The following is a 288,358-nucleotide window of genomic DNA, read 5'->3' as shown; positions in this document are numbered from 1 at the left end:
AAAGTGAAATAAAATAACTGAAAATAAATCACCCATAACTCAGGGAGTTAGTTTTTCCCTGAAGAACTGATCCAGGTTAACTTCCTCCAGACCTAACTCAACTATCAAACAAACTACTGTCATTTGGTCTGTCTTATACCATAAAAAATTTGGCTGCATAGGCTAATGCCTGGAGAAGAAAAAACACATTTCTTAAATATCTATTTTCTTTCACGTCTCGAAATTCATCTGCTCATTTTTTTTGGACTTCTTGCTGTTTGTTTGCTTCCTCGCTTTTTGGAGGAAAGGAGAGCTTGTTTACAGAAATTCCCTCCCTGCTTAATGTTTACTCATATTCTAGACTTGGTTGAAAACTGGCACAAATTATCAAGGAAAGGTAAAAATATATTTATCAAAAAATAAAAATTAAATAAATATAACAATGCACTTGGATCCTGATGTAGAAAATGTAGACAGTTGCTTTCCTAAGCATGGAAAGAAAATGTGAGCAAGTGAAGTCAGTAACTGATTACAGTTTTTCAAAGAAGATTCTCAGAAAATCTGTGACATTGACTAGCTGGAAGGTTTCACATAAGTAATATGAAAGAGGGGGCCCATGTTCAAACATGAGTTCTCTAAGACCAAAATGAACTCCATTTGGATTATTCACGTGTTAAGAAAGTACATACATAGATATTAGTTTTTGCAGAACTGGAGCTTAGTTAATTAATATTGTAAAGGCTGTATGATGCTAAACCTCATAAGCTCATTTCAAAATACTGTTTACATTTCTTTCTTTTTGTTTTAATCACTATTTTCTGACCAGATTATTTTATTGACTATTGACATCACTTATACTATTACAATTTCTCTGGTATACAGTTGGCCTAAAATATCCTGTTTCCATACTACCTCGTTTATTAATTTTGCCTGAGGTTACTTTAAAATGTCATTGTTTTAGAACACCCTCAAAAAAATAAATGTTAGTGTATAAAGGAAAAAAGAAAAGGTACCTACATATTAGTGGGAGAATATTTTCCTGTACTACTATGTGTGATGTTTTTTCTGTGAAGGAAATCTTCACTACTGTGACATATTTCGTTGTGTTTGGTTGAAACAAATTGAATGAGAAACAGTGCTTTTAATTTTTATGTGACAGGTTTCTTCAACCTTTCATATATGCCAGATTGTACAGATTTCTAAATAGTTTGGGTACATTTTTTAGGAAATAGAAATAAGAAAATATTTTTCTGTTGTCATGGTTTAAACACAGTCAGCCACAAATCAAGCAGTCTCACCCCCCTGCCCCCTTTTTTTGGCCTCCCCCTGCTCCCGGAGGGATGGGAAGGATGATCAGAAAGAATGCAACTGCCATGGGTTGAGATAAGAAGAGTTTAGTAACTAAGGTATAACACAAATCACTACTGCTACCACCAATAATAATAATGATAAAGGAAATAACAAGGGAAGAGAACGCAACACCTCACCACCCGCCAACCGATAACTCACCTCCCCGCAGCCCGACCAAGCACCGACCGATACCTCCTCCAACCCTGCAGACTCAGCCCTTCTGAGTAACTCCCAGTTACATTCTGGGCATGAAGTGCTGTGGTATGGAATACTTCTTTGGTCAGTTTGGGTCAGGTGTCCTGTCTCTGCTTCCTCCCGGCTTCCCCTCCTCCCTGGCAGAGAATGAGGCTCACAAAGTCTTTGGCCAGACCAAAACATCAGGCCGAAAGTCAAAACACCGCACTGTACCAGCTACCAAGAAGGAGAAAAATCACTGCTACTGCTGAACCCAGGACATCTATGAAAACTTGAGGGTTGAACAAATTAAAGTCTGCATCTTGTAATATGGTATATTTAAAGGAAATGGTGATTCACAAGATTGAAAACTCCTCCTCAAGTGCATTTTAAATCCAGACAAGTAGTTTTGGGCAGTATCCAGAAGCTGTGAGGACAGCACTTGTAGTTTCTTTTGAAGAAAAAAAAAAAAGTCAATGGAAAGTCAAAAGAAGTGCAGGACTTCTAACTTGTCCTTTTTAAACTTCATACTGTTCTTACTAGCCCACTCTTCCAACCCACCTGGGTCTCCCTGCAACGTATCTTTCCCTTCTGAAATGTCCACCTCATGACTCAGTTGAACGTCATCAGCAAACTTGGTCATTTATTAAGACACTGGAGCCCAGTATTGATACCTGAGGGACCCCACCTATGACAAGATGTCAGTCTGAGTAAAATCATTGCACTCAGTCTCTGAATGAAACTTGTTAGCCAATTTCCTACTCATCTCACCTACCATCAGTCCAGTCAGCACCTTGTGAGTTTATTTAGCAGAAGGGTGTAGGAAACTGTACCAAATACTTTGTTGAAGTAGCTGTAACTTCTATAAGTTATTTATAAGTTACCTTTTACTATAGTGTGCTAATTTATTGGATACCATTACATTTACTCTCTTAGACTCTTTTGCGGACGCCCCCTTGTCGTGGGGAAAGAGCTTGCGTGCCCTTGTGAGGTTGGGAGCTATGCTGGTGGTGGCACATGCCAGTAGGGTCTCCCATGCCAGACAGGTGTCAACTGAAGGGTCAGACAAAGTGTGTCCATGGGCAGGATGGGCTCACTAGCCTTCAGGCAACCATCCTAGGAGAAGGACAACTCTAACTTCAAACCCGGGCAGATGGAGCTCCTATAGCCCTGTAAGGCCATCCATCTAAGAGAAAGACACTCTAATCAAACCTAAGACCTGAGGACTTTGCTGTCACTGTCCAAGCTTGCTAGGCCCTGGCAGATAAACCTCAGGTGTAAAGGGTGGGGCCAGTTTTGCACACCTGTGCCTCACCTACAAAATCCACTGCGGAGTCCAGAAGGGTTTACCCACACTTGCAAAGTCCTGTAGCGACAGGCATGGGATGAAACCGCAGGTGATAAGGTGCACTGGAAGTCACAAACCCAATCCTGCATGCAGGCAGTTCAGGACACTGGTCGCTCGAGACTGACCCACAAGATGACAGTCTTGTTTGGCAGCATCCTGAATGACCAAGCAGCCTTTTTTTCAAAGAGCACTGCTTGCTCCATATGGACAGAGGTCTAGAAAAGGTGGCCTAACCAAAGCTTATCTCCCCCTCTACCTGGTGGCTAGCCACGGCCAACAGGCATCTTCTGTTGCGGTCAATTAAAGAAAGAGAGACAAGGGCATACACCTGCCTCCAAAGGTGTGTCCAGATTGACACTCGCAGGTTGGAACATCAGAACCATGCTTGATACAGCGAACAGCTGGCATCCTGAGCGTTGTTTTGCGCTAATTGCCCATGAATTGTCACGACTTAACATCAATACTGCTGCTCTCAGTGAAGTTCGCCTTCATGAGGAAGGTGGCCTTAAAGAACATGGTGCCAGATATACACTCTACTGGTCAGGCAAATCCAAAACTGAAAGTCATCTTTCTGGAGTTGGCGTCATGATTAAAATCTCCATCATCTCTAAACTTGAAAATTTGCTGATAGGTCATTCTGATCGTATTATCTCCCTACGTCTTCCACTACAAAATAAGCAACATGTTGCTCTTTTCAGCATATATGCTCCAACTCTGCAAGCTGACCCTGCAGAAAAAGAAAAATTCTACTCTGACCTGCATCACCTCACTCAAAAGGTTCCTATAGAAGATCAGATCGTAATCCTTGGTGACTTCAATGCCCGAGTAGGTAAGAACTTCAAAACCTGGAAAGGAGTACTAGGCAAGCACAGTGTTGGCAGCTGCAATGATAACGGTCGCCTCTTACTAGAGTTCTGTGCAGAGCAACAGCTTACCATCACCAACACTATTTTCCAGCAGAAGGACAGCCAGAAGACAACCCGGATGCATCCTCGATCTAAACATTGGCACCTTATTGATTATGTCTTAGTGCGCCAGAGAAATATTCGTTATGTCTGTCACACCGAATGATGCCTAGTGCAGAATGTCAAACAGACCATCACCTTGTGTGTTGCAAACTTAATTTCCACTTCAAGCACAAACCTGAGAGGGGCTGCATTCTGAGGAGGAAGCTCAATGTTAATGATCTCCAAACAGCTGCAGTGAGGGACAGCTTTCAGGCTAACCTTCAAACTAGGCTTGAAGACCAGTTTATAGATTCTTCTCCTGAAGCGCTTTGGCAATATATTAAAAATAGCATCTTGCAGTCCTATAGAATCCATTGGGCTCTCCTTAAAGAAAAACGAAGACTGGTTTGATGATAGCAAACAGGAGGTCCAGGAATTGCTGACAAAGAAGAGATCTGCTCATCAAACACACCTCACTCAGCCACTTTGCCATGTAAGAAAAGCAACCTTTCGTCTTGCATGTAGCAAACTCCAACAGAAAATTTGAGACATCCAGAACAAGTGGTGACTCAACCTAGCAGAAAAGACTCAATTATATGCAGATCTGGGTGACCACAGAGGATTCTGTGAGGCTCTGGAGGCAGTTTATGGACCCACATTTCAGGTTCAAAGCCCCTTACTTAGTGCAGATGGCCAAACGCTTCTTACAGATAAAATCTCCATCCTGAATCGTTGGTCTGAATCGTTGTGTAAAAGGATGCCTCCCTCTTTTCTTTGATCTGGCAGTCTCTGATCATGTCCGGGTAAGCAAGACAGCTGAGGGGTTCTACCTCTTGCTGTACACAACACTGTCAGAGGAATAATGACTAAGATCTCCATGTATTTTTGACAGAGAAAAGTTTTACAGCTAGATTTTAGGAGGAGGAACTAATTATGTGATCAGGGTTGATTCTAGTTGCTTCTTCATGCAGGAAAAGAGCTCAAGAATTAGAATACTCAGGAGTTTCATTCTCCCCATCTGCTTAGCACACCTGAAATATTAAAAATATTTTCTGAGCCAAAAAGAGAGTGACAATCTAGCCTTGGGGTAGATAGTCACTCTAGTGACAATCAGCTAGTCTGAATATTTACTCACAGATGGAAAATGGACAGAGTTAAGATGTGAATCTGAAGTGGAATCAAATGTGCCCTTGAAAGTGAGCTGTGAGTCTATGCCATTCTACATTTGATTATCATTTATTGCAAGGTTATACCCGATTTATTTTCTGTGCAAGGTAACAAGAATTATGTCAAGAAATTACTTAAATTTACTTAACCTGAGCTATTTTATTTTTTCCTAATCTGGATCAAATCTATTCAGGTTTTAACTGAGAAATGTTTACTTTTTGTGAACTCTCACACAAGGGCATGGTTAATTGAACGTTAAAAGTGCATTCTCAGAATATCCTCTACTCACCTAAACAGATAATGAATGGTGTTTGATATCCTCTTAATCTGAGAAACAGTTAAAAGTAAATTTAGAGTTGTGATTAAATGAAGATAACAGTAGCACCATCTTCAACAGAAAGGGTTTAAGCTGCCTTAGAGTTAATGTCTGTACAGAAACAAATCTTCCCCACCCAGGAAATAAAAATAGGAAGAGGAGGTGAGGGATTGCTTAGATCTTTGCAGAAGTTCCTAAGCAGTCAATGTTTAACAATGGTTTCTTGAAAAGATTATTTATTGCTAAGGTTGTCTTCAGGAGATCAAGAATCCATTCTTTCTGTGGTCTGAAATTACTACACTATATTACAGATATGTTATCTTTTTAATATGTAGTATATATATTATAGTATATACTATATTAGAAATAATCAAAGTCTTTTTCTGTCTTTCCCAGTATTCAGTTTACAGGGTTAAACTTTCATATCAGTTTTTTCTCATGATTTTTTCAATATTTTCTATTTTTTCAGTATTTTTTTTTGGCAATATGTAACAACAGTGAATAAGCTCACTATATACAGTGGAATTGTTCTGTAAGAATTCAAGGATAGTAAAAATTAGATCTCTTACTACTCCTTTCCCAGTTCATTTTCCACAGCTTTTAATTTAGCCTTTTCATTAGCTGAACTATTTATCATGAAATGCAGTGTCAGCGGCTATAGAATTTACTGGAAAGAACACACTAATAACTAGATTACCTGCAAACACATAGGCTGGCCTGATTAATTTAGAGTACTGCTGTTAGTTTTCCTATTTTAATTGAAAAAATATTAGAAAGGTTTTCTTTTTTAAAAGCATTCAATTTTATGTTTTCTATACCATTAGTAATTAGAATATCATGCAATAAAACCTCATCTATTACTACTGGAGTGTTAATGGGTTGAGTTAGAAGAGCAATAGACTATGTAACTTTATAGCTCAGTGAGTGTTTGATGGAAAAATTTATAAAGATGTTTGTAAATGAAGATTAAAATCTGCAGAATACAAGAAAAAATGTGTTGTTTTGGTTTAATTTTTAAATATTCACTGTTTTTGTTTTAAATGAACTATGTGACACTAAACTGAAAATAGCTCTGTTGCTGAGAACACACTACAATATGAAGACAATATTCGTAGGATATAGTATTAGATTCCACTACACTCAAGACACTTGAAAGCATATAGGCTTTTACAGAATTTTACAAAATTTACTGTAGGTTTTTTTAAGAACCTGGATAATTATTTTATTTTTCTGAAATGTTGTCTGGTCTTATTTTTTCTTTTTTTTTAAACAATGGAAATTTTTTTTCTTCACTGATGTTTACCTGCAAATATCAGCTGGGATCTGCTCTTCACAAACTATCATGAATATTCTGAAATGCCTCTATATGTGAAGTAAATAATGCCAAATCATCCAATTCATAAGATTTCATACTGAAAAAATTCTTCTGCTTTTTATAATGATCAGAATAACCTGGGGATTCCAGCTTCTTTTGATTGTTGTATCAGATGTCTTAAAAATAAGCCAAAGGGGCAGATGCAATGTTCTGATGCTAAAAATTGGAACATCAAGGGAGTTAGACTTTGAACATAAATGAAATGGCCTTTAAAAAGGGATTTAAAGATCTGCTACAACTGTCTTTCTCTTTATAAGTGTATATCTATACATGGTTATGATATAGCACTGCAGCAGTTATAAGAAATTCAGCTTAAGTTACTTTGTAATCCAACCATATAAAAATCTTATGTATCTTGGCATGCAAACATAAAGACTAACTTTACTATCTATTATATAAAAAAAATTATAGAAATTTAAGTCTTCTGCAACTTGCTTGATTTTTATGCTGTAATATTACATTTTCAGGTAGATGTAAATTTCACTGGTAATTGTACTACAGACATCACATAGAATTTTAAAGTTGGAGGCCCTCACCTTTTAATGATTATTGAAGTCTAAGAACTGGTGCAAACACCAGTGATGTCAAATATTGCCAAGCTCTAAACTATCTGACTGCAAAAGGCAGCAGGTTTGAATTCATAAGTAGGGCTACCTAAAAATATACAGGTAATTCTTTATGTTACGAGTAGTTTCCTGTAGATTTTGCACACATATGTGTCCTTAAATAAGTTTTCTCTTTGCTTGGGATTTCTGTAAATCTGAATTTAAAGAATTAGTTTACTGAAGTCAACAATGCTGAAGTTGCAGTCCTGTCATTTTTGCTCATCTTATTCAAGAAACAAATAACAATAATTTTTGCATGTCTTCTTACTAGGGACTATTTCAACTTGTCTATCATTAACAAGTTACAATTGCATGTTTGATTTTTTTTTGTGGTTTGTTTTTTTTTTTTTATAGAGCCTTTTATATGCTGCACAGCAACAGCTTTAAATGCCTTACAAATCTTACACAAAAAAACAGCCAACAAAACCTAGTAATATTGTTCAAGGTTAGATAAGAATAACAAAATCAAGTTTCTTTCTGGGCTTTGTGGTATTGTAAGTAGGAACAAGATGAAAAGCACATTCATTAGTATTTTAACTAGTAATGGTGATAATTAATATTATCAACCCTTCCTTTTTAAAATGTTGTTACAGTTACACCAGTCTCTTGCAGACATTGCATTAAGCACTATTTCTGTATTTGCTATTATTCACTGAAGTTTTATGAAGGTCTTTGAAATTGAAACTGAAATCAAGGTCTCCTTCTTTCTGTGATTGGTATGATCTCTCTTGCAGTCTCTTTGTCCTTTCTGGTTCAATGAACCATTAACTCCTTAATGCAAAGTGAATTAGGGCAGGAGTAATGATACCTTGTTATAAGAGTTTATAATCTCTTGGCCAGGGCATCCATACTGGATAGGTAGTTTTCAATAATCTTCTTAGGTGGTAGGAGTGGTGGAGAGAGAGGAATAAAAATCCTTGATGTGTATTCAGCAATTGATTTGTCAAATAAGATAGGATTGAGGAGGTGATAAAAAGGAAAAGGGAATTAGCACAACTTCTTTTCCTAGAACTATGCTTTAAGGTGTTCTTTTTTTCTTTTTTCTTTTGCCTTTTTTTTTGTTGTTGGGTTTTCTTTTTGTTAGTTTTGGGGGTTTTGTTTATTTTTTGTTTGGTTTGGTTTTCTGTTTCTTTTTCTTGTGTGTTTAGTTTTTGCTTTTTTTTTTCAGGGGGTGTTAGAAATACAAGTGTGTGTATATAAATGTGTGTGTGTAGTGTTGATTACTAACAAGAAATTGGGAAAGTTTTTATTTGTCCAACCTTTTTTTTTAACACTGAGTGGCAGCTTCTCAGAGGAGACAGAAAAAGAGAAGACTGTGAGGAAGTAAAATGGTCTATAATCTGGCTCAGTAAAGATCTTAAATAAATTTCTTACCCCTAAATTTCTAAAACTTTTTTTTTCTTTTTTTAGGTTCAGGGAGTGTGGTATAAAATAAAAAATAAATTAAAATAAAATCACTCCTGTAACTTCCAGTCAGTTAAGAGTTAAGAATTTCTGAAATTGTGCTCTGGTGAGAACAACTGTATCTCTTATTTTATATTCTCTGCATTTCATTCCCTTTTTGCTTATTTTCATCCAACATCTTTTTTATCATAAGGAATAGACACAGAATATTTTTAGCTCAAATAATCATACCATTTTTTCTTTTCTATCTTTCTTTTCTACACCCCCCTCCCCCCTTTTTCTTTTTTCTCCTGGTAGGAATGCAGGGTCCCAAAGAAAATAAACTCTCCTGTAGACACAATCCACTGAAATTATTTTAAAAAGTCTTCTCTGGAAAGTGGTGAATATATTCTGAAAAATATCCAATGCTTAAATATGCTGGCATGTATTTTTCTTGTGTGTGAAATTCTACTGCATCAGAGACTTTTGTCAGTGTATATTAGACAAATGAAACAAAAAGTTAATTTGAAGTATTTTTTCCTAGATTAAATGTTATCGTCTCATATCTTACTCTCTAAATATTATTTTTGATGACCACTTCTTTCTGTCGAACAGAAAAATCAAATACAGTGAAGATACTGCTGTGGAAACCTTTTTACCAATCCTACACGTTGAAGTATTTCCAACATCTTAGGGTTTATATTGTGCCTCCAAGCTATATGCATGTATGGCAAGGTTTTTATTATAATTTTACTTCTACTGCATTTGCTCTGGGTGTTATCAGACATAATTTTCAAACACACTGATCAAAGTGCGTTCAGAATATAAGTGTATTTCTTCACAAATCGATGGTATCTCTGTTTATATAAAATATAGAACAAAACATATGTTTTTTTCTTTCAGTATCTGTCCTTCCTGCCTGGCCTCATTTTCACATAATTCATCCTAATGACTAAAGTAAAGCAATATACTCTTTTTTAAATGTTTTTCTTCAGACAACTGGTTTTGTTTTTTCATTCTTTAAAGTGATAGAACATGCGTAGGCTAGTACAGGTTAGTAGAAGTCTGGACCTTTATCACATATGTAAAATATTCATAAGTTTGATATACTAAATGGAGCTTAACCAAGGTTGACCTGGAAAATAGGCAGAGTTTTATCACAGCTGCAGACAGCTCAGATTCTGTAGATCAGGACATAAACCCTGAAATGAACTACAGGTAATTTCACAAATTATCAGTCTTGTAAAAAAAATTATTAAAGTTTCCTCTTTTGCATTTATCTAATTGCTGAAGTGTAAAAGCATATTGGAAGAGGTGGATGCACCTAAAAAAGCAGTAATATATTTTAAATCACAGAATCACAGAATCCTAAGGGTTGGAAGGGACCTCAAAAGATCATCTAGTCCAACCCTCTCGCAAGAGCAGGGTAACCTAGAGTACATCACACAGGAACTTGTCCAGACGGGCCTTGAATATCTCCATCGTAGGAGACTCCACAACCCCCCTGGGCAACCTGTTCCAGTGATCTGTCACTCTCACAGTAAAGAAATTTTTCCTGATGTTCACATGGAAACTCCAATGCTCCAGTTTACACCCATTGCCCCTTGTCCTATCACTGGACATCACTGAAAAAACCCTAACTCCATCATCCTGACACTCACCCTTTACACATTTGTAAATACTGATGAGGTCACCCCTCAGTCTCCTCTTCTCCAAGCTAAAGAGTCTCAGCTCCCTCAGCCTCTCTTCATAAGAGAGATGTTCCATTCCCTTAATCACCTTTGTTGTCCTGCGCTGGACTCTCTCCAGCAGGTCCCTGTCCTTCTTGAACTGTGGGGCCCAGAACTGGACACAATATTCCAGATGTGGCCTCACCAAGGCAGAGTAGAGGGGGAGGAGAACCTCTCTTGACCTACTAACCACACCCTTTCTAATGCACCCTAGGATGCCATTGGCCTTCTTGGCCACAAGGGCACATTGCTGGCTCATGGTCATCCTCCTATCCACCAGGACCCCCAGGTCCCTTTCCCCTTCACTACTGTCCAGCAGGTCAGCCCCCAACCTGTACTGGTACATGGGATTGTTCTTCCCCAGATGCAAGACTCTACGCTTGCCCTTGTTGAATTTCATCAAGTTCCTCTCTGCCCAACTCTCCAGCCTGTCCAGGTCTCGCTGAATGGCAACACAGCCCTCTGGTGTGTCAGCCACTCCTCCCAGTTTAGTATCATTAGTAGTGGTCTCCAATTTACAGATGAAGGACCTATGCTAATTTATTTTCTGCTTTAATAAAGATTTTCATATATTGGTATTATTTTCAACTTTCAAATGGTTATTGGTATATTATTATTAATGGTATAAGCTAATTTTTCTGCATAGTTAATATGTATAGCAAAGTCTGTGTTATAAACATCAGTGACTTACCAGTGATATAACAGAAATTATCAATAGATAGAATTAAGAATTTAAAAGGATTAAATGATGGAATCATGTGCCAGAAGTTTTGCAAAGTGAATTACTGGGACATAATGGTATAGCTCTGTATTCTACAGTTCAAGAAACTTAAAAGCTGTTGAATTACGCATGCATTCACAGAATCATGCATGACAGTGAGGAAATTTTCAGAAAACACAAAAACACCATAAAGAGGATGAAGAAGAGGAAAAGTATAGCAGAGCTAGAAATTAAACTAGACTGAGAGGAACTCCTTCAGCTCATCACTCCATGAAAGAATACACATATAAAGAAATAAAAGCAACATAGAATCATGTAGAAACATATAATAATGCTTTGATGTTTTGAAATATAAATTGCCACAGTATTTCACACATGCTTTCCATATTCTAATATGCTCTCTCGAAGATACGAGGAGTGTATCTGTAGCTCTGGTGAATTTTGTTTTGTTCCTTTCTGATTGCTTATCTTCTGGGAACTGTACTTAACTCACTTCTGAAAGGTTACTGCTCATTCTGACATGAAAATTAGTTTGTTCAATTTAAGTGGCATCATTTTTTGTGGGAATTTATTTGTTATATTTAATATTAAGGGATTTGAGCTTCAGTATAAAACTTGATTGCAACTGTAAAGCATTTACATCCTTCTGAAGTCTGTTGATATTGAGGTAACTTTTAAAAGGTAGAAATTCTGTTTGAATTCACAGTCTTCTTTTTTCTTCTTATTGGAAAGGTTATTCTTAAAAAGATTTGATGAAATTATACGCTCTGATTACTCATTTTATTTCAAAGAGTTTATTTCTGATTTTGTTAGATAGATTTTTGGTGAGACCTACGGATTAGGGCATAAATCTGCTAAGGATTGAAGTGTTGCTTTCAGCTTGAATATTTGCAGTATGTGGATTTAGAGGTGGAAAGACAGAAGCAAAAGTAAACTTATGTTTTTCAAAAAATCTTAGCTTTTGAGTCTTTTCTACACTTCTGTGGACTGCAAATCAGGATTTAAAAATCTTAAAAACTAAAAAAAGTTCAGAGATTTTTTTCCAGCTTTTTGCTATCCGTACTGTTGAATCTGGGTAAATTTCCAAAGGAAGATAGTTATTTAGAATCCAAGAGTTCAAATCTCTGAAAGTCCTTTAGGAGACCTAGAGAGGCACAGCTTCAAATAGTTGCTTCATGCAACCACCTTGATAGCTGCTATCAAGCACAGTATAAACCACTGTGAAGTACTAAAGGCAGTAAGGTCTAAATGTGGTAATAAGTGGAAGAATATTCAATTAATATTTCTGTGTTCTGCTCTCTACTCAGTTATCCTTGGGCGGGGGGGGGGAAAGTGGAAAAAAGTAACATATAAATATAAAATAGGCTTATAGATTTTCGGTTAAAAGGTAACAAGCAATGTAAAAACCAGACCTGTACAGGATTATTTATTGTGCATTAAAATGCTAATTACACTAAGTCTGTGTTAATGATGATGCCAGAAGGGCGCAAGTTTAAATTAAACTAATTAAATATATCCTAAAGGAAAGAAGAAAAAAGAAATTGAGATTCTCTGGTGCTGAATATGTATAATTAAAATGAGAAGTAATGATAGAATGTAAATAAAATTTCATATAGATCTATAATGGGGAGATTGTGCTGTAAGACATTTAAGGTATTAGATTTATATTTTAGAAGGCATAATAATCAATTATACAATGCTCAGAGCACATGAATTTACATAATTTCATACCTAAGTAGAAAAACATCCATGAACATTACTGATACAGAAAGTAAATATAGCCATGCTACACAAAATTTTAGAAAACAGTCCTTTTCCTTCTATTGTATCCTGTTGTCATTGTGGACAAACCACTAGACCCAGTAAAAAGTACTCATACAAAAGGAACTTAGATTAATTCCTTATGATAAATGCATGTGGATCGTAAGACAGAATGAAGAATTGGTATGGCAAAGTTAACAATGCAGAATATATTAAAATAAAATATAAAATAATACATTAAAATAAAGGTTTATTTTATGTTCTAGCAATTGTATATGGTGCATAATATTTGTAGAAGTAAGCTTTTTAACTGAGTCATATGATCAATAATTTATGACTTCTAGTTAATTCAAATCAGATGTCATTAATGGTCCTGTTTTCAGTTAAGTCTGTTAGTTTGCAGAAATTTGCAATGGAGAAAAAGTTTGCTTCTCCTCAAAAATACATTAAATGCAACACCAAAGAGTATAAAAATTTAACTGGAAGAGGATGTTAAAAGAAACACACCTAAAAATAGTTTGAAGAAAATAAGATCTGTGGTTAGCAAAGGAAGAAAGCCAGTTCTCACTTTGAGGTATGACAGCATTTGTGTTTCATATCTTCACAAATGAAAGTCTAGATACTTGTGCTAATTGGGATTTTATAAAGTGTTCTATTTGGGGAAAAAATAACCAGATGATTATTATTATTAAGTAAATTATTAGGTTGAAGGAGGTGATCCTGACCCTCTACTCTACTCTTGAGACCTCACCTGGAGTACTGTGTACAGTTCTGGTGTCCTCAACATAAAAAGGTCATGGAACTGTTGGAACAAGTGCAGAGGAGGGCCACGAGGATGATCAGGGGACTGGAGCACCTCCCGTATGAAGACAGGCTGAGGAAGTTGGGGCTGTTCAGGCTGGAGAAGAGAAGGCTGTTTGGAGACCCCATAGCAGCCTTCCAGTATCTGAAGGGGGCCTATAAGGGTGCTGGGAAGGGACTCTTCATTAGAGACTGTAGTGATAGGACAAGGGGTAACAGGTTAAAACTTAAACAGGGAAAGTTTAGATTGGATATAAGGAGGAAATTCTTTCCTGTTAGGGTGGTGAGGCACTGGAATGGGTTGACCAGGGAAGCTGTGAATGCTCCATCCCTGGCAGTGCTCAAGGCCAGATTGGACGAGGCCTTGGGTAACATGTTTTAGTGTGAGGTGTCCCTGCCCATGGCAGGGGGGTTGGAACTAGATGATCTTAAGGTCCTTTCCAACCCTAACCATTCTATAATTCTATTATCTTTGAAGACCCATTATCTTAATAGAAATTTGTTATTTTGATGTTGTCTGTACCTTCAAGTTACTATACACCACAATGGACCTAAAGTGGCTGTGTCAAAACATGGACAATTTAAACTCAAGGGTCAGAGAAAAATGTTTGAGAGAGATGAATCTTTTTTAAATTTTTTAATACTGCAGTTTATGTTGCATCAGCCATGTGCAAATAAGTCAAATCTGTTTATGCTTTCCATGACACTCCTGAAAGAATTTTACATTGGTATTTATTGTTGCGTTGATTGCATTTGTACGCTTGATTCAGTGTTTTGGAGCTGGCTTTGGAAGAAACTAGAGTTTGGATCTTAAAGGTTTTATATAGCACTGGGGGTGAGGGAGTGGATGGTCTGAAGTGAAAGTAGCAAGGCAGAGAAGAGGAAAACATAATCTTACCCCTGGAGCATCCAAAGTTTTGTTTTTTAGTTTCACAGAGGGATTTTGTATTCAAGGAAAAAGAAACAAAAAAAAATATGTCTCCTATTATACGTAATTTCCAGCAACTGAGAATGACTACCCCCACCTGAAGTATTGCAACCAGCTAGAGTCGTTAGTACAGGAAAGATATGGACCTGTTGGAAACGATCCAGAGGAGGGCAGCAGAAATGATCAGAGAGATGGAACACCTCTCCCAACAGGAAAGGCTGAGACAGTTGGGCTTGTTCAGCCTGGAGAAGGCTTCAGGGAGACCTTACTGAGGCCTTTCAGTTCTTAAAAGGGGCTTATGATTGGGAAAGACTTTTTAGCAGGGCCTGTTGTGACCAGAAAAGGGCTGACAGTTTTAAATGAAAAAAAGGGAGATTCTGGGTAGATGCGAGTAAAAAATTTTTTACAATGAGGGTGGTAAAATACTGGAACAGGTTGCACAGAGAGTTGGTAGACACCCATCCCTGTAGACATGCAAGACCAGGCTAGACTTGGTTCTGAGCAAGCTGATCTTATGGAAGGTGACCCTGCTTATTGCAGGGGGCTGGACTAGATGACCTTTGAAGGTCCCTTCCAACCCAAATTATTCTATGATTCTATGATAATGTTAGTTGTCTTCTGGATCCTGCTACGGATCCTCTTATTTTTCCAGTTGAAGAAAAGTGCCTTGGGTTTTTTCAAGATTGTCATAGCATAGGTAAAGTCATTTATACCACAGAGTTAATAGTGCAACACGTGCAAGAACTTGCTCAGACTGTAGCTAGGCCTATGAAGTAACACATTTGTGTCATGTCTACACTGCATCTTCAGAGACACTCCAGGATTATTGCCCAAGTACCTGCAGTGTGGTTACAGATGGGGTTGTCAAGGATTAAATAATAGTATGGGGTTTCTCTAACAAGGGGATAAGTGTTTGGTAGCTGTGAATGCACCTATTTATCCCTGCTTTTGTAAATTTTCAGTATAAAAATATTGGGTAAAATAAGACCCAAAGGGCATCTGTGGGGAACAGAGCTGGACATTATTTTCTCATCTAGGTGGACGTGCTAGAGAGTTAGAGAGGGAGCTTTAGATTCATTTAATTGTATTTCTCTCAAAACCAATTTGATTTAACTTCCCCATAGGATATGCTGTGTGATAGTATCAAATACATTTTGAGAAATCCAGACAGATCTCCTGCATGCCTTTCTAATAGTTCTGTAGTTGTAACAGCATCAAAAGAGTGAACAAGATGCTTTGGGACATTCAGTGTCTATGAATACATTTATGTTTCTATCTTGCAACAGATTCCGCTCTTTCTGAATATCAGTTCCATACATTAACAAGTAATTCTGTGTGAACAATATTAGGTACTAACATCACTTTCTTTCACATTTTTGTATTTTAATATTGCAACTTACTAGTGCTAAAGGCTCAGAAAGTTATTCTGTATTCTGCAGTTTGGTTCCTGTGATTTTTCCCCAGTTTATAGTCATCAGGTATAACATAAATAGATCTTCAAAGTTAACCCTTGTGGAAGGCTTTGATTTGCTTGATTTTAATCTATATTATGCTTTGTGCACTTCTGATTTAGCTTCACAACTAATAATTTAGCCTTGGATTTTGGAATACTCAAGTGACTCCTTGTAGCCTGATCTTCCCACTTAAGATTTTCCTTAACTGCAGGATGTACTCACTAAGTATTCCGGTCTCCAGCCACCTGTGGGGGCCACCCCCTGCCTTGCTTGCACAGTCCTCCAGAACTCTATGGTTCTGCTCTTAGAGTCATTCTGCAACAATTCCCCCCTTTTTCTTTGTGCAAGCAAGGCATTATGGGTTATTCTGTTCACCTGTTTTATCACACAACTATAAACAAGTCTAATAGCTACGATGATTAACCTAACAATGATACATAAGTGCAATACTTCAAACAACAGTGTTTGACTCAACCTGTAATGCCCCATGAAGACAACCATCTAGTTATTAGGATATTGCTCATTTACTATTGCTGGGTAAGCTGAGCCAGGGTTCTCAGCTGTGCGTGCATCGAATTAGCATAATCAGAGAGACTCATACAACACATTCCATCAAACTCTTCACATCCATGTCCCTGTTCCAACAACAAAAGGTTCTGCAGTGTTGCATGTCTTACAGAGTCAACATTAAAACAAATCAGAAATTGCCTTCGATGTAGAATTGTCTGCTTAGCAACTCAGCAACCCAGTCTGCTTAGTTGAGCCAAGGCCCTGGCTGAAGCACTTACAGTGATTTGGCATATTATGATTGGATACATGTTTTGAAGACCCTTAGTGACTAACATATAATTGGTTAAACACAGGTGTGAGAACTCAACCTTGAAAGCTTGCCAACAGTCCACAGTTCTCATTAACTTGGTGAATTCCAGCCTCTTATCTTGCTTGCTTAAGCTTCTTCAGGCCTCTCATGGCCTTGCTGTATCTTTCAGGACTATTCAAAGTTTATGTACCAATTATGCATTCTCCTGTGAGAACACTGTCTCCACATCTTCCCCCTTTTGTTTTATCCAGTAACAAGTCGCTACTACAGCAAGGCACACACACATTTACATTAGCAGAGTAACTATTACAGGGTGCAGCAGCATGTCAAAGATGCTGATGGCAGTGAAGGACTAGCCAAAGAAATTTCTTACCAGTGGAATTCTCCCCCCTCTTAATTTGTTCCATCACCTGCTTTATAACACTACCATTGTATTAAAATTTTTCTAGCTTTTGCCTTAGCATTTTCTAGCAGCTACTGCAAATTTCCATACTCTAACATCTCTTTTACAAGTGACAAATCTATACAATACAAGGTGCAGTTTCTTATTAGCAACTAGCTAGTAAATACAGGTGGTTTTATACACAAAATCACAACCTCTAATAATAGCTATTTTACAAGCACACATATTCAGGATGTTACTTTTCAGTTGCCCCCAAGTGATGTTTTGCAGTTATTTGTTCTTTCTCTTCCTCTATCTCATTCTGCTTGGGGTAATCACGGTCAGCTCCTGTAGCTGAGGCATCAGGTTTATCCATTCGTCTGTCCAGCTCATGGCAAGGCTTCACAAACTTTGCAGACAGTCGCCATGGACCTGTAGGCAGGAGGGCACAAATATACCCCCTCCCCCAGGTTATCAGTTCTTCAGAAGTAGACAGGTTAAAGTTAAATGTAACATCATTACTCTCTCCCTCCCCCCTCTTTTTTTTTTTTAGTCCCTGCAAAAGCCATCATTATTCCCACTACAGTTCCACGTACAGAACGTGGCACAAGGACCCTGTGGAGACTAACAGCAAACCAGCTCCGAGAAGCATCATTGCAGTGCGAGGTGGCAGGCTCAACCTTAGCGGGCATCCCCGCAGAGGCTCTGCCTCCCCCACATCGTATGAGGCTTGGGCTTTTATACTGACCAAAATGCACACTCATTCCGACACAGGTGGCCAGCCTGTGCTGGAAGAAGTGGCCAGCAGTATCTACAGAGGTCTCCAAGGGTTGATAGAAACCTGGACATACTTATATTTACCAACTTCTAGTACATGAGTATCACAGAGAAACTGTATGGGCTCCCCCTGTCAATTGCAAGAAAAAAATCATAACATATACAGCTTGAGTATAAGAGGATTTTAACGCATACGTGGTCACTGTTTGTCAGGCCTCCTTAACTATTTTGAGATCAAGAGCTTCCCACTCTTTAGCCCCCTGCTGTGTAGTAAACACAGGATATGCAAAGATGCCCATTGCAGAAAATTCCCCAGTAATGTTCACCTCTTTGGTTACCCATTGTTACAACTGAGCGTCTCCAGGGCCAGTAAGTCTGAGCAGACCGACCCGGGAGACAAAGAGTCAGGGTCTGGAAGCAGAGGATATAAATCTGGCTCGGATTCAGGGGATTCGGGGGCTGATCCTGCGCCGAACTCGGGGTCTCCGTTGCTCGCAGCTGTGTCTTTCTTATCAGATGTCTCTCGTTCGGTATGTGGCCATCTGCAGACCTGGCTCCTCCGTGACTGAGTTAAAAATTTTTTCACTCTAGGGCGTAGTGGGTTGGAGAGGCTCGCGGTTCCTTTAAATCTCCCGCTAGCGCATGATCCCTATTTTCTACTGCGTGCTTCACAGTGGCGCCGCAATCGATCCGGCGCCGAGGCACCGCCCTCTTTCTTTCGGATTCCTCGACATTTATCATGCGTATACCTTCTAATATACTTTCTCTGTCCTTTTCAAAGTCCCTACTTTCGGAACTGGGGTGGTGGGGGAGCAGGGGGTTACACCTCCTCCGCGGCACCTTCTGATGGAGGGGGAGAAAAGGAAGGGGGGGGTGCGGGGTGGGGGGGGTGGGAAACCCTGTGCTCCCGCGAGTTGGGGGGGGGAAACGAGTTGTAATCTTCCCCCGGTTTCAACCGACCGGGGACGTCTGTTCCTAGTTTCTCCGTTGCTACCGCGGCAGTTTTCTTTTCTGCCTTGTATCTTTTTATACAGTTCATTACTTCCCTCCGTGGTTTACCGAGTTTCTTTGCCTTTTTATAATCATTAAGCACTGAGTCAAATAGTTCATCACCAAACTTTCGCCACTCACTCTCCTCAAATATTGTATTAGGATCTGCAAAAAAAATCTCTTAGCCTTCCCTAGCCACTAGACCTGCTAGCTGCTTTAGAGTCTCAGGCTCAATTCCCCGCTTTTATAAAAAGCACTGTAAAAAGTTCAGGGCTCAGTTCCCCGCTTTTATAAGAAGCACTGTAATAAGTCCAGGGCTACCTCTCGGTCCATTTTCATGGCCAGCCTTTTCCGGATCGTCTTCTTCTGGGTCGTCCTGTAACCTCGGTCTCCGGATCGGCCTCCCGACGCAGCAGTGTCTGGTTCGCCCCAGCGGCGGATTCTTTCGGTTAGTCGAAGCACCCGGGTCCGTCACGCCACCGCAGCAGCATTGCCCGTGCTTCCCGGCCGCTGCCGCCGCTCACTCGCCGTTCCGGGTCCCCGTCGACCGGGGCCCTGTATCCCGGGTCCCCGTTAGTCGGGGCCCTGTATCCGGGTCCCCGTCGACCGGGGCCCTGTATCCCGGGTCCCCGTCGACCGGGGCCCTGTATCCCGGGTCCCCGTCGACCGGGGCCCTGTATCCGGGTCCCCGTTAAACCGGGGCCCTGTATTCCGGGTCCCCGTCGGCCGGGGCCCTGTATCCCGGGTCCCCGTATCCGGGTCCCCGTCGACCGGGGCCCCGTTAAACCGGGGCCCTGTATTCCGGGTCCCCGTTAAACCGGGGCCCTGTATTCCGGGTCCCCGTCGGCCGGGGCCCTGTATTCCGGGTCCCCGTCGGCCGGGGCCCTGTATTCCGGGTCCTCGTCGGCCGGGGCCCTGTATTCCGGGTCCCCGTCGGCCGGGGCCCTGTAATCCGGGTTCCCGCTAGTCGGGGCCCTGTATCCCGGGTCCCCGCTAGTCGGGGCCCTGTAATCCGGGTCCCCGTCGACCGGGGCCCTGTAATCCGAGTCCCCGTCGACCGGGGCCCTGTATACCGGGTCCCCAGCGACCTCTAGTCCGCGCCCCTGTTCGGGCGCCATTTGTAAGCGGCGAGGAGAAGCAGACAGGCCAACCCAATATGGGTGATAAGCAACTTCTACCTTATTTGTGACGCAGTTCACACATATATAGGAGTGGTATTCAGCCACTCCTTCTTGGCATAACAGTATTGGTTAGCCCCCACAGCTTCCTCCACATTCTCCTCCCAGGTCCGGTCTCCGGCCACCTGTTGGGGCCACCCCCTGCCTTGCTTGCACAGTCCTCCAGAACTCTATGGTTCTGCTCTTAGAGTCATTCTGCAACAGAGAAAGGTATTGAAAGGCACATAATTTATCTCCTGAAACTGTTATCGGCCTAGATGTAAGAAACATCATAGAGGCTTCAAGGTTAGGCTTAAAAATATTTAAGCTTATTTAGAAAAAGTAATAATAAAAAAATTACGTAAAGTTTCCTGTAGATAGCTATATTTTGAAACTGTTAAAATAACATTTTATCTATCTTTCACATGCAGATTTAAACTACTTTTCTTGTACAAAGGGGCCTAGTTTCTAATATCTGTTTTTTAAAGACAATGAAAAAGTTAACAGCATATAAAATTTTTGCTATGTTTAGAAAAATTTTGGAGAATCGTAGATAGTTATGCATGTCAGATTAACATCTTATATAACAGACATCATTGTTTATTATCTTGATAAAAGAATATTTCTTATAACTTACATCCTTATTATCTATTACAGAGATGAAAGCTTGTTTTCTGATAAATTTAAACAGTATAAGATTTGTTATTTCTTATTTAATAAGAAAATTAAGTTATGGTTTCCCTGTTTTCTCAGCTGCAAGTGGTACCCACCAAGGAACATCAATAATACTAATGTATCATTTTTCAACTCCTCATCTAGGAACAAAATAATTTTGTTTTATTAAACTGTTTGTAGCAACCAGCAGTGACCATACGCTGGAAGCAGCATATGCATTCCTGTAAACACTAGGCAAAACATCAGAGTTTTGATTTTTATTTAATGGGTTTTTCTCTTAAATAGTGCAAACATAGAAATCTAGTACTCCTGAAAGCTCTAGTCTAAGATTAAGGCTTTTCTTCAATGTATATAATTGTTCAGAACTGCTCTTTTTAATTTTTCAAAGGTTTTTTTCTTTAGAGCAATAAGGAATACATAAACAAAAAAAAATTTATTGAAAAATCATTTCATGTTGACAAACAAGTTTCCCTTACTACACAGTTCTACTTCCAGATACTTGCAGTAGAAAGGAACAAAACGTTTCAGCAATGGCACAGCTTCCAACTTTTATGAGTTTAGTCACAGCCTAGTGCTATTTTGGATATCTATTTTGTTTAGCCTTTTGAGTGTTCAGCATCTGGTATAACTAGAAACTATTTCCGCTCCATGTGGCTGAATTAATTGGATAATATAACCAATCACCCACAGAGGTATGTTTGCTAGATTAGGTTCCTAGTTAGATTAGTTTAGTTCCAGGTATTAGGTTAACCTTGAATTATATTGTTGTGGTCAGTGGCAAGCAGTTTGAATGTTAACTGAAGTTTGAAAAGCAAATATTATCTGCCCCTCAGTCCGTAACCAAGAAATCTTAATATTTAAGAATTGTTAAATATATGAAGAAGATCTTCAAATATCTTTTGATAGCTAGAATTGGAAAAAGACTCTGTATCATAGGATATTTACACATTTAAGTGACCCCATTAAGGAAATTTTATCCCATTTCCTTAGGAATTTAAATTATATTGATTATAAGTATATAAAGTGATCATCAGTAATTCCACTTTATAATAATAAAGTTCTAGATTTTAATATCGTATTTCACACTTCACATATTTTTTATATTAAACATTGGGGAAGTTGTTGTATATTTGCATCCAAGTAATTTTATCTAGACAACATCTTTCAGGGATATGAGAAATAAGACAGATCCATTATGGAAGTTGATTCCAATGCTAAAGAGCAGTTCTGGGTGGCTAATAATAGCTGTAATGATTCCCGTTTAAAAGATAAGGGCAACTTCACAATTATTTTGCCATATTGTTTTATTCTGAAAGTATGTGTTTAATTTCTTAGTGCAAGATGCAGAAAGATGACCTTTTCTCCTCCACAAACAAAGCAATATTTCCCAAGAACACTTTAATTGAATTTGTACCATATCATTACCATTCCTGTAAGAAAAGTGCCTTAAGAGAAAATGAAGATCAAGGGCATGCATATATGGTAAAACACTTTATTTTCGGGGGGAAAGACTTTTGTGAAGAATAGAGGAGATAAAAAGTCCTAAATTAAACACACAAACCAAAACCATGTGTACTTATGTATATATGAAAGAGATATGAGAATTGGAATAGACGTACCAAACCATTTTCTGGTTCTGAGTTTGAAGAATGGAAATGCAATTTTGGGGATACTTCTAATGAAAGCTGGGGAAATAAGAATTAGATGAAAAATTATGTGAAGTATTAGATCTAAATATAACAGTTCCTGAGCTTCAATTATTAGGAGAAAGACTAATGGCATACTAAAAGTAGTTTCATAACCATAAATTTGGCCATAAATTGTGTGACCACTGATGTGGCATACTTACAGTAGTCTGTACTTATTGCCATTCATATTTGTGTGCAAATATCCTTTTTACATATCTTAGGTGGTTAGTGACGTTTATTTCCTTGCTTGTTTGGTTTTGGTGTGGCTGCTTTTGTTGAGTTTGCACTTAAATTTTTTAAGGGTTTTTTCTTATGATATCCAACATCTTCCCATTATTTTAGGCTGGTACCTAAACTGATCCATAAATAGAAAAACAGAAAACTTTCACCTTACAAAGCTACTTTGCCAAGATGGAACCTAGTGTAAACTGAAACAAACAAACAAAAAAGGAGAAGCAAATGCTTTTGGAGAAGGCTTAGAATTTGGTACAGAGATCTGACTTACTAAAGGAGCTGCTAATGCAAAAAAAAATAAAATCTATATGAGGCCAGAGGAAGTGAGAGAGAGATTGTGTGAACCAGTTTTGTAATCCTCTTAAATAGTAGAGCAGAACACAGTATCAGAGTAAAGTGCAAACTCTTTTATAAGGAAATTAGAAAGGTTTGGCTTTGGGACTAACAATGTGATTTTATGTTAATGGATTTGGAAGCTGAAGTTAATAGTTGGGAATTGCAATTATTTTTCTGAAAGAATGAGTTAGTTAAATATAGCTGGTGACAGCAGGGAGATAATGTTTAAGTCCCCAAACTAGAATACAATCATTATTGTGTATCCAAAGCATTACTTGGTGAAAAGCAAGAATGATAAATATTTACCATTTGTTTAATAGAATAAGAACATAAACAAATAACTATTTCAAATGACCCATGTGTAACTTTTTACTTACAAAATGAATAAAGGAAATTAATGAGCAAAAAAATTAAAAAGAGAATAAATAAATAAATATTAAGCTCTTTTTGAAAATAAGACAACTCATAAATATAATCTCCCATTTGTGTTGGTAATTAATCCACACTTGTCAAATCCCCCACAGTGCTGCAATCTTGCTAAGGTTGATAATGATCCTGTGAAATGACTTCGAGCTCTAGTTCACAACAAGTGATATTGTCATAAGTGGCTTTGTGACTTTCTCAGGCAAATAGCTACAAAATAAAGAGTTTGGCTGTATTATTGCTTCTCACCCTCACTCCTGAGGAAGAATTTTTGTAGATGTGATTAACTTCAGCTGAATTAATTCACTCATTGATTTCAGCTGAATTGTTGACTTTATAGTTTTGCCCTGGGACAACATGGACAACTTTCTCTGGGGAAGAATATTAACATTTTGCAGTTCTGTTTAAAACCTATTGTTTTTTAATTTAGGTTTTCTTTGCAAGTAAGATATATGTGGATTTGTATGCACATCTGTTTTAAGACTAGAGATTTCTCTTTGACTTTTGTCTCCTTTCTGTTACTTCAAAACTCAGTGCCTTGTATCTTCTTGGGCATTTTTTTCTGTTAAACCACGATATGAGAAGAGACAGAACAGAGCATATGTTCAGGATTATCTCCCTCTGAGGACCAAAAGTTTCATTTGTGATGATGTCTATTTCTTAATATATATATTTTTGTAGTTGGACTTGCAAACAAGTATCTTCCAAGCTTGGACTCCATTTCGTTGAATATCAGAACTTCAGGTGTGATACAGTTGCATTGCTTGCAATAACTGACACAATTAATTCTTCTGAGTGACCATGCTTTAACACACCTTCATAAAATTATCCAAACACCTTTTCCACAATACAGAAGGAGGTGATAGATTTTTATTTATTTTGTTTTGCTTCATGTAAAATGCCTTCTGTGTGGGTTTTGGCATTTGTGGGGAAAAAAAATCTAGAGATTACAGATGGGAAAGTTTTTCCATTTTTAGACTTTCACTTAAATTCATGGACAAGGGGAACTTGTTGAGTTATTGCACTTCTTTATTCTGATATTTTAAACAAATGAAACTTAAATGCTCTTGTATAAATTTAGTTGCTTTGAGTGACCTAGAAAAATCATTTTTGCATCAAACCTCCTGCAAAATCAATAATACTTATAAATACCTTGAGAATCATTAATCAAAATGATTACATTTTTAAAGACTACATGAAAAATATGGATAGGATTGCTCCCATTAAATTATGATGGAGTACTCTATAAAAGCATAATAAATTAGAGGTTTCCATTTTATTTAGTTATGACATCAATATGTTTGACCTTACTCCAGTCAGTCACCATCAGAAATATTTTTAGGATTATAGTAGTGTTTTTAAGGTAGCAGTGTATCTTCTAGTATTTTAGATACAGAACCATGGTATTAATTTTCTTTAGAGTTTCATGAAGACATTGAACACCTTTGCTGCATAGGTTTAGTATCTTTACCAAGGAATCTTATTAAAGAAGGAAACTGTTCTGATGGTAGAATATGGTTTTTTTTCCTTTGTGCCAGTTATAATCTCTGTAAAATAATTCCTAGTTCTAAAAACTGTTAAGATTATATGGACTAACTTTACTAACAAATAATTTTTTCCCTAACACCGGTTCATTAATGAACCCTATACCAGTAGGGTATAGGATTCATTATATATACTAAACCAGATATACTAAACCACAGTAGTAATTTTGAAAATCTTCTTGTCCATGACTGAGGTATTTGCAACAAACATGCTTATTAGCCTCATACTTCAGGTAGCCTGCTGGCTGTTTTCAGGGACCAGAAAAGACGTATTCAAGTTAAGACCAAAAAAATGTGGCTGATGTCCTTCTATATGCCTCTGAATAGAAACTAACCATACCAGAATATAAGAGGCAGAAAAGATTGCACTCCTGTTTCTACTGCTGAAAAAAAAAAAGACAAATCAAGTTGGTAATTCTTGTTCTACTGCTGGTAGGATTTGAAGGTGAGACATAAATCAGGTGTAACTTGCCTCTCTCCAGAGACTACCTTGGGTTGATTTATTTTTCTTTCTCTGTAATGTACAGAGATGTCTTTTCTGCATGCTATTTGGACAACATGACTTAACAAAGCAGAGAAAAAAACATATTACAGGAATGTAGAAAGTTAATGTTGTTATTTTCTACTCTTTTTGTAGGTTACATCGATTTATAGTGTTTTGATGTTTCCTATTTTTTTCCTGTTTTTTTCCACAGGGTATTCAAACCCTTTGTTTTGCTTAGTGTGGTGTATGGAATAGGCACCGGAGTAGATGTTCTAAAAACCTTTCTAGACTGGACAATCACAAGTAGTTGCAAGGGAAACCCAAAAGTGACAAAATCCTGTAACAAGGGTCATTTAGCACCAGAAGGGCCTGTTTGGAGATGTTGGGGAATATCCATCTTTGGAGTTTTAAAACCTTAAGTGCACATAGACTCGAGCAAGACAACCTAGCTTCTACATAGCCTACCTGCAAGTTAGGCTTTGAGCAGGAGGATGGATGAGGTGACTTCCAGAAATCCCTTCCAATGTAAATTATTCTTTGAAACTAGGTAAAGAAGTACTTAATGAGACAGGCAAACTCTGCTAGAGGCTTGCTTGATTATATGGGTGGGGTTTTTTTTGGTTGGGTGGGGTTTTTTTTGTTTGGTTGTTTTTTTTCAGGGTTTTTTGTGTTTTGTTTGTTTGTTTGTTTTGGTTGTTGCTGTTGTGGGTTTATTTGGGTTTTGTTTGTTTGTTTTTGTTGTTGTTGGTTTTGCTTTTTTTTTCCTACAAATAATGTATTACTGTGAAATGCCTCCCTGAAGTGTTCAAAGTTTTAATTTTTCTTGTTACGAAATTGTGTATATACTTTTAATCACATTAGATTCAATCAGGAATGTCTGGCTTAGTTAATTGTCTTTTTATTAGGGCTCTGATGAATAGTTACGGTCACAATGTGTTAGTGAAATTGTCAAGAGACCCTTTTTGTGTGTGCCTCAAAACAACTCAAAAAACGGACCTGACAGTTCGCTGTCGCTTGGGCAGACAGCCAGGGGGCAGAGCAGGGATCCTGCTCCTCCAAGCTGGGGGGATGCTTCTCTGTGTTGCCTTCCCTGAGGCCGTGAATATCAACTGGCCGGGGAACTAACTGCCCAGTGGCAGTGGTGCCTGCCAGCGTACAACGTGAGCTGGGTCCGGGGCTCACCAGATCCTGGTGAGTGACCTGTGGGAGGGTTCCGGGAAAGCCCGACCCTAAAAAAAGGCACCGTCCTGCAGCTGTGTGGGGCATTCTTTCACTCTGGAGCCCAGCAGGGTCACTGACTACAAAGGACTTAGGCTCGCTGACCAATAAGACGTCGCTGGACCCACGGGGTCTGTTTTCTTTCCTTTCTCCTTTGTTTCTTCTACTTCATGTCTTTTGTAAGACTAAGAACCTGCCAAGACTTTTGTTGCTTCTGGCACAGTTTTAGTGCAGGTTATAATAAAATTAATTGTTGTTTCATTTCTCAATCTCTGAAGGGCCTGTGATTTCTCCTGTGAAGAAGGATGAAGGATCCGCTCCCTCCAAACCTGCTGGGTGGGACGGGACAGTCAGTAGTAAGTGCAGAAAAACCCGACTTGCATGTTGCTGTTCTTTTGCTGTGACCACTGCAGCTAACATTTGTTGAGTAGTATTCATGTTTTGCATCCCAGCAGCAGGGTGAGCAGTTTGATCTGCATTCACAAAATCCATTTTGTTCCAAGCTATGTGGAAAGTATCCATTGATGCTGAACCTGTTTCTTACATAGATGGCTACTACATTACAGGCAGCAAATGTGTGTCTTCAGATGCATATATTTTTTTATGTTTCCTGCAAGTATTCATGTATAAGTGGGAACAGCAAGTGTGAGCTCAGTCTGTCTGTTTCAATTTGACACCTTTCACTTGTACCTTTATCTAGAGTCTTACTGTATCTGCTCCTGATGGCAAATGAAAAGAAGACCACTGTGATTAGAGAGGTCTTCTTTCCGTTTGCCATCAGCAGTAGAGGTCTGGTGTATGAACATTCTGACACAAAACACACTTTGGAAGTGTGGTGTTGAGAGAGATCAAAAAGCAATTCGACAGCACTGAGGTATAAATCGACTCAGTGCAGACATTATCTCAGAAGTCTTACAGAACTGGTCCATTGAAATTCCCAGCTGTTGCTACCAGTAGCTGAGAAAACTTATCCAATGCAAACATTATACCGTTTTTTCCCAGTTTTCACCAGGGTTGTATTTTGACAACTGAATTTAATTCTAGCAACTGGTTAACACCAAAAGAAGATGCAAGGAATGCTTTTCAGCATGACTTTATTTTTATGATGCCACTACTGTTTTATAGTTTCATGTGAGGGAGAAACTAAAAGCTCTTGTTTTAAGATATAATTCATGTACAGACAAATGAAGGGGTTATCTTGGGACCATTTTTCATAGTACTTTTTAGAAATAAACTGCAGGCTTACATATATTTTATATTTTAGTTTGTGTCTTTACATTTTTATTTTTTTTTTCCTTTTGGAAACGTGATTTGCACATGGCAGGCAAAGAAAATATGAAATGTTAATAATTTCCATGCTGTGTTCAGTTACCTAACATAAGCCTCTCAGGAGTGATCTTATTAATTCTGGGGTCTTGTCTGAACAATGTGCTTCTTACTTCATCAGTAGATTTTGCCTTAAATGCATTCTCTTCCCATTCTCAGTCTTAACTGAGCTACTGACAGAAATCTTTGCTATTTTCTAGTGTCATGAATGCCATCTTGCTTCCTTGCAAGCAGCCTGACAGAAATTCATAGATCAGAAAGGCTGCTAGTATAACCTTCTAGTTCTCAAAGCCCATGGTCTCATTCCTTTATTCCAGTTACAGTGAAATAAAACCCATCACTGTATTAACTTACTTATTTAATTTTTAAATTGATATTAAAAGAGAATAGGTAATAGTCTACTGTTTAAATATTTTATGCATGTGCACTTTCCAGAAGCACTGAAGATAAATGAATGGCATGTGTGACACCACACAAAACGGGAAAAGAGCTGATATATGCACTTTTTATTCATCAGTTGTGACTACTCAGAGTTGTTTAATGCCTTCTATAATCTTTTAAATTAAATTTGGTAAAACTCGATGTCAATTTTTTGTGAATTTTACATTACACATTTTAATGGGAATATTCTTTCCCTAGAACTTAAAAATTTGCAGGTTGGTGTTCTCAGACAGTTACTATTATCAGGCGAATGTCATACTTAGTCCAGTCACCCATGTTTGCCATTCTGTTATCTGATCACATTTCTCTGTCTTATGCTATCACTGATGACAGAAACATGCTCTGCACAGAGTGAGGTCCTGGAAATGCTTAAAGTTCTGGAGAAACCACTAAAGGGAGCACTGTGAAACGTATGCACACCTGTGTCAGCTGACAAGTGGTAGCTTGCTCCTGTGCAAGGCAAACATTTTTGTAGTTACTTGGTTTTATGTGCATGTCCCTTGCTGTTGAACTTGGAACAGGTTTGTTTTGGGCCTCAGTCTGCACAGCTGATAAGTCATCTGAATTATCTGTTAGTTACAGCTTGGCTACCTCTGCACAGAATTTTTTCAGGGAAATCTTCCAGCACCAGCATGATCCCTGAGAAAAAAAAAGCCGTTTTGTTTCTAATTTGTGTAGCAATTCTCACCAGCTGAGCAGATCTCCCTAAAGTAAACTGGGCTGATCAGCCTCTTTTCTTACTTTTTCTCTTTTTTCCTCTTTTTTCATTCTCTAAAATTTTTCAGCAAGGCCTCTTCCTGCTCTTTGAGTAGCTCACTGGTCAGCTGAGGTATTATTAAGGCAATGAACTTAAATAGTGAGGACAATGAGAGTGGAAATGATGCTAACTATTGAAGTATTCATTTTAAACTTTCATATTTAATTAATATAGTTTCATTATGTATATACCCATGCCTATGTTTGTGTAAGAAATAAATTGTTATTTATACACAGGAATTTTGAATTCATCATTCACAACAATTGGTGAGGAAAAGTATTAAATTGAGGAACCTTTTATTACTTCACGGCAGCAGCTTGGTTGCACACATGCAAACATAACTTCAAAGGTTGCTACTTTTATGACCTTTTCAACAGACTGGGGGCTAATTAATTCTTGAGGAGTAGTTCTCTGATCATAGTTGAAGGTGAGTTGTCTTTTTTTTGTACCTCAGGCTGCCTTATGGTATTAGGAAGCACTGCATCTGGTTCTTAATAGCCATGTCATACTGTATTAAGTCATACAGTAATATCCTGAAAAGACTGATACAATAATTTGTGGCATGTTGTATCTTGATGAGTCAGGCAAGGAAGCAGAGAATATGTGGAGGGATCTCATCTTTAAATGCTGTGTACATGTGGAGTTTTGAGAACAATAAAAACACATTTCATGAAATTGCACAGAGCATAAGAAAAACTACTTTATGTACAAGGGGGTTTTACAGGGGGTTGTACAAGGGGGTTAGAGGAATTTGCTTGCTTAAACAAAAGTATTGTCTGTACCTATCATTCCTACTAAACAGAACAAAAGCACTAACTATTGATAAGGAAAAGCAGACACCTGGTTCTGTTGACAAGGAACAGCAGAGGCCTGATTCTACTGATAAGCAGCTATTGATAAGGAAAAGCAGACACCTGAATCTACTGATAAGGGGGAGAAGCAGATGGTTTATGGCTGGGACACCGACCAAACCCTAAGGCCATACATGAAGACTAAAAGGTGAAAAGTTCAAGAAGAGGAAGACCCATTTGCTTCATCTTGAAGATCCCTACCCACAGGAGGAAGACTCAGTTACTTCATCTTGCAACCCCTGCCCATGACCAGAGCAGGCACTGTGCAGGCACAAAGGATGTTCTAGCTCATTATAATACCAAGCGGGGATAGGACATGAATATGTATAGGCGTATTGTGCAACCTTATGAATATATGTAACTTTAGGGAATAAATGTAGAAGGAAACAACACTGAGGCACGCATGACTTTGAGGAATTATCCCCGTGCGTCTCAGCGCTGAATAAAAAGCATACCTACTTTACAACTTTAACGAGTTGTGGAGTCAATCCGCGTATCACTATAATGTCTGTTAGACTGCCATATCTTAGGCACTTCAGAGCTGTGAGTATTGGTAAACTTATGTAAAAAAGGATTATGGGATACATATGACAAATACAGAGTCCTTGCTGTAGAAAAAAACTATTAGGGATCCATTTTGAGCAATACACATTAGGAGTATTCTTCACAGTAACGTGTGAGGCTCTAGTAGAGTCTAAGATCTTAAGATTTAAGAAAGAAATGTAGTTAGTGGTGGGGAAAACTCAAACCAAAACTGTATATTGGTGCATTTATTCTTGTATAGTGTTCCTATTGTCAATACCAAAGGATATTCACTGATTCACATAAATGAAAGCAAAGCCTCAAGTTTTATTTTAAAATTTCATCTATAAGATGACCAGCAGGCAAAGTTACCTGGATACAAACCATTTAAAACCAACCTGTTTGGTATTAGCTACCGTATACCATATTTGGTATATGTACACAAACTCATTTCTGTTAGTAGATCATTAGTTAGTTTTTAGAAACATTTAAAAGCAAAGGAACCCTTTCTTCAATAGTCTGTGAGTAACAAACACTGAGGGCATTGTGGGTAAGGACAGTTGGCATCTGACGGATTTGTCTTTTGTTTCTGAGCTGGAAGATTTTATGGTAAGTAATTTTTCAGTCATACAGCTTGTGTGTAGTAAGCTATATGACTTTCAAGAGCTTTTGAACCCAGAAGAAGCAGTAAGTGCTTAATACAAATACGTAAAATTGTATTTCAAATACAAAAGGCTGTAAGACCGTAAGGCTACAATTAGCTATTAACTTCATTGCCATGTCCTAGATTTTTGAAGGACATTGTTCAGAATGAATTGTATTTCGATGTTCTAGTACAATTTCTTCTAGTTATATACTCTACGTTTTCTGTCATATTGCAACACTTCTTAGAGATTAAAAAAGCTGCTTGCGTTTAAGCTATATTCTCAACTGTGAGTTTCTTTTAAAAGATCTGAAGAGAATAATGGCTGAAGGCAATGAGGTTGGTGGATTCTGCTAATGTGTTACTCTTCCAATTACTTTAACTAAATCACAGTAATTTACAAGGAATTGGTTATAAATATCTTATATTACAGATAAAATTCCTTGAATTAAGAACAGGAGTTTCTTAGCAGGGTTTTGGTTCTTTCTAAGAAAACAAACTGTCCTTGATGATTAGGGGGAAATTTGCACGTGTTAATTTTTATGCACCTTTATAGAAGTATTGTGGTAATACTAGTTTTTTAATGTTTCCTGTCCCATCAATTACCTGGTCCTGGATTTTATGAATATCACACAATTTGAAGATTACCCTTGTTTCCATGCTCTGATTTTATATCAAATGGTGATCCATTTCTCTTACTGAAAGAAACATTAGCAGCAACTTTTTAGAACATCTCAGCTGCAGTGAGAAGTGTGCTTTTAAAATACCTTGACCTTTTTGATTTATTAATAATAAGTAAAAGTCACTGTAGTTGATTTCTTGAAGAAAAAAGCATGTACTTTTCCTGTCCTTTTACATCTGTATCTTCTAAATTTTCTCAGTCTACTAAGGTCAGAAAATATTAAACAGATACTCCTAATGTTTAACTTTAAAATCACTAATTTACTATGATAATTGAATTGATATCTTCCTGTGGCATATACAGAGTAAATGTACATTTACCTGGTATTAAGATGTCTTTTTCAGGATGACTATTGTACGGAGTTTTTTTTGAATGCCCTAAAATGAAAGTGCTTTCAGAAGGACAGTGGACAATAGGTAATAATGAGACCAAAGGCATAACAAACTAATAAAAAATAAATGAATATAACATTAAACCAAATAAATAAATGGAAATATTGTTCATACTTAGGTAGTTCTTCAGACAATAATAGCATATGAAGAAAATAGCCCTCTCTAACTTTCTTCTCACCCCATTTCCTTCTTTTTTTTTAAAAAAAAAGAGATTTTTCCCTGATAACTGATGAAGAATAAAACAGTTTGTTTTTGAAAGTATCAGTATATTGTTGTATTTGTTCACCTATACATAAGCTTATGAATTTCCACATCAGTTTTCACTAGGGAGATGATTTGCAGTTAGAATTTTATACTGTCCAGAGGGTCTGGTTTTGAACTATGTTTTTACCCATAGTTGTTGGTTTTTTTTTTAACTATGTTTTACCCATTGTTGTTGGTTTTTTTTTACCCATGTTTTTACTGTTCCCCGATGTTATGGAAGTATTGTTCAATTTTTCTTGAACAGCATGTTTCATATACGCTTCCAAATTCAAGTAATCTAGAAAATGAAAGCCCTGATCTTGCATATATATCTTGGACTGACTGTCCTACATTTAAGTCACATGGATTTTAATTTTCCTTTGGGAAGGAGCTATGGAATGTGTATGAGCTGATGAGCAGGCTTACAAGAAATGGTCCTGTTTCTAGTAAATGCTCTCATTGTCATTTGGACATACAGTGATACCAAATGTAGTGATGGTACCTGAACGCATACCAATCTGAAACTGGTGATGTCACAACCCCATAGTAGGTCACTTTTCATATTCAGTCTGGCAGTGTTTGTCAGAGCACTTGCTAAATCTATTATTGGTAAAATATGTAGGACTCAGCCTACCACAGAGAATTGTTTACAATAATTTTAACTTGTGAAATACTTATATCGTATTAACTTTGCTTTTCCCAGAATATGCTTATTTGGCATGTTTACACATGGCAAGTGTATATCTCAGTACAGATAGTGAGTCACCTCTTTAAGAACAGAAATTAGATTTAGTTGGAAAACCTTCCCGTTTTTTTTTCATTGTTGAGGTTTTTTTTTTTGTTTTTTTTTCATTTTTCATATCCTTCAAAGAAAGGATGTTACTCACTAAGAATGTAATGATGTATTTTTTTCTGCCTGAAAGGGCTCTTACCAAAAAATCTTTTACTATACATTGATACAATTTTTGATAATACATTAAAGTTCATTATTAAAAGAAAAATACAGCAAAGAGAACAGCTTGAAAAAACTGTATAACAATTAGGATTTTAAAGCTGAGCTGAATGGAAACTATAGAATTGAACTAAAAAGCTATTATTACAGAATAAATTTGTAAATCTTAACTTACTTTTGCACATCAAGTTTGCAAAAACAAAATTCTAAAGCAGATTATTTGTGTGACTTAATGTTTCCTTTGATTATTTGGTATGGTTTTGATAATGGAGTGTCGTGGTTTAAGCCCAGCTGGCAACCCAGAAACACGCCGCCACTCTCTCACTCCCCCTGTCCCCCCTTCCTACCCCCGCTCAAGGAGCGATAGGGAGGAGAATCAAAAGAATGTAACTCCCACAGACTGAGACAAGAACAGTCCAGTAACTAAATTATAACACAAATCGCTACTGCTGCCACCAATAATAATAATGACAAGGGAAATAACAAGGGAAGGGAATACAACTGCTCACCACCCTCCAACTGATACCCAGCCCGACCTGAGCACTGACCTAACCCTTCTGGATAACTGCCCCCACTTTATATACTGGGCATGATGTGTTGTGGTATAGAATACCTTTTTGGCTCATTTGGGTCAGGTGTCCTGTCTCTGCTTCTTCCTGGCTTCCCCTCCTCCCCGGCAGAGCATGAGACTCAGAAAGTCCTTGGTCAGACTAAACATTACTGAGCAACAACTAAAAACATTGGTGTTATCAGCATTGTTCTCAGGCTGAGAGTCAAAAACGCAGCACTGTGCCAGCTGCTAAGAAGAAGAATGACTGCTATGGCTGATCCCAGGACATGGAGTTTATGAATTCCATTGTATCTGCTTGTTGGTTTGTTTGTTTCTTCTATGGCACATTTAATTCCATTTCAGTCCCCCTTCTGATGACAGAGAAGCCCTTACTGTCATTTGTGGAAAGCTGATGATTCATAGCTTGTGGACAACTGCTATGCTTCATCTGTTACTTCTCCTTGAAAGACTTTTTGGCAGCTGGTCCCTTTGGAGTTTTTGCAGTTTGAAACTACAGCAGAAAAGCTAGAAGACAATAGTTAGATGATCTCCACTACTGTTCTAGCAAAATGTACATTCTTACTTCTCGTTATGTGAAGCTAAGAGTCTACAAAGTTTCAGAGTTGCACCTGAGGTGCAAAAACCGGTCCTTCAGCAACTATACATATCTCCTAGGCACTTATCATCTAGATATTCAGAACTGATTTAAAAACAAAACAGCTAAACAAGGAAGCTACCATGAAAAAATGTTTTTAAGAGGAGAGCCCTGTGACAGCAAGATTTCTCAGGAAGAGAGCCAGCAGAGATGGTGGGGAACTGGAAAACAAGCTGCTAGCTATGCTGTGAAAACAGCAGCTCAACTTAAGCTCAAATTTAGAGTGAAAACAAACAAGGTTGCAATTAGAAGTTTATGCTTATTGTTGTCATAACCAAGTTTAGCAACTAATATCAAGAGACAGCATTTTTTCTTTTTATTTTCTTTCATTTAATAGATCAAATTCAAGAACAATGAAATAATACTTAACTTCACATGTGGGAAGAGGAATAGTATACAAAGGCAGGCGTTGTAGCATGCTGGTCATAAAGAGAGTATTGCATCCAGTCAGATTACCTGAACTCAGAACTCTGTCCAACTGATAAACAATGTGTAAATGTTAGAAAATTGTATGCTTTGTGTGTAACCTTCACAGTTTAAATTGTAAGGTCATGGGTACAAGTGTAACATATTTGGAAAATCAGGAATACTGGCTTAACCTTTACAGCATGTGCATGGCAAGAGACAGACATTGTAGCTCATTCATGCAAAGTAGGCTGAAGTTTAGTGTTTGATAACTTATGTAGAAGGCACTACTTTGTAGTTTGCTTGACTGCAAAAGAAATATTCTTGTGAGGGGATACTGTGATATATTAGGGCAATTGTTGCTTTTATGGAACTTTTTCGTGAATAGGTTGTTGAAGTTAAGAGCAGAATTTTACTCTGTAACAGGTACAAAAATATGCTTTGATTCCCTGCTGTTCAGAGGCTCTAATATCTGAAGATACCTGATATTCAGAGGGTTGCAATCCTTTTAAGTCTGGCAGATTGATTTATCCTGTTCAAAGATAAATATGCCAAAATATTAAGCTTCCTCACCTCTCTGGCATTAACAATTGCATTAGCCGGTTATTGTGTACTTGAAGCTTGAAGCTGCTGGTGGTACTTTTGCAAAAAAGGTGAAGTAAATACCTGCTATTTACAAGTTCAAAGTATTTGCATTCTAATATGTGGAATATTATCTTTTCCTGCAAGTTTGTGAAAAGGAATTAAATGAAGATACATATAAAACTCTAAAAAAGACAACTTAACAAATGTTGGTCTCTGCCTAATAGACATAAATATGTGACTGGACTTGTATATTATATATACACTTATATTGTACCTCTGAACATTTTTAACTCCCATCAGTAACTAGACTGTCATTGTAAAGCATGAGTGTTTAATCTTTTTATGTTCTAAAATTTCATTAAAGAAAAACCCCACTTTTTATAATCTATTCGTAGATCAATCTGTCAGATTTTTCTTTGTAAATTTGCAACATGCTTGCATTTTGAAAGTCAAAAGATTTGCAAAGTGTCACAAGTTTATGTAGAGTTTGAAGTGGGAAAATACATCAATTCTTAAAAAAATTCTACATTAGATCTATTGAAAAAAAACAATCCCCCTGCAATTTGTCAAAATAATTTTTTTAAAAGATATTTGGTTTCAAAGAGAGAAAGTAGCTACAATTGTCAGTAATACTGTTTCTTTTTTGAAGACAGTATTTATAGTAATTTATAGGAATTAATGTGATATATTTAGAATGTTCTTCAGACAGATCAAGAAGAATAATTTTGTGAAACATTTCTAATGAAATTAAGTATTCCACATACCCTCAGACAAGTCTTGCCATTTATTTAGCACTTAGGCATAGAAGCCCAACAACATCTTGATTTTTATGCAATATGAATGTCAGTTTAAGGAAATAGGCAATTACGTGTTAACTCTGAATTCTCACTTTTTTTTTTCTTTTACAAAACGTACAAATAAAGAGGCAAAAGTAGATGAAGATACACAGGAATCGCCTGCAGGCTTCCGGTATGTTTTTTTTTTAGATGGTTTTCTTACATTTTTAATGTGACCTGACTAAAATATTAGCCAGCTTGTCTCCTTCATTATGTTAAATTTAGCCTTAAACCTTACTGGTAAGATCTTGAAACCATATGGTCTTGTTAGTATTTAAATAAGAGACTTCCCAAGAAAATTCAGATGCTACTGGGTAAGGCTGTTTCAGCTTCCTCCCCTTCTGTTTTTCTCAAATTAATTCTTTCGAACAAAGGTACTGGCAGTGCTTCCCTTGATAATATTCCGATTGAGGTTGAAGTAATTTGAGATTCAGACCTTCAGTAGAGTAGTTAGTAACCTTAATGTTACTCCTTTCTTTTCCCGAAATCTGTCTGGTTTAGTAGAATAGTGTTTTCTCAATTCTGTGATTATTCTTTGATTTGATTCGATTTGATTTTTTTTATTACCTGTATGCTAGACACCTTAAATCCATACTGATAATTGCTATGTATAGGCATTGATGAAAGGCTTAACTTTTCTGAGACAGTTAGGATTCTTTGACAAAATGTTTGTCTGAACATGGAGCAGAGGAGGCAATAGATGGAGGAAAAACTTGCATGCATTGAGTAGAAATTATTGAAATAATTTTCTACATTATTAAGTAAAATATGTTTATCTTTGGTAAAAGATTAATAATTTCCTATTAAAATTTAAAAGATAGAATCTACCCTTAACAAAATCCGAACAAATTCTGTAGTGGGTAGCATAGATTATAGTACTTTTAAGAACACTATAATAAACTGCGCAAACCATATCAAAGCAGACCATAATGTATTAGGGAGGGGGAATAAAAAAGGGGGCAGTTGTGCATGTAAAATCTGCATCCAGTTCAATTGTCTTTTATTGATGTTTACTCAGACTAGTTTGGGTGACACTTGGCTTTGAGGATTTGAGATTTTGCTTCAGGTGTGGCACTTTTTGGCCTGAGAATCACTGGTGATACCCCAAAAGAAACTGAACACCTGCTCAGAATAAGCTTCAAGTCGCTTAGCTCCTATAGGCTTAAGTCTCCTTTGAAATGTAGCTGAGGATCTTGCTTTTTTGATATCTACACAGGTATTCAAATAACTGGGTTTGTTTAAGTCTGGTGCAAAATTATCTATTAGTGGAAAAATTATAAATTTTCAAATAATTACTAGGCTTATGTAAGGGTTTAATCTTTTGTATTTTAGACACCACTGATGATTTCAATCAAACATTAATGATTTCAGGGCATAGAAAGAAAGCTGAAGGAGGTATTTTGAGCCTCCAGTTTAAAGATTTCAGATTCTTGTATGCTGATTATATTAGATATCTTAATCCTGTCTTAAAATAGAAATGTATTTTCCAATCACATTTTAATTAGATTAACTGAAACTGCTTTGTTTCCTCTGCCAGTTTCTAATGAAGAAAGAAAAAGTTATTAGCTATGATTTCTAAGATTTATACTGAATATTTGCACACTGTGCAACAAACTAAAAAAAAAATTATTGGACTTCTAAGAGATCCATTTAAATAAGTGATTCAGCTTCTGAACTAGGTAAGATTAATCTTTTTTCCCAAAAGTCAAACTTGCAAATAGACTGTTTCACTTTTATTGCTTATCTCGGTTCAGATTCTTCTATATTGAATGCATTGAACAGAATGAATGCATTTATTTTTATTTTTTATTTCAGGCACTACCTTTTACAAATAGCCACAATGATTAATTTAAGGTATTTTTAAAATTACTTGAAAGAGAAGAAGGTGTAGGCCTTATGATTCTTCAGAAGGGGTAAAAGACAGAAAGAAAGGATAGTAGCTGGATGCAGTACCAATACAGGGAGCAGAGACAAGAAATGTCAGAAATAGGAACTGTGTTTGGACTATTAATGTGTGGTGGGTTGACCTTGGTCAGCTGCCAAATGCACACACAGCTTCTCTCACATTCCCTGTCCTCAGCAGAACAGGAGTAGAAAATGGTGGAAAAGCTTGAGGGCTGAGATAAAAAGAGAGAGAGAGTACTTATTACCATCATGGGCAAAACAGACTCAACTTAGGGAAACTTATTTTAATTTCTTGCAAATGAAAATAGATTTGAATAGTTTGAAAGAAAGACCATGTTTTCCTTGCTCCCTCCTTTTCCCAGGCTCGATGTCCATCCCTCATTAACCAACTCCTCTACCTCCTTCCTTGACAGATGCAGGGGAATGGGGAACTGGGGAGGTTGTTGTTAGGTCATAACAGGTTTCCCGTGCCATTGCTTCCTCTTCACCCTTTTCCCCTACTGTAGCATGGATATTTCCCATGGATGAAGTTTCCCCTAGGACGTATCCACGTGCTCCACTGTGGTGTCCTTTGTGGACTGCAACGTAGATATCTGCTACGGCCATCGTTCTCTCTGTTGTCTGCAAGGCAGTACCTGCTCCTCCTTGATCTCTCTATGGATTACAGGGAGAATCTGTGCTCTGGCATCTAGAGCACCTCTTCAGCCTCTTACTTCTCTCATTTAATTTTTTATGGTAAGGAGATAATTTCATTAGTTTCTCTCTCTGATTTCATGATGTTAGGAGAAACAGACTTGCCATTAAATTTATCTTTCCTTATCAGAAAATTGGAAATTCTGGAATATTCTCCGGTGATATAGCTGTATGGTCTTTGAAAGGATAAAATGCATAAAGTCATAAAAATAACAACATCAAATGAAAAGTAATTTATTAGTTTACAATTTCTTTACAGTAGTCATATATTTAGTTATCCAGTCTGGCACAAGTTGGAAATCTGTTTAGATAGTTGGCTATATAAACAGATTTCCAGAAATTATTTTGCTGACAGAACTCTGGCAGGTAAAAAGCAAAGCTCTGTCAATCAAATATAACATTTAATGAGATCACTCTTTTAAATGCCGTCGTTTCATAGAAAACATTTCCCAATTTCTGCTTGTGCTGTATCTACATTGTTTGTGAAAGGCATCCTCTGATCTTGTCTAATTTTTGAAAGGATGATTGGCAGGGAGGCCAAGGTATGCCTCCAGTGGTCACTGACCTCTCTGTGACTGATAAGAACTGGCAAGTAAACACGCTTCCAGCAGACATTTGGCTTGGAATAAACATGAACAAGAAATGTGAAGTGCTTTGAACTCTCTAGTCTTACTTTCTTCTCTTTGGAACACAAGCACCAACTTAGTGTCAGTGTTTTGCTTTTTCAGAGTTTCCTTTTCTGCCCTCTCTTGGCTTCTCTCATTCCCCAAGAACATCTTGGGAAAGATACTGGATACTCTCTTTCCAGCTGAGATTCCTGGAGGCTGCCAAATGCAGAGCAAATTTCCTGAAGCTTCTACTATTTTCTGAGGTGTCTACTCTTCCCTTTCTCAAAATTGCCATGTATGTAAGAAGTCTAACCCCGTGTTTGATTCACTTAGTTATGTGCATGTGGTCATGTTCTATTTGATTAGCAATTTTCCAGTACAGCAGAGTTTGAATTGTAAGTCTGTATATGCAACAAACTTTCTTTTATCTTCTCACCAGTCACTGCTGAAAACAAAATAATCTACATCCCTTAGAAGTAAGGGTGAATAAATAGCTATATCCCAGTTACTGATGTTTACTCAAGTACTGTCTCTGATATTGACATTTTCTTAGAACTAGATTTAAAAAAAAAAATAATGTAGAAAATGCTAGTGTGTCTGCCATTCATTTATATCTTTCTAAATATAAAAATACAGAAATTTTAAATTAATAACATATTTTTCATTTGGTGTTTTGAAACACTTTAGTGATATTCCTTTAAATGTTTAAGCAAATAGGAATGAATAACAAGAAGAAACTGAAAAATCAATGATGTGGAAACATGGAAAAAAATGAAACAATATATGTAGTAATCTGATTCTCTACTTGAAAAATAAAAAAAAAACACAGTATACCTTCTTGAAAAAAAAAGTATACAAAGGTCTTGAGATGTTTTTAAGCTTCAAGCTGAACATTTTAGCAGCCATAAATCCTTTGCCCATATAATTACTTTCCTAATGTCAGCTTCTGTATCTGCCTCTGGATCATATTCCACAGTTCATCACTGATTTTCAGCAATGCCTGCAAGTGGCGGTAGCACTTCTTAGGAAACTGTATTGCATCTTCACATACAAAGCTGTTCGGCTGCCTTTATAGATTTTCCATCTGCAGTATCTGAGATCTTCAAACTGTGGTGACTTGACAGAGCCTCTTAAAACAGACAAAAAAAAACCAAACAAACAAAAAAACCACAAACAAACAAAAAAAAAATCAAAAAAACTAAAAAAAACAAGCACAAAACCCCACCACAAAACCCCACCAAAGCAAAAAAAAAGCACACCAAAAAACCAAAAAGTAAAAACCCCCAACAACTTTCAGAACATAAGTACAGAGGAAAACTGACAAAACCTCATGAGTGAAAAAGGTATATTGTTCTTTCTTTGCTCTTACTAGTCTTCCACAACCTCAAGCTTTTTTTAAAATCTGAACTTAGTGGTTTTATTCTTCTTTCTAACTAAATAGCATGCTTTAAGTCTCTTCACAATTGGTTTATTCTACAGGACATATTTTATTGCCTTCTCTTGCTAGCACAAATGTGTACCTAATAATTTATATACTTTTGGTGCTTTTTCTCAGTTGTTAGAGTTAAATTTCTTTGCCTTTCAATCTGATGCACATATGAGAGGCTTAAATGGCTGTGTCAGCTAATAATTTGAGATGTCAGGCTTGTTATGTTAAATAAAATAGTCTCCTCCAACTTCAAAATAACAAAGAAAAAACCCAGTAAAATCAGTGTCAAAATCACATACAGCAGAACCTTTTGGAAATGTGTGGCAAGACAGATTTTGATTTGGTGTTAAAACATGAAGTATTGTTCAGGGTGTCCTTTTCTGTCATGTGGACTGAGTGGTAAATTTTCACAAAGACACCAGGTTCGACATTGTCAGCTGCCCATTGCGCTGCAGTCACAGGTATTTTAAGTAGTGCGGCTTTATGTCTGGTTATTTTGCAATTCAGTGTAAGAGCCAACCTGGTCTTCATTAAAAGATGACTGTTTTTATTGACTTAGATATAAGGGCTATTGAAGCTACTTAATGTACTGTCATCCCCCTGCCATGCTCTTGCTTTTTTGTTGGAATACCTGGCATAAGAACAGAAAAAAGTTCACCAAAGTACATTGTCAGCTGGGGAACAAATCGCATGTTTGGTTACAGGTGCCTGAGATGACTCAAATCTACAGTGATTCAAATCACTGAAATGCTAAAATGACATACATGATAATGGGTGAAATTACCATAATGTGTCTGTTTCAAAGTAGTAGTAAGCAATTGATTGAAGAAATATCTGGTCACACTGACTTTTTATTCGTATGATAGCTTTGTGTATTGCATGGCAAAAGGACGGAGCAAATTATGTTGTCATCATTAATTATGTATATTCATTATATGATGACATTACATTCATTCATACTGATGACTAAATTTGCTAAAGTTTATTATAGTAACACTCAAGGGAAGGGGCATTTTCTGCTTGTAGTAGAAAATGAGACAAGATTTTTGTCCTAAACAGAAACAAGCCATAATTTTGTGGAAAAACCGCACCATGTGTCAAAGTTCAAAATAAATGTGCACAGCTTCCAATTCTGCTGTTCTGTGTGGCAAATAATTTTAGAATATTAGCTTCCAACTTCCCATATCCTGATTAATTGCCTTAATTTTATCTTTAAACTCAATACTGAAAATGTTCAGATCGTTTTCTCATAGGAATTTTCAAAAGAACTAATTAAAATATAATGGAATAAAGTGGGGGTTGAATGGTTTTCTGAACTAGTTTTGCTTTTACCATGGAGAGGAGCCTGGCAGGGTGCACGTGGTGCATTCCAGGGGACCGAAAGTGATGTAGGAATGCTCTGTGAATGGTGTTAATTCATTTAGCTCCAGGAAACCGGTTATACTGCTAAGAAATTTGCCAAAATGCTGATTGCTTCTTCTGAGACAAGAGAGTCAAAACAACTTCACAAACTTTCCATATTAAATTCAGCACTTTTGGGGTTTAAAATCAGGAGTCCCAATTCTGGGCTGTGATATCTTATCCCCTGTGGTGCAGAGGGTGTCGTGGTTTAAACCGTAGCCAGACAGCTTGTTCACTCACTCCCAGTGAGTGGTGCCGGGCTGAGAGCAATCGAGCTCCCCCCCCCCTCCCCCCCGAGCTCTCCCCCTCCCCGCTCCCGGAGGAACGGGGAGGAGGATCGAAAGAGTGCAACTCCTATGGGTTGAGACAAGAACAGTCCAGCAACCAATGTACAACACAAAGCACCACCGCTACTGCCAACGACAACAATGATGAGAGAAAATAACAAGGGAAGAGAATATGATACCACCGGCCAAGAAACGAGTCCCACCTGGAAGCCCCTGTCCTTCCAGGTAACTCCCAGTTACCCCCCACCCGGGGCATGACGTTCTGTGGTATGGAATACCTCTTTGGCTAGCTTGGGTCAGGCACCCCATCTCTGCTTCCTCACAGCTTCCCCTCCTCCCTGGCAGAGCATGAGCCTCACAAAGTCCTTGGTCAGAGTAAACATCACTTAGCAACAACCAAAAACATCGGTATCACCAGCACTTTTCCCAGGCTGGAAGTCAAAACACAGCACTGCACCAGCTACCACGAAGGAGAAGCATCACTGCTACTGCTGAACCCAGGACATTATTCACCCCTTATTCCATACCATTCATGTCATGCTCAGATCCCACATTTTCAATACACTATCGCTCTCCCGCATATATACATCCATATACACACAGACCAAGAGAAAGAGATCATTTTCTTAGTGCATGGACCAATCCCTATAACGCTGCCGAGTCCATTCGGTCCATGATGTCAGGTTCCATCTCTTGTAACAATCTTTCAGGGCAGGAAAGGCTGTGTCCAGTATTGGATCGTTGCCTGCTGATGCTGGTCATTCCTTTACTGCGGAACTCATCCAGTTCTATCAAAGTTCATTCTCTGTTGGGATGATTGTTGGAGGGAAGTCAGGGCCAGTCGCTGGTGACCTGAAGACATCTAGTTGATGGGCTATAAAAGTATTACACAGCAGGCAACAGCATACAATTGAGTTCACTGGCTGTTTTCCCCTAAAATCAAATCCCCTTGAGGTATACATCGGACTTCCCCATCTTCCCGCATTACCCACCAAGTATATCCAGGTCCCTGAGCAAAAGCAATCCCACGAGTGGGTTTGCCTTTACCTGAAACAGGAATAACCCAGACTGTCTTCCCCAGCAAATTCTTCATATGCACCACGGGAACTTTGTCCCCCTCTACAATATGTAAAAGTTCTGACTGGGCTGGGCCAGCCCTGTTGGCAGATCCTCTGGTGTTGACCAACCAGGTGGCCTTTGGTAAGTGTGTATCCCAATGCTTGAAAGTTCCCCCACCCATTGCTCTCAGTGTAGTTTTTAACAGCCCATTGTACCGTTCGATTTTCCCAGAGGCTGGTGCGTGGTAGGGGATGTGATATACCCACTCAATGCCATGCTCTTTGGCCCAAGTATCTATAAGGTTATTCCGGAAATGAGTCCCATTGTCTGACTCAATTCTCTCTGGGGTGCCGTGTCGCCACAAAATCTGTTTCTCAAGGCCCAGGACAGTGTTCTGGGCAGTGGCATGGGGCACAGCGTATGTTTCCAGCCACCCGGTGGTTGCTTCCACCATGGTAAGCACATGGCGCTTGCCTTGGCGGGATGTCGGCAGTGTGATATAGTCAATCTGCCAGTCCTCCCCATATTTATACTTCAACCATCATCCTCCATACCAAAGAGGCTTTAACCGCTTGGCTTGTTTAATTGCAGCACATGTTTCACACTCATGAATAACCTGGGCAATAGTGTCCATTGTTAAGTCCACCCCTCGATCACGGGCCCATCTATATGTTGCATCTCTGCCCTGATGGCCTGAAGTGTCATGGGACCACCAGGCCAAAAATAGTTCACCTTTATGTTGCCAATTTAAGTCCATCTGAACCACTTCAATCTTAGCCGCTTTATGCACTTGTTGGTTGTTCTGGTGTTCCTCAGTGGCCCGACTCTTGGGTACATGGGCATCTACATGACGTACCTTCACCACCAGGTTCTGCACCCGGGCAGCAATATCTTTCCACAGTGCAGCAGCCCAGATGGGTTTACCTCTGCATTGCCAGTTGCTCTGCTTCCATTGCTGCAACCACCCCCGCAGGGCATTTGCCACCATCCATGAGTCAGTATAGAGATAAAGTACTGGCCACTTTTCTCGTTCAGCAATGTCCAGGGCCAGCTGGATGGCTTTCACCTCGGCAAACTGACTCGATTCACCCTCTCCTTCAGCAGTTTCTGCAACTTGTCGTCCAGGACTCCATACAGCTGCCTTCCATCTCCGATGCTTTCCCACAATACGGCAAGAGCCATCAGTAAACAAGACATACTGCTTTTCACTTTCTGACAGTTTATTATATGGTGGGGCCTCTTCAGCACGCACCACCTCCTCCTCCAAAATCTTTGCCCTCTGGCCAGTCCATGATGACTTCTAGAATGCTTGGACGACTGAGATTTCCTATTTGAGTTCGTTGTGTAATTAGTGCAGCCCATTTACTCCATGTAGCATCAGTTGCATGATGTGTAGAGGAGACCATGCCTTTGAACATCCAGCCCAGCACGGACAACCAGGGTGCCAGGAGGAGCTGTGCTTCAGTGCCAATCACTTCTGAAGCAGCTCGAACCACTTCATAGGCTCCCAGTATCTCTTTCTCGGAGTATAGCTGGCCTCAGATCCTTTGTATCTCCGACTCCAAAAACTGAGGGGTCGACTTCGAGTGTCCCCTGGAGCTTTCTGCCAGAGGCTCCAGGTAGGACCGTTCTCCCCAGCTGCAGTGTACAGTACATTTTTAACATCTGGCCCGTTCTGGACAGGTCCAAGGGCTACTGCATGAACTATCTCGCATTTAATTTGCTCAAAGGCTTGTTGTTGCTCCGGGCCTCATTTAAAATCATTCTTCTTCCAGGTCACATGATAGAGAGGGCTTACAATCGAACTGTAATTTGGGATGTGCATTCTCCAGAACCCCACAGCACCCAAGAAAGCTTGCGTTTCTTTCTTATTAGTTGGTGGAGTCATTGCTGTTATCTTGTTGATCACATCTGTGGGGATCTGTCTACGTCCATCTTGCCATTTATTCCCAAAAATTGAATCTCCTGTGCAGGTCCCTTGACCTTACTTCGTTTTATGGCAAAACCAGCTTTCAGCAGGGTTTGGATTATTTTCCTCCCTCTCTCAAAGACTTCTTCCACTGTATTGCCCCACACAATAATGTCATCAATGTATTGCAGGTGTTCTGGAGCTTGCCCCTGTTCCAGTGCAGTCTGGATCAGTCCATGGCAAATGGTAGGGCTGTGTTTCCACCCCTGGGGCAGTCGGTTCCAAGTGAACTGGACACCTCTCCAAGTAAAAGCAAACTGTGGCCTGCACTCTGCTGCCAAAGGAATGGAGAAAAATGCATTGGCAATATCAATCGTGGCATACCACTTGGCTGCCTTTGACTCTAGTTCATACTGAAGTTCTAGCATGTCCGGTACGGCAGCACTCAATGGTGGTGTGACTTCATTCAGGCCACGATAGTCTACTGTTAGTCTCCATTCTCCATTAGACTTTCGCACTGGCCATATGGGGCTATTGAAGGGTGAGCAGGTCCTGCTGATCACCCCCTGACTCTCCAGTCTACGGATCAGCTGATGGATGGGAATCAGGGAGTCTCGGTTGGTGCGATATTGCCGCCGGTGCACTGTTGTGGTCGCAATTGGCACTTGTTGTTCTTCGACTTTCAGCAACCCCACACCAGAAGGATCTTCTGAGAGACCAGGCAAGGTGGACAGCTGCTCAATTTCCTCAGTCTCCAAAGCAGCAATACCAAAAGCCCACCGGTACCCTTTTGGGTCTTTGAAGTACCCTCTCTTGAGGTAGTCTATGCCGAGGATGCATGGAGCCTCTGGACCAGTCACAATAGGGTGCTTTTGCCACTCCCTCCCAGTCAGGCTGATTTCAGCCTCCAGCACAGTCAACTCTTGGGATCCTCCTGTTACTCCAGAAATATAGATGGGTTCCACCTCTTGACAGCTTGATGGCATCAGGGTACACTGTGCACCGGTATCTACTAGAGCCTTATACTTCTGTGGGACTGATGTGCCAGGCCATCTGATCCACACAGTCCAATAAATCCGATTGTCCCCTACCTCCACCTGGCTGGAGGCAGGGCCCCTCTAATGGCCATCACAGCATTCGACACTTGAGTCATGGTAAAAGGGATTATTCTTCGTTATCACAGGAGCTGGAGTAAAATCAGCTCTTCCATTCCACCTGGGAAACTGCTCACCAGAGACTGAAGCCGTAGCTCTCATGGGACGATCAGTCTTGGCCCTTGCTCCCCTCTTCAGTTCGCTCACCTGTTCCTCCAAAGCTGAAGTAGGTTTTCCATCCCACTTTGTCATGTCTTCTCTGTGATACCGCAGGTAAAACCATAGGGTACCCCGTGGCGTATACCTCCTGTATCTCCTCTCTTGAACAATAGGACGCCTTTTGTTATTAGCTGAGACGTGTGTTGGTACACGTGAGGAACTGGATAAATCAGATATATCATCCCTCAATTGTTCGAGGTCCTGGGACAGTTTTTCCACAGCTGAGATGATGGAATGGATGCGATTGTCTTCGAACTCTCGGAGTTTATGAACCATTTTATCCACTGTTAGTGGTACTATGTCATTCCAGGTTACTGTTGCCAATGATGACGGTGCATTCCGTGTAAGTTTTTGCCACATGGGTCGTGTACATTCAACTTCATCTGGATCTATAGGTGTATCCCCGTTATTCGGCTTGATGTGATAGATCATCTCTACGATGGCTGATTCCCTCAGAGACTGGATGCCTTTGTCTATAGTAGTCCACTTGGCCAAACGACTCATAACATCATCCTTGTATGGAAACCTTTCTTTCACAGCTGCCAAGAGCCGCCTCCAAAGACTGAGGGACTTTTTCTCTCTTGCAATTGCTTTGTCAATTCCCCCTTCTCTAGCAAGTGATCCCAGCTGCTCGACTTCTGTACCTTCTAGTTCGTGACCATCGGCCCCATTGTCCCAGCATCGGAGTAACCAGGTGATGATGTGCTCCCCTGTTTGATGGGTAAAATCTTTTTTCATATTCCGTAGCTTGGTTGAGGTCCGAGGTTGAGAAGTTACCTCTTCTTCTTCTTCTTCGTCATGTGATGATGATTCCTGATCAGATGCTAGACCGGGTAGTGAATTCATTGCTTCTTCATCTCGCTTCACCCTTCTTCCCTCTTTTTTGCTTGTTCTCTTGCGTACAGGGGCAACCGATATTGGTACGAATTGGTCCTCTGGTTTGGCAGCAGTGATTATCACTGTGGTTTGAGTAGCAACTGTACTTGTTGCTGGGGGTGGTGTAGCTGCTGTGCTTGGAGCTGGGGTAACTGCGCTGCCTGTTGCAGTCGAAGTTTAAGCAGCTGCTGTACTTGCCACTGGGGTAGCTGCTCTGTTTACTTCAGCCAAAGTTTGAGTAGCGACTGTACTTGTCGCTGGGGGTGCAGTGCTGTGTTTTAACTTCCGGCCTGGGAACAGTGTTGGTGAAACTGATGTTTTTGGTTGTTGCTAAGTGATGTTTACCCTGACCAAGGACTTTGTGAGGCTCATGCTCTGCCAGGGAGGAGGGGAAGCTGTGAGGAAGCAGAGACAGGGCACCTGACCCAGGCTAGCCAAGGAGGTATACCATACCACAGCACGTCATGCCCGGGGTGGGGGGTAACTGGAAATTACCCGCAAGGACAGGGGCTTCCAGGTGGGACTCGTTTCTTGGCCGGTGGTATTGTATTCTCTTCCCTTGTTATTTTCTCTCATCATTGTTGTCGTTGGCAGTAGCGGTGGTGCTTTGTGTTGTACATTGGTTGCTGGACTGTTCTTGTCTCAACCCATAGGATTTGCACTCTTTCGATCCTCCTCCCTGTTCTGGGAGCGGGGAAAGGGAGAGCTCCGGGGGGGGGGGGGGGGGGGGGCCTCAATTGCTCTCAGCCCGTCACCACTCACTGGGAGTGAGTGAACAGGTTGCCTGACTGGGTTTAAACCACGACACCAACCTAAAAAAAATACTCAACATTTTGCCTTGATTTTCTGCTAACAGTTTCAAAAGCAAACAATATATAACCCAGAGAAGTTATCCATGTGCTGAATTACTTTAGTACTTGGTATTATTTTGCTTCATGCTGAAGTGCCAAACTATAGCACAAAGTTGTGAGCCATCTCTGAATACAATTTCTTGTTTCCTGTCTCATGAGAAGAGAGATTATTGCTCTTTCTACCCTGACTTTGTATGTTCTGAAGTGTGATCTTAGTAGATTTTGTAGCAGGTGTTACTTATTTAGTCTTAATGGACATGTAATGATGTTAGTAAGGACATCCAAAATAACATGTGTTTTCATGATATTTACTGTCTTGCAGTAAGGCAAATATAAAATACCAAAATGGAAATACCTTCTTTTGGGGAAAGCGTGTTGTGGAAGAAATTACACTTTTTACAATTGAATGACTTTTTTTTTTTTCTCTTTTCCAACCTATCTTTAACCTGGCAGTATTGATAGATCTCCTTAACATGCAACTTCTTTGACAGTTTAGGGTACTTCACATAAAGTTTCCTTTTACTGTAGTCTTTCGTTCTTCCATATTCTAGATTTTGGTTTTATACTTTTCCTTCCCTCCACCACTATCTTCTTTTTTTCAGGAAAAAAAAAAAATCCCTTGGCAATAGAATACACCTCTCTAATATAAATTGTCTGAAACAAGCTTTTCCTAGACATTGCCATCTTTAACTGATCCTTATGTTATTACTACTTACTCCCTTTTGGCTTGCTGCAACTATTGATACATCTCAAAAAAACGTTTATTTGCTTTTTTACAGTTCTGGGTGAAAACAGTCTATGTGTGACATAAAAAAAAAAAAAAGATGCATCAGGAGGAAATCAATTCAGGCCTTTCTGATTATTGGAGAAAAAATCAGGGAAGCTGTTCTGGTTTTGGCTGTGGTAGAGCTAATTTTCTTTATAATAGCTAGTATAGGTCTATGTTTTGGATTTCTGCTAGAAACAGTGTTGATAAGACAAGAATATTTTAGTTACTGTTGAGCAGTGCTTACACAGAGCCAAGACCTTTTCTGCTTCTCACCCCACCCCACCAGCACAAGGAGACTGAGAGGACATACAGTGAGGATAGCAGACCCCAACTGACCAAAGGGATATTCTACTCAATAGGATGTCAGGGTCAGCATATAAAGCTGGGGAAGAAGGAGGAAAGGGATGTTTGGAGTGATGTCATTTGTCTTCCCAAGTCACCATTACACATAATGGAGCCCTGCTTTCCTGGAGATGTCTGAATACCTACTTACCTGATGGTGGGAAGTGGTGAATGAATTAATTGTTTTGTTTTGCTTTGCTTGTACATGCAGAGTTTGCTTTACCTATTAAACTGTCTTTATCTCAAGCCATGAGGTTTTTCACTTTTACCCTCCCAGATCTCTTCTCCCCATCAAGCTGGAGAGGGGAGGAAAAGGTTGTGGGATGGTTACTAGCCAGCTGGGTTTAAACCATAGCATAGTCAGAAGGCATACATCATTACCTCAGCTTTTCCTTAGAAAGGGAAGATTCAGTTGCAAGAATGGAGATAACTTTTGGCTAGAAGTTCAAAATGAAAGTGATCAATGAGGTGATAAAAGCAAGGTACAGGATTGATTAGCAAGGTTAGTTTTCTTCAATAGACAGCTAATTCTTAAAATACCTACTTTTACTGCCAAAAAAAGACCCTCAAACCTGTAGCAGTCTTCTTAAGTCAATTGGTACCATTAATTTTTCTCATTAATGTGTTTGAAAAAGAAATAGGAAAGGAAATAAAGAAGTTGTTTAAAATGAAAGATTCATTCTGCCAAAAACCTTCTGTAGTATGTGTCTTCATAATTTAATGATTATTTCTTCCATTTATTCCTTCATCTCACACAGAAAAATGTGGCTGTTCTGACAAGTACTAGTTACTGATGATGGCAGGGCACAACATATTTCCAATATTTTTTCTCATTTTGATCATCAAAAGTTAACATCTGTAAAAACAGCTGTAACAGATGCAGCTGCTCTGATGCTTCCCAAGAGCATTCTGAAGCAATGCTCAGGAACAGACTGCCACAAGGGCAAATTCTTGGGGTTAGCTCTATAGTAATTAGGTAAATGTACACTTGAGGTTACATTTGAACCATCCATTCACGCCAGTATTTCAGATTTGATTAATATAGTCACTATGTCTCATAGTTACTTTGAAGGCAATTATTTTGACAATTATAAAGAGACTTTATAAATAATTCAGGGCATAATAATGCAAAATAAATGCATCAAGACTAAAGCCCTAGAGCAAAAATCCTGGCTCTCATGGAGTCAGGAGCTTTTCCTGAAGGCCAAGTTTCCTACCATGTGACTGTGTAGAAGAATAGCCAAAACAGGTTATAGTTTGTGTAATATTATAGTACTAACATGGTAAATCCTAGGCTCAACACATGCCTAATGTAAATAACGGAAATGTGATTCCTTCATACTCAATAAACAGAAATATTCTCTTGGAAAATATTAGGTAAAGTTGATGATGTTCTGGTATGAAGACGGAAGACTTAGCAGAGGTGAGAAGAAGGGCTGAAGGAGGCATGGGTTACATTCTGAAGACAAATGTTCAGTGTGCTGGAAGCACGATAGTGCAGAGCCCTCTGCTTGCTCTGTAACAGCTAGCAGAGAAAGACAATTTCCTGGATGTATGTGGAGTAATCATTTAAATATTCCTTCAAGTAGCTTTAGCCTGCTGATTTTAAAATCTTCAAATAAAGATAATGAAACCCAGGAAGAAAAGCAGCACCTGAAAAACAACCGCTTGCACACTGCATTGTTTTCTTTCAAAGCATTCTATGGGGTGACTGAGTCAGGTTCCGTTAAGTTTATAATTTGAAAGGATTTAGTGTAAAACAATACAGCTGTGCACAGCACACCCCGCAAGAAGACTATTCTAGATGTAATCTGATTTTCTAATAATACTGAGCATGTTTGCTTGCACATTTTAGGAACCCTACATTTGGTACAATAAAGTTGATTAATATACTCATAATTCATTTTAATTGTTTACAAAATAGTCTGATTAATGTAATAGCCAAGGCTTAATGATATGTATAAGATGCACAGTTGTTTCCATGATTCCTGCAAAAGCTTTGCAGCCAAAATATTATCACATGCTTTTCTTTCTTATTTTTATGAATAAGATTATGCTGTTGCAATCCATCTGTGCCTCTTGGATCTTATCCAAAGGCTGTCCATGCTTCATTGCCAGTACCTATATATTCTATCATAGGATAAAATAAGTGGACACATACAGATACTGATTAATATGTGGCATATTTCCATGAAAAATTATAAATTGGAGAGATTATTCATTAAAGTCTGTCAAGGCATGGTTTCTAAAAAAATCCCCAAAACAGCCAGCTAAAATGATTTGTGCTTCTTTAAGGGATGAAAAAAAAGCCCCAGTGCTGCACTTGCTAGGGAAATATTAAAAAGGCTGACTTTATTATGATTTTTCAATTTTATATTGTCAAAAATAGATGAGGACTTGTGAACAAATCCTAATTAAAAATGATTAATTAAGAAGTATTTAATTGTACATTGAGGATGTAGTTGCTGATTGGATTATTCAACTTTCTGAGACTCAGTAGCCATCACGAATTCTGCATGTTGAATGTTAAGTATATGATAAATCATTTACTCCACTCTACCACAAAAAAAGATTAAAATTATTATTTTAAAATTGTATGCCATGATCAGTGGAAAAGAAATGTGTATCTTTGCTAATAATTTCTATTGCTTAACATCTTCTAAGTGGCTACAGTTTTTTCAGTGTATCTCCTGGCACAGGAAGGACAAGAAAGTGGCTGAGCACAGCCAGCTGGATTTATCAAAGGCAAATTGTGTCTGGGCCATTCAGCTGCCTGTTTTAGTGAGATGACTAGTTTTGTGGGCTGGGACAGAGCAGTGGATATATATGTCTTGACTTTACCAAGACCATTAGCAAAGTGGAGATACTGGATAAACAAACACACTTTTTCTCCAAAATGATTATTTATTGTGTGATTTCCACAGAACACATAGCAGCCTTCCAATACCTGAAGGGCCTAAAATGGATGCTGCAGAGGGACTCTTCATCAGGGATTATAGTGATAGTTCAAGGGGTTATGGGTTTAAACTTAAACAGGGGAAGTTTAGGTTACATATAAGGAAGCAGTTCTTTACTGTGAGGGTGGTGAGACACTGGAACAGGTTGCCCAAAGAAGCAGTACATGTTCCATTCCTGGCAGTGTTCAAGGCCAGGGTGGACAGAGCCTTGGGCGACATGGTCTTGTGTGTGGCATCTCTGCCCATGGCAGTGGGGTTGGAACTAGATGATGTTAAGGTCTTTTCCAACCCTAACTATTCTGTGATTCAATAATAAATCATTTTGAATATCCTCATTAAAAAAGTGGGAGGGTTTGTTTGTCTTTTTTTTTTTTAATGGTTTTTGGTTTTGTGTTTTTTTAATTCTACTATTTGTACAATTTCATATCTGTATCCAGGCATTTAAATTTTGTGGAATTATAGCAGCCATACTACCAATTGTTTGTTTTCCCTTAATGTCACTTACTTCAGCTGCTGTTCTTGCAGGAAAAAGATCAGACTTCTTGAAGCTATACTGGTACTGTTTTAAGAGATTTTATTATTTCTACCATATAATGGAATTTCAATACAATAATAATAATAATCTTGATTTGTTGTAAATCGTGGCTCTTGCAAGTGAAGCATGTTATGAAGCTATAATAATATAATAATTTGGAATCCATTGAGCTCGGGGGCAGGGCCAGAGAGAGAGAGAGAAATTTATTTCTTTTTGTTCTTTGCAGATCATTAGGATACTAATGGTAAGTCTCCTATTCTTTCTGTTATTTACATATTTATCAAAACTGACCAAAACAATTATATGAGGAAGTGTGACCTAGAAATAAGAAATTTTCCTGGAGCTGTTTTAGAAATATCTACACCTGTTTTCTTTCACTACTGAAAAACTGTAGTAAGTGTTATTTTGTAGATTTTGGGGAGGGGTGTTCAGAAAAAATCTTTATTCAGAATAATACTTTACTGCCAAAACTAAAACATTATTTCATAGCGAAATGTTCAGCATTGGACTTTTCAAGATAAAAACAGTATTTCCATTTTAAAGTGCTTGAAATGTTGAGGCTTTTAATAAAAAACGGTTTACCTCTGTTTTAAGGACATTTTGTGGTTTCAAAAGTCCAGTTCTTTCCACATTTCAGATTTTACACAGCAGTTGTAGAGAGCTGGTAACAACAATATTTTCTTTTAAAATCTTTTAAACTTTTAATGAATCTGTCCAGAAACCATTCTGAATTTTAAAAGCAATAATAGCGAATTGAAATTAAATGGCAAAAATGTGGTAAAATTATCCAGGAAAAAAATGTTTTGAAACTCTTAAGTCTTGATTAAAGTATTGATACTTCTATTGAAAAAGCCATGCAAGGGGAAAATTAGATTACTAATCTTTTTCTAAATTAAAATATGTTGGAATTGTTATTTCATAAATTTTAGGGAAAAAAAAGAGTATTTCCCTATGGAAAGTATTCTTCATTCTTTTTGAACTGGTTTTAGCCATTTGCATACTTCGCCTATGAGTACTTCCTTACCTACAATAGGTTTAAATTCTTTTGCTGCTACTACTACAATAACATAATAATAAATAAAAAAAAAATGTTATTCTTTTATGGTTTTCATTGTTCCTCCATCTTCTCAGTCCCACACTTTGAGTAACTTCTGTCCATAGATACATATGCTATTTACTTTTTTGATTAGATAATCTAATTGTTTTTTTCCATGAGTATGAGAACTTTAAACCACCCCACACACTTGTTAGCTCAACAGGGCATACATGAATAAGAATCCCATGAGAAATAAAGGAATATTTGCTAAGCTATATTGCTTCTGCAGGACAGACAAATGTTTGCTGAAACCAAGATTTTTCACATCATTTCAGTAGTCTAGGCCTCTCTCTTTCTGTCTCCATTCACTGTAACAGCAGACAAATAAAGAGGTGGTAAAATACGGTATTGCTGGTAGATGCCTGTTACCTGATCTTGTGAGTCTGACTTTATTAAAAACCTTCCAGATTAATAACCATAAAAAACTTTTACTTAGCCATTTTTTATACAGAGGAAGAACAGACCAATAATTAGAGCACTACTCATGAGTTTAAAACATAGGATTCAATTAGATATAATACCATTTATATATGACCTTAGATAAATTTCTTAGGTTAAATTTTCAACAGTGTTTGGTATCCACTGTGGAATTCATCTCACTTAAATTTCACTGTCAAAAATGAAAGCATTTAACCTAAGTAGTTGTATCAGATCTCTTTATAGTCAACAAAATAGAAAGATATGTCCCTCTAGAGCAAATGTCATCCCTCTTATCCTTTTCTGTCTTAGAGAGAACCCGTTTAATTAGCTTGAACTAAATGCTTTGCTCTTATAACTTTATCCAAAATGAACTGATGATGTCTGTGACTAAGTTCTCTAGTGAGTGATACTTTTCCTATGCCAGCGATAACTTGAGGATAAATGTATTATGACAAATGAGCGAACAGATTGGTAACAGGTGACATGTTTGCCCTAGAAGAAAACTGCAGTTTTAACATTTAAGTGAAACAGGATTCTGAAACTGGGTAAACAGCCAGTCACTTAAAATACACAGAAGTCTCCTTTTGAGGACAGGTATTATGTATGTAATGTATAAAAATACACACATATGTGTCCACATACATACATATGCACAAGAATGCAAACTAATATGACTAATACTTATGCATTGATTTTTTCCTCTGGAACATTGCATTTGCCTTCATCTTTGCCACTGCAAAAGAAGGACATCACAGGATGTTTTTCCTGAAGGATGTGTCAAGAGACTCTGGATGTTGAGTGTATATGTGCTTTAACGCAAATGTTTCAGGTACTCAACATAAGCACGATAGAACAAATAAGTAAGTCAGGGTAAGAGGGAGAATAGGGCTTTTGGAGCCTTATATAACATAATGTGGCACTTGACAAATTATATATTGAGTACTTAATTACGCAAACAAAAACTGAAAGAATATGATTGCAAGATTTTCCAGAGTGTTCATTAGAAAACAAAAAAAGGACAATTAAAAATGCAATATATATACCACTTAATAGAAATAGATCTCTTTTCTCAGCCATTAAATTGTATTTTGCATTTTACACTCAGTAAAATTATGAACATATTTCAAGTTAGTGTTATTTCATTATTGATCTGCAAATCATACTTCCATATTGAAGTTCTCACTTTGTATTCTGCAAGAGCTGGGTTTACTAGGCGCCCTGTGGCTAAGTGCCCATTTTCCAGTCTGTCTGAGCCCCAGCTCTGTGAGTGTTAGCCTATGGAGGTAAGAAGCCTGGGGGAGCAGCAGTAAGGGAGCAGGCTGGGAATAAAAATGGTAATGAAAACACCCCTAAGCATCCCCATGACGTAGGAGGAAAACTCTCCCTTCCGCCAGGAATGTCACACTCCTCCTGGCAAAGACAGAAGCATGAGAAATACCAGTGCCTTGGTATTCTTCAGGAAGACTGCAATTGTCAATAGGAAATGTCCAAGAGATGTGGTGGAATTTTGAGTGTAAACTAGAGAAAAAATAGGCAGATAATAGGAGAGATTTTTCTGTAAAAATTTGATAATCTATAACTCTGTCAATGAGTTGGGTTTTTTTTTTTCTGATTTAATTATGTGATTTTGACTATAAGTATTAGAACAGTAATTCTGCTGACTAAATTTGTGGGTCTGTGGCATATTCTAATTTTTCCATAACAAGAACTCTAGTAAAATAACATTTAAATGTGAGTTTGTAAGCAAGAGATTTTGCTATATACTTCAACATTAGTTGTACAATAATAATTGATGTTATAACTTTTTTCTCTGCTCTTATTTAGCACTTTACTCTTGGCAGGAAATGCATCTTTTTGTAGTAAAATCTGAATTAAACAGCATCCCAGTGTCACAGATTTAAGATATAGGTCTAAAAGGTACCCATGCAATAACGGGCTTTTCCTTTGTTGATGCTCACTTTGCAACACAAATTAAAATAAGGTAGATTCACATTGCATGTTAAAATATTCTGCCCTGCACATCCTCCGAGCAGTATATTCAGACACCAGTGCAATAAAAGCTGGTTATGGCCCATATGTTGTTCTAATTTTCCTAATATCAAGATAGCATATTGACTATAAATAAGTTATTAATATTTCATTTAACATAAAATTTTACTCTACTTCCAAGTTCACAGAAATCCCTGCATTTTCAATTCTGAGTTCTGCAGGACCTGGAATTAAAATACATTTGTTTTTTAGCATCTTCAAATTCCACACTTATTAAAATTTCATAATTCTGGAAGCAATGATGAGCTTGCAAAAATTGACTTTCATAGCAGCTGGAGAGTTGAATGTTAGCAATTAGTCAGAAAAGCTGAGTATAACAAGACCACTGAGAATGCATAGATGGTCTTAAATCAATTACTTTCCCATTACCTTGTTATGCATTTTCATCTTTAGATTTTTTCCTTCAATTATTATAGCTAGTGAAAGAATAATTTCCTCGTCCATTAAGAAAAATACAATCATAACCTGACAGTATATTAGAACACATTAAAGAATATTTTTCTTCTACAAATTTAGCCTTGACAATTAAATAAATACTTATTGTATTAAATGGAAAAAAAAGTAAATATGCTGTACTCCAGGGAGATAAAATAGTTCTGCTACAGTGAGCAGAATCAATGGGTAGAGGATGATCTAAAGGAGGCTTTCATGTGAGCTTGGAGTTGGTTGGTACATTATACTTTGAAGAATGTTTTTACTTCTCTTTAGAATGTTCCACGTTTCATAGTTTTATTTTGTTTCTAGACAAACAATAAGTGGAATTTTGAGGTGGAATACAGATAATTCTTCACTTTCCTGCAAAACAAAATGCCTCCTACTTCCCTCTGTTGTGGCCAGATTATGGGCACCAGATATTGTGCTAGATATTTTAATATCATCTCTTTATCCAGCATGAAATCTGATTAGATAGGTCTACTTTAAACCGTTTTCCTTTTGTTCTAAATTACCTTACTTATCTATGAACATGTAAGATGTTCTATGCCACCTTCTTAATTCCTTAGAATCTCAGAATAGTTAGGATTGGAAAGGACCTAGAATATTTCTTTAGCTGTGAAGCTGCAGTAAATTTTTACTTTAAGTTAATAAATTGTTCATTTTAGTAACATGGGATGCAGACACTGAGTGTAAATTTATATTCTGCCTGTGCAACTTGGCATTGCTGCTAAATTGTGAAAGAACAGAGCAAAAAATATAAAGAAATTAAATCTTAAGTGGCAATGTTGCACTGAGAAGATTTTAAAGGCTGCTTTTGAGATAAATCAATGACAACTTCTCCACCTTAGAATTATTAATAACTTTTAGTACTTAAGTGGTGTGTGTTTTCTATTAATCAAATTTTAAATTATTAATCATTATTAGCTTCTAAAGATCTTTCACCTTGAGACAGGCCAAGCAGTTTTGGTGATAATAAACAATTTTAGTGAGCTATTACTCATGTTTGCATTTAATTTTAAAATATTACCTGATTAGGTATATTTTTGTTCTTGGTAAATGGTTTTACTTATTAGACTCTATCTTTCTTTGGATAGATGTATACACATATCTAACGAGAAGTAGTAAAGGCTGTAAATGCACCACCATGCAGGCATTTTAATATATGAAGTACATGATCTGTTGATAGCTTTTGTCTTATCCTGGGAAAAGTAATACAGTTTTTCTTATTTCCAAATTTCTTACTTGTAGGTTCTGGCTGCTTTTTTTTTTTTTTTTTTACATTTAATTATTTTTTTTTTTTGCTTCACTTAGGATAATCAAACATTGTTTCATATGATCCCACAAATAGCAAGTCAACTATATGGATAATATTTTCTCCTCTGTGTAAGATTATGAAATGGTTTTCTAACTGTTTTAATCAGATCAAGATCAGTGCTTTTATGAGACTTTTTATCAGACAGCAAGTATGCCCTGATGAAAACACTCAGGAAAACTTAACACAAATCATTGTTGTTCTGTTTGCCTGATAGAACTATCCATAATTCACAGTGGTATGTGTCATGAAAAGTTAATGATTAGTGTATTTTTAATCTGTTCTTTAAATGTTATTAAATAATGTGCTTGCATAGAAAAATTAGAATAAGCCTCTGATATTTTGTTTTACATTAATGTTTTGCCACTTTCTGTTTGGTGATGTTCCTATTAAACAACATGCTCTTGCAGTTTTCTTGGTGCTGCTGAAATCACATGAATTGTACTAAAATAAGGACCACAACAAATTATGTCAGTGGTTTTAATGTAGTAAACATGGCATCAACAGTGGTTTTATTATCTTTCTGCTTACATTTATAATATATCAGTACTGAAGACTAGGCTTACTCAGAATGGTTTAGGGATGCTTGCCACTTTGTTTGGATATCAGACACTTAGAAAACAATATTTTCTTAAAAAATAGTGAATATTTTTACAAATGCACTAGAATACTGGAAAGACCCTGAAAAGGAAGATAGCATGATAAATCTCTCTAAATACAAATGTACAAAAATACAAGCTGTTGATATCTCTGTTGTTTGTAAAGGATGTCTCATGTCCTTGGTAAATAGGTGTTTTACGTTTTTAACAACCAAGCTATTTGAATGTATACACACTTGGGAGAACATGTAGATTTTGTGGAAGGAAATGGGAGAAAAATTATCCAGGTGTTTTCAGTACAGTTTATCATTCCGTCTTTTCTGCTTGTGCTCACAGCTGGCAGCCTGCAGGATTTTAAAGTGTGAAAGTAATTAGGTAAATTTAGCAAGTTTGTTGTGAAAATTACTTTTAAGATTTGGAATCCTTAAATATATTTCAAAACACCGATGCTGAAAAAAGAGTAGAAGAAGAAAAGATAGTATATAATGTATTTAATTCACCCGAGACTAAGAAACCTAAGGGACCTCAAAAGATCATCTAGTCCAATCCCCCTGCCGGAGCAGGAACACCTAGATAATGTTACACAGGAATGTATCCAGGCGGATTTTGAATGTCTCCAGGGAAGGAGACTCCACAACCTCCCTGGGCAGCCTGTTCCAGTGCTCTGTCACCCTCGCTGAGAAGAAGTTTCTTCTCAAGTTTAAATGGAACCTCTTCTGTTCCAGTTTGTACCCATTACCCCTTATCCTATCGTTTGCCACTGAGTAGAGCTTGGCTCCATCCTCGTGACACTCCCCCTTTATATATTTATATACACTAATAAGGTCACCCCTCAGTCTCCTCTTCTCTAAACTATAGAGACCCAACTCCCTCAGTCTTTCCTCATAAGGGAGATGCTCCAATCCCTTAATCATCTTCGTTGCCCTGCGCTGGACTCTCTCCAGCAGCTCCCTGTCCTTCTTGAACTGAGGGGCCCAGAACTGGACACAATATTCCAGATGCGGTCTCACCAGGGCAGAGTAGAGGGGAAGGAGGACCTCTCTCGACCTACTAACCACCCCCCTTCTAATACACCCCAGGATGCCATTGGCCTTCTTGGCCACAAGGGCACAGTGTTGGCTCATGGTCATCCTGTCGTCCACTAGGACCCCCAGGTCCCTCTCCCCTACACTGCTCTCTAACAGGTCGTTCCCCAACCTATACTGGAACCTGGGGTTGTTCCTGCCCAGATGCAAGACTCTACACTTTCCCTTGTTATATTTCATCAAGTTATTCCCTGCCCAACTCTCCAGCCTGGCCAGGTCTCGCTGGATGGCAGCACAGCCTTCTGGCATGTCAGCCACTCCTCCCAGCTTAGTGTCATCAGCAAACTTGCTGATAGTACACTCAATTCCCTCATCTAAATCATTGATGAATATATTAAATAATACTGGTCCCAGTACTGACCCTTGAGGCACTCCACTAGTTACAGGCCTCCAACTAGACTCAGCCCCATAGACTACAACTCTCTGGCTTCTCTCCTTCAGCCAGTTCACAGTCCACCTCACTACCTGATCATCCAGACCACACTTCCTCAATTTAGCTGTGAGGATGATGTGGGAGACTGTGTCAAATGCTTTGCTGAAGTCAAGGTAGACCACATCCCCCGCTCTGCCATCATCCATCCACCGTGTTATATCCTCATAAAAGGCTAAGAGATTGGTCAAACATGATTTCCCCTTGGTGAAGCCATGTTGACTGCCCCTCCTAACCCTCTTATCCTTGATATGCCTTAAGATGGCACCAAGGATAAGGCGTTCCATCACTTTCCCAGGGATGGAGGTGAGGCTGACCGGTCTATAGTTACCCGGGGCCTCCTTCTTGCCCTTTTTGAAGACTGGAGTGACATTTGCTTTCCTCCAGTCCTCAGGCACCTCTCCCGTTTCCCAAGACTTGGTAAAGATGATGGAGAGTGGTCTACCAATGACTTCTGCCAGTTCCCTTAGCACCCACAGGTGCATCCCATCTGGACCCATGGATTTATGGATGTCCAGATTGCTCAACTGGTCTCTAACCCATTCCTCATCGACTAAGGCAAACCGCTCCGTCGACCTGACTTCATCTAAGGTCTCAGGGGTACAGGACTCTTCAGGACTCTGCAGCAGAGTAGACAGAGACAAAGAAGGCATTCAGTAACTCTGCCATCTCTGTATCTTCTGTCACCAGGGCACCCATCCCATTCATCAGTGGGCCTACATTGCCTCTGGTGTTAGTTTTATCTGCCATGTATTTGAAAAAGCTCTTTTTGCTGTCCTTGACCCTTCTCGCCAGGTTTAATTCTAAGGAGGCCTTAGTCATCCTAGCTGCCTTCCTACATTCTCTAGCAGGCAGCAGCCTTATATTCCTCCCAAGTGGCCAGCCCCTCCTTCCATGACCTGTAAACTCTCCTCTTCCACTTGAGCATACCCAGCAATTCCCTATTTAACCACGCAGGTCTCCTGGCCCTCTTCCTTGACTTCCTACATGTCGGGATGCTCTGATCTTGAGCACGGAAAAAGCAATCCTTGAATGCCAACCAACTATCTTGGGCCCCTTTACCTTCAAACAGCCTTGCCCATGGGATTTCCCCTAGCAATTGCTTGAAAAGGCCAAAGTTTGCCCTGCTAAAGTCCAGGGTTGCAATTCTACTTGCTATTCTACTGATCCTACCACACAAGATCCTGAATTCCACCATCTCGTGGTCGCTGCAACCAAGGCAGCCCTCAACCTTTACTGCTTCGACCAGATCCTCCTTGTAAGTGAGGATGAGATCCAGCAGTGCTCCTCTCCTGGCCGGCTCATCCACCATTTGCAGGAGGAAGTTATCATCCATACACTGGAGGAACCTCCTGGACTGTGGCTGGGTTGCTGAGTGGTCCTTCCAGCAAACATCAGGGAAGTTAAAATCCCCCACGACGACCACGGCCTGTGACTGTGAGGCCGCTCTCAGCTGCCTGTAGAAGGCCTCGTCAACTTCCTCACCCTGATCTGGTGGTCTGTAACAGACACCCACAACAGCATCGCCCCTGCCAGCCTGCCCCTTAATTCTCACCCACAGACTCTCAACTCGCTCGTCATCTGTCCCTGGACAGAACTCGGTGCATTGTAGTTCCTCCCGCACATAAAGAGCAACCCCACCACCCTTCCTGGCTGGCCTGTTTTCCTGAAAAGGACATAGCCCTCCATGACTATATTCCAGTCATGTGAGCTGTCCCACCACGTCTCTGTAATTGCCACCAGATCATAGTCTCCTGACTTAACACAGGTTTCCAACTCCTCCTGCTTATTTCCCATGCTGCGTGCATTGGTGTACAGACATTCCAGGGAGCGAGCTGAGCACACCGATTTTACCCTAGGATTATAGGAGGCCTCCCAGTCTTCATCAGTTCTGGAGTGATTCTTGATTCTGCAAAAAAATCCTAACAAGAATGTTTTGCTGGAGGATGAACTCTGGTATTTCAATTTTATGGGTTTCAGTTATGTTTCTAATGAAAATCCTACTTTTCTAAGAGGGGTGAAAAATCTCTTATTCCTGGCCAAGTATATCTTCTGTTTACAAACCCAGGCATTGTTACAGTTATTGGTAGTGCCAGTTGATCATATTTTATAAGTAGTCACACAAATTACTATTTTATACTATTTTTTTGATATTTTACTTATTTTAATATTTTATTTCATTTAATTTTATTTCATTTTATTTCATTTTGCCAATGATGTCTTTGAAAGGAAATTCTTTGTTGATTAAAATTAATTCAGAGTAAACAACAGTAATTTTTTTTTGCAAAACAAAAATTGAAATTCGGTTATTTTATAGGGCTTTATATAAGCATGCAAACTTGTATTTTCTTGGATTGTGAGACAGTTGTTTTTAAAGCCTGTGAGCAGTTTTGAAAGCTGCTGTTTCCAGCCTCTTTTGAAAATACTAGAGAACAGCAGCCTTCTGGCTCCTTCCCCTTCAGCATTTGGTAACTGTGTCTCTCTCAACACAGATTCAGGTTATCTGTCATCATTAGCAATAACTGAAGTTATTTTAGGCTTTATCTGTCAGCTGGGGACACACAAGACAAGCATGTTAGTCCAGGCTTTCTTTTCGAAGTGATTACTAGTTTAAGTGCAGACTTATTATGTTTCCTGACCTATTTTTGAAAATACTTGCGTCTGAGTTAATGCTAAAGTATTTTAATATCCTGTGAATTTATGTTATAGGTAATAGTTTTATGCTTGTAAAATGAATATTCAGAAAGTTTAGTAATTTTACAAATGTATTTGAACAGGTTGAAGTAATAACTATATGTTTAGGGCTAAATTAGTTGAAAGAAGTCAAGTGTAAAGAGCTAATTAAAAAGTAGACAAATACTTTTAATGATTAGTTCATTGGCTAAGAGTAATAATAAGTGTTATATATCTAATAGAATTTTAATGTGCTACAAGTTCCCTTGTGATTCAAAATGTCATGTCTGTAGTTAGAGACTTGAGCAGACTTTCACAGCTAGACCTGATCTTGAGCTTAGCTTTTATCTGAGACCTGTGCTGATCATAATCTTACTCAAATGGATGCATTTGTTCTCACAACCATCAGGAAGCCGAACAACAATTTTGTCTTCATTTTGTCATGAAGATTAGTGAAGCAGGCTTCTCAAAGAAAAAAAAAACAAACAACAAACGACAAGAAAACCAAATGCAACACCTCCCCCCCGAAACAAACTTAAGAATCCATGCTAAAAACAGCTGTGGGAAAAAAGGGCAAAGGCTTTGAAGAAATGATGCAAACTACACCACTGTTGATCTGTTTCTGTCTTGATGCCTGAGTGCCTTTTTTTCTGACTTAACCCAGTGTACCAGGTTTTTGAATGATTGCAATGAAGTTCAATGAGGATTACCTCCTATGATTTTTTTAGTGGTTAGAAGATTAATTCTATTCTCACTTAGAATGCTATGTATAATGAAGGATAGTGCATATTCTTCAGCAAAACACGTACCTCTCATTGCAAGTATCACGGGTAATTTTAGTCAACATGGGTGGAGCGCTCTGACTCAAGTTTTTTATCATAGTTTTCCATGTTTGTAGAGATATCTTGGCAAATGCTCATTTTTTTCACATCTCATCAGGATGAGATACTTGGGGAGTATTTTTGTCAATGGAAACTTTTGTGGTGACTGATAGATATCTTACTACTGGGATGATTCAGCACCTTGACAACTGTGAAGCAACATACAAAAGATATTCCCAATATTTTCTCAACCATGGGAGCCACATTCTGACGGGAGGAGGGGGGGTGGGGGAGGGTGGAAGGTGGTGGATCTAGCTGAGAAGTCCATTGCTCAGGTAAAAGAAAGAGGAATGATACGATTTTTTTTCCTGCTGCTTAGTAGTGCATTATACAGATATTTTCTGTGTTGACACATTTTAAATACTTAGATAAATGACTGTTTCTTAAAAGAAAAGCCTGCCATACATAAATAGGTTATTTAATTTTTTGATAAAGTAGAAGGTGTTATGTTACCAGTCCTTCTGTGTGGGAGCAGGAACAACAGGAGATGAGAATGAAGTAATATGATGGTTATTCTCTGCACAATACCTTCTGTAGGTTAAGTTGACAAATGCTGCTGCCACTGCTAACAGTGATAACGCATTCAATACACTGCACCACTAAATTAAAATAAATGCTACATTTCTTCAATAGGTACAGTGAGGTGGTGAGACTGAGATGTACACTCATGACTTATTTCACACCTTCTACTATTTCAGTTCATCTTTCCTTTGTCCTTCAGAAACAACAAAGGAAAAGTGTTCTTTGAATAGGATATTTTCTCAATTGTTATTATTCTGCAGAGATAAAATCTTCAACATTTTGAGATGCAGAAAATCATCACTTAACTATCATGTGATTTTTTTTTTTTTTTCCCTAAAAGATGTAACATGGTTTAAAACAGTTGGATAACCATCTTTTTTTCCCTGCCTGTCTTTATAGCCTGCATTCAAAGACCATTAAAATTTCATCATCTATTTGAAATTATTTAAAATTAAATTAGAAACAACATGAACAATTATATTGTGCACACTGTTCTAATTACTGAAGTTCTGATAGAGAATAAATTAACTTTTTATTTCAACATTATTCAAAGTTATATTTTTCACTAAATTGGCACCAGAAGGGGATTATTCCTGTAATAATTGATGTCAGTGCAGCTGGCAGGAAAAATGTCTGGTTTGAGAGTCAGGTGGAAGGTTGTGAACTTCTCAGCTAATTTCCTCCCTTCTGTTCATTTTATAAAAGAGTGGGAGGAAAGAAGGATGGAGAATATTCTTTTCATTCTAATGTCAGTTGGTGTCAAAGTCTGGAGCCCAAAATGATGAAGTAATGTAAGCCATTAGGTTCCCAGGCAGGGTACAAAAATTACCCGCTGAAGTTACCATGAAAACTGCTATATTGGCACTAGTGTTGCCATTGTATGGTATAAGAAACACCACAAAAAAAAAACACCAGACAAAACCCCAGCTAAAAGCCAGCCAAACCACACAATCAGATACAGCACACAAAAAGGAAAGGCAAGGGAAAAGAGAATGAAATGTTTGTTAACTTTCTTGTTGCATTTTCACATTTATTGTAACCTGACAGTTTAGACCAATGTGATTTTCTGTTGATATCAGGCCATCATATAGGTGTCACATTTCAGCAAATGGTAGATATATAAACTGCTGTAGATGTACAAAGTGTATACAGCGTGTTATACATGTATGACACGTAGCCCATAATCACACATCTTCATTGTGGATTTTGATAAATTATTGCCTTGAATGAAGACATAATAGTAGGATGCACATTTAGAGCAAGTTAGATAGCATTGCTCTCATATTTGATCATGAGTGTATACTAACACCAAATATGAACTGTATTTTTTTTCTCGCACAAAGATAGTTTAATGACCACAAAATATTATTTTCAAGTAAAGAATACTGTGAGGTAAACAGCCATCTAAATATCTGATAAGAATATCTTGAAACAGTCAGAATTCCTATCTCAGATAAGGCAGGCTAAATTCTCGACCCCACACCACCCCCCCCAGCGTATTCAGGGCAGTGAGCAACTCTCCTCTTCTTAAAATAGTAGAAGGTGGAAAAAAAAACAAAAACCTTAATTTTTAGAACATGATTTTAATTCTTTTCCACTAAAAGCTTTAAAAACAGACTTTTAGGAAAAAAAAAAAAATTCCCTAAGTGAATTTTTGGGTGACACACAACAATGCGTTTGCCAGTTGTAAAAGACAAGAGGGATGCATAAATTCCATGAACTGAATTCAAGGTGTCTTGGATCTTTTCACAACTGTCTTAAAATCAGATCCATTTTAGAAATTCTGCCAAGGAGTAACACCTGATATTATCTAGCAAGTGAGCTTCCTATCACTACTGATTAGGAATATTCCATGTTACTTCTCCCTAAGCCCCTAAAAATATGCAGAGACCATTTCTCATAGAAGGCAAATGGGCTCAAGCATTGCCTGTTTTTCCAATTTTTACCATTTCCAATTTATTGTACTAAAATAGGTTAAAAATAAATAGAAAGGCTGCCTCTATTTGATTTTCAACAAAGTATCTATATTTTGGATAATAATAGGAATGATAATTGTGTTAAGGCAGACACCAGTGGAAATGTGATATTTAAAGGCATACTTTTCTGCTCTTTTTTTTTCACTATTTGGTTAATCATTTACTGACCATTTCTCTTAAGAAAATGGGTGTATTGCAGCTGTTACTTACGTCCATGTGGGATCAGACTTCTACATCTGTCATGAACAGTTAATACTGTAAAATTTAAAAAGTAGCTAGCTGGTCTTCTAGGCTGTCCTGCATTGCATACAGCTTTAGGCAGGTCAAGTTAAATTTTGTCAAAAATCAGAAAAATAATAATGCTTCTGAAATAATGCAATTATTGAAGCAAGCTTGATTTCCTTCTCTGTGTCAAAAAAACCTACAAAATTCAGACAAGAATATATTCAGATATACTTGGACATGGAATAAGGAAAATACTCAAAACAGGAATGTATATGCATAGATCAACACATTTGTTCTCACCATTACAAAATTAAGACACCTAGTTCTGTATCTTTTGTTTCTGATGGTGGCCTATAAGAGATACTTAAGAAATGAATAAAAGTATGAAATAATTACAGCATGATCCCTTATCTGGCAGTCTTCTGGTACTGCTAATTTTCAGCATATCATTACTTGAGATGGAAGCTCTATTCACGTGTCTTCTGTAAATTTTCATTATTGTTTCATCAATTTGTAGGTTCCCTATCCAAATATTCTAAGAAGTCCAAACTTATTACACATTCTGTGGCAAAAAACTGATCTCCCCTTCACTGCCACTTAATTATAAATATTATCTTCAGTATTTTCTATTATAAACAATTATAAAGAATTACTTTCTATTAATATATTAATATTTTCCTGCAACTTGATTTTTGCCATGGACCCTTCTAGTTGCTTAGGTTTTAAACCGTTTACCAGATGAAATCTCAGAAATTATTTGGCTGTTCTCACGATTATTTTTGTTTTGGTGTTGTCAGTGTTAAGTTTTAAAGTCTTTTTGTTAGAAACTTTATTTTAAAATGAACTTACATAATTTTTAATGGAAAATTTTAAGTGATAGACCTGATATTATTTTTAAGACAAAAAAATAAAAAAAAAACACAAAAACATCAAAAAAAACCCACAACAAAAATCAACAACAACAACAACAACAACAAAACAACAAACCCCCAAAGGCTTTGCGAAAAACAAAAAGTAGGAAATCATTTATCTAATTTTGGACAGTTGCTGTGACTAAAACTGGAAACCATGTCAAAAGCAATTCCTTTTTTTGTTTGTTTGTTTTTAATTTCCTAAAATTTTAAAATTATTACAAATGAAGAGTTAATTTTATTTGGTTGGAGATTTCTTTTTTACCCGCAAAATCACTCCCTCAATAATTAGGTTATTTTCCTAATTTACAGTTGCTGATTGCCAGCTCTTTCAGTGCAGATTATGTTAATTTCATTTCACTATAAAGATATTTCAAAATCTCAATACATTGCAGGATCAAACTTAACATAGTATCAGATAGGTTTTGGTCTTTTTAAAGATTTTGGTTTATATATTAATTGTTGAATCTTGACAAAGAATAAGTACAGCAAAAATCTTGACAATTAATAACTACATCAAAAATCAAATCTCATAATAAATACTTCAAGTAGGATGTTAGGCAAATACAGAATCATTATTACATTGTAAAAATTAATAAAATGTCATTTATATTTGGGCTTTTCCTTAAAAATTAATTTTTATTCTAGCTCTACAGTGTCTGGAAAGAAAATTTATGTTAGGAATGGAACTGTGGAAAACACGTAATTAGTCACAGAACCCCATTTTTATATTAAGCAGTTTCTGACAAATGACTCCAAAAGTGCAAAGTTTATGAAGACACATAAAAAATCTTAAAAATATTTTTTAATTTTTGTAGGGAGCCTATATTGATGTGAATGAAAAAGAAACCAGAAAATATCTATTATAAAATTATGCAAGTAAATTGATTGTGCAAAATTGCAAACCTGAGGCTAAGAGGAGGTAATCATATGTTAGCCTGTAAATGCGTCTATAAATGAACCTTTGGATCCGCAATATTTTATCTAAAAATCTCAAGGCAAAGCAAGTTAAAAAGATTATGAAGTATTCTGTGATGCTAATTTCAGCATGAAGCTATTATGTTTAAACAGAGTCTCTTTAGATTACTAATAAATTATGTTTTTCTTCTTGAAATGGCTCATGCCAGGCACTCAGACCCACATTTATAGATATTACTAAACTGAATTTTTCACTTATTGCAGAAGTTAAATTGTTATGAATAATAGAGTCTATTCACTACAGTCATAGAAATTGTTGCTATTTTTTGATATATTTAGTATTTCTAAGAATTTATGTATTTGGTTTGAATTTCAAGGTTTTGGTAGTGGGGACCTACACGGGTGGCTTCTGTGAAAAGCTTCTATAAGCTTCCCCCTTGTCCAATAGTGCAAATGCCAGCTGGCTCCAACATGGACCTGCTGCTGACCAGGGTCGAGCCCATTAGGGTATCCTGCCATTCCCACCTGTCATTCCTAGACTGGTTCACTATTTCACCAACCCTTCCTGGTCTTAAAGGCTGATTCACAAAACTTGAAAACAGTTCAGTCCATGTGGAATTTCCTTGCAGTAAAGTAATATTCTTCTTGTTATTGGAAAAAATGTTTTAGCTCACATAAAGATAATAAAATTAATGACAGTGTTAAAAAAAAAAAAAACACCAGAAACGAAAAGTCTATCATTTAGAACTAGTACCTCATCTGGGGAAGTGGAATTCAAAACACAATTCACTTTAGCATCCCCCGCACAGCAAGTAATAGAAGTTTTGCGCTGAAGAATATGATTCACATCTCGTAGGCACATTGACTGAGGTGATATTTGAACTAACTGTCAGGAGATGTTGAACAGAAATGTGCATTTGAAATGCCGCTCTCTGCCTTTTTGTTTTCTTTTTTAATTCCCTCCCTAAAGCACATCCTCACCCTTTAGGTCAATTATAAAAGTTAGTCACAACATTAGAAACATTCTCTTGTAGTTATTTCAGTGGTAAATTTCAAGTATGCTGTTCTTTTTGGTTCTTTTGTCCTGTTCTAGATATACATGAATCATCAATCCCATCCCACTCCTCCCAAGTTTTAGTGTTACAGTTGATAAAGAATTGATAAAGGATTGATAAAGGATTGGCAAAGATGCTATTTAGTACCTGAAGTAGTCTTTTACCCTATTGAGTATCTGCTCCAGAGCCTGTCATTATGTCCTGTAAGAGATGTCTATTGTGCTAGAGAAGAAAACTGTTGATTATGGTCTTCAATTTAGTGATACAGGCCTATGAATACCTTAATTTTAGTAGTTCTTGCTGCTTAGATGTCAGACTGACTGCATGGCTTTCTTTTCCTGCAAGCAGTCATTGTGACAAGAGCATGTTTTGTTAAAGACAGCCAAGTGAAGGGTTTGATGACCTTTTCCCATACTCTGTGATCTCAAGGAGAAAATTTTGTCCATTGTGACCAAAGAATGTGATAGGAATAGAAAATAGTTCACACAAAATGAGGCTATGGCAACAATATAAACTAATTATTAGTTTATGTTACATTAGTTTATATTATATTAGTCAATTGCTTTACCAGAAGTTTCTACAAGTTACTGGTGTTTCATTTCTAATGAGATTATGAGATACAGGAATTCAAAGTCATTATTTTTATAAGAAATGTATGACAAATGAACTGATTTTTTTCCTCCTGGAGGCTTGCATCAAAAATGATTTTAGTGAGGATCTGGGGAGAGAAGATGCAGTTTTGTACCCAATGGCATTTATGACCATATGAACTAGAGATCAGAGAATTTGAAGCCTAAATAAATAGAGGACATGATGTTATTCTACATGCTAATTAGGGAGAGTAGGGTGAGAATGAACGGGAAAATGATGACATGGCTGCACTTCATACTTATTAGTATGTCCTAATGATCTCTGCCTTGATAAGTTGTGGAAGTTACTCCATCAAATATGATACTGAGAACATTTTTCACGCTGAAGAGATCAAGAAGTACTGTACAATGATAAAAGAATGTCATGCAAACAGAGCAAAACCTATATTCTCTGCATGGTTTTTATTTTCAGTCATGTTTATGAATATATATCTTAAAATATTTAGTAATTTCTGAACTCTTTTGCCAAGGATTTCCTAAAATGTTGGTGTGCTAAATAAAAGGACTAGGAGTGCTGAAATTACTTTGATGCATAAAGTATTTTTTCTAGTATATTTCTTTTCACTGTGTTCAAAATGTAATCTGTTGCAGTCCATAGAAAGCCTCTAACAGACTGGGATGTGCTTTTGGTAAAAAGTGAAAAAGTTTTCTTTCACTCACTACCCTATTGTTCTGAATTTATCCTATTCAGGTAGATTAGTCTGGACAGAAGTGTGGATGAAAATGGGGTAGCTTGTCCTGTGGCAACTGATGATCTTTCCCTCCAGCAACCTAGACCTTACTGACACACAAACCCTCAGGTGCTATTTTTAACATTGCAGAGTGGCTTGGAGCTTGGGAAAAGCAGAGTAAAAACTGAGAAAATAGACATTATTCTTTGGATTTCTAACAACAATTAGATTAAGAACTCCCTGGATTGTTGCATTTACTCTGTGTTTCTTTTTCTGAATATGTATTGAACTCATGTATTGTTATTTCAGAAAGTTGTCTGAAGTGTTTTAATTGTGAATAGGGCTTTTTCAGCCTGGAGAAATGAAGGCTCCGGGGAGACCTGATAGCATCCTTCCAGTACCTAAAGGGCTAGAAGATATCTGGAGAGGGACTTTTTACAAGGGCATGTAGGGACAGGAGAAAGGGGAATGGCTTTAAACTGAAAGTGGGTAGATTTAGATTAGATGTAAGGAAGAAGTTCTTAGCTGTGAGGGTCGTGGGGCACTGAAATGGGTTGCTCCACAAAGTTATGGATGCCCCATCCCTGGAAGTGTTAAAGGCCAGGTTGGATGGGGCTTTGAGAAACCTGGTCTAGGGGAAGGTGTCCCTGGCCATGGCAGTAGGCTTGGAATGAGATGATCTTTAAGGTCCCTTCCAACCCAAACCATTCTATGATTCTATATGTCAAACTAAAATGTGCTAATAACTGGAATTACTAAATTAATTTTCCTATAGCACTTTGTCAGTGATTCAATCTTTGCTTTCGTTATCTAAGCTACAGAGGTTACTTTGAAATGAAAATAATGATAAATGAAGACAATTCCTACTTTATGCAGTTATATTGATTTCTCTGTATTAGGTCCATTACAGTACAGCTAGTTGGATTTTTAAATAACTTAAGTAATTCCCAAATATTTACATGCAAAGATATTTTACTGTACTTGGGTCATAGTACAGAAAGTTGTAATATACCTGATATGGGTTCTGTTCCTTCACCGTCATTGTATAACTGCATCTAGTCAAGCAGTAAAACTTTTTATAGAATCATAGAATCATAGAATAGTTAGGGTTGAAAAGGACCTGAAGATCATCTAGTTCCAACCCCCCTGCCATGGGCAGGGACACCTCACACTAAACAATGTCACCCAAGGCTCTGTCCAGCCTGGTGTTGAACACCGCCAGGGATGGAGCATTCACAACCTCCCTGGGCAACCCATTCCAGTGCCTCACCACCCTTACAGGAAAGAACTTCTTCCTCACATCCAATCTAAACTTCCCCTGTTTAAGTTTTAACCCGTTATCCCTTGTTCTGTCACTACAGTCAGTAATGAACAGTCTCTCCCCACCTTCCCTATAGGCCCCGTTCAGATACTGGAAGGCTGCTATGAGGTCTCCACGCAGCCTTCTCTTCTGCAGCCTGAACAGCCCCAACTTTCTCAGCCTGTCTTCATATGGGAGGTGCTCCAGTCCCCTGATCATCCTCGTGGCCCTTCTCTGGACTTGTTCCAACAGTTCCATGTCCTTTTTATGTTGAGGACACCAGAACTGTACACAATACTCCAAGTGAAGTCTCACGAGAGCAGAGCAGAGGGTCAGGATCTCCTTCGACCTGCTGGTCACGTTCCTTTTGGTGCAGCCTATGGTACGGTTGGCTTTCAGGGCTGCGAGCACACACTACCAGCTCGTGTTCATTTTCTCATCGACCAACAACCCCAAGTCCTTCTCTGCAGGGCTGCTCTGAATCTCTTCTCTGCCCAACCTGTAGCTGTGCCTGGGATTGCTCCGACCCAGGTGTAGGACCTTGCACTTGTCATGGTTAAACTTCATGTGGTTGGCATCAGCCCACCTCACAAGCATGTTGAGGTCCCTCTGGATGGCATTCCTTCCCTCCAGCGTATCAACCGAACCACACAGCTTGGTGTCATCAGTAAACTTGCTGAGGGCGCACTCAATCCCACTGTCCGTGTCAGCCACGGACAGATGTTAAACAAGACTGGTCCTAACACTGATCCCTGAGGGACACCACTCGTTACTGGTCTCCAGCTGGACATTGAGCCCTTAACCACAACTCTTTGCATGTGGCTATCCAGCCAGTTCTTTATCCACTGAGTGGTCCACCTATCAAATTGATGTCTCTCCAATTTAGAGACAAGGATGCTGTGTGGGACAGTGTCAAACGCTTTGCACAAGTCCAGGTAGAAGACATCAACTGCTCTACCCCTGTCCATCAGTTCTGTAGCCCCATCATAGAAGGCCACCAAATTGGTGAGGCAGGATTTCCCCTTGGTGAAGCCATGCTGGCTGTCACCAAGCACCTTGTTGATTTTCATGTGCCTTAGCATGCCTTCCAGGAGAATCTGCTCTAAGATTTTGTCAGGCACAGAGGTGAGACTGACTGGTCTGTAGTTCCCTGGGTCATCCATTTTCCTCTTCTTGCAAATGGGGGTTATGTTTCCCTTTGTCCAGTCATCGGGGACTACATCTGACTGCCATGATTTTTCAAATGTGATGGACAGTGGCTTAGCAATTTCATTTGCCAGCTCCTTCAGGACCCACAAATGGATTTCATCAGGTCCCATGGACTTGTGCACGTTCAGGTTCTTAAGATGGTCTCGAACCAGATCCTCTCCTACAGTGGGCACAAGGTCTTCATTCTCACAGTCCCTGTGTATGCCTTCCAAGACTTGGGTGGTGTGGTCAGAGCATTTGGCAGTGAAGACCGAGGCAAAGAAGTCATTCAGAACCTCAGCCTTCTCCAAATTCAGGGTAGCCAGTTCTCCCAATAGCTTTTGGAGAGGCCCATGTTGCCCCTAGTCTGTCTTTTATTTGCAGTGTTCCTATAGAATCCCTTCCTCTTATCTTTAACATCCCTAGCCAAGTTTAATTCTAACTGGGCCTTAGCTTTCCTAACCTGGTCCGTAGCTTCCCGGGCAACATCCTTGTATTCTCCCCGGGCCACCTGTCCTTGTTTCTACCTTTTATATGCCTCTTTTTTCCTTTGAAGTTTCCTCAGCAACTCCTTATCTATCCAAGGAATAACTGGAAACTGGAAAACTGAAGGAGAAAATTTTAACAGAAAATTCTTTGTGATTTCCTTTTTAGGAAAAGGTCATATGGCAGAATGCTGGAAGGAGAAGGGGAGGCTGAAGGAGTGGGAGAAGGTGAAAGGAGTTTCAAAGCATCAGATATTTTTTATCAATCAACATTAGTGTAATATGAAGACCACTTTTGTTATCAGCCATATTACACGGCACAACAAGGAGCAGGTTTTGACATTTAATGCATGCTTGCCCAGAAGAATAAGTAAAGGCATTTTTTTGTATACCTGGGATGTTAAAAAATATACTTCTGTATCCACATTGGTAATTGCTGCAAGTAGAAGTTACCTTATTATGAAGAATATTGGAGGCTTTTGTTATATTATATTACAACTAGTCTGCTGGTCATGCAAGGAATTGAATTAATAATCACAAAAAAAATAATGAGTAGCAGTAATAAAATGCAGCCATAGAGAAAATAAAATAAAAAAAAATTGACACAAGAGTATTGATAAGAAAACATCACTGTTCGTCATTGCTACCTGTAGTTGCACCCACAGAGCTAAGTTTCCTTTTTTTTTTCAGAGAAATCAGCTTATGTGGCAAATTCACATTTCTTACCTAGGATCATGGTACATACAATATTATGCTTGCATTTGTGATTTAAAGGAGACATATAAGCAGCAAATGAACTCAGCAATGCTTAGTTTCTGGTGCAAATTGTCTCATCTTGCTCATGTTAGGTTGTCAACATGATCCCCTGTGTCCTGATTGAAAGGTTGCTGATGGCAGCAAATGACAAATGCTATTGCATTTCATCTCTGGTGTATGAAGGTCACTGCAGGGAAAGATACTGTAGCATGTTCAAGCCTTAAGACCTATTTTCCTCAGTACAGTTTCACTTACAAAATAGATAAAATGAAGATATGAGTGTTATGAAAAGGATATTTTAAAAATTGATTTAATATTTTTTATGCAGACTCATATATTAAATCTTAATACATTTAACTCAGTAATAGCTCATATTATTGTGCTTCATTGCGTATACTAATATGTGTATTTATGCAAAATGAGAAAGCAGCTTTTGCATGACAATCAAATAAGAGTATGTATGAGTAAGGAGTTATTATTATTACTTGTAGAAAAATAGGTTATGGCCTAGTGGTAGGGGAGCTCAGAGTGTTTAATTTTTTCATTATAATTTCAATGGTTATTTATTAGACTAATCTGGATGGGTTTCTCAGGCTTTCTGAATTTCCTTTAAATTTCTCTTTCAATAGGAAAATGCACTTATCCTGGAATCTCATCTTTTAGTATCAGCAGGTATGACTGGCTGAAATTTCAACCATCTATTAATAGTTTGCAAAATATCCCCAAAATAGTTACTAAATAGAATTTTTAAGAAGAAAATCATGCTTGTTTTATGTATGGCTGTTATAAAAATTGAAATGTGAATTTGAAGAAATCTGTCAGGTTTCATATTTGTACCTGTTTTTCATAGTTAATAGTACAGTAGCTATATATTTTTTTGTCTTTCCTTCTTAGATCTGATCAGTATATGTTGAGCCTGAGTAACTTATATCGGAAACATTTCTGTGATCTTTATTACACATTAGAATCATAGAATCATAGAATGGTTTGTGTTGTAAGGACCTTAAAAGTCATCTAATTCCAATCACCATGCCACAATCATCACCTTCCACTAGACCAGGTTGCTCAAAGCCCATCTAACCTGACCTTGAATGTATACACAGATCTGTTAAACTAAGAAAAATACTCTGGAAATACAGCAGACTAAAAAAACATGAACCGAGCTTATACGGCAATTGCATCACCAGATACTTCAGAAGATAGATACAGTGGAATGATAATTATTTCTGGTTTTATAGCTCAGAACCATAACCTCTTCCAATCTATCGTGCTTTCTTAATAGAGAGCTGAATAAAGGAATGGAGGAATGGATGGGTGGGAGATGGAGGATGGCTATAGACATTGAGAAGAACATTTTGCTTGAACCTCATCAAGAATCTCTATAATTTCATGCCTCGTCTAAACAAGATAAGCTAAAATATACAAGAGATGCAATGAACCTATGGTGTCTGTTGCAGTGCCAAATCAACTACAGTTTAGAGTTGCATGCTGAGGTTGTTAAACGATATTTTGACCAAAGAGATAAATATAGATAATTACTGAATATGAATAAACAAGTAAAAAAAAAAATATATATAGTCTAGTCTGTTTTCTACAGGGATCCAGCAAGATGCTTAGAACAGATAATACACTTGTGTTCAGGATTTCAACTGGCTCCAGTAAATGTGTTTAAATGAGTTTGAACTATAGTTACCAAGTTTCAAATTAAAACTCAACATAGTGGTACAAAAGCTACTTCTTTATTTTAATAGAAATATCGATGTTAGATGTGATCAGAGAGCAACTAGAAAAGTCAGTATGTTATAAACAAAATTACATTTAAGATACTTTGCAGTATCCAGTAGTAAAGACACGACCTACTAGTATCTTCATATGGAATACTGTCAGATCCTCCTATCACCTTCTTTCAAAAAAGACAACACACCACATGAGGATAGAAGCCAATACAGATCCAAAAAGGGTTGGAAACCAAATTATTAAAATGATTAATGGCCTAAAAGGTTGAACTGTGCAGATCTTTCTTCTATTAGAAAGAAAACAACAGAAACATTAGTGAAATAAAATAACAATAAAAAAAAAACAACAAACCAACCCATAACAATTTAGAAGTTAACAGATAGACTCAGGGACAGAATGTACTCCTGAAGTTAAATAATAGCAGATTTCAAAAAAGTTACTGAAAATCTTTGTGGCCAGTAAGTGGGTTCATAGAATCATAGAATCATAGATTAGTTAGGATTGGAAAGGACCTTAAGATCATCTAGTTCCAACCCCCTGCCGTGGGCAGGGACACCTTACGCTAAATCATATCACCCAAGGCCTCGTCCAACCTGGCCTTGAACACTGCCAGGGATGGAGCATTCACAACCTCCCTGGGCAACCCATTCCAGTGCCTCACCACCCTTACAGGAAAGAATTCCCTTCTTATATCCAATCTAAACTTCCCCTGTTTAAGTTTTAACCCGTTACCCCTTGTCCTGTCACTACAGTCAGTAATGAACAGTCCCTCCCCAGCATCCCTACAGGTCCCCTTCAGATACTGGAAGGCTGCTATGAGGTCTCCAAACAGCCTTCTCTTCTCCAGCCTGAACAGCCCCAACTTCCTCAGCCTGTCTTCATATGGGAGGTGCTCCAGTCCCCTGATCATCCTTGTGGCCCTTCTCTGGACTTGTTCCAACAGTTCCATGTCCTTTTTATGTTGAGGACACCAGAACTGCACACAATACTCCAGGTGAAGTCTCACGAGAGCAGAGTAGAGGGGCAGGATCACCTCCTTCGACCTGCTAGTCACGCTTCTTTTGAGGAGGAACCAGGATAGGGTTGGCTTTCAGGTCTGCGAGCGCATACTGCCGGCCCATGTTCATTTTTTCATCAACCAACACCCCCAAGTCCTTCTCTGCAGGGCTGCTCTGAATCTCCTCTCTGCCCAACCTGTAGCTGTGCCTGAGATTGCTCCAACCCAGGTGTAGGACCTTGCACTTGCCATGGTTAAACTTCATGCGTTTCACAGGTAAATGGCTTAGCTTGAAGTAAATGTTCATATATTTCATAACGGGAATTAATCCTTGTCAAAGTTTAAAAGGAAACTTCTGACATAGAAACCACCTGAATTCTTTTTGTTGTCTTCTGAAGCAGTTGGCACTTTTCACTATGGGAGTCTGAAAACCCGACAGGTCTGTTTAAGGCTGACCATTTCTTCGCATTACTGTCAAAGTTTTCAAGAGCCCACAGCTCAGTTATCACAAGAGGGCACTATAGGAATGCCTGCTAAAGAGTACTCAAACGTGCTCAAATTTGTGAAGCATGTTGGTTACTTTCTCCTTTTTTATCTTTTTTTTTTTCCCTCCTTTTTCTCATTTTCTCCTTCCATAAAAGTGAAATAAACAGTAAAAATGCTCAGGGAATTACCAAGATCTCACAGCTTGTTAATGAAATCTAATATTCCTCTCGTAAAGATGTTTAAGAACTGTGTTGTCAAATCATTAGTAAGTTACCATTCTTTAAAGGGCCAATTCTTTGATCTAAAACCTTTCTTCCACTCCTATCTTGACTATACCATCTTTTGTGTGACCAAGTGTTCTTTTTTTATGTGTTTAATAGTACAATCAATAACCCACCTGAAGTGCCTCTATACCAACACATGTTACAAAAGTTACAAGCTGGAGGAACTGAAAGCTACTGCGCAGCTAGAAATCTTCAGTCTAATTTCTGTTGCTGAAAAGTGGTGGGATGACTCACTCAACTGGAATGCTGCAATTGATGGAATAAACTGCTCAGTATGGACAGGCAGGAAGGAGGGGTAGAGGGTGGGGTTTGTCCCCTATGTAAAAGAATTTATTAACTGTACAGTGCTGTCTTTGAAAAACAGTGATTAATCGGTTGAGTGTTTATGAGAAAAACTTAGAGGCAGGCGGCCCAAAATAAGGGAGTCACTGAAGAAGTGTTCTGTAGTCCAACTACAGGTAGCATTACACTCACAGTCTCATCCTGCTGGGAGACTTCAGTCACTCTGACATGTGCTGGAAAAGCAGAACAGGAACCTGCAAGCAGTCCAAAAGACTCTTCGAGTGCACTGAGGGTCATTAATCCAGGTAATAGGCTGCCCAACAAAAGGAGATGTGATACTAGGCCTGTTGCTTACCACCATGGATGAACTAATTTGAGGTGTAAAGACTGGTGGCAGCCTGGGCAGCAGTGATCATGCTTTGGTGGAATTCACAGTCCTGAGGAATAAGGGCTAGCTGAAGAGCAGGAATAAGACACTGAATTTTAGGAGAACAAACTGTCAGTTATTTAAGGAATTAGTGGATGGGGCCTCCTGGGAAATTGCTTCCTCAGGAACAAAGGAGCTGAACAGAGCTGACAGCTTTTTAAGTATGTTTTTCTTGGAAAGCAGATCTTGATTTCTGACGTGGGAGTTGTGGACAATGCAGAGATGATCAATGTGATCAAGCGATTGCCAAATTTATTCACACACATCAACAGCTTTTATAGTTTATAGGACTAGCTGATGTAACCAATATAGATTCTGATTGGCTCAAAAGTGCTGTCCACACATTTTCAAAGTAGATAATAGATTAGCTGAAAGCTTGTCCATTTGTTACTTTTTGCACACATCTCACAGTTTTCCCATCCCACTTCTACATCTTGTTAACCTTGAGCAAACGCCAAGTTCCTTGTTCTACTCCACATAGCTGTCCTTTAGTAACCTAAGGTTAGGCCTTGCAGCCTGGGTAACTTGAGTTCAGGCCTTACAGCTTAACTCAGAGTTTGGCTAAGACCAAACAGCTGGGATGGCTCACATGTCCATTGTTCAACTGTATTCTTCATAGCCACCGTCTTCTAAGGCTAAGATGTCTGGGTTGGTCACGAAATGTCTGCCATTCCTTAGCCAATCCACAGATTTCCATGTGTAAGAAATCAGACAAGGATGGCAGGAAAACAGCATAGTACAGTAAGGACCTCCTGATCAAACTAAAGTGTAAGAAGGAAATGCACAGGCAGTGGAACCAGAAATGGGAACAATGTAGGGATGCTGCCCAGATCTGTAAAGATGGAATTGGGAAAGCTAAGGCACTGTTGAGGCTGAATTTGGCAAAGGATGCAAGGAATAAGATGGACTATTATAGGTATTTTGGAAGAAAATGTACGTGGCCTGAGAGGAGAACTGGTGACAACTAACATGGGAAAGGCAGAGGTACTCAACCAATTGCTTGCATAATTTTTCAGTGGTAATCTTTCTTCTCACATGTCTCAAGACCCTGAACCTCCAGGCAGGAACTGGGGAACAAAGCCTCTTCCACCATAGGAGATGATCAGGTTCAAGCACCTGCGGAGCCTGAACGTATACAAGTGCATGGAACACAAGATACATCCCAGGGTCCTGAAGCAATTGGTTGATGTAGTTGCCAAATTGCCACTCTCATATTTTGAAAAATCACATGAGGGCCATGAAGATGATAAGGGGGTTGAAGCACCTCTCCTATGAAGGAAGACTGAGAGTTGGCGTAGCTCATCCTGGAGAAGAGAAGGCTCCAGAGACATCTTGTTGCACCCTTTCAATGTGTAAAGGGGACTTATAAGAAAGATAGAGAGAGAATTTTCCAAGGCATGTCATGACAGAACAAGGGGCAATGGTTTTAAACTGAAAGATGATAGATTTAGCCTGGACATAAGGAAGAAATATTTTTTTCTGATGAGGGTGGCAAGACACTGGAATAGGCTGCCTAAAGAAGTTCTAAATGCCCCACCCCTGAAAATGTTCAAGGTCGGATTGGATGGAGCTTTGAGCAATCTGATCTAGTGAAAGATGTTCCTGCTGAGGCAGGTGGGGTTGAATAACATGAAGTTCAAAGGTGCTTTGCAATACAAAACATTCTGTGATTCTATGAATAACAGTATCTCTAAAGCTTCATATTTTGGTTATTAATATGTGTGATGAATGGGAGCTGGAGTTCAAGTCTCAGCAGTATCATACTCCCAGGACAAACATAAGAAAAAAGTTTCTATTTTATCACATTGCTAGAAAACAGTTTTCTTTTTCTACTTCTAATTGCAACTAAATCACAAGTTTTATCAGATGTTTCTGATCCAAGAGTGGAGATCAGAGAAGGAGAGGAGAAAAATTCACTTTGGCTTTTAAAAGCAAACAGAGAACTATAGAACTAACACCACAAATTACGATAATTGGAAGATTGGTCAGAAGGTGAGTGAACTCAACTGCACAGGGAAGAGGAAATAGCAAAAGGCTCGTGGGTCAACATAAGGACAGGGAGAGATCACGCATCAGTTGTCATCATGGGTAAGAGAGACTCGACTTGGGGAAAATTAATTTAATTTATTATCAATCAAATCAGAATAGGATAATGAAAAATAAAAAAACAAACAACCCCTCACCCTATCCCTCCCTTCTTCTCAGGCTTCATTACCAATTTTCTCTACCGAATCCCCATCCTTCCTGTACTCTTTAAAAACTAAGGGTTTTTTCTGGGTTTATTTTGCCTTTGTGTCACCTTGCATTTAGGATGTCTTAACTGAATAGAAACTATCTGCATAAGTAAGGGCAGTTAAGGGAATCCAAGATTTCATAACTAGTTAACATCACTTTCTTAGAAACTGATGTAAAACAGATCTGTGTGTTTCTTTGATACCATAAAAAAATTGCAAAGGACTATTGCAAGGTTAAGCATATCAATGCATTGTTTTAAGACAACTGTTTTATAAAATGAGATAATTGAAGAGATGTCGTGGTTTAAACCCAGTCAGGTAACTCGTTCGCTCACTTCCCCCCCCTTTCTTGCCCTCCCCCTGCTCTCAGAGGGACGGAGAGGAGAATCGAAAAGAATGCAACTCCCACAGGTTGAGATAAGAGCAGTTTAGTAACTAAGGTATAACACAAATCACTACTGCTACCACCAATAATAATAATGATAAAGGAAATAACAAGGGAATACAACACCTCACCACCAGCCGACCGATAACTTGCCCCCCTCAGCCCGACCAAGCACCGACCGATACCTCCTCCAACCCTGCAGTCTCCCAGCCCTTCCGGCCAACTCCCAGTTACATCCTGGGCATGACGTGCTGTGGTATGGAATAGCTCTTTGGTCAGTTTGGGTCAGGTGTCCTGTCTCTGCTTCCTCCCGGCTTCCCCTCCTCCCTGGCAGAGCATGAGGCTCACAAAGTCCTTGGCCAAACCAAAACATCATTGTTATCAGCTCTGTTCCCAGGCCGAAAGTCAAAACACAGCACTGCATCAGCTACCAAGAAGGGGAAAAATGACTGCTACTGCTGAACCCAGGACAAGAGAGCACAGTTCTGGTAAGTTTCTTAAGGATAGTAAAATAAAAGCTAGAATGAAAGAAACTACTGGAAATTCACATCATAAAAATAATATTTTGAATGAAAGAAAACAGCAAGCCTCTGATTTCAAGATAGAAAAAAAAATCAAATTTCCCAGTAGTACATATTCATGAACTATCTTTTGTTTTTCTGTCAGCTGCAGCAGATGCGTAATATATATATTGTCTATGCACATATCATTTTGTCAGATCAGTGGTTAAAAAATGGCTTGTATTGTAGTAAAATTCATCACATTTCAAATGTGTATTTGTCTTCCAACTATGAAGAGCCATATTAAAAGTCCTTTGATGAAATGGTAGTTTCAGCAAGTTTTGTTTCCTACGTAGGGCCTTTGATTGCAAAGGTCTTCCTCTGTCAAACTTTGTTTCCTGTGTTGGGATTTTGGAATTCATATTCCTCTCAAGTCACAGGCAATTTTGCAAGTGGGTGTATGCAATAATTAAAAAGTTTGCATTATTACCAGGCAAATCTTGATCAGCTGTAATGGATAAAATTCTGGTTTTGCAAATATGTGACTTATTTACCAAAGTGGAATTGACATAAAATCTGGGCACTACCCTTTCAATGCTTTGCATATGTTTACACACAAATGTTTGGTACTCTGGGAGTTTGAATTGGTTTCCTCCTTTTTGATCCATTTAAGAGGACTTTCCACTGAAGCAATAACTGAATAGTAGACTGGTTGTTGCTACAGTATCTTTCTGCCTGTCTGAATTCTGGTATTGATCTACTGTTTCAGCCAATGAGGTCTTTTCACTTATGGTTCAGCTCTTAACAGTTATCTAACAGCACTCTGTCATGGAAATTCTTTCTTCCCTGGTAACAACTTTACTTTTGCAAACATGGTATCTTTTCAGCAGTTAGATCTTAAAAAAAAAAATCATAAAGTCTGACAAATTTCTGTAAAATATACTTGATAATCTTGTACACTTAAAGCCAGCTGCTTTTTTCCACTGTCGTTGAAAGAAATGTTCCTCAGACATGTAAAATACATTGCAGGTGAGAGCATGCAGGTAGAAATTTCCTCTTGAGTACTAATGGAAATAATCTAATGAAGAAAGACAGAGAAAGCAGACTGTTATAGAAAGCCATGGGAGAAAATTCTGGTCATTATGTTGAATATCCTATCCTATTCAACATAATATTCATTCATACAATATAATGAAAATAGTTCACACTAGTGTATTTTCAGTAAATTTTTCAAAAGCTAAGACATGAAGAAATGTTTGATACTACACACAAATCACAAAGAGTAAATAAAAGGTAAATAAAATATATTATAGAATCATAGAATAATTAGGGTTGGAAAGGACCTTAAGTTCATCAAGCTCCAACCTCCCTGCTGTGGGCAGGGACACAACACACTAAACCATGTCACCCAAGGCCCCATCCAACCTGGTCTTGAACACTGCCAGAGATGGAGCATTTACCACTTCTTCGGGCAGCGCGTTCCAGTGCCTCACCAGCCTCACGGTACAGCACTTCTTCCTTATATCTAACCTGAACTTCACCTGTTTTAGTTTAAACCCACTACTCCTTGTGGTATCACTACAGTCACTGATAAAGAGTCCCTCTCCAGCATTCTTGTAGGCCCCCTTTCAGATACTGGAAGGCTGCTATGTGGTCTCCATGCAGCCTTCTCTTCTCCAGGCTGAACAGCCCCAGCTTTCTCAGCCTATCTTCATATGGGAGGTGCTTCAGACATATCATCTAGACCTGCTGCTGCATGTTTAAAATAAATAGAATAAATATAATAAATATTTTATTTACCTATTATAATGTTTGAAGTACTACTACACCTTCCAGAAACAAAATTATTTAGTAACCCAGAAAATTTTGAAACTGGAAGTTAAGTAACAAATGCAGTGATGTTATCCATTGTTTTTATGAATTTTAATGTAATGCAGGAAAAAAATATACAAGGGATATTAACCAGAATTTAATTCCATACCTCTGGATTTCCTGCTCTGGTAATAAAGGAGAAAAAAAACCAAGAACTTAAGTTTTATATATTTATATATATGTTATAAAACTTATGGGTGATAATTTTACAGTGAATGTATTAGAATATATACATACATAGAATTGTTGAAAACAATCTAATGACCTTGAAAACATCATTGAAGTTTAGAATAATCAGGGCATATAATATTACTTGAAGAAACTGTAAGGCTCTCTTGGCAAGGTTATTAGCAATCTTGAAGGCAGTGTGAAGCCTGCCAATACTGGCACAACACTGTGATAATAAATAGCATGGGAAACTTGTGTAAATCAACCAGCTGGCACAGAGCTTTTCTTCTTGCAAGAAAGTTGGACATTTTTTAACTCTTATGAAAAAAAAGTAATTCTCTGCTGTATTTTATTGCAACAGATATTTGAGGTTGGATAGGGGTACAATTTATTACTGAGATTATAATGCTTCCCAATATAACCTGCTACACCCTGTTTTTAAAGTAGTTTCTAACTTTCCTAATATTTAACAGTCTGGGCTTGATTTTTCTGTCAGATGTTTTAGTAAAGACTACTGTTACTGTCTAAGGTTTATTTCAGAAAAATCAGTGCCCACCCTCCAAACTCCCACCCCCAAATCTTGAAGCCATTTGAAACAACCTTATAATTACGAGCAGAGCCTTAGCATGTTGATTTTTCAGAGCTTTTTTGCTTAATTCCTCAAAGATTTTCCTTGCATTGGCCATTCTCTAAGAATATTCTCCTTGCAATTATTGATCTTTTGTGTTGAAGCAGTGTTAGCCTGAGGTCCAGACCTGGTCTGTAGGAAAAATTCTGTGTTACTTCTCTGCTCTGTCCTCCCTGTTCTTTTTTTTTTTTCCACGCTTCCCATTAAAGAAAGAATCAGGAGACAGAACAGAAGTTTTATCCTGAATATTTCACCAAGGTATGTATGACACAATAGGGCATTAGAAGGAGATACCTGGTCTGAGTGCGGGAAGACAGGTAAAAATGGGGAGCTGAAACCTGGACTTAGAGTGGCTTTGATGGCTTAGGTTGGCTGGAAAAATAAACTAGTTTGGCCAAAGGAGACTTTGATAGAGCTGGCAAGGCAAAAGAACTATAATATGTGGTGAGGTATGGATAGCATGCTTAGAACATTGTAAAGTGCTGCCAGCAAGGTGGTCTTGAGTAGGGTAATTTTTTTTGGTCTTAATTCCTTGCCAATGGACATGCACTTCTGATTCTTGATTCAGACATTGAGAAAAAGAATAACAAACAATTAATTAAATAAACATATAACTTCTGTTCTCCTTCCTCCATAGCCTTTATTTTCTGTATGTTCATTGTTACACTCTCTATGCCAAAATTCTTTCACCGAGGCATTGAGTGGCGTAAGAGGGAGAAGTGATCTGCATAAACATGTTTTGATTTTTGTGTGTGTGTGTGTGAGATCATGTTTGGCCATTCTGGGAGTAGTGGTTCCTTTCTGTTACCCTACAGTTAATGGTTTCCTGCCACCCTGTTCCTTTGTTTCTCTGCTCTGATCTATATTGCCCTCAGGGTGTGGTGCCTCAGATCTGTTCCCTCCCTGGCATGGGTTGCCCATAGACTGCAGTTCTTCAGGTATGTCACTTTCTCAGGCATGGTTTACACACAGGACATGGTACCTCATGGGCAACTCATGCCTGGTGTGGGTCACCCATGGACTTCAGTTCTTCTTTGCATAAGTCACCCACAGTCCCCCAAGTGTGTCCCTGCTCTAGCATGTGTCACCCTTTGTGACCAGCACATGGTAGTTCATGGCTGCCTTCCACACAGAGTACCACTGTTAACTCCCTCCTACTTACACTGGCCATCACAAACAGGTGCTGCAAATGGAAAGATGGTCAGAGTAACATGGAGTTGGCTGGTCACTAGATTGAAACCAGATAAATGAACTCTGAGTATTAGGATCAGGAAGGTAAGACTGAAGCCTGAGACTGAGTCAGTCAGGATGCCAGAATACATAGAGAAGGACATCAGAAAAAATTTAGTGTGGCACCAGTGGGGACAATTACAAGTGTCTCGACTTTTTTTTTTTCCACTGTGTGAAAAGTCTGCTATGAAGGGGAGGAAGGAAGCTGAGACTGTGGTGAAGACTCCAAAGGCGTTAAATTAAAATTTGCTATGAAAGAAGGCACTGTATTTCACCAACACATAGTATTGTGGAAAATTGACTAAAAAATTATTCAGTCACTGAAAATTTTGCGTGTGTTCTGCACCTCCTTTTCCAGCTTCAGGAAATCTCTGTATTAATTATATTTTTCTTGAGCATGTTATAAAGAATATCTGCTTGTTACCAGTCTAGCACACAAATGCATTGAAGTGTCTGTTCAAACATAAATGTGCAAAGTTGTTTCCCCAACGTAACAGGTGAATGAGGCACACTATCCCTGGAATATTCCTAAAGCAAACAGGAGGGCCCTTCACAGTATGACTTCCTATTGTGAGCCAGACAGAGACAATAACATCTAACCGGGCTACTGAGAGAGATTCACATGTTGTGAAGATATTTCAGTCTGGATACGTCTTAGTTGGGTTTTTATGTCCTTTCATCATTTCTCAGGACCAGCAACAACAGAAGAAGAAGGAGGAAAAAAAAAAGAGAAAGAGAACTGGAGATGTTTGTCCATATATGGTACTCTTTTTTGTTTTCACTTGAGTATATTCCACATTGTTAAGAAAAAAAAAGAAAAAAGCTAAGGCTTGGCCTGTTCCTTGTATTCTTCTGAACCTTTAGGAAAAGTTCTCATTCAGATACTAATTCTGTGTGTTCAGTCTCAGAGCAAAGGTACATTCTGCTGTAATTAAAGCAGACAAAAAACCCAGCCAAACAAGAACCAACAGATGGTGTGTGTCTTACTACAATCTTTAGGAGTTACTTTGAAGTAGTGATCTTTATAATATGCTCTACCACAATATAATATAGTGACAGCTCCTGATTTTTAAATTTAAATTAAAGTTTTCAAAAGTGTTTTGTATAATACGTTCAAGTGGCACATAAGTATTTGTCTGCATTTTTTCATATGATCTTTATTTATTTTGGGTATTGATCAAGGAACCACCACTCACATCAATGACTGAATGCACAGAGCAAGCCAAGAATCTCGATAAAAGTATTACTGTCTCCAGACAACACAGACATATGCTGACATTTATTTTCAAGTGCTTCGATAGTACAGGATCTTAGCAGATTAAGTTCAGAAATAAAGAGATAGTAGATTTTTGTGGGTTTTTTTAATTAAAAAAGAGGTTATTGCTGCATTTAGCTAGTCTCTGACTAATAACACATCAAAACAAAGGCAATAAAAGTTTTTCAGAGACATATTATGTCTTTTACGTTAGCAAACAGTAACTGGGAGCATAGAAGATTCTCTTCTGGGCTTGTGTATGTCTTGCCATTGCCAATACTTGTTTCTGACAACTAACACTCACTTCTCATGCAAAGCTTTTGCTCCAAGAAAAACTTAGTTTTCTAACACCATATTGTAATTGTATTTGTCATTCTTGTCATAATAGTTCAGTGTTACTCTGGAGAAAATAATATAGTAATTAGCAGTGAGTTGTTTAGAAAGTCTGCTCTGGGTCTAGTCCTTTACAGCAGTAGTCCTCTAACTTATGTATTGGGGGATTACACTTCTTTCTTCCTGTAATATGTTCTGTTTTTTTTGCCTCTTCATCGCAGATAGCTACATCCAGATTCATCTGTGTACGCACGTTCATAGACATATATATGCAGGCACAATCACTCTTCTAGTCTGCTGTAAATTCTCACCTGCTTATTTCTCAGTATCCCATTGGGTGTGACCAAATGCCACCACAGAAAAAGAGCTATATCTCAGGAGTCAGCTTGTTTTGTCTAGTCTACTCAGTGTAATGCAGGTGTTTTCTGCACTGTCTCAAATTTAAATAATCCTAGTCCTGTCCTCTTTCCAAAGTCCTCACATTCTAGAGGTTACTGTGCACCTCTCCCTTCCCTTTTGCTTAAGAATGTCTTCTCTAGTAGTAAATGTATTCTGCAGAATATTTTAAAATATCTTATTCTGAACAGGAGCCAGCTATTGTGGTCGTTGACCTTAATAAAGCTAAAGATTCTGATTTTAGGAATGAATTATAAGCAGCAACATGTCCTGAGTAGAGCTGCTCAATCCTTAACAGCAGACAATAAAATAAATGAAACCAGGTATAGCTGCATTTCGTTACAAGACAAAAATTGCAGTAGATAATTTAGTCATTGAAGATATTTAAAATAATTATCCTGAAATTCTAGACATGACTGAATAAAATACAACTGATTTTGAAACTAACAGAATACTACAATCACTGAATAAAAAAAAAAAAAAGTTAAATTTCTACATCCAAGGTTTTACAGGTCATTTTTTATTATTATATGAATTAGATGTGAAATAAGACTATTACACCCTATAATACCAGGTGTTTCCAATGAGGTTTAGCTTTTATATTTCACTTTCAGATACAACTAGTAAATACATGCTTTTTTGTTACAGAATTCAGAAAAAATTTTGAGGCTCTAAAGCTGTAGACATATAGCTTGGTGACAGAGGCAACCGCATTTGTGTAACTTTGAAGTTGTGTACCACAAACATCTTAAGAATTTCAGTGAAGGAAAGCCTTTTGGTGGATTCTTATATTTTACATTTTGAAAAGAAGACCAAAAGGCAGGCTTGCTATCATTTTAAGGATTAAACTTATTTTGTAGAGTATGGAAAAACAAACAGCTTTAACAGGAAGCAGCACAATTCAAGATGATACCCAAGTAAAATGAGAGATTCCTCTTATCAATACAAGTGAATATGTTTTGCTGTATTTTCAAATTACATTTTCCTTTGGTTTTCTGTTATGGCACTACGTATAAGAAGTTCTATATCAATTTCTTCACTACATATTATTTCTGTACATACTGTGATGAAAGTACGTTCTTGTTCTCTCTTTCCACGTATGCCTATGTGCACATATGCTTAAATATGATTCTTTAAGTTCACAGACTGAGTACATTTGTAGTTGATGAAGATACCCATGAAATGCTGCCTGGAATTTTCTGCTGTCTTCCCTCCTCCTCTTCATGCTACTAGAAGATAGAAGTAGAAACCCAAATTTCTTTTTACTCTCAGGGTACAGATTCTAACAAAGAGGAAGCTGGAGGTTTTGGTACCTTCTGTTTCCTGGGTTTCACTCAGATAGACTGATTTTGGCAAACAATTTCTGTTTGATTATGTTTCAGTACTCAGGGCTCACTATAACAAAATTTTGTGTTAGTCAAGACAGCGAAATACTGCTTCACCCATGCACAGCATGTGTTCCCTGAGTTGAATAATCAGGATGTTTATATCCTATCACAACTGATGATAAAGGACTTTTTTTTTCTTTAACTGGGAGGGACAGAAGATGAAGAAGCAATATAATTTTATAGACAGTCAAAAGAAGATGACATTTTGACCTATAAAATAATCAAATATAATGATACCTATGTAAACCAAAACATGAAATCAAAACAAGTGCAATAAAACTTTTTCAGATAAATATTATGGCTTTTATGTTAGCAAACAGTAACTAAGAGTGCATTATTTTATGATTATGAAAGTCATCAGAAAGAGTAAAGAACTGAGAAAAATAATCTGGCATTTGATAGAAGAATCTCCTGGTCAAAAAAAAAAGCAAATAAAAAAAAACCAACAACCTAACATAACTGAAATAATTTAATTGAATTCAGCCATACAAGGCAGCATAGAATTAATGTTATAAATGTTATTTATTTTATTGTATTATTTTATTGTATTTTATTGTATTATTTTATTTTATTTTTATCCTTTTCCTTAAACACAAGAATTCAAAATACATATTTTGATGGGGGTTGCATCAGCCTGGCAGCCAGTCAGTAGCTGGGGTTCCCTGGGATCAATTTATGGCAAGTCAGTGAAATCTGTCAGAATTCAAGGAGTGTCTGGATAACATTCTTAGTCATATGGTTTAGTTTTAGATCCTGCAAAGATCAGGGAGTTGGACTTGATGAACTTCACAGGTCCCTTCTAACTCAAGGTACTCAATGATTCTATGATTAAAAATAGAATAGATGGCAGCTGAATTCACCCACATTTCTGAGGAATTTGATCTGTAGATGCTTTTAAAATACTGGCTAATCTCCTTTACTTAAAGAATTGTCTCAGAAAACATTTTTCTCCTGCAGCCAAAGATTCAAACTAAATAATTTTTGAATGCAATTTTGATGAGGTGTAGGCAAGAGGTTACTATTCAGATATTTATCATCATCAAAAAATTCAACAACTTCACATTTTATTTGAGCATGCCAAATTTTCATTTGTTTGCATTAAGCAGAGGACTACAGCTTATACATAATAAATTTCATAATGTAATTGCCCTAGTAATTTTTATATAGAAGTTATTGTGCTAGAGTAATCAAATATTCATTATTTATGTAAAAATATCAATAATACTGCATACTGTTGTAGGTGCCTGTTACAGACCACCGGATCAGGATGAGGAAGTTGACGAGGCCTTCTACAGGCAGCTGAGAGCGGCCTCACAGTCACAGGCTGTGGTCGTCGTGGGGGATTTTAACTTCCCTGATGTTTGCTGGAAGGACCACTGGGCAACCCAGCCACAGTCCAGGAGGTTCCTCCAGTGTATGGATGATAACTTCCTCCTGCAAATGGTGGAGGAGCCGACCAGGAGAGGAGCGCTGCTGGATCTCATCCTCACCAACAAGGAGGATCTGGTTGAAGCAGTAAGGGTTGAGGGCTGCCTTGGTTGCAGCGACCATGAGATGGTGGAGTTCAAGATCTTGTGTGGTAGGACTAGTAGAATACCAAGTAGAATTGCAACCCTGGACTTTAGCAGGGCAAACTTTGGCCTTTTCAAGCAATTGCTAGGGGAAATCCCATGGGCAAGGCTGCTTGTAGGTAAAGGGGCCCAAGATAGTTGGTTGGCATTCAAGGACTGCTTTTTCCGTGCTCAAGATCGGAGCATCCCGACACGTAGGAAGTCAAGGAAGAGGGCCAAGAGACCTGTGTGGCTAAATAGGGAATTGCTGGGTATGCTCAAGTGGAAGAGGAGAGTTTACAGGTCATAGAAGGAGGGGCTGGCTACTTGGGAGGAATATAAGGCTGCTGCCTGCTAGAGGATGTAGGAAGGCAGCTAGGAGGACTAAGGCCTCCTTAGAATTAAACCTGGCGAGAAGGGTCAAGGACAGCAAAAAGAGCTTTTTCAAATACATGGCAGACAAAACTAACACCAGAGGCAATGTAGGCCCACTGATGAACGGGTGCCCTGGTGACAGAAGATACAGAGATGGCAGAGTTACTGAATGCCTTCTTTGTCTCTGTCTACTCTGCTGCAGGCAGTCCTGAAGAGCCCTGTACCCCTGAGACCTTAGATGAAGTCAGGTCGACGGAGCAGTTTGCCTTAGTCGATGAGGAATGGGTTAGAGACCAGTTGAGCAATCTGGACATCCATAAATCCATGGGTCCAGATGGGATGCACCCGCGAGTGCTGAGGGAACTGGCGGAAGTCATTGCTAGACCACTCTCCATCATCATTACCAAGTCTTGGGAAACGGGAGAGGTGCCTGAGGACTGAAGGAAAGCAAATGTCACTCCAGTCTTCAAAAAGGGCAAGAAGGAGGACCTGGGTAACTATAGACCGGTCAGCCTCACCTCCATCCCTGGGAAAGTGATGGAACACCTTATCCTTGGTGCCATCTTAAGGCATATCAAGGATAAGAGGGTTATGAGGGGCAGTCAACATGGCTTCACCAAGGGGAAATCATGTTTGACCAATCTCTTAGCCTTTTATGAGGAAATAACACGGTGGATGGATGATGGCAGAGCGGTGGATGTGGTCTACCTTGACTTCAGCAAAGCATTTGACACAGTCTCCCACAGCATCCTCACGGCTAAATTGAGGAAGTGTGGACTGGATGATCAGGTAGTGAGGTGGACTGCGAACTGGCTGAAGGAGAGAAGCCAGAGAGTTGTAGTCTATGGGGCAGAGTCTAGTTGGAGGCCTGTAACTAGTGGAGTGCCTCAAGGGTCAGTACTGGGACCGGTATTATTTAATATATTCATCAATGATTTAGATGAGGGAATTGAGTGTACTATCAGCAAGTTTGCTGATGACACTAAGCTGGGAGGAGTGGCTGACACGCCAGAAGGCTGTGCTGCCATCCAGCGAGACCTGGCCAGGCTGGAGAGTTGGGCAGGGAATAACTTGATGAAATATAACAAGGGAAAGTGTAGAGTCCTGCATCTGGGCAGGAACAACCCCAGGTTCCAGTATAGGTTGGGAAACGACCTGTTAGAGAGCAGTGTAGGTGAGAGTGACCTGGGGGTCCTAGTGGACGACAGGATGACCATGAGCCAACACTGTGCCCTTGTGGCCAAGAAGGCCAATGGCATCCTGGGGTGTATTAGAAGGGGGTGGTTAGTAGGTCGAGAGAGGTCCTCCTTCCCCTCTACTCTGCCCTGGTGAGACCGCATCTGGAATATTGTGTCCAGTTCTGGGCCCCTCAGTTCAAGAAGGACAGGGAGCTGCTGGAGAGAGTCCAGCGCAGGGCAACGAAGATGATTAAGGGTGTGGAGCATCTCCCTTATGAGGAAAGACTGAGGGAGCTGGGTCTCTATAGTTTGGAGAAGAGGAGCCTGAGGGGTGACCTTATAAGTGTCTATAAATATATAAAGGGGGAGTGTCACGAGGATGGAGCCAGGCTCTACTCAGTGGCAAACAATGATAGGACAAGGGGTAATGGGTACAAACTGGAACACAAGAGGTTCCATTTAAACTTGAGAAGAAACTTCTTCTCAGTGAGGGTGACGGAACACTGGAACAGGCTGCCCAGGGAGGTTGTGGAGTCTCCTTCCCTGGAGACATTCAAAACCCACCTGGACACATTCCTGTGTAACATTATCTAGGTGTTCCTGCTCCGGCAGGGGGATTAGACTAGATGATCTTTCGAGGTCCCTTCCAATCTCTAGCATACTGTGATACTGTGATACTGTAATTTACAAATGGATTTAATTGAGATATGAATTTGTCAGTTTTAGATGTAGATATTCTCCCTATTTATAGTATAATTAGTAAAGGTATTTCTAATTCTAATTAACATTTTTGGCCATTTTATCCATATTTGAGGAGCTTGGATATCGTAATTGCTGTTGTACAAAGTTTCCAAGTTAAATCTAGCTCATTTTTTAAAATTTGATTTTATTTGGTATAATTATGATTAATGATAATTCTGCTGGTCATGAGAAATAGCTTTTTGCATTTATTTAAGTAGTCTTTTTTTTGTGGCAAAATTTCAAACCACCTGTTATATAACAGATAATTGAATATGATGGAGGATGAAAGAGGCAAGGCTTTGTCTCAAGGTGAGTCCGTGCATTTCTTTCAAACTTCTAAAATATCTCCACTTATGTAGGTTTTCAAAAAGTCTTGTTGTTTAACAGGTAAACTTCTGCTTGTTCTATATTTGTTCTACCCTGTCAGAAATCTTCTTTATCGTGAAAGCAGAGATAGCTTTTTTTTTCATTCTTTAAGCCTAATAGCTCTCTTTCCACTAACTGAAGAGGTTAGGTATTTTGCATGTGATCAAACCATCTAGGTACCAATGCAGCATCAGTAGGACCAAAGTCCAAAAAGCTTCCGCCACCTATGTTTTTCATACTTTACATAGGCAGTCTTAGTTTTGTCACACTTAATGTTTCAGCTATCATTTCCTTGTGTTTTTACCACCTTTCTTTTGTGTAAAACATTTTTAGAAGAGAATACGACTTTACTCTTTTTCTTTAGGCATTTGGAGTTATTCTCGTTAAATTTATCTAATGAATAAAGTACTAACTTCTGTAACACAGCATCATTAAATCATAGAATATTTTGGGTTGGAAGGGACTTCTAAAGGTCATCTAATTTAACCCCCGCTCTGCAAAATGCAGGGACATTGTCAAGTAGATTGTCAACTCAGAACTCCTTCCAACCTGACCTTGAATGTTTCCAGGGATATGGCATCTACCACCTCTCTGGGCAACCTGTGCTTCCCCAAACTCATTGTAAAACAATTCTTACTTATATCTAGTCTGAATCTACTCTCTTTTAGTTTAAAAACATTACCCCTTGTCCTCCTGCAACATACCCTAATAATAAGTCCCTCTCCAGATTTCTTATAAGGCCCTTAAATTATTGACAGGCTAAAATAAGGTCTCCCCATAGCGCTGAAGAATCCCAACTCAGGCTTTCTTCATAGGAGAATTGTTCTATCCCTCTGATCATTTTTGTGGCCCTCCTCTGGACCTACTCCAGCAGGTCCATGTCTTTCCTGTGCTAAGAACTCCAGAGCTGGATGCACTACTCAGCACTTAGATCTAGCTAATTAATATGCGTTTTTGTTCAGTTCTCTGTAAACCTAAAAATCTGATAAAGTATAAAGAAGACTCTGCAATCTTAATGTCCCTTTGCCCATGTATACAGAAGAGATTTATATAAAAGTGTAATAATACACTTGTACTTTCAGTAAGAAATTAATATTCCTATTGTATATTAATACTTTCCTGTAGTGTTTGTATATACACAAAGCAGTCATGCATATATATAGAAATCCTGTTTGTGTTTGTTTAGCATTCTAGTCCATCAATTAATAATTTATTGAAATTGAATAATTCTTCATAGGGATATTCTCTTCAGGAAAAAATAAAATCCCCTTAACCAATTTAACTTCATAGTGCCTTTGGGGAAGGAACAACAGATGATGCCAACACCTACATGTCAGTGCATAGATGCATGAAGGTTTCAAGGGTCAAATTCTGTTACTGAGGGAAAAGGATCTTATTCAAACTGCATTAAGCTGATTATGGAAGGAATATCCTGAGTACAAACTGCTCTTCCAGCAAATGCAGACTTTTTATGGGGCAGTTGCATTCCTAGATCTTATGTGATCAAATTGGTTAAATCACAAATAATCCCTTAAAGTACTGAAAAGGCTCACAAAATCTGTCATCGGCTTTTCATCTCCTATCTCCTAATGCATTTTACATATTGTTATTAACAAAAAGGAAGAAGTATGCATTTTGTTTCAGAGTTAAATGACTGGGCTCTTCAGCTGCTGCATATTCTTGAAGCAATCACATAAAGCCAAATCTCTGCTTATCTATGTTTTTCTATCTTCAGTAAAAAAAAAAAAAAAAACAAACCAAAAAAAAACCCAAACCCCCTTACATTTGAAGGGCTTTAAGTCTCTTGTTCTCTGGAAGGATAAAGATATACTATTGAATCCTCTTAGCCAGTGACTAAATAACTGTACTTGTATTTGATCACACTTCTACCCCCAACTCTGCTGATTGTATCAGGGCTTTATGGTTTCAAATTTCTCAGTTTTGTAAGACATTTTTGCCTTCAGTACTAAAGAGAATGTCTTCCTTAAACCGCTAAGAAGTCTGGTGTGAGAGAAGAAAATCTTATCTATCCTTTATACGAAATAACAACTTTAAATAATTTGAATTTTTTTCCTCTAGGAGTGTTTGTTCCTTTAAAAAATTTAGTGTTCTGGAAATGTAATTAAGATAGTATTTTTACATTCAATCAGAAGTACTACTGTAAGAGAGAAACATCAGTTTTCAAGCCATATAGCAATCTGGAATCAGCATCTTAATTGAACACAAACTTTACTATTGTTCTTTCTTAGTCGGGTTTACAACTTTAGCTTTGATGTACATCTTTCACAATAAAAGCTAAAGGAACAATTTAGAAGAAAACCTGCATATGGCAGAGTTGTGGAATCTAAAAAAAAAAAAAAAAAAAGAGACTTTACATAATAGGAAGAGCACCCAAGGTGACAGAAAAGACTGTGTAAAATGCATTGATTATTGTGTGTGAAAATGCCACAACTGAGCATATGCAAAATATTTTTTTTTTTCCCAAATCCATCATATATATTTGACGACATAGTGGGAACACAAACCTGTCATGGGTTTATACTGCTGCAAATTTGACTGGAAAACATCTAACACTTGACATCTATCTGACAACAGCTCATTGAAGTCATAGAATCAAATCATAGAACGGTTTGCTTTGGAAAGGACTTTAAAAACATCCAGTTCCGACCCCCCTGCCACGGGCAGGGACGTCTCACACTAGACCATGTTGCCCAAGGCTCTGTCCAGTCTGGCCTTGAACATTACCAAAATAGAGCATATCATTGCAAAGCTGTAACTACTGACTTGGGTTTTACTTCCCTTTCTCTGTCATTTCCACACTACATCAATATTTTAATTTATTTTCCAGCAATATCTTCACTTCTCCTTGAAAAGTTTCATTGTTACCTTCTGTTCATTCTTTGATATAGAAAAATAGAGATCACTCACTTCCTTATGTGGAACTTAATGAAGGGAGACAGCTTAGTCTTTATTTCATTCTTGTTGAAAATAAATGTGATATTTTTACTTCCTTGTGCCTCTGTTGTGGTTTAACATTGGCCAGCAACTAAGAACCATATGCAACTGCTTTCTCACCCTTCTCCTCCCCTGTGGAATGGGGGAGAGAGTGAGAAGGGCAAAATTGAGAAAACTTGTGGTTTGAGATAAAACAGTTTAATAGGTAAAGCAAAAACTGTGCACGCAAGCAAAGCAAAACAAGGAATTCATTCACCACTTCCCATAGTCAGACAGGTGTTTAGCCATCTCCAGGAAAGCAAGGCTCCATCACTCGTAACAGTAACTTGGGAAGACAAATCCCATCACTCCAAATGATCCCTTTCTTTCTTCTTCCCCAACTTTATGTGCAGAGCATGACACCATATGGTATGTGATATCTCTTTGATCATTTACAGTCAGCTGTCCTGGTGGTTTGCCCTCCCAGCTCCTTGTGCATCCATAGCCTACTGGCTGGTGGGGTGGGGCGAGGACCAGAAAAGGCCTTGGCTCTGTGTAAGCACTACTCAGCAATTACGAATACATCCCTTTGTTATCAGCAATGTTTTTAGCATAAATCCAGCCCCATACCAGTTGCTATGAAGAAAATTATGTCTATCCTATCTAAAACTAGCACAGCCTCCTATATTCTATGAGCCTTTGCTGTTTCTCACCAGAGTCTTTTGCCTCCTGAGAGCTACACTGTCCACTCGTGACCTGGCATCAAGCTCTGTCTCTCAGGGTCAGAGCAGGAGATGCCCTGTCCCAATACCAAACTGATATTAGTTTGGCAGTACTCCTCTGGCTGCATAGTAATATTTTCAAAGTTGTCAGGTCCCAGCAAAAATGCTTCCTTTGATACTTCCTTGCTTCTTCAAATCTCATATATGTATCTTCTCTGAAAAACACAGTTAATTGCTATCATATGTTCTTGCTTCTAGCTGCTTCCAATAATATTTGTGTAAGAAGTCTATTTATTCTAATCCTGATGAATTTATCACCATTTTGAGGAGAATATTTAGAATATTGACTGAAGGCACCTCCATTCCAATGTCTGGGAGCATGTGAACAGAGAAGGAATTTTTCTCTACTTCTTATAGCATAAAAACTTTTTTTGCAGGAAAATATTTCTCAATTAATTAAACCTATTGAAAAGAAAATTGTAAAGTTTAAAAGAAAATAAAATAGTTTCATTACTAGTTATTAAATATTAAAGTATGAATCTGAATCTGTCTTACTTAGTTCATATATAACTGATTGTAGAAAGGGCCAATAATTCCTTTATATTCTTCTTGCTTCTTAACCATTTGCTAGAATGTTGAAGACCGAATACACTCAGTGGAAATCTGATTGGACCCTGCAGACTAGTTCTGATTTGTCTTTTATGTGTGCATATCTACTTTAAAAGCAAGAGTAGATAAAACCAAAATTAATTCTATGGTAAGGTAGTATATGATCCTCTTTATTTCAGATTCTCTTGCAGGGATCCTGTGAGAGGGAGTCTATTGCCATCTCCTGAATATTACTATTCACCTCTACAGGAAATAATCATACCAGATTACTGTAAACCTCTTAACAGGTACAAAAGATAAATACCTTTTTTATTTTGGTTTTAAGACTTACAGTAGCCCATTGAAGTTAAGCAGATACAATTGTAGACACAATTGTCTATGAATAGGTGTGAAAGATGAGCAAATGGATTTAAAAAAATGTATATATATATGTAATTGTCTAACTCTCTGCTCATTTTTTGGATTGTTTATTTTCATAGAGTAATAAAAACACTAAAAAGTAATACCTGTGCAAAATCTTAGATCTTCTATTCCGAAGCTTTGTTGTTTTCTCCAGTTCCAATGACTTGTTTTACATCAAGCTTTGACTTTAAAAATTTTTGCTTGGAGGGTTTGAATTAAAATTTGTCTAATTCCTACCAGCATACTAGCTACATGTTTATTACTCCAAGCCAGCCTCTGCTCAAGCAGTGACAAAACACATGTGGGAATATATTAGGCAAACATGAATCCCAGCCAGCTGTAACTACAGCAGGCAAATTGTTGGTTCATTGGAGTAGTCTACCTTTATTTATTTATTCCTAATTATAATACAAGGATTTTAGAAAATTAAATTACAGCTGTTATCTGCAAGGCCAACCTCTCCCAGCAGAAAATGTTCAAACTGTGTAGAAAAAGTTTATTTAAAATAATATTGTTTCTCTCAAAATTAGCCTTCATCTGTGTAGACTGGCAATAAAACATTGCTTAGCATTGTAATCCAAGAAGTATAAAAGGATAAAAATATCCATGGAGAAGGAAATATTCATACTTTTACCTTTAAAATAAATGACCCAGACAGGAGAAAGACTTTTGAATGCAAGCTTAATGTACATCATATTAAATGAATTCTTGCCCTCTACAATCTCATGGATGAAGGGTTTATTTGAATAGTTTTATTCAATTTGAAATGGGCCATTGTAACACTTTAACATTGTAAAAATGGGGTTTTACAGTGTTTAATATGTGTAAAATGTGTTGGCTCTTCAACATCTGTTCTGTAATATTTACAAAATTCACCTATTAAATTTTAACAGTGTGCTCTGAAGTATTCTACACAATATAATAAAAAAATACTGGTACATTTTTTTTTCATTTGAATCTTAGATCTCCATAGACAGCTTTCAGAAGACCTTATAGGTCTTCCTTTTGAAGATTGAAAATATTTTATTGAGCTTTACATAAAACAAATTCTACTGCAAACCTCTAGTAGCATATAAATAAAAGCCACTTCATCTGCTGTGACAGATATATAAGTTATAGGGAGAATATTAAACAAAAATTACACATGAATTACTAATACCTTATCAACTAATCTGAAAACTCTAGAGAGCAGACTTTGGCTTCTACAGAGATCTGCTTGGTAGGGTACCATTGGATAAGGCCCTGGAAGGAACAGGGGCCCAAAAAAGCTGGATAATATTCAAGGATCACCTCCTCCAAGCTTAGGAACGATGCATCCCAACAATAAGGAAGTCAGGAAAAAACAGCAGGAGGCCTGCATGAATGAACAAAGAGATCCTGAACAAACTGAAACACTAAACAAAAGTCTACAGAGGGTGGGAGCATGGACAGGTAGCCAGGGAGAAATACAGAGAAATTGTCCAAGCAGCCAGGAAACAGGTTAGGAAAGCTAAAGCCCCCATAAAATTAAATCTGGCCAAGGATGTCAAGGGCAAAAGCAAAAGCTTCTACAGGTACATTGGTGATAAAAGAAGACCAGAAAAAAATGTGGGTCCTCTCTGGAAGGAAACAGGACCTGGTTGCCTGAGATATGAAGAATACTGAGATATTCAACAATTTTTTCCCCTCAGTCTCCTCTGGCAAGTGCTCCAGCCACACCACCCAAGTCACAGAGGCAAAAGGCAGGGACTGGGAGAATGAAGAACCACCTGCTGTAAATGAAAATCAGGTTCAAGATCATCTAAGGAACCTGAAAGTGCACAATTCCGTGAGACCAGATGAGATCCATCTACAGGTCCTGAGGGAACTGGTGGGTGAAGTGTCTTAAGTCACTATCAATCATATTTGAGAAGCTGTGGCAGTCCAGTGAAATTCCCTCTGACTGGAAAAGGGGAAACTAACCCCCATTTTTAAAAATAGTAAACATGAAGACCTAGGCAACTACAGGGTGGTCAGTCTCACCTTGGTGCTTAGCAAGATCATGGGCAAAAACATCCTGGAAACTGTACCAAGGAAGATGGAAAATAAGGAGATGATTGGTGACTGGCTTCACTAAGAGCAAACTGTGCCTAACAAATTTGGTCGCCTTCTATGACAGGCTTACAGTGTTGACAGATAAGGAAAGAGTGACTGAAGTAGTCTACCTGGACTTGCGCAAAGCATTTGACACTAGCCTGCATAACATTTTTGTTTCTAAATTGGAAAGACATGGATTTGGTGGATAGAGCACTCAGTGGATAAGAAATTGGCTGGATGGTCACACTCACAGAGCTGTGGAAAATGGCCCGATGTACCAGTCATGAGTGGTGTTCCTCATGGGTCTGTATGGGATCAATGCTGTTCAACATCTTTGCTGGCGACATGTGCAGTGGAATTGAGGGTGCCCTCAGCAAGTCTGCAGACAACAGCAAGCTGTGTAATTTGGTCACCACACCTGAGGATGGCATCCAGAGGGACCTTGACAGGAGGTGGGATCATGCAAACCTAATGAATTTCAACAAAGCCAAGTTCAAGATCCTGGAGCTGAGTAGGCACAATTTGAAGCATAAATACAGGCTGGGGACTGAAGGGTGTTTATGAAAATCTCAACATGAGCCAGCAGTGTGCACTTGCAGTCCAGAAAGTCAGCCATCTGGCTGGGCTGCATTGAAAGAACATGTGTGATTCTCCCCCTTTACTTTGCTCTAGTGAGACCCCACCCGGAGAAATGTGTCCAGCCCTGGGGCTCCAACATAAGAAGGATGTGGACTTGTTGGAGCAAGTCCAGAGGAGGGCCATGACGATGATCGCAAGGCTGGAGCACCTCTCCTATAAAGACAGGCTGAGAGAGTTGGGCTTGTTCAGCCTGAAGAGAAGGCTCTGGGGAGACCTTAGAGCAGTCTTCCCATAACTAAAGGGGGCCTACAAGAAATCTGGAGAGGGACTTTTTATAAGGGCATGTAGGGATAGGACAAAGGGGAATGGATTTAAATTAAAAGTGGTGATTTAGATTAGATATAAGGAAGAAGTATTCAAGGCGAGGTTGAATGGGGGCTTTGAACAACCTGGTCTACTAGATGGTGTCCCTGCCCATGGTGGGGGGGTTGGAACTAAATGATCTTTAAAGTCCTTTCCAACCCAAACTCTTTCATAATGCCGTGATTTCAAAATTCTCTATGAATCAAAATTTTCTATCTTTTCTTTTCCAATACAAATATATATATTATTCTTGGTTCTTCTGGGTTTTGGGTCAGTTTTTTTAATAAAAAGCTAACTGGAAGAGTTTAATCCTGCAATCAGTACAATATTTTTTTTATTGTGGTTATTTTGTCTGACTGCACAATTAACTATACTCTGTTCTGTCATATTTTATTATGACTTTATGCCGTAGTCACTAATCAGACTCCACCTCATTTTTTCAACCTTTCAAACTGGGGTGATGATGAGATCAAGGCTCAACTTTTTCTCTCCTTTTTTCATGAAATAATTTTCCACTGGACAGGTGAATTAATTGAAACCTCATGACAACATTACTGTTCAGGCATGAAGTTCTTGTGTAATCAAGGTAAAAAATACTATCATAGCCCAAGAAAGTACACAACAACAGAAGAGTTAGAAAGTTGATTTGTAGAGCACTATTTGAGATGTTAGAGGCCTGAGTTTTCTAAAGTGGACTACTTAATATATCTGTGGAACATTGTGTACATAGTTAGCTACTGAAAGAATTTGAGAAACAAGAGAAATCTACAGTCATTTTAACAGTAAGAGCTAGAAGAGTTAAAGAAGACCTAAATACCTTGTACAGACCTTAAAGTTACTTGTGTAATTAGACTATAGTTTTGAAGAGCAGAATTCTATGACTTTTCTTAATTGTTACTGTTTTTGTTACAAGAGTTCTGCAAGTTCCTTTCTAGCCATTACCAGAAATCACATTTCATTAAACAGGGTTTGCTTAGCTGGTATGTTTTAACTCTACTTCAGTACAAATTAAATCAAGACCATGAACTATTTACTGGATTTTTATTTTTTTTTTTATTTGGGTTTAATTTTAATTTACAGTAGTGTTGTTAGGCAAACATTGGATAAAAGGGAATAAATTATTACTTTAAGACAGTGAAGCACATTGAATTCTTTAATGATTGTGCTTATATGTTCTGCAAATCTGTCGCAGTTCCACTGTTGTGAACACTAGCTTACTATCTAATTTGTTCTTACCAGTGCTAATGACTAGATGCCAAAGAAATTATATTTCTGCACTGTTGTGATGATTACAGACTATGCTTTAACAATGAATAAACCAATTTTAATCTCCACATATCAGAAGCTGTTATTTAACTATCCTATTTTAAACAGAAAGCCTTCTGACATAGTCAGTGATGGTTTTTATTGGTTCTATTACCTGTTTCTTCAATGAATTCATTCTTTTCACTGCTGACAAAAATAAACAGCATTGACATGCAGGTTAAACAAAATTTCTGATGCAAATTCAATTTAACTTATTTTTCGTTTTAAAGATAATGCTGAAAATTGTTCATTTGTTCTCTTGAGCATTACATCAAGACATGCAGTTTTCTGTAAATAGAACTGGAAAAGGTAAAAGATAAAGAAGAAATCCATAAAAAGTCTCCTCATCTAGAGAAAGCTGTAGTCAATTCTTCAAAATAAAAAAAGTTAGCAATTAATTGAAGATATATAAATTGAACTTCTGTAAAAAAAATATTAGACTTTTAAGTAACAATATAAAAGACATGCTAGAAGTAATATGTTAGTAGGCACAGTCAACAATGACTATGGGCATTTTGGTAGTGAATTTAAAATATCCTAGAATTTACCACAGAGAAATAATTGTTTTAGGAGAGCAGATATCTTAAAAATTATACGATCAGTTCTTACAGTCATTTAGTGCAGAAATCATTGCTTTGTTCTTCCTAATTTAAAATAAAAAAAGAAATATTTTACTTTGTGCTTCTGTTTCAAGAAAATCCAATGTGCTGAATATTGGGAGGGTATTCAAACTGTAAGTATATGCTTTCTCTCTTCCTGACCAGAAATTGCTGAAGTGGTTATTACAGCTTGAATGCTATTTGTCATTACATTTCCTGGATATAGTGCAACTGAGAAGGTTAAGGCAAGGGCAAGAAGGATGAACAAGTATGAAATATGCGCTTTTAAATGAGTAAGCAAGCTAGAATTCTTCAGCTCAGGAAAAAAAAAGAAAAGCATGCATTCCTTGGTAGATGTAGCTGCATTTGTGGTTTTGAAACAGGAGGGTGTCTGTTTTAAGTCAGCTCCACAGGATGTGTACCCCTTCTAGCTCTCATTGGCAATGGCTAGTTTTACAAACCCTCTTCTCCCTGCTTTCTTTCCTGTTATTCAAACGGTGTGATGGGTTTCTTTTGTTTTATTAAGATCTTTAGGTATCTATAACGATCTTCACAGAAAGAGAAACACAGCAAATAAGTACAACCCTTGCAGTTTTTCAGGTATAACCACAAGTGATGAAATTTAAGATAAAATAATTTATCTTTTATTCCCATTCTTTCTTGTTTCACCCTTTTCTAAATTAAGCATAGTTCTTTAGGAAGACTAACATTGTATCAAACAAAATAAAAGAGTCCATGTTAAATTCTGAGAAAAAAAAAAAAAAGAGAAAAAAAAACCCAGGTGAAAATAGACCACACCGTTATTGGAGCTAAGCCTATATTGGGGCAAAGATTATGTACACAAAGACCTGTGGAAATTAATAGTCTACATATTAATGTTACTGACAGAGAGGATCCAGTGGGGATTATTTGCAGAAGCAAGTAGCATAAGGTAGTCTGAGCTCAAGTGAATTATTAAATTTTAATTTAAGATGACAGTGTAAATATTTTCCTAGGAGAGAGTAAATGTGCAAGAGAACCCAACTAACTGTGATTCTAGAGCAGTAATAACTGTGACACTAGAGCAGAGGCATTAGCAAGTGCAGAGAAAGGTGACAAACATCACCTCCTTATCGAGATATACTAATTCAGCTGACATCCCAGTACAGTACAGCCTTTCCAAATTATTTAGGTCCTCCTCAGCCTACCTATCATATAAAGTAACAGCTGATCTTTGAGAAAAGATATTGAGGAACACAGTAAAATATTCAACACCTGTGAAGAGATGAGTATAGCTGTCTTCTAGCGGTGAAAGAACGTCCTCTGCATTAAAAAGATCAAACTAGAACTCAACAAAACTCAGTTGTCATAAGTAAATTTTTTGCATGTTCTTCTGTTTCAAGGAGCCCTTTAGAATCCTGTATCTAAAAATCTATCTTAACATTTACAGTGATGGATGAATTATAATCATAACTGCAAGTTAAAATGGCAGAAGTGATTAATAATTCTGCAAATAAATTATATTAATTCTTGTTGTGTTTAGTTTTGCTCATTTGATAGTTTGGATTTGACTGAAAAATGGTATTTGTATTTATTCTTTTTAAAAAATGTATTTATTTTTTCAGCTGAGTTTTTTGTTTTTTTTTTTTTATTTTGGTTCCACTGGGAACTAAGTACTCAATTATTATTTTTAGGTGTCTCACTTAGAAACATCTAGTGTACTCTGTTAAGTGCTTTGAAAATGTACTGTAGCTTTTTCATTGAATGGGTGCATTTAATTCACTTTGTTGCTTCTAAATCTCTTTTACTGGGTATTCCATTTCTATCCTTCTGTTAACTCCGACACTGTGCAATCTGCTGTTCTTTGGCTTTCAATGTGTTATAATTGGAAATATGCTGAATAAAAGGGGCATAATGCATCATGTGAACTCTTATGTAAATTAGGACTCTGAAGAACATTTGGAGAGAGGAAGAGTTGATTAAAACTTTTTAGGAGTGTGTATCCAGTAACTAATGCTATTGATTTTTGGGTTTATGATGTATTTGTGCATATTTTAATCATAGCTGTCTCTGAGTTTGCTTCTTCAATAATTTGGGACCTCTTGTGGTGACTGGAAAAATGACAAATAACTTGTAATTACAAGAAGTAAACCAAAATCAGTTCTCAGGAGTTAACTGTAACATAATAATAAACTTACACCACCAGAAAAACTTTTGGGGTTTTCAGGTCATTTTTAACTTCAAATAAGATACATCTTTCTGCCTGCAAATTTTAGGTATTTGAAATTGAAATATTAGAATTTGTATTGAGGAACACTTCTTTATGGTAAAACTCTTTTGCACCAATTCATTCCAATATGTGCTATAAAAAAAGAATGTTTATAGACATATTTGATATTTATATGACCAATAAATGTACCCAGAGCTGTCATGGTAAAATTTCACTGTGATAAACCTATGGATGTAGGCTGTAGCAGTGATTCTACTTATATACATTGGTCTCTGCCAAGACAAAATACACAACTGTTTTAAGGTATCTTTACAAAATAACATTTGATTTCACAGTCTATGCATCAAAACAAGCTGTAGCAAGTCTGTTATTCTAAGTAATTCTTCCTGGTGTTATGCTTGTCCATTTACGTGTTCAAGACTTCTTCAGATCTAATGCCCTTGACCTGAAAAATAGTCTTTTCTAATTTTATTATTTTATTGAGAGCAATTGTTTCCCTTTTCCCTGTATTTCAAATGTTTCTTACTATTTTCCAAAATTCTTCACAAATTTGATATTGAACTGATTTGTCCTTCAAGTAACAGTTTATTGTTGTTCTATTTTTTGCCCTAAAATTCATTTCAGATTAGACAGTTTCATATCACCTTTCTTTCACAGACCTGCTCTTTCAGATGTTCCTTTTAGAAGATGAAGGTTTCAGTCTTGAATCTAATTCCATTCCTACAGTGGGCTATCTTACAGGGTTTTTTGTTATCCATAATGACAAATGCTTGTACACTTAAAAAAATTTAATTACCATTGTATTTTTTTTTTCAGAAAAAAAAGTACTGGACATGTTTCAAAGGTAATAGATTAAATAAATAGAAAGTAAACAGAAAAATGAATAATATTTAATCAATTCAGTTAAGAATCACACTTGATAACAATTTACGGACACACAGAAATTTCCTAAACAAAAACATAAAATAAACATGCATTATGTCTACTTTCCAGTCAGTCTCAGGCTGTGATGGCACAGGAATGGTACCACTCCACTTCTTCATGCAAAAAACTACAAAAAAAAAAGTTAACTTACCTGGGAAGAAGGGTGTTTGTTTCCTTCTACTCAGAACTCACCAAATCTTAAACGTTGACATCTACTCAGAAGTCTATTTTTGCTATACCTACACACAAGACGAAATGACTCTCAGACATATTGACATGTCTGAACATAAAAGAAGGGGATGAGTGAGAGAATCCAAACTCCTTGTTCCACTGTTTAAATAAGGTATTAAAAAAAAAAAAAAAGTTTTAATGAGTGATAAGCATTTATTTTATTAATTAAATGTTTCCTGCTTAACACAGTCTTGCTTCTTTAAGAAGTTGTGCAGTTATGTAATATTTGTAACAAATTCTTCTATACCACAGCACATTGACTTAAAGAGTATGAATAACAGGCTACAGTGATTTAGATATTAGGTTATGGCAAAATGTCAATAAAAAGACGCATAAAATCTTTCCTATATCTCTTTGTGTCTGTATGTGTACAGTGGTGCATATGTGTAATCTAGATATATTTTTTAATTATATTTTTTAGTTGTACCAACATTAAGCAGCTTTCAATTAAAGCAGCCTTCAACCTATATAGTTTGAAGATTTAATTTAATATCAATAGGTTCCACATGTCCTTAGTATTGTTATTTTGATAGTGGCTTGTAATCAGGTTTACTAATACGGTTGCAACTGCACTGAACCGTAAACACATCTTGCTCTTACATCTGGTGAGGACTAAGAGCTCCAGTTAGATACATTAAATGGAAGACCTATTGATGCCCGTTAGGGCAGTGTACCCATCCAGATAAGCTCTTGTAGCTTTCCAAGGCCTTTTGAAAAATAAGGAAAGATAAATTAAAAAAGAAGATAAAAAAACGAGAAACAAACAAACAAAACCCAAACAAAACTACCTACCTAAAATAAGGAGGGATAAATGACAGGTCAGAGTAATTGTTCTGATATTTACAGTATTCTCATATCCACAGCCTTCCTTCGGGGCCTGGTAACCCACCCTGGTTACCCCATGGTAATAACCTTAGTAACATCACTGATCATACCATATGCAATAACTCTTCTGCTTCCTTCAGGTGTCTGCTCATGTTTAATGTAATAGACATTTGCATGCAAACTAAATTTACTGCTTTAAGAATATATGAGCATAGGATGAGACTCGGGACAAAGTTGTCATTGGCACAAAGTTGAAAAGATTGTTCTTTTTTTAGCCTGCTGTCCTGGGTTTAGCAGTAGCAGTCAATTTTTCTCCTTCTTGGTAGCTGGTGCAGCACTGTGTTTTCACTTTCAGCCTGGGAACAGTGCTGATAATACCAATGTTTTCAGTTGTTGCTAAGTAATGTTTACCCTGACCAAGGACTTTGTGAGCCTCATGCTTTTCCAGGGAAGAGGGGAAGCCGGGAGGAAGCAGAGACAGGACACCTGACCCAAACTGACCAAAGAGGTATTCCATACCACAGCACGTCATGCCCAGGATGTAACTGAGTTACCCGGAAGGACTAGCTAGGACTGCAGGGTTGGAGGAGGTATCAGTCGGTGCTTGGTCAGGCTGGGGGGGGTCGAGTTATCTGTTGGCTGGTGGTGAGGTGATGCATTCTCTTCCCTTGTTATTTCCTTTATCATTATTATTATTGGTGGCAGCAACAGTGATTTGTGTTATACCTTAGTTACTAAACTGTTCTTATCTCAACCCGGGGGAGTTGCATTCTTTTCCATTCTCCTCTCCGTCCCTCTGGGAGTAGGGGGAGGGCAAGAAGTGGGGGGAGTGAGTGAACAAGCTGTCTGGCTGGGTTTAAACCACCACACCTGTGAATAAAAGAATCCTTTGAAAAAGCTGCTTTAATCTACTCTCCTCTCCATCAGAGGAAGAATAGACCTCTGAATGAATTAAGATGTTGACTATTTCTTTAGTTTAAGGAACAATATGCAATATTTATTATTGACACTATTTTAAAAACTATAATATTTCATACCTTTAAACTTAGCTAATATAATTAAATTTTCAAGTTGAAAAGCACACTTTTTTAAAAAAAGTTAAATACTTCATGATAATAGCCACTGTTCTATAAAGCTCTTAAAATGTACATGACGGAAGATTTTTCTGGAACCAAAGTTGTTAGTTGCCTTTTTAAATCTGGAGGGAAAAATTAACACAAAACATCTACGTAACTAGACCCCATAGGTCTTTATGAAACAGCAGCTGCTTTATCCTTGTAAATGTTTTTTTTCTGACTCTTAATGAGGTACCTCCATTTCAGATGTATGAAATTTAGTACTAAATCTGTCACTAATGGACTTAGAGTATGTTTAATGCTTGTGGGAAGGGGAAAAAAAAGGGGGGGGGGGAGAATATAGTGTATTGTGACATTTTGGAAAAAAAAAACAACCCAAACCCTAAAGATTATAAAACCAGTATCTGAATTCTAGAAGACATACCTTCCATTAAAATCAGCTACAGATTCATAACATCTCTTCAAATGAGGTGCATGATTGCTTATAAATGCATCATTAAAATGTTTCCTGTGGCTTAGAGGTAAGTGTTCGAGAAGAAAAAAGTACATTCATATAATATTAAATAAAAGACTGATCTTTCATGTGGGGAAATTGTCAAAGCTCTAACTTCTTATTTAAACAGTGAGGAATCAAACAAACATCATGAGTCTGAGAGAACACCTGTTGGAACTAGTGAGTTATTAAAAGTTCCCTGAAAAGCATCAGCAGGAGAAATAAAGCATTTCAGATGACTAAATAGAAATTATTAAAGTATGTATTCTGTTAAGAAAAATCGCAGGAAGAATCATAGGAAGAAACAGTTTGCTTTTCAAAAGGAAAACAGATTAGCTGTTAAGAAAGACAGTAAAATTCCCCCCCCCCCCCAAATCTCTACTTTAGTGTAACATATGATTCACATACAAACTTGGAAAACCTCTTGCAGTAAGTAAATAAATAAAATTTTCCAGATGTGCCATGTGCCTGTGTTCATGCCCATTACACTTTAGTCATCAGTTCCCTGAGAAGTCAAAGTACTCCCCAAGTAGTCTCTCATAGATGAGGCACTGGACTGATTTGACATCAACTTCAGATAAAATGACTCACAGGGTTGGAACCTGACTAGTTCTGACTGTTCTCCAGGCAAGAATTCCGAACAGTCCAGGAGATTCCACAAGTTGACTTCTGCTGTGCCTAGACCACCTAGACCACCAATTAATTAATTGATGGTTGATTGATATTCTGGTCAGAGAATCTGCCTGTACAAGGGACCCACTGAGGTAAGTACTGCTGTATATGAAGAAACTAATCAAACTGAACATTGGTAATTTCTAATAGTCTGTGTTAACTGTTCCCACAACTGCAGAAATGGTCATGAAGGATAGTCTTTTTCACGTATTTAAGACAGCTAAAAGGACTGTTGGACATGGGTTGAGATAATCAATAGAAATGGCCATGCATGTGTTAGAGCAATCATGTGGGACCCTACAGAAGGTGGACTATAAAAATATAGGCAGAACAATCTGAGTCACACAGGAGGGACATAGACTTTCTGTAGTGAATCCTGAGAAGGGTCACGAAGATGATCAGAGGACTGGAGCACAAGACAGGTTGAGAGAGTTGCACGTCTGCTGGAGAGGGCTCCAGGGAGACCTGGTAGCAGCCTTCTAGTACCTAGAGGGAGGTCCACAAGAATGCTGGAGAGTGACTTTTTACAAGGGCATGTAGTGACAAAACAAGGGGAAACTGAAAGAGGGGAGGTATACATTAGATATTAGGCAGTGTGTGAGTGTGTGTATTGTGGAACTAAATGATTTTCCTTGGTCCCTTCCAACCCAAATAATTCTATGATTCTATGCTTTCTACGCAGTTGCAGAAACTCTTTCAACAAACTGGTGTCAGCATCTGGACATCAGCTGACTATCCTGTGTGAGAGATTCAATTCCCCATATGAGTATTGCCTTCTGCAAAAGATTCCACAATCTATTTTATTTAAAGGCTCTAAGCACAAACTTCTATTTAACACCCCCTACCTTAAAAACACCAACATAAAACCAATAATAATTCCTTTTCCTGTGAAATCCTGATGACTGCTACTTTCTTGTCTCTGCATTCAGAGCCCCAGTTTGTACTGGTGATATATTAATACTATAAAAGATCTTTCATCTTCTTAAAAGCCAAAGCACACTACATAGAACACAGAGATTTAATTCAAGTCACCTTGGAGACAGCATCTTTTACTGTTCTCTTACAAAAATTTCCCTGGGATGTATTTGCTAACTCTTTAAATCTTCAGACTCAAATCAGAGAACTCAAAAGACAATGAGATTTTATTTTGCTGTGGTTCTGAAAGATAAATAAATATTTTGTCTTTTTGGATGCTTAGATCTACAGATTCTCCATTTATTTATTTTATATTTTTTTTAAGATCTCTAATTTGTTAGTCATTCATTTATAAGGCTTAGATAACAATCTCTGCCCAGATGTTATGAGGAACACAGGAGCACAGTCTGTCCATGGAGAAACATAAAATGGTTGTGAAGTTACCCAACAGTGACTTCTACTTCATCTGTATGATATGATTTTTTTTTCTTTTGTGACATATTTTTACAGATTTGCCAAAAGACTTTTTAAAACTTTTGGTTTCACATTAAAAAAGCATATATTGGCAACATTGTCTTTTATAATATATAATAGATATGGTTTATGGTACTACAACTAGACTAGTTGCAATTAGTACTTTTGATTTATTCTTTAGCAAGCAATTTCCTCAGATATTTAAAAGACAGTAGCATAGAAACTCAGCTGAGCAACAATGTATGGAGTTTTTCCATGTACTGATATCTACTTATTTGATATCTACTATATTTTGCTGAATTTTTATGGTAAAGGGTAATAATAGAAGTTACATACACTGAGTAGAGCTGATACCTGTCTATATTTGTACGAGATATCTACTCAGAGTAGCTCAAAAGGCTAATATAGGTGCTGGTATTTGTGACGTGTTTTCCCATGAAAACTGAATTTTACAGAAAACCAGGATAGCTCTTTCCCCCTGTATGAGGAAAACTGACATAGACACAGCACTCTGTGTGTATGAGTGTGTTTTCGACATTCTATTGCTTCTCTTGTAAACCATTTTTCCATTAAAAATTTCATGTAACTATAGCACTAATACAAACATGTTCGAAATAGTTTTGATTTCCATAGTAACTGGATGACTAAAAATGGTTACTGAAAGCTGATAGAGAGGAGAACTGGTCAAATGGATGTGGGTTCAGGCTGTAAGACTTTTGACAGTTCTCAGCATTCCAGTTCCCAAGAGTGAATGAAAACATTCTTCAGTAATTTGCATCCCGAGCACAGTTAGTTGTATCAGCATCCCTGACAAGAACATGGTTCTGTAGCAGGTTTCTTTCTATTTTTTCTTTTTTTTTTTTTTTTTTTTGTCTTACACAAAGCATTTTCTTTCTTGTGGATAATTTGAGAATATTCTACATCTAGATTAAACATTAGAAAGCAGTCAAGGCTTTTAGATGTCAAAGCTGACGGATACTTTTCAAGAGAAAGTATTTGCAAGCACGAGCACATGTGTATTTAAAAGATTTTTTTGATTATTTGATTCTTTATGAGTGGCATTGTCATGGTTTAAACCCAGTCAGGCAACTTGTTCACTCACTCCCAGTGAGTGGTGCCGAGCTGACAACAATCGAGGCCCACCCCCCCTGGAGGAACGGGGAGGAGGATCGAAAGGGTGCAACTCCTACGGGTTGAGACAAGAACAGTCCAGCAACCAATGTACAACACAAATCACCACCGCTACCACCAACTACAACAATGATAAGGGAAAATACCAAGGGGAGAGAGAATACGATACCATCGGCCAAGAAACGAGACCCACCCAGAAGCCCCTGTCCTTCCAGGTAACTCCCAGTTACCCCCCACCCCGGGCATGACGTGCTGTGGTATGGAATACCTCCCTGGCTAGCCCAGGTCAGCGCCCCATCTCTGCTTCCTCAAAGCTTCCCCTCCTCCCTGGCAGAGCATGAGCCTCACAAAGTCCTTGGTCAGGGTAAACATCACTTAGCAACAACCGAAAACATTGGCTTCACCAACACTGTTCCCAGGCTGGAAGTCAAAACACAGCACTGCACCAGCTACCACAAAGGAGAAACATGACTGCTACTGCTGAACCCAGGACAGGCATCCAAAGAAACCTTTTTTTTTTTTACTTCTACAATTTATAAATTGATGATAGGTTTCAGTGGAATTTCAGATTAAGGTTTTCAGAACTGAACTGAGGGTAAAATCTGCTAGGAAAATAAAAGAGGTTAGAGTCCTCTGAGCAAATAGCAGCTTGTATCATGCCCTATTCATTGCCATTTCTGATGCCTAGAGTTTAGGACAGACTTTCACTCTCTCAGGTAAAGACAATTAGATTTTATCCTAATTGGTTGCTATTTCATGCTGTGAACTCCTAGTGAGCTCAGCTGCTTGTGTGCTAGGCAAGTAGTTGCTTCTGCTGTTCTGTGCACTTTGAAATTAGCCTTCTGTCGTCAGGTACTTTAGGGGCTTTCTCAGCTCATACCTCCGAAAGTGCCACACAGCAGCAAGTCAAATTCAAAGAGCAGTACTGGATTTCCCTGCTAGAACCAACTCTTATAATGAAATGCCATCACTGTTTGCTACTGTCTTTACCACCATTCAGCTCCACCTCTTAAGCAGATCTGAAGGTGTAAATTCCTCAGGTTTTACAGATAGATCTGTGTATCAGATGGATATTCATATATACCTAAGGGCAAAGATACATTTTACATCCTGGGTTTTCCTATAGAGGTCAGTTGCATCTTTTGGGGTTTATAGAATCATAAAATAATTTGGGTTGTAATGGACCTTAAGATAATCTAGTTCCAACCCCCCTGCCATGGGCAGGGACACCTCACACTATACATGTTGCCCAAGGCTCTGAACACTGCCAGGGATGGAGCATTTATCACATCTTTGGCCAACCTATTCCAGTGCATCACCACCCTCAGAGTAAAGAACATCCTTATATCTAACCTGAACATTCCCTTTAAGTTTGAACCCATAACCCATTTTCCTATAGCTACAGTCCCTGATGAAAAGTCCCTCCCTAGCATCCTTGTAGGCCCCCTTCAGATACTGTAAGGCTGCTGTGAGGTCTCCACACACCTTTCTCTTCTTCTAGGCTAAAGAGCCCCAACTTTCTCAGTACCATTTTACACAGGGCATGATAATAACGTTTTTCTACTGTAAATAGCCATGAAACTAAATCACAGCAAAAAAATGCCTCTTGTAGCTCTGACACCAGAATGAATTCAGCTTAATGACTAATTTAAACCATGTAACAGTTGCTGACGTGTCTTTTTGGATTTGAATTTTTTTTTTCATGAAGCATATTTTGATCACTTTGCATTTTTGAACAATTTTAAAGTCTACTTTTCAGTGTTTAGTTTTTCCCCTCATAATCTCACTAAGGTTGTCTCTCTAACTAGGTTCCAGGAAGATTGCAGAACACACTAAATTAATTTTTTGGCCGTGATAACATTTTTAATATGAAAAAACCTCACATCCATTTGGAATGAAATTTTACCTGTATAATTGGCAGTTGACAGTGCTGGTGACATTTTTGAATAAGAACAGAGTTCCCTAATAATAAATAGTTTTGGTGCACGTTCAGATTCTTGAATTTTCTGCATTTGTTAATTGACCCTAGTGGGACAATTATTCTGGAAAGCCAAGTATTACCATCTGTATTTGTGAGATAGTCCACTTGGACATCTTCAACCTAATTTGTTCGTATATGAATTACATCTGTAGCAGCGGATTTATATATTCTGTTATCAGCAAAATACAAGTCCATCTATCTAGTATATGCTGAGCTCAAAGCTTTTTTATGTGCACATGTTAAGTCAGGCGTAGAAGTATCTTGTAGCAAACCACTACACAATAGCAAAGTAATCAGCCTGCAGTGCTCAGTATCAACATATAAGTTACTGCTGTTTTGCAGAGCAGATTTAAAGGATGTGAATGCACAGATACACAACACATACATGCAGGGTCTGCAGATTCTGCATAAGTCCTCTACTGTGTCAGCTACCTGCTATAGCACTGACTGCCCCAGAGGAAGTTGAAAAACTTGATCCTTTTAGTTTATTTTTTTGTTAATAACTGTATGTGGTGTACATTTAATAGTGTAGTAGCATATGGAGTAAAGAAATATTGAACAAATTTCTTGCAGAAGTTCTAAGATAAAGTGAACCATGAGGAAAAGGGTTGGTGGGTTCGTAAAAATTTCTCAGGAATGGAAATGCAAGGAATGTATGTTTTACATAACATAGCTTGCTATTAAGGATACAAAAAAAGCTTATATTGTCCTTTTTGGTAAAGTATCATGCCATTTTTCAGGCTAGGCTTTTAGTACATATGTATGAAATTTGACACAACACAAATACAAGCAATTATGATAATCAAGATGTTTATTTTATGCCCTGTGAGAATTCAAAGAGGACAAGTAGATATACTATTATTTATATGCCAATTTATTTTACAATTACTTGTTACTATTAGTTACTATTATTGTTACTGTAAAATTTACAGTTATAAATCAAGACAGGTTTTGTTGAATAGGTGCTGGTGAAATAAAAATAAATCATGTGGGGAGAAATAAACATTATTTTTTTAAAAGACAGCATAATTGAGTATATAAAAAGCTTGTAGAGGACCTGCAAACCAGTTTATGTGTTATAAGTTTGCAGTGGAAATTTTATTTGGGAGGAAGATTACACAGAGTTTACTCATTGCGTCCTGAATGCTGTGGGCTCATTGAATATTCATAGATGATTGTATCAAGAATGCTGTTAGTAAATTTATTTCCCCAAATCAGTCAATGTATTTTCTGGGGAATCATTGTATACAACAGGTAAATATTTCTCATTCCAAATTCTCTTTCATGTTTTATCCCTGAGTTAATAGAATTAACTTTATTTATTTGGAGCACATAATGAAGTCAACACCTGGCAAAGCTTTTTTATGCGCACATGGTAAGTCAGACATAAGTAAGTATGGCAAAGCCCCTTAAATGCTATAGAAGAAATTGTCATAAGGGACATGCTTGCATCCATTTGAGTCCTATTTTCAAACAGAGGTTGGAAAACAGAAGAGGGAGGTGAAGGAAACTGAAGAAAGATACAATTCTACCAGCTTTTACAACTATTCCCACTTTATCCTTTCATGTCACCCTGTATTTCCCCTTGCTCTGTACATTCCTTGATTATGCTTGGGCATATAGAAATACACATAATTGGTTTGAGAGAGGTTTTCCCCTAGAATATTTTGTTATTCATGAGTATTGTAATTTATAAAAACAGACTCTGGTTGACTATGTTATTAAATCTGTTAATTTCATAAGTATTATGCCCTGTTTATAATCACAGCTCTGCTATTATCTCCTTTTCGAAAGGGCTGAACTTTATTCAGCAAAGATGGTTTTGCTGAACTGCAAAGGGTCCAAAACCTAAAAAATAGTGCCGATGAAGACATATGTAAGCTTCCATCCCAATGACAATGCTTGTTAAAGATTCAAATGTCAAGACATAAGGGAAAACATGACATAACTGAGTTACCAAGCACTGTACCAGAAGCAATACTAGACACCTTTCTTTCTAAGTGGAATAAATATTGACCAGGAGCTGATGACTGTTTCATTCTTTCTGTTTAATATCTGATTGCTTCGGTGATTGCCAGCTGCTGCTCCATGAAGATAGTAGCGTTCATGTGCTCTGGAAGCCAGCAGGTTTCCTTTTCCCACCAAAACATCTATCTTCACTCTTTTTCTCAAGGAACTCTGGCAAAGTAACCTATGTACAGATATTTCAGCTTAGTAAGACATTCCTCAAAGTTTTTATAGCATGTTGTAAAGAAGGGTTTTATTAATGTTTTCTCACTGTAATATATACTTCTAATGTAAATGTGGGTAAGCTGCACTGTTTTGAGTTTTCTTCCCCACCTTGGGTACCATAGAAAACTGCTCATAATTGTGTAAAATATGCTTATATCTTGTGCAGATAGGGAAGAAAAAGAGCTGTATTTTATTAAAACTGCTAAAAGTAAATATTAAATATGAAGTATGTGCAGGCACATGTACATGTACATGTGGATGTATATGTATAAATACATGCTCATTCAAGGCTTTGTTAGGATAATACTGTAATAGTCTTATTAAATAAGGAGTTTTATATCCATTTATAATAACATCAGCACTTAAATTCCAGATCTATATCTAGATCTATCCACATCTATACAAACAGATTTCAATGATAATATATCCTTAAATTTTTTTATACAAGCAAATTATTAAATTTATTAATATCTGCCTTTTTTTTTTTTTTTGCTGTTACACTCACCCTTCTGAAGTCCTTCTGGGTCCAATGCTATGCAGTTTCAACCATCCCCAGATAAAGATGTTGGGGGTGTTGCAGTGAACCATTAATGTTCCCAGATGTTTCTGGGGTCATTACATGTGTGATGCTGGTGCTGGGGATCCTCCCTTCCTCCTCAGTTCTGGGGTTACCTTAGCTTTCTTCTCATATGTTTTTCTCATTCCTACCTGTTCCCTTCTCTCTACCAAATGTTGTCAGCAATAATCTGTAAAATATATGCTATATTGATGGCTTGGCTTCACAAGCAAAGATTTGGGAAGGGCTTTAACCACGCTTACTACAAGCACGATGACCAAGGTCATGTGGGATATACAAATCTGGTTGGAAAAAAGGGTGCTTAGACAATCAGGAAGTGTCCGACCAGGACTGACATCTCCTGCGCAATCTCAAGCTACCCATGCGCTGGTTCGCCCGCATGGAAGGTTGGATCTGCAGCTTCCCAAGCACCTTGCCACCTGCCATTACGACCCTTACCTGTCCATACAGATAAGTGAGAGTAAGCCCTTCCAGCATGCACAGTCGATTTTTTAGGTGAGGCAGTAAAAATACCTTTAAAGCACTCCAAAAGTCTAATGAGACATAGTGGTCTCACCTGAAATCAAAATAACTATTATTTCATCAACCAGACTTCTCATTTCCAAAATGTGCTTTTCTTCTGGAAGTGATCAAGACCAGGTTGGATAAGGTTTTGAGCAACCTGTTCTAGTAGAAGGTGAAATTCCAGTTCTAGGGGGAATTGAAACTAGATGATCTTTAAAGGTCCCTTCCAACCCAGACTATTCTATGACCCTTCAAAATTATTCTGAAGATGTCTTTTGCAACAAGTGACATGTCCTTATGATTGTGTATCAGTTATCAATAGTCTGTTGCTCAGAACTGACGTTTGGTTCGCAACCTGTTGTTTCATTCATCCAGATGACTCCTTCCCCAAAAGAAATCCTTCTGCTTTCAAAAGCAATTCCTGTGGAAACCAAGACCTACATACATAAAAAAGGGGACAATTGAACTTTTTAGAGAGGCATCTGTTTTTCTTCAGAGTTTTGTCACTGATCAACCCACACAGCCTTCGATTTTAACTTTTTTCTGGTTTGCTCAAGGTAGAGAAGCTCTGATGAAGAGCTATGAGAGGTAGAGATTTCTGAATGCATGATACAAGAGCTAGATGTTCATAAATTCTGTTATGCCAATATACAATTAGAAAGATGAAATTTCAACTGAAACATCAGAACATGGTTGATAATCACTGATATTCCAAGTTGGAGTCTTGCCCTCCAAATCTCTAAAAAAAAAAGAAAAATGTAATTGTAATCTGACATTAAGAACCAAAATCGAACAGTAGGTATAGTCTTAGTTATGCAACGCCTAGTTAACGCGGCTTTTAGCACCCTAACAAACTTGTCAGTTTTATCAAGATTTTAAATACACAGAGATACACACACACACACACACATATATATATATAAATATATAACTTTGAGCTCCATCAGTAAGTTTTAGAACAAATGTAAGTATAAACCTTGACATGTAGTTCTGGTATGTAGTGCCCAGTTAGTTTGTAAACTTTAGTAATAATTATCACTCTTTTTTTCCTAAATGCTGTTGCCTAAGTCCTATAAATGCACACATCTTAAAAGGCAAAGTTTTTAAAGAGATTCAAATATAATTGGTGGAACAGTTACACTATGTCAGAAAAAGTAAAATGCTTAACCTAATTAATTACAGGCTCTACCCACGAACTGTATCCTTCATCATCACCCTGCAATAACAATGCCACTCTGCTAAAAATAATGTTGCAGACAAGAGAAACAAACACTGCACTGACTGTTGAGTTAATAAAGCAAGCAAACAAAACAAGAACTGTTACACAAGCAAATCTATAAGCTTTTGTGATCTCAAGCTAGTAAAATGAATCATGTCAAAGAAGGTAGCTCTCACTTCTGTAACTGTGACAGCAAGTGAACATAGGACTTTAACAGAAGCAGCATATTAAATAAGCAGGAGTTTGCTGTTAGCCTATTTCCCCATGTCTTTCCTCCCTCTTCCACCTTCCCCCTTTTAAATCCTTTTGTTTTAATTATGATTTCAAAGTTTTGTTGCATTTCAAACTCTGTATATGAAAACATTGCTTTCAGTAATTTAAGATAGACTTTGTTTCTCCTGTAAACAATGAGTAGTACTAACTACTATATATCATTCTATCTGATCTTTCTCATGGGTGAGACATTGCTAAGAAAAGGCTATGTGGCCCTAGGTTATTTTAATTATCATGTATAAGGTAACTTGTTAAATTGTATGCTAAGAATATTTCTCCTTCCCACAGCAATTTTTTAATTTTTTCCAAAAGTCCATACAGAATGTAGTTGAATTGTCAGTTTTTTACAAGTCTCTAATCTTTCAACAACAATTTTCAAAGTTACCTTCTGGCTTCCTAATTCATCACTTTTGTCTCTTGTCATTTGATTCCTGAATTATATATATATCACTCTTTTAATTGGAATAAATATCTGAACAGGTCAGCTTAATATTATTGCTATTTCATTATCTCCTTTCTGTAAATTCTGGTAGATTTCCTAGGAAGGTCTCTCTTTCTCTTCCCTTTGACATTCCTGTATTCTGTTCACACATATGTGCCTTTTATTTTTTGTTTTATACTTAATTTTTTTTATTATTTTAATTTTCACTTTAATCTCAAAAGGAAAGCCACATGTTGAGGCACACGCTGTAACTACAGCACTTGTTAAAGCTTTGATATAACATTTCTTAAACTGAAGCTCACAAAAACAAAGTAAAAGGGGAAATATGGTTAGGTGCAGTTTCACCAATAAAGTGGAGTGAGCATAAATATTTGCATTTAGTAATTACAGTGTATTCTCACTTCAGGGCCTTAGAAGGAAATCCATAGCATTCTTCCAGAAAACATGAGGTGCTGCAAGTTAAGTGTCACAGGGTAGATGAGGATAAGAGTGTCAACATTTAAAAAAAGCCCTGCCATTTACAGGTATCTTTGTAATTCATACTGCACTCAGTGTTAACATAAATGTTCTAGAAGTCTCTTAGATTTAACTAGACAGAAACCTGTACTCCATTCTCTGTGCAGGAAATGTGTTTTCAGCAAGTAAAAATGGTATTTGCACAAAATTCAGATGACAACTGATAATGATTTTGCCCAAGGACATGATTAATTGCCTCAAGATGGCAACAGGACATTTTATTGCCCCTAGTCTCTGTGAATCAAGGTTTTGCTGGAAAGTGGGTATGGATGAAAGGGTCAGGATCCACTGATGCTATTCACACCACACATATATGGCAACTAGACTTCACTTACAATTTATATAAAGCTCGTGCAGATCTGACTCTTCCTTAGAGTATGCTTTCAAGTAGACGCTCTTTTGTATTCTTAGCCTTCAGGCCCAGCTGTACCACCAAAGGGGTGTGATAAGAGGTGCGGTTGAATTAATTCCACCTGACTCAGACTTTGATTTGATGCTTACTTCAGCCTTCTGAAACTTAATCTGGCAGTGTTTTCCTAATCTTTCCCAAACATTTATTCCTTTCATGAAATAATGAATATGCTGCTGAGCAAAACACAGGAATCAGGATTGAGATGGGAACTTACATATGAGCTGGTATGGCCTTCTGTTGCTGATGGAGTGGATTTCCAATGGAACAGTTTAATTAAACTGAAACATAAGAATGCATAAGAAGATATTTTATTTTAAGGAATACTGAAATCCTAGAATATGGAGACATACAAAAAAGACCCCCAGGTACTGTCAAGATAGGAAAGAATGGGATACTTAAGAGAGAAAAAGAAATCATAAAGATTGCCATCTACAATTTTTTCTTTCTTTCCAATTCAAAAAAAGAAACAATGAATAATTCTCTTAAGACCATGTCCTTTTTAGATAAACAGACTACAGGGATAGACAGATGAAGCTGTTCCATTCTCTGAGAGGAAGAAGAATTCAGGTGAGCTACAGCAGAAAGCAAGCCATTCATTTCAATTGTGGTAAAGAAAGCAAATACACCAGTTAAATACAAACCCAAACATTTAATGTACGCTTGGAGATGAATTTGTTCTCCTTCCTACATTTACCAATAAGACAACATGCACTGAAATTTCTCCCTTTGTAAATATTCAATTATTCTGTTTCCCTACCTTTTATTTTAATTAACAGATTGGGAGGATAACATTCAAATTAAATAGCTTATATGTAGGCTTTTTCTAGCCCTTAATGAGTATACAAATATCCTAAGGAAATTTTCTCACCTTAGTTTTATCAGCACTATTTCTTCTCAGCCCACCAAAAACTTAAAAATAGATGCCAGATGTTATAAAACAAAATGGTCCATGCAGACTTTATTCTTCAGTTTACTGAAATATAAGTATTTTCTTAATTATTATAACATTGACATATTATAACATGGACATAGAATCACTTAGGCTGGAATCAACCTCATCAAACCCAAACAAACCTAACACTGCCACCACTAAACAGTGTCCCTGAGCACTCCATCTATACCTACATGTTTAAATACCATCAGAGATGGTGACTCAACCACTTCCCTAGGGAGCCTGGTGAGTTTCCTATGACAATGACCCATTTTCTCTTCTTTAGGGAAGCAGTTTTGACTTTCATCTTGGCTAGGCTTCCAAGTTAGATGAACCATCACCCTCATTATTGTTTTTTTTTTTTCACTTAAAGAGCCTTGTACCTGTTATGGAAGGGCATTTGGCAAGGTGGGGTAGTCACAGAGGGAGTGTGCCTGCTGCATCTGGCAGGAAAATATTGCTGTTGCCTTAAAGTCACCACATTCAGCTAAGTGAAGAGGATAGGGAATCTTCCCTATCATACGTCCTGTCTGCCTGCTGGACCTGTCCCAGGGAAAGTAGTGTGCTGTTTCAGTAGTCTGTATCACAGACTCCCTGATCCTCTTTAACCTTCCCACCTCCCCCTGCAAATCTGACAATAAGTAGAGAAGATCCTCTACCTGGGTGAACCTCCCACAGGTGTTCTCCCTACTAACCAATACTGGCATAAGAGCAGGGCACGTGCTGCAGCCTGACACCTGGGTGGCACCGTGTTCCCGTAGGAGCTTTCTCTGGGAATCTGAATCAGCCATGGTGGGTGCAGAGCTCAGAGAAGCCAAGGTTTTCTGCTAGGTGGATATCGCTGCTCCCTGGTTGAGCAGGCTGAGTTTCAGAGAGGAGAGGGCAGGAGGGCTTAGCCACCATTGCTCCTGGTCCTGCCTAGGTCTCATCAGTCACTGTTGCATGAGCTGTGGGCTCACAGTGGCTCTCTTGGCTACCCCTGAGGTTTCCCCAGTTCAGGAGACCCGCCCGTACATCACAGTAGAGCATTTCGCTGTGGATCATACTGGCACTGTACATATAACATATATATATATAACATATAGATATATAAATAACATACAGCAGCTGAGTGCTAGTTTCAGCTCCACATAAATCACATGCATAAATCACATTTCACTGAAACTTCTTTATTCTGTATATCCTTATTTCCAGAGGTATCCTCTGAGCAGGCGCCTGGGTGGTTTCAGTTTTCAGCCTTTCAATATTTCAGAATCACTACAGCTAAGCATCATCTATAACCATTGACTCTGCTCAGATTATATGTATTGCATGCTTGTTATAACCTCAAAACCCCTTTCAGGATCCCATTATTCCTTTTTTGCTTTTATTTAGCTTTGTGATAAGATGTGAATGATTATGCTACTTACTGAACATTTTATCTTGGGGAAAAAAAATCTAATTAGTCTTTTTTTTTTATTAACAACATGGATAGCTTAATACACCGGCTGTCCTACTGAGATTCTTAGGGGCTTTTCTTTAAAATAACTGCCTGTTTCTTAAACAATAATAAACATAATGAGGAACGAGATATCTGTATTTCCATCAGGGACTCCAAGTCTCTCAGTTGCTTGCTGAACTGGTTCACAGTATTATTAATCTCATATCACTAAATTTAATATTTGGATTTTTTGTTGTTTTCTGGCCAAGGTCATAATCATCACGAAGGCAGACATACAAAACACTGGGAGATAACAAAATGATTTCTTTTTTCCTCATAGAGTGGATAGTAAAAACTAACAAATTACACTATGAAGAAGTGGTGAATGCTCCATCCCTGGCAGTGTTCAAGGCTAGGTTGTACAGAGCCTTGGGTGACATGGTCTAATGTGAGGCGTCCCTGCCCAGGGCAGGGGGATTGGAACTAGGTGACCTTAAGGTCCTTTCCAACTGTAACCATCCTATTATTCTATAAATTATTCCACAAAAAAGCAACAAAGATGGTTTTTCATATTAAGAACTATAACTTCTGTTAAAGAATGCAAACTGTCTTCAGAATTTTATAATATAGGAACAAATGGACGCTCATAATCTATACTGTGTCGTCTTGTCAGATTTGATCAACAAGCTATAGCTGTGTTTGGTGTTAAAAGCATTTAATAAGAATATAGGTTGTGGTTTACAGTTTAAACTACTAATATTTCATTAAACAATGGTTTTAATTATCCTGTGACCCCTGGTTTTAAGTATCACATATTTGAAAGTCTGAAATATATTAATATGAATGTCTTTATTGAAAATTAAAGAATAAATGTGGAGTTCTGGGCCCTGTTAACATTCATGTCAGCTTCACTATTAACAGACCTGGGAGTTTGCCCTAGATATAAAAGACATATGGATCTCTGCCTTGTGACACTAGCCTGGAGAATACCTATGTTATGGAAGGCTTTTTTCCTCATGGAATTTTGTATCCAAAGTCAGTTAACAGAGTTTTTCATTGTTTTGCTGTTTTCTTTTTTTCTCTAAATTTTCTTTGAAGTTATGTGATAGCAGTACAAAACTACTAACAACTCCTTTTATTATAAGTAGCAACTAACATCAGTAAAATCTGAGCCATGACACATTTATGTCAAAATAAACCCCTAATTGGGTAGAATTTAGTAAGATGGCTAAATGCATTTCCAGATCAGAAACCACTTGAAAACCTCAGCAGTCATCAAGGAAATTCTACACACCATGGAAATTTATTAGCAATGTTTCAGCTGGAAGCACTATGCAAGATGCATAGTTGCAAGGCATGTCAGGTATCCTTGCTCTGAACCACTGCTTATCTACAATACAGGTGACCACTGATACTGGAAGAAGAAATCCAAATTATTTTATGTTTATGTTTTTGACCCAGATCTCCTCTGAAAACCATACATGACAAAACGTGATTTTTCAGATTCCTGGATAAAGATCATATTGCCCAAGCTGTGCAGAGGCAATTGGCAGGATAGGCATATAGTGTCAACTTAATCAAATTGCTTGCCTTTGTTGAATTAAGTCAGATCCTTAATATTACTTGAAGTAATTTATAGTAGTTTAATACCCATAAGTCAATCTATTCAAGGCACATTTTCTGGTTTCTTATGAAAAAACACTTGGATTAATTCTGGTAATTTCATTTTACATTATAGTTCAACCGTGGCTAACTTTAATTAAAAATGTCACACATACAATATACAAGGCCAGAGACATTCTAATTCTCAATTAAAATAGTGAACTGGATCTACCTTTTTTTTCTTTTACTAGAGTGGAAGATAGGAAAGGTTTATCTTAAAAATGTAGTTTCCCTTAGCTTCGACGAGTACTTGTGAAGGTCAAGAGACCTTTGTTGTGTGTGTCTCAGAAATCAAAAGACAAGGGACCTGACAGCTTGTTGTCGCTTGGGCAAACGGCCGGGGAGCAGAGAGGGGATCCTGCTCCACAGAGACAGGAGAGGCTTCCCTGTGTTGTGTGCCCTGAGGCGGTGAAGATCAACTGCCGGGCAACAAACTACCCGGAGACAGATGCAAAGACATTGTGGCACCTGCCAGGGCACGACGTGAGCTGGGTTTGAAGTTCACCAGCTCCCTGCGAGTGAGTCTGACCTGTGGCAGGGTTCCAGGAGAGTCCAACGCTATAAAAAGGCACCTTCCTGCAGCCGCATGGCTCATTCCTCCACCCTGGACCGCAGCTGAAAGGACCACAACTAAAAGAAATTCTACTCTCTGATCGAGAAGACATCGCTGTATCCACAAGGTGTGTGGTGATGCTATTTCTCTGTTTTCTTCCCTTCTTTCTTTCTTCCCTCCTTCTACTTTGTGTCTTTTATAAGAATAAGAATGAGAATGAGAATGAGAACGAGAACGAGAACGAGAACGAGAATAAGAATAAGAATAAGAATAAGAATAAGAATAAGAATAAAAGAAGCTGCCAAGACTTCTGTTATCCTGACACCGTTTTAAAGGTTACCAAAAAAATTAATTGTTGTTTCATTTCTCAACCTCTGGAGGGCCTCCGGGTTTCTCCTGTTAACCGTGCAGAGAGTGGTAAAAGATTGTTTTACCCCGGACCCACCGGGTGGGATGGGACAACACCAGAGAGACATAACTATAGTTTTAGTAAAAATACCAAACACTTCTAAAACAAAAGAGTTATGAATTCTGTTCTAAGTTCCATGACATTCAGTTTCAGTAGGGTTTAAATGATAGGGGTCTAAGAGAAATTTCATACACTTAAAATGAGGGAGTTTAAGGCGGAAAATTGCCCTTTTTTGCTTTTGTGTGTCTACTCATTTTATTTCTCCTTATACCAACTTTATGTTTTAAATAGACCAAGTTCACTAAAGACTCTAGTTTTGCCTGTGTGAATACCTAAAATTAGGTCTCTGTGGTATGCTGCATGAGATTCTGCACTTTGGGACCGCTCCTCTAAAGACTTATGAAAATATAAATCAGTAATTTAAAGGCACATAGGACTTTACTCCCTAAAGAATAAAAAAAATCCGATATTTACTAGTTCAGATTCATTAGGTTAATCCATGTGGAACTTATATAAATTCACATTATTTGCTCCTCTGGAGTCTTTACAATTTCATAAATCAATACTGAGGTATGCCTTGACCCAGGGACAGTAAGAGCTCCTTAGAACCTACTGCAATCTATTCCACCAATGAGTATCAAGAGGCCTTTAAAGCTCTTGGTTATGTGTCTTCTGAGAATTCATACAATGGCAAAAAGTTTAGAATTTTTATTAAATGTTTAGTGAAAAACAGTGCAGGCATATTTGCAATACTTTTGTAAATGAACTGAGTTAACATTATGAGTCTGTCCCTCTCACAAGCCTATACAACCATTGTCCTGGGTTTAGCAGTAGCAGTCATTTTTCTCCTTCATAGTAACTGGTGAACCGCTGTGGTTTTGACTGTTAGCTTGGGAACAGAGCAGATAACACTGATGTTTTTAGTTACTGCTCAAATGTTTAGGCTGACCAAGGACTTCCTGAGCCTCATGCTCTGCCAGGGAGGAGGGGAAGGCAGGAGGAAGCAGAGACAGGACACCTGACCCAAGCTAGCCAAATAGGTATTCCATACCACAGCACGTCATGCCCAGGATGTAACTGAGTTACCCGGAAGGGCTAGTGGACTGCAGGGTTGGACTAGGTATCAGTCGGTGCTCAGTCAGGCGGGGTGGGGCGAGTTATCTGTTGGCGGGTGCTGAGGTGTTGTATTCTCTTCCCTTGTTATTTCCTTTATCATTATTATTATTGGTGGTAGCAGTAGTGATTTGTGTTTTACTTTAGTTACTAAACTGTTCTTATCTCAACCTGTGGCAATTGAATTCTTTTGATTCTCCTCCCTATCCCTCCAGGAGCAGGGAGAGGGCAAAAAGGGGATGGGAGTGAGAGAGCAACTGTGTGATTTATGGCTGACTGTGTTTAAACCATGACAACCATTTACCCATTTTGCAACCCACAGATCCTGCATTTCAGCTCCATCCAGCTCTGCCAACAGTTTCCAATAGAGAACTTCTGTTAGAAAAATAAAATCAGGTGTCAGTGCAGAGCTCGTGTTTTACAGTTCTGTTTTCCACCTATTTCTCTGTGGAGTATAACACTCAGCACTGCATTTTCAGTTTTCTGACTTTTTAACTGGATCCTTCCTTGTCAAATTTTGAGATTTAGCATGCAATCTAGAAAAAAGAAACAGATGTAAAACATAATCTCCACTCTGTCTTATTGCATGTTGCTGCAGCTGTTCTAATATATTTGCATAATATCCCTTTTATCATAGAAATTTGCAAAATTTGCCAGTAACTACAATGTGTGTTTGGAATAACTGGATCTGACCCCTGTTAACTACTTCTTACAGAAAATGGAATATTTATGACTACTAGTTTTAATGTATTTTTGGCATCCTTAACATGAAATAACTTGATCTGGTCATCCACAAAGAGAAAAATATATTGTCAATTATAGTCCAATTGTTCTTTGTAAGTTTTAACTGTAGTACCTATTTTCCCAATTTATATTCCTAAGAAGATGAACTGAATCTTCTAGATATCGAATTAATATTGAATAAGCTCCATTTTTACTGTTAACCAGATGCTATTATCCTGCTATGACCTCATTTTTGTTCATCAAGCTTGAGATAAAATATCAGACTGAAAAAAGTGTCTCTACATACAACTTAAGAGATCTATTTCTGAAATCAGAAAACCTATTCCAAACTTGCTTTCCCCTACAAAACTTTCTTTTATTCATATTCAAAGATGAAAGGAGAGGGAAGTTACTACAAAGCATCAAAATTATTTTCAATATTGCATTATGACCAACTCCAGTGAATAATGGTCAACTGTATTTCATAATTTTCCTGCTGTAACGCCTATTGAAAGTCATTACATTTTAACATACATTCTGATTGTGAAGTTACCTAAAAATATTTAAACTTTCTGTATTTTGATTTTCAAACTTTGGAAAACTTTAATGTTTTTCCTTAAAAAAAAAAAAACAACCCAAAAAAAGGTCATTATTTCTCTGGTAAAGTCTGAGTTTTTCTACTAGGTATCATATTAATAACTCTATATGATGAAACATTTTATACAGTAGGTATGTGATAAGAGTAAGTTATTTCAATTTGTATAACTGATGAAGAGCCTCAAATGCAACAATTTCCCTATAAAAGTATCTGAATTGGTAAAACACTGGATTGGGATTCAGCAGACAGAAGAGTACTGTCTTTTCTGTTACAAAATTGTTAACAATTCTTCTTTTCTACATTTTTCTCATTGTTTTTCCTCTTCCTCTCCATCTTGCCATTTATATCCACAGATGGAAAATGCCATTTAAACATTAGGGTTTATTATTCTCCATGGCAGTACTATAACCTGCCATAACTGCTATAATACATGCTGTTCTTTTTCATTTCACAAACATTTTCATATGAAATGGTAAAGTTTTCCAAAAGTAGATAGAAGTTGTGTACAACTCAGTAAATATTACTATAAGGATTTAAGTGCCTTGATTCATATAGCCTCTGTGAACAAGTTTAAAAATAAATAAAATTCTTCTTTCATGAAAATATGCATTTTGACATTTTATTGTCTTTAACAGCCTCCTTTCCTTAAAATGTCTTTGTCTATAAAAAAAAATAGACCATCAGTGATTATGTTGTGTAGCATCCTTTGTTACCCTTTCATCACTGAGCAATAGCTGTTAAAAGAGCAACTGTCTAATTTTCACTGTGAACAGTCACTGGTTGTTAGTCTTTCTCCTCCGGATTAAAAATATATTACCATTCTCTGTTTGTTTTACATTCAAGTTCTGAAGTGTGTGATTAAGTCAATAGTCTATAATTTTTTGACGAATACACTAAACGTATTTAACATAGTCAATATATTTACTTCTGTTGCTTTAAAACACTTTTACAAGCCAATTATGTGCATTTGTTTTTAATTATCTCCAATTTTTAGAATGTTCTTCTTTTCAATAGGCAAACTAGAAGAGTATTCAGTGTCAAGTTTTAGTTTTGTCACCTTTGCTTATAGAGGTAAACTCAGCTGCTTAGCTTGTTTATTCTATTAAAATATAAAATGGATCAAAAACTAATATGTGCTACAATGAAGTAGCTATGCATGGAGATAAACAATAGCTGTATATTAAATAATAATTCTTCAGGGATAAATTACAGTGATCCAATTAAGTTGATGGAGCCTGTGGAAAAATGAAAGAACCTCAATTCACAGAATGAATGTTTTACCAGTGTCAAAAATAGAGCAAACTTTCTGACTGCCATCTTCAATCCATGACAGTTCGACAGTATCTACTAGACTTGAATGCCTTCAATAAATGAACTGCCTTACTAGACTTGAATGTCTTCAATAAATGAACTGTCTTACTCAAGGTTTAAATAAAGCTATTTGTATATAGTAGTACTGTGTGAAGACTTAAAATCATACAAGTGCAGGTTCTCTTTAATAGCAGTCTGTTAAAATTAGATTTCATATTAAGAATATCAGAATTAAATGACTGAATTTCATACATACATGATTCTGAAGAAGAATGATGACATTTTCAATCACGATTTTAATGACACTATTAATAAAGTGGTTTCATTATAAAGGACTACAGGTTTTAAAATGTGGGTGGAACTTATTACAAAATGTGACATGAACACTCAGTGAGGAGGGCACAGCAACTTAGTTTATGAATGCAGCCCTAAATTACATAATTTAGTCAAGGCGTTTCTATAGAATGCCCAGAATCTCTAAAACACTGCAGGTGCTTTTCTCTGATACCTCTGTGTTACACCTCATATATTTGATTACAGATTTAAGATTTTGATTTTTTGCTTGTGAGCCAGGAAATATAAAGATGCTCCATTTGAAAGATTGTTTTCTATGTAGAATTGAATACATATTGGATATTTTGTGAATAACTATGTTCTCTAACTGAAATACTGATGTAATATGTTTTTCTCAAGAATATAGGTTCTTTTCCATTAATGTCTGAATGCAAAACCATTAATGAAGTTTAAACATGGGCATGAAAGCAGATTTAAAAATACAATAAACAGATCCTAGTTCCTCCATGCACTCTCATACAATATAAAAAGGGTTTGGTTAATTTTCATTCCTCATAATTCTTTGGAGCTTAATTTTTTGAATTCAGAACATAAGAAAACACATCTTGCTTCAGAGTTTTCATGCCAATGTTGTTATTAGAGAGCTAGGAGAGGACATAAAAATAGCAGAGTTGGCTTTATATAGGGTATAATAAAATATACATTTTAAAAGCATGTCATTTTGAATGAAAAAGTATGTAGCAACTAAGCAAGGGTAATTAAAAATGGAGAAAAAGTAAATGTCACTCATGCAGTGTCTTATCTGTCAATTACTTCATTACATATTTTTCCACACAGTTTTTCTTTTATCAAACTCGTTGCAGCAAAGGGATTAGTAAAACTATCATTAATGCACACAGTCAGGGACATAATACATCTGTGAAAAAGGCAGATGTGATGACAGTGTATATAGGTGTTAGCTCTTTATATGTACAAACCCAGACCTTTTTTTCAGGGGACTACTGAGTCTTTGTGTAGTATATCTTTTGAGTTTGGTCCACCTATTTTCAAGACAGGCGAATTTGAGACAGAGAAGCCACAGAGAATGATTAAGGGAGTGTGAAATCTTTTTAGGAGAAATGATTGAAAATTCTGGACTTGTTTAGGCTAGCACAATGCAATCTCATGAAGGATATGATTTTGCTCTATAAATATATAGAAGAGTTGAATATAGAACAAAGCAATATTGTTCTGTGATTGACAGGTGTTTTAGGTACAAAAGCAAATCAGTGTAAAACTGCTCAGTACAGGATTGAAAAGCTTTAGATTTTATGGTTTTCTTCTCATAGGGACAGTGCTTGATAAATTAATTGGCCTCTCCAGTCTTACAGCTTTCACAATTTTATTCAAAGATAAAATGTGCAGGAATAAGTTTTTCTTAATTTTTGACCTCTACCCTAATTCATGGCCACTATCTTCTATTTTAAACAATATTTTGCCCCTGTTCCTCATCATCTTGAGCAGTATCCCCTTCCACTTTGATTTTTGTCCTGTCTCTACTCTGCATTTATCAAAGGCCCCTTTTAGGTTCTGCTCCTTCTCTTTATCCATCCCCTCATCAGTACTTCCTATTGATTTCCCAGTATCCTTCTCCCCCCTCCTCCTACCTATTTCCTCTCCTGTTTCCTTGCACTATCTGTCTTGTGTCATAGGTCTCTACATTCCCACATTTCAACATTCAGCTTTCTGTATCACAAAGTTTCTGTTTAATCCTTTTTATTCCTTGATTATCTTGCCACTAGTCACCAGACATTGGTGAAAACAAGAGAGAATGTCTTTCTGCTTTTTCATGTGCCATGTGCCACAGCCAGTGTGAAGGAGAAAATGTGTTAAAGTACATCAAGTATTACCACAAGTCAATGTCTTGAGGTTAGATGAGCACAAAAGATGTATACTGTATGGCACTAAAATGTGAGTCACTTGGTGCTTCCATTTATCAATATTTATAGGATAGGATAGGAAAATCTTAATTTACACATCATTTTAGTGGAAGAAAAGGTAAATCAATAATCAGTTTATCTTTGAAGGAATGCTAATGTTAATTATATATGCATTCACTCTTATAATTTGGCAAAGTCACATGTACTTTGACGGTTGAACTAAAATAAAATATCAGCAGTTCTTTAAGTGAAAGATAATTTAATCATTCTAATAGACAAAAAAACTGACTTAAAATGGAAATTTGAGTTTTGACCTCAGCAGGAAGATACAACTTGCATTGATTATGTGGAAACCTATAGGAAGCAACAGTAATTACACTGATTTGCATACCTAAATTAGCATAATTTTTTAAAGTACTAATGGTTTAAAATCCCAAGTGGGTTTTGGACTGTAATTGTAATGAGTGTTGGTTACAGCAAAAGGCAATAGTTCAGCTTCCCCAGTGATCCATCTTACTAAGGATATAATTTTAATTTTGCACTTAATTACTGTTTAAAGGATATGCCACACAAGTATTTGTCATTGTATCTCTCTAGCTCTCTGAGGAGTAAGGAGATTTTATATCATTAGAAAGACTACCTTAATCTTTGCTTAACAGCTCCCTGAAACACAACAGTTTATGTTTACAAGGAGTACACACTGCATTTGAATATATTATTTGAGTGGTTGAGAGATTTTGACAAGAAGCGTTTGGAATATGTGTCATGTCATGATATTGGTTGGAGTCATCTCACCTAACTTTAAACATCTGCAGTCTGATCTAGCTCCCCTCAGTTTCCTTAGTAGTTAGTAGAGAGTGATAGAAAGGGCTGGAGATTTCATATCATTTGGCAGAAAATGTCTGTCAAATAATTAAGGTGTGCCTGTTTCCATTAAAGAAGGTAGAATCCTCAAGGGATTTCTTCAGATGAAGAAAACACCTGAAAAATCCCTCAGATTAAACCTTCTCTATCTACCAAAAAGCTATCCATTGTATTTGAATGCTGTGTATTCTGTGCTTTCTCTCTCAACAAATCTTGTCAAGAGTCTGAAGCTGAGTAAATGTGGAGAAAATACTTAAAAAATTCTTATGAAACTGAATTGTGGAACTGATGTGTGTGAATTATGAAACTGACGTGTGTATACATGCATATTAGCAGACAGTATAGAAGCAGATGGTACTTGAATACTGCGCATGATAAATGCCACTGTTCCTGTACAATGCTACAGATCATCTAGTTCCAACCCCCCACTTCCATGGGCAGGGACACCTTCAAGCAGACCATGTTGCTCAAAGCCCTGTCCAACCTGACCTTGAATATTTCAAGGGCTGGGGTACCCACAATTTCTCAGGCTGACCTCTTCCAGTGTCTCTCCACCCTCACAGTAAAGAAACACTTCCTAATATCTGATCTAAATCTCCCCTCTTTCAGTTTAAAACCATTCCCCCTTGTCCTGTTCCTACCTGCTCTTGTAAAGCATCTCACTTCAGATTTCTTGTAGGCCCTCTTGAAATATTGAAAGGCTGCTCTAAGGTTTCCCCAGAGCCTTCTTTTTTCCAGGCTGAAAAAGCCCAGCTCTCTCAGCCTACCTTCACAGGAGAGGTGGTCCAGCCCTCTGATCATCTTCTTGGCCCTCCTCTGGACTTGCACAACAGGTCCATGTCCCTCTTGTGTGGGGGCCCCAGAGCTGAATGCATCTCCTGCTGACACTAGCATCAGATTGGTAGGAGTAGGATGTATTGAGGTTCCCCTTCTTGGGCAATTTTAGTTAAATTTTGTCATAAGGCTTTAGTAGTATAAAAACCAAATACTTCCTAGCTTTTAAATCTTATCTTTTTAAATATTAAAATTTTCACAGAAGTGTTAAATATTTCTGGCACCTGTTTTAAAATAGTTTTAAAGTATCTTATTTCCAAATTCATGCTATTTTAATAGCATGTGTTTCAGAGAAAAAAAAATAACATTCTTTTTCCTCTCCTTAAAATGTCCTAGGTTGATGTCATCTTTTGAACATTCACGTGACAAAACTGCTGACAATTTTTTTAAAATTAAAATAAAAACTGATTAAAAAGCCCTTTAAAGTCAAAAGTGAAGATTCCAAATAACTCTCTCCTTTGATAAAGACATGGACAGTCCAAAGGCAGGAAGCTTTACAGCCATAAAACAATTAGAGTACTCCAAAGGAAAATTTTGCTGAAACTACCGAGAAGTATCTTAGCAAAGTAGAAGGCCCATAATAATTTCACAGATAACTTCCCTTCCAGAACTGACTTCCATACTTCTAAAATTGCCATGAAGCAGAGAAATTATGTGAGTGGGATATTTTTGGAATTAGAAATTGAACTTGAGATCTGGAAAATTTCTGTATTTATAAGAACTCTTCTAGACAATTTTTCCTGCTTTTTCTAATCCATTGTAGGCCAAATTACAGCTAAGTCTTCATGTTTTGAAGATCTGCTTGACTTCTTACCTATAATTAAACATATTTCTATAATCTTTTTCATCTGAAGACTGGTTGAGAAAGCTGGGGCTGTTCAGCCTGGAGAAGGCTGTGTGTAGACCTCATAGCAGCCTTCCAGTATCTGAAGGGGGCCTGCAAGGATGCTGGAGAGAGGCTTTTCATCAGGGACTGTAGCAACAGGACAAGAGGTAATGTGTTAAGGTTAGATATAAGGAAGAAGTTCTTTACTGTGAGAGTGGTGAGGCACTGGAACAGTTTGCACAAAGAAGTGGTGAATGCTCCATCCCTATCACTGTTAAAGGCCAGGCTGGACAGAGCCTTGGGTGACATGGATTAGTGTGAGGTGTCCCTGCCCATGGCAGGGGGGTTGGAACTAGATGATCTTAAGGTCCTTTCCAACCCTAATTATTCTATGATTCTATGATACTATGATAATAGGAATCTCAAGAAAGCTGAGAAATACTTTAAACACATAATAGTAAAGAATTTTTGTTCTTCAAGGTCCTGTGACATATGCATTTAATGCTTCAGTGAAATTCCCTGAAAAAATACTTAAAGGATGAGCAAAAGGAACAAGTTGCTATTTTTTTCCCTGACCTCCACAATAATTATGAAAGAAAGAAGAAAAAATCAATATACTACACCTAACTAATAAAGCTCTAACAGAATGATTTTATATAATTTTTAAACAAAATATATTACAAGACTATAATATACTTTCTGCAGTTCTAAGCCTCTCTTTAGGCCAAGTAAACATCTTTGAATTTATTAATTTGCATATTTCAAACTGAGTTAATTTGAAAGATGTTACAATTGAGCAGAACAATGAACTACTAATTATGCCTTATTCTCTTCTTTCTCTTTTGTCTTTGTTCTGTCATCTACTGCATTTCTATGGACTGCAGTACATTGTATGAACTTGTATCCTGCTAGTGACAACAGACTAATCATTTTAATTCCTCTCTTTGGCTAATAACCCCTTGATTCATAGACATCTGCTATTTTTTTTCTCTGTTTCTTCTTCTTTCTAAAAGATTTTTATTATTTTCTTCTATAGCTGAAGAACGTTCCTGACCAAAATTATTCTGAGTTTGAATTTCATGTTCAGAGCAAATGTCCTTTATGTTTCTGATGACAGCTGGGAAAAACTTCATGAATTCTTTTAATATATATTTTTTTTTCTTCTACTCCCTGCTTTCTCACCAATTTTTTGCTTTTAGAAATAATTTTTTAGATTTTTGGTCAGCATCCTATTGTAGCAGCCAGTGTAAAGGAAAGGATTTTTGTTGCTGACATTGATGCTTATCACTTATGTAACAAAAGAAAATGAGAATGATTCAAACCAGTCTTGTATCTTGAATGTATATGAATTTCCTGAAGAAATCAGGAAATGCACAACTAACTAGCGCTTTCACATACTAATATCTTAATGGAAGAATAGTTGCAAAGTCCAGTGAAAAACAAAGTTTTTGAGATCGTTTAAACAGATTAGGATAATTTTCTAAATAATGAAGTAATATAGTAAAAATGAATGGGGGCCTACAAGAAATCTGGAGAGGGACATTTTACAAGGGCATGTAGAGACAGGACAAGGGGGAATGGCTTTAAGCTGATGGAAGGCAGATTAAATTAGACATTAGGAAGAAGTTCTTTACTATGAGGGTGGTGAGATACTGGAACAAGTTGCCCTGAGAGATTGTGGCTGACCCATCTCTTGAAGTGTTCAAGGCCAGGCTGGACAGGGCTTTGAGAAATTTGGTCTAATGGAAGTCTGTGTCAGGGCGGTTGAAACTAGGTAATCTTTCATGTCCCTTCCAATCCAAACCATTTTATCATTCTATGATCTAGGAAAAATGTATACAATGTCTATTTTATTACATAGCGTCAACTTGAGGACAGCAGAATTAATTCCTTCTAGATGGATTCTTTATAACTCATTATTACAATAATCTGATAAATTACAGAAGCATTTACAATTTGTTCCCTGCAAAGTATTTCTGAAAAAAAGAATCCTTTAGCTGTATTTTGAAAAGAGCCTGTGATGCTAAGAATGCTGTTTTCAAGCATTTAAATATTCACTTCTTACTAATTAGGTTAAAAGGAGAAAAACAACAATCCTCTGGGTTCAGCCAGCTTTAGAGTGCTAGTGCGTTCTTCTAATTTTGGCAGGTGAAAATGAGTAAGTCAGATTTTCGCAAAGGCAGTCTGAGTGAGGAAAAAAAAAGTTTGTGTCTGAAAATTACTGGCAATATTCTTCAGTATTTGTATCAAGGAGACAGCAAAACAGTAAACTCCGAGGTCTCTTTAGATTGTTCTCCTTATACATCTTTATACTTAGAAGTATGAATATGATCATATGTTCAGTTGTGAAAATAGCATTATTATAACACAAAGAGATGTTGTATTGATGTTCTCAGTGGGAATCTTTCTCCTCCTAACATTTCATTAACCTGAAAAAGGGATTCCAAAGTCCAAAAGTAAAAGCAGGTACCACTCATGCACTAAGAAAAATTACTCTTCCCACCACTAGACAGTAACATTACTCTATTACTGTCTCAAGGTTATGTTCTCTCCAGTCTTAATTTAGAAGGCAGACATGCATTCCTTCTCCAGACCACCAGGTATGAAAAACAGCTTGATTTTTTAATGAAAGTGCTACATTTCTGTGCAGTGGGTCTCTTACTGTCAAAGTCACTGTCAGCAAGACAAATGTTCATGGAAGTATTGCTAATGTGACAAAACTGAAAAATCCATTAACATACAGTCTACTCTAGCATTACTTATGCCACTTTTATCATTGGAACTCCAAAGTGACATAAATTTTATTTTTAACGTAGTGTTCATAAGCCAGAAAATATTCAGTGATAGAAATCATACTGATTCATTTGAATTCAAGGCCATGTACGGATGGTGAACTCGCAGGTTTTTCTATAATATATGCCCTCCTTTTGCATATGCATCTTAATGGACACTGACCAAGGGGGAAGAATTTCAAGTAAATTGGAAGGTTTTCTCTACTTCTTGGGCCAGATGCTTGCTGAAGTATTTGCAGTTGGTTTACAATATCTGACTGGCAGAGCCATTGAGAAGGAGGTATATATATTACCTATTTGACTTCCTATCTATTACGAATAATTCTTATGGGGGAAGAGGTAGTGGGTTTTTTAAATTTTTTCTTGCATTTACAAGCATGTATCTTTGTTACATGTTACATTTAAAATACTCTAATAACATAATAAGATTAGATACATACAACACAAAATTTATTATGAGGAGCTATACAAGCCACAAAATGTCATAATTGGTACACTGTCTATAGCCAGTCACATCTAAAATAGGTTTTAAATCCTGGAGATGTTAAAAAGTGTCATAAAAAGCAGAACAAAATAAACATGAACTAAACAAGGCAATGCATATTTATGTAATGTTAATGCCTTTTTACCAGGCTGTTATATATAACCAGTATAGACTGGTTACAGGGGGAAACTGTTACAATAATGTAATGGCTATGTTTTCTTATTTTTATGCTGTTTTTCACAAGAATCTAACAATTTTTTTCCCTACCGCTATATGCAATTTTTATTCTGAGTTTGGTCATGAAGGAACTATGGCCAACCATCAAAACCAACAGACTATATTTAAAATATGTGGCACAAAATGCTGCTATTTGATTTGTTATATTTCTTCCATCCCCATTACAATAGTCTCAGAAGAAAATAATCACATATGATGCTAACTACATTCTGCTTGCTTGGACAAAATTATTATTCTGGTTGACAGAAAAACAATCAAATAATAATGTTGTCAGTACATAAAATCTGGGATGAACTTTCTACTGCCAAGCATTGTTTGAGATTCATGAGTAGCCTGGGAATTTGAAATAGAGTAAAATCAGCATAATTAGAGTTATATTCAAATGTTTTAAAAAATATTATTGGTATGATTTAGGGTCAGTTTTTGTTAGGGCAGATAAAATGTCAATCACTATACAGAAGATTAGAAGCAGTCAAATAAATATATATGTTCCTTTTAGTGGAGAGAAGTTCAATGCATTCATTTTTCCGTTTTTTGTTTTCTTCTCTGCTGTAAGATAAGGCTGAGATTTTTTTCACCTTCTCAGTATAATTCTGTATCTATTTCTCTAAATGCAACAGAAACAAATGGTAGCAGGCTTTGTACTGCTCAGAAATGTTACTTGATTTCCAGTGATTTTCTCTATATTTTCCAAAATCCCTGACTTTTTCCCTCATAGAGATGGACAGTTTCAGAAGAATGACAAAACTATCATTATGCTTTTACACAGTTGGAAAAAAACATTTCTTTCAGGAAATTTAGTTCATGATTAGCTTTAGCCTTAGCACTCTCCTCCTGAGCTATGGCACTGCAATCTGCTCTTATGATGTTTCTAACTATTGCAAAATACAATGCAACTAAACACTCTGTTCCTCCAATTAGCATCACACAAAGGCCTGTTTAATGACAGATTTTAGTATTTTATTATGGAAAAAAATAATTTGTACCTATCTATAAACATAGTAAACAGTAACTTAATGATCAAATTTAAGAAGTGCCCACATTTTGACCTGAAATGACTTTTAAAACTGGCCTAGAAGCATTCTGACACAGATTGCATCTCTGGATGTGTTTAAAGACTATTGGAAAGACTCCCAGCAGTGCAGAAGAAGTTAATCCTCATATTTCAAAATGAATGTGCAATGACTCAGGCAACATTTAAGCTAGTTAGCGTGACACAAATCCTGGACAAAATTGATAAGGGACATAATTGGTAAAGTATTAAAAGACTGTAACTTAATGGTAATGAAAATAGCTTTATGGAAATGAGATCTTTTAAGACAAAACTCATACATTATTTTAGCAGATTATAAATTGGTTACCATGGAAACCTAGTAAACTTAAGACTTCTGAAAGACAATTTACTTCATGGTGCATGATATGATTAGAAGTCAGACTGTACAAAACCCCAAGTACTTTACGTTCAGAGGTGGTCAACTAGTCCCAGAAAGAAAACTAAAGACCAATTCCTTCACTAAAATAAATTATACCTTTTTATTCCATATCCGTGTAAAAATACGACTGCCTGATTTATTACAACGCATTAGGCAAAATTATTTAAGTGGCCCACCATATTTACTTTGACTAACAGGACATTAAGATTAACTGTGTTCCCACTCATATCAATTAAAGTTGAAAGCAATTAATTCCAGGACAGAAATTTCATTGGATGAGATCCAAATTACTAGAAGATCAGAAAAAATTAATTAAACCCAGCTAGACATGTAATTATCTGTTTTAGCAACTCAGCTGGGGACATCATACCATTTTTAGTCTGTTCTAAAAACTTTCAATGCAACGACTTCATGAAAGAATTGCTGGTGAGCATTATATTGTTTTCACCTACTTAATACAAAACGTAAAAAGTTATCAGTATGGGATAACATACATGTAAATCATGATAGAATCACAAAGGTTGCATCTTTTCCTTTTTTTTTCTTGTTGAAAAGCTTTTTGTTTTTCTTGCCTTATGTTCTCTTTAACCTCACTCTGTTTTTTCCTTTTAATTTTTGACACCTTAAAAAGTTAAACAAAAAAAAACAAACAAACCTCTGCCTTCTTACTTCTCTTTCCAGTTAGGGCTACAAATAAGCAACTTTTCAATGACCTTGTGGTCATTAAAAACTCCATCAAACTATTTAAAGGAATAGCAGTGTTAGCACCCTACTGTGCTGTTTAGATACCAAGTCAAGCAATTACATTCTGCTTACTTAAATCTCCTCTGTTATATTCTTCATTTCCTATATTAAACAGGACCACAATTATAAAAACACAGGTTCATGTCAGCAACACAATTGATATCAGGTGAACTGCCCATGTATTGCAGCAATAAAATACGGACTTCTCTCACGCATGCAGTGGTACTTTGGGTAGAGATGCAGGGCTGGTTATCAGTAGTTGTGCCTGATATCATAGCAAAGAATAGTTTTTCTACTATTGCTGTGGAAAGTGTCTGGAATAACAGGTCATGTGGAAAAAATTAGAGGTTTGCTTTTGCAACGAGCCACAGAAAAGAAGAAGCTCTACCACAGGACTGAAGATAGATGTCCGAGAATCAAAGGTGGCAACAGTAGCAGTGGATATTTGTGAGCATAGGGTCTGCCTACAATTTCTCAGTAGCTATGTTGAGGCTCTGTACTCTTAAATTCTTGGTTCCATCTGTTAGAAAAACACAGAAAAAGTACAGGCTACTATTTGAAAATAGTTTTAAAGAGCAGCTTTATCAAGTATTTGTTTGCATTTATTTTCTCTTACAAAAGAATTAAGTAAAAAGTGAACCATATTTTTTTTCTTGGTTTTGTAGTAGAAAGCTAAAAATCTTAGGCATTCACAGAGACGAGCAATGTAGGTCATTATTTATAATGTTGTAAGAGTCAGCTATATATAATATTTTTAAAAGCACTTCCTTTACTTTACATGTTTTCCCTACATTGGGTACAGAATAAATATTTTGAATTAAACAAGAGATACTGAGAAAGCACTGCAGTTTAGAAAAAGAACACTTGTAACTGCCTAGATTTTTTTTATAGTGAATCTGCTCACTACCTTGTTTCTCTATTATATTGAGTCAGTTCTTCTGTTGCTAAAATTGGACTTGCCATAATGACTGATTTGAACTCTTATTAGACAATAGGCCTGTAAGAATGGATCCCACATAAAAGGAGTAATCTTTAGGGCCGTTCTGTGATACCACCACCCTCAAAATGCTTCTGAGTTGTACAAGTTTTGTTAACATTGTCAAAGACAGGTTACAGTTATAACCCAAATTATGTCAGCTCAAATTATGATTTCTTCTTGTTGCAATAAAATAATGAACTAAATCATAAATGATAATTATAAAATAAATAATAACTAAATAAATACTTTGTTGTACAGTGTACTTGTTTTTTGCCAACATAAACTTAAGACGTACAAACCAAGGTAATGACGTAGACAAAAGGAGGTTTTGAACCCATTGTTCCTCCCATGCTCTGCCCAGCAAACAGTTGTTGCTTCCCATGGAAATGTCCCGTAACAGCACTGTTGGTTTACAGGCACAAGACCATGAGAGCAGCAGTGTGAAAATAATAGCATGAGATAACTGAAGGGGAAATATTGAAAAGGCTTTGAAAACACTGCCTCAGCAGCCTCAGAGAAAGCTTATGGCAGTGCAGAGTGCATGCTGTTTGCTGCTCCAAGGTACTCAAACAGGTGTGCAGCACAAATAACAGAGGCACCAAAGAGAGTGATAAAACTACAGAACTGGTCAGGGATCTTAACAGAAGCCATAGCTGTATTGACTATGACATAGTAGGAACTCAAGACCCTCAGGCATATGAAGTAGGCAATAGCAGAGTTGCTTTTACCCTGGAAAAACTGCATGGTTGGCCAGTGAAATGGGTTCTGTTTGGCCACATGAGAGAGGGCTCTCTGTCTGTCCAGAGGACAGAGGACTCTGGCTGATCAGCTGGAGTATCAGCTGGGTAGAGAGGGCTCAGGCTAGCTGGCCATCCTGGGGAAAGATGATTCTGGTGGGGCAGCTAGGGAGAGACTTGTGGCTGTAGAAAGAGGATCTGCCTATGTGCCTGGGGAATAGGACTCTGCCTGGCCAGCCACAAAAAGAGGCTCTGATTGGCCACCAGGCTTATAGGCTTTGGCTGAACAGCTGTGAACAGCGTGTCTCACCAACTGGGCAGAGTGGCTCTGGGTCATCAGTTGAGGGAAGGAGGCTCCAGCTGGGGTAGAGACTCAGGTGCCGGGTTGAGCAGTTCTGTCTGATGAGCCAGGGATACGTGGTCTGGATGGCCAGCTGCAGGAATGGCTGGAGAGTAAAATGAGGTGTGAGTGGCAACCCAGGGGAATGAGGTTCTGACTGGCCATGAAAACAGTTCTGGATGGCTCTGTGTATGCATGCCCAAGGAGTGTGGTCCACACCCACGACATGTAGCTGCTCTGTGAGGAGGTGTTAGGGCTGCTCCATGTTGCACACAGCTAGTCACAGCCTGTTCCAGCAGACTCGCCACAGAACACAGCTGAGCCTCTCAGCCAAGATGGTGGTACCTCAGTGAAAATGTGTGTAAGAAAGGGCAAAAAGCTGCTGAAAAGTGAGGGAAGAACTGTGAGAGAAACAGCTCTGCAAACTTTGAGGTGAGGAGATGCTCCAAGGGCTGGGAACAGAGATTTCCTCACAGCCCCTGGAGAGGCTACAGTATTCATACTGTATTCAGGTATTCATACTGCACCTGTGGAGGGCTCCGTGCCAAAGTACAATATACCCTGATGGAACTGCAGCCTGTGGGAAGGACCCACACTGAAGGAGGTTCATTCTGAAGGACTGCAGCTTTTGGAGATCCTGTCTTGAAGCAGGGGAAATGCATGACGAGGAAGGAGAAGCAGAAAGCAGCTGTTACTGACTATAACCCCCCATTCTTTACCCCCCAGCACTGCAGTGAAGGAATGAAATCCAGCCTGGGAAGAATCAGGGGTAGTAGGAAGGTGTTTAGTTTTATCTTTGTTTCTCACCATTCAAATCTATTATAACTGGCAACAGATTAAGTTAATGTTTCCCAAGTAGAGTCAGTTTTGCCCTTAATGGTAAGTGGTCTCTCTGTCTTTATCCTGACTCATGAGCAGTTTCATCCCATTTTCTCCCTGAGTCCTGTTTTGGGGGATAATGAGAGAACAGCTGAGTGGTCATATGGCAGATAGCCAAGGTCAACTGAACACATGGCTTCAGGGAGAAGGAAGCATGAGCTGAAGTCCTAAAGACAGAAAATACATATCTAGAGCTCTGTTGATTACTTCTTTCTATAGAAAGAAAGCAGTTTTATTGTATCCCATGCTATTAATTCTGTTCAGCTGTCTCCACCAGTAGGGTCCAATTTCTGTTTTAGAAGCCTCATCAATGGCAGTAAATGTCTGCATCATTTTCCTCAGATGAATGGGAGACATAGTGTAAATACTTTGTAATCTAATCCAGAATTAGTATTTACACTGGGCACCAAGAGGTGTGCTAGCTAATGAAAATTTTATAACACAATTTTTCCTTTTACTTAAAAAGCAGTATTTTCCTTAAAAATAATTTAAAAAAATCCTGAAGATTTATGTGCTGTATTTTCATACTGTAACATAGATCTAGAATTCCATGTATTTGAGCAAAACTGTCCAATTCATGATCCAAGGATTTAAACAGAGCACAAGAAAATTCTCTTTTGATGTACTGCAAGATTAAATTCATCTATGTCTTGCTGCAATACATTAGTACTTTATAACTATTTGCAGATGAAGCAATATAGTAAATCTTCGTCTGTCATTGTGCATGATGAGTACTCATCATAGATCAGGAATTCTTGTTATTAGTTCCAGTGCATAAATACATGCCCTTGTACTTTATACTTTATTCCACTGCTGTTACTCCAGTATTCAAGGTCATTCCTACCCTCTTGTACTTAGATTCGTATTGATGACTCTTCCTGTTAGCACATTTTAACACTCTGAGGGCAGGGAATTGGGTAGGGGCTGGAGAGAGCAAGCAGACACACAACACACACACACACACCCTGCACATACTTATTTTTCAGGTCAGGGACACTAATGAAAATGTTAAATAGTCTGAGCAGTTTCTTGGGAAATTGTACTAATAATCTCCATCTTCTATGACAGTTGTCCTGGCAGCTTGCTGACACTTTTTGCTAGCAGTTTCTCTAACTTCCTATCATTTCTGTTTTCTTCGGTTTGTCTAATGATAAAGATGAATTATTGACATTTAGATTGGTTAGATAAACAGATTTTTCTATTTCTAGAAAAATGTTATTAAAAAAAAGGTTTTACAGCAGTCTGGCATACAAACTTCGGTTTAACTTTTGTAAAAAATTGTTGCTTTTTTTTCACACTTCTTTAAATTTTTCCTTCTATTTTTCAATTTTTTTCCCTTTCCCTGTTCGAAGTTGTTCAAAATTTTTGACGTTTAAGGTTAAGTTAATGGGGTTTTAATTCCTTCCTAGCCTTCAGTTCTGTGCTTCTTTCCTCTCAAAGAAAAAAAAAAAAAAGAAGAAAAATACCTAACTCTGCAATGTTATGTCTCAGTTCTTCTTTTGCTGCATTATGTTTGCTTAGCATGCCAAATTTCAGTTAAGTGTGGTTTCCAATTCAAACGTGTTACCTCTGGGACCTCATGAAATTCAATCTGAAGGAGCTGGTGGATGCAGTTACTAAGCCACTGTCCATCATATTTGAAAAACCATGGCAGTCAGGTGAAGTTCCCGATGACTGGAAAAATGGAAATACAGCTTCCATTTTCAAGAAAGGGAATATGGAAGACCTGGGCAACTACAGACCAGTCAGTTTCACCTCTGTTCCTGGCAGGATCATGGAGCAGATTCTCCTGGAAAGCACGCTAAGACACATGAAAAACAATAAGGCAGTTGGTGACAGTCAGCATGGCTTCACCAAGGGCAAATCTTGTCTGACCAATTTGGTGGCCTTCTGTGTTGGGGCTACAGAACTAATGGATAGGGGCAAAGTGGTTGACATTGTCTACCTGGACTTGTGCAAAGTGTTTGACATTGTCCTACATGACATCCTTGTCTCTAAATTGGAGAGACATCAGTTTGATAGATGGACCAGTCAGTGGATAAAAACTTGGCTGGATGACCACCCGCAAAGAAGAACTGTGGTCAATGGCTCAATGTCTAAGTGGAGACACATAAGAAGTGGTGTCCCTCAGGGTTGGTGTTGGGACCAGTCTTGTTCAATATCTTTGTAGATGACATGGGCAGTTGGATTGAGTGTTCCCTCAACAAGTTTGCCGATGACAGCAAGCTGTGTGGTTCGGTTGATACGCTGGAGGGAAGGAATGCCATCCAGAAGGACCTTGACACACTTGTGAGGTGGGCTGATGCCCACCTTATTAAGTTTAACCATGCCAAGTGCAAGGCCCTACACCTGGGTCGGGGCAATCTCAGGTACAGCTACAGTTGGGTGGAGAAGAGATTCAGAGCAGCCCTGCAGAGGACTTCGGAGAAACTCAACATGAACCAGCTTCAGTGCATGCTCACAGCCCAGAAAGCCAACCATATCCTGGGCTGCATCAAAAGGAGTGTGACCAGCAGGTCAAAAGAGTTGATCCTGCCCCTCTGCTCTCGAGACCTCAGTTAGGAGTATTGTGTAGAGTTCTGATGTCCTCAACATAAGAAGAACATGGAGCTGTTGGAGCAAGTCCAGAGGAAAGCCACGAGGATAATAAGAGGGCTGGAGTACCTCCCATAAGAACACAGGCTGAGTTCAGCCTGGAGAAGAGAAGGCTGCGTGGAGACCTCATAGCAGCCTTCCAGTACCTGAAGGGGGGCTACAAGGATGCTGGAGTGGGACTCTTCAGGGACTGTAGTGATAGGGCAAGGGGTAATGGGTTTAAACTCAAACAGGGGAAGTTCAGGCTAGATATAAGGAAGAAGTTCTTTACGTGAGGGTGCTGAGGTACTGGAACAGGTTCCCCAAAGAAGTGGTAAATGCTCCATCCCTGTCAGTGTTCAAAGCCATGCTGAAAGGGGCTTTGAGCAACCTGGTCTAGTGTGAGGCATCCCTGCCCATGGCACATGTAGACGGTCAGTAGCATTTTCTTTACATTATTTTTTTTTGACAATAAATTTGCACCTTTTTCTTAATCACAATTTTAGTTTACAGGACACTGGGGTTTGTGTTTGGATTTTTATTTTTTTTTTTATTTCTACAGAAAATTTTTGAACTATTCATATATTTACCCAATATAGGATCAGCAGCTGTTATTTAAAAAATAAACTAGGTTTTAAGGAGCTGTTTGATATTAATACACGCGACAAGCAAATCTGTCATGCTGAAAGAGAGCATAGCTACAGAACACCAAAGCCAGAACAATGCACCACTTGACACCTGAATTCAAATTCCAACTGCAGGAATGACTAAACTAGTTATATATAAATCTAAGTTTATGAATGGCTTAATTATGAATTAAGCTCATTTCTGCAGTGAGTAGCTCAAAGTCTATGTACAGATCAAGTTCTATTCAGTAGTTTAACTACAGATTGTCTTTTTTTAAGACATCTTTGAATTTCTTGTGATTCTTTGTTGTTTCTTTGTGGCAGATGTTCTTGTGATTTCAGTCATTCCAGAGCTAATTCTTATCACTTGCACAGTCGCACTGAAGTCGTGCACACAATGATTATAACTCACGAGTCAAATACTGTTCATGTTCAATTTTTGTGTTTTCCACAGCTTGTAACTTATCCCTCTTTTTTTTAATTTTGGTGTGTATTGTGACCTGTTCAACATTTTTGGCTTTTGCCAATAAAATTGTTCGGTCCATATAAGTAACTCAAGTACCATAAAGTGGCTGTCCCAGGTCAGATAGAAGGCTGATGTGACCACTAAATCCAAGCGAGCTTTTCTTTCACTTTTAAATGCAGTTGTTTCTTATGAAACTTGAGAATGTTGATAATAAAGGTGGTATTAACTCAGACTAAAAGTTGACAAGAAAATGGTTTATGCCTGCAACCTGCTCTGCTTTACCTTCCATGTGAAGATGTTCCAACATATATTGAAGGTTAAGCATGAAGATTAACATGAAACAGAACAGAGAATAATTCTGGTGGAAATGGTAACATTTGGTTTGCTGGGTCAGACAAGGTTTGGATTTGTCTCAATAATGATAAAAGTTGTTTGGGTTTTTTTTTTTTTTGCATACTAAAAAGGAGCTTGTAATCAGTAGAAAAACAGTATTTAGATGGATGGAATAACACAGAGCAAAATTAGAAATACCTGCAGTTTTTTTCAGTTCTGTGGTATACAGTGAGATAATCAAATGCCCAGGCAATGGATGTCCCTTTTTTGAAGCGACACTTATGAAGAATTTTCCAAATATCTTACTCAAATAAAGTGAAATCTGTCTCTGTATGTGGAAGAGAGAATGTCCAGAATGTCAGTAACAACTGGCAACAGCATCTGGAAGAAACCAGAGGGTGCATAGCGGAAATATGCATAAATATGGACACAGAAGAAAGGTCTTCAGCTTCTTCTGTGTTTTTTTTGCTAAACAGGTTAAAAATGGAAATCCATTAATTCTTCATTTGTCTCAGAATAAAATGTGTTACCCATGAGTATTTATTTTCCTCTGACTCTGTCTCATGCTCTTTCTTGTTTTTTCACTTCATAGAGCTATTACTCACAATGGGAGGGAGCATGGGTTAAATGTAGTGGAAAAAAAACGTACTTTAACTTTCCTTAAATTAAATATAGGGCTTCAAGTATCATTTCTATAGAACTGTAGTAGTAAAATAATAGGATATTGCTGGTTAGATTTCTAATTTTACTACCAGCCTAATTGTTTTAAGAGTGGGTAACACTTTTGTTTATGGCACCAATAAAGAAGACTTGCAACAGAATTGAAGGACCTATTCTAAAACTAGGTCCTTAACATACTGTGTTAAAAAAAAACAAACCTAAACAGAATTACACATTTTATAAAGAACATCCATTTGTTTCTGTAATTATTTTGTTGCTGACAATCATGTGCATGAGAAAATAATAGTTTTCAGTTCTAGTCAATGACAATTCTAGAAATTTCAACACAAACCTTTGAGTTTTTGAGACTGTGTAAACAAGCTGTTACTGCATTATCAAGGAATGGAAGACATAAAGCAGTCATTGAAATAGAGACCAGTTAGAAAGAATTGAAATGTGTTTAAAGGTACTCTCAACAAGCAATAGAAGGTTTCACTTTTTATCTTCACAAAATATGATAATAGAATATAATACGGTTCCTATTTACTCTTTATGTTTGGCAGGGACTATAATCATGATTCAATTATATTGTTCCATTGGCTTTATTTGCCAAGACAAATAACATCATTTCAGTCGACCATTTTAAAAACTATTTAAATTAAAATATGGAAAAGTGGTTGAGAAGGGATTTTAAAACTTGTGATTTTCTCATATAATTAGTGAAAACTATCAGAGAACATTTTTATTAATCTATTATGATAGTCCATAAATAGTTCCCTTGCAAAGACATAACTTATGTCAACTGCTGTTTCATACTGTCAATATTGTACTTTGGTTATTATTTTGCAATATAAATAATTGGCCAGTGACCTACGATAACAGATGGAGTTATCATATAATCATGGATGTTTTGGTTTGGAAGGGACTTGAAAGCTCATCCAGTTCCAAACCCCTGCCATGGGCACGGACACTTTATGCTAGACCAGGTTGCTCCAAGCCCCATCCAAACTGGCCTTGAACACTGCCAGGAGTGGGGCATCCACAGGCTTTTCTGGGCAACATGTTCCAGTGTCTCACCATCCTCACAGTAAAGAAACTTCCTAATATCTAATCTAAATCTCCCCTCTTCCAGGTTAAAGCCAGTTTAAAGCCCTTTTCCTGTCACTAAATGTCCTGCTCCACTTTTTTTGTAGGCCCCCTTTAGGTATAAGAAGGTTATGAGGGGCAGTCAACATGGCTTCACCAGGGGGAAATCATGTTTGACCAATCTCTTAGCCTTTTATGAGGAAATAACACGGTGGATGGATGATGGCAGAGCGGTGGTCTACCTTGACCTCAGCAAAGCATTTGACACAGTCTCCTACAGCATCCTCACAGCTAAATTGAGGAAGTGTGGACTGGATGATCAGGTAGTGAGGTGGACTGCTAACTGGCTGAAGGAGAGAAGCCAGAGAGTTGTAGTCTATGGGGCTGAGTCTAGTTGGAAGCCTGTAACTAGTGGAGTGCCTCAAGGGTCAGTACTGGGACCGGTATTATTTAATATATTCATCAATGATTTAGATGAGGGAATTGAGTGTACTGTCAGCAAGTTTGCTGATGACACTAAGCTGGTAGGAGTGGCTGACAGGCCAGAAGGCTGTGCTGCCATCCAGCGAGACCTGGCCAGGCTGGAGAGTTGGGCAGGGAGTAACTTGATGAAATATAACAAGGGAAAGTGTAGAGTCCTGCATCTGGGCAGGAACAACCCCAGGTTCCAGTATAGGTTGGGGAAAGACCTGTTAGAGAGCAGTGTAGGGGAGAGGGACCTGGGGGTCCTAGTGGACAACAGGTTGACCATGAACCAACACTGCCCTTGTGGCTAAGAAGGCCAATGGCATCCTGGGGTGTATTAGAAGGGCGGTGGTTAGTAGGTCGAGAGAGGTCCTCCTTCCCCTCTACTCTGCCCTGGTGAGACCGCATCTGGAGTATTGTGTCCAGTTCTGGGCCCCTCAGTTCAAGAAGGACAGGGACCTGCTGGGGGACAGAGTCCAGCGCAGGGCAACGAAGATGATTAAGGGATTGGAGCATCTCCCTTATGAGGAAAGACTGAGGGAGCTGGGTCTCTATAGTTTGGAGGAGACTGAGGGGTGACCTTATCAGTGTCTATAAATATATAAAGGGGGAGTGTCACGAGGACGGAGCCAGGCTCTACTCAGTGGCAAACAATGATAGGACAAGGGGTAATGGGTACAAACTGGAACACAAGAGGTTCCACTTAAACTTGAGAAGAAACTTCTTCTCAGTGAGGGTGACGGAACACTGGAACAGGCTGCCCAGGGAGGTTGTGGAGTCTCCTTCCCTGGAGACATTCAAAACCCGCCTGGATGCATTCCTGTGTAACATTATCTAGGTGTTCCTGCTCCGGCAGGGGGATTGGACTAGATGATCTTTCGAGGTCCCTTCCAATCTCTAACATACTGTGATACTGTGATACTGTGATACTAGAAGGCTGCTATAAGGTCTCCCCAGATCCTTCTCTTCTCCAGGCTGAATGCCTTTAACTCGCTCAGGCTGTTTTCATAGGAGGGGTGCTCCAGCCCTCTGAACATCTTTGTGGCCCCCTGAACATCTTTTTGTCCTTTCCACAACCAGAAATGAATCTGAAGAGTAAGTGAAAATTCTTAGAGCATTGCCTCCTGCAGGACTTCTGTCTTCAGACTAGCTGTATGCAATCAGATTTGCAGGCAAGTATTAAAACCCAATCAAAAAACTCCTCAGCTCTCTCCCACTAGAATGTACAAAACAGACTTTAAGCATTCTTCTCCATACTATAGCATATGTGCTGCATGTGTTTTCATCCTACTGGTTGTTAAGGAAGCTTCCTATCAGCATTCTCCACAATGCTATTTTTATGAGCGATGTGTATACTGAGTCTGTCTTACTGCTAACACTATAAATTCAAGTGCTACTTCCAGCTCTAAGCAAAAGCAAGCTATGGTAAATTAAATAGTGTAAAGGTAGCTAGACTGCCATGAAATGTCCTTGAATACCTGTATAAAGCTATCTTTCTGAGAAGCACTATAGTGAAAGCATCAATGGGACATTAACTCTTAATCATCAGTAACCACAGAGGTGAGAAGAGTTTGGATTTTTTATGCAATGCAGAATTCAAATAGAATCTCACAAGATTTACTGTCTGTTGGTCCTGTTGTTCTTGCTAATATTAACTATGTCTTATAACATTGACCAAATGAGTATAAGAACTCTGAATGTTTTAAACTACTTCTGGTTTAGTTTACTAACTGAGCTAAAAGCTGAATTGCTTAGCTGAAAACTGTTTAGATGGGCTTCTTGATTCTCTGGTTTCATTGCTGTCCTTTAAAATGAAGTATCTCTCTGGAGTCATTACTTTAGCTCCACTTCTGGGATAGAATGGAAAAAAATGCTGACAACCAAAGTCCCTGTCTTGGAAGCTGAAATGCCACCAAATTTGCCTGTATAATGATAGGCTAATTTAAAGGCATATTAAATGGCGTAGAATGGAGGCTGAATATTTAGCAAAACCTATTACAATGGAACTATTTTTAATCTAGGATCCATATATGTCATACTGCCAGGGAACGACAGCACAAGCTTAAGGAATGATTTCCAGAACATGTAGTGACCTGTAACAATGAATAGTCACAGTATCAATGCTTTATTTTTACTGTGTTTTTTAACTAACTGTGACATTATTATAACTTGAGAAAAGCCAAACAAAGGGAAAGCTTTCTAATAAGAGTATGTCTTTGATTACAGATTGGGTGGAACTATGCTAAAAAAAATTTTCTCAAGTGCTTTATTGCAAGTAAATAAAATTTCCTAGGGGCCCATATTTTAAATTTATTATGTGTGGTTCTCTTTCATTTTCTTAAATTATGCAGTCTTTCATTATATTTGAAGATGAGCCCATAAATATGTAAAATATTAGCAGCAAGCTTTATATATAAATACTCTGTATAAGCAGAAATAAATCTTTTCTACATACTTTATAAATGTTCATCAATAATTTATGTGTCTTTTAAACACAGTATAGATATGCATATTGTGCAAGATAAAATATAAGCATATGTACAGAAAGTGCTGCAGGTAATTATAAGCAGAGATAAAATTTAACCTCTACATTTATCTAAAATATGAAAAATTGCTATATTATAGGAAATGGTAAGTAATATATGCAATATTTATCCTGTGTAAACATTACATTGGCAGAAGTACAATTCCTCTAAATCAAAAGCAAGATGAACTACATTGTCTTAATCTATTGGTTAGTAGAGTTATTTCAAATAAGATCATAATTAAGAGCAAGTGGAAGAATAAGGGCTTGAAGCAGGGGAAGCTGAAACACAAAAGGTTGATCAACCTTGACTTTATTTTGGCTTTTTTCAAAATTACAATGCATTTATCGTATAAGGTCCCAATGTGATCACTCTTTTTACAAGAGAGTCAAGTGGAGTTGATGTCATGCCAGTACATTTGAAGCCATATGCCACAGAGATCCATAAAAACACTTGCTACTGCTTTGCATTAGAAAACCGCAATGTCAGTTGCTGGCCAGTTGTTTAGTTGGTTGGTCATTACACTGATTTTCTAGCAGTCTTTCTTGCTTACACATTAGGAAAGCACACAAACACCTTCACTCTATCTAAACAACTGTTGGTTATATTTTACCATCAGGTGCAGTTGCTTATGTCAGATCTCTTCTAAGCCTTCAGTTACAAGTTTTTACTGGGGCATAGTGTGTCTTTTATTGCAGTAGCATTTAACTGTCCCAGTCATAGGCAAGGCACATTATACCTAGAGTATGTACAGATGAAGTTTTGTTTTGTTTTGTTTGTTTTTTCCTTTTTCTTTCTTTATGGAATTTGCAGTGCAAGTAACAAAATATTAGGTTTTTTGTAGTAAAATGATAACTCCACTTGAAATCAATATAAATTCTGTAGTGCAGGGCAGAATGTAACATTTGAAATTTGTATCCAGGATTTCCATTAACCCTTGTCAGTTATAATCAGGACTTTCTTCAAAATATAAACCAATGAAGATGTGGCTTTAGATTTAAAGTCTTCAAATTATGCTTTTAAGCTTTTTAAAACTGTTGCTTGTGTATAAATGCATTGCTACAGCAAGACTCGGAAGAGTATATTCTTCAGGTTATTCATATCATTTGTACACTGGGGAGGTGCTAATTTTAGCGTAATTTTATTTTAGTTGGTAATTAGTCATATTCGTAACCCAACAAATAATTATATTTAAAGTCTAACTCCTACATACAGGCTTAAAACTCAGTTGAAATCTATGCAATGGAGACATCTAAATACTTTCTTTCAGATATATCCAACACACGCTTGTGACACAGGATGAGATTCCTGAGGCCTTTTTAATAACTGCCATTAAGTTTTATGTGAGTTTGGAAAAAGCATGCAGTCTCTGGGAGGTTAAAAAAAGGAGACTCTCAGACTACTGAGAAAGAACAGTTGTATAAGTGAGGAGAAAGGGCACCAATAGCTGATAAATTTGCCAGTAAGGAAAAGTCACACAAATATCGAATTTGACAAAAAAATGCAGATGTTAACATGCTTAACTATGGAAGCACAGAAGGAAGGTGGTTTTTTTTTTTCTTTTTCAGCAGCAAATACTTCAAAGGATTCTTTGTTTGGCTTGGTTTGGTTGGGTTGGGTTTGCTTTAGGGAGTTTTGGTTGGTTGGTTGGTTGTTTTGTTTCAGTTTTTTTTAACCTAGAGGTGTAAGTACCTGGCTTTCAAATTATGTCGGTCATGAACCTCTGAAATTCTCACTATAACTTCTATATCTAAGCTGTTGACAGTTTACCCCATGGAAAACTGGATTCAAAATATTGAATCCAATATTTAATTAAATATTTTGGTTTTTATTTTATTTTTTTTATTAAGCAGGGAGAGATGAATACTAATTAGTGGTTAATAGATAATATTCTTCATTCTGTTTAGCTAAATACTGAAATTACTCCCATCAGTGTAGTTCCTCAGAAGCTCTGCATTTTTATCAAAATAGAAATAGCAATGTATTTTCCTTCCCAGTTTTCAAAAGAAGCCAAACTGACATTTTTATAGCACATTTGTTAGATTAAGGAAAACGCTGATGGCACAGTAAACTGTGGAAATGAGGTTTGCTTTCAGTTATTATTGCTTGGAGCTGTGACCTGAGATCCATACTTCCTGTCTTAAGTAACAAAACTTACAAGTCTAAAATTTCCAGAGGAGTATTACTATCACTGATTACACATTGAGAAGTCCTGTCTTCTTGTTATTTTTTTAGGTCAAATGAATACAGGTATTGTTAAGGATGTTGGTTTTAAGCTAACTGCTAAGGATACAATCATAGATACAATTAATTAATGAAAAATTGAATACTGTGTTTATTTATAGATTTAAGGGGGTATCAGTCTTGGTGTCAGATGAATAGTACTGTTGCCTCTACATGAGAATCATCAGCTGTATTATCAATAGTCTAATAAATAAATGAGAAATGAAATCCACAAGTCTCAGCTTAGGAGAAACATTCCTCACACTGACTCCAATAATTCCATTTTGAAAGAAGCCCCCTCAGTTTTCAAAGCACTTCTGCTCACATTGTAAGCTTCTTGGAGTTAGACATATTTGTCTGTACTGTCAAATGCTTGGTTCTCTCAAAAGACTAATGCTGAATTTATTCTGTTACATTGAGAGGAATAAGTTAACAAACCATTGTCATTTCTATATTCAATCACTCTTCAGTAACTTATGAAACATGTTTTTTAAATCGCAATTTTCCAAAGAGTGAAAGCTTTTTCTTCAACACTGAAAATGCTAGGTGGGAAGAAAATAAACTAAGTATATTCGCAACATACTGACTGTAGTTTCATTTGCTGATTTTTGACTCAAATATTATAGGTTCATCATCACGGCATTATATTATTAGCAGTTATATCTGTCTAAAACTTTCTTTTTCTTCAGTAGATAATTATTAAGGCTTCTCTGTTTATCAAAGATTTTTGGTGGAGAAATTAACTGTGTGAAAAACAAAACAAAAAAACCAAAACAAAACAAAACAGGAAAACCCAACTGATTGAAAAGATTTATTACTGTGTCACACATGCCTTTATTGTGCTCCAGTGAAGATTCAATGAATATTGCCAGGAATAACTTCTTACTTTCTGATGTTCAAAACACCAGAAAAAACACTGAGAACATTAGTGTAAATTTAGAAGAGAACAACAAAAATGATTAATGACTTGATGAGAGTGACAGAGAAAAATTTAGGAAATTCATTATGAAAAGCTTGGGTAGACGGTTACTGTGCACAGGAAACAGTTCTTCAGATGCTTTTGGGGTGTGAACACAGAGTACTCTGTAAATTCTTCTTCGATTACCAGGAAACTTTTATTGATTTTGAATGCATCATACTGGAAAATACTATATCACTTAAAATATAAATAATTTATAATATAAATACTCTATTTAATATTCAATTTTATTAATTGAATTTATGAAACACACTTTTCTCTGTGCCTGGTTGCCAATTTTTATTGAAGTATTTCTGTATCTCTGCTCTTCATATCAAGTTCTATATCATGATCTGCTGCTTTTTCATATTTTTCTAGCATTTCCCCTACAATATTTCACAAGGTAGTTTCATTCAGATATTGAAAATTCTTGATAATTAATTTACACCAAGCTGTTCAGCATATTACTTCTGCTAAATACCCTACCTCAAAAAAAGAAAATATTAATCCTTTCCATTTCAAAAGACTTTGAGATGGAATTAAGGGGAGAATAGCATAGATACTTTATGTCTTCAAAACATATTCTTTGCTTTGCGAAGACAAAATGTTATTAAGAACAGAAATCTTTACAATAATACAGGTAGTACAACTGATTGCAGTAATATTGATTAAATACAGTCATGCTAAAATAAACTTTAGATTTTCAATGTTGAATATTTACCCCTATTCTTTCCGGTATAAAAGATCATACAGCTGCATATAGGTTATTAATGTGTCCTGTAAATTATCAGGTGTAATGAAGGCATATAAATGCAATCTGGGCAACTTCAGAGTAGTAACTTTTGTCTGTATAATATTTAGGGGTTGTTTTATCTACTTTTGTATTGCTTCTGTCCTGGAAAATAGCCCTAAAATAGGCATGATTATTCTGTTGGGGATATAGGCAATGATTTCATGTTTGTACTTTATTTAGTCCAGAAAACCAGCATAATTTCTATCATGTAATGGGGAGAAAGGGGGCAGCATAGGTGGGAAGGTTGATATTTGTTGTTTCTGTTAAACTTATCATTACAGGTGCAGCAAAAGGCAATCTAGAATAAATACGTACTCTAAACATATAAAATAATGTACTCGAAAGAGCAACAATTCATGCTTTATGATTTTATTCATTGAAAATAGAGTACAATTATCCTGGGTTTAGCAGTAGCAGTCAATTTTTCTCCTTCTTAAAAGCTGGTGCAGCGTTGTGTTTTGACTTTCAGCCTGGGAACAGTGCTGATAACACCAATGTTTTTAGTTGCTGCTCGGTAATGCTTACTCTGACCAAGGACTTTGTGAGTCTCATGCTCTGCCAGGGAGGAGGGGAAGCCAGGAGGAAGCAGAGACAGGACACCTGACCCAAGCTAGTCAAAGAGGTATACCATACCACAGCAATTCATGCCTGGGGAGGTAACTGGGAGTTACCCGGAAGGACACGGGGTCTTCTGGGTTGGGCTAGTTTTGGCGGGTGGTATCGTGTTCTCTTCCCTTGTTGTTTCTCTTATCATTATAATCATTGGTGGTAGCAGTAGTGATTTGTGTTATACCTTAGTGTCCTGGGTTCAGCAGTAGCAGTCATGTTTTTTCCTTTGTGGTAGCTGGTGCAGTGCTGTGTTTTGACTTCCAGCCTGAGAACAGTGTTGGTGAAGCCGATGTTTTCAGTTGTTGCTAAGTGATGTTTACCCTGACCAAGGACTTTGTGAGGCTCATGCTCTGCCAGGGAGGAGGGGGAAGCTGTGAGGAAGCAGAGAAGGGGCGCCTGACCCGGGCTAGCCGGGGAGGTATTCCAGACCACAGCACGTCATGGCCGGGGTGGGGGATAACTGGGAGTTACCCGGAAGGACACAGGCTTCCGGGTGGAACTCGTTTTCTTGGCCGGTGGTATTGTATTCTCTTCCCTTGTTATTTTCCCTTATCATTGTTGTAGTTGGTGGTAGCGGTGGTGATTTGTGTTGTACATTGGTTGCTGGACTGTTCTTGTCTCAACCCGTAGGAGTTGCACTCTCTCGATCCTCCTCCCCGTTCCTCCGGGGAAAGGGAGAGCCCTGGTGGGGGGGGGGACACGGACCTCGATTGTTGTCAGCTCGGCACCACTCACTGGGAGTGAGTGAACAAGTTACCTGACTGGGTTTAAATCACGACACTTAGTTACTGAAATGTTCTTATCCCAACCCGTGGGAGTTACATTCCTTCAGTTCTCCTCCCCATCCCTCCGGGAGTGGGCAAGGGGCAGAGGGAAGGAAAGAAAGGGGGAGGAAACGGGGGAAGTGAGTGAACAAGCTGTCTGTCTGGGTTTAAACCATGACAACAATGTATTACTTTTTTTTTTTCAACTCATAATACTCAGGTGCTGAATCTTGTGGAAATTCTCAGAGAAGATTAGATTATAGAATATTTTTCCATTTGATGAATTCTGAGATTCTATCCTAACTTTGGAATATGAGAGATGATGTAAGTAAGCTGCTTTGGTTTTTCATTAGATCTGACAGCTTTATTTGTGAATAAACTGTCAGAAGAAAGAAAAGATCAAAACTGACACCTCCCTCAACTGCAGATCAATCAATTAGTAAATTCTGGGGGAAAAAATCATCCCTTTTAGTTATTACTATGTCTTTTGTAGCATGGAATAGGTCACATATTAAACACTTGATCTGGTTTTTTTTTTTGTTAGGCTAATGTTTCTATAATGCTATCTTAATATAAAAAATGCATGGATCTTAGATGTATTCATTGACATAAATTCTGTTAAATGAAATTTTTTTAGTTTGCTCTGGTTCACATACTGTGAGTTTCATTTTGACTTCATTATTCTATCCTCCTCGGTTCTTAAGTAAGTTGAAGGAAACAAGTCATCCCCCAAAATTTGGGGATTTTTCCATGTTTTATTTGTGATGCTCTGCAGTGAGTTTAAGTAACTAACTCCTTGCAGCAGGCAGAAAATATACTGACTGTAATTCTTTCAAATCTGCTTTTAGAAAATTGCCTCATGAAGTCATGGGAGGGGTCAGGAGTAAGCGGCTGATTTAAATGTAGTGTAACCACCACCATCAGTCATGCAAAGAGGCAATTAGCTCTGGTATAGCTGTGTTCTACAGTGGATTGGGTGACCCTGGCATACACCACTGAGCCAAGGAAACCCCCGTGGAGCTCAGAGACTCACACCAGGAGCCAGCAGCAACCATGAAACTAGCTGATGAGGTGTGAGTGGAGCCAGGAGCGGGGCAGCCATGACCTAGAGCCCCTAGGGAGTGCAAATGACCAGGAACACTGTGAAAACACCCTCGGCAAACAGGGTGTGATTCTTCTCCTTTACTGTGCTCTCCAGAGACCCCACCTGGAGCACTGCCTTCAGCTCCAGGGACCCCAGCACAAGAAGGGTGTGAACCTGTTGGAGCGATTTCAGAGAAGGCCATGTAAGATGATCAGAGGGCTGGAGCATCTCTTCTATGAAGACAGGCTGAGAGTTGAGCTTGTTCAGCGTGGAGAAGAAAAGGTTCTGGGGTGATTTTGTATCAGCCTTGCAGTACCTAAAAGGGGCCTACAGGAAATCTGGAGAGGGACTTTTAGACAGGAAGGTGACAGGACAAAGGGGAATGGCTTTAAACTGGAAGTGGGTAGATTTAGATTAGATATTAGGAAGAAATTCTTTACTGTGAGGGTGCTGAAGCACTAGCACAGGCTGCCCAGATAGCTGTGGATGCCCCATTCTTGGAATTGTTCAAGGCCAGTTTGGATAGGGCTTGGAGCTACCTGGTCTAGCCGAAGGTGTCCCTGCCCATAGCAAAAGGGGTAGAGCTAGTGTAGCTTTAAAGTCCCTTCCAATCCAAATCACTTTGCGATTCTATGACTCTGTAATTTAGTAGAGTTTACATGCTCCTAAAATACATCAAAAATAGAGTTTTTTAAATTACTGATGTTCAGAAGACTTCTGTATGTGTAATTCTGTCAGTCATCTCCACTGGTGTCACTTTAGCTCCTTTAAAACATGTTTTTTCAATGCCTTTAATAATCCCATATGTACTATGACTCTACAGGTTCCTCAGATGATAGCAAAGCCTCAAAGATTTCTGGGTTAAGAGAAGCAGAAATTGTTCTTTATTCAATCTGTATCAAAGCATATTTCTTCATATTACTCAATATTGCAGAATAAGAAATTAAAGGAGACATTCTATTCAATGAAGAGTTCCAATAATAAATTTCACTTTCTTTGAATATACTTATTTTAAATTGTGATGTCTTCCTTTTTCTGGCAATTTCAGACTGACACATGAAATTTCTCAAAAGCTTTATAATACAAAATTTCATTTCTTGCCTTTTCTCAGTGTGTGTAGTATATTTCTATATTCTTACCTTAAATCAAAAATATTTATGAAAGATATTTTCTGCTCAAATAGGAATGCAAAACTGCACAAACAAACACACAGAATTTACAGCTCTCGACTCACTTCCCTTACTTTATATTAATCTGTAACTCTAGCATCAGCACAATACTGGTGACAGAATAAATAATAAAAAAAAAAAAATAAAGGGTGAGCATTTTGATAGCATTTTCATTTGCTTTTAGTTTTGCAAAGCTCCATAGCTGCATGGTAAAGTGCTGGCTGTCATATTTACAGAATTGATATTACAGAAAAATGCAGCACAAAGAGGATTACTGTTGGAACACAGTTTTGTAGATGATAGTTCAGCTCCCTGAGGCTTCCACTGAACACTCCAGTGTGCTATAAGTGGTAGGATCATCTTCATTTTTTTTGTAGGCTAACAACAGCAGAATAAAAAGCCATTCCAAAATTGTGTATTAATGTTACCCATGAGGTCCAATGAAAATCATATGGACAATCATGCTTACTATAGCAGTCATTCAGTGACACTTGACACTACTGTTGATTTTCATTTCATTATCCCATAGCTGGAGAGTCTCAATATTGTTTATCTTTCTAACTTAGTACACGTACCAACAAAATACTGGTGGATCATTTTCTTTTTACAGAGCATCCCATTTTACCGCATGTCAATAAAAAAAAAAAAGTAAGAGAACAGGCTTCGATGTGAGTTGTTTGAGGTTTTTTTTTAATTTGGTTTAGTGCTACAAGAAGTCAAGGAATATTCCAAGTGAGTGTAAGCAGCCAAGGGGCCTAGAAAATATGGATCACTGAGGGTTGTTAGGAGAACACACCATCTTGTTTTCATAATACATTTATGAATCACAATTCTTTCCCTTTTCCTCTGCTTTCTCATTTTATCCCATTTTCCCCTTCTGTTAAGGTACCCTCTATTATTTTTTAAAAGTAATTTCCTTTTTCAGTGACTTTTTTTTAAACACTTTGGACTGCATTTGCTAGACAAAGAAATACGTGTGAAATAGTGTTTCAGATCAAACGTTGTCTCCAATATGAAAAAAGCACTTAAATTTGTTAAGATTAAAGCTTTTGTAAATGAGTTTTTACAATCTCTTGAAGAAATAAAGTAGACTGAAATACTTTAATTTTTCACCACAGATAAATTTTCCAGGCCTCTGACCTCTTTTGCAGTCATATTTCTGAATCATTTTAATATTTGAGTATTTTTTAGAGTGTGTGAATTCCATGCTGATATTTGAATGATTCCTTTGTAGTCTTACACAAACATAAGGACCAGAGGGAATAATTGTGTGAGGATCACATTATACATTCTTTTATTATCAAAATAAGGTTTATCTTGTTTTCCCTTATGAGATGACTTTTCAGTCTTTCTTTGTGCTGTGAATCCAACTGACAAATGCAAGTGACAGTTTTATTGCCACCTCCCTCAACAATTTAAAGCTTTGTAGGCCATTTTTAAATTCCCAGCGTTTCACCATGTTTCAGTATGTAAATGAAGTAGAAACATGTAAAAGCTTTGAAAATGAATGCTGTGATTCCGTAGATGTTCTCAGTACCTGGTGTTGCAGCCCCAAACAGGGCACAGGGCCCTGCTGAGGGATGCAGGCAGCCCTGCCTTGTCCTCATGGCCCTGCTGCTCTGCCAGCCCAGGAGCTCTGGACTTGTGAGAAACCTGTGCCCCGACCTGGCCCCAGCTGCACCACCAGTCCAACCCCTCATTGCCACTGGAGCCACTGAGGGGTCTGCTGATGCCCTTGGCTTAGCCCACCACATCCAGGGGCTGGAGGGAGAGGGCAGTGCCTCGCCTGTGCCCAGGTCACCCTGGCTCCTGCTCCTATTCCCATCCTCAGAGCAGCCCTGCAATGCTCAAAATCCTTACGGACACATGCCCTAAAGCACTAAACAAGGAAAGGAGACTCGCTGGGTTCCCATCAGCACTTCAGTGCTGCCCTGGTACTGCCCCCTTTTCTTCTTCTCCCTCTTCCTCTGCAAGCCATCGGCATCCACCTCACACAGCTACTGGGCGTGAAGGTATGCTGGTGGATGATCAAGTGATCAAGCCCTGGCCCAAAGGCTTGTGTTACAGAGAGTGTATAATAATGTAATCAGGGCTTAAACTGTGGGGTTTCTTTTCCTTCCTCACTCCCTCATCCAGGCAGAAGGGGCTCCAGACAGAAGAAGCAATTGTCAGTGGGAAGGGATATTCCTTCCGCTGGCTATAAACCCATGCGCCATTCTATGACCTAGCTTGCCTTTAGACATTTTATTTTCAGTGTCTGGACTGAAACACTTCAAGTAATAAGCTCTAGATAAGATCTGAGAACTTAATTGCTCTGCAGTACTATTTCCTTATTGAAAATCATGGAAGTGAGGACTTACTCTGTTTCCTACATTTTTTAAGATCATATTAATGTTTATAGCTTTTGTTCCTGAAATTAGTTTTCATGTTTTGTTGGCTCTGCTGGACACTATGTAATTATGTTAAGAGTTCCTGTGGTTCTCATTATTTTTTCTTGCTTGCTGTTGGTGCATATAAATAAATTTCACTCTTCCCTTGTGGCCTATGCTGTTTACAGCCAATACAGTCTTGGCAGGACTGTATTAGGAAGGATACAATGAGTCCTGTTCTAGTAAGGCCAGGCAGAAGGTAGCTGTATTCTACTGGAATTTCTCAAGGGATTGCAGAGGGTGTTCTGGACATTGCTGTTAATTTCTCTAACCTCAGCGAGACTGCAGGCAGGTGTGGCATAACTAAGATCTTGACTTTCTGTAGCTGGGATACCAGAGTGGTATTTCACCAAGACAATAACAAAAACAATGTGAAAATTATATATTAAAATTACTTTGTGTGGCACAGGATACTTATCACTTATTGCAGCAATACAAATTGTTGTGTCTCCACTTGCGAAGCTCAACACAAGATTTTTATCTTCACTAAACGCTCCACAGTATATAACATAACCATTTCCTGTTATGAGCAGAAGAAAGAAAATATGATGCCTACTTGGAAATCCTCCTTGATATTCTAATACATCTAATCATATGGAGTAGGGGGTTCGATCTGGTGTTTCTAAGAAAAGGGAAGCTGTATCAGTCAGTAAATGGTTTTATTTGTGAGATTCCTCTAGCCAAACATTTTAATCCTTTTTCTTTTTTTTTATAATGACTGCAAAACCAAGTAAGCAGAAAACAGCATCAAACATGCAAGTGAATGGAAGGAAAAGAGGAGACAAATGCTCTTTAAGCAACCTTAAAGAACCATGACTTTACCTAGAAATCTGACAAGTCACTGGCAAGGCTTTGGTGAAGTGTATAAAAAAGATTATGTCACTTATGTCTGCCATGTTAAAATTCCTTATAAAATAGATAGAAAAGGAAAGAAAGATCTGTTATAAAAACGAATGCACTGACTCAGTAGAATGTTATGTTGCATTGTCTTATGTTTTAAATCTGATGATATTTTTACAATATGGGAGTGTTACAGGATTATTTTTGGAATATTTTGTTACTCATATGGCACAGTATCCAAACAGTTATGATTCTAAGGAGCTTAGTAGAAAGTGTACTCATTGTATGTGTGATTATTCATGTTTGCAATGATAACATCAAGGTTAAAATGTATATAATAAAAGAAATAGTACTTTAAATAAAATTTTTACTATGGAATCTTACACTGGTTTTGGCTAAGATAGAGTTAAGTTTCCTTGCAGTAGCTTGTACGGGCTATATTTTGGATTTATGATGAAGGCAATCTTGATAACATAGGGAAGTTTTAGGCATCACTGAGCAGTGCTTACCAGCGTCAAGACCTTCTCTGCTTTTCACGCTCTCCCACCAGCAGGTTGTGGATGCACAAGAACTGGGAGGGGACGCAGCTGGGACAGCTGACCCAAACTGACTAAAGGGATAGCCCGTAGCATATGATATCATGCTCAGCAAATAAAGTGGGGGAAAGAAGGAGGAAGGGGTGGAGGGCACTGAGAATTACGGTATTTGTCTTTCTAAGCAACTGTTACACATGATAGAGCCCTGATTTGCTGGGGAGGCCTGAACATCTGCCTGACAATTGAGAATAGTGAATGGATTTCTTATTTTGCTTCACTTTCACATGCAGGTTTGTTTTTTTTTACCACCAAATTACAAAATGTTTACAAATTACATTTGTTTTCACCTAGAGATTAGTAGGAACATACATTATTCCTAAATAATTAAAATTTGGTCCTTCTTTAATTACAATTTTATTTTTTTTTTAAATTTGATACTGAGGCTGCTGTTAAAGATAATGCAAGTAAGGATGCCTATCAGTAAAGTAGCAAAATTGATTTTGTTGTCTCTGAACTTGCTTACTGTTCTTCCTCTTCCAGAATTGCTCATTCTTTCAAGTTGCTTTGTAAGCATTGTTATTTACCACTTCTCTACAAATATGATTGGGACTTTTTATTAAAAAAAAAAACAACAAACAACTCCCACAGACAGCAAAACCCAAACAGAAATCAAAGTGCAATACATTGTGGTTTTGCTTAATTACAATTTATCTCCATAACAGTTATAATACAAACTCATAACTGAAATAGATTTTTCTGTTGTTGCTAGTCATTTATTTAAGTCATAATTAAACAGGTTCAGACCAAAATTACTGAAGTCTTGAAATTAATCCAGATCATATAAGACTGATGTTATACTTGTAAAATTTTACGTTTCTTTTTCAGCACAATCAGAACTTAGAAATTTTCTGAAGAAAATGATGTCTTCATAATATTTCCAGTCTACTGCCAAAAAATTTAATGAGTTTTCATATACAGTTTGATTTCCTAATCAAGGAGGCTGATATAATTTGTTAAATGTCTTTCTCCACTTTGATTGATTATCCAAACAAAACAAATTGCTACTTCTTCCCTTCATTTGTTTTATAATATGGAGAGAACTTCATGGCAAGGAAGAGATTAAATATCAAGGAAGATATTTCAGGCTTGGTTTGGATCAAGACTGAAAAGTCAAATTCACATTTTATAGTGTGATAGTTCAGATGCAGCAGCAGGAATTAGAAATTCACAGAGATTTCTTATTTGCATACTTTGGCATGTATAGTCACTTTTCTTACAGGCAGCAATATTTTCCTATAGGTAAACACAAATATTGATTGGATGATGAGTCCAATCTTTGGTGGTTAGGCATGGTTTTTCACAAAGCTGTCAAGTATGTCTTCAGCTGGTAAATATGAAATTGCAAGGGAAGTGGTCAAGCTTAGATTTCAGGGTAGCCAGGTTTCTTACTTGAGACTTTTCTGGTGTTAAGAAACAAAACCATGCAAACCGTTCCTTTCATTTCTCCATCAATGCACACTTATGATAAAGCAAAAATCTGTGTGCTTCATGATTCGGGCCCTATCCTTTGAGATGTTCGGGAAAGATTGAAATTCATTCAGAATATGGTCTACAGTAGGACCAATTGGTTGCTACCTCACATCATGCCTACCACAATACTGTAATAATATCAGGGACTAACACATTACAGATATTTCGAATACCACTGCTACACAGAGTTTTACAGTAGTATGTGGACCATGCTGTTCAGTTTATTCTTGTTTACGTGTCCTTTCATTTTTCATCTTTATTCTGTTTGTGCTGAATTAGATACAGAAAACAGTCAATTTTATGGTTTTCTTCCAGTCCCCTGTTGTTCAAGAACTTGTTTTTCCTCTGAGAAGTAAAATATGTTAAAAGTGCTGAACAGAAACTATGCAGGAAAGAAAAATCAATAGGAGAAATATTATTTTATTTAGATCTTAATTGCTTAGAGCTAATTTGCTAAAAATTATACTTTATTTATGATTCTAAAGCAATTCCCTGTAAATTTCTAGCTCTGTTTGTACCACTATAACAGTCTAGTTCAATCCAGTAATGACAGAATAATCTAGTAATTCCATAAATCATAGCATACTGATTTTACAATTCCAATACATAGCAGTTGCTCCCACAGATATCACAAAAGACAAAACAACAATAACTTATTAGCTAGAAAACAAATTTAATATTTTTAAATCTGTAAAATATCAGGCTGTGCTTTGTATCTACAACCTTATATTTGGTGCCATGCTCCTTTTCCTGGACATACTTCACTCCTTCATTAGACAAAAAAGCCCCTAAACTTCTTTTCTCCTTAACCTTCTCTGTCCTTTTCTTTTCTTGTACATGTTGTTTTAAAAAATACTGGAGACAGGTTTCCAGATTTTTTTCCAGAGAAAGAAATGTTACTTAAAATTTGTTTAAGGGGAAGCTAGAATATGGAATTCATTGTACTCCTCACACAATTTCTGTTTTCTACTTGCAAACTGCTCTCTAGTGTAAAGATTTGCTGTTTCACTATCTTTATTCCAAGGACAGCATATATGGAATTTCCTCTAGAAACACCAAATTCAAATGAAAGACAAAGGTGTAAACTGAATAATACTCAAAAATTGGTCATGCTTAAAGCCAAGCACGAACATAAGAGGAATCGATCATTGCTCAAATTCCTTTGCACATATAAAAATTTGTGTTAATTAATTATTGCTTTAGTTATGATTTAAAAATGTTACCGATGCAGTCAAAACAAAATACAAATGCTGATCATGACTAATGTAGAACTGAAGTCTAGTGAGCTTGCAAAATGTAAACTGATGATTAATTTAAGCATAAGTGAATAGATTACTTTGTTAATCATGAATTTGTTGTAAAATGTTTTGTATTTTGAAAATGTCATATCTTGAGAATAATGATGTGTCATTAATCTGGGTATATATTGTAATTTAAACCTGAAAATGAAAAATAATTTACTCCAGGGGAGGCCTTATTTTTTTGTTCTTCTGGAAATAAGACACTTTCTTCTTAAAAGATGTTTCTATTGTAGCACAAAGTGAATGTGTTTTCCTGAAATATTATTTTGGTATTAAGTGTAAAGAGCAAAATTTATAAAGCTGTGCAAGGACTTCTGTGCATGCGTAACTTTACATATGTGTTATGACCCAGGAACTGGTAGAAAGAAGTTTGATATTACAACAATTTTTATTCCATTGGGTCTACGATGCAACCATAACCAAATTAATGCTCTAGACACATTATTGTCCACACTGAATAACTAGATACCTGTGTTTTTCAGTCCCTACTCAAATAATGTTGGAGGTCTGATACTAAAGCTACCACATTTGGAATTTAATCTCTTTTCACTGCTTTCCAAGCACAGTGTCTGACTGTCGGCAGTTATTTATGTCTTGTTTTCTGCATTGCAGTATTTGATTACAAAAGTGTGAAATGACAGTTGTAAAATTCTATTAAAACCAAGAAGTATTGATGAGATTTGATTATTAATTGCAATCTATTTTATGATTACACCCTATTTTTATCTGAGGAATAATTTGCTAAACTAGTGTTAAAGGTTTTCAAAGGTATTTCTTTTTAAGTATTTTTTATAATACTGGAGCAGACATAAGAACCAAACAGAACACTTTCTGTAAAAGTCATTTTGCTCCAATGGCTTAGACTGATACTTCTGGAACCTGTCTGACCCCCTGAATTACTTGATTATTACAGTATCATTCTTAACTGAATTACTTACATTTCATAGAATCATAAAATAGTTTGGATTGAAAGGGATCTTAAAGAAAATCTCGTTCCACCTCCACTGCCACAGGAAGGGGCACCTTCCACTAGCCACCTAGACCAGGTTGTTGGCCTTGAACAGTTCCAAGGATGGGTCATTCACAATTTCTCAGAGCAGCCTGTTCCAGTGTCTCACAGTATCCTCACAGTAAAGAACTTCCTAATAATTTCTAAATTACCCACTTTCTGTTTAAAACTATTCCCCTTGTCCTGTCACTACATGCCTGTGTAAAAAGTCTCTCTCCACCTTGCAGTACCCATTTAGATATTGGAAGCTGCTATAAGGTCAGCCCAGAGACTTCTCTTCTCCAGGCTGAACGTGTACAACTCTCTCAGCCTGTCTGTAGAAATGCTCCAGCCCTGTGCTCGTCTTCACGACCCTCCTCTGCACTCCAACAGGTTCACATTCTTCTTATGTTGTGTACCCCAGAGCTGAAAGCAGCACTCTAGTTGGGGTCTCTCTCTTGAGTGGAGAGCATACATGTATACACATATTTCATGGACTTCAATTACCTCTTGAGCTTACACTTTTCACTGCAGTTGATAACATACAGTATATATATACTTTTGTTGGTATGTTACACTGATGCTTCTGGAAAGTCAGACAACATCCTAAACTGATTGTTCAGTCAGGCCTGGTATTTATGTCAAAAATATTGAATAAATAAGTTTCTTCTGGATTTAGGAGAGCCAAGAACTGTATTGTAGCTTGTTAGAATGAAAGCAATCACTTGTCTTCATAGTGCATTGATGCTTGGTTTCTGTCACGCCACCACACTTTCATTTTCCACTTATTGTTAAGAATTGCAATGGGGAAAGGTGTTGCTTTTATAAAAGTTCACCTGGAGCATCAGAAATCTGTACTCTTCTATCACATACTCATGGTCTTGCAGAATTCTTATTAAAATATACCATTTAGTTATGTGCACGAAAGTATTAGCTTTCTCGTCATTTATAAATGCAATATATTAAATGAACTGTACATATAAAAGCACTAGATATTTTATTGACTGCTTAAAAAAGATAATTTTAGAACTTCTGTTTGCAACGTAGTGCAAGCATTATACAGCTTACATCATACAGCTGTTAAACCCACTTAATCTTTGTTATGGTTTAATTCAGAACCATGCCATTGCTCGCTCACTGCCCCCTTCTTCCTCCCTTGCTCCCAGAGGGATGGGGAGGAGAACTGAAAGATTGTAACTCCCACGGGTTGAGATAAGAACAGTCCAGTAAATAAGGTAAAACACAAACCACTACTGCTGCCACCAATAATAATAATGATAAGGGAAATAACAAGGGAAGAGAATACAACTGCTCACCACCCTCTGACTGATACCCAGCCCGACCTGAGCACCAATCTAGCCCTTCTGGGTAACTGCCCCCAGTTTATATTCTGGGCATGATGTGCTGTGGTATGGGATACCTCTTTGGCTAGTTGGGTCAGGCGTCCTGTCTCTGCTTCCTCCCAGCTTCCCCTCCTCCCTGGTAGAGCATGAGGCTCAGAAAGTCCTTGGTTGGAGTAATCATTACTTACCTAAAAACATAGGTATTATTAGCATTGTTCCTAGGCTGAAAGTCAAAAACACAGCACTGCACCAGCTACTAAGAAGGAGAAAAATGGCTGCTACTGCTGAACCAAGTAACAACCTTAGTTGTACTAAGATATGATTACCATTAATATAACTGAATCCTCAAAGTCTGGACATTTGCTATTAACTGTGATAAGGAACTTGGGTTGTTATTGTGATATTTTGAATATCAGTATTTCCCTGAACTCTTCCTTTTTGACTGCACAATCTATGTAATGTTGCAAAGAGCTTCTGAATGCTTAGTTGTAATTAAAAAATATTAAAAAAAAATAAAAACCTGTTAATTTTGCAACTTTGATTCTTATAGAACCATTATAAATTCCTTTTCCTTTTTAATTTCTCTGCTAAAAGAGAGGAAGGAAGAAATGGATATAGGTTCTTTCTTTCTGGAAGAGTCATTGTAGCCCATTCACCTAATTTTGAAAATTTCAGAGCATAAAAAGTGACTTCTTAATATCCCAGTCTTGGAAGCTATTATATAAATGATAAGATTATGCCTATAGCCTTAGCTTATGTGAATAAATCTTACCTAAGTGATCCCACTGAGAAAGAGTTACAGGTAAATTCTTCATAATTATAGCAAGGGAAAATGATTACTACACTTTCAAACAACTGTTTATGAGACAGCAGTTGCATGTAAGGCCATTTTGACCACATTGCAGTTCATTCTTCATGCTTGGTCATTGCCAAAGGGCTGGACTTGTCACTGTAAAAGTTTTAAAGTGCTCAAGAATTTTTTTTATAGCAAGTGTCTTCAGAGACAAATCCAATGGAGGAAGGTCTGCTTTACATGATAAAACCAGTTTTGCTTTTTTTTTTTTTTCCAGTTGATAGTATTTTCATCCATGTTCATTATGTTTTACAGGCATTAACTTTAAGTCTAACCTTAGTTTCCTGATATGCTGTGAAGTCTCTAAGTTCTTTACAAGATGATTCGGTCTGAACAACAGCCACACAGCATGGTTTCCATGCTGAGCAGAGCATAGTTTCTTTTTCTTTAACTACATCAGGTGTAGCTGAAAGGCAAAGTACAGTTCCTGAAAACTTCAAAGTCAGCAAAGGATAATTAAGTCAATGGATTTAGTATCAAACCCAGCTACAAATTTTCAATTAAATTGCAGATTGTATACACAGACATATACATACACACATATGATATAGGGTTATTAAATTGTCAACAACAAGAGAAAAATAAAGCTCTCAATCCCAGGAACTAGAAAGCACAAGAAAAATGGCAAGAAAAAGATTTTTTTCTCTTTGAAAAAGACAGGAGCTTGCTGTGACCATAGAAATAATTTAAAGCAGTGCACAGCATGAGAACACAGCTAGGTACGAAGAAGCAATATCTACTGTGGGTAGCAGATTTCTTTCTTAGAGTTTTTTGTGCTATAGAGGAAGTCTTCTTCAAAAATAAGAATGCTGTTTCTTCAGAAGAGTATACTCCTTTCTCACTTGCACTACTGCTTTGCAGTGGCTCTGCTTCACTTGTCAATTTTTATGTGGATTTCATATAGTTCGGAAGTCAGAAGGTGGAACAGAATCAATGGAGACACTTGGACACTGGCAAAAAGTTAAAATGACCACATGAAGATTAAAAAGATTTTGTACAGCAATCCCTGTGCATCAGAAACACTTTGAGTGTCCTTTAGCAGTATTGAGATCTGAAATGAAGAGCATTATTTGGTTTGCAAATGCGTATCAAGTGATCACTATTGTAGATTGCTAAAGTATTGCAAATTTTTAGATAACAGATACAACAGAAAATATGTTGTTCACCAATTTATGTTATATAATATTGATGACTATATAATTTTATATAATAATTACGGCAGAAAATAATTTTTTACAAGTTCCCTAAATGTTTATGTTTTACAAGTATTTTGAAAGTTTTACAGTAAGTGATGTGCAATGTATTGTCTAAAATTGTTAGCAACCAGAGCTTTATTTTTTTGTACTTTTTAGGGAAAAGGGAGGGTAGGAAGAAAAGGGGGGGAGGGGGAAGTGAGTGTTTTCATTAAAGAAATTGTCTATTACACTGAACTAGTCATATTTTGCAAGTAACACTCAACTGAATAAGAATCTAAAGTTAATTTTGCATGATAATCACCAGAAAGAGATTAAATATATTTTATTAACACATTTTGAGAATAGAACATTCAGCAAAGCATAAAGTAGTGGTGGTTTTATTAGTTAATAAAAGTGTGGAAGTATTCTGTTTAAGTACATTAAAATAAAATAGATTAGTTGCCAGCACTATAACCATGGGATGATATAGTAAGAAATGATTTATTATATGAAGATTCCAAATATTTTAAAGAATATCTTGAAGTAGCCTGCAATTAATGCATACATACTGAATTTAAGGTATATGCTCTGAAGAGCACATATTTGTCTGTTCATTAAATGAAATCCCTTTCAGCAAACTGTAAGCCCAGCATTCATCCAGACACTGAGAAATGAGTGCCAAAGCTTTCAGACAAGCCATATGTAGTGTCAATCTGTCACTGTTCAGGAGCAAGTACAAATATTCTCAAAGTCTATGCTCAGCAAAAGTAGTAGATAAGTGAGTAAAAGACATTATTGGTACTGTCTGTGTGAGGAAACTCAACAGAGTATTTCAAATAATATGGGCAAGACTCAGTTTTGTATGAAATGTGTTTATTGACTGAATTCTGAGAGTTATTGAAAGCTGGATAAGCTTCTTAAAAAAGACAGCTGAGTAGCTTTGGACCATCTCTTCACAGTACCATCAGTTTGCCCAGCTATGCCCTCTTTGCTCTAAAGAAAACAGCACAGCACACAAAATAAAACCTTTCAAGGAAGGGGGAAATATTGTTGATATGAAGCATGTTCCCAGAGGCCTGGCTAACAGAACTTCAAAATACACATTGCTGGTAACTTAGCTGAGTAGGAAAGCTGTGGATTATTTAGTGCTACTTAGATCTTCCTTATCAGTTGTTCTGGGTTCAGCAGTAGCAGTCATTTTTCTCCTTCATAGTAGCTGGTGCAGTGCTGTGTTTGTGACTTTTGGCCTGGGAACAGCACTGATAACACTGATGTTTTAGTTGCTGCTAAGTAATGTTTAGTCTGCCCAAGGACTTTCTCAGTCTCATGCTCTGCCAGGGAGGAGGGGAAGCTGGGAGGAAGCAGAGACAGGACACCTGACCCAAACTGGCCAAAGGGGTATTCCATACCACAGCGCATCATGCCCAGGATATGAACTGGGGGCAGTTACCCAGAAGGGTTAGATCGCTGCTCTGGTCAGCCTGGGTATTGGTCGGCAGTTGTATTCTCTTCCCTTGTCATTTCCCTTATCATTATTATTGTTATTGGTGGTAGCAGTAGTGGTTTTGTGTTATACCTTAGTTACTGGACTGTTCTTATCTCAACCCGTGGGAGTTACATTCTTTCGATTCTCCTCCCCATCCCTCCGGGAGCGAGGGGGAGGAAGGAGGGGAGTGAGAGAGCGACTACATGTTCTGAGTTACTGACTGGACTTAAACCGTGACATCAGTTCACGCATATTATACTGGGTTCTATTGGTTAGTCGTCTCATATTTGCATCAGGAAGCAGGCTTGGACTATTCTGTAATGAAATGAGTGCTTTATCCATTCTCTGCTTAGTTTTATTGAAATGGTTCAATAACAAACTACATACTGCAGGTGTCAGATTAGTATTTTAAAGTCCAAAATCAAAATTAAGTGTCTTGCTAATGTTGACAGATTTCGAATTCAAGTATGTGGTGGTGTCTTCTCTAGATACCATTTGAATGTTTATAAATGATAATAGGATTATGGAATAATTCAAGTGGAAGGGACTGGAGAAGTCTTCAGTCCAAACTCCTGCTCAAAGCAGGATCAGCTTTGGGATTATATCATGTTGCTCAGGACTTTACCCTGTTGGGTCCTGAAAATCTCCAAGGACAGATATTGCACAACCTCACCAGGCAACCTACTCCACTGCTTGCCTGTCCTCACAGGGAAAAAATATTTTACTTTTGTCCAGCCCAAACCTCTCTTGTTTCAAATTACACAAATTTGGCAAGGACGCTTCTGTTGCCTCTTCCAGATAATGATCTTGAGCAAGACAGGTGCCACATTGTACCCATTCAGTACTGTACTTGTTACTGGCTTCCAACACAGTACAACCCACTAGCCACTAACTATCCAATCAGTGTTTTACCCATCTAGTTTATCTGTGCATCAAGACTGTAATGTCTTAATTAGATCCAAGAATCTATCAGGAGATAGTGTCAAAACCCTTAGAAAAATAATGGTAAATTACATTTGGTGCCCCTCCCCTCATCCATAAATCTTGTCATTTTGTGCCCCTCCTCTCATCCAGGAATTCAGTCATTATATCCTAGAAAGCAATCAGGTTGGTGAGGAATGAGTCAGCCTGGATCCATTCCTGCTGTCTGTTGCCTTTCATCAGTCATTTAGCTCATCTCCAGTAATCTCCAATTCCCCTGACCTTTCAAAGGTGCTAAGAGTGGCAAGGACATTTGCCATTTGTCTTCAGAGCCTGTGGTGCAGCCTGTTTGGTCTTATGGGCTTTTACAGATTGAGTTCTAAAAAGTGATCCTTGACTTTATCTTAATCCATTGCAGGTTATTCTCCTCCTATTTCAACCTTGCCAGTAGGCACAGAGGCCCAGAAGGCTGTTGATGAAAACTGACACAAAGTCAGCCTTATATGGTTCTGCTGTCACTAACTCACCAGTTCCATTCAGCAACTGAGGTACATTTCCCTTGTTCAGTCTATCACTGCTAATGCAGCAGTAGAAACTCTTGTTGACCTTAACTTACCTTGCAGGTCTTATATGCATTTGAGCTTTGGTTATTATAACACCACCCCTTCATGACCAGGCATTGTTCCTAAATGCCTCCTTCTTACTTATTTCTGCTCTGCCTTCTGCATCCTGCCTTTTTGCATTGGAGATCTGACTTGCCTGTTTTGCCAAGCCAGCCTCCTGATATATCTACTTATTTTTCTAACTACTGGGATGAGCTGCTATTGTAACTAGAGCATGCAGTCTTTAAAGAGCTGCCAGATTTCAAAGTTCTTTTGCACTTCAGAGCTGCTTCCCATGGGATCCCACCTACCAGTTTCCTGATTACAACTGCAATTACATTTATGATTGAAATATTGGAAAACTAGGTTGTGAAACAGATGTTTAGATGTGGAGACAGACAGAACCTTGTCGTATTCTTTTTTCTTCTGGTTTAGAAATATCTGTTGATTTTATTTTTTTTTCCTGTATTTATTATATACTCCAACTTTCAGATGCATTTTTATTTTTTACAGTATAAATTTTATTTTCAAAATAATGCACTTTCTCCAAATAAATTACTATTTAGGCCAGCTGCAGTTAATACATGAATAAAATGGAGATATACTTTTTTATCTACTTGCTGCTAGTTGAACATTTTCTGTTTATCCACATATTAACATACATAGTTATAATATCCCCCTGCCATATTGACATTCTCTCAGTCATCTAGCTTGTGCTCTGATTTTGTTCCCAGTGAACGTGTATGTCTTGCTGTATATGCGTGTTTTAAACCTTGAATCATCTTAACAGCATTTCAAAGATTGGCTGTTATAAACAGTATTAATTTTCCATTTACTTTTTTAACATTTTTCTTCCACAGTTGTTTTTTGTGTTGTTTTTTTGTTTTATTGGTGGCTTTTAGTTTGTTTTTTTTTGCTTGTTTGTGTGAGGTGCCCCTGCCCATGGCAGAGGGGTTGGAACTAAATGATCTTTCCAACCCAAACCATTCTATGATTATATGATTAAACCCTAGTTCAGTAAGTACTTGAGGGACTTAAATATTAATACCAAAGCAGGTGTCCTAACCTTTAAAAATCTTAGCATAGTGATTAACATGTTGAGATGGACGTTCAGAAAACATGCTGAAGTCTGAGAAATTCACGCAATGTAAAATTGCTACACTACCTGAAAGGCGATCTCTAAGAGGAACATTGAAATCACCTGATGCCACCCTCTGTAGTATAAATCAGGTAGACCCACTGTCTCAATTAATTTTCTCTCTGTTTCCATATCTTAATGTGAGTTATCCTCCCCTAGGTAGAATATATCAGCATCCTTTTCATTGTTGGTTCTGCTCACTTGCTTAATTTATATGCAATTAAATGTTATGCTAATAGGGGCCTTGTTGCATTTGGAAAATAAAATAAAATGAAATGAAATAAAATAAAATATAAAAAATAAAATAAAATAAAATAAAATAAAATAAAATAAAATACCTTAATCTTCCACACCAAAGACTATATCACATTACCCAGCAGTACTATTGCAACTCATAGGGTGAAGATGCGTTCAATCAGAATAGGCTGAGCAAACTCAGTTACCTTTAAATTGTTGCTATCTTTAGATTCTGTCTTTCCTTACAATTGTTGTTAAATGTTCAAGTAAAATATGATAGCAGCTCAGCTGTTCTGGATTCAATTTCACTGTGAATAAGAGACATATTGGATAATAATATTACAGATAGCAAAGTGACCACACAGCAGAGCGACCAAACTTCTGTTTCTGCAAGAAATGTTTCTGTTGGTGCTCAGGATGCAATCATGACATTGGTGATGTTTTCAGATGGCTACAGTGCTGCTTTTTCCCACGCTTTCTTTTTTTGATTTCCCCTGAGGAGAACTTGTTCTGGCTGGCAAGTTATGTCATTAATCTTTTTTTTTTTTTTTTTCTCCATGAACACTCATCATTTCTGTATTACCTCTTGTTCTTATGACAATCTCACCACCACAGATGTCATCTCACCACATTTCCCTAGCGATATGCTGGGCTTTCAGACTGAAATGACAGTAACCATCAGTTAGACTTAAGCTACAGCAAAATGGAGGAGAATGAGGGAGTCATCATGCACTGCATCTGACACTTGAAAGTGGAAAATATGCTCGTAACATCAACTCAGATCCCATTAAAAAGGTACACACCTAGAACTCTGTAACGTATAGTATCAGATCAGAACAAAAAACCAGATGAAGTTCTTTGGAAAAATAGCAAGGAATTCCTGAGGCTAAATGGAAGTGGGTTTTAAGATTGTTTCAAAGTAGGCACTAAATCAAACATTAATGTATGGTACTCAGTTGCTGAGGTGAGTAGGTCCAGAGAGGACGATTTCAACACCTGAAGGGGGGGAAGCTCAGCATCCAGGAGCCCCAGTTCAGAGAGGCAAGAGACACCGAGGGAGCCTCAAGTGCCGGACAGCACTTGCCAAGCAGCTGACAGCTCCGCTGAGGAGGAACGGCACCGCCCTGAAATGGGAAAGCCACGCCAGGGAGCGTGAGAGACCAGGAACTTGGCGAACACGGCGGGCAAACAGGGCTTGGCGCGGCAGTTCGAGGGAGCAGCAAGCGGGATGGTGAGCCCTCGCCTCATGACCAGGGTCCTGTCTGGGAGCTATGTTCTGGCTGCCGCGGCGGTGGCCAGAGTCGGCACCCAGACAGAGCCGATGAGAAGGGAGGCTGCAGCGCAGAGCTCGAGGTGTAGAGAGTGCCTGCACTGTCGAGGGTGCACAATGGTCAGGGCTGCACTCGGTGCTCGCTGGTGGAGGTCCTCCTGCAGAAAGGGCTGAAAGATGTCAGGGAAGCTGAGAGGAAGCAGCACTGCTTGCTCTAGGCCCAAACTGTGCAGGGGCCTCAAGCATCCATCGTAGCTCATGCAGGAAAGAAGGAAGCCTTTAACCCAGGAAGCTGGGAACTAGTAACAAAACCAACAAAAAAAAAGGGAAGAAGACAATTAAAAGCAAGGGACTTCCTCCAAAATCTGACATCCCCACCCAGAACCACTTCACATTTCTGCTGGGGGCTAACGATGAAACACACAGCTCGCAACATGAACAACCAGCTGGTGCACTGGTAAAGATCACTGCTGGTGCTGCCAGGCAAAAGGCTGTGGGGCATAGCAGTAGGTGACTGAACTTCGAAAGGCACCATCTGTCGGTCTGATCCAGTCTCAAGGGAGGTGGGTTGCCTACCAGGGGCTTGGATTAAGGATGTTTCAGAGAGGCTGCCTGGTCTAGTAAGTCCCACTGACACCCACTTCTGCTAATACATGTCGGTGCTAGTGATATACGTAGCAGTAGCCCAGAGAACAGCAGAAGGACTACAGAGCACTGGGAAAAGTGATTAGGGGCTCTGGAGCTCAGATTGTCTTTCATCAGTTCTTCAGGATAAAGGGGAGGACCTTAAAAAGGCTAGGTGAATTTGGCAGGTCAAAAAATAGCTAGAACAGTGGTGCCATAGTCAGGGGTTTGGGTATTTAGAACATGGGGCTCGATTTGGTAGGCCGGGTCTACTGGAGGCTGGTGGAGATGTCTGGGGAAGAGCTGGTTTTGGTAGGAGGCTTGCCAGGCTGGTCAAGGAAGCTTTAAACTAGATGTGTTGGGGAAAGGAGGCATCATTCCATCCCATCACTCCCAGTCAGTTGCCAGCAATGTAGAGATATTCCAGACGCTCCAGCCAATGAGCTGGCTTCATTTGGAGCTCGGCTCAGATGCCTCTGTACAAATGCCCATACTACAGGGAACAAACAAGAGGAAGTAAAGACATGTGCATGTCTTCAGGGGTACAATATCATAGGCATCACAGAAACATGGTGGGGTGGCTCCTATGACTGGAGTGTTGGAATGGAAGGTTACAGGCTCTTTAGAAAAGACAAGCCTGGCAGGTGGGGAGGGAGAGTTGCCCTTTATGTTAGGGATAGGCTGGAGAGTATGGAACTCTGTCTGGGGATAGGTGATCAGTCAACAGAGAGTTTGTGGGTCAGGGTTAAAGGAAGAACAGCTAGGGGGGACATTACTGTGGGGATCTGTTACAGACTGCCTGATCAAGAGGAATCTGTGGATGAAATACTTTAGATAGGAACAGCCTCATGCTCTCAGGTGCTTGTCCTCATGGGTGACTTCATCCATCCGGAAATCTGTTGGAGGTACAGTACAGCCCAGCACAAGCAATCCAGGAGGATCCTTGATTGTGTGGGAGGCAGCATCCTTCTGCAAGTAATACGGGAGCTGACAAGGAGAGGTGCAATGCTGGGCGTCATGCTCAAACAACAGGGAGGAGCTGGTTGGAAATGTGATGCTCCAGGGCAGCCTTGGATGCAGCAATCATGAGATGCTCGAATTTGAGATCCTCAGGACAGTGAGAAGAGCGTGCAGCAAGCTCACTGCCCTGAACTTCAAGAGAGTAGACTTTGGCCTCTTCAGGAACCTGCTTAGTAAAGTTCCATAGGATATAGCCCTAGAGGGTGGGGGTGCCCAAGACTGTTAGTTGATATTCAAGGATCACCTGCTACAAGCTCAGAAGTGTTGAATCCTGACTAGAAGGAAATGCAGTAGGAGGGCCAGGAGACCTCCTTGGATGGATAAGGAGTTGCTGAGGAAAATTTAAATGAAAAAAGAGGCTTATAAAAGGTGGAAGCAAGGACAGGCGGCCTGGGAAGAGTACAGGGATATTGTCCGGGAAGCTAGGGACCAGGTTAGGAAAGCTAAGGCACAGTTAGAATTAAACTTGGCTAGGGATGTTAAAGATAAGAGGAAGGGATTCTATAGTTACTTTGCAAATAAAAGATAGACTAGGGACAATGTGGGCCCTCTATGGAAGCTATCAGGAGAACTGGCTATCCTGGATTTGAAGAAGGCTGAGGTTCTGAATGACTTCTTTGCCTCGGTCTTCACTGTGGCTCTTACCACACAAGTCAAGTCTTGGAAGGCAGATGCAGGGATTGTGAGAATGAAGACCTTGGGCCCACTGTAGGAGAGGATCTGCTTTGAGACCATCTTAAGAACCTGAATGTGCACAAGTCCATAGGTCCTGATGAGATCCATCCATGGGTCCTGAAGGATCTGGCAAATTAAGTTGCTGGCCATCATATTTGAGAAATCGTGGCAGTCAGGCGAAGTTCCCAATGACTGGAAAAAGGGAAATATAACCCCCATTTTCAAGAAGGGGAAAATGGATGACCAAGGGAATTACATACCAGTCTCACCTCTGTGCCTGGCAAAATCTTGGAGCAGATTCTCCTGGAAGGCATGCTAAGGCACATGAAAATCAACAAGGTGATTGGTGACAGCCAGCATGGCTTCACTAAGGGGAAATCCTGCCTGACCAGTTTGGTGGCCTTCTATGATGGGGCTATGGAAGTGATGGACAGGGGTAGAGCAGTTGATGTCATCTACCTGGACTTGTGCAAAGCGTTTGACACTACCCCACACGACATCCTTGTCTCTAAATTGGAGAGACATCAATTTGATGGATGGACCACTTGGTGGATAAAGAACTGGCTGGATGGCTGCACACAAAGAGTTGTCAATGGCTCAATGTCCAGTTGGAGGCCAGGAACAGGGATCAGTGTTGGGACCAGTCTTGTTCAACATCTTTGTCGGTGGCATGGACAGTGGGATTGAGTGCACCTTCAGCAAATTTGCCGATGACACCAAGCTATGTGGTTCGGTTGATATGCTGGAGGGAAGGAATGCCATCCAGGGGGACCTTGACACCTTTCTGTGGTGGGCCAGTGCCAACCTGATGATGTTTCACCAAGGCAGTTGTTACAGGTTCAGTGGAGAAGAGATTCAGAGCAGTCCTGTGGAGAAGGACTTGGGGGTGTTGGTTGATGAGAAAATGAACATGAGATGGCTTCAGTGTGTGCTTGCAGACCAGAGAGCCAACCGTACCCTGGGCTGCATCAAAAGGAGCGTGATCAGCAGGTTGAATGAGGTGATCCTGCCCCTCTACTCTGCTCTTGTGAGACCTCACCTGGAGTATTGTGTGCAGTTCTGGTGTCCTCAACATAAAAAGGACATGGAACTGTTGGAACAAGTCCAGAGAAGGGCCACAAGGATGATCAGGATACTGGGGCAACTCCTGTGTGAAGACAGACTGAGGAAGCTAGGGCTGTTCAGGCTGGAGAAGAGAAGGCTGCATGGAGACCTCATAGCAGCCTTCCAGTATCTGAAGAAGGCCTATAAGGATGCTGTGGAAAGACCATAATTTTGACCACGATTATTGACTTCATTATTCTTCGAGGGTCTAAGCGAGGATGCTGATCTCCTGATTTAAAAAACCTGGACAGATGTCTCATACAAAAGCAAAATTGCTTATATAATTTTTATAAGTTTGAGTGTGTAAAGTTACTGTGTAGATGCAGTGTTTTTGATAACCTAACCAAGAGGAACTCCTGTTCCTTTGCTTTATTTTGACATTATTCCATTGAAATTCTTTTGTCGACTAGGGGGAAAAAAAAGGCCTGTAATGCTCACAGAACCTTTTTGTATTAGTGAGCAGTATTTTTCCAACTTGATCAAAGCATAGGTTAGCCCTGGCACACAAGTTTACTACTACATATCCTTGCCCAGAACATGGACAGAGTGCTTTGCTTATTTGTGCAGATATGCCTGAATTTGGAAGTGATGTAGCTGAAAGATACTAGAAGAAGTAAACCCACATATTTAAAGATAAGGATATTTAAAAATAAAACCAAAATAGTATTTTGACCAAATTCTGTTAAAATCCATGAACCTGATATATAAATTATAGAGTCTGAGGCTTCTCTCTTGTATGAATGTCATGAAACAACTTATTTTTCTGCCTAAGAACCCATCATACTTAATGGCACTTTGTAACACATGGCTGAGTTCAACACAATTTCCTGTTACACGTTGCAAGTAAGATGACTGGATTTAGCTCTTCGCAAGCAACTCATTGAACTCCCACTGCTACATAAACAGGAGAAATCACTGAAAAGGAAAGTAATTTAAAAAGAACTGACAAAGTTTAGGGTTTTTTTATAAAGACTGAGTTTTAAACTTTTTCAAATGATAGACTATTGGTGGCAATGAGAACAGCACAGCCTTATAAAGCTTAACTTTGCATATTGTTAAATTGCACTTCTGTATTAATAGGTTTACACAACTGATTAAAAAATGATAAAATAGCATGTAATGTGAAACAGGACAAGCCCAAGTGGGTAGAACAGTAAATATGCAATTTATGCTTTTCTAACAGCTGCTTTCATAGGACTTTATAAGGGTACGTCTGAAAGCTCCCATGTACATTAATGCCCAGCCAAATTAATAAAATGAAAACAAAGTTAAACAGCTTCACAAAAGACAGAAATAGCCTTTTAAAGATTCACAGGAGTACTTTTTCTGTGTCTAATCTAAGCAGCCGTCATGGTGAGATTGATGGGCACTGGCAGAGGTGCATTTCATGCACTATCTGCTTGATGGTATTAGAATGGAGCTATGTCTTTGTTGTGCTTCATTAACATGCCCCTCAGATCTACCAGGAAAATGTCTACAGTCCTGTTTTATAAATTATTACTTCTGACAGTTAAGTATTTTAGACCATATTTAGGAATATTGCTTGCTGATAGTTCTTCATTCGCCTACATATTTTTACAGTTTGAGGCCATGTACACTTAAAAGTACCAAAAAAAAAATAAATGTTTTGGGTTTCTTTTTTTTTTTTCTTAATGTAAGGGCATTTCTAGTCTGTGTGTGTTAAAAATGATTGTCCGCTTACTTGACTTCAACAATACAATGCATAGAAATGTGTTCCACGTCAGAAGATAGGTGTCCACTAACTGGGATATATATTCTTTAAATATAAATTTGCCTGCTACAGTTCAATTTAAGGGTGAACAATCAGCATATGGACATTATATTTATGACTGCTTTGAGTGCTGAACATAAAGCTGATGTTTGATTCATTCATTCTGTTGTTGTTTGCTCAGCTTTGTGAGTTCTCCAACTCTTTTTCTTTTATTCCCATCAATTACATTGCATTAAGCAAGTTTGAAAAATGCTGGCATATGCCAGTCTTCATACAAAAGAAATACTTTAAAGAAAATCTGGCATTCAAGTTTTTTATCTTTACCCTGAAAAAACAGATAGGCTTTAATAACATGAAATGCTATTCATTTAATGTTTACTTCTATGTCCTCTCCAGCTGTATAGCCATCAGTTTGCAGTGCATTTCTGAAGGAAGACCAGAGAAGTAGTAAAGGGTGCTCAGTGTTTAATAACGATAAGGCTAATTTTAATTTTCTATCCCAGCTAAGTAGATTTTGTTTTGTCTGGTTTGCTAAATAAATAAATCCTCTGTTAATTTTTTTTTTTTTTTAAAGTTACCCTAGGAGAGGTTTTCCTGAATGGAATAAAAGGAGTGTATCTAACAACAAAACAGTCCTTTCTTTTTTGAACAATGGTGAATAACAAATATATAGCAGTGTTTGGTAAGGTAGAAGAGAAATTCAGTGACCCAGAAGCTTTCAGAAAGAGATTACTAACCCTCTAATTGCATTTCCCCTTCTGTATGACAGCATTAGTAGTCCAGGTGGGACTTCAGAAAGAGGCCCAAATGCTCACTGAAATACAGGTGTTTCCTTATATATCTCACATAGATAACCTAGTTGGTTTTTTTTATCTTAATGTCTCTTTCTAGTTCGTTTCATGAAGCATGAAAAAAAAGAAAAAGAAAAGGAAAAAGATGAACAATATGTTATCGATGAGTTCCAGAACATAAGGTTATCAACTTAACTGCAGTGATCAGACATAAGCTAGGAGGAGTATAAGCAAAAGGGTTTAAAAAACAAGAACTAGATGATCTTTAAGGTCCCTTCCACCCCATACCATTCTGTGGTATATAGAAGTGAAAGTGGAAAGAGCATGACTTGATAATTTAGGGAGCTATAACCAAAGAATTTAGTTCTAATGCAGCTGAAAAAAGAAAATGTAGCAAAGTAATCACAGAAACACTCTTTAGAAAATATGAATAGGTGTCTGTAAGAGATGCTTACAGGAGAAGCCTAACCTAACTTAACTTCAGTAGAGCACCATAGAACACCAGCTGGTTCTACTCTCAACTATATACCACATCAATTGCAACTGAGGGTGTATAAAAAGTTGAATAAGTGAGAAAAATGTGGTAGCTAGATAAAGAAGTGTGTTAAAATCTTGTATTTATAGCACCAACACATCTTGCTAGTCGCTTTTCCTTGATTCTGCACCTAAGAAGGGTAAAAATTAAAATTTTCCTGACTTTGAATTTTAAAGTTTTGAAGCAATAATCAACTTCCCATTGAGTGCATTTCCTGACAAATATGTTCTGTTGGTATATGTAGTGCTAAGGCACATGGGGAACAGGGAGATGATTCTAGAGAGCCAGACATGGCAAGTCCTGCCTGACCAATGTAGTGACCTATGATGGGGTGACTACATCAGTGGACAAGAGAAGAGCTACAGATGTCATCTGTCTGGGCTTCTGTAAAGTATTTTACACGGTTCCCCACAACATCCTTCTCTCTAAATTAGAAAGATATAGAATTCAGAGGTGGACTGTTTGGTGGATAAGGAATTGGTCAGATGGTAACATCCAGATGGTAGTGGCCAACGGCTCTACCTTTGGATGGAGATCAGTGAGAAGTGGTGCCCCTCATAGGTCTGTTCTGGGACCAGTACTGTTTAATATCTTCATCAGTGACATACACAGCAGTATCAAGTTCACCTTCAGCAAGTGGTGCTGTTGACACACCTGAGAGATGGGATGACAAATGGAGGAACCTGGAAAAACTTGAGAAGTGGGTCTGTGTGAACCTCATGAGGTTCAACAAGGCCAAGTGCAAGGTCCTCTCTTGTGTTGCAGAAATCCCCAGTATCAGTATAGGCTAGGGTATGAAGGTATTGAGAACAACCTTGTGGAGAATGGTATATGAAAATCTGGACATGAGCTGGCAACATGCGTTCACAGCCCAGAAGACCAGCCCTATCCTGGATTGCATCAAAAGAAGCATAAACAGCAAATGGATGGAGGTGGTTCTCCCCCTCTACTCTGCTCTTGTGAGACCTGACCAGAAGGCCTGACCTGGAGTCCTCAGCACAGGAAGGACATAGACCTGTTGGAGCAGGTCCAGAGGGGGTAACAAAGATGATCAGAGGGCTGGAGCATCTCTCCTATGTAGACAAGCTGAGAGAACTGGGCTTGTTCAGTGTGAAGGCTCCAGGGAGACCTTAGAGCAGCCTTCCAGTACCCAAAGGAGACCTACAGTAAAGATGGGGACAAACATTTTAGTAGGGATAGGACAAAGGTTATGTTTTTCAACTAAAAGATGACAGATTCAAATTAGATATAGGGAAAGAATTTTTTTACAATGAGGATAGTGAAACACTGGCACAGGCTGCCCAGAGATGCTCCATCCCTGGAAACATTAAATATAAGGTTGGATGGAGATCAGAGCAACCTGATCTAGTTGAAGATGTCTCTGCAATTTGCAGGGGGATTAAAGTAGATGACCTTTAAAGGTCCCTTCTAATCCAAACTATTCTATGATTCTATGTTTCTCTGAATCCATAAAATTCATCAGCATACAGTTTAGGCGGATGGTCGTGATGTTAAGCATGTGAAAGCCTGAAGCTTTTATTGTGTGACTTCAGCTTATAAATGCACTGTAACACTAAAGTAAAAACACTAAATATTTTCTTCATTCCAAATATAGTAAACTATATCTAAATTTAGTTCCTTAATAAGACAGGAACTTTGCGTCTGGAATAGTACCACTTGTAACATTAAGCATATATAGCACTTAGGAAAGGGCTCACAGAAATATGTGCCTTCATTTTGCCAATCATCATTATGTAAAATCATGTAGGCCAATGAATATGATGATAAATGTATGAACATAAGTTTGCTGAATGTTGAGAATGTAGCTGGTAAAAAATGGATTAGTAGATGACCTTATTACCTTCTCATGGAAAAGCCTGTTGCTAATATTTTTAAATCATTATTTGTTCAGACTAATTTCAAAGGTGATTTTAAAATAGTAATCTCAAGATGGGTAGGTGAATTTCATGACACAAAAAGGAAGAGCTCCAAATAAGGACAGATGCCATATTTTTATTTAAAAAAATCTAGATCAAATCAAAATAATGTAGAATTCCATAAAAATAAAATAAATAAAATAAATAAAAGAAAATAAATCACTGGCATTGTTTAGTTACTGACAACTAGTGTAGGACAATGAAGATTTCCTTCCTTATATCAAGTCCTTAACTAATCTTGAACGTTAGGCCATAAGAAACAGGAAAGCTACAATCTGTATAGGCCTGTCTTCAACGCCTATTTCGACACTATTTTCAACTTGGCTTCAACAGCTATTCACAATTTTCTTCAGTGAAAGCTAGAAGCTCTATTTTGTTTAACCTGGTCCTACATGATCTGAATCTTCCCAGTTTATTCAAAGGATGTTATCCAAATTTTTTTGTCACTCTGGGCTTTAATTTTTTTTTGTTTCTTTTTTAGTTTGTTTGTTTTTTTTCTTCTGAGCAAGCTAGTTTAAAAAGCACATGGAGGAGTATAGTAGATCTAATAGTAGATCTACATAAGAACTTAGTATTGCCTATATCAGAACAGACTACACAGAGGTCATATAGCATCCTGCTTTAGAAAACAGACAATACTAATACCAAGGGTTGATTATACATTACTGAGCACAAGAGCAGACCAAGCACTTCCACAGAAATCTCACCCTGCTCCCAGCCACATATTAAAAAGCTGATGTGTTCTTAGTGCATGAAATATAATGGAGATATAAAAGTCAAACCTTTATGTTTTTTTTCACCATATTGTTTAAAGAATGCCTTAACAAATGACTGAGACAATTAGCATTGTTCATTTAGCCTGTCTCTGAGAGACCTTGAGTGTGATGGCAGTAAGGGCTGGGTTGTGGACAGGTGAATTGTCCTCCTGGTTCACAGGGAACCGTTTGTCACCAAAAAAAAATCTGCATGTCTAATTAGTCATCTGATGCAAAAGATCTCATTTGACTTAATGCCATATTGGCAGAGAACTTTGAGCAATGGTGCTTGGGAATGGAGTGTTAGGATTGTGAAAGTTGATGAGAATGTAGGAGCTTAAAAAAGAGGTGTAGATGTTTGAACACTTTAAACTCTGCCTTGATAAGCAACTTTAAGGGAAAGACTGTTCACATTTAGTGTATTGTGTCATATAAGATCTATAAGTCTTTAGTAAATGGAGGCTAATTGTATGGTATATTTGCTTAAACAGGTGAGTGTATCAGGCAACCATGAGAAGACACTTCAGTGTTTCAACAAGGCGGCGAAATCATTAAATTTCTAGCTTTTGTCCTAGTTTCAATATTAACATGAGAAATCTGCCAACTGGTGAGAAATGCTATTTCCTGTTCAAAAGTCATAGAAAGGAGTCTAATTTTACTGCAGTGACACACAGGAACTGCAAACCAGGTTTAGAGGCATGTGATATGAAGGACTACATAAACAGAGAAAGGAAAAATGCAGCTTTGCCTCAGATGGCTTACAGTATGGATTGTAGGGAAGATGCAACAAAAAACTATACAAATCTGGAGAAATTCAGGTAATAATTTAGTTACATGAAGATAACATCCAGTCTTGAGAAACTTGAGGTAGCTAATAAAACAGAGGCGACATTTTTCAATATTTGTTAACCCTTATTAGTTGAAGATGTAAGGGAGGAAGTTTCGAGATTTGGAAGGAGATTGTGGGTTTCCATATATTCTGATTCCACATTTTACATTCATGGAAATCACTAATACCCAAGGTGGCTGAGCTTATTTTCTTGAGCAAATCCCAGTGTTACATACTCTGGAATACCAGAGGCATACTACATTTGTTTGAGGATGTAGGTAAAACAAGGCATTAAGCTGTCAAGAGAACACAAATAATTGGGAAATCAAAAAGAGATAATGATAGGCAAATACTGCAGCTTAGACATTCGAAAGCAGAGTAGCAGGCAGCAGTTACAGGGAGCGCTTTGCAGTTACAAGATGAGCAGCTGCAGATATGGAAAAAAAAAGAGAACAGGGTAAATATGGCTAGGAAAACTGTTTTAATTTTATATGCATTTACAGTGTCACTGACTGTAATATTTTTAGAGCCCTATTCATATACTCAGGGGAAGGCATGTAAGTACTTAGGTACCTGTTGAGATATTGTGAATGATAGCATGGCCCTGTGAATCACTGCCAACCAAACTTTGCTGTATTATAGAAATACTGAATTCATGTTTTCCTCTTCATCTTGCACAGTCCAGAATTATTCATTCCACTCTTTTAGTTGTTAAGAAAAGTTGACCATATTTTATTAAGTTCAAGTGTTGACCAATTGAGTAACTGAATGAAAACTCTGTACTGCCAGGATGCTTCAGAACTGCAGTATGAACAAATACAGAATAATCTTTTGTTGGCAGGATTTCTCCCTCAGCATTATGGCATATATTACTTTTCAGGGAAAAGAAAGAGCAAGTAAATACAAACTTGTGACAACTTGTGCAGGAGAAATATGCGATAATGCCTCCTAAAACCGATGCTGCAGACTTGAACCCTCATGTACAAATCAAAAGAGAAAATGCAAAGGAAGAAAAGTCTTTACAAATGAGGTTTTAAAATGGGGAAAATTATAATCCATTTTTAACCACCATAGGTGTATATTTTTTGCATGAAGACAGAGTGGGAGAGGATGATTTATTATTTTCTAGCAGTGTACTGCCATGTATTTTTCTTGATCTGGTGTTTTCACACCTCTATACTACATATATCATATATACAAGTTAAATAAAATGCAATATTCATGCATACTTTCTTGTGATGCTAAAAAGACTCTGAAAAGTGAAAAGGTATGCTACTGCATATATAAATGTTGCCTGCCATTTCAATATTAAATGGGGACTAGTACGTGGAGATTCACCTCATTCTAAGCTAGTATTATCGAGACACTGTAACCTTAATGTCTGCGTACCTAACTCAGCATAAGAAAACTGGAAAAAAGGTGGTCATAGAAACTAGGATATTTTAAAGACAAATATTGCAGAATTGTATTGAGTTTTCATGGTAAGCAACACTTGAGATTATCACCCTCTGACTGTTCATATTACTCTATGCACACTAATGTATGGGGTGTATGTATGTATAGGCACAGTTACCCAGGAAGCTGCAGGGGCCTCTGTGAGGAGTGGCTGGGGCTGCCCAATGCTGGGCATATCCAGTTCCAGCAGGATCCAAAGGACCCACCACAGGGCACGGCTGAGCCCCACAGACATGATGGTGGTGCCTGGGGAAAGTCTGGGGAAAGAAGAGAAAAGCCCTGCCCAGATGTGATGGTAAAAGTGTGAGAAACACACTGCAAGCACTGAGGGGAGAGGGGTGGGAGGTGGTCCACGTGTTGGAACAGATTCCTCTACAGCCCTGAGAAAGAATAAGCCAGAGCAGATACCCATGTTGCAGCCCCTGGAGGACTCCAGGCCAGAGCATGTTTATCCTGAAGGACTGCAGCCATGCCAGAGTAGGGGAACAGTGTGCAGAGGAAGGAGTGGCAGAGAGATTTTATGGACTGACTGAAATCCCCCCATTCCTCATCTACCTGTGGGAGGGGAGAGAAGGCAGGGGAATCAGAAATGGAGGGGTGAAGTGAATCTGGGAAAATGTGTGGGGCTGGAGGACACTAAACAAATTGGTTTTAATTGCCCCAAGTTGAGTCTGCTTTGTCTGTGATGGTAATCGGTAAGTGATGTCTGTGTCTCGAACTTGACCCACGAGTCAGTGGCTACAGGTCTACCTGTAGACTGACTACTGGGTATCATAAACAGGAAAGACAGTGAAATTCAAATCTTAGACCCTAGCATCTCTGCTGTGAGCATCTACAGCAAAACGTGTCCTGAACGTCTGGGAAGTTGTGTAAATTATAAACCTTTTGAATATATCAGCTGTATAGAATTAATATTTTCCAGAAATATGCCCAGAATACATGTAGCAAAGAAATGTTCTCCAAAATTAAGTTTTAAAAACTGATATTCCAGGCAACTCTGAGCTTGGTAAATTTTGTTTCATATTAAAGGACCTCCTCATGTCTTTTATTATTATAAGGATTATCTCCTTTCTGAAGAATAGAAGCCTTCCCTGCTAGTACTGGTAAAAAAGAAATAATCCCAATAAATGACTCATTTTTGTGTGCATGGTGGGAGATAAAGATTCTGAAGATGGCAAGTTGCAATTTCTTTTCAATGTGTAGAACCAAATAGCAGAGTGGCAAAGCAAGGATCTGGGCAATTCATCTTCTACAAAGGATGAAAAAAAATGAAAATTCACATCTATGCTTCCAAAGAGGAGTCAGGGAAAGGAAAAGCAAATGTTCACCTGATTCCTTTCTTTCTGTGAATATTTTCAGTCTTTTGTTACAGTTCTGCTGCCTTATTACACTGTTACATACCTACCAAAGAGCTGCAATATGTAGCATTAAATGTTCTTATCTTTATATCACTCCTGTTTATGTCAGAGATGACCACTCACATTTTTTGAATACGTATTTTAAAACCTGAAAGAACTCATTTCTGAAGGGAATGATCTTGGCTGGTTCACATTAAGGCAGTTAAGGGAAACTGTTGTCATAGGTATGCCTAGAAATATGGAAGATTGAAATCTTTATTTACGTTCTCAGAAATAAACTTCAACAAACATAACAACCTATCCTATGTAGGCAGCTTAAATCCTATTTGCTATCAATACACTTTTTTAACAACAGGTTTTGTTGGAAATTTTATATGTTTCAGCCAGTCTAAGGAAAATTGGATTTGCAGACAGGTTTTTGTTGTTGTTGTTGCTGTTGTTGTAATTGTTTCAAATAAGAAGTGTTCACCTATACAATAAAGTCTAGACAGTGAAAATAAGTTATTAAAAAGAAAGTTAGTCCTAAGGATTTTGGTATTTCCCAACAGTGGGAAATGACATGCTAGAACATCTAGAAATCAGTTGTTCTACTGATGGATAGACAAACTTCCTAAATAGACTTCTTGTCATATATCACTTCTGGTTTTATAGACATTATATTACACATAAAAGATATAATCTATAGTTTAAGTTGGAATTTCCAACAGTAATTGAAAGTCTGGATGCTTAATTCATATTTAAATAATGGCAATTAGTATCTAAATTTCCTGTACATGGTTTGAGGATATCAGCATTACAGATACCCCTCAATGTCAGCATAATTACTGCAGCATTATTTACAATTGCTATCTCGAAGACTACTCTCTCTCTTAGAAAACCTAAAGAGTTGAACCTCAAATGTGAAAGTTCTAGTAGTTCAAGACTGATACATGTCAATTCTCAGTTCCACCATTTTCTATTTCAAGAATACACTTATATCATGACAATTTGACAAAGATTCTTGAAACTAATAATTATTTTAGAAGAAATGTGTTTAGAGTTGTTTTATACTTTTTAAATAGATTGGTGTTTTCGGGTGGGTTTTTTCTTTGTTTTTACTGAACTCCAAGCTTCCTGTACTACCAAACACATCACATTCTTATCACAACAGAACAGAGGAATATGAAGTGGCATGGGCTATTTCCAGATTTTTATGTTTACACATAGTGCTTCAGAGATACAGCTGTGATGAAAACTAACTGAAAATTCTCTGGAGTTCCTTATGTATCTCTTAGTGCTTGAGGCTCCATGCAGACATTTCTTTCTGTTAGTTCCCTTGGGAAAACTAAAACACACAAGTACTGGCAACAATTGTTCCTAGTGAGCAGATGACCTTGTAAGCATGGCCAACCAATACTTATTATGATCCTATATTCATTTGTGTCATCTAGAGTATTCCACAGCAGTTACTGTAGTAATCATTGACAACTTTGTTTATATCAGCAATGTACTTGCGCTTGCTATTATTTCAGTTAAAGCATCCTCCTTATATGTATTAACAGAAAAGAAATGCTGCAAAGCTCATAAAATCTGTACTTGTTAGAAAGTACCAAACACACAAACTTTATGAGTGCATATATGGGAATAAAACTATCCAACATTCAAGGATTTATCTTTTCCCAGTCTTTTGCTTGAATGGACCTGTGGACAGGAATGAGTGGCATTAAAATAACAGAAGATAAGATTAAGATAACAGAAGAATATCCTGGTTGCAATTTATGCTAATAATATACTGCCTGTCTTCACTTTCCTCCTCTTTCTGCCTGAATGATACAGACAATTAAACAGGTGATGGATGAACCCTTGGTTCTTGGATTTTACTGCGAACTATGCAAAGTTTGAAAACAATACGTAATATGAATGATGAGCCCTTACAGGCTAGTTTGCATTTCAATTGGCCTTGAAGAGTTTTGCATAACTCCATTGTGTGAGCAATAAACAATCCATGATAATGGTTGAAACTGAAGAAAATAAAAATCTTTTATCAGTGGCTCAAAATAGGTTACACCAACCCTTAGATTATTCTTCTTCTGGAATATCCAAATGCTGTGTGGTATTTACTACTTGTTTCACTGCAAAGCAGAATGACAAAACAGATTATATGTATCACAATTCAAAGTTGTTCCTACTGTGTTAAGGAGAACAATCAGATCCCATAACATACAAAATTTTGCAGATAAGTTTTAAATTTTAAATGAGGTGCACAGCCATAATAGCATGTCTGTGATGCAATAGGTGCACTGACTTGATTCACACCTACAATCTCTTACCATTCTTGAAGTCATTACACCACTTGCTGATGATAAGATGAAACAAGTTGATGAGTTTTTGCTGCTCTTTATGTTATCACAAAAGATACAGGAAAATGGAGTTCCAATATATAAGAGAGAAGCTGGAGTTTTAGAATCATAGAATCATAGAATAACGAGGGTTGGAAAGGGCCTTAAGATGATCTAGTTCCAACCCCCCTGCCGTGGGCAGGGACACCTTAGAATCATAGAACCATAGAATCGTTAGGGTTAGAAAGGACCTAAAGATCATCTAGTTCCAACCCCCTGCCGTGGGCAGGGACACCTTACGCTAAATCATGTCACCCAAGGACTCGTCCAACCTGGTGTTGAACACTGCCAGGGATGGAGCATTCACAACATCCCTGGGCAACCTATTCCAGTGCCTCACCACCCTAACAGGAAAGAATTTCCTTCTTATATCCAACCTAAACTTACCCTGTTTAAGTTTTAACCCGTTACCCCTTGTCCTGTCACTACAGTCTCTAATGAAGAGTCCCTCCCCAGCATCCCTATAGGCCCCCTTCAGATACTGGAAGGCTGCTATGAGGTCTCCATGCAGCCTTCTCTTCTCCAGGCTGAACAGCCCCAACTTCCTCAGCCTGTCTTCATACGGGAGGAGCTCCAGTCCCCTGATCATCCTCGTGGCCCTTCTCTGGACTTGTTCCAACAGTTCCATGTCCTTTTTATGTTGAGGACACCAGAGCTGCACACAATACTCCAGGTGAGGTCTCACAAGAGCAGAGTAGAGGGGCAGGATCACGTCCTTTGACCTGCTGGTCACACTCCTTTTGATGCAGCCCAGGATACGGTTGGCTTTCTGGGCTGCAAGCACACACTGCCATCTCATGTTCATTTTCTCATCAACCAACACCCCCAAGTCCTTCTCCGCAGGGCTGCTCTGAATCTCTTCTTTGCCCAACCTGTAGCTGTGCCTGGGATTGCTGCGACCCAGGTGTAGGACCTTGCACTTAGCATGGTTAAACTTCATGAGGTTGGCATCAGCCCACCACAGAAAGGTGTCAAGGTCCCTCTGGACAGCATTCCTTCCCTCCAGTGTATCAACCGAACCACATAGCTTGGTGTCATCGGCAATGATCGGCACACTCAATCCCACTGTCCATGTCAGCGACAAAGATGTTAAACAAGACCGGTCCCAACACCAATCCCTGAGGGACGCCACTCGTTGCTGGTCTCCAGCTGGACATTAAGCCATTGACCACAACTCTTTGTGTGCAGCCAGCCAGCCAGTTCTTTATCCACCGAGTGGTCCATCCATCAAATTGATGTCTCTCCAATTTAGAGACAAGGATGTCGTGTGGGATAGTGTCGAACGCTTTACACAAGTCCAGGTAGATGACATCAACTGCTCTACCCCTGTCCATCACTTCCATAGCCCCATCATAGAAGGCCACCAAACTGGTCAGGTGTTGCAGAATGACTCTAAGAGCAGGACCATAGAGTTCTGGAGGACTGTGCAAGCAAGGCAGGGGGTGGCCCCCACAGGTGGCCGGAGACCGGACCTGGGAGGAGAATGTGGAGGAAGCTGGGGGAGCTAACCAATACTGTTATGCCAAGAAGGAGTGGCTGAATACCACTCCTATATATGTGTGAACTGCGTCACAAATAAAGTAGAAGTTGCTTATCGCCCATATTGGGTTGGCCTGTCTGCTTCTCCTCGCCGCTTACAGTCAGGCAGAATTTCCCCTTAGTGAAGCCATGCTGGCTGTCACCAAGCACCTTGTTGTTTTTCATGTGCCTTAGCATGCCATCCAGGAGAATCTGCTCCAAGATTTTGCCAGGCACAGAGGTGAGACTGACTGGTCTGTAATTCCCTTGGCCATCCATTTTCCCCTTCTTGAAAATGGGGTTTATATTTCCCTTTTTCCAGTCATTGGGAACTTCACCTGACTGCCACGATTTCTCAAATATGATGGCCAGCGGCTTCGCAACTTCATTTGCCAGCTCCTTCAGGACCCATGGATGGATCTTATCAGGACCCATGGACTTGTGCACGTTCAGATTTTTAAGATGGTCTCGAACCAGTTCCTCTCCTACAGTGGTCACAAGGTCTTCATTCTCCCAGTCCCTGTGTCTGCCTTCCAAGACTTGGGTGGTGCAGTCAGAGCCTTTGCCAGTGAAGACCGAGGCAAAGAAGTCATTCAGAACCTCAGCCTTCTCCAAATCCTGTGTAGCCAGTTCTCCTGAGAACTTCCTGAGGGGACCTACATTCTCCCTAGTCTGTTTTTTATTTGCTATGTACCTGTAGAATCCCTTCCTGATATCGTTAATACCTCTAGCTAAGTTTAATTCTAACTGTGCCTTAGCTTTCCTAACCTGGTCCCTAGCTTCCCGGGCAACATCCCTGTACTCTTCCCATGCCACTTGTCCTTGCTTCCACTTATTATAAGCCTCTTTTTTCATTTGAATTTTCCCCAGGATCTCCTTATCCATCCAAGGAGGTCTCCTGACCCTCCTGCTGCACTTCCTTCTAGTTGGAATGCAATACACCTAAGCCTGTAGCAAGTGATCCTTGAATATCAACCAACAGTCTTGGGCCCATCTGCCCTCTAGGGCTGTATCCCATGGAACCTTACTAAGCAGGTTCCTGAAGAGGCCAAAGTCTGCTCTTTTGAAGTCCAGGGCAGTGAGCTTGCTGCACGCTCTTCTCACTGTCCTGAGGATCTCAAATTTGAGCATCTCATGATCGCTGCATCCAAGGCTGCCCTGGAGCATCACATTTCCAACGAGCCCTTCCCTGTTGGTGAGCTTGAGGTCAAGCACGGCACCTCTCCTTGGTCGGCTCCTCTATTACTTGCAGAAGGAAGTTGTCTTCTACACAGTTGAGGAACCTCCTAGATTGCTTATGCCAGGCCGTTGTTTCTTTTTAATTCCATGCTTCAGGGAAGTAAAACAAGCTAGAATACAAACTCAATAAACCTCGTCAATGCCCCCTTCCCTAGCAAGTGATCACACCTGCTTGGCTTTGCTGTGCTCTATCTCCAGGGTAGTAGCCAGGTCATAATGTTGCTTACATGTATATGGCTGAAATCTTTTTGTATATCCTGCAGCTCAGTCAGGAATATGGATTGAGAGATTACTTCTTGTTCTCTCTTTTTCTTCTGTTTTTGATGGCTCTGTTTTGTCCTCATTTACTAACTGTGCTGTCTTTCATATTAATTTCTTCTTGTGTAAGTGGCCACTGATACTGGCAGGTCTTAGTCCTCTGGTTCAGCTGCATCACCCATCACTGGGGTCTGAGTAGCTGTAGTGCCTGTTGCTGGAGTTTTTGTAGCTTGTCCCAGGGGTTGGAATAGCCACAAATATTTGCCTGACCCTAAACAGGATCTGAACCCCATTCAAGGTTCTTAGCGATATTATCATAGAATCATGGAATAGTTGAGGTTGGAAAGGACCTTAAGATCATCAAGTTCCAACCCTCCTGCCATGGGCAGGGACACCTCGCACTAAACCCTGTCATCCAAGGCTCTGTCCAACCTGGCCTTGAACACTGCCAGGGATGGCACATTCATAACTTCCCTGGGCAACCCACTCCAGTGCCTCACCACCCTTAGGGTAAAGAACTTCTTCCTCATATCCAATCTAAACTTCCCCTGTTTAAGTTTTAACCCGTTATGCCTTGTCCTATCACTACAGTCCCTAATGAAGAGTCTTTTCACAGCATCTTTATTGGCCCCCTTCAGGTACTGGAAGGCTGCTCTGAGGTCTCCACTCAGCCTTCTATGCTCCAGGCTGAACAGCCCCAAATTTCTCAGCCTATCTTCATATGGGATCATGCTGGTTTCTAGATCCCAAGGGTATTAAAAATTTTCAAAATTCTCAAATGCTATTGTAATTAGCCTGAAGAAGAAGGGGAAGTTTTTGTTTGCAACTGTGCTGTATGAATATTTTTTGAAACATTTATCTACTTTTTCTAGTAAAGCAGCGGGATATAATGCTTTAATATACAGAATGTCAACTGATATTCTTTCAAACTTTTGGTTGTTTTTTTTTTTATATTCATTCATTTTTTAATCCCTGCAAAAAGATAATGCAACTAGGATCCATAATAGAGCAAAACTACAAAATAAATATTAGTACTTTTTTTACATAAATTCATGTATCCATACCTCTAGGGTGGAGATTTTCCATCCCAGTTTCTCATGTCCTCTCTGTGGTCCACAGGTAAAATCAAAGGGCATCCTATGGTATGTACCTTCTAAGTGCTCCCTCTTGAGACAGGAGTGCTTACTGTTAATAGCTGAAATACTGGTCTGTACAGGTGGGGAGCGGGACATATCTGAAGAGTAATTCTTAAGCAGTCTACTTGATTAAACTGTTAATTTTTCTGAAATTAATGAAACTATGAATGAGCATTATAAATTAATCTCCTAATAAGTGTGTAAACTAACAAAAATAAAAATCTGTACTGAAGTCTTAATATAAGAATTCAATATTTTTGAAAGAAAACATTCCCACCTTAAAACATATTACAGCAAAAATGGCTTTTCATGGTTTAGATAAATACCTAAAACCAGATGACAGTTGGTTATGGAGTTCTTTTGCAATGTTATTAAATGGAAACACTGGGCAGAATCTTGTCCTTATGGAAGGCAAAGAGGTTTTCCTGATTGACCTCAGTGGAATCATGATTTAAACCTCCTATGAAATATATAAGGACATTCTACCTCATAATCAGAGGGGAACTCATTACTCACTGTGAAGTGTGATTCTAGCATGATCTTTTCTCTGTGAAGAAGTATTAATCATGTTCATCTTGCTGTAATAAGATGCTAAACACTGTCATTTAGTACTGGAGAGGTATAAAATTAAACCTTTCTATACACTGTTATTTAAAGGCTACATTTCATAATGAGAGAGTGCTGGGCCCATTCACTCCTTTTGAAAAGAATACTTTGGCCCATGATGCTAATAATTTCATTTTTTATGGATATAGTCCTTTGTGTAATCAAATTTAGAGCTTGATCATTTGTTTATTGCAAGAAGAGAGCCAAAGAATATAGCTGTCTATTCTTAGATTTCATCCTGGTGTAATTACTGTGGTTAAGGATACAATTTTCTACAGAAACTGTTAATTTTCCAGTAAAACCAGTAATATGAAATGATTTACAGAATTTGTCACATAGCAGTGAGTAAAGAAATATCTCTACTGGCTTATGTGTATAGTAGAACAGCTGTGACAATTTGAAGGAACTGTAGTGTGTTAACTATATGCATGTAATTATATTGGTATTATTTTTGTATAAAATAAGACTTAAAAGAAGCTAACAGTTTGGCATAAGGAAAGGTTTATCAAGCTTCAAAGGAGCAAGCTAATGGAGTGTGTCTGAAATACATAGAGAGAAAAATTAGCAGAAAATCAATTACAATGCTAGTAAGAACATTAATGATGACAGAAAGCTTTTAGAGTGTTTCCATGAAGGGAAAGTAAAAAAAAAGTACCATAAACAAAAAAACCCTGACATTGAGACTTGACCCTACATTTTTTTTTTAAAAGGCTTTGTGTCCTTGTATATGAGAAAGTTCCCTGACTTCAATAGACTTGCAGATGTTAGAGGTAAAGAAGTGAAATCTACATTTGTAAGAATATAATTTCTTCATAAGATTAATATTATTAAAAATGAGTTTAAAAGGAAGTCATTGACTTTTTCATTGTAATAATGTAGATGTCAGATCATATACCTCTGTTCATCCTTCACACGACACATTAATTCTGCTTGAAGCAGGGCTTTCTTTCCAGTAAAACTTTGTAAGAATTATATAAAAAAATCTTTTATATATATATGTGTGTGTGTGTGTATGTATATATGGATAATAATGATACGTTTGGTATATGATCAGTTGCATCTCTAGCCATGATTTCTGACGACCTGTTTCACCACATCAGGCTATTTTTGAAAAGTAATGTAAAAGCGTCTGAAAGGAACTAGAGCTTGTTAGAAAAAGGACTGCTGCAAGAAGTCAATAAGTCAACTAAATGACAGTATTAAACTTATTGATGCAATATGACAGTTCCACAGCAGAATCTTTTTTTGCACTTATGAAATGAATATAAATATGTGAACATGTTTGTATGTGAATATGCACTAGAAGAATGAATAATTTCTTGTGTTCAGGTCGGTTTGGTCTATGAAGAGTCAAAGTTAACGTTCTCACTAGTATGTGACACAAGAGAAAATGCATGTGGCACAAGAGAAAATGCTTTGGTGCTACACATCAGGAATGCACTGAACAAGCAATTTACAATTAGTCATCAAGTATCTAGACTATTTTGCTAAAGGTATGATGCTAATGGCCTGAGAATGACATGGGTCTACTTTCATAAGACTTATATATTTCATAATTCTCATATCTATAATTTTTTTAAATGTGTGATTTACAATTTGTTTATTGTTTCCTAATTTTATGTTTTGCATGTCTTTTCTGTTCTCTTTCTACTCTCTAAAGCTGTTTTTACCTGACTGATGAGGCTAATACCTTTCATAAAAAGTAACCATGGTGTTGTTTATGGTCTGGGGCTACTTTCATAATCTTTTAGCTATACTTTTTATACCACAGAAGACAGCACGAATCATAAAACTACCTGCTGAACCTCAGCCAATTTAACTATTGTAAAAACATCATCCTTTTAGAGTTATGATTTAAGTGTGTTTAAATTGAGCAGCATGGTCCCTATCAGTTCAATACCTGGCTGGGTGGTTCTGAGCAGGAAAGAAGTTGTAACAATTACACTTGTGCTATAATAAATATTGCTATTTTGAATTGCCAAACATAAACAAAAATAATATTAGCTTTAATGTTAATTTTCTACTAAAAGTCTATTAAGACAAATTTGAATATAAACAAGGTTAGATTACTTCAAATTTGCAACTGCAGTATTATTATTTATAATAACAGCCCCCCCCCCCAAAAAAAAGCCTACAAAAACCTGAAGAAATCAAAAAGCAGATTCAATTTATTCAGAAATTGAATCTGCCTAAAACAAGTGCTGTCTTGACTACCTGAAGGTGTTGTCTTTCCTGGAGTTACCAACAGAAAGACAGAACAACTTATTTCCATGACACTGGGGAATTATTCTATCAGTATTGAAATATAACTCAGTGTTTCTGACAAAGAATATTCTGTAGAAATCAATAATGTTTAATGTAGTAAAGCTACATGGCAATTGTGTTATAACTAAACTGGGTGGTTTCAATGTGCTCTAAAAGTCCATAAACCTCTCATTTTGCAAATGAAATTGCACTTGTTTTGCATATTTTTATGGCAATAATTAAGAAGGAGCTAAGAGGGGGAAAATATTCTTTTTTTTTACATTCCTTCAGAAAATAATCTAAAAAGCTTATGAATTGTCACTTTGGTGCTAATAATTACAAGGCTAACTTTTAATCGAACAAATGCTGTGTTCTGATCCAGCAGAGCAGTTACTTACATTGACATTATTATGCAGATTTTCCCTATATACTCAAGTACTTTGCTGGCCTAGGAAAAAAAAAAAAAAGGAGATTCAGGAAAAACTTCTGATTTCCAGAACTACTGTCAAGCAGTACTGTCTGCTTCATAACATCTGTTAGGCTAAAAAAGAATCAGATCTTTAGGCAGGGCGAAAAATACAGAGGAATATAAGCTTTACTTCTCTGTTGCTATGTTTCTACATTTTTTAAAGGTCAATTTTCCATTTCCTTTTTTCTTGTTGTTGGTTTTGTTGAATTTGTATTGAGCATATGGGTTTCAATTGATGTGACAGAAGGAAATTAGAAATGATGCATTTACATTTCACTTTGGCCCATCCATAAAACTTTCTATTCAATTATCTATCCCAGATCTTCATGTTAACTGTTATGGTGATGTATTTTATTAGAAGAGTGAATAATTTTTAAGTTTCAGTAATGTCTTCAATTAAGTTACCTCAGATAAATCCAGCTGGGATTTTTTTTTAATTTTTTGGAGGGGGGTTGTTTTGGCTTTGGGGGGTTTTGTTTGTTTTTTGTTTTTTTGTGGGTTTTTTTGTTTCAGGGTTTTTTGTTTCTTTTTTAATTAGGTTTAAAATTTTGGAAACAAATCACTGAGCAACAGTTCCTTCTGCTTCTGTCTCAAAACCCCTTAAGAAAATAAAACCTTAATGAACTACTTTAGTAGTTCAACTTTTGATTTTGCATAGACATGTGATAGGGCTATTACATTTGAGTACAGTAAATGATACACTAACTTATTTATCAGTTTGGATAATCAGTCTGATATTAACTGAAAAGGTGGAAACCTGTCTTCTTTAAATAGCCAGACATAAGGTAATGTCTTGGTACCTGAGAACTAAATACATATTCCTTCAAACACATTTTGCATAAACACCTGAGGACCTTCAATTCTATCTGCAATGACAAAGAGGTAAACTTGAAAACCTGCTATATCACTCTTTGTAATTTGATTTAATTTGTATTTAACAGATATGTTTATTCAAAAATGCTCCAGAAGGTAATGAAGTAATGACTGTAGACACACATATTTCAAAAACGCCTTTTTTTTTTCCAAAAGTACTAACTAATTTTCTGTAAATAAGATCAACAAAGATTTCACATTTTAATAAATAAAAACTTTAATGTGTAAGAAGGTGAACAAACCCAAAGTAGTTATCATGAAGTCACACTATACGAATGAATTGAATTGCTTTATAAACTTTGATGTGGTAATGTCACTTCATCTCATCTCTCACTATAAGTTTATAGGTAGTCTAGTCCTCACAGGGTAGTCTGTTTCACCTACAGTAGATTTCTAAACTAAAAAGGGTGTCTGTCCCTATTGACCATAGAGGGTGCCTTAGACTAGTCACTAGTTAATTTAATGACTAGCTTTGACTACAAGTCTAGCTCTTAAAAAGCTAAAATTAGATAATCTCATTTCTACCTTCTGTTTACGTTAAAAATATTTTGCTTTTCTATTAGATTCTGTTCTCATTACAGACATGCACTGTTTTTCTATTATTAGTATTATTATTTCTGAGAAAAATGAAATGACAGAAATGTTTTCCTCTAGAAGTTCTTCTCACAGTTCTTAAGACCTGAATAATAAGCAGTTTTTCTCTTCTCATCACATATTTCCTCTTGTTTATGACAATATTTAGGAAAAAGAAGCCACATGAGGCACAGAAACCTTTAAATATTCTCTTTGATAAAGAAAAGTTTAAGAATATTGGGACAGATTGAGAAATGATGAAGCAAAGTTTATATGACAATTTTTTACAGATTTCAGAATACTGGAATTCACTTAGAAGTATATCAGGCTGCATAAATGGTTTTGCAAATGACTAGGCATCTTAAATTGATTTCCAATGGTCATTCCTTGCATGTGTTCAACAAAACACTGTGTTTTGCATTTGTTCGAAGGTTGTTTTCATCATCTCAAAACAAAAGAAATAAAACCCAGATGCTTTATGAAAAAACAGAAAGCAATCTATACAGCATTTAGTCCCTGAATCAATTTAGTTATTTTCTTAGCTCATAATTTTTAACAGCTATTACTATTTTTATGTGACTTTTTATGTATGCAGAGAGAGTTGGAAAAAAGCTCTCCCAGTCTTATGGTTGAATTATAATTCCTTAAATTTGTGGTTAGTTAATAATTCACTTCAGATGGTATAATAAAGTTAGATGAAAATCAGAGGCTGTTCAAGCCAGAGAACATGCAAACACCTCGGGGTTACAGCTAGTTTAGAAGTGGCTTTGAATCACCATTTGGGAAACAAGAGCAGGAGGCAAGACATGATGTATCATCTATGAAAGAACTTGAGTCATGAGGAGTGGATGACTATGGGTCAATCAAGATAAGCAGCTGCAGTAAGTAGCCTAAGGGAAAAGCCATAAGGATGTTCATGCCAGGCACAGCAGAAGGTCATCTGCCAAGCAGTGAAGCACATGGGTGGTTTAAAAGGTGGTCTGAAAAAAAAAGGTAAAAGCTGCAGATGATGGCTGTAAAGAAGCAATTCTGTGAAAATAAAAATAAAATTAAAAAAAAAAAACTACAAAAAAAAAAAAACAAAAAACAACAAACCAGCAAACCCCAAAACATTTATATACAGGAAATACTTTAATCTGCAAGTGAATCTTTATGCCCCAGGTAGAAATGATTTAGTATGATACAGAGTTGCAGGGTATTACACAACTTACATGTATTCTGTTTGGGCTGATCTTCACAAAGCAATTTCTAATTTCAGTAACTGCAGTCGACATGTGAGATGAAGTGATTTTCCTTTCTGACAAAAAAGTTTTTCTAACTGATATATTGTACAGGTTTTCTTTCCCCTTTTTGTCTATTTAATTAGATTTCTGGATTAAATTCACAACAGTAACAAAAAAAAACAAACCAAAACACCAAACCAAAACCAAAACCACACAAACCAAACACTTTCAGAATTAAAGTATAATTATCATTGGGCCTTTGAGACAAATTGTTTTCCTGTTTTCCTGTTGAAAGAAGATGACTGTTTTCCTCTGAATAAACAAAAAGTCTTTAATTCTTTAAACTACACTGTGAATTATACATTATATATGCAATTTATTTTGGTCTATACTTCCAAGGCTGAATTCTATTATCATTAAGATGTCTGACATAGAAAGAAAATAATGTCAGTCAAGGCACCTATCACTCCATTGTATGCTTTAGGGTGCTGACAGAAGATGCTACTACTGCTGTGTATAATTAACCACACAGTTAGCAAGCAAAGCCAAATTCATATTACCAGTTAATCCACAAATGCCAATGTATTTGGCTTAATTGAACATTCCCAACCCCTTGCCGGCCAATACTTCTGGTGGACAAAACACTTTCAAGTGATACTTAGCCTGGCACAGAACCAGGGTCTGCAACTGGTGATTGGTATTTTCTACTGCATGCTGATACTGCCAAAGCTGGTATTGTTAAACTGTTGAATTATAACAATCAGAATAAAATTATAAACTCTGCAGCATAGGGCACATTTTTTTACCAAGAGAATTTGGGAGAACTCAGCTTGTTCTATAACAAGGTCTATATTTTGATTGCAGAAAGTTGAAGTAGTGGACAGAGAAAGGAACTCGCTCCCAGAGGGGGCAACGTGAGCATTTTTGGTGGAACAACAGATATGTGAATAGGAATGAGCTGCCTTTGAGGCAAAAGAGTAATTGCTTTTATTACTATGATTTTTACAGGGGACAATAAACCTTAATATGTGTGTATTTGAGGGACTGGAATGTATTTAGGCACATGATAGTATATTTTGGCATTGTGTAATAAGGAAATCTTGAAAAGACAGCTATGAGAATGCACTATTTTACAGACAAATATTTTGATGTGATATAAATATGTTATTATTGTGGAAATTATATAAATGTAAATACCAAAAAGAGTATGTTACACATGTATCATGGGATATGTTAAACATTGGTTAATGTATTAATTAGATGGCTTGGGTTATGCTAATTTTCTTTGAAATGAAGCAATTTTTGATACAATGATTCTGTGGATTTTTTTCCCAAGACTAGGATCTGTTGCTCATTTTATTCTGTCAGAACTTGAAGAATGTGGATACATAAAAGGTAACAAATTACTCATAAAGTTTCATTGTGTACAAGTAATTCCTGGATGAAAAAAAAAAAGGCGAAAAAAAGGTTTGTTTTTCTTCATGATAAAAAGTAGTCAGAGTTGAATCTTATAAATGGCATAATTATTACTTAGCCCCTGTTTAAAATAAACTGTCTGATTTATTCTGGTTAAAGCTCCATTTAATAATGTTACCTATTGTTACAGAGGGAGAATTGACAATAATTATAAAGTTACCAATAATTATGAAGTCCAAACTTTCGAGGCAAGCATGACTGCCACGGCTTAACCCCAGTTGGCAAACAGGTACCATGCAGCTGTTTACTCTATTCCATTTTTTTTTTCCCATTTTTTTCATTAGTGACTACGTAACCTACAGAGTAGTCACACTTCTGCCTGTCAAAAAAAGGGGAACCTGTACATGGTAATCATGTTGGTAAATAGTTGGAATATATAAGCAGTCAGACAAAACAGCAAACAGCAATATTAGTCTGTCTCCTCAATGAACTGCTGAATGCTGTGCCCTTCTTAAGCTCTAGAAATATTTGGGTTTAAAATATTGTACAACTTTTTGAATTGTGTAGAAGTTATATGAATTTTGTTAGTATGTCAGCTTTTCCCCTCTTTAGAAATTTTCCTTCAAGCTAACAGAAGCACAAACTGCTGGCCAAGCCATGTTCAATGCCATAAGAAGAAGTTAGTGCTTATACTTCATAATCAGTGATCACACATTATAGCAGTAATAAGTGGTTTTTTTTGAGAAAGATTTCCAGCTCTTCTTCCAAATGAGCTGACAAGTCTATTCTTGTGATAAAAGCAAGTTCAGTAAAGCTAAATGTAGATCCAAACTGCCATGGCTTGCTTTCTGAAGAAGTTTGTTGGCAATATAATGCTGGCTGCACTACTTCTCAGTACTTTGTGAATATCTGTCAAATGCAGACCTTGTATAAAATTATCACTTCTTGAAAAAATATCATTGAAGATTTTGCTGGCATATTTGGGTCATCTCATGCAGTTCTTCAGTATTTTATATTTGCAGTGCCTTGCTTCCTTTGTTACAGTGATGCTTCTTGCATCTTGATTATTTTTTTATGTCCTTCAAAATTTCCACAGTGACAGGACAGAAATCCTTGTCCGACTGAAATAAACTTCACAGGATCTTTTGACAGAACATTTAAGTATGAGATGCAAGTTATTAATTTGGTAACCTCTGCAATCTTCTTTTGACCACCATATTATGCATTTTTCATTCTCCAACCTCTAATTTTTTGTTTAACTCATCCCATCTAATTGGAGAAGAGATTAACTATGTTTGTGTCTTTCTGAAGTTACTTACCTGCTACTTGTTTTATTTTCAAATCTGTTTAGTAGCCATGGCAGACAATATACTGGGCTGCCTTTCTTATCAAACCTGTAATGTTGGTCAAGACGATCTTGAAACAATGAACTAAAAAAGTCTTATATGCGTACCTAAAAGCAGAACTTGAATTATGGCCTGTATACATGAAATGTTTTCTTTAAATTGCATGCTTTAAATAATTCAAACAGATGGCATACTATAATTATTCTCAATATTCTCATGTCTAGAAGCTTGATGATAGGCAATTGAAGTATGGTAATGTTTGACCCATTCATAACATTACAATTCCTGAAGTTCTTGCATTAGAGAATTTACACTAAAAACCTATGGAAGGCACAAATCTTTCTTTGAAAATGTTGATTTGCTAAAACATAATTAAGGGTTGAGTTAAATGAATTTTCAAAGATGTTTCAAACTTTCGAGAATTACACATTTTTTATAAACAAAAAAATCAAGTTTTTTATAAACATAAATAGTTCTTTTTTATTGTTCTTATTTAAAATTGAGTTTTGAACAGTTGTACTGTTTTCCACAAAATATATTCTTTACATTAATCTGAGATCTAGTCAACTGTATATATGCAAGGAAAAAGATCAATATTTTTAATTGAAGAAATACTTTTATTAGTTATAGTATTCACCAGGAGAAAAAAAATGTTCAAGTACATTTCTTTTAGAGCGTTTTCCCTTAAAAAGTTGTCTTTTTTCTGGTTTTCTGGTATCAGAACATAAACTGGTGCATTAGCCCTTTCATTTCATTCTTTCTGATCAGCTGCAAATTTTAACTTTCACTTGTAGCAAAGTGTGTCTCCACTTTCTTTATGTACTTCTTTCCATTACAATTTGGATGTTCCTATCTGCTTTAGAAAGATGACCCTCTGAATGTGTGCTTTTTGTTCCATTATGTGCTTCAATTGAATGTAATAATATTTCTTCTGAGAAATAATCCTGGGTTTTGCATCTGTTGTATTTTACAAACATAATCATACTTTTATGTATTACATGCGCACTATTCCTGAATATTTAATAGTTCAATTGAAGCCATAATAATGCTTTCATCACTGTGCATCTACTTCAGTATTTGTTATGATTTTCTGTGAATATTTTCATTTTTCTACAGGTAAGGTTTATTTTAACTTAACAAAACCAAATCTCATCGTCTAAAGCGTGAAGTTCTCAAACATCTTATTGTAATTTGTCTATCTCTACCTTTTTTTCTTATATTTTTATAGAGGCCTTGGCCTCTTTAGAGTGTATTATTTGGTTTGCATGGCGACATTTTAGTATCAGGGTAGCTGCAGGGATGGCTTCTGTGAGAAGCTTTCCCCATGTCCAACAGAGCCAATGCCAGCTGGCTCCAATGCAGACATGATGCTTATGAAGGCCCAGCCCATCAGCAACAGTGATAACGCCTCTAGGGTAACAGATTTAAGAAGCATGAAAAAAAACTCTTGAGCCATATCAGCAGCAGTAAGAATAAGTGAGAGGAACAGCTCTGCAGACACCAAGGTCAGCACAGAAGGAGGGGAAGGGGTGCTCCAGGTGCTAGAACAGAGTTTGCCCCGCAGCCCATGGAGGAGCAGATACCACCTGCAGCCCATGCAGGACCCCATGCCACCAAGGGAGGCTGTGACCACGAGGGAAGCCATCCTGGACCAGTGTCCCAGAAGGACTTGTGGGGACCCACAAGTTGAGGAGCCCATGCTGCAGCAGGTTTTCTGGCAGGACTTGTAGCCCACACTGGAGCAGTCTGTTCCTGAAGGATGAACCAATAGAAGGGACCCATGCTGGAGCAGTTCATGAAGAACTGCAAACTCTGGGAAGGATTCACGTTTGAGAAGTTCATGTAGGACTGTCTCCTCTAGGAGGGACCGCACACTGGAGCAGTGGAATAGTGTGAAGAGGTCTCCCCTGAGGAGCAAGGAGCAGCAGAGACAACAGGTGAGGAACTGACCATAACCCACATTCTCCATGCCCCTGTGGCACTGGAGGGGGAGGAGGTAGAGAATTTGGGAGCAAAGTTAAGCCCAGGAAGAAGGGAGGGTGGTGGGAGTGTGAGGAAAGTGGTTTAAGATTTAGTTTGTATTTCTGATTATCCTACTCAGATTTGATAAGTAATAAATTCATTTCCTCAAGTCAAATCTATTCAGCCTATGAAGAGTGATCTCTCCCTGCCCTTATCTTTCATTATATGTTATCTACCCTGTTCAGCTGAGGAGGGGAGTGATAGAACAGTTCTGATGGGCACCTGGCATCCAGCATGGGTCAACCCACCACAGTCAGTCAAGAGTTTAAGTAAGGGGAGGGTGGGAGGAGAATGAGAAGAAATAACTTGGATAGTAATCATTTATCTTAAAGAACACCACCTGAAATTGTACCAATCTGCACATAAAATATGTTTACATCCACATAAACAGGGAGATAAAATAGTTCTATTCCAAAGAACAAAATTTTCCTGCTGTATGTGTTAGCACAGCTCCCTTGGGCATCCTAATGACAGAATTTGCATTTGGACACAATTAGTCTTACTTAATGGTGGCTTTGTGTATAATTAATTATGTTCTCAATCTGTCTTTTACTGTTAGTTTGAATTTTCAAGGTTTTATGATAGTAGCTGAAGAAAGAGTAATATGAAAACCTGTGGATTCTTACCTTGGATTTTAAAACATCCAGTAGGTTTGGACTCATGGGGAGAGCACACAAGCAGGGAAGACTGCAGCTATATGTAATTGGGAAACATATTTTAATGTCTTTTTAAAAAAAAAAATCACACGTGTCTTTTTTCTACTTATGTTTGCTGCTTTCTTCACAACTGTCTTTAACAAAAAGCAAATATCCTTGGCTATCTTTAAAAAATAAAGCAGATATTTTCTTGTGAGGAAAAGCTTTGAGGAAAATGTCAGGTAAAAATATCACCTTGTTTGTGTTTTTTTGTTTGTTCATTTTGTTTTTATACTGCAGGTAAACTCATATATTTTTTACTCAGTCCTCTACCTTAGCTGCTGTATCTGCAGGCTGGCCATCTCCTTTCTTACTCTGAATTTATACTTTCAGGTTTTGAATAGAGTGGCCTTATCTCTAATTGGAATGAATGGTTTTGTGAAAGTGCTGTATTAAAAGGGTTGATGCTCTTTAGTTATCATCTAGGCTGTTTTAAGAGTCAAAACCCAATATGTATATACACTACAGTTTCATGTACCTTGAATCATAGAATCACAGAATGGTTTGGGTTGGAAAGGACCTTAAGATCATCTAGTTCCACCCCTCCACACGCTGTGTGCAGGGACACCTTGCACTAGATAAAATAATTTTCTGTGAAGTGTGATGTAAACTGAGAGCATTCACACTGGTGGGTTAGATCATGGCACCTGTGCTCAGAAACCACTGTTAAAAGTAGGTACATAGAATTAATATCGGGGATTATAGGAATCTTCTATTCAGCTAGCCACCCCTGTCTCAATTTAAGGTCTGAGGTAAGAAAATCACAGTCTGAAACAGATGACTAAAATATATCAGGATATAAAGGGAACCGTAGGCTGAAGCATGGCTTGCTTCAGATGTTTGACCTTCAGTTAGATGAATTCCTATTCAAGCTATCTTCAGCATTTCACCAATTTTATCTTAAGACAGATTTTGAGCATAGGCAAAATATCCAATTAACTAAAAAATTGCTTAAGAAGTATGAAAGATCTCAGACTATATTATGTAGACTGTCACAAAGGTTCATGTCTATCTATCACCCCAAAAAGTATAAGAAGTATACCAAAAAACAGCTGAACACAACCACTCATCTACATCATTACTTTCACACGCTTTTTGTGTTTACCCCTCTGGGACTGCCACCACTATCTCTTTCTTTACCTCTTTGTGCTTCTGCTCTGGTTGCTCACATAACATGGAGATATTCTGGCTCAGACACCTCTCTGCTTTTTCCTTTCTTTGCAGGCTGATCCCCAAAAGGCTAGGAGCAGAGAGGGAGCCACAGCACAACAATATTGCTTCAGCTGGTAGAGCTCAAGCAAGTTTCCTTTCAGAAAGTGTTGCTGTAACAAGAAAAAGATCTTTGGGTGGTGTGAACAACGCCCAGAAACAGTACGATAAAGGAGCAAAAGCAGGAGAGTTTTGCTAGGACAGTTTCAGTGGCGTTTGACTGTTCCACTGTGTTTCATCAGGAAGTGAGATATGGAGAGGTACACTGACTGGCTATGGTCAACTAGTGGTAATATGAAGACTAGGTTACAGACCTCATGTGTTATCACTCGGTCATTTCTTTAATAAACCATTAATAAATGCCTTTATGAAGCAAAATAATTAAAACTATGGCATGGCATGTGCTTAAACCCACAAAAACTGAGCCAAATTTCCCTTAAATGTCCTTTATGACCAGGATACATATTCACAGCTTAGCATTTTCCTCTCTGAAAGCTTTTCCTAAAAATCTTCAATAATTTTATCCCAAAGAGAAATTAAAAGAAATCCACTCCTCTGCACTGAAGAATTTACAAACTGAGGAATGAAATACATAATTAAGTTAGGATGTTTACAGTTACACCCTTTAATTTTTAAGAGGTTTTTAAAGGCAAATATCTGTTTTAAAATATCACCACCACCCCCATATCTATCATGTATGTTATATAATGTTAAGCCCCAATTCTTCAAGTATATGGTAATAGAATGTTGAAAAAGGTTTTGAAGTTCATTGAAATAAGAACTACTATATTGGTAACCCTAAAATATCAGATTGTTCTAATCAGTAATACTTGTGACTTTGCTACCTGTAACAGTTTGTCATGTAACTGTGTAAGTATGCATATCCATATGTATAATTTTATTTAAATACAAAATCTTCTGCTGTTTTGTTTTTTTTTGGGTTGGATTTAGGTTTGGGTTGTTTGTTTTTTGTTTTTTTTTTTTTTTTTTTAATTTGAGGATACCCAAGATTTTGGTATTTGATTACATACTCGGAAAAGAAAAGCCATGCTAAATTTTTATAAATTATAAAACTATTTTCTCGGTGAACCAGATTCCTCTGGGACATCAGTTATGCCATATGCATTCTATATGTTATACTATACAGTATATATGCTGTATGCATATGCTTAAATCACTTATTCTGAGCAAAAGCCATATGATCAGAAATGCATTTATAGGCATAAGATTTCTAATTTATCATCACTTTCATTTCAGTTATTTAGTGAACTACTGGTAGAAATGAAACAAGTGTGTATGCTGTGCAAAACTGATGAACCTATCTGTATGTTGTAATTCTCTGGCCAAAGAAAGGTGAATAATGCAAAATGAAAAGGAATTGTCTCACTTCATCTAGAAGAACCCTTGAAAAGCAGCCTTAGGTAATTGCAAAAGATTTAATATTGGAGCATAAAAAAAATTTATTGAGCACATTACATCCCTTTTTAAAAATACAGAACATTAAATTTGTAATATTTTTCCTGGTTATTTGTTACAGGGCTTACATTTTTCTCTTGTTACCCAAAAGCCTGTAGGATAGACGCCAGCAGCAGAATGAATTACGGTGTGGCAGATATTCTGCTGTAAAATTATCTGGATTTTGTAACTTGACAGAAATCATCTTGCATACATCAAAAAGAAGAGAATGTGTACAGACAGAAAAGGAAGAGAAATTTAAGGCTGAAATCTAAGCTATGCCCTTTGTACAAGAATAATTAGACTATTCTGTTCCTATCAACACTAACATTACAGGAAAGAGGACATCAGTATTTCCTAGGGTGTCCAGTTTAGAGTGTTTGTGTCACAGCCTTATACTGTGGCACACAACAACTATTGATATTGTTCTGTCTTCACACAACTGCAGTCTCCTCCTCCACCATTTGCCAAACAAATCCAAGGTTGTTTGTCCTTGATTTTAAGTCTTCCTGTACATTTTTTCTTTTTTCCTTACCATTTCCCACTTCCTATGTTTTGTGACAGATGATGCTATCTTACATTCTTCATTTCCTTTTTTTTTTTTGCTTTTTAAACTTAGTGGGACAGTACAGTCCTCAGAAGAACCTTCCTATCAATCAGCTATGTATTAGCATCTATCTTCTTCATATCACTCATCCCTCAAGAGCACATTTTTCACTTTCCCCTTCTTAAGAGTAATGTGACTTAAGAGCAACACAAGCCTTTCTTTTCTAGATTGTTGTGTAGAAGAAGAGAGCTTCAGATGTCATATTAGAAATTTGAGTCATTCACATTTCATAATAGACCTATTTCCAAGTTATATGTATCTATTTAGATAGAGATGTACCTCTAGGTAGATAAATATATATTCCCAAAAACATAGAGTTTACATAGATATATAGAGTTACAGTGAAGGACAACAACTGTGTTCACTGTAATTAGAAATTCTTAATATATAGGGTTATTAATGTATCACCTATTATAATTGTCAAATAATTATCAAGGAAATCGAACTTTTTTCTGTGTTTTTTTTTTTTAATAAAAAGCAAACCTTTTCTTCTCCTCACCCCCAAGCTGTGCAACCACAAAAAATATTTATGCTTCTGTTATACTCCTAAGGGATAAATAGCAGTTAAGTAGCTAACTCTTACTGAATTTCAATGCAAGTTGGGCACATCTGTGCCTTTGTGATTTTTTTCCCCTATAGAAACTTAGCTTTTGAGCTATAGCACATGCTTTCCTTTAGTAGAATTAGGGACCACCATTAAAATTAGAAACTTGCAATGAAATCTTAATGAGAAACTTGAGACAATATATCATAATCTAATATAATGATACCTATTAGAATGTTAGAGCTCAACTCATCAGTAGTATACTTACGAATACTTATCTTCATTTTTAGGGATTTTTTTTAGTTTAATAGATGGATGTAATCACTGAAAAGACTGAAATAAATATCTGATTGCAGACTGACCCTGGAGCAAATTGTGATATAATTCATGTTTCGGGCAGGACAGGACTAGTTTACAGAGGGAGAGTAAGACTTTTTATTTTAGTAGTTACAGCTGTAGAGTGAAAAAGTACTTCAATTCTTTCAATCCTTGTGTTTGTTTTCTTTTTCTTTTTTAATAACAACAACAGTAAAGAAGCAGTCCTTTATTGGCAGAAATTTGGTCAGAATGACCTCATCACTGTTCTTCACCTTCACATTTTTGTGTCTGATAACAATATTGGACACCTAATAGAGGAAACTTTCAGCATTGATTTGAAAACATATTATGTATATATTAATCAAAGGATTTTTCTTTTTGAATTATAGATCAGAGACAATAGAATGATAAATAATATAAGAATGAGGTTGTTCTAAAGGAAGTTTCAGAAAAGGGCTTCATAAGCGCAACAGGATATGCTTTCACATCTGTCTGAAATATATTTTCATGGAATTCCTGGAGATGAATATTTTTAGAGCACTCATTTGTTTGCATGATTACTATCAAGAGTCATTTGTCAGAATTCATAAGGCTCAGTCAATTGCAGATAACTGCCATGAGGTTTTTTATGCATTAATAATCCGCTGTACTGCAAAATATTCAGAGAATGTGATTTTAGTAGTCTACACTGAATGAATGATACAGCAGCATAGCAGCCAACAACCAAAAATGTAAAAGCATGCATTTTTCAGCATTATTATTTTTTTCATATATCCTTTTCTCCTATTGCTTATTTTTTCTATTTCCCTTTTTCTCCTACTTCTCCTTATCTTTTCTCCCTTTCATCCCTCTCTTCTTTTCCCTTTCTTAATTATTCTTCCTCTTTCTTCTTGATACTCTCATTACATTTATTGTTATAAAGTCTCTTTGGAGGGGTACTATTAGCAGTCCTGAGATTTCATACTTACAAATTTTCAGTAATGAATCTCTTTTAAATTGTGATTTTACATTAAAGAAAATAAGATGGATCATGAAAGCACGACTTAGGCCAGCTATTAATTTCCCTTTTAAAGCTGCAGCTTCAGTGTCAGTTGCATTAGGGTAAAGGAAGCAATTATCTCCCGTGCAGCCAGCATTACCTCAGGTCCTTTTCTATTCCTATGTTCCCATACTTTCCTTGGGTCACTTAAGTCAGGCAATTTGAAAATACACATACAGTGTGGTAGTGCAGGATAATTATTTATTGGCTAATACATACACAGTATATAAGTCAGTCAAAGAAGCTACTAGTATATTAATAGGCTCACCAGCTTGATGGAAGAGTTGAGTGTTTACCAGTCAGCTATCAATCAACTGTCAGCCTCTGTTACTACTTGGAGATCCTTGATTTTACTGAATTACTGTCTTCTGATTCCTTGTTTTTCAAATGCCCCTCCTCCCCCAATGGTTTGATAACTTTTCTTGTAAGTATTTTCCCTTTGGAAAGTCTCAGCTGCTTGTATTATTTCACTAATGACACTTTAGGGTTTTACTTCTCTTATTTTGTATGGCTTTCTCTCACATACTTTCTGTGCCTGGAAAGCAGTTTTCCAGTAACACTGAGCCAAGGTCACAGGGCTGTAACGCACCAAACCCAGCCTGGTGATGCAGACAGATGAGTTCTTGGGAGGAAGGTGACTGTTGATCCCTTCATCAGTCTGCAAGACCTGCCAACATCTCTGTTTCTCTGGCAGTGTCTGGAGAAGAGAGTGCTGCTTTCTCACATGTAGCCACTGCTTCTGCAATAGAAACAGCTGTCATCGTTCCTTTGGTACTTCTGAAGTCGTAGCAGCCACAGTTAATTCCTGTAGAATCTGAGCCCCTTAAACAGGATCATTTCAGCTATCCTTAGATAATATATCTTATTTCTGTAAGCCTGTATCATTCTTCTGAGCCTGAAAATTTCTGCTGAAGGTATCTCCTGCTCTGCAGCATTTCAACATTTTCCCCTCTTAAGTACGAGTCGGTTTTTGCACTTTGTTTGGAAATGACTTAACATAGGAAAAATGTATATAATTCTTCTGGTTTAGGAAAGTGTTGGATTGAAGGTTTTTAGACATGCTCTCATGCTTTCTAATCTAAAATCCCCGTGTTAATGCTATATAAATAGAAATAACCAAGCAGTTGCATAGGTCTTATCATGGCACATACCTTTAGCATCACCTCCTCTCTGTCACATAACTTAGTTCACCAAAGTATTTATATTTAATGACATTGCAAACTAGAACAGAAGAAAAAAGAAAAAAAAAAAAAGAGGCAGTAGTTCAAATGGGATTATGTTTGAAAAAACAGAAAAAACTTTTTTGGGGGAATGAAGATTTTGCTGTGTATTTTTATTGATAAACTTATGTAAAATATCTGGTTCTACACTAAAGTTAAATTGAGTTAGACACATTGGGGTTTTCTGGCCAGTATCCAAATTAATGAAATACAGGAAACAGGAAGAAGTTAAACAGCAAATTCTTCCCTGATGAGGTGACAGACTGAAATTCGCAAAGGCCATCAAGGTAAATTCTCGAGTGAACATTTGTACAAATATTTACTCACAACTGTTTCTTCTGCAAACATTTTTGCAAACAAAAATTTGCTTGTATGAATATTGGCAGAAATGGATGAACAAATCAAGCAAGTAGTCTAGCAAATTCTGTTCTCCTAGAAAAGCTTTGGGAATGTCAGTATGCACAAGAACTATATAAAATATAACTTCTTATCTGTGCAAAAGTTTAAGGGCAATGTTCAATTTGAAGATAGTACTATGGTCTTAAATTAAAAAAGTTTCTCTAGATTTGTAGCTTGTAGGTTTAATAGATTTGTGGCAGACTGGATTTATGAAGCTGCCACAACTAATTAGTGGTTGGGAAGCCAGGAAAGATGCTAAGCAGTGGATCAGCTGCTTATTAGTTGGGAACAGAGTAAGTCCCTGCAGGTCAAGACAAGTTCCTTTGGTTCCCAGTTCCTCCAAATAAAGACTGTACTTTCTGAAACTTTAGAAAACATCTAAATTGGTGGTTTTCAGTCTTTGGCTTTACAGGTCTAGGGGTATTTCAAAGTCCATAAAAGTAGCTAACAAAATCCTTTCTTATTTTGATGATTGTTCACGTTTCCTTTCCACAACATCCTGTGAAAACATAAGGTAGCTTCATATTATGGTTGCTATTTCCAATCCATAATCATATCCATCTGTGCTCATTCTGCAGGAACTAACAATTTGCTTGAAAAGAAAGCTTCAACCACCACTGTTTAGAACGAAATCATTGATAAAGTTAACATCAAAAGAAACAAACAAACAAAAAAAAAGGACAAAACTCTGAAAAAAAATTTCTACCCAAATATATCATCTTTGATTGAAGACTTCCAGGCCTAGAAAATTGAACAACATGTCATAGGACTTTCATTAAAATAATTCTTATTCACTTTCTCTTATTTTTTTGTCTTTCTCAGGAATACTACAAATTCTTATTAATGTTATTATCTGCTAAGAGTTGCTACCTGCTGCAGGATGTCTTATTTCTATTAACCTGCTGCAAATTTTCTAAACCACAATTCTTCCCAGTGTCAGGAATGATCTGCCTATTGCCAATTAGGAAGATATGGAGACTTTTGAATGAACAAGAAAATCACTGTCTAGTTGTTTTCCAATACACTGTACCTTAGAAGTTATTTTTTTTAATCCTTAGATAACAATTTGCATAATGTACAATCTCAGATATTCCTCAGTCAGCCACAGAGAGAATGATTTTGAAAAGTATAATTTCAGCTCTACAGTTTAGAAATGAAAGTTTTATTTACCAAAGATTCAAAGTATTGAAAACATTTTCAATCTGACAAGTGGTTTCGATCGAGGGAAATGAAACATTATTTTCTATTTCAAATTCTTTGATTGATTTTGGTTTTTCAATTTTAAGCCAGGTTTTTAGTCTGCGACTTGAGTATCAGCATCTGTACTTATCTTTAGAAATGTCATTTGTTATTCTAGTGTGCACAAATGTTCATTTGAAAGACTGGTTAACAGAGGAAAATCTAAATAAAGGAAGTGGACTCAAAAAAGTCTCAATTCAAAATAACAAAGATTCAGGAGATTGTCTCTTTTACTTTTCCTATAGAAAGTAGAAATCTCTGTTGCCTTAGATAAAAGCTAAAAAAACAGCTATTAAATATTCTCAACATATGAATTAAGTATTACAACGTTTATACCCTTTTAAAATAAGAAAATTGGTAAAGTATATTTAATTCTTCCGTTACTTCCTTAATAAGTGTTGCAATATTTATCGCTATTTTATCTAAAATCACAAATTTCTAAACTAACAGAGATTGTGGAAAATACAATGGGGTGTACCAGATACTATATTTAATATCAGCTCATAGAGGCAAATTAGAATATTAAAATCTATTTAAGTCCCAATTCTTGTTGAGTAATGCTTATAAACTAAATATCTTCTTTTCATATTGTGTCCTTTTAAGTCTAAATAAGGTTCAGTTCTATTGCTAGCAAGTATAGTTCATGGATTTACTTGTATTTTACTAATTGTAGACAAGATAAAACTTTATTACCATTCTGGAAGGAATCTTTGCCTCTTAAGAATGGCAAAATGATGTCAAAGTACAGAAAACAAGATCTTGCTTTGCTGAATTACAGCACATAACACCACTAGAGCATTTGGTTCATGCTCAACTCTGCAATTTCTCTTTGAGGGATCAGAAGTCTTTACCAGTGTGAGAATTCTGCCTGGCCTTAGCATGTGAGACAGAGGAAAAAAAACCCAACCTTTTATTTTCCTGTCTTCTTATCTTCAATTCACAATATATTGGTGCTGACTGAAGAGAGAAAATAACACATGTAAACAATATTTGAAAATATTGCTTAGTTGTACAGCTCTTATGTTTGCTGTAAATCTTCATTTATGCAAAATAAGATAGAGATAAAATGAAAGATCTTTTTTTATGTGTTAGCAAGAGTCAACAAATGCTGTGCTTGAACAGGACAAAAATCAGCATCAATAAAGAGTATTTGAAACCAAATTCTGCTGATGTTCAGTTACTTTGTCTCTGGAAGAAGACATTAGCTAGGATGATATATTACATTGTACGGTGATAAGCACATTCTCAAGTACTATGTGACCTAATTTTTCTGAGTAAAATGGAAGAAATATAGAACCATTTTGTTAAAGGTGCATATCCCTTTATGCTCAGATACCTCTTTAAAAGTATTATTGACTATCTATCTGTTTGGCACTTTTTGTTAGCACCCTCCAGAATGCAAATTGTAAGGAGTTTATTTGCTATAAATCTTTAGACTCTAACAAATAATCAAATTCTAGCTAGGACAAAGTTGCACACTTCTCAATATGAAAATACTAGGTTTCTAACTTTGCACAGATAAAATCAGAGGCTGGGACATGAACATTTGATATGAGAACAACATTTTCTTTTAATAAGGGAAATTACTTTCAACATAAAATCAAATTTGATAAAACTATTAATATTCATAAAACTCCTCTGTTCCACAGCATAACAGATGTTAAAAAGACTTTTTGATTAATTTCTTTTTTGAAGTGTGGATTTATCTACCTAAAATTGTTGTTCCATAGTAACTGAGTTCAAAATGAATTAAATATGAGACAAAGATAGCCACCTCTTTTTTGTGATATTTTATACCTAGCAGTCAAGCTCCATTTTCACCTCATCTAATTATTTGGAAGTAACTAGAATTTCTAACTGTGATTTTCAAAAGCTTTTTAGAATGATGAGCTGAGATTTTGGAGCTTCCTGATGGTGTCTAGTTCAGATTTGTGCAGGGTAAAACTCGAATTCCAATATAATAGCAGTGTTTCAATTGTGTTGAACATGCATCCTGACTGTCTTTCAATAGTTGTAGTGTTGTTTTTAGTGAAGACACAAGTTTCATTAGACATAATAGACTTTGTTCACCAATGACAGAAACAGGTGAGAAAACAATTGAAATTATAGGTTTAGGAAGTAAAATACAGCAAGTGCTTAGAAAATCCTGAGAGAAATTACATTTTAAATTACTTTTATAATGGAAAAGTATTTTCAGGAGAGTTTCTATTTTTCTTGTACAACTTCAGATAGCAATGGCAAAAACATTGCCCTAGAATGTCAGCTTTTAAAAGGTTAAATAACAAATAAGCAGTTAGTCTATATTCCTCGTTTCATTAACACATATGTGACTAAATATGAGTATTCAATTTAAACATTCAATTAAACTGCATTACCTAAAATGAGAATTTAGATAGCTAATACATGTACTATTCCTTCATTTTATGTGCCTTAAAATCCATGTAGCCTTGAAGTTAACACTGACAGCATGTTATATGGACTTTAAGAAGCTTCCTCTCAGGTCTTCTACTCTATGTTGACCATGCCTGACAGGTCTTTCATTGCAGCTTCAGCCCCCAAATTCACAAGTAATTTTTGTTGTCTTCTGCTGCAGATCTTTTATTCTCTCTTTTTAACATCCTTTCAATAGTGTTGTGACCTAAGACACATGTACTGTTTCAGATAAAAAATCCTCATTACATTACCCTAAAAATATCTGTTATTTACATTATGCTTTTAAGAGGCACATTTCTTCTCTGCAAGCAATTTCTAGAGAAAATAAAGTATTGTAACTCCTGGGATTATCATAACATGATATATTACATATTGATTCTTCTTCAGCTTTTAACTTACTGAACGTATATATGTATAAACATGTGTGCACAAAGAACACTTAAATTATTTTGAAAATTAAGGGGCAGCACATGTGAAGTAATAGCACTGCATTTTTAGGTTTTGTTTAATGCTGTTCTGGTTTACCAGGATTTTTAATTGAGAAAATTGTGAATCCTGATCTCTAACTTTATCACTTAATATATTGAGGGTGTAAAAAAAATTAAAAAAAAAAAATAAAAAGTCTTTGTTTCACAGATAATGTTATTTTTTGCATTCAGCTTCTAAAAATGTTAATAACAATTATAGTTAATAGACATCTATTATAGTTAATAGAAGTCTAATTGATTTTGAATACATCTGTGATTTGTTTTCCTGTAGTTAAATTCTTGAGTGAAACTTCAGATGGAGAGTTAACCATGAACCTAGAAAAAATAACTTGTATGCATCTGAATTGAAAGGGATTCATTTTATCTCAGAAAGGATAATAATTTAAGAATGATAGTTGCCTTAAAGTGTTATATTTAATTTTAAAATAAGTAGAATTTTTGGCTAAAGAGGCTGATAAATCAGGGCATGTTTTGTCATAGGTTGTTTTACTACAGTAACTTGCAAAGTTTGTTTCTTTCATTTCTCCGTACAGTCTGAGTTAGACAGTATTGTCAAACTGCCAATAATTTTCCTCATAAGCTTTCTCACTAACATCAGTATTTGCAGAAATGGAACCTAAGTCTGTCTGCAAATGTGGTCCCGAAACAAGTTGCAAGGATTATATATGAAGGCTTACTACTTTAGTATTTTAATTATCAAATGAAATGCATTACAGCACAGGCTGAGAGGGATAGCTTGCCAAAGCCAGAAAATTTTAAATGAAAAGATACTCAATTCTTAAGCTTTTTTGTATAAATATGTTTAGACCATATGCAGTAGCTTTGATTACAATGCAAATTTAGCTAAAATTCAAAAGGAAATTTACACAGATGCTAGAATGAAGTGCTAAGTGATACTGGTCTCCAGGAACACTTCAGTAATGATAGCTACTGTGTTACAATTGCTCTTCCATGTCAAGAGAAACTGTTTTAGGTAGTGGCTCATCCTGGTCCCTTAGATAACGAATTAATAATCAGAAAGCCAACAGAGCCCTTGAATCGTGCTACTTCATGTTTCAAATTTGTGGCAGGGCTACAGTCTCTGAACTCAAGAGCTGGCAAACTGCACCTGCAATTAACGGCAAATAGTTGGCTAAAGTGTGGAGTAGACTTCTCTTTGAGAGCAGAAAAACAACATATATCTCACATTTCTTCCATGTGTGAGTGTCAAATCCATTAGCGTTAAAGTAGCGTATGTAATGGGCTGTTAAGTATTTTGCCAGTGCAGACAAACTGGGTGGATCAATATGTTGCTACATTGTCGGTAGAAACTGGCTTTGAGTTTAGTTAATGGCCGACAGTATGATCCAGGATGAGCATGGAGAAGAAATAATTGCACCTCCCATTAGAGAAAGACCCCTGCTTTAATCAGATGATGCCACAGAAGGCTATAACTGTTGACAGTCTGCTGAGCTGACAGAAAAAGCAGCAAAAGCAGGAGGTCAAGGTACATGAAGCTACAGAACTGCAGCTTGCAGGAAAGCACCTTTATGGACATCCCCAAAAACCTATGAAATACACTGAAGATAACTGCAGTTGTGTGACAAAGGTACTTCAGCAGAGACATTGCATAAAGGTCAGATACTTTGTTCAGCTATGTCATAATGCCCAGTTCAATTAACCATTATACATATTTATGATGCTAGAGGTTACAACTGAGTGTGATAGAGCAAACACTTTGTGAATATTCCATCCCATGCACATTCCGTTCTTGCTGCACTGTTGATAGAATAATAGAATAGTTAGGGTTGGAAAGGACCTTAAGATGATCTAGTTCAAACCCCTCTGCCATGGGCAGGGACACCTGTAAGCGGTGAGGAGAGGCAGACAGGCCAACCCAATATGGGTGATAAGCAAACTTCTACTTTATTTGTGACGCAGTTCACATATATATAGGAGTGGTATTCAGCCACTCCTCCTTGGCACAACAGTATTGGTTAGCCCCCCACAGCTTCCTCCACATTCTCCTCCCATGTCCGGTCTCCGGTTACCTGTGGGGGCCACCCCCTGCCTTGCTTGCACAGTCCTCCAGGGCTCTATGGTCCTGCTCTTAGAGTCATTCTGCAACAGACACCTAACGTTAAATCATATCACCCAAGGCCTTGTCCAGCCTGGTGTTGAACACTGCCAGGGATGGAGCATTCACAACATCCCTGGGCAACCTATTCCAGTGCCTCAACACCCTAACAGGAAAGAATTTCCTTCTTTTATCCAATCTAAACTTCCCCTGTTTAAGCTTTAACCCATTACCCCTTGTCCTATCACTACAGTTCCCAATGAAGAGTCCCTCCCCAGGCATCCCTATAGGCCCCCTTCAGATACTGGAAGGCTGCTGTGAGGTCTCCACGCAGCCTTCTCTTCTCCAGGCTGAACAGCCCCAACTTTCTCAGCCTGTCTTCACACGGGAGGTGCTCCAGTCCCCTGATCATCCTCATGGCCCTTCTCTGGACTTCCAACAGTTCCATGTCCTTTTTATGTTGACGGCACCAGAACTGCACACAATACTCCAGGTGATGATTATGAACTCAGCACTGCACACAGCTCAGCAGTCTCTTGGAAAGGACCTCTGTATTTATGTTACTTGAGACAGCTCTGTATAAAGAGCTAACTGAAAGAGTCTATTCCTATGCCTGGTTATTTGCCTATAAGCATATATTGATATGCATTTGAAAACCTGCGCTAGCTTATCAATACATATACAATCACGTGATAGGTCAACAGGCTGATGCAAGACCACTAAATGGTGCTACGAGGCTAATTCTTGTTTCAGCTGAAGCTCTCCTTGTGTCATCAGCTTCACAGCCAGGTATCAATCCACAGTAAATATCCAGGTTTTTTCTCCCTTAACTGGCAGGATTGAGCCTCTTGTCCCTCAGTCCCTTGAGCTGCACTTTCAGAACTTCATAGTCAGTCTCCATTAAGATGATTGGGTTTGACAAAACAGCACCATTGGTGTCCAGATGGGTGGATAGCAGAGGTTAATAGCCCGAGGATAAAGTAAGACTTGGTATTCTCTCCGTGACATCCTAGATTTGAGTCTGTATTGGGTTTACATGTCAAGGTTTTGGTAGTGGGCAGGACTGCAGGGGTCAATTCTGTGTGCTGCCCACATATCAGAGAACACTAGTTCCAGCAAGTGCTAAAATAGATACACTGCTATCCAAAGATAATTGTACCAGCAGGACTAGTGGTTCCTCTATGATAACAGATTTAAGAAAGGACAAAAAAAATGCTGTGCCACACCTGTAAGAAAGAGAAGTGAAAAAAACCCCAGTGAGAAACAGCTAAGTAGACACCAAGGTCAGAGAAGGAGATGCCCCAGGTGACAGAGACAAGATCCCCTGCAGCCCATGTAGAAGACTATCATGAAGCAGGTTGTTCCCCAGCAGCACATGAAAGACCACTTTGGAGCACATATCAACTTTGAAGCCCCTGGAGAGCCCCACACTGGCGCAGGTTTATTATGAAGGACTCCAGCCTGAGGGAAGAACCCATGTTGGAGCAGGGAAAAGTGTAAGGAGCTGATGCCAACCTCATGAAGTTTAACCATGACAAGTGCAAGGTCCTACACCTGGGTTGGAGCAATCCCAGGCACATCTACAGGTTGGGCAAAGAAGAGATTTAGAGCAGCCCTGCGGAGAAGGACTTGGGGGTGTTGGTCTATGAGAAAATGAACATGAGCTGGCAGTGTGCGCTTGCAGCCCAGAAAGCCAACCGTATCCTGGGCTGCATCAAAAGGAGCATGACCAGCAGGTCAAAGGAGGTGATCCTGCCCCTCTACTCTGCTCTTGTGAGACCTCACCTGGAGTATTGTGTGCAGTTCTGGTGTCCTCAACATAAAAAGGACATGAAACTGTTGGAACAAGTCCAGAGAAGGGCCACAGGGATGATCAGGGGACTGGAGCACCTCCCGTATGAAGGCAGGCTGAGGAAGTTGGGGCTGTTCAGGCTGGAGAAGAGAAGGCTGCATGGAGACCTCATAGCAGCCTTCCAGTGTCTGAAGGGGGCCTATAGGGATGCCTGGGGAGGGCCTCTTCACTGGGGACTGTAGTGATAGGACAAGGGGTAACGGGTTAAAACAGGGGAAGTTTAGGTTGGATATAAGAAGGAAATTCTTTCCTGTTAGGGTGTTGAGGCACTGGAATAGGTTTCCCAGGGAGGTTGTGAATGCTCCATCCATGGTGGTGTTCAACACCAGGCTGGACAGAGCCTTGGGTGACATGGTTTTTTGTGAGGTGTCCCTGCCCATGGCAGGGGGTTTGGAGCTAGATGATCTTAAGGTCCCTTCCAACCCTAACTGTTCTATGATTCTATGAAAAAAGCAACAGAGAGAATGTGTTACAGGCTGACTGGAACCCCCAGTCTCTGTCCCCCTGCACTGCTCAGGACAGGGGAGGAGATAGAAGGGTCAAGGATGAGGGTGATCCTGGGAAGAAACTGGGAGAGTGAGAAGGAAGATGGTTTCAGTTTTGGTTTTATTTCTCACTATCCTATTCTTATTAATTGGCAAAAAATAATTTACATTAATCTTCCTCAGGTCAAGTCTGCCTTGCCCATGACAGTAATTCCTGAGCTATTTCTCAATCCTTATCTTGAGCCACAAAATCCTTCATCTTATTTTCTCCCTTCTTCCTGAGGCAGCCAGCCAAAGTTAACCCACCACATTGCACCCAGCAAGAAACAAGTTTCCTGAGATATGAATGTTAGATCTTATCAGGTGGGTGTTTCCATCCTTTTAGGGAACAGTCTCTGGCAGCTATCACCCACATTTTTCTTCTCACACAGACACTTGGGTCTGACTCCCCAGGGCACTATATGTGGTCTGAATCTACAGATTTGCAGCTGGCAGGAAAGCCATCTTTCTCCTTTTGCCAGAAGTCACAAGTTTCCAGCCTTTCTGCATGGGGGAATCTTCACCCACTGCTCATCTGAAGGTGTTTTATACATCTTACTTAAAACCATGTGTCTCGGGCTCTTTGTTCTGCACGGTCACCCCAAGGACTCCTGCAATCTTGCTCAGCTAACTTGATGGTGCATAGTCAGTTTGCCTCTTCCTGCAGCTTCTTCACCTAGTGGCACTGTTCTACTAGCCTGTACCACTACTTGATCTTATTTCCTACAGTGTCTTACTCTCTAGAAAAAAAAAATGACCAGATTGCTGCCGTTGAAACATGAATTAAACACATTTTGTCTAGGTGAGATGTTCACAAATTATATAACATATCATAGAATCATAGAATGATTTGGATTGTAAAGGGACCATAAAGATCATCTGACATGGGCAGAGTCACCTTCCTTAGACCAGGTTGTTGTAAGCTCTGTTCAACCTGGCCTTGAGAACTGCCAAGAATAAGCATAATCTTAAATTCTACAAGCACTGTTTATTATAATCTTGAATGATTTCAGAAATTCACTGAAAATCATCAACATGTATGTCATTATGCCTGCATGCATGAACACAAAGCTGTTGGTCTCACTGTGTTACTATACCACTATTAATACAATTTGACTGTAGAAAGACACTGTCCTACATAAAATCACAAATATTATATGCTGTAAAAGTCAGTTGTTTTTAGGATAAACCACATAGAAATAAATAAAAAGAGCATGGTAAATTATTTTTTTATGAAAGTTTATATATAAATATGCAAGAGCTGCTTATATATGAGCTTGTATAATGGTAATGTTGCATATTTCATGATATGTTGTAATTATGTTTTAATATAGTGTTTTCTCATATTAACATAAGAATTTGCATTTCTTCGATCATTATTAGACAATGTTTATTATCATTTTTATAAAAATTGAATAAATAGTAGATTAACACGAACCTTTAAAAATTAAAATTAACAACTTTTATATCTTTTAACCATGAAGTGACTGAGGCCTCTTCTGATCCAGGTTAAATTAATACAATTTTTGCTTATGACTTCTCAAAATGTTGCAAGATAATCATTTTGTCTTTCTGAAAGAAAAAGAAAGGTTGGAAATACTACTTAATCATCTATATACTGTGCCAACGAGATAGTTTGTAGTCATTACTGGGGATGACAAATCTTACCAGTACCAGTGTAAATTGGTCAATTTACAAATAACTTAAGTGCCACTTAACTGTGGCACTCTGGTCTTGTTATACTCTGTTTGCATTTGCCTTAAATGCTTGTTCCTCAGCTATAAGAGCTCTAATATAAGGGAGGATCTTTCCTTATAGTCAATAAAAAGAATCTCAGATCTACATACATATCTAAATACATACTAGTCACATCTAACTCTTGAGTTAATACGTTTGGATGGACATTTTCCTGTAACACCATCATACATACATTTTTCTTTTATTATATTATGAAAGGCTAGATAGACATAAAGATTTTGATATATTGCTGGGGTTCTACATTGTACTAGAGACAGACATAGTGTATTTTATTTGTTATCTTTTTATGTTATGTTCCATTAAGTGAGTGGAGCAGTGTGAAACCTCTGTGGGCTACGAAAACACAAACATGATTTACTGAAAATATGTCACTAAGTATGTGAAGTGTCAGCTAAGCATCAGCTACACATGAATATGCTAAATTACTGGATAGTTTATTTCTACAAATGTGATGCAATATCATGGTTTAAGTATGATCTGATAAAAACAATGTTTTCTTCGCAGCTTGCTGGAAGACATCTTTCTCACGTGGGTGAGATTGTGCTTTCTTCAGGAAGCTACTCACCATGCTCAGGAAAGACAAGATTTCATAGAACGGAAGATACTTCAGGCAGAAGAGCCTGTAAAATGCTGAGAGAGTCTCAAGGATCAGGATACTCTGCTGAGAAGAGAGCAACTGTCCAGACATTAGAGTTAATAGCAAAAGATGTCTTGGAGATTATGGGAAGTTTGTTAAAATTTGCAGTCATAGGTTAATTCAGACCAAAGGTTGGCCTAGGACCATTTTCAAAGACACAGTGAGCAAGCAGAGTGTTGTATGTGATTTTCTAAATTTATTCTTTCCACTGCGTCTGAGCTAGTCACTTTCAGTTGGGACTACCTAAAACTAGTCTTTTTAGTATCTCATTTCATAAAGCCTGTCCTTTTCATTGTGTGGGGTTTTGTGTTGGGTTTTTCTTTTAGGATGGGGGAAGGTAATTTTAAAAGTCACCTTAGTTCTTATTTGGGGAATTTAGAATAGGAGGCAAGCTAGCCAGATCTACCTCAAAGCTCTGGTTAACTCCAGGTCTCTTTGAAGCCCTTAGGGCACACAGGGTGAAAGTGTGCTTCCAGATGGAGACAAAACTGCCCTTTTCCTCAGAAAAGAAGTGAAAATTTGCAAGCTGCATCAACTTTTGTATTATTTAAACTATTCATTCACAGACTTGGTCTGTGCATGAGCAAGTCAGTGTCTCATGTCTTCTCCATACTTTTTGAAGTGATTAGTACCTATGGGATCTCTAGAAGTAAACATGTTTCTTGTCCTCTCATGAGTCAGCTGTTTAAGGACTGCCAAAATGTTTGTCCTTTGCAAAGGATCTGTAATTGGCAGAACATAACTTTACACTATTTATATACTCCTTCAAGAGCATTCACAATAGCTTCATTAAACTATAGCTTATAATTGTTGGAGCAAGTCCAGAGGAGGGCCGCGAAGATGATCAGGGGACTGGAGCACCTCCTGTATGAAGACAGGCTGAGAAAGTTGGGGCTGTTCAGCCTGGAGAAGAGAAGGCTGCGTGGAGACCTCACAGCAGCCTTCCAGTATCTGAAAGGGGCCTATAGGGATGCTGGGGAGGGACTCTTTATTAGGGGCTGTAGTGACAGGACACAGGGTAACGGGTTAAAACTTAAACAGGGGAAGTTTAGATTGGATATAAGGAGGAAATTCTTTCCTGTTAGGGTGGTGAGGCACTGGAATAGGTTGCCCAGGGATGTTGTGAATGCTCCATCCCTGGCAGTGTTCAAGGCCAGGTTAGACAGAGCCTTGGGTGACATATTTTATTGTGAGATGTCCCTGCCCATGGCAGGGGGTTTGGAACTTGATGATCTTAAGGTCCTTTCCAACCCTAACTATTCTATGATTCTAATATCAATTACCTCCTGATTTTGCAAAAAGGTATCAAGTATCTGCTACAGATAACTTCAAATAGTTTAAAACTGCATGTTCTGTGGTCAGCTCTTAAACCACGACACTGCAGCATTCTGTATCATACCCTGCGTCTTGTATAATGTTACCCATATTCTAAACACTTATTCAGTTTGAAGTTCAGTGGGAAATGAATTCCCCTATCTACAGTGGGCATTTGGGTATGCAGCCCCAAACCCAGCCTATGGCTTATCTTGGTAAAATTATTAATGCTGGTTAAGTCCAGTGTTCTTTGTAGATGTGCTTTCTGGTTTGTTGTTGGTGTTTTTTGCTTTGTGATTTAAAAGCATTTTAAAAAATTCATTTCCTCTTGGTTAGCAAAAGAGAGTAAAACAAAATGTTTCAGAGGCTTTAAACTTAATTGCTTTATTTCCTGACATGAAAGCTAGAATTAAGTGTTCTAGCAGTCTTTTAGTAGAGGATCTCAAATTCATTTTCTCAAACTACAGTAATGTTGCATTGAGTATACTATCAACCACTTATTGGTTTATAGTGGATCACTTGATTGGCAGCTGAAGTCCATCTTGTTTACATAGATGATCCACCTTTCTATTGTTAAAAATCACATTAACTCCAATTTAACTATTAGGTTATAATTACACTCCACTACTGACACCATTCTGTCTCCAAAGCAATCAGAGATAATGCACTAATACAATGAAGTCTTCCGTTCACAGCTGGAAGTTCTGACTGTTTACCTTAAACTGAAGCCAATTAAATTTTTGTTGTTTCCAATGCAAAATAAGATTTATTACTCCCTCTCTAAGTATGATCAGGAGTCCCTAAAGCATCCTTATCTTTCCCATTTACCCTTCTACACAGCAATGATACCTAGACCTAAGAACTACATGTCAATACTCAAAGAGTAAAGAAATACAGTGGACATTTGTACAACAAATCTGCTTCCATTTGTTTTCTATACTGGTGCAAAAGCATTGACAGTGTATATGAGACGACTTTTTGCAGATGCTGATTTGCAGTAGGGATATAATACCTTTTAGCTTCAATACAGTCAGCTTTAGGCTTAGCTTTGTAATAGTACACCCATGGTATTCTCTCTCAAAACTTCAGGTATGTATGGTCCAGTGTTTTCCTTCAACTTACCATATAGCAGGTTTGCACAGATGTAAATGAAAAGATAATTTCCTTCCTCATTGGTACAGAAATGGCGTGAATCCGTGGCGCCATAGAAGATACATGATCAGACTACAGTAACAGTCTCAAAATACTTATTCACATCATTGTCAAGAGACATTACACTGCAATTAATTTAATTAAACTTACTTTAAATTTTATGTGTGATGGAAGTGTTTCCCAACTATAAAAATAATGTTCATGCATTTAGCACCTTTCATTTCAGGAACCCGAAGTACTGTGCAAGTCATTATAAAAATAGTATTCGCTGTACTGAACAAGTGTCTTCCAAATTATCTATCCTATATCTAGCTGTAACCAATAGTAACCAAATATTTTACATAAAAGGAATAAAAAGAAAGAATCACGCAACAAATGGATGTGAGACAATTTGTCATACATAAATGTTCCATTTTAATCCTGCATGTTTAGAGATTTAAATCATGAATCATGAATTTTTATCAAATTTGCAAAGCATTTCAAGATATTAAATATTATAACCTGATATTGTTAGCATATATAACTCCCATATCTGCCTGAGGACAAATAATATCCTTGCGAAGTTGATGTTGCTTTCTTTTCAGCAATAGTACATAGAACCTAAGGGAACAAACTTCTCCTAATCTGTATAGCAGCCTCTTATTTTCACACCACATAGACACTGGTGCAAACTTCTTCCATTTGTAATTTCTTGTAATTACAAACTAGATAATAATCTAGGCTAAAATATCTCTTTTTTTTTTTCTTTCCAATATTATTGTCTACCAAATCTCCAGTTAAACTAGAATGAATGTATCATGTAGTTGTATGGTTACTGACTTGTACTCTGTGACTTTCACAAAGTTATGGAGCTATTCAGTAGAAAGGCTGGGATATTTGATCTGGTTTAGTATTAGTCAGTAAATAAGGGTCCTTTCCATGCAGTGGAGGGTTTTATGGTATTTGCCATATGAGTATATAAAATCAAAAAAATAATAAACAAATTGGGTAGTGTTTGTCTCATTGTCTTCCACCTTTTAGTCATTCCCATAACTAAGAGAATATTGTTTGCAACATGCCAAGAATATAAGACCATGAGAAGATGCAGTATAATATGATGTGAGAGATGCAATATAATAATATGAATAAGATAGGCTGCTACCAGTTTTGGGTGGGCATCAAGGGCTGCAGAGGAAGAAAAAGGATATTAGGGGCCTAGTGAACGTCAGTGATAAAGTGGTTGTCAATCAGTTTGTGATTCTAAGGTATGGAAGGGGGGAAACATAAAAAATTTACAGCCTCCTAAAATCCAGCATAACTGCTCTGGAGTGTGCACAGTACCAGAATGGTGTCATGTACTCCCAAATGACAGTCAATGTCAATACTGTGTACTGAAGTGCATGAATACAGAACTACACTTAACATAGCTAAGCACATAATACTCTTTTTAAGGCAGTAGGTGAAATTGTTTCTCTTGCTCCTGTGGCACTCTGGGCTTTACACCTGGCTTTACAGGCAAAGCTACAGAAAATTTTAGAAGATGGAGATAAAAAAAAATAATATGATTTATGACAACAAAATATAACCTTGAGCAAAATCATTACAGTTTTCAGGAAGATAGAGGGGAGGAAGAGAGATACAGTTTTAATATATATAAATATTAGTTTATCATGAGAAGAAAATATTATCTTGGAATAAAATGGGCCTCAGTATATAATGTTAGTGCTGTCCCTTTACCTTGGCATTTCTTTGTCTAAACCATTCCACTTCTTTACCTCTGTGTCATCAACATGAAATGAAAATGACAAAGCTTTTTCACTTTGTTGCTCACAAGCAGGCTGGGAAGGATTAATTACTTCACATCTGTACTGTGTTTTGAACATGAAATGTGTATTATAAAGGTCAAGTAGTATTATTATGGTAATCAGTAATCAAAAGAGCTGCATTTTTTATATACAGGCAGATCAGTAGTTTTATTTCGTCTTCACAATATTCAAAAGAAATAAAATATTTTTTCAAAACAAACAATGGCTATCCAATTAACCTAAAACTCCTTCAAGTCTCTTTGCAGTCTTGGAAATAAATTAATTAGGTATTAATATCATTTTATTTGTAAACATTATTGAATCCATTCAGTTACTAACAAAGAACTGTTTCAGACAATTAAGATAGATAGGAAATCTGGGTATGTCTTTAAGGTTTTAAGTGGGTTATTTCAGAATTACTTGAAAGAACTGATCAATATTTGATATAGCTTCACCACTGTGGGTAGCTGTTTAAGGCACTTTGATCAAATTGAATTACAGGTCTTTTATCTCACAGCAGCAGTCAACATTTCCAGTAGATAACTGTTGACAACAGTGATTCTGAATCTCTAATTATATTGTCCACAAAGAAAAGGACAGCTTTCTGAATAAAACCTAAACAACCATGACCTGGCAGTACAAAAATAGACAGATTCATGGACATCAAATATAAGGAAAGAACTGACTCCCTGGGAAGCAATAATAAAAATGTTAAGGGACCAAACAGCAGTCCAGTGCTATTTCACCAAGGTTTTAAGTAGTTCAGAATAGACACAAAGATAACAGCATCACTTATACAGTTTCCAGGTACCATGGAAAGAGCAATCTGGAATCATACCTACCCATCTGTATGTATGTCAAGGTTACCTGGATTTTTTAGTACAACATGTTAAAGTAAGACTAAGTAGGTGCAAAAAATTAAACCAAAATCTGCTGAAAGGTTGGATTAACTTTAATTTTCTTGATACATGTGTCAATGTATTACAATATTTATTTTTTTATGGAAGTCTCTTTGCTTCACTGAGAGTTGTTAAAGTTTTGTGTGCCAAATGAAAGGTTGTTATAGGAAATGTTACATATTGGTAAAATAGAAAATGAAGTTTCACCAGCCAAAAGTTAAAACTTCTGAAGATTAAGAAGTTGAGGGAAAAACTGATAAATTTTATGAGTACATTACTTGAAAGGAACATTACTGAACTAGAAATCAATTATGATAAAGAAATATTTGCTACTTTTAAAGCTTCTTTAAGCAAGCGCAAAAGGACATTCTCTTTCCATTTTCTGAAAAAGGTCTTTGAAGCAGGTCTCTGATGTTTCAGGCAGACCCTGTGTTGATCTGAATTGGTATGTTACATGCCAGTCCTTTGCAGACTCTTGACTGCAGGAGAATTTTATTTAAATTCTAAAGATTTCCATAAAATTACTCACTTTTTATCTAGCTTGGATACTAATTCTTCATTAAATATAGTTTGAGGTTTGTTTTTTTTTCACTTGTTTCATTCACTATGTGTCCACATGAATGTAAGGCATGCATTTTGCTGTTTTCTGAAGTATTGAAGAGAGGTTTTCTAAAAACTCTGTAAAGGTTAATGGCAATATAAGAATAAGGCCAGACTGTGATTTGCTAAGTATACAACAATTTAGAAACTGTATCTTCTACCTTCTGCCTTCATCTTCTGATGAGAAGCTTGTCTATTATTTTTCAGAAAATAATAATCAGTGGGAACAGTAAGTGATCTTAGAATCATAGGATCATAGAATAGTTAGAGTTGGAAAGGACCTTAAGATCATCAAGTTCCACCCCCCCTGCCATGGGCAGGGACACCTCACACTAAACCATCTCACCCAAGGCTTCATCCAACCTGGCCTTGAACACTGCCAGGGATGGAACATTCACAACCTCCCTGGGCAATCTTGGTTGCTGGGTTTAGGAAACCCTAACCTAATCAACTGTGCCCAGATATCAAACACCTATATTCATAGGTTCCAGCAGTGAGTAGGCTTTCAAATGTCTACTCAGGTGAAATAACCAGAGGTTCATCACTTTTTAGTTTTTAATTATCTCATATAGCTTGTTTCCTTCTCAATCTCCATAGTTCCTTTCTTCCATAAATTATTTTATTTTGCTGCTGTATCTACTATAAAACTCTTTTTAAAGCCTTTTCTGACTGCCTAGCAGTGAAAAATAGATGTAGGGTTCAGCTGTATTGTGTTTTCTGGAGGTATTTGTCATGATCCAGTTAACAACTTGGACAAGACTGCACACAATTCTATGTGTCTACATGCATCTTACTTATGACTGTCCTTATACTTATTAATATAAAATGAGCAATTAAAAGAAAATTTTTACCCTAAGAGACACTCATCATCTGTGTGGCTTTAATTTTCAGTAAGTGATGAATTCAGCAATAGCTTACCAAGCCCATAAGATAGCACATAATCATCCTTAGGGTTGTTAGAATTTACATGATCAAAAGGACATTTGTGTTGTGCCTAGAAGAATGTAAAACTCCAGAATTCAAGATCACTAATTTTGGGACTAGATAAGGGAGGAAGCATCAAATGGAACCCTTTGGAAACTGCTAAAAACAATGTGTATGCTGATGGGAAATATTTTATTTTCTGTAACAGCTATCACACTGGTGATGGAACAGAACTGAGTCTCTGGCTCTGGGATTAGATAAATACTGTATATCAAATAGCTGAGGAAAAAAACATGCTTTGGTTCTACTGTCCCACATTTTGCAAAGGCTGACGTTTCTTTCTTTCCTTTGCATGTGCTATACTGAATTTTGCAATTAAGGGCTGTTTCTTGGCCACATAAACTGAAGCTAGCTAGGAGCGGGATTTTAAATGCTTAGAGGAGTGACAAATTCCATTACTGGATTTTGAACCACTCACAGAATCACAGTCCTTTCCAAAGTTAGCAAAGAACTTGTGTATATTTGTGTGAGTGTGTGTTTGGCCATGATACATGGCTGGAAATACTTGAGTAAAAAATATATATATATATATATATCTTAAGAAAAAGAAAAAAAGAAAGTATTTGCACAGAACACGGTCTCATCATTCCAGCAGAATGAATATACTTGCCACATTTCAGCCAATTAATTTAGAAGTGCAGTTTTGGAGGTGATTTCTCTGACTGACTTGTGACAAGAGTACTTTTTCCCCCTGTTTTATTATCACTGCAAATTATTTCTCAAGTAACCTATACAGATTCATGAGGAAACCCAAACATATTATATAATTATGTAATTAGATCCTACATCATAATGAACATGCCGTGAAATATAATGAATTAAGGTCATAGAGAATAAATTTAGCTCTGACATTTTCTACTTTGGAGTGCTTGTTTCTACCCATCTAGTATTCTATTAATAGCTACGTTTGTATAAATGTGTAGATATGGCATGGTTCTATGGCATTTTCCTCTCACTTGCAGACTCCAGGAGTTGATTTCAACTACTTTAAAAGTAATGTGGTGCTTCATTGTTTTTGCTTATCTGAAGGTGCTTAAAACAATGACAGGAAAAACAGTATATTCAACATCTACAGGTGAGCTACTTCACATATGATTTAAAACACAGGAACTGGTGATTAGACTACTCTGGTATCAGAAAAATCTGGGAAGCTGTTTATGGAACACAGATGCACCAATTAATTTTTACCTTAAGGAGAGCCATAAAGAAACCAGATTTTTAGATCCTGACTGTAATTAGGCTTCTGTTATATTCATATCTTATTGCTATAAAGCACAGAAACAAACATTTAGGACTTGAATAACTTGTAAGAGAAAAGAATTGGGGTCATTTGACCATTGTAATCTCTTCTGCCTTTAGATGGGTCTGAAGTTCTGGTATTAAGAGTCTCAAAAATACAGCTAAATCACTCTGTAAGTCTCCAACTATGTTGTGGTTTGCTTGGATTTTTTATTTTTTTATTTTTAATTCTGTTATTCATAATGAAACAAAATCTATCAAATCAGTTGTTTTCAGTTTGGAATGCAGAAATGTATGGATTGACCAGATTCTACAAAGGACTTTATATTTCTTTCACTACAAACAACCTTGAAATAGGAAAGTTGTTGTGTTTTGTTTTTTTGCTTGTTTTTTTGTTTGTTTGGTTTGTCATCCCGTCCCCCCCCCCCCCCCCCCGAAATGTTATTTTCTTGGCTTAAATCCAGGTTTACATCTCAGTTTCTCTGGATTGCAGAAGCAGCACTCTTGTTTGTTTGACCATTCTTTTTTTTTTTGTATGCAAATGGACTATATTTTAGCAATAGGTAGCATTCAGGTTTGTGTCCTAATGGTGACTTAGAATGCCCAGCATTATCCTTCAGCGAAGTCAGCCTTTCATATTGAAATTCTGGAGTGTCAGAATGACTGAGGATAGATGGAGAACTGTTAATTATGTTTATTTTAAACTGTCCCAGAGTTTCAATAACTCTCTCCATGGGAGGTGAAGAGCATAGCATTTACCTACTTGTATAGATGTGATTTTAAACTAATGGTTTTAAATGTCCTACTTCATAATATTAAAAGAGACTATATGACCTCTTAGAGTTACATTTTAGTTTTTTAAATATTTTAAATGGTTACTGGTGTTACTCCTTCTTTTGGGGTCAGTGTATTTGATCATCTTTTAACTGAGCAGGAAATGTCCTTGCACATAGTATACTGATAGATATGTAAATACTATAAGGAGCAAGGAGAGTGAAACTATGTTATCCTCTACATGTTTCTTCATAATGTTCCCATGCCTCTTAAAATGTGAGAAGACACACTGTTCTGATATATGACACAGAAATAATTGCCTTCTGTGTTCTTCTAGCACATAATGTAAAATAAAAAGGTATCTGATATTTCATACTCCTTCACCATGCATATTGTAGAAGGCCTTTAAAAGATTTGTGAAAGATCCTGCAAAGGGATTTATTTTTTTGGCAATGGTAGGGTCACTGAAGTACCTCTGACTGTCTTCTGAAGGTTAATTAATTTTATGCTAAGAACCTAGTCTTTCAGAAGAAGCCATCTAGTGGAAATAAAAGTCTTTAATTAACAAACATCAGACCTCATACTCAGTAGTTATATGAAGACATGAAGGCACACAAACCTGCAGTCTTTATATTATCTCATCATAGAATTATTTCTCCATATCCTCCACTACCCCTGTTTTTCATTTAAAAAAAAAATAATCCGAAACCTTTGTGCTCCTTCAAATTGGATCTTGCTTTTTATTAAACTGCTGCTAATGCTAGAATACTTCAGAATATTGAATTATTAGGAAGATTCTCTCATTGGAATTTAATAAAAAATAATGAATATTAAAATCTTTGCTTTCAAACACCAACTTTTATATCTGTGTTCGTAATTCTAAATATTAAAAGGCAATATTATAAGAAAATATTGATCTATTTTTAATTCAGCATCAGGAGAAATGCAAAAATGTTTTGTTGTCAATATTGAAAACCAATATTAATACATTACACAGCAGGGATTGTGAAGTACATGAATCACCACAGTTTGATATAAACACTTATTGAAGTTAAGCTTCTAAAGTCTGTCTTAAATTACATCTTCCTGCTATAATCCACATTGGGGGGGGGATAGTTCTCTCTTAGACTATAGTTTTAATAGGTGAGACAGATCATAGACAGGGCAGGGCATGGGAGCAAAAGACCAAGGCAATTAAGTGACCTTCTCCTGCATCATGCAGTGCCCAGTACCTGGCAGTATCCAGGGGTTCTGCCAAAGTCCCTAGAGAAGTTCAGTTTACTACTCTACAGTTTGCTTTATGTTTTCTCTGATTAAAACTAAAATAAAACTGAGGATGAAAAGACAGGTAAAGTAAACAATTAAACACCTTGTAGGTTTTCCAGAACATATTAAATGCTAAAATGCTACTTGCTGTTAATGAGTTGTTATAACCGAAAAAATACAAAATAAGTCAGTGAACCCCTTCGTTTTATACATATAGTAAAGATGAAACAAATTCAGTAGTACAAACCAAAAAATACAGAGCTACGCTATATCTGAAACTCAGTGCTCTGCAGAGGATCAAACAGGGTATGCTATTTTAGTTCAGTAAATTCAGTCTCAAAACATTGACAGAACTGACTATTTTAACCTCAGATGGTAATTAGGAAAAGGCTTCTGTAGGTTTCTTTAGTGCTGTAGATAATACTTTTGCTGCATAGACCCTTCAGGGACAGAGTGTTGATTATAAACAGAAACCAATTTATTGAGACTTGGCATAGGATAATGTTCACATGGAGAGTCTAATCTTCTGAACAGGATGGTCACTCACTGTTCAGTGGAGATGGGTGTCTCCATGGCTGACAGCAGCATCTTTAGCTCAATTGTGTAAGGCTTTCTGAACTGCTGTTTTTCTCATTTCTTATTCTTCAACTGACTGTGGTCCTGTAAGACCCCAGCACATGCACCTTCCACCTCTATTAATTATCTTATTTACATATAAAATAACTCTTTAAATATGCCAACTGTGTACATAAGACTACTCTTTGTAACCATTTCTGCACCTACACGGATCCTTTCTACTGTTAATTGGCTAGCTGTGGCACACTTGCTCAGCAGCTCTCTCTCTGCCTCCTCAACAGGACAGTGTGGAGAAAACAAGGTGAAAAAGCTCATGGGTTGAGACAAGGATATGAAGATTATTTATCAATTATTTATCAATTATGGGCAAAACAAACGTGGAAAAAATAATTTATTGCCAATTAGAATAGTGTTGGATGATGAGAAACAAAGACAAAATTTAAAATGACACCTTCTCCCTTCCTTCCTTCCTTGCCTCAGGCTCAATCATCTCACTCCTGTACTTCACCTCTCCGCACCAAGTTGTGCAGGGAGATGGGGAATGGGGGTTGCAGTTCTTCTGTAACATCTCTGTCACTCCTTCCATCTCACACTTTTCCTTGGCTCCAGCGTGGGTTATTCCCACAGGCTGCAGTCCTTCAGGATAAACCTGCTCTGACATGGCCTCTCCAAAGGCTGTGACTTCCTTCAGGGCAAATCCACCTGCTTTGGCATGGAGTCATCCACAGGCTATAGTATGGATATCTGCTGCACTGCACTCTGTCCAGGGCTGCAGGGAATCCCTGCCTGGATCACCTCCTCCTCTCGTCCTGCCCCTCTCCCTCAGTGCTCACAGTGTCTTTCTGATACTTTCCCCTCACTACCAGGCAGCGCTTTCCACTTCCTTTCCCAGGCTTTCCCCAGGAGCTGCCATCATATCTGTGGGGCTCAGCTATGCCCTGTGGTGGTCCATTGGATGTGCTGAAATCAGCTGTGTTCATCATGGGACAGCCCCAGTGACCCCTCACAGGGGTCAATGAAGCTCCTGACAACCCTTGGGCACTGGCTATAAATGTCTTCTCTACATACAGTTTGATCATTTCTGCATCATGGTCTGTCTAGCACTCTCCAGATCACTCTACCAACGATGTAGACCACCACATTTAAGGAGCTGGGAGCTCAAGTGATTGGGGAGTTCCAAGTCGATCTTCTCTTTCAAACAAGGTCTGTGCATACAAGTAGCTGGGGAGTTGCATATTCACTCAGGGTGTTAACCATGTGTCCTGGGTTCAGCAGTAGCAGTCATTTTGGTTCTCTGCTGGGTCGGGCTAGGTATCAGTATGATTTGGCAGGTGGTATTGTATTCTCTTCCCTTGTTATTTCCTTTATCATTATTATTATTGGTCATAGCAGTAGTGATTTGTGCTATACCTTAGTTACTGGACTGTTCTTATCTCAACCCATGGGAGTTCCATTCTTTTGATTCTCCTTCCCATCCCTCCAGGAGTGAGGGAAAGAAAAGTGGGGGGGGAGTAGACTGCATTCCTGATTTACAGCCTGGGCTTAAACCACGATACCATGCCTTAAGAGTAGCCATTGTGCACACAGTCCCAAAGAGCCAGTTAAACCACAATTAAAACTCTGGAAGAAGCCTAAGTCTCATTGTTATATCTCACTTAAATCTCAGCACATTCTGCATGCTCTGCGGGTAGCAAGATTCACTATATCATGTACCTTCCAACATGAGGTAGAAAGCCTTCCAGCAGAACGGTAACCCAGTAACCCTGGTTCTGCATGTCAGCCTTCTTGCATGTCTGAGGGGACCACCAGAATGCATGCTACCAGGGCACACCAGCATCCCACAATAGTTTATGGAAACAGTCCTGAGTCAAACCCATTTTCTTAGCTAGCTGCTGAGAAAATTGGCTGCCTTCAGGTCTGTTCCCTCTTTAGTAATTCAAATGCATGCCCTCAAGTCTGTTTTATGGAGCTATTGCAAGGCTAATATTTTTAATGTAATTATTTTTTTTTAATATTATTATTAGGTTTAAGAATCTTTCAACAGATAATTTTATCTGAGTCTTTTCATCATGTCTACATCATATCAAATTATTTTAGGACTTGACTTTTAAGTTTCTGTAGGAGTTCCATTTTACTTTGAAATAATTAGAGTATGAAGACAGCCATATGTCTTGATTTGGATGTAACACTAGAAATTTAAAGGGTGGGTAAAAGAGCCATTCATTCAAAATTCACTAATTTAAACATATAAAACAGGCAACCTCTGTTTCACCTAAATTGACTATGATTTTAATGTAAGAAACATTTTTTCCTGGGTCAGGCCAGAAGAAATATTTAAATATTTATTCCACATCTTAATTAGCTATCTCCCAGATAACATTCCTTATTTTACCTCATACAAATTCATCTTGAGCTTCCAAGATAACTGTTTGTTCTTAGTGATTTCAATTTGGACTGTAGCCTCAATCTCATCCAAGTTAAGACACATACCATACCTCACTGGAATGAAGCTGTTTGAAGTTGTTTGCACTGTCTCAGAAGAAAGTTGGGCATTCTTAGGCAGAAATATTCTATATATCACGATTATTATCAACGGTTTTCAAAATTAAATCTTGGAAACATTTTAAAGGTCTTTTTTTTGGGGAAAAGTAGGTTGCAATTTACATGCGTACAAGCGGTTTAAATTCTTAGGAATAACGGTAAGCACGCACTGTGGTAGTTTTGCATTGTGCATCCTTGCCTGTCCTCTGTCCTTCACTTTGCACAGCAGCATAAGTCAACATTCCTACAGGCAGACATCTCACAGTCCATCCTCACCATGTCCTTGCTGCTATTGAGGAAAATTCCAGTTTGTTGACAGTGGCTAATGACTCATTTTTCTGGGAAGGGTTTTCTAATCTGGGCAAGAGCTGTCAGGTATGGATATCTTTTTTCTCAGAGACAGACAATTGGTATTGTGTTGCAGAACTTCCTGGGGAATATGAATTGTTTTATTGATTCCATGCAGACAGGGAACACAACTTAACTAGTATCGTGACTTTGTTGGCAGAGATATGTATTTAAAGCTGAGTACATGCTTCAGTGGCTGAAATGGTATTAGATGAAACTAAATAAAACAAAAGGATTATGTGATTCATGCACTTCTGTTCAAAGCTCTGAAAGTTTCTTTACTGGCACAGAATAAAAAAGGTGAGTTTTTACCTTGTTTTTTGCTATTTTATTACTTTTTAAAGGAGATGATACTTCAACAGAAAAATCTATGCATTTCCTCAGATTTTTTTTTAAAAATAGCAAGATTTACAGTGTGGAAAAGTAAAGTCCTCTTAGTGCTGTATTTAAACAGCAAGTTGTTTCACTGAATATGTTTACTCTGAGATACTATTAAAAATAGAAAATACTCAACAAAACACATTTCCTAGGCATATGCTTTAGAAGTAGAGATAATGGTTTTTCTCCTTTTTTTTTTTTTTTTAGATATAGATATTAATTACAGGGAATGGGTGCCATCCAGGGCACATTGACAGGCTTGACAGCTGGGCACATGCAAATCTCATAGAGTTCAATAAAGCCAGGTGTAAGATCCTGCACCTGGGTTGGGGCAATCCATACCACAAATATAGCTTGGCTGGAGACTGGACTGAGAGCAGTCTTGAAGAGAAGGACTTGGGGGTGTTGGTTGCCGAAAAGCTGAACATGAGCTGCAGTGTGTGCTCACAGCCTAGAAAGGCAACTGTATCCTGGGCTGCATCAAAAGGAGCATCAAAAGCTCTCCCTCTACGCATTCTTGTGAGAACCCACCTGGAGTACTGCGCTCAGCTCTGGTGCCCCCAACATAGAAGGATGTGGACCTGTTAGAGCAAGTCCAGAGGAGGGTAATGAAGGTGATCAGAGGACTGGAGCGCCTCTCCTACGAAAACAGGCTGAGAGAACTGGGCTTATTCATTCTGGAGACAAGAAGGCTCCTGGGATGCCTTAGGGCAGCCTTCCAGTACCTAAACAGGAGCCTACAAGAAATCTGGAGAGGAGCTTTTTACAATGGCATGTAGTAAAAGGACAAGGAGTAGTTAGTCTAAACTTCAAGTGGATAGATTTAGATTAGATATTAGGAACAAGTTCTTTACTGTGAAGGGTAGTGAGACACTGGAACAAGTTGCCTAGAGAAGCTGTTGCTGCCCCATCCCTGGAAGTGTTCAAGACCAAATTGGATGGGTCTTTAAGAAGCCTAATCTAGTGGAAGGTGTCCCTGCCCAAGACATGGGGTTGGAACTAGATGATCTATAAGGTCCCTTCCAACCCAAACCATTTTATGATTCTATCAGTCTCTATTTGCCAGCCTTCTAGATGATTTCCCAAAAGTCCAGAAAAGCCAAAGTATAAATGTTTCTAGAGACATTGTTAAACTTTGAGAAAATTCACAAGGACTTTCTAGATTCGGTATGGATGTAAAAGGAAACAATACAGTTGGAAGATCTAAAGGTAGATACTGATATTTAGACTTCCATTCCGCATCACTGAAATTTAAATTATTGAGTGTGGGAATACTTGCACCACGTTTATTAGTTTTGTGAGAATTCTTCTCACTGATGGCACAGCTGGAATCTAGCAAAAATGAATAATAATGACTAACAACTTCCTTTTCTGTTATTCATGAAATTTTCAAGGTTTAGAAGCTTAGTAATTTCTGGCCAAAATCCAAACAGCTGTAAAATGCTACTAATGCAGCTGTAAAAGTAATAGTGAGATGCATCTAATAATTTGACATTGAACCTCCTGCCATATAAATGGTTTTGATATTTTGTTCTCATTCAACTTTGTTGGCAATTCCAATGAAAGCATCCTGATGCAATTCAGTAAAATGAATCCTCAAGTTAGAACAGGTTTTGACTACTGTATCTGCACATGCTTTTATGAAAGGTCCTCCCATGGATTTCTGTTGGATCAGATGTTTAGCAATCCAGGACGGGGTGCTTATTAACATGATTTTAACTCATCTGATTAACTAGTAATGTGCATGATAACCAGGTTGTGAAGAACAGGATGACAATGATAAGGACAAGCACAAAGAAGAAGCAACATTTAAGGAGTGCAAAAAAGCAGCACTTCAATTAACAGGGAACAGAAATAAAAATAGGTTTTCATATTCCCTGTGTTTTCAAGTTCACAGCTCCTTGCTATCCTAGTTTTCACCATTACAAATACAATGAGAAATATTGGAAGGCACAAGGAACACAAGGTTACAGTGTTGCTAGCTTGTGGGCCTCCTTCACTTAAGCTGTCAAATATGCTGACACATTCTTCAGCATGAAATCTATCCTTCTGCTTAAGGTGAGCACATGCAAATTACACAATTATGAAAATTGTTTCCTGAAAGAATTTGCATAAATGCCAGACATGGAGGTGTGCAAAGTGTGGTAGTTATGTAAGACAACCAATGTCTAAACAGATTAATTTGTTTTAAATATTTCCCGTTTCTATATCCTGTTCCGTAAGTTATCTAAACATATGTGGATTTTAAGTCTTGTAACAATAAAATGAATTCTGTTTTATTTCAGTTCTTACCAGAAGTAAGAACCTGCAATTCCCTGTGCGAATTCACTACAGAAGCACATTGCAGATCAAAACTCCATTGGGTCAGTAGAGCTCTGGAAAAACAAGTGGCCTTTTCCTGCCCACTCTATTCAGCCTCCACTTAACATGCACTCATTCATCTCTGTTAGCTACTGCTGTTAAGTTAGCAGATCCAAAAGGAGCAAGCTAGTGTTAAGATAAAGAGTCCATTCTGTCTTTACATGTATACATTTATTAATATAATGAATGTCAATACACTTATGTCATAGATGGATACACAATGATAGCTCCAAAAATATGAATGAGGTCTTCTTGAAATACTTTCAGCTATTAACATTATACTTTCTATTCTTCCTTTCAGAAAGTACAAGAACAGCTAAACCAGCTCAGGATTCCCCAGGATTTTTCCTTTTTTTTTTTTTTTTAATTTGAGACAGGAATTAACTAGAAAGAAAATTTTTTTTTTTTTTTTTTTTATTTCCTAACATTTGGTGTTAGGTTTTCTTCACTAAAGCCATTTTGTGGTTTGATTCGTATGGAAAAAAGTGATGGAACAAAGTAGATCAGAAATTAGTTGCCCCTTTAGAGTTAAGTGTGAAGGTGTGAAGAGCACCTGTTCACTTTCTGGTTAGTACAAACCAATGCTTCAAGTCTGTTTTGACCAAGTAACTATAATTGCTTCCCAATAAGCGCATAGGCACAAAACCTGCTTTGCAGGACAGAAACATCATTGTTCCAGGGAAAGGATTGACATGCTGAACTTATATGTCATTTTGTTGTTTTTATTTAAAGTTTGATAAATATTGATAGTTTTATACTAACCTTTTCTGAACTGAAGCTCTTGAAAGGCCCATGTTCCCTGTTGTTGTGAATCAAAGGTGAAAAGAAAACAGCTATGGAATAATAGTATATTATTAACTTATTACAAGTTATCAAATGCTCTCACAGCTTCTCTGTTTCCAAAATGTTCTCAAGCATCTAAAGGTCTGAACAGATGCAACTACATCCAAACTGCTGTACTAAGTAATATACAGGTGCTATAAATATTTTTAGGTTTTAAAATATTGTTCCTAAATTCAAAAAAATGACTCAATGAATACTGTGTGGCCTTACTCCAATGGTGTAATTATGGCTTTAAGGGGAACAATTTGGTAATAGCTGAGTCAAAGATTTCAGAACAATGCCTTGATGCTGTTTAAAAAGTTTATATAACTGAATAAAAGGATGAGTTTAGACAACAAATTAGAACCTGCTAGACATGATCATAGAATCATAGAATCGTTAGGGTTGGAAAGGACCTTAAGATCATCTAGTTCCAACCCCCTGCCGTGGGCAGGGACACCTTACGCTAAATCATATCACCCAAGGCCTCATCCAACCTGGCCTTGAACACTGCCAGGGATGGAGCATTCACAACCTCCCTGGGCAACCTATTCCAGTGCCTCAACACCCTAACAGGAAAGAATTTCCTTCTTTTATCCAACCTAAACTTCCCCTGTTTAAGTTTTAACCCATTACCCCTTGTCCTGTCACTACAATCTCTAATGAAGAGTCCCTCCCCAGCATCCCTATAGGCCCCCTTCAGATACTGGAAGGCTGCTATGAGGTCTCCACACAGCCTTCTCTTCTCCAGCCTGAACAGCCCCAACTTCCTCAGCCTGTCTTCATATAGGAGGTGCTCCAGTCCCCTGATCATCCTCGTGGCCCTTCTCTGGACTTGTTCCAATAGTTCCATGTCCTTCTTATGTTGACGACACCAGAACTGCACACAATACTCCAGGTGAAGTTTCACGAGAGCAGAGTAGAGGGGAAGGATCACCTCCTTTGACCTGCTGGTCACGCTCCTTTTGGTGCAGCCCAGGATACGGTTGGCTTTCTGGGCTGCAAGCGCACACTGCCGGCTCATGTTCATTTTCTCATCGACCAGCACACTCAAGTCCTTCTCCTCAGGGCTGCTCTGAATCTCTTCTCTGCCCAACCTGTAGCTGTGCCTGGGATTGCTTCGAACCAGGTGTAGGACCTTGCACTTGGCATGGTTAAACTTCATGAGGTTGGCATCAGCCCACCTCACAAGCGTGTCAAGGTCCCTCTGGATGGCATCCGTTCCCTCCAGCGTATCAACCGAACCACACAGCTTGGTGTCATCAGCAAACCTGGTGAGGGCACACTCAATCCCACTGTCCATGTCAGCGATGAAGATGTTAAACAAGACCGGTTCCAACACCAGTTCCTGAGGGACACCACTCATTACTGGTCTCCAGCTGGACATTGAGCCATTGACCACAACTCTTTGCGTGCAGCCATCCAGCCAGTTCTTTATCCACCAAGTGGTCCATCCATCAAATTGATGTCGCTCCAATTTAGAGACAAGGATGTCATGTGGGACAGTGTCGAACAAGTCCAGGTAGAAGACATCAGCTGCTCTACCCCTGTCCATCCGTTCTGAAGCCCCATCACAGAAGGCCACCAAACTGGTCAGGCAGGATTTCCCCCTTAGTGAAGCCATGCTGGCTGTCACCAAGCACCTTGTTGATTTTCATGTGCCTTAGCATGCCTTCCGGGAGAATCTGCTCCAAGATTTTGCCAGGCACAGAGGTGAGACTGACTGGTCTGTAATTCCCCAGGTCATCTGTTGCAGAATGACTCTAAGAGCAGAACCATAGAGTTCTGGAGGACTGTGCAAGCAAGGCAGGGGGTGGCCCCCACAGGTGGCCGGAGACCGGACCTGGGAGGAGAATGTGGAGGAAGCTGGGGGGGGCTAACCAATACTGTTGTGCCAAGAAGGAGTGGCTGAATACCACTCCTATATATGTGTGAACTGCGTCACAAATAAAATAGAAGTTGCTTATCACCTATATTGGGTTGGCCTGTCTGCTTCTCCTCGCCGCTTACAGTCATCTATTTTCCCCTTCTTGAAAATGGGGGTTATATTTCCCTTTGTCCAGTCATTGGGAACTTTACCTGACTGCCACGATTTCTCAAATAAGATGGCCAGCGGCTTCGCAACTTCATTTGCCAGATCCTTCAGGACCTGCGAATGGATCTCATCAGGACCCATGGACTTGTGCGCTTGCAGTTTTTTAAGATGGTCTCGAACCAGCTCCTCTCCTACAGTGGTCACAAGGTCTTCATTCTCACAGTCCCTGTGTCTGCCTTCCAAGACTTGGGTGGTGCAGTCAGAGCCATTGCCAGTGAAGACCGAAGCAAAGAAGTCATTCAGAACCTCAGCCTTCTCCAAATCCTGTGTAGCCAGTTCTCCTGAGAGCTTCCTGAGGGGGCCTACATTCTCCCTAGTCTGTTTTTTATTTGCTATGTACCTGTAGAATCCCTTCCTGTTATCTTTAATACCTCTAGCTAAGTTTAATTCTAACTGAGCCTTAGCTTTCCTAACCTGGTCCCTAGCTTCTCGGACAACATCCCTGTACTCTTCCCATGCCACCTGTCCTTGCTTCCACTTATTGTAAGCCTCTTTTTTCATTTGAATTTTCCTCAGGAGCTCCTTATCCATCCAAGGAGTTCTCCTGGCCCTCCTGCTGCAATTCCTTCTGGTTGGGATGCAACACTCCTGAGCTTGCAGCAGGTGATCCTTGAGTATCAACCAACAGTCTTGGGCCCCTCTGCCTTCTAGGGCTGTATCCCATGGAACCTTCCTAAGCAGGTTCCTGAAGAGGCCAAAGTCTGCTCTTTTGAAGTCCAGGGCAGTGAGCTTGCTGCCCGCTCTTCTCACTGTCCTGAGGATCTCAAATTCGAGCATCTCATGATTGCTGCATCCAAGGCTGCCCTGGAGCGTCACATTTCCAACAAGCCCTTCCCTGTTGGTGAGCACGAGGTCAAGCACGGCACCTCTCCTTGTCGGCTCCTCTATTACTTGCAGAAGGAAGTTGTCTTCTACACAATCGAGGAACCTCCTGGATTGCTTGTGCCAGGCCGTACCGTCCTTCCAACAGATGTCAGGGTGGTTGAAGTCACCCATGAGAACAAGGGCCTGCGAGTGTGAGGCTTTTCCTATCTGTCTATAGAGTGCTTCATCCGCAGGTTCCTCTTGATCAGGCAGTCTGTAACAGATCCCCAGAGTAATGTCTCCCATAGCTATATTCCCTTTAACCCTGACCCACAAACTCTCTGTGGACTGCTCACCTGTCCCCAAACAGAGTTCGATACTCTCCAGCCTATCCCTAACATAAAGGGCAACTCCCCCTCCCCACCTGCCAGGCTTGTCTTTCCTAAAGAGCCTGTAACCTTCCATTCCAACACTCCAGTCATAGGAGCCATCCCACCATGTTTCTGTGATGCCTATTATATCACACCCCCATAGATGTGCCCACATCTCTAATTCCTCGTTTGTTCCCCATGCTACGGGCGTTTGTATAGAGGCATCTGAGCCGAGCTCCAACTGAACCCGGCTCATTGGCTGGAGCAGCTGGGATACCTCTACATTGCTCCAAGCATTTATTATAGGTTCTGGCAACTGACTGGGTGTGTTGGAATGGAATGATGCTCCCCTCCCTCAACACATCTAGTTTAAAGCCTCCTTGACCAGTCTGGCAAGCCTCCTACCAAAACTGTTCCTTCTCTTCTTTAGACCAGCTCCACCAGCCCCCACTAGACCTGGCCTACAAGCTTGGGTCCCATGTTCAAGAACCCAAACCCCTGACTATGACACCACCCTTTTAACCACTTATTAACCTGGCCAATCCTCCTAGCTGTTTTTAGGTCCTCCCCTGTACCCTGGAGAATTGATGAAAAGACCACCCGAGCTCCAGAGCCCCTAACCACCTCCCCCAGGGCTCTGTAGTCCTTCTTTATGTTCCCCAGGCTACTACTATCTATATCCCTAGCACCCACATGTATCACCAGGAGTGGGTAATAGTCCGTGGGACTTACTAGAGCAGGCAGCCTCTATGCCACATCCCTGATCCGTGACCCCAGTAGGCAACACACCTCCCTTGAGACGGGGTTTGGATGGCAGACAAGTGCTTCTGTCCCTTTCAGTGTAGAGTCCCCTACTACTACGACCCGCCGCTTTTTCCCGGCAGCACCAGTAGAGATCTTCTTTAGCAGTGCATCAGCCGGCTGTTTCTGTCTCGAGTGCGCTTCCTCATTAGCCCCCTGCAGGACAGCAAAGTGGTTCTGCGTGGGGACAGGGGATTTAGGGGGAAGCCCCTTGCTTTTGGTTGTCCTTTTCCTTCTTTTTTTTTTTTTTGTGTGTTTTTTTTTTTTTGGCACTAATTCCCAGCTTCCCAGGTTAACGGCCTCCTTCTTTCCTTCATGAGGTAGAGGTGAAGCTCGAGGCCCCTGCACAGTTTGGGCGTGGGGCAAGCATTCCTGCTTCCTCTCAGCTTCCCTGACATCTCGCAGCCTATTAACAGCATCCCGCAGCTCAGCCCCTGCTGCAGGAGGACCTCCACCAGGGAGCACCGAGTGCAGCCCTGCCCGTTGGGCACCCTCCCCGCCCCAGACCAGTGCAGGCACTCTCTACACCCCGAGCTCTGCACTGCAGCCTCCCCTCTCATCAGCTCTGTCTGAGTGCCTACGCTGGCCACCCCCGGGGCAGCCAGAGCAGAGCTCAGGGACCGGGCCCTGATCATACGACCAGCGCTCACCATCCCGCTCGCCTGCCCGGGCAAACTGCCTCGACCCGCTCTGTTTGCCCGCAAACTGCCTCGCCGCGCTCCCTGGGTCAGGTTTTTAACCAGTCAGGGTTGGTGCTGCTGCTTCAGGCTCCGCCCCGTGTGAGTCAGCTGCTCGCTCGCGTCAGCTGAGCTGCCGGCTCCTGGGCAGGTCCTGTCGAGGACTTGAGGCTCCTTCGGTGGCTCTTGTAGCTCTGAGTTGAGGCTCTTGGACCCTGATCTCCCCCCCTGCTCTGGTGTTGAAGGCGTCCTCTCTCGAGCTACTCACCTCAGCAATCCCGTTAAGGTAAAAAACTTACTAAAAAGTTTGTCCTTGGTTCTGAGCATTTTTAGTCCACATTTAAACAAGTGGAACTCCAGTGACTTCAGTAGTATTTGTTCTGATTTATGCTAGTATAAATGAAAGAAGAATCTACCCATATGTCTTCGTGCATGCCTGCAATAAATCCTACAGGCTATTGATGCTATATAAATAATACGTTAGGTTATGGATAAATTGCCAGGCAGAGGGTTACAAATAAATATTGCCAGAAATGGGGTTTATAAGGTGATTTTTGTAGCTTACCTTACAAAAAAAGTCATCATGTGCAACTTTTTCACAAAATATTCAGAAACAGGATGAAATATCAGAAATTCCGTTTCTAGTACAGGGGCAAGAATTTGGGGTTCAAGCGAAATTTCAAAGCACTCTGTAGCCAGATGCAGATATTTTTTTTTTGGTAAGTTGTGATTTCTATACACATTTTACAATCTAACTCTTGTTCTTTTTTCTGTAATACTAGCTAAAAGAGAGAAAAAACACAATCGTCCTTTGTAACCTTCAGTTAGGAATATTGGAGCAGTCTTTCTAAATTCTTTCTAAATACTGGGCTTAGGTGCACCTTGATTTCAAGAATAGGTTGAGATTTTCAGGTTTTTGCTTTTGTCAGCTTCCACCATTAACAGCAACACCACACGGCTAATTTGGTGCTTCGCTGTAAGGTGATGTCAGTACCATTTACAGAGCATTTAACTGTGAAGATAACATCACCACTTTTCAATATACCCCCAGAAGCTGTAGTGAGATCTTTTCATTTAATAGTTTGCTAAATTGTAAATATGTAGACAAAGAACTTCAAGAGCTGTTATCAAATGTATACCTCTTTTTTTATTAATGTTCTAGATTCAAATGTGCCTGTTTTTTTGTTTTGTTTTGTTTTTTCTCTTTTTCTTCCATAGGTGAATACATTTAAGCACTGTAAATGTAACAAAAATTGCTTTCCCCTGGCAATCTCTCAAGTACTAGCATGGAAAAAGGATATCTATTTTATGTGATCCATGTACAACACATTCACTGAAATCCTACTGGGCGACATAAGGAGCAGTGCACGTACGTTTTTCTGATTTAAGTTGTTTGGTTTTGTTTTGTATTTTTTTTTTTTTTTTTTTAAGGCAATTTGATATCCCACTGAAAATTATAAATTCTTAAAAATTTCATCAAATCAAAACAGTCTTAAAACATATCCCACTGTAGCAAATGGAAGAGCATCATAACCTGCCTGAGTTTATAGAATCCATTCTAACATAGACCGAAATGTTCAGCAAATACTGGCAGAAAGCAAAGTGTTGAAGTTGGCTTACAGAGGGAAATTAATGCAGAAGATAGATACAGTATTTTAGAAATGATCTCAAAAATTAGAATCACAATGCTGGCCTTTTTATGAACACAGGTTTTGGTATATTTTGCCAGACATTTGGTTTTGGTTTGGGTTTTTTTTTTTGGGGGGGAGGGAGTGATGTAGGGATCTTTGAGATCCTTAAGAGAAATTAAAAAGTGTTTTCTGAGATTGAAAACCTATATATTTGCTTCTCATGACCCGCTAAGAAATAAACCAAGCATCCATCTCCAGTAATTTACTTTAGTTAAGGAAATGTTTTGACATATTTTAGGGAACATCACGTGCTAAGAGAGGTTTATAGTATGCCAGAGGAAAAAAAGTGAGTAAGACACTAATCTTGGCAGAAATCTTAATGCTTAAATCTGAGTAGGCTAAGCAAATACAGAACTTTATGTTATTTATATTTCATTTCAACCCTAAGAGGCTAGTTTGTAAAAGATCTTGGCTGGTTACCATGAAGACTGTTCTTCCTTTGGGATGTAAATTATTTTAATACGACATTCAATACAGCTTTGTATTACTGTTTCTTTTTATAGCTGTACCCTATAATTTTATACAAGTCCTCAATGACACATCTGTTAAAGGATGCAAAAGTCTTGTGGAATATTCATGTGACTGATGTATCCCTGCTTACATTCACTTTCTGAAAAAACAAGCTAAACTCCTATTATAGGCAAAGCCCACAAATAAACTTTGTGGTTTTGTATTGTGTCCTATTGAGGAAAAGTTAAAATTGATTCACAGTTAATCAGAATAAATATCGATGAATATTTAGCAACAACTATTCTGATAGATTTTGGATTTTAATAAAGTTTAGGCAGAGTAGAAAATTTTGAAATTTGAGGTATTTATGTAAGGATCACATTCTACTCAACTCAGATTGTCTGTGCTATTATTCCTTCAAACTTTAATTTAAATTCATTTCTGCATTTTGAGATTAAACGAGATCTATCTTGTTAATACTTATTCTCTCACTTGATGAGTCTGTATTCCTTCATAAGCCGCCAAACCTTCTCCAAATTTAAAGGGATGGTTACAATCAGATGAGTGCAGTCTTTATGCTGCCTGGCATCAGCACAATCAGATGTCGTCATTGGACTGAAGGAAAGAAGTTCAGATTTCAGACTAGGAACTTAAAAAAAAAGTGTGTTTTGCTGTAGTGACAAGGGCAAAGAACAGCTACTGGGAGCAAACCTGTAAAGAGTGCAATAGCTTACAATAAGCTGAGACAAAAGTCCTAAACATAAGATTTACATGTGGTCAAATACAGAAGAAAATTGTATAGTTGCCCTGGGGGCTTCAGGAAGATTTTGACTGGGATAGCAATTGTTTTACAGTTTGTTTGTGTGTTAACAAAACCTACAATTTCCTAGAAAACAGAGATTTTAACTTGAAATATCTGTTTTTTGATAGCTGCTTATCTGAGAAGACAGAAATTGACACCTCTTCAAATATCAATAAGGAGAAAAAGTGTGGTGATTCTGAGAAGATATTGTATTACTGTATGAAAGACTTGAAAAACAAGGAATCCATCAAATTCTGTTTTCATGGTATTATTGATCATCACACAAAGAAAGGGTATAATCTCAGTTCCTCTTAGTTCTATGGTAAGTCTTAGACATCTGGTTTCAGAAAAAAAAACAAACTCACAACTGACTGAATTTATTCTGTCCCATGGTATGTCTTTTTTTATGATATTCGTGGTGGGGAAGATTTCCTCCAGCTCTCATTTTTTTTTTTTGTTTCTCCTTTTTTTTATTCCATTATTACCTGCAATCTCTATTAAGAAAAGATGAAAGAGGCTTCAATCTTGGTCTTGATTATGGAGTTCTTCCACAATAAGGCAAAGACTAAGGAAATAAGGAAAAAAGAAGGAAAATAATGAAGTAAAAAGGAAAAAGGGAAAAAAGAAAAGAAAAGAAAAAAAGAAATAAGGAAAATAAGGAGGAAGAGAAGGTATGTAATGTTGAGAGAGTAGTATAGGGCCTGCTAATTCTTGGAAGAAGACAGAAAAGCATCCTAAAGTGACTTCTAAATTCTTCTGAAATCTCAGATTTTACAGTTAATAATATAATAAGTACAAAGAAATTTAAAATGTTAGAATTTAAAACAGATTCAGAAGCTAAAAACAGTTTTATACAGCACAAAAAATAACATCTTCCAAAGAAACTGAACTGTCTTGGAAAGGTGTTTTCAGGGGCATGCATGTATTTTTTTCTTCTTTCTGTGTGGCGTGACTCCATAATTTAGTTCTGTCAGTGTGCTCCCATTTGTATTCATTATGCAGATTCCTAACAATGTTTCTTTTTTAATTTAGTATGCACCAGGTGGTTTCCTCGGTGATACTGAAATATAATAAACAAAGGTGACTCACAATGCCACCCCTATGCTAATAAGCTGAGTTTTGTCCCATTTCTGTATGAAAGAATCACCAGCTGCAAAGGTGAGCTGTAGATTTTAAGGACAGCCCATCCTAAGCCTCACAACGTAAGTGAGACCAGTCTTCTCTCTGATAAACAGTTATGATAGGTATCCAGAATTAGTCTCCGTGCAACTAAGTATTTCCATTTCTTAATGAAATACTTATAAGAAAAAAACAAAACAAAACCCAGATAAACATGAAAACCAAGTCTCTATTTTTGCTTTTTTTTTCTTCAAAAAAAAATCTCTATGCTTATTTTTCAAACTCTTATAGATTAAATGGTGCAGTGAGAAAATATAATAATATTAAAAATATTAAATTTGTTTGTAAATCATTACTAACAAGTTCTAATCCCTGACAGTTCAATCTGTTTATTAATTTGTATTTATTACTCTAAGTGTCCAATGTCTGTGCTCTTAAGAATCTTTGATCTAAAGTAGAGGTAGCTGAATGAAATTTCAGTTAGTGAAACTTCAAGCAAGGGAAACTAGATTTGTTTCCTTTATGAGGATGAAAGTCCATTTGGAACAGCTCTTCTTTATTCACTGTTCAGCAGTAGACAATACACAAAAGTAAAGGTATTTATCTTCAGAAAATACATGTTCATAGGAAAAAAAGGTGAAGAAAATCAATTCTAATTTTATAATGTCTTATTAAATTGTGTATGTGTTTGTGTTAATATTCTGTGTCTCCTGGGTAGTGTACAAATGTGGGAAAGTGAAGGCAGATATTGAAATTTTATTTCATGACCTGAAGTATAAATTGGTACACTGGAGACAGAACAGGATAATTAAAAAATGGAATATTAATTTTAAGAGGAATATCTTGCTCAGGAAAGAGAGGAAGGAATAAAGAAATAGCTGCTGTTTCGTATATTATATATATACATATACACTTGTTCCACAGAGGACTGAAAGTATCTGATAGTACCCTACATTGCCACCCTCAGTTATTAGATGAATGGGGCTTTTCATGCACAAATGCAAAATAATTCAATGCGCAGGCTCCAACATAGAAGTAAATCAAAGCATCTGTTTGAAGGGAGATGCTGTGGGACTAAGTAGAATTTAGTGTCTAATCACTTCCACTGAATTTAGCATTTTAGGTGCTGTACAAAAGGATCTTTTCCTGCTCTTCCAAAAGGATAACTGGTCCCAAGTCATCTCTCCAGCCTCATACAGATATCTTAGAAATCCTGATGCATCTAAAATGAGCTAGATGTCTTGTCAACTCTTGCTTGATTATAAGAAAACTAGAAAAGAAGAGGAAGAGTTCAAGACATGCTTCTCATCTACCATGGAGGGGCCTGTCATGCGCTGAAGAGAAGGTAACTTGTACAAGGATGGCCAGAGATGACAGACTTCAGAACTTTTAGGACAGTAAGGAGAATGTACAGAAAAGGCAAAGTAATAGATTTAGGAAAAAATACTTCACTTAGCTTAGAAAAATGTCTGATGGGCTCTTCTGTGAAGGTGTTGAAAGACAAAATAATAGTGAAAATGATGATGATGATGATGATGATGATGATGATGATGACAGTAGTGTTTCTTTAAAGAAATGCTAGTTCCAGAAGTTTCAAATGCAACTAATTAATTTAAGGAGAGATAGAATAGCAAAAGATCAACTTGGCCAATGCCTCCTATAAAACAGTGGAGATTAGAAAGATTGAGGGCAGAAATTCAGTATAAGTTTACGTGAACAAATTCAAGAAAGTCAAAACACTGTGTTCAAAATTGTTCCAGCAAAGAATGTCAAAAATATGGAATAAAATATCATCGTATATTATGGAGAAAAAAGAAATAAATAGACAATAATGTTTCTTCTTCCTGGAGAAGGAATATTATTAATGGTACTAAGAAAGCTGAGGGGTTTAATGCCATTTTCTGTTAGTTTTCACCAAAATTGTCAGCTGTCACCAGATGGCTGAAACAATTAGAAACAGTGATGTAAGAATAAAATCTCAGCCCACAGTAGTTAAAGAACAGATTAGAAGCTGTATTTACAGGAACTAGATATTTTCATATCATCCGGACTGATAAACTGGATGGCTAATGAGATCTTCAGGTCATTAGCAATTACCTTGCAAAACTCATGTGAGATATATGCAGACCTACAAATGTCCAATAAAAAGTGAGATCATTGAAATTATTTTATTTCTGTTACAGCTTCACAAATCATTTTTTCTTCTCAGGTTGTTCTTCTCCTTTTCTTCCTCCCAGATCATTAACTGCCCCTCTTCTGTGCGTGTTTGGCATTAGTATGAATCTAAATATATATTAATTAATTGAAAGATGTTGTGATTTAAGTCCAGTCAGTAACTCAGAACCATGTAGTCGCTCACTAACTCCCCTCTGCCCCCCAGAGGGATGGGGAGGAGAATCGAAAGAATGTAACTCCCATGGGTTGAGATAAGAACAGTTCAGTAACTAAGGTATAACACAAACCACTACTGCTACCACCAGTAATAATAATGATAAGGGAAATAACAAGGGAAGAGAATACAACTGCTCACCACCCGCCAACCAATACCCAGGCTGACCAGAGCAGTGATCTAACCCTTCTGGGTAACTGCCCCCATTTATACAGTGGGCATGGCGTGCTGTGGTATGGAATACCTTTTTGGTTAGTTTGGGTCAGGTGTCCTGTCTCTGCTTCCTCCCGGGTTCCCCTCTTCCCTGGCAGAGCATGAGACTCAGAAACTCCTTGGTCAGAGTAAACATCAGTGAGCAACAACTAAAAACATCGGTGTTATCAGCAGTGTTCCCAGGCCAAAAGTCAAAACCACAGCACTGCACCAGCTACTAAGAAGGAGAAAAATGACTTCTACTGCTGAACCCAGGACAGATGTAAAGGTTTAAGACCTGTTTCTGTTTTGTCCAAGTGTAAAAAATTATGCTCATGTTTCAGCCTTTACCAAAAGTTTCAGATGTTCCAGTTTACTATCACAATTTAAAGAAGGAATATAGGCATAAAAATTGCATCTACAGTAGAGAGAGTACAGTCTATTCACATTTTAGTTGCTCTGTTCTCCAGAGTACACTTAAACTCACTTAATCTGAGAGGCCAGCTAATGAGTGGGAACAGTAAAGTATGGTGACACACCATGTCTACACACTGATATAGAAGGTTAAGCTGTGGATGGGCAGAGTTGGGGACAATTTTGTCGTAAATTGCTGATGCCAGGGCTCATCTTCCAAGTACTGAAATTACTTCCCCCAAGGTGCAAAGCAACGTATTATCAGCTTTTGGAATGATTCATTTTTCTGAATTCTTTTAAACATGAATCTGGCTGTAAAGGAGAGCTGATTAGTCAGTTCCTCCCTTCACCAAGTTCAGTCTTTTGCCCACAGTTCAATACAGAGAGGGAAGTGACTAACTTGTCATTTTTCTTTTACAGACAGCTGCTGGGGTATAATTGGTGAGGGAGAAAATGAACAGCCATCTATAATTTGTAAAGTCTTGAGGCTGGCAAAAAAAGGGGGACAAATCAATCGAGAGAAAGCAAGAGAAACTGCAAGGCAATGAAAAAAAGGGGGGAGAATTAGGAAAGGATCACTTTAAAAAGAAGAGAAAGCTGTGGAAAAACTGGAAAAGAACAACTGCAATGGAAACTAGGTGAGATTTACTAAAATGTGCTATCATTTCTCTTGACAGTTAAGTATTTGAGAAGAAAAGTCTTTCTGTACATATAACACAAAAGTAGAGACACAGCAGAATTAACTAGAAGCTCACCTGGGAGTTCTTTAAGTGCATAAATATTGTTTTAGGACCAAGTTACTGCAGTTTGCCTGTCATCAGTAAGGATTATTGGCTCAGGCTTAGTGTTGCAGTGTGACAGTTGCTGACCTTATTGCTTGCATCTGACCAATTAGTTCACACAAATGAGAGTCTGGGTATCATTGTTTTCTTGGAACATCTTTGTAATAGTATCTTGTTATCCCTGTTGCAGCCTTTGAGAGAAATTTTCACTGAGGTTCTGATGACTAGTGCAGCATCATGTAGACAGACCGTCATAGAGTAGGCAATTGAATGTAATTTGCCATATCTTCAGCCAAGTGAGATCCTGCTGAATCATTTCCTCTTCTTGCAGGGCTGAAAGGAGATAAGGTTTGATTGCAATAGTAATTTTAATAGTACCTGCACATACTTGCATATGTACCATACATGGCAGTGTTGTGGGTCAACCCTGGTAGGCAGCTAAGCCCCACACAGCCACTCACTCACTCCCCTCACAGTGGAATGGGGGACAGGATCAGAAGGGTAAAAGTGAGAAAACTCATGGGTTGAGATAAAGACAGTTGAATAGGAAAAGCAAAAGTTGCATGTACAAGCAAAGCAACACAAGGAATTTATTCACCACTTCCCATGGCACACAGGTGTTCAGCCATCTTCAGGAAAGCAGGGCTTCCTTCTCCATAACAGTCATTTGGAAAGATGAATGTCGTCACTCTGAATGTGTCCTCCACCCTTTTCTTTTCTCCCCAGCTTTTACTCCTGAGCACAACACCATAAGGGATATCATATGGTATATCCCTTTGGTCAGATGGGTTCAGCTGTCCCATCTGTGTCCCCTCCCAACTTTTTTGTGCACCCCCAGCCTACTCACTGGTGCAGTGGGGTGAGAAGCAGAAAGGGCCTTGATGTTGTGTAAACACTGTTCAGCATTGCACATAGTACTGGTGTGTTACCAGCACTGCTTTCATTATGAATCCAAAACATAGCACTATATGAGCTATTATGAAGAAAATTAACTCTATTCTAGCCAAAATCTGTACTGCTACCTATATTGTATCTGTATAGTTAGTTTATATTCATTATGTGTAAGATGAAGTAAACTAGTACTTGCAACTTATGTGCTTTAGACTAACTTCACAAGAAATGTATAAACATACATTCATAACAACTATCAATATAGGATGTTCAGAATATATAATTCTTACATGTGATGGTTGTGATCCACAATCAGTTTATAATTTAGATCTTATCTTATTTACCCATCTGGACACAGCCCTGAACAGCCTGCTTCATCTGACCCTGCTTGAGCAGGTGGTTTGAGATAGATGATCTCCAAAGGCCCCTTTCTGCCTCAGTGATTATATTATAACTAGTTATGGGCCCCAGCTGTAACAAGCACTATATAATAAAAAAGGATGCAAAGGAAACATAACTCCTTCTTTTCTCTTTTATTTTATACCCACCCCTTCCAAAGTCTCTGTGTCTCCTGGACATATTTCCCTTTGCAGCTCAGTAACAATGTGTTTATTAAAGAATTCCTCAACCCATTTTTTTTTTTTTTTTCTTCAAATTGAGATGAAGCACACATTGTGACATAAACATAACAGGTCAGATATGGATTTGAACTTTAAGTTAAGGCAAATTTGAATCTAGGCTTTTGATAGATATTTTGGAGGGGGAGGTCTGGGGGCTAGAGTCAAGCAAACAGAAGACAAGGAATGGACACACAAGACAAATTACTACTGTGTCCTTTCATAAAGGCAAAATAAAACATCTTCAATGTTTTTAGCAATGTCTGGACACAGGAGTTGAGTGCATGCTAAGGATGTTTGCCAACATACTAAATTAGGAGGAGCCATTGATCCCCTCAAGGGTAGAGAGTCCTGACAGAGATTGTGATAGATTAGAGTGCTGGAAAATCACCAACCATATGACATCTAAAAAGAACAAATTCTGGATTGTGCATGTGACATGGTGTTATCCTGGATGTATAGCAAGATTAAGGGAAAAGAGTGCAGACCTGCAAAAAGAGATCTGTCAGTCTTCACTGATGGTAGGCTCAGTATGAGTCAAAATGTCCTGGCAGCCAAAAGGTCCAAACTGAGGTGCAATAAACATAATATAGCTAACCAGTTGAAAAAAGTGCCCACTTCCCACTCAGCATTGGTGCATCCTTCCCTTGAGTATTGTGTGCAGTTTTGTGCTTCAGAGTATAAGGGTATAAAAATATTAGAATATGTCTAAATAAGGGCAATGATAGATGGATATATGGTTTAACTTTAGATACATGGTTTAATGTTTTGGTTGCCTTCTGTGGAGTCAGGAGTTGGTCACGATGATCATTGTGTGTCCTTTGCAACTCAGGATATTCTTTGTTTCTATGAAAAATATTTCACATTTTTGAGTTTTATCATTCATACTTTGTAAGCAGGCTGGTCACGAGTCTGATTTCTGTGATCTTTCATCTTCACATCTTAATTATTTGAGGTGTGGTGGCATAAACAAAAAATATCAAGTTTCAATATTTAAGTTTCAAAATATCTTCCAGCTGAGCCATCTTGACTGAGAATACATGTACTTATGAAACACTCCACTTTCAAAATAATATGTATCGATTTGTTATAATACTGACTTTGTATGGCTGATATGCTGTGCTTCAAAAATGGAACATCCATTAATAGATATTAAGTTTTGAAGTTGCAATGGCCACCTAGTGAGATTTGGATAATTTTGTATTGCAACAGAATATCTCAAAATGTGATAAAATGTGAAATTTCCTTAATTTCTTTTTTCTTTTTAAAATGAGAAATACAATTCGGTAGATTTCCTCCTGAAGAAAACTAAGCAGCAAATTGCTGTTTAGGAATTTGAAGTTTTAAATTTTCCTATGATTATTCATGGTTTCCAAAGAGTCAGCCATGGCTGGTCACTGTGGTTGAGAAAAAATAGAAAGCAATGGTTATATTCACATATCTAATTCTCTTTACAGATTTCTGTATTTTCTACCTCTGCATCTACCCGAGGCCTTTCTCCCGCTGAGTCAAAAGTGGTGACAATAAAAGAGCATGGGTTTATAAAATTAAATAAGTGGATCTGAGCTGAAATTAATCCCTTCATATACCAAGTAGGTCTTCATCTACCAATTAAGGTATCTTGCCTTACCTCTTAGAAAAGCTTACTTTTGTCCACAGACTATGAAAGTGCTTCTTTCCTATGTCAAAGGCAGCCTATCTTATACTAAAGAGCCAGCTAAACACAATGAAGCTGGTTATCCCTACACTGTGCCAGTGACCTCAAAAGAGCATCCAAAGCCTATTTACTGTGTACTTGAGAAAGTTCACTATAACTATATACCAGTTCAGTAAGGTATGAGTGAGATTTTTCTGATACCATCCTTTAACTACCTTAGTGAAATTTAACCTCCCAAGAATTTCAGTGTCAGGGTCTGAGTATGTCGATTCATAAATGCATCTCAGAAGCTGGAGACCTCTGATGCCTAGCAGGTAACATGTAACAGAAGGCTTAATGTAAGACATTCTCAAATGCATTTGTACAGTATAATAACTGAAGAGTTTAAATCCAATAGAAATATTTTAATATTGGGGCTGCTATTAGTGAGAGTTAAAGTAAATCTTGAACTTGAGTAACCCTCCTTTAACAGTATAAAAGCACAAGGTTGAACAGCTGTATGGGAAAAAACCTGAAAAGTACTTAAAGGAAAGAAAATATACCTCTGGATTTGATAATTCCTTCCAAGAACAGGGTCATTTCCAACAAGAATGTAACAGTAAAAATCAGATTTTGCACACAAAGACAACTTGCCTGTAGCTATTACTTTATATAAGCATTTTTACAAAAGATAAAATGCCATGGTTAGAATCCTAAGAGGCTGAGAAACCTGACGGTAACCCTCCATTCAATCTTGCCTAGAAAGTCACCCCTTTAAGCAGAGTTGGCAGAAACTGAGTCAATAAAATCTTAGTACGTGACATTTAATCCCTGGCATAGACCACAATATTGAGATCACTTACAGCAATTTTTTACTGATGAGTTACTAGAATAGCTTTGCAGAAATGTCTTCTTACTTCATTTGTACTGGCGAAAGTCAGTCTGTGCCAACTTCATGTGGGCTAATGTTATGGCATAACTCAAGATACCAGGAATTTGTATGGCAGCTCTTTAGCTACTTCAGAATAATTGACTGTGCTGGATTTCAAATGTTTCAGCAATAAACCATATGCCATAATTCCAGTTACATTTTTTTTACGACTTTTTGCAAGTCAGTGAAAATGTGATTATTTTCAAACATAAAAAGTATTTCCTGTCAGACTTGGGTATTTTCTGTTTCACCTGGGATGGAATGATTTGCATCACAGTAAACAACCCAATATGCTTTTGCAAATCAGGAAGATAATATTGTCTGTTTGAGTAATTTCAAAGAGACCTCAGGGTCTTCAAACCAGAATAAGACAAGCAAAAGTGTAATGTTAGAAAAGACTAACTAGGGTGGGTTTTTTTTGTGTGTAAATAAATAGTAATTAACATTGTGAAGAGGTTATTGAATCTGATGGATCACATGGGTGGATTTGGACCCCTGAGTGAGTGAGTAAGGTTTCTCTAGGTTAATTTCAAAAACACTACAGAGTCTTTATCTAGGGCACCCTGAACAAATACCTAATATAAGACATTTGAAAGTTTCAGGAGACTAGTTTTGAAAAATTCTACCCACAACTCACAGGTCAGCGAGATGTGTTTCCCTTCCATACATTTGCTTATGTAATCCAATACATGTTTAAGCTGCCTAGTCTACCACATGTTGGTACTCAGGGAAGCTCAAATCACATGATGCAATAACTGTTAAAAATTTAAAATGTACACACACTAAATATTTATTGTACTGATGAACTCTTAATTCACTGAGCATATGACATTCATTCAAGACTTACATCTCTAAATTCTTGATGCTAAAACCTCTTACCACAGAATTTTATTTCGAAACTCTTTAAAGACATTGGAAACTGAGCCCGTACACAGTTTTCTAAATTATTTTTATGCATTACAGCTCATCAGTTTGTTGGTTTTTTTTTTGGAATAGGCAGATTCCAACCAATGAAGGAACTTGGTGTTGGGACATTGTACTAACTGGATATAATATTAGCTGTTTTTATCTCACACTACCCTTTGGAGATGAATACTTTTTAGATCTACTTTTAAACTACAGTCTGTCTTGGTCATGTCCATGGATAACATAAAGGCTACAACATTTGACAAATATGCATATTATTCATTGATTTGTAGAACTTCAAAACACACCCACGGAAAGCAAAAGAGCTCCCTATATACCCTTTTGAGATAGTCAGTGTGTCACTAGAAATAACATAATGATGTTAATTTTCTAATCACTGTGGCATGTGTATAAGGCATAGCAATTGATATTGTCAGCCATTTCAGTGGAAATACATGTCAATTAAATTCACTGTGTATATATGAGAAACTGCCATTCATATTACAGCTCTTGGAAACTTTTGCTGTCATCTTAATTGCACTGGTGAATATGACAAAAATATGATCTGTAAGATCTGGTCTTAAAATTGATGAAATTTATTTAACTCTTCAGCTGATTTTTTTTTTTTTAAGTTGACTTTTACGTAAAAAGCACCATTCAAAAAATTCTCCCTATACATACTTAAAGGTAACAAAGCTCCAATATCACAAAACATTCTAGTTCTAGAGTGCTACTGCATTTGACAGGCGAAAGAGTTTTATATTACTACAGAGACTCTTGAACTACATTTTACCATTGGAAAAAATAACTTTTTTTTTTGTGGTTTCCCAAGCATTACTCTACTTTAGAAGAGGAAAGTCTTTCTAACAGTCAGTTGAGTCAGCCAGTTCAGTAAAATTAAGATTGTCAATCTCTGGTTGAAGGAAAATGCTTAATGTGCATTCTGTCTTTATGGTTCCTTGGACAGAAATGAAGCATAATTTAAGTATAAAAAAGAAATAGAAAAATCTAGTTGAGATATGTTTTTTGTTGACTGAAAACAGGAAATGGCGTGATAAGAAGATCAGAAAGACAGGCATGTTACAAAGATTAGTTTTGGAGAATATTGTCCTGTCTACAGTGTGAAATTAAGAACTAGGAGACAAATCCTATTTGTCTCACTCAGAGGACTTACATTTAAATCAATGAACTCACATTAGTGTATAGACTTTCAGGATCACGTATTCACCTTACACTGCTCAGCTGCTGAAATGAATAGTCTGAAATGCCAGCTGAACATTCACAACCCTTATTGGCTTCACATTGAGTTGTAAGTGCTTGTCATTTCCCAGAATCAGATCTTTCATGCACAAAGCTCCCAATAAAATCAATGCATTCTGTGTGTCTGGACCATCAGGAACTTCATCCTACTATCCTTTGATTTCTAACCATAGATATTCATGTCTTTACTATGGAGAAGCTAATATCTTGGAATGGGAAATAAGCAGGAGGAGTTGGAAACCTATGTTAAGTCAGGAGACTATGATCTGGTGGCAATTACAGAGACGTGGTGGGACAGCTCACATGACTGGAATATAGTCATGGAGGGCTATGTCCTTTTCAGGAAAGACAGGCCAGCCAGGAGGGGTGGTGGGGTTGCTCTTTATGTGCGGGAGGAACTACAATGCACCGAGTTCTGTCCAGGGACAGATGATGAGCGAGTTGAGAGTCTGTGGGTGAGAATTAAGGGGCAGGCTGGCAGGGGCGATACTGTTGTGGGTGTTTGTTACAGACCACCAGATCAGAGTGAGGAAGTTGACGAGGCCTTTTACAGGCAGCTGAGAGCGGCCTCACAGTCACAGGCCGTGGTCGTCGTGGGGGATTTTAACTTCCCTGATGTTTGCTGGAAGGACCACTCGGCAACCCAGCCGCAGTCCAGGAGGTTCCTCCAGTGTATGGATGATAACTTCCTCCTGCAAATGGTGGATGAGCTGGCCAGGAGAGGAGCGCTGCTGGATCTCATCCTCACTAACAAGGAGGGTCTGGTCGAAGCAGTAAGGGTTGAGGGCTGCCTTGGTTGCAGCGACCACGAGATGGTGGAATTCAGGATCTTGTGTGATAGGACTAGTAGAATAGTAAGTAGAATTGCAACCCTGGACTTTAGCAGGGCAAACTTTGGCCTTTTCAAGCAATTGCAAGGGGAAATCCCATGGGCAAGGCTGCTTGAAGGTAAAGGGGCCCAAGATAGTTGGTTGGCATTCAAGGACTGCTTTTTCCGAGCTCAAGATCGGAGCATCCTGACACGTGGGAAGTCAAGGAAGAGGGCCAGGAGACCTGCGTGGCTAAATAGGGAATTGCTGGGTATGCTCAAGTGGAAGAGGAGAGTTTACAGGTCATGGAAGGAGGGGCTGGCCACTTGGGAGGAATATAAGGCTGCTGCCTGCTAGAGAATGTAGGAAGGCAGCTAGGATGACTAAGGCCTCCTTAGAATTAAACCTGGCGAGAAGGGTCAAGGACAGCAAAAAGAGCTTTTTCAAATACATGGCAGATAAAACTAACACCAGAGGCAATGTAGGCCCACTGATGAACGGGATGGGTGCCCTGGTGACAGAAGATACAGAGATGGCAGAGTTACTGAATGCCTTCTTTGTCTCTGTCTACTCTGCTGCAGGCAGTCCTGAAGAGCCCTGTACCCCTGAGACCTTAGATGAAGTCAGGTCAATGGAGCGGTTTGCTGTGCTGCCATCCAGCGAGACCTGGCCAGGCTGGAGAGTTGGGCAGGGAATAACTTGATGAAATATAACAAGGGAAAGTGTAGAGTCCTGCATCTGGGCAGGAACAACCCCAGGTTCCAGTATAGGTTGGGAAACGACCTGTTAGAGAGCAGTGTAGGGGAGAGGGACCTGGGGGTCCTAGTGGACGACAGGATGACCATGAGCCAACACTGTGCCCTTGTGGCCAAGAAGGCCAATGGGATCCTGGGGTGTATTAGAAGGGGGTGGTTAGTAGGTCGAGAGAGGTCCTCCTTCCCCTCTACTCTGCCCTGGTGAGACTGCATCTGGAATATTGTGTCCAGTTCTGGGCCCCTCAGTTCAAGAGGGACAGGGACCTGCTGGAGAGAGTCCAGCGCAGGACAACGAAGATGATTAAGGGTGTGGAGCATCTCCCTTATGAGGAAAGACTGAGGGAGCTGGGTCTCTATAGTTTGGAGAAGAGGAGCCTGAGGGGTGACCTTATTAGTGTATATAGATATATAAAGGGGGAGTGTCACGAGGATGGAGCCAGGCTGTACTCAGTGGCAAACAATGATAGGACAAGGGGTAATGGGTACAAACTGGAACACAAGAGGTTCCACTTAAACTTGAGAAGAAACTTCTTCTCAGTGAGGGTGACGGGACACTGGAACAGGCTGCCCAGGGAGGTTGTGAAGTCTCCTTCCCTGGAGACATTCAAAACCCGCCTGGACACATTCCTGTGTAACATTATCTAGGTGTTCCTGCTCCGGCAGGGGGATTGGACTAGATGACCTTTCGAGGTCCCTTCCAATCTTTAGCATACTGTGATACTGTGATACTGTAATCTATTCATGCCCCACAGTCTCAGATTTTTCAGGCCAGCTAACCTTTTGGAAACACTATAGCTGCTTTTCTGTCTTTAAATCCTGTGTGAAGATGGGATGAGCAGTGGTTAGTGCAGGATCCAAGACAACCTGAGAAGCATCCTCTTGTCCTTCACTATAGATAGATAATTCCACAGACATGATCCACAAGAGCCACTCAGAATTATATATAGAAAAATTATTTCCATGATATCAGGGTTTTTAAACAGGCTAAGTCTCTAAATACAGAATGAAGATCCTAGAATCCTAGGCCATTAGATTTATTTTTCCATGTTATTTGGCACAGTCCCAAAGTTGTCCACACACAGAGTACTCCAACCTAGAGCCTCTTTAGCGGTGAACAGGACAGGTTGCTCGAGCCACAAACCCTGATGTTGCCCCCAGAAACTTCTAATGCTTCATTTCTCAGTCAAGAGGAAGCTATAGAAGAAGTGGAACTCCATTGCTTTTAAATCTGAAAAGTATATGCACTGTGATTTCAACCTCTCCACCCCTCGGGGTGAGAAAGGGGAAAGGAGGCACCTTGGACCACATTCTTAATGTGCAGCTTATTGCATATATTCAAGAAAGCACCCACCTTCATATAGTGGAAGGGAGCTCTTTAGAGTAAAATGTATTGCATTGTTTTGAGCTCAAATTAAACTTTCTTATTGTCTGTTTTATTCTGCATCTACTTAGTAAAACATTCTAAGCACACAGCCAAATCTTAAATTGCAAAAGGAATCAGTTCTGTTGGGCTTGATATAAGCAAAATGCTTTTTGAATAAAGTAGTCCTTGACTCTCCATCCAGGATCAGTACATATAGCATTCATTTTAAGATAAAGCAAACTTACAGTACTAAAAAAGACAGAAAAATACCACAGAGCTGTGATTTGGAAAAACTGAGAACTCCTGCAAAGAACATGGTTTCCCATCAGAGCAGTGTGAGTTAACAGGGAACATAATGCTGAACATAACCAGAAACATCTGAAAACGAATCCTATTTTGGCAACAACTTTTTCTAATAGGGAAAGGAGGATAGAGAAAGACAACCTTTATTAAGCAGCCTAATTTCTTAATACTCTGGGCCTATTAGTTGTCTGACATTTACCATTGCAGTTCTATTCTTATGCAGTTCTATTCTTATGTAAAATGCAAAGGTTTTTTGTTTAAGGTGCTGAATTTCTGCTGCATAATTTTAGCCACCATGTGGACAATTCACCTGACCCTTCTGTTGTTACAGAGTTGGTGGGCTGATATTTCCATACCACACAAGAAATACTGTGCAAGACATCTCTATTTTTGAAGTTCCAACAGTCCCATGTCCTTTTTATGTTGAGGACACCAGAACTGCACACAATACTCCAGGTGAGGTCTCACAAGAGCAGAGTAGAGGGGCAGGATCACCTCCTTTGACCTGCTGGTCACATTCCTTTTAATGCAGCCCAGGATATGGTTGGCTTTCTGGGCTGCAAGCGAACACTGAAGCCAGCTCATGTTCATTTTCTCATCAACCAACACCCCCAAGTCCTTCTCTGCAGGGCTGCTCTGAATCTCTTCTCTGCCCAACCTGTAGCTGTGCTTGGGATTGCTGCGACCCAGGTGTAGGACCTTGCACTTGGCATGGCTAAACTTCATGAGGTTGGCATCAGCCCACCTCATAAGCGTGACAAGGTCTGTCTGGATAGCATTTCTTCCCTCTACCGTATCAACCAAACCACACAGCTTGGTGTCATCGGCAAACTTGCTGAGGGTGCACTGAATCCCACTGTCCATGTCAGCGACGAAGATGTTAAACAAGACCGGTTCCAACACCGATCCTTGAGGGACACCACTCATTACTGGTCTCCAGCTGGACATTGAGCCATTGACCACAACTCTTTGCGTGCGGCCATCCAGCCAGTTCTTTATCCACTGAGTGGTCCATCCATCAAATTGATGCCCCTCCAATTTAGAGACAAGGATGCTGTGTGGGACAGTGTCGAACTCTTTACACAAGTCCAGGTAGATGACATCAACTGCTCTACCCCTGTCCGTCCGTTCTGAAGCCCCATCATAGAAGGCCACCAAACTGGTCAGGCAGGATTTCCCCTTAGTGAAGCCATGCTGGCTGTCACCAAGCACCTTGTTGATTTTCATGTGCCTTAGCATGCCTTCCGGGAGAATCTGCTCCAAGATTTTGCCAGGCACAGAGGTGAGACTGACTGGTCTGTAATTCCCCGGGTCATCCATTTTCCCTTCTTGAAAATGGGGGTTATATTTCCCTTTTTCCAGTCATCGGGAACTTCACCTATCTGCCATGATTTCTCAAATATGATGGCCAGCGGCTTCGCAACTTCATTCACCAGATCCTTCAGGACCCATGGATGGATTTCATCAGGTCCCATGGACTTGTGCACGTTCAGGTTCTTAAGATGGTCTCAAATCAGATCCTCTCCTACAGTGGGCCCATGTTCTTCATTCTCACAGTCCCTGCATCTGCCTTCCAAGACTTGGCTTGTGTGGTCAGAACATTTGCCAATGAAGACTGAAGCAAAGAAGTCATTCAGAACCTTAGCCTTCTCCAAATCCAGGATAGCTAGTTCTCCCGAGAGCTTCCTGAGGGGGCCTACGTTCTCCCTAGTCTGTTTTTTTTATTTGCTATGTACTTGTAGAATCCCTTCCTGTAATCCTTAATATCCCTATCCAAGTTTAATTCTAACTGGGCCTTAGCTTTCCTAACCTGGTCCCTAGCTTCCCGGACAACATCCCTGTACTCTTCACAGGCCACCTGTCCTTCCTTCCACTTTTTATAAGCCTCTTTTTTCATTTAAATTTTCCTCAGGGGCTCCTTATCCATCCAAGGAAGTCTCCTGGCCCTCCTGATGCACTTCCTTCTAGTTGGGATGCAACACTCCTGAGCTTGTAGCAGGTGATCCTTGAAATTACTAAATTTCATTACAAAAAGTGTAATATGTTTTCATTTACAATAGCAACAATGAGCTGAGAAAATACTACTTCTTGAATTATTTTTGATGAAAAAATTCTTATTTATCAAGCTAAAAAATATCACAAAAACTTTCTCACCTAAAAAAAAAAATCACTCTTTCCTTGACATAAACCAGTGCTTTAGCACCCAGAATGTTAGACTTGAAGTTGGACATTCCTGAAGGAATCTCTCAAACTTTGCTTTTCTGTCACAGTAATTTTGGGAAGTCCAGAATATTGATTAAGAATAGTAACATTTTCAAAGTGAAAACTGGACTTTCTGTATTCTTTTCAACAAATTTCATTTGTTTTCACTATTTTTGTCACCAAAATATTGTGATAGAATGAGTCCTTTTAGTATACAAGGTGTTAGCTAACAAGAAAAAAATTCCTTTGTTATAGCAGACTGTCCTAGCTTCAGTTTAGCAGTTATTTTTTTCTGTCCTAGTAGCTGGCTCAGTGCTGTGTTTTGGATTTAGTCTGAGAACAACTCTGATCACAAGCCAGTGTTTTAATTGTTGCTAAGTAATGCTTACCCAATCAAGGACTATTTCAGCCTCTCATGCAATCCACTGAGGAGGGGTGTAAGAAGCTGGTAGGAAGCAGAGACAGGACACCTGACCCAGACTAGCCAAAGGGGTATTCCATACCACTGCAGATCATCATGCCCAGTAGATAAAATGAGGGGAGTCACCTGGAAGGGACCAATGTACCAGTACAGGTTGGGGGCTGACGTGCTGGACAGTAGTGAAGGGGAAAGGGACCTGGGGGTCCTGGTGGATAGGAGGATGACCATGAGCCAGCAATGTGCCCTTGTGTCCAAGAAGGCCAATGGCATCCTAGGGTGCATTAGAAAGGGTGTGGTTAGTAGGTCAAGAGAGGTTCTCCTCCCCCTCTACTCTGCCTTGGTGAAGCCGCATCTGGAATATTGTGTCCAGTTCTGGGCCCCACAGTTCAAGAAGGACAGGGAATTGTTTGAAAGAGTCCAGCGCAGAGCTACAAAGATGATTAAGAGAATGGAACATCTCTCTTATGAGGAGAGGCTGAGGGAGCTGGGACTCTTTAGCTTGGAGAAGAGGAGACTGAGGGGTGACCTCATCAATGTTTACAAATATGTAAAGGGTGAGTGTCAGGATGATGGAGCTAGGTTTTTTCCAGTGATGTCCAGTGATAGGACAAGGGGCAATGGGTGTAAACTGGAGCATAGGAGGTTCCATGTGAACATCAGGAAAAATTTCTTTACTGTGAGAGTGACAGGTCACTGGAACAGCTTGCCCAGGGGGGTTGTGGAGTCTCCTACGACAGAGATATTCAAGGCCCGTCTGGACAAGTTCCTGTGTGATGTACTCTAGGTTATCCTGCTCTTGCAGGAGGGTTGGACTAGATGATCTTCTGAGGTCCCTTCCAACCCTTAGGATTCTGTGATTCTGTGATCCTGTGATCACTGCTCGGGTTGGTCTGGGTAGTGGTCAGTGGGTGGTGAGAAGCTGTATTGTGCATCACTTGTGGTCATTGTTTTTTTAACTTTTCCCTTTAAGTTTTATATACTCTTTTCTTGTTATTTCCCTTGTCATTATTATTATTAGTAGTAGTGTTAGTAGTATTATATTATACTTTGGTTATTAAACTGTTCTTATCTCAAGCTATGGGATTTACATTCGATTATTCTAAAAGAGCGGGGGGAAGTGAGCAAGTGGTTTCGTGGGTCTGAGTTACTAGCTGGGGTTAAACCATGACACAGACAAAAAGAGAAGCTCCTTAGAACTATCTGAATAAAAGTACTTAAAATGGTGTGAATGTTTAAGATCTTACTGCAGAAAATACACTTTTAATTCAAAACTATTTTTTTTTTTAAATCAGTTGACAAATATTTGGTCAAATTAGGGGCAAGAACTAGGGAGTTTCACTGCTATTTCAAAAAACTACCGAGCTTTGCTTAGTTTCACATTTAACTCCTCATAACTTGATCCAACTTCTTCCAGTGTTTTGCTGTGGAAATTATTGATTTAAAAACTAGAGCTCTTAAAAATATGTTTATCTCTCTGTAACCCAAACAAGTTCCTTTTATTGTCAACTGTACATCCCAATGATCCTTGTTCCTTGCCATAACAAATATGCAGCAGATATTTATATTATTACTGTTTCATAACTCATGTTTTGCTGGTTAAATACTCAGTGATACCTTAATTCAGCAAGTATGGATTATCATTCAATTGGTTGAAGATACAAGGTATCAAGAAATTTAACTTCGGGATTTACTGTGGTGAATTTGGCATCTTTGTTTCCCTAACATCAGATTGTTAAGAACAGATTGCTTTATTTCTATGACCCTTTTGTGATTTGAAATTATAAGTACAGGAGGAACTGTGCCAAGCCCAGTTGGTACTCCAGCTTCCTCTGTGTGAGCCAACTCATGTTTTGCTATTAGACTCTCAAGTTGAGCGCCAGAGGGATACTCAGGGTTTAATGCAACGTTATTCTCTGAATCACAGAGGGAGATACTGGGAAGACTCCCAAACCAGCACTTGTCTTTTTCCTACTGGTATGCTTTCCTATTACAAGTTTACCTTGCAACTTGTAATTGCCTCTTCATTGTTGATCAGTTACCCAGGCTGGAATGGTTAATTAAACACTTCAGAAGATTTCAGGTTTTCAGGCTTCCTATGGAGTTTTATCCACATAAAAAAATGTGCCTCAGCCTGCATTATTGTGCAGGGATAAGTATATGTATATCCACAGAGAAGTTTTAATATATTTTTTGTTTTGTTTCTGAACTGTGTGAAAGGGCTTCAAGCAGAAGTTGTAGATGGTCTCATGAAAATAATGAGCAGTGATGCAATCCTGATACTTATAAAAAGGAGGCTGTCAGTCCAATATCTAATACGGTAAATCTCCAATCCAATTTACACCAGAATGGTTTCTAAGTTACGTTTTTAACCAAAGCACTTCAGGATGCTTTCAAAGTTATCTCCCCTTGAAAATCTTAGCTACAGATAAATCTGCCCAAAGAATCTAAATAAACTTCTTGTATGCTTGAAAGCTGCCACATGCTGCCTGTCTCCTTAGCATATGCTATATACCCACAGTGGTAGTGCTTTCCAAGCACCAACCTGTACAGACAGCTTGGGAAGCTGCGTGAGCATTTTCAGTAAAAGATCTCACCTTGGAAGTGTCATGAATTTTAACTTCTACTGGTGGACTTGATTATGCAATAGAAATTACTCAACAGTTTGTCCAGGACCAAATTTTAAACTGTTAAAACCTCTGAACTCCTAAGCATCATATTTAAATCTAGCAACTTAGCTCCTAAAAAAACCCCACCAAACAATGAAATCAAAACCAACAATGAAACCAAAACCAACAGCAAAACCAAAAACCAACCCTAACCCTAGCCCAAAGAATAATCAAAACTCAGAAATCATAGCTACTCCATGGCAGTCATTTCATCAGGTTACTCAGGCCAATGCCAGGCAAAAAAAACCTGTTTCCTATTCATATCAGATGGAAACTCTAACCATCTATCCCTGCCAGAGTGAACCTCTAAGTCTCCATTTAGAATAAGGTTCTGCTTACTTCCTCTTCCTGTACATTGGCATGAATGAGTGTGCCTATGGAGAGAGAGCGGGGAATTGAAAGAGATGATGACTTTTGGGATCCTGTCAAGTAGAGGTGATGGGGTGATTTGAAAGAAGCTGATTATTAAATTTATAATGTCTTCAGGCCATGCTCCAGCTTTGTGCATGTGGACACGTTGCTAATTCATATTATCAGGCAGCAGAAAAAGTGCTTTTTGGAAAGGTTAAGGTGAGCCCAGAAAGATTGATGAAAATCACATTCTGTATGTCTGGAAGGTCAGTTTGAAAAGAGCAACAAGATAACTCTGTCTTGTAATGATAGAGCTATAATAAAGCACTGTCTATATCTAAAAATCCACTTTGCAACCCCTGCAGACTGGCACAAAGTTTCCACTAGAGATTCTGAGTATAAGGCTCAACTGTCCTTGCCTCTTGCTTCATTAGTGCACTTTGCAGCTGGACTACAAAGCAGTCATCCTCTTGCCAGAACTAAGACAGGTCACTGAAATCAGAGCAGGTCTCTGCTGCTGTGGGGCATCCCATGGCTCACCCTGAGCAGCAGTGTTCATATGGAGTTGAATTTTTTGGAAAATGAAACTTTAACTTTTTTTTTTTTCTTAAAAGACATGCTATGAAACTCCAATAAAACTTTAAAAATATTTTGTCGTGGTTAGGAAATAGGATGACATCAGTTGCCCACCTTTCTCTTTGCCTCTATAATTTCTCTGCCTTATGTATGTATATGTAGGGTTTTATGTACATCTTCAGATATATCTTTCTTTATTCCCCTAATTAACTGTTAGACAGCTGAGTTACTGTCATGTAAATTACTCCCCTCAACAAGAACTGAATGAGAGGTGGAGAGGCTGGGCTTCTACATTCTATTATTATTCATTTGAATGATCTTTCTGTTCAAAGAAATCTGAAACTACTATTCTCTATGTATACATGCATACATATTTCAATTAAGCTAATTGTGAATATATCAAAAAAAAACAAGTAAATCAGCTCTTTAAAGTAGCTCATGCTAATACATTCTACAAAGCATTTCCACCAGTATGCAGAGGAAACAGATAAACACTTAAAAAATTGAAACTGACTGTACTGCATTGATGTTCATGGGAATTTGATAGATGTTCTTTGACAAGCTATTCTCTGTTCATGGGGTTTGGAAATTTGTTGAATCAGAATAATGAAGACATGCTCAGCTGGAACTAAAGGTCTGCACATGGTGAATGTCTCATGTTGATCAATGTCTTTTATTTTACTAGAAACTTTACTGGCATAATAAAAAAATACTTTTAAACATAAAACAAACAAAGCAAAACAAAAAAAATCAACCAACCAAACAAAACCACACACTCATGAAAAAAAAAAGAGAAAAAAAAACAGATATTTTAACCTTTTCAACATAGCTGTTTGCTTTAATAAAACTAATTACCTATAGCACGTGGAACTTGGCATTGGCATTGGAGTGAACAGGGAATGGCAAGAAGCCATGTGTTACATTGCAATTAGACTGTGTGTACTTATGGAAGTAACTTTTTAGAAGTTATAAAACCCAGTGCTGACTCCTTCTGAGTTCCAACTAAAGAAAACACATCTTGTGTACTGATAAATACATGTATAGCAAAAAGACTCAAACCATAAATGTTAGTGTTGTGTGAATGTTATGATCTCCAAGATGAATCTTTTATCTTGCATGGCATCGTGAAGCAGAGGCCACTCAAAAGATAATTTGCTGTACAAAACTCAGAAGAAGGAAAATTGTATAAAACATTCTTTATTTCTCCCTTCCCCCTTAATTTTAAGTAAACATGGGGCCATTCTGCAACCCTATCAGTAAGAATTTATGCACATAATTATTAAAAACTGAGAGCTATCATAAAATTCCTGGATCCTACAGTACTTTTAAACCAATGGTTTTGGAATATGTTTTTTTAATCTGTGAGTGATGGACCTCTGTGAATAGTGGGGTTTTTTTATTCACTTTTGGTATCACTCACTAGAGAAGTTTTGGAAAGAAATCCTCAGCATATAAATGCCATGATTTTTTGTTTGCTTCCCAAATGGACCATTTTTTTAAAAATGTATGAACTAATTCACCCATTCTTGCATGGAGATATCTTCTCTCTTCTGCTTATCCCTCCAAACTCAAACATGATAAAACATACCAATTAGGCTGGACTCCTCCACACTACAGCTTTAATTCTGAATGCCAAAATATGACTAAATTTTTAAACTAGTCTCTAATTTTGTCTCTTCATCTATCGTATTATTTAGTATAACTTAATTAAAAACATCTTACTCACTACTTTTCTGCCTCAAAATAAATATTTAATTAAATTAACTTTGACATTCAAATAGTAGGTCATGCTATTTTCTGAATGGAATAGCATGAAGAGATCTGAGAAAGGCCAGTATGAATTGAATTTTTATCAGAACAGTAATATATAGCTTCTACTAATATTTTGATTAGACAAAAAAGGATGAGAAAGGAATATATTATTTTCATTCTACAAGAGAGGAATTGATGCCCTGGGATACCATGATTTACCCAAGTTAGTTAAAAAAAAAGGTCTTTATCAAACCAACAAATGGTATTCTGTGGCCCAGTCTAGTGTGTAAAAATGCACTAAAAGCTTTGAATTCTGATATATCTGTGTTTTTATCAAGCTATAATTAGCTCAGCAAATATTTGAGGACCATTTCACTGAGGTGGTTAAGGCAGATGCTGTGTGAAAAGTAGTGCATCAGCATATTTCTCATATTATGTAAAAAATAAAAAGGAAGAACAGATGGAATAAAAGACTGGTATGGAGCACAGAATGTAATTTATATTTAAACAATTAAACATTTTTGACTTGACTGCTTTAATTAACATCCAGTGCAAAACATTAAGTACTCTAGGTGGAGCTATCAGTAGTTTCATGTGATTTATGAGCTATGCATGAAAAGGTAATATTCATACAGTGCTGTGTACCTCAGACTGCATTGCAATAGCTACGTATGCGTCTGAGGATAACACTGGATGCACTTCAGAAGAATGAGTAAAAATGATCTATTAATTCTTGGAGACAGATGGTTGTTCTTGTTGCATAATTTAATTAAACTGCATCTAGACATAATGGAATCTTGCTAATTGGCTCTAGGAAATTGCTGAGCCAGACTCATATTCTCTTGTTAGCATTTGTTTTTTTCCCTTCGCATACCTTTCTGAACACAGGATATACATGGCAGTTGCATCTGGATTTCTTTGTGGATTTGTCCTTATGGACGGGCTAAGAAAACTGGGTCTGTTCAGCCTGGAGAAGAGAAGGCTGCGTGGAGACTTCATAGCAGCCTTCGAGTATCTGAAGGGCGCCTACAAGGACGCTGGAGAGGAACTCTTCATTGGGGACCATAGTGACAGGACAAAATGTAATGGGTTTAAACTTAAATAGGGAAGATTTAGGTTTGATACAAAGAAGAAAATTTTTACTGTGAGTGTGGTGAGGCACTGGAACAGGTTGCCCAAGGAAGTTGTGAATGCTCCATCACTTGCAGTGTTCAAGGCCAGGCTGGATAGAGCCTTGAGCCACCCATCTTGTAGTGGGAGATGTTTCTGCCTATTGCTTCCAGTTACAAAACCCAAAGACAGCATATGTCTTTAGTAAGCTAGAGTGCCAGATGAGATATTTTGTATTCCTTGTCCACTGCTTCCTTCCTGTGCTACTTTGAGACTGTCACATTTCCTGTCTTCTTAAGTATGTCTGCTGGTAGTGGGTGGATGGCCTATCTATCAGCTTTCCTGACTGAAATTACTGTTTCATCTAATAAAACTTCCTGCACTAAACATTTCTGAATAACAGTTTTTCTACCTTTCCTTCTAATCCTTTTCCCCCCCAAAAGAGTGTTTCTCATTGCTTAACTGATATTTTTCATCTTGAGACACCCTTCTGACACCTCAGCACTTCAAATGCCACCAGAGTGAGCCCCTTGCAATGTGAGTCCCCAACTTTTCCTTCACATGCTGTGCTTCACATCCTCCTCTCCAAATGGCCCCATGGACATCCTCATCTTAGAAGCAAGACTCTGCTGGAAAAAAGTGATGAATTTCACTTGTGAGGATGGTGCAGTGACAACAGACTTTTTGAGATGAAGAAGAAAAGTGAATCTTAACTGAGTCAGCTGGGGAAAATTGCAAGTGCAAAATGTGCTACAGCTTGAATTTTGTCCAGGCCATTCCACACTTATTTAACAGACACTACATCTTTCTTAGAGCTCTTGGAAAGAGCTGAGAGAAATTTCAGACCAGAAAGAGGGAAAAACAGATTTGGGGAAAAAGAGAAAGAGTGGAGAAAAAGGCAATAAAGAATTTTACTGGAGTCTTGTGTTCCCAACAGGATGTAGCCAAAGACACCAATTACTGCCTTGTAATCCTCTTTCCTTCCTTCCTTTCTACACCAGTCTGGAAACCTGTGGCATCTAGGCTATATATTTGCATGGATATGTGTATAGATATTAAACCATCACATATGCATATTATATGTAACATATATATATAAGTATATATGCATATATATGTGTATGTACATGATATTCATCTAAATTATAACTAAGCCTCAAGCGTGGTATGCTAGACCAAATGCAACAAACACTGGGTCAAATACAAACAGTGGAAGGCTATCTCCTTTTAATGACAATAAAATACATGTACACATGTGCATAGTTCAGGATATCTACAGATTTGAACAGTGATCTGTCCCACATACCCAGATCTGAAGTATGCTGCCTGAGCAGCTCCTTGGTTTCATTGTGTTCTTGTACATAACATAAAGTAATACTACCCACACTATCAATCACACAGAGTTCTATGCATTTTAAATTAATACTCTAAAACTGGTTCAAACAAGCCATCAAGTTTACATTCTCATAGTGATTAGTATCGAGTTTTAATGATCAACAAACTTTTAGTGATTTGTGTTTGTGACCTTGAAGCCACTGATATTATTCTGCACTTAGACTTTCAAGAGCACAGTTTTCTTCTCATGAATGTACTTTTAGAGGTCCCAGTTAAAACTGTTCTCATTCCACAGCCTTCAAGTTGCAGTTACCCAGTAAAAATCATTTTATTCCAAACATTTAGTAATGCCCACACTTGTGTCATAGAACCCTGGAGCATTTCACTGAGCAAAAGTACTAATCCATTAGAAGACACATATATCATTATTTATTTGTATTAATATATCTTAAGTATGACTTCATTCACCAGTACATTATCAAAACTGCTTCAGAGCAGCCCCTTCTTTCACAATAAACTGTTCATGCTACTGTCATGTTGTAAGTCCAGTCAATTAAACTGTATACTCCTGAACCTGCTTCATCTTATTATCACCACTGGCTTCTTGATAGTGCATTTTGACATGTTCGGGGCTTGTGTTGTCAGGTATCATTTTTTTTAATTTGTAGCCACAGTAATCTTGCTGCAATATGCAAATAGTTTTCCATAAATATCAAAACTTTTTTAAAGTGATGATATACCATTTGCATTGTATATGATACAATAATTGCATAGGATACTACTTACAATACAGTTCTTAAGGCTCTCATCTTCTGGTTTCTCAAAATCCAGCTAAACATATCTGCCATTAAATCTACATATTCCACAATGATGATGAGAATCCTGATTTTATATTTGACATGTAGTGTATAATTCCTATTTGTATGGGTTTGTTTGTTTGTTATAGGCATTCTTGAGTTCCCCAGCACTGCTTTCCAGGAGTCAGTGGAATATGAATGCTACACCACCACTGCCTGAGACATGGATGGACAGAAAGAGTGTGTGCTGGAAAAATTTCCATCAACTGTATCAATGTGTTCTGCTTTAAACTTCATGCGGAGAGTGGAAAGATTGATCATAAAAGGTAATTGGTTTCTCTCTAGAAGTATATATTCAGTTACACAGCCAACTATTACCAACATAGAAATGCCAAATAAAACACAGGTTTTTAAGCTGCAGAATCCCTGCCTAGATGCTCTTAATTTTATTGTGGCATGGAACATCCCACAGATTTTTAAATAGTTTTCTTGTCCACTGACTATGTGTTTGATTGATGAAAGTAAGGGTTTGGGTTTTCTTTTTTACTTTTTTTTAATAAATGGCATTAGATACCCAGGATGACCTGCAGTTAGGACATAGAGTTTTCTATTGGGTTATTTTTTTCTTCTCTTTTTAGCTGTTGATGTTTTTTATTTACAGGATCCTCAGAATATAGTTTATACACAATGCATGTGTATGCATTCTCAGATATACTCAAATGTTCAGAAGCACCACTTCCCTGATTTTATAGTCTTGACCCTTGCTCTCTATAAATGCCTGCATTATTTTTAAGATTTTATGCTCTAACATAAAGACCTTCTGCAGTGGACATAGCCCAGTATATCTCTCAGATCTTTTAAGTCCATATGCTTATAACCATTCTTAAGGACAGTACTTATATGGTTATTTTGTTTATGATATAACTGAAAGTATTTTGGTGTTATATCTTTAAGCAACTGAGGTTGGGTACTGAGAAGAAGTTATTTCAATTTTATTTGAGATAATCAATTTGTCTGAAAAATTAGATCTATAGAAATCTGCATGGTGGCTTTAGGAGTTTTTCAAAAATGTATAAAACCTATGCCTTTGAATAAGAAAAAAATAGAAAAGGCTTGTGGTTATTCTCTGCCTATAGTGTATGAGCAGTGGAGTGCTGATGGAGTGTCTTAGGAATGAGGCATAGTGAATTTTTTAGACAAACACACTGCTTCTGAAGTTTAGTGTTATACTACTTTACACAGCTTGAAGGCATAGTCTGTCCATCTCACAAGTCACTTAAGAGTATTTTCCACTGCACTGAAAATTGTGCTGTGAGAAAGCATAACTACAAAAACCCCCAACAGCAAGAACAAAACTCCAAATCAAATGAAACAACAGTAAAATGTAACTCTATTAAGCTCTTTGTAGATGAATAAATGCAATTGTGTTGTGAAACTTTTAGATGATAGACCTGGATTTGCTTGAAGGCTACTCCTGAAATATGTCCATATTTCTTGATGTACGCATTATAGAAGTTCTTATGTGTTATTTGAAAGTTTCAGGGATATAAAATCAGTTTCTTAGATGCTGTAAAAGACAAAACACCAGCCTGCAGCTTACCTAAATGCTACACAGTCCATTGGTGAAGTTGCAATAAAACTACCTATCAAAATAAAAACTATATACAAGATGGTCAGCTTAGCTTGCAAGACACTTTTAAGCATTTGGAGATATTGCATTACCAGAAATCATGATAACTACAAAGCTAGTATCCTCATTACAGAATTGAGGAGGATACAAGCTTTTAAAAGCAGGTTTCCTAGTTATCATTTTTACAGTGTGCCCAAGTAGCTTAAACATTTGCCTTATTACAGAAAAGCAGTGAAAATTTTAAAGTTGACATTTGATACTGCCATGAATTTACATGGTGCCAGGAGATTATTTAAAGTGAAAGATCAGTGACCTGAATCAGGAAATGCATTGGCTCTCTCAGGCTTTCATAGATCTCAGAGGGTCATGAGCAGGTATTATTCAATGCACCATTCATTTTCTTTTAAAACTTGACACTGTACTGGGTTTGTATGGGTTGGAGTTAACTTTCTTCAGTGCATCCTGTATGGTATTGTGTTTTGTATTTGAGGCTAAAAAGGTCTTGCTAACTCACTACTGCTGAGCAGTGCATGTATTGCATTAACTTCTGTTTTTCCCACTCTGCCCCTACAGTTGGCTGGGTGTGGGCAAGAGATTGGAAGGTTATACAGCCGGGACAGCTGACCAAAAGTGACAAAAGGGACCTTCATATCGTTTGATGATGAGCACAGCTAGGGAAAGGAAAAGGAAGGAGGAATGTTCATGTTTATGGTGTTTGTAATGTGTGCTGACGACATGGTTTCCAACAGCTGGTTGGACATCTGTCTGCCAATGGGAAATTGTAAATGCTTTTCACTTTGCTTGTGCTCGTGGCTTTTGCTTCATTTATTAAAATTTCTTAATCTTGACCCACAAGTACCTTTATCTTCTTTCCATTTTTCCCTGTCCTGCAGGACAAGGGGGTGAGTGAGCAACTGTGTGGGTGTTCAGCTGCCTGCTGGGGTCCACCCACAACACACTGTCACCAAGTAGAGGTTAACTACAATGGCAGCAGTTTGGTAGAGCAGCACAGATCGTCACTAATAGGGTTGCTGAATTTTCCTGAAGACAACAAAAGCATTTAATTAGCAGTTGATGGGGTAAGTAGGCCTTTCCAGGATTGTCATGAGTCTGATAGCATTTGTTAGTGGGATACACAGGCACCATCTCTAATCTTAGTCAGCAGTGGACGTTTCTGACTGTTACTCCAAACCCTTGCCTGATAATTTGCTTTGTATTGCCAAATCTTTGACACCCAGACATGCTCTGGACCTTGGCCTGTCACCCTCACAGAGCCAGCTTCATTTGGAGCTCAGCTCAGATGCCTCTATACAAATGCCTGCAGCATGGGGAAAAACCAAGAGGAATCAGAGATGTGTGCACGTCTACAGGGTATGTTATAATAGGGATCACAGAAACATGGTTGGATAGCTCCTACGACTGGAGTGTTGGAATGGAAAGTGTAGGTGTCAGGTATTGGCTCCACTTCTGGAAATCTTTTGTCTCTCTAACAGAGAAAAGAAACAAGTCAGTCAAAGAAAAAAATGCAGAACCCCTTGCTGCTCTTTAGTCTTTCTCCCTTTCTGTGTATGTGCCTGTTCAACATTTTTGTACAAGTAAAAACCGGACAGGGTTGTCCTGCTCCTTCAAACCTATTCTCAAGCCAGAGGTGGGAGAATTTTTGGATCTCTTTTGATCCCATTCTAACCTGAATGAAATCAGACAACTAAAATTTATCCCTACTGATGATGGAGGCATTACTGTCTTTGCTGTTTTTAATAGCTGCATTATGAAAGATTGACTTTCTTTCATTTCCTCTAGATTGTCTCAGTTAGAGTCTTATTTGGATAGAATAGCTAAACCACTGTACCTAATTCCAAGAGATCCTTACCACATACATAAAATATAATACAGACATTTCAGAGTTTAATAAAATAAATTTGTTGCTTACTATTTTTGGTCAATAATAAAAAAAAGTACTGTGAAATAATTTTGCTTTCATGTTCTTTTATTTCTCTCCCCAGCAAGAAACTTGTAGCATGCTCATGCAACTGCAGAGATATGCTTGAATATACCTGGCATTTTAAACTTTAAAACAAAACCTTCTCTAGATAATTCTGGGATTTAATCAAACAAGTAGACCAAGACTTTAAGAGAGATGCATTTTCTATTGCATCTCTTTCCCACCATTGTTTTAGAATGTAGTATTTTTTTTCAATATAGATCCACTTGTAACTGTTTGGGAATGACTGTATGAATAGGATTTTGGACAAATGGATAGTTTAGTCCCTCTGCAAGATAATTTGTCAGTGAAATTGGAAGAATTAGAGTCTCCAGATATCTAGACAGTACTGAATTCTTTCAGTTTATTTCAGTTTCTCAGATTTAATATTTACATTTAATATTTAACTTATAGACAGCAAAAAGTTTGAATCAGAACAGATCTGACACACAATCTTGAGAAATTTTACACATTGATTCAAAATAATGCTCATTTCTGGAACCCTCTGAAGCAGAACTTCATTCTTTGGGAAACAGAAGACTTTATACAACCTCAAGCTTCTAGAAGACATCTTTTTATCTGACATCCTATAATTTCTTTACATCTTTGCCACAAAATATAAAGTGTCAAACCTTTGACTGGGAAGCCAAGGAGAAATGTTATCACCTTCAGTACTGTAACAAAACTGGTTTATAAAGACTAAAGAAATCTAAACTATCTGAAGTAATTCCATCTATGCTATAAACTGAAGTCTGTTTGCTTCTCAGATATTGTCAGAAACTAGATGAGATCTGCTAAATGTGAAGTCAGGTTGTCAGATTTTATGGATATTATAACTAGAATTTTTCTCTTTCTAGGCTAGGGTAATTCTATTTTTTGCATATTGAATTTCACTTTTAAATCTTTAAACTGCTGTATTTTTTTAGTACATGTATTAGGCCGGAAGAAAAGGGTTTTTTATTGACAAGGTTGTAAAGGGGAAGGTATAGGATTTATTACCCTAAATTGCCCTATTACCCCATATCACCCCAGTTTCCTAAGTTGTTACTCTGAAACAGTCCAGTAATCTTTTTACAATAATACCATATATATATATATATACAGAGTGACCATGGATATTCAGTATTGAACGTCTTTTCCCTCTCTGTGAAATACTAGTTGGTTGTTCTCAGGTGGCCATCCTATTTGGGTGGCATCTAGTAGATCTCATATACTGAAAATTAATTCAGTGAATAAATTTGAAAAGGGAAATACTGCTTATAGAAAAGAAAGAAAATTAAAAACCCACATGAAAAGAGGATCAAATGCCTTTAAACATCAAATTAGGGATTCACAGAAAGAGGAAGATCAAATTAGAAGCATAATGTTCAGAATATTTTAATACATTGTGCTGCTTAGATCAGTAATTCTCCAATATTTTTATGATTAAAATGAATTATTGTGTAAATAAGAAAGTCCTTTGTTAAATTATTTTACCTGTCCTTTGTCATGCTTTAAACCGAGACAGTAGCTAAATACCATACAGCTGCTCTCTCACCCTCTCCTTTCTCCCCTCCCCTACTGGGCAGGATGCCTTTCTAAACACTGTTGCTTTCTAGATTTGTATCAAGTTTTCATGCAAGGGGTGCGAGGCTGTATGAAGGAGCTATGTCTATGGTGATGTTTGTGTTCATTTGGAACTGGTTATGACTACAGTCCACTTGCATTTTGTCTATTCCTAAATACTGTATGTAGTCATGGTCTTATAGAAGAGGTGTTTGGCTGCTACCTGTTTCAAAGCTCAGTAACCTTGTAATAAAGGCATGAAATTTTGAGTCACATATGGTGAAATAATGACTAAATGAAGTTTGTTGGTAGAGGGTATATATGGGCTTCCATGAGCTAAAATACCTGGAAAATAACAGTTCAGCTCTCAAGCAGAGATGTTCTTGAGGCTACAGTGCATATAATTATACATTTACATAACCGCATAGGAACAGAAACGTCTGTCCACACCAAGGAAAAGGCACACTGAGTGTACACTTTTCTCCCTGCAGGATATGGTAGTTAAGAACAATAACATGCAAACATTTAATCTAAGCTTCCTCCCAGATGTTCTTCTTCCAAGAATTGCCCTGTAGGACTGTTTCCCAATGTCTCTTTTCTAGTTGAAATTAACTGGATTTATATATACTCCACAGCAATTGGCATAATGTTTATGTGTAGCAGAGATCTTGTAATGCATAAGTGATATATTAATGCAAAGAAGAAACTACAGAAGTTACTCTGCTTTTATGACAAATGTTTGAAGAGATATGTCCTGGGTTCAGCAGCAGCAGTCATTTTTTCTCCTTCTTAGTAGCTGGTTCAGCACTGTGTTTTTGACTTTCGGTCTGGGAGCAGCGCTGATAACAGCAATGCTCAAATGTTGCTGCTCAAATGTTTACCCTGACCAAGGACTTTGTGGGTGTCATGCTCTGCCAGGGAGGAGGGGGCAGGTGGAAGGAAGCAGAGACAGGACACCTGACCCAAACTGACCAAAGAGGTATTCCACACCACAGCGCATCTTGCCCAGGATGTACACTGAGAGTTACCTGGAAGGGCTAGTGTTCACTGTCAGGGTCCAGCTAGGTATTTTCGGTCTGCGGGTGGTGAGCATTTGTATTCTCTTCCCTTGTTACTTCCCTTATCATTAGTGGTAGCAGTAGTGGTTTGTGTTTTACCTTAGTCAGTGGGCTGTTCTTATCTCAACCCGTGGGAGTTACATTCTTTCAATTCTCCTCCCCATCCGTCCGGGGGTGGGGGAAGGAAAGAGGGGGAGTGAGAGAGCGATTGCGTGATTTACGGCTGAGCTTAAACCATGACAAGATTATAGTTTTGCATCTCAGAATCATGGCTGAGTGAAGATGCAGTGGTTTAAGAGCCCCCACCCATTCACTGACTTAAACTGTGTTGCCCTTATAGGTGTCTGTAAGCTGCTGACATATTTGAATTTTGTCACAAGTAGTTTATTTGAACTTCAGTTAAATCCACCCCTAAAAGTAGTAGGGAAGCAAAATAGGTTACTTCAGAAGAAAAGTTTGGTTTTGCACTGTAAGTTTCTCACTTTAAAATGCCAGTTTCAGTGCCTTGGCTCTACTTTGTCTTTGAATATATTAAAGTTGTTCATTTGGACTGCTCCTACCCTTTCTGGCTGAATACACCCCATTCTCTGTGATCAGCTAGCCAACACATTAATGGAATGTAATCTGAGTTAATAATTATCTGGATGGAAGACTACCATGCTTGTGTACTCTAAAGGGTAGTATTATGTAGTTTTATTATTCAAAACAAATGGGAACATGAGTTACATGCTGTGTAACTGAAATGAGTAGGGCTCATAGGTTCAGTCTGATGCTTATTAAAGGGGCCTGTCGTAGTTAATTCACTTGTAAAACAGGATTTATAATGGAAACATTTAAAGTGAGAACATCAACTTAGCCCTCTCTACCAGTAGCTATGAAAATTTTATGATATGGCAGCAAGTTAAAATAGAAAACAAGTTCAGCTGTATACGTTTTACTACAGATTCTTTTCTATGCCTAATGCAAAGACTCTTTAATAGGTAGTACATTTTTTTTTATAGTATTTGTTGATAGGGAAAGTGTGAGAATGTACCCTAACATTTGCTGCTGTCTACTTTGTACATATCATCACAGAATTAAGTTTTTTACATAATTAGTTATTGAAGGAATCTCTTGAAATAAACAGTCTCAAAATGAAAGCAGAGTCAGACAGTATTTGTTTTCCTTTGATAATTTCATTAGATGACATGTCAATCATATCTTTCTGTATTTGGTATCCACAGACACTCATAGACTAAAGTAGAAGTGGTGCTAGAGGAGGAAGTGTGGGTAGAAAAGTGGGCACATAAGGAAAGCCTTGTTATTTTGCTTGTCCTTGATTTTTGCAAACCTACATTTTGGGATGTTCTTAGACTTTCTACATTCTCAGAGTCAGGCCCTAATCATCTTAAATCAATGTAATCAGCAACATGAAGTGTCTACCAGTATGGGAAGTTTCATTTATGAAATTCCATGCTGTGTGATAAAACACTTCCAGACTGGCTTAATGGGTCAGTGACTCAGTCAGTGTTGAAAGTCCCATGAAATCTGGAGGGAGAATTCATCCCATTTAATCCTGTGTGTAGAAGGACCTTACTTGGGGTGTTGGAGTTCATTTCAGACCTCTGTATTGTTTTCAGACAATGGCTTTTCATCATGTTAATCAAGGTATTAGGCCTTCCAAAGGGCTTTATGAGGGCCTTGAGGCTGTAATAATTTATACATAGTCTTGTGAGGCCACAGCTGGAGTACTTCATTCAGATCCAGGGCCCCCAGCATGAAAAGGCCATGGACCTTTTAGAGAGGATCCAGGGGAGGGATATAAAAATGATCAGAGGGATTAAACACCTCTCTTGTGAAGAAAGGCTGAGACAGTTATGGTTGTTCAGCCTGGAGAAGAGAAGGCTCTAGGGAGACCTTTCATCATACAAAGGGGCCTTCTGAGAAAGATGGAGAGAAGCTGATATCTCTGAGGGCCTGTAGTTATACGGTAATGGTTTTAAACTGGAAAAGGGCAAATTTAAACTAGATGAGATGTCAGAAATAAATTCTTTGCTATGAGGGTGGTAGGACACTGGAACAATATGCCCAGCTAATTTGTGGATGTCCCATCTCTGAAAGTGCTCAAAGTCAGGTTAGACAGAGCTTTAAACAACTCTGCCCATGGAAGGGGAGTTGGACTAGATGATTCTACAAAAAAAGGAATGAAAGAGAAAAAAAAATCTAAAAAATGAGGGGCAAGTAGAGGAGGTATCGAAAATGTACTGAGTTGTGAAAAAAGAAGGCAAGAGAAAGGGATTTTTTAAGAAGTGGAAAAAAATGGTGTTGTGATTTAACTCTGGCTCGTAAATGAGTACCAAAGAAATGCTCACTCACTCTTCTGCCCTCCTCCTGCCCCCCTTTACCCCCCAAATTGCGATGTGGAGGAGGAGGAGGGAAAAATGTAAAACCTGTGGGTTGAGATAAGAACAGTTTAATAATTAAAGTAAAATGAAATACTAACATTAATAATGAAAAGAGAAATAACAAGGAGATATCAGTGGATAAAGAACTGGATGCATGGTCACACGCAAAGAGTTGTGGCCAATGGCTCAGTGTCCAGCTGGAGACCAGTAATGAGTGGTGTCCCTCAGGGATCGGTGTTGGGACCGATCTTGTTCAACATCTTTGTCGCTGACATGGACAGTGGGATAGAGTGCTCCCTCAGCAAGTTTGCTGATGACACCAAGCTGTGTGGTTCGGTTGATACGCTGGAGGGAAGGAATGCCATCCAGAGGCACCTTGACACGCTTGTGAGGTGGGCTGATGCCAGCCTTATGAAATTTAACCATGCCAAGTGCCAGGTCCTACACCTGGATTGCAGCAATCCCAGGCACAGCTACAGGTTGGGCAGAGAAGAGATTCAGAGCAGCCCTGCGACGAAGGACTTGGGGGTGTTGGTTGATGAGAAAATGAACATGAGCAGGTAGTGTGTGCTCGCAGCCCAGAAAGCCAACTGTATCCTGGGCTACATCAAAAGGAGTGTGACCAGCAGGTCAAAGGTGGTGATCCTGCCCCTCTACTCTGCTCTCGTGAAACTTCACCTGGAGTACTGTGTGCAGTTCTGGTGTCGTCAACATAAGAAGGACATGGAACTATTGGAAGAAGTCCAGAGGAGGGCCATGAGGATGATCAGGGGACTGGAGCACCTCCTGTATGAAGACAGGCTGGGAAAGTTGGGGCTGTTCAGGCTGGAGAAGAGAAGGCTGAGTGGAGACCTCATAGCAGCCTTCCAGTATCTGAAGGGGGCCTACAAGGGTGCTGGGGAGGGACTCTTCACTAGGGACTGTAGTGATAGGACAAGGGGTAACAGGTTCAAACTTGAACAGGGGAAATTTAGATATAAGGAAGACGTTTTTCACTGTAAGGTTGGTGAGGCACTGGAATGGGTTGCCCAGGGAAGTTGCGAATGCGCCATCCCTGATGGTGTTCAAGGGCAGGTTGGACAGAGCCTTGGATGACATGTTTTAGCGTGTGGTGTCCCTGCCCATGGCAGTTGGGTTGGAACTAGATAATCTTAAGGTCCTTTCCAACCCTAACTATTCTATGATTCTATATGGAACTAAAAAGTTGAAACTAAAAAGTAAAACAAACAAACAATAAACAGCAGGAAGAAAATTGACTCTATCCCAGACGAAACTAAGACAAATGGTAAATGGGAAAAGTGTGAAAAATAGTAGGAAAAGGAAAAAAGAAGTGTGAAATTGGTGTTTAATTGTTATTATCCTTTTATTTGAAATATTCTCCATTTTTCCAAATTTGAAATTAAAAGATGAAATCTGAAAAAGGCATATTATGCCAACACTGTTAGTATTCTACAGTCCACTCTGAAATGCATTTTTTGTCTGGCAGGGGAGAGCCAGAATTTACTGAGTCAGAATGTGGTAAAAACTTAAGAAATGGATACTAAACAGCACGAAGACACTTGGCTTTTAAGCAAATATGGCCTTTGTTTTTCTTTTTAAATGTTAATAGCCATTCAGAGTCTCTAGTATAAACAGCTGTGTTCCACTTTTTGCTCAAAATGATGGTGGTGGTGCTAAAATGTGTAGGATCCACTGAAACATTTTCGTGACTTTCACCAAAATTGTTAAGATCTGTCTGCTACACACAGAACCTCAAAAAGAAAGGTAATGTCTTGAAAAAAATGTCTTGCAGAATAACTCCTTAAAAATTTTCTTCTAGACATATGGCAGTGCAGAAATGATTGGCTTCTAGTTGGTTAACATCAATCTAGCAATATGTTTTTACCATAATTTTAGCTATTCTGGCATTTTAGTCAGTAAGCAAATTTGGATTTTGCTACTTGTTCCAAGAGATGAAGAAAAACATTTCCTCCTCTTGCATGGTGTACAAGCATTTGTATTGTAAATAATGACTTTCCATATACAGGATTAAACACTAAGAAATAATTTGGAATTGCAAATGCAGTTTAATTATGGCAGAAGTCAACTACAAATATTTGCGATATATTAATATAGTGACATTTTTTGAGCTTATATTGTTACTAAGATCTTAGTATATGGATTCATCATATAATACCTGGCTCTATCACAAATAAGAGTTTTGAATACTGAATTTATATCAGTTGTGCTATAATTGCATCACATACGCTAACCTGAAGGATGCAGATTAAATTGATGTTACAATTTGCGAGGATATGAAATATCTATTTGTTTATTTTAGCAAAGTATGAATAGAAACCAAATTTTTATGTGTTGTTACAAGTTTTCTTTGGTTTGGGTGTTTAATCGGTATAAGTATTCACTTTTGGTAAATACAGGAAGGAGTAGGTATTTTAGACAATGCATGTTTTCCTGTTAACAATATTATATATTTTTACACAGAGAAGTCAGAGGTGGTTTTATATGTTATTTGATATATTGAGAAGGAAACAGACCCACACATCTGTTCTCATACATATCAAATATACGTGTGCACACACACACGCTTGTGCCTGAAACAGCAAAAGAGAGAGGAAAATACATTGCACAACAATTGCTTTAAAAGAAAAATACCTCAGTTCTTTAGGTAAGCTAATATCTACAGTAATTGCTCCACAGTTAATGGATCTATCCATGACAACTATGACATAAACCCTGGTGGTTTTGCTCTAGATTATGTCCCCATGTTACTAGTGAAATTTTAGGTAGAGGCAGGCAGAATCTAACTGCAAATCAGGTTTTTGCAACAATAGAAAGGTGTTAAAACATGCAATAAATTGAATTACAAAAGACATACTGAATCTTTAGTTTCTATCTGGAACATTGGCTCTCTAAATTTGTCTCTGCATTTGCAATTTACTTTGTTCAGATTAATTAGATTAGAAATTAGTTAGATTAGATATTAATTCAGATTAATTTCACCTATATTTTCTGTTCTACATTAGCAGCACAATTCTTCTAACTATGATAACATGCTAAGACAATATTGACTTAAGAAGAAATATGTTATTAGTGGATTCTGTGATGTCGTTTACTGCAGCTTATTTGATTCTCCTCAGGGACTCAGTGTATTATATGGGTTTTTTTGGATTTTTTTCTTGTTTTTTTGGTTTTTTTTGGTTTTGCCAGGTTAGGCATATAAATCACTGTTTCTAAGATACTAAGTATAATGCATAATTTTCTTTCAAAGTTTTAATAACCTTAAATTCCCTTTTTTCCTGCAGTGCTGACTTGAAACTACCTCATGTTTTAAAATGCTTTTTTCAATCTTTACAGTGGAAACAACTGTAAAGATACAGGTCTAGCCTTTTTTGAAGTTCAAACAATTTCAGCAGTACTGTTTAAATCCTTTGAAACCTTTTTAATCAAAAAGAGTGGTTGGGTAGGAAAAGATAGGATTAGAATGCGATCTTATGGGAACTGCTAAAATACACAATTACCAACTCGCAAAAGCAACAGAACTGTATTGTGGAATGTGGAAAGCTGGAGTTTTGAGAAAAAGAGTTTAAGATAGAATATTTCAAATTTCAGTGCCAAAACCAGCTCTCCTGATTTCAGTTACATGAAGTCAAGATTACTACCATTGAATGCTATGTCATGCATTTGAAAAAAAACCTTCTGTGAGGGTAAACATACTGAGAAATTGGAGATTTCAGTCATTACTTTTTTCAGTAAGGAAACTGAGAGACAGCATACTGAAAAAATGTTTAGAACTGAATTTGAAAACGTGGTGGCTTAAATCTCATTTTATATCTTGTCTGTAACATTTTGGTGACTGAACAAAGCAGTTTCTTTACTGATGAAACAACCATAATTTGCAGCTTATGCCTAAACAGCAGCAAATTTCTTCCAGCCAATACCTAACAGTGTTAGCAGTCCTGGTAATCTCAAAAAAGAACTTTACAAATACAATTTCATGAGGTGAGTCCATTTTAAATTGTACTAGAAAATATTTGTCTTAAAATGCCTTCTTGATGCAAAGAGAAACTGCTGCTTGTGTGGTAATAAACAGAAATCATAATTGCTGTTGTTAAATAATAAGCATTTAAGGCTGTGCCTCTGGATCCAAAATTAGATGAGATTATCCATTCATGGGTTTTCTTACTTTTGGTGTTTGATTTAGAGCATGGACAATTTATATATATATATATATTTTTTTTTCAATATAACATGATTTAGATATCCATAAAAGCTCTGATTAAAGTTCTTTGTCCCTCATTACAGTCATAAAGATTTTCTACAAATGAGTAGAGCAGATAACAGCTATCCTGCATTTTCCTGTAACCTCCAATGTCTGTTCCCCTTCAGGCAGGACCTATTGTGATAATTACAGCTACAAGGGAGGATGCAAGGATGCTATAGAACGGCTAAGCAGAACAGAGTCTGATACACTTTCTTGGGGACATGAAGAGAAAAACAAGTATATCCCAGATCTCTTCAGTGGCATAATGACATTACCTGTCACACTGGAAACAGCTCTACAATTTAATTTGTTCTGCTAATTTCTATGTAGCTGCCAGTTTCATAAAATTCTCTAGTGTGATTGCAATATATCTTTTCTTAATGTTAAGAGCCATTATAACACACATTTTTCCAGAAATCTGTATGCAGCACTTTATTTCTCTGTACTAAAAATTATAAATAATTTTATTAACTGATTACTATTGTAAGTAGTTGTTTATTGTAAGTTCCACCTTCATGCATAGTCTTCATTTGATCACCTTCATACCATAGTACTGTCAGAAAATACTGTACTTTTAGCAAGAGTTGATACTTGAGTGTAAAAAGAGTTATGTATCTGTTACGGAGACAAAAAAAAATGCTCTATTCTTTGTTTTCTTTTTTGTTCTCCACCTCCTCATTGTTAGTGGCAGCAAACTGTGTGGAACTCTTTCTGTTACATATGGAGCACATGGAGAAGCTCTGCAGATTTTTTTCCAGTGTTTAGCATGGGACAGAAATCCTGGTTAATTGGTTTTCTGAGTATCATAGCTTTACTTTTATGAGATGCAAAGCTGTGCCTCTCCTATCAGCACTTGTTGACAAAGCTGTTCCTT

This window comes from Pezoporus wallicus, unplaced genomic scaffold, assembly GCF_028554395.1.
Source record: "Pezoporus wallicus isolate ANWC-B61680 ecotype Strahan unplaced genomic scaffold, APGP_CSIRO_Pwel_v1 contig_6483, whole genome shotgun sequence".
Taxonomy (NCBI): Eukaryota; Metazoa; Chordata; class Aves; order Psittaciformes; family Psittacidae; genus Pezoporus; species Pezoporus wallicus.
The sequence above is the reverse complement of the archived record's forward strand: the minus strand, read 5'-3'. Positions refer to the sequence as shown.